Below are 234,366 nucleotides of genomic sequence, written 5' to 3' on the forward strand. Positions count from 1 at the left end.
ATGTTTTACAGATCATTAAGCAGAGGAGTACTGCAAAGTTGGGTGATAATTAAGTGGGTTTGTGGGTGAGTCATTTGACTATATATACAAATATATATACACACACACATATATATATATAGTCACATATTTCATCACTCAAACAGTATTTTGGAAAATTCATATCTGATAGCAGTCGTTGTGTACAGGGGAGCTGTACAGCTCAAAGAGGTTGCAATTAAATTAAGTATATTCACAAATAATGTTGTAGACGTTCTTAAGTGCATTAAACAATTGACTTCAGATTTAACAGGAAATCAAAGTTTTACTTGAATCAGATTCATGTTGATGCTTATGTAACTGTCCCTCAGAAGTTTGGTCCTGCACCAACTATTCATCCAGGTTTCCAACGTCACGCTTCAACAGTCGTCTGAGAATAATGAAGTTATTGTTAAACAGTGGGTGACAATCATTAAAGCGAACTTCTGCTTATGATCCTGTCCAACACCAAAGCCTAAGGAATCAGTGATTAATAATCCCATTTAGTTGAAACAAAACATAATCCTCTTAGCAAGTCAAACTTATCTTATTAGTCAGTCCTCCATTACTCCATTAAGAGGAAGACTGAGGATTATGCTCGCTCTGCATTAGTGTCAAGTTTTCCATTTATTCCAAATAGCCAAGGGTTCGTTGTGCCTGTGATTAATTTCTCATCATTTTTCCTTCAATATCTTCTTTTGCAGATGACAAAATACAAAGCATGAATGGACTCAAACAAATTCCAAGGCTGATTTGTTGTTAACGTGTACGCTCAACAACATGGTAGTCTCTAAGAATCAAAATATAAAAGTTGTGGGTGCAAACACCAAAATCCTTTGTCTATGTAAAATGTTTCAAGTTGCTGGTAGCTTCATACCAAAAACCTGTGACTGATCTTACAGCTCTCCTTCTCTCTCTTTATGTATTTGGTATTAATATGAAGGAGGGGAACACCATTTTTGCAGATAGTTGGGAGGTTATAGTTCAGCAGATCTACTCCCGGTTTGATTAAATGATTTGTGAATGTCCTCTTGTTGCTGTTGGCAACAGAGAGAAAAGTCAACCTGGCTCTTCACCATTTTTTTTATTTATTAATGGACCAGTGTCAATGTCAATTAAGTCATTACTTGATAATAGCAGGTTCATCTGCGTCTGGCTATCTGAGAACTACTTCAGCGCTGAATCAACCTCTCAGCATGTTGCGCACATTCAAATGGACTGTTATCACTCTGCTGAACGCTGTTTGTATTTTCAAACAGCGTGTGTCACTTTTGACGTTAGAAGTGAAAAGACTAACCGATATATTTGGCAAACATAACGGTGCCTTAGATAAAGTGTTTGGCTTGCTGGAGTGTGAACTTTCCTAAATGCGACAGAGCAGGACAGAGCAGTTCACGATGGTCTCCAAACTGACAGCATCCAGGACTGGCCTCCACGCAGCAGGGAAATACTACACAGTGGACATGTTACTCATGAACGGGGCTTTTTTTAAATACCACATGTAACAACACCAAATAACATAGTATGAAATGCTCCTGGCCCTGGGAGTCACACTGGGTTACTACCAAAGGCAGTTAGTTTGACATGCTTACATTTGAAGCTTACATTAGAACAGAGAAACACACTCTTTAATTCATTACTAACAATTTTGTTTGTGTGTTTTTAGTATAGGAGAGGTTAAAAAAAACAAGAGACCCGCATCCAAACACCACTGAGAACCACTCTTACCTCAGCCCCATGTACACCACTTCAACATGTGAGGAAATTCAAAGCTTGACAGGCTTGCCATGCCTAATTATGGCTGCTTAGGGAACTGTCAATTATCGGGCCTCTCTCTTTAGTCTTACTTAAATCATCTAAACACCCAAAACTTTCCTCAGTGGCATAACAAAGTACTTCCTCAGGTATGTGGCAAACTCAAGTCTTTATCTCTGCTAAGCACAGTTTCAAGTATAAGGATAACAAGGACATAAGGATGTCAGAATAGAGAGGAAAGTTATTTCTGTGGACATTTGCATCCAGTTTGGACCTTTATGGCTCTTGATTGATTTGATACACGAGTTGATGGTGCTTAAGCAGTGATTTTCAACATGAGTTTGTGGATATTTTGATGGGGAATGTACATCTATTCAGAGTGAAGTCTCTCACTAATCTGACTGATATTTAAGCATCCACGATGTCCTTTTATTTTCCCATAAAGAAAGTTATCGTGAGCAATTTGTGTTTAAATCATTCACAATCAGTGGCACAAAAGAGATGTGGCATCCAAGGGAGAGGATTTGGAAGGTCATCTCTTGAAGTTGCTTGTGCCAATCGTCCTTCGCATCCTCTGTAATGTTCTTACCTTGAAGTTTGTGGGATTGTTTGTCTGCTTTGTAGACTTCTCAATCTATAAAGTGTGAGAGCCTCAAAGCTCTTGGCACAATTAATCACGCCAGAAAAGTCTTTGAATTAAAAGCCAGACAAAAGTTTTGTTTTGTGTTTACCTGCCGAGCTGTGTGTTTCTGTACAGACCCATGAGGGGACTGGCTTACATTCTGTGGTAAGTAGAACTGGTTGATTTTATGTGCCTGTTCCAGCACCTTAGCAAAGATTCAGCCGGGTGAAGCGATGGTCATCCTGCATTATCCAAGTGCCTGTTCCTGTAAAAATAACTCTTCGAGCTGCTGACAGCTGGGGTGAATGGATAGTTTCTGATCACAAGATGATACGCACTGCATCAAGCATTCTCCTCACACTACCCACATGTTGTGACTTTTCATTTTGAGTTAACCGGCCCATTGAAATGAAAACAAATGGTGACAGGTGGATTTATCACACAGTTTCCCTCACTAATCAACCCCATCAACCACTACACACATGATACACGGTATGTGTACGGAGGTAGAGATGGCCGGTTATTCTAACAATGCAAGTGCACTGAAAATGTAAAAACTTTATTATACAGTATGCATCAAGGTCTTTGTTGAATCAACTACGTCAAGCTCCAGGGCAGCTCTGCCTCATTCTGACTGATGGATATCTCCTGCCTCTGCCAGCCCCAGAGCAGTAACTGGATTTGATATTGTTTGTTAGATAATTTCCGGTCTTATCCATGCCTAGCATCATTATAAACAATGTTTTACGTCAGTCGCAGCTGCAATGACCATGCATCACTGGACTGATTAAAATTATTGCCAATAATATGAGACCAATTAATTTAGAAACAACACAAGTTAAAAAGAGGAAATGACAAATGTTTATGGATGCATTGACCATGACAGAGATTTCAATCACTTTCATTTATAGTGCTGCAACCGACTGTATTAAACAGCCCATAAGGTCATTCGAGGACGTTCATTAACAGAGTCTGACTGCAGTAGTGTTTTCCTATCTTTACCTCTGTGCATTTGGGGGCTGACTTAATGCAGAGGTGTGAGATCAACAGCTAATATCAGACAGTCTCAATATTTCGAACTAACTTTATTAGTGAAGATGCCCTGTGGGAAACTGCAAAGTAGATTTCATCCTAATGATTTCATATAACATCTTGATCTTTTATCTGATTTGTGGCTTGTAAATTAAATTAAGCTGTAACTGTAAAAACTATGAACTATGCCTCAAATATGATTACACATTATTAAATTGCGTGATAATTAATTCCAGGAAAAGCTGTAACAAGGTCTCTGAAATGCAGCCTTCAGATATGTTGGAAAGTGAATTTTACTGACAAGACATAACATACAGTGGGGCAAAAAAGTATTTAGTCAGCCACCAATTGTGCAAGTTATCCCACTTAAAAAGATGAGAGAGGCCTGTAATTTTCATCATAGGTACACTTCAACTATGAGAGACAGAATGGGGGGAAAGAATCCAGGAAATCACATTGTAGGATTTTTAATGAATTAATTGGTAAATTCCTCGGTAAAATAAGTATTTGGTCACCTACAAACAAGCAAGATTTCTGGCTCTCACAGACCTGTAACTTCTTCTTTAAGAGGCTCCTCTGTCCTCCACTCGTTACCTGTATTAATGGCACCTGTTTGAACTCGTTATCAGTATAAAAGACACCTGTCCACAACCTCAAACAGTCACACTCCAAACTCCACTATGGCCAAGACCAAAGAGCTGTCAAAGGACACCAGAAACAAAATTGTAGACCTGCACCAGGCTGTGCAGGATGAATGGGTCCATGTATCGTGAGATTTTGAGTGAAAACCTCCTTCCATCAGCAAGGGCATTGAAGATGAAACGTGGCTGGGTCTTTCAGCATGAAAATGATCCCAAACACACTGCCCGGGCAACGAAGGAGTGGCTTCGTAAGAAGCATTTCAAGGTCCTGGAGTGGCCTAGCCAGTCTCCAGATCTCAACCCCATAGAAAATCTTTGGAGGGAGTTGAAAGTCCGTGTTGCCCAGCGACAGCCCCAAAACATCACTGCTCTAGAGGAGATCTGCATGGAGGAATGGGCCAAAATACCAGCAACAGTGTGTGAAAACCTTGTGAAGACTTACAGAAAACGTTTGACCTCTGTCATTGCCAACAAAGGGTATATAACATAAGTATTGAGATGAACTTTTGTTATTGACCAAATACTTATTTTCCACCATAATTTGCAAATAAATTCTTTAAAAATCAGACAATGTGATTTTCTGGATTTTTTTTTTTCTCATTCTGTCTCTCATAGTTGAAGTATACCTATGATGAAAATTATAGGCCTCTCTCATCTTTTTAAGTGAGAGAACTTGCACAATTGGTGGCTGACTAAATACTTTTTTGCCCCACTGTACAAATTAAACACATCATCAGAGATGGGAAAATGGGAAAACATCAGGCTATATGGTGTTCAAATAGAAAACAATAGAGCGAATACAACAATCATTCATCAAGGCTACAATAAGTCACTAAAACCAACTTATTATGTTAGCAGCAGGAGATTAAAGTTTAAATGGTACAAAAAAGAGAAACAAATGCAGAAAAACGCCCTTGATGTGATGGACTGAATAGTACATAGTCAAATGAAAGAGGGAATTGAAGTTGACAAAGCAATCAGACAATTAAATTGATTTTACCGTGATGTCAGACTGCATATTTTGTTAAAGATGTGTACTTATATGACTTAGTTTGAAGTCAGTGTGTAAAACTACAAATGAAATGCGATCACAAAATGCAACTCAACATCAAGCTTGACGTGTGAAATTCTGACATCTGTGTTTTGTGAATTCCTGATCAGCTCATTGTTAAGCCAACTGTAAATAAACAAGGGGGATAAAACGACAACCAAAAAAAGAAATGCAGAGGTCATGTCTACTATATATTTAAGACAAGACAGAAATAGTAATAAAACACATATATTACTTCTCATATAGATGACAAGGACCTTTAAGCCATAACTGGTCATTCATTTTGCTGAAGATAGTAAGGTCACGATTTACCACCCGAGCCTGCTGTGATGGATGACGAGGGTGATTTCTAAGCTATTCGATTCTGGGTCTCAGTGGTGCTGGGCCTGTTAGACTGTGCAAAGGAGAGCTGATATCATCCATCCTAAGCATGTAAACAGAGAACTCTAGCATACGTGCCTCTGCACACAGACATAAATCCCAAAAGGAAGAGCACGTCTCCTCAGCTTAGCAAAATAATTTATGGGCCACCAAAATATGCACTGCATCTGTACAGACTGTGCAATTACTCGAACATGTCGCTATTACAGAAGAATTTCCCTCAAAAAATCTGTGTGAGGCATGGTGGACAGCGACTGTGTTGTGTATATGTTTGACTCGCATACCTTATTTGGAGTCGCCACCTGGGAATGGAAATACTTCCAGGCAAGTATAATGAGGGGTCCTAACTAGTTCCACTGAGGTTAAGATGCTATCCCGTGTGGAGAGCAGACAGCAGGATTTGAAATCAGTATTTTCTGTGCATTGTAATCCAAATGGAGTTGAATTATTATTTTTAGCCATAACACTTTCCCTTTTTGACACCAAAAAACATTCCAAAACTCCTTAAAAAAACAATTTTCATGAACTCTATTTTCCAAAATATTACACAAACCAAACATGAAGGAGGCAACTGACAGCATCTGTCAAACAGCCCTTGAGAGCTGAGTGCTCTGTTCTTTGACAAAGTTTGAACTCACACAAATGGATAAACTGAACTGTAACTGCTGTGAATAGAAAAGAGCTTTTTGGCTTGCAGATGGAGAGGGGTGTGCAGATCTTCATGTCACAGGGTTAAATTCACTAAGGAGAGGGGGACGGGGCCTGTGGTCTCAGTCTCTGATAAGCACAAGTTTACACAGAGAATGGAGTACAAACTTAGATAAATAACAGAGGGTTGGGGAATATTTTTCAGGATTTTTCCCTCTTTTGTGATCTGACTTTGTAGCTTTAACAAACAACTATCTTCTCATAATTAGTCCTGTTAGTATTCAATGCTTCATACACAGCCCAACAGGCAGGACGCTTAGTTACTGAAGTGTTTCATAAAACTCTGTACCTGCAGGTTCTTCTCTATTCACACTGAGTCTCCCAGTTCAGAGGCTCCTTGAAACAGACAGGGGCAGTCATATCACAGAGCACGAAGCCACACCATAAATTGCTCCTGTGGTTTAGTGCATCCAGAAATCCCACAGCATGGCGTTCCACTGCTGCTTAATTGAAATGTTACAGCCAACCTACTCAAAGGTGAAAGCTTTAGCCCTACTTTGTAGGCATTACAGCAGCACCATGGAAAACAAATTAAGTTCATTTGAAAAAAAGGATTTAATGCTAAGAGAAACTACATGTAAATGGCCTCGTGGAGTTTTACATCTTCAATGGCTAGTTTCTCACTTTATGTCCACAGTTAGTGTCTTTTTATGATATGGCCATGCTGTATTGTCTACTCAAAGTGCAAAAAACAACATTTACCAGCTATCAGTTAGACTATACTGTCTCTGAGGAATGGGCCTCACTCCTAACTGAACCCAAAGCAGGTTATCTGATTTTCAGGAAAGTAAATAAACAGGATACAGCACCTCAGTTCCAGATTTGTATTCAGGCTTTACACATTTATCAGGATGTCTTGACAGTCAAATGATGTCTGATGTAGGTAATGCAACCATGAACTCTTTATCTCATAACCATGAATTATGTAGGCATGGACTGTAACAGAGAACTGGTGAACCTACTGAAAATCCACTTACTTCCTTACAGGGAATGGAATTAATTACTAAATGTATTCAAAGTAAGTGAATAAACGTATGCGCAGCATCATATGAAGAATGCTGCAGTCTTAGTCTGTTACAGGCAGCACCTCGGGGGATGCCGGGGAAGCTTAATGGATGTAAATGACATCTGTCGGCCTAAAGCGTCTGTCAGTACAGACGGTAAAGAATATTTCATCTTTATATCCTTGGTCCTGCAGCATGATGTGCAGAGTAGATAGCACAGAGATGACAGACAATAGCATGCAAGGTAACTGTGGACAGTTGCAGCGTCATAGCACACAGGATTATGTGGATGGCCCCCAGTGACAACCAACCAGTAATACATTTGACAACATGAACACTGTGTGCTGTCTCCAAGGAACCATTTAATTTACAAGCCATTGAAATGATTATATGCACAATGTTCTCAACCTATTAACGCAAACCCGATGTTGCTCCCCTCCCAACACCGTATTTACAATCCCCTTGACAACAGAAGGTGCTGTGATCCGGCTCTATTAAAACACATTTCATTCTCTTTCTCCATTTCATGCTCTGACAGAGATCATTCGGAGGCACACCGGGGGAGACAGGAGAAGATTCTTGAAATGGCAGTGCATGAGTTAATAAAATCAACCCAGTCAAAATGTCAGCAGTCTAGGAAAACACCGAGCAGTGATTCAGTTACACTGTTTACAAAGAAAAACCTACAGTAAGCTCATGACCACTCTGTCATATCTCAATCAATCTGCTTCTCGTTTATTGAAATCCTCCTGAAATAAACAAATGTTAACATTCTGTGGAGTCTGTTCTGTTTTCATAGGTCTTACTACATCTTTCACAGCAGCACAGAGATAGATCACTCCTGCAACCTGCTGAGCCTCGAACGAAAGTCGACAATAACAAATCCAATTGTTTGTGGCATATTGGCAGATGAGAGGAAAGCAAATGAAATGTTGCCCTCTAGAAGGACAGCTGTGTTACTTGCCACAGCAAAGGCACTTTTCGGTGTCTTGGAAACAGAGGGACACATCAGTAAATGTAACATGACTCACCATAGGTTTTTATCACTACAATCCTACAGTAATGTGACAGACAGGGGTTACGCTGCAGGAGTATGTAAGAAAAACAAAAGCCCTCAGAGGACAAGTACTATAAAAGACCTCATAAAAAGCATCCAGTGGAGTTGTTTCTCCACTTTCTCCAAGACAGACTGTAAGAAAGGAAGAGGAAAATGCCTCAAAGATAGTTTTTAACGTTTATTTACTTTTATCTTTTAACTTTTATCTTTTAACTTTTTTCACGATTAGAGTATATATGAGTATATTCATCATTATTTAATGACGTTATATTTAAATAAGCATTAAAGAGAAGATAGATAGATTAGAAATCCAGCCAAGATAATTCACATCACCCAAATTCTCTCCTGTCTTTACATTTCTAACTCACAGAATGTCAAGTTTCTTCATGTACATCAAACCTTCATTTACTGCATAACTCCTGCACCTCTGATATCTTTAAATGAATGCCATGTCTCTTTTGTGTTTATAACTCTGACCATCTGTCACCTTCACAAACATGAAAATGCCATTGTGAGACAAAATGAGCAAGTCAGTAAGTGGAGCTGAAAGAAAACAGATATATCCCCTGAATTTCACCCAGGAGCAGTTCAGCACCGGAGGGCATGCATGATTGGTTTGGTGTTTTCAATTTCCTGCTGGGTTTCCCAATATTTATTTTTGTTTGACCTCTCTTTCTAGTTAACCTTTGCATAATACCAGACAAATACATTGAGAACAGCAAAGAGTCAAAACATGTCAATGTGACAGCAGGTGAGAAAATATGAAAAAACAAATAACGTATAGCAGCAAATTGCTGGCAGAGACGCGTGTGCTAAGAAGTAGTGTATGCTAGGAAATGTCTCTGAAATAGAGACCTGGAAGCCAGAAATAGAAATTAAATTGTCCAATTTCAGTCTTTTGAAACTCATTCCAGTCACTGTGAGCCGCAAACTGGCACTGGGAGTGGCCAGGAGATGTTTTCTGGCAGATGTTACAGCAGCCTGATGTGATTTGTAATGATGTGGCGTGTTCTATAGGGAGCGTAAGGGGCATTAGGGATAAACCTGGTAAACATCAAGCCACTCAACAGCATCCTTGCAGGCAAACGTGTATGGAACAGTCATTTGATTTACAACACAAATGCATGTTTTGTTTCTGTATTAACAATTCATTCAAGGCATCTTCAGGAGCATCAGGGCAGATTACGCAGGGACCAGTGCTAATTTCTCTATTTTTGGTTGACATACAGCTATTTTTCAGAGCTGATATTCTTCTGGGGTAAAATTAACTTTAAAGGATGAGAACCTACATAAATAAGTGAATAGGGGTGACACTAATCAGATTCAAGGCTTTTGGAAGCCAGTATGAAAGGAGTGATGCCTGCGCATTGACTCTAAACCACAAACATATTTAAATAAGCAACATTTTGATGGCAGTCAGAATGTAAAAAACAGTCTCGTCTATATGTATAGCTGACAGAACCTTTGACGACAGTTATGATTAACCCTCCAACACACATAAACATCTCAAAACAATTAACACTTTGGTTTATCAGACAGCAGCGATCTTACAGCTTACAGTCTCACTAATAATAAACTGGATACCAAGTTCCCTCCAGTTAACCTCTCTAGCTGGTTTTTTCTTTCGTGGTGAGATAAGACTACAAGAATTTAGCACAGGAGCTGCTGTCGACTCACTTCACTGCCTTCTATGGCTCTGCCTACACTGTCTTCCAAGTTATCATCACACTAACTTAAATAACAAGCTCAAATGACCAGGGACTGCTTTGTCCTAAGATAACAAGAAAATCATTGAATTTCACTCCAAATATGAAAACAGGATGGAAGTTATTTTAAATTATTAAGGCGTTGATAAATTGATGAGATAAAGACCGTACTGCAATTCCCACACATGTGAAGTTTCTACTAATGCTGCAGGCACACATGCATATTTCAAAGTGGTGGTACAGGACAGGTGGTATAATATAGCTTCAGTCTCTACAACTCTGGAATACAAATGTAACAGGGAAGCCAAACATAGCAGACATGCAGGACAGCTATTACATACAAATAATAGCAAGTTGAGCTTGATTTTGATTATTTTAGTATTAACACTGCAAAATCAGAAGGACCCACGTAACATCGACTGTTCTACTTCATCATATAAAGTACTGAAGAAGTCCCTCTGTACATGGCTGTAGAAAGCACATATTGATCATACAATGGGTTTAGTTTTCTAGCCATTTATTGCAGCCATTTATTGAGCAATGCACAGATGGATGTAGAGCCAGGAAATAATGGAAACACCAGCAGTGTGACGAATGACACTTTGAAGTGGATGGAAATAAGATGGAGTGGGGTTTATAGTCATGTCTTTTTCATTTCCAATGCTAATTTATTGGTATTGTTTGGTGTTTTAAAGATCTTATGCATCTTTGGTGTAAAAAGCATGTTGTAACACAGATAAACAGATGCTACATAAATCAAGTTTATAATAATTATTTATTGTCCATGGTGCTGGGCAGTGCCAAATACTGTATTTCATATTTCATCATTCTGCATTTCTGCTCTGCTTTGGTGTGAATCAGCAATTATAATTTGCACTGGACAGTCACTGGAACAAAGAGAGTAAAAAAAAAAAACTAAGCAGCAAGAATGTCATTTAGTGATTTGGTGATTTACTTTTTTTCTATAAACTGAAAGATTAAGTCTTCCTATATGGGTTGAGAAAATGTGCAGATTCTCAAAGAGTGCTGATTTAGCATTTCACTCTTATAATATTAAAAGATTTGTGATGGACAGTTTAAAGCAACAAGGATCAAAACTGATGCAGCAGAACCAGAGATGTGTTTTTAATTATTCCACACATTCCTCCTTCTTCCTTGTTGATACCTACATTACCCACAACACAGTTAGACTGCCAACAGTTCTTTGGTCGGACATGAGTGTGTTATGTCAGTAGCAGCTAATGTAGACTTGAACTACACGCCTCAAGCAGAGATGAGGAGCGGGTGACAGAGGTCAGGTAAGCTTTCATCTTTATAACTCTACATTTTTTTTCTTTTACTTTTAAGATTTGTGGCCTTCAGACCCATCCGACACTGACTCAAGTGACATCACTTGAGACAACTTATCAGATACATCGCAGCTCCCTCAAGAGCCACGAAAGGCTTCATACAACTTTATCTACATATGCAGAAGGACTCCCTAAGACCTATATACTGACTTTGATTTCAAAAAATCAGTGGAGTTTCCCTTTAAGATAAATAAACCATTTAACTTACTATTCACAAGCTGATGTTTGCAGATATATACAATATTTTTCACAGGACACTGTTGTCTTACCAACAAACAGCTTAACTGCACTTGGTGCAAATTGGATACACTTTGCGCCACTTGTCTAAAGGGCAGATAGGGTTTAGATTTAATCCAGAGGCTCAATACACGAGGGGAACTAATTTCATAATGATTTCTGATTATAAGAGGTAAAAACTCATCATGTTTCTGTGATAAAAAATATATCTCACCTCTAATTAACCTTTTGTCTGCCTCATTAGCAGGTGTGTCATGTCTTCTTCTGCGTAGGTCTTTCAGGATGTTCATAAACAAGGTAACAAGCACCGACTGAGTAGGTGTGGAAAGAAGATGGTGGAAAAATTGTATTAGTGAATAAGGCCACAGAAACACACAAAACTGGATTTAAACGTGGGGTCATGTTGTACTGCTTCAACATTCCAGAAATTAATATATCAAGGAGAAGTGATCTGTGTTTATAGCCTGTTAATCTCTAAAATGTCCATGTTTGCTGGCTTTTCCTCAAAAGGAGGTCAAAGCAAAAAGTCAGCTACAGCAGAACTGGCCAATGGGTATTCAGTGTCTTGCCCCATGACACTTGAACATTGCAAGATGTTTGTGCTCACATTTCCAGCCAAAAAAGATGTCCCTCAAGTCATTATACTATCTGCTGCCAGGCAGCCCATTCACGTCTCTCAAAGTCGAAGAAGCCATGAAGAAAAGTATGGCTTTGTAATTCAATTCAGCCAACTTTTGCTTCTCCCAGAAGGGCAATTAGCTTCTAGGACATACTCATCGGACATACTCTAAATTCATAAAAATAGGCAGCAGATACACTCCATTGCCTCCAAAAATATTAAAAGCAGGACTGCGAAAAAGTACAAGATTGTCTTAATTGCCAAGAAAAAACTTCAATGATGTAAATTTAATAATTTTATTTTGTAAAATGATATATAATATTAGTTGGGTGTTGCAATAGTACAGTTTTTGCATTCGGAGACATGGCAAACTCACGCTGAATCACTGATTCATCCCAGTGCTGAACTAAAGTGACTTTCATATGAAAAGCCTCGTTCAAAATGTCATCATATCTAATGCTAAATGAATGCCACTTAGACAGTCCCCGTTTAGGACAAACACAAATGGCAAAGATCATTTGAGTTAATTCAAAGGGATTTGACTGGTGTCTGTGGTGGTTTTTGCTTTTGTTATCTGGAGTAGGAGTGCATAATTGCACTTCAGTATGAAGGATGCTCTGGTGTGTTTATGCAAATTTCTTTTTCAGAGACTCAATACTTTCGCCCCATAAATCTCTGAACATGAGAGTGGCTATTGATACAGAAAACTAATTGGATCATCAACTCATATGCACACAAAGAGGCCTGAATAGCTAGCAGAGCTAAATGTGTCCATGCAAGTAGGTGTCCATATATTCTCTTCTACTTGTACAGGTATTTATCTGCACAGTATGTTTTAGCCATGTATAGATACAGAATGGCATTATGTTATTTCATGCTACAAGGCACTTTAGATGAAGGTGTGAATGTTGAACCTGAAACAACAGCTTGAATTGGCCATATCCTGAACATATTGTGTATTTTGTTTGAATCCAGCATCTGTCAGCCCACATTAAATCACTTAAACATGCTTGTGTTGCAATTGCACCGCTCATGACATTCTCCTCTTACCTGGGGAACAATTAACTAAATAGTCTTTCCATCTGGTTTGGTAATGAAATGCATAGTTTCAAGTCGTGTGACGCAATCGTGTGTGTTATATCAAACAGTAAAGATAAAATTCAACTGATTATATATATTTTCAAAAAGTCAGATCCTCCAACTAGGTGGCCGTGTCAAACAATCTCATCTGATTGTTTTATTCTTATTTAATCAAAGTGATTTTGCACAACATCAGCAGATCACAATCAAACACCAAACTCAGAGCAAAGTAACTTATTTAGCTTTGGCAAAGAGAAGCCATTAAATTCATATTCCATCACTATTAGAGTCCATTATGAAATATAGATTCCTGCGCATCTTGTATGGCAAATGATAACTGCTGCTGCAAGAAACTCTATGTTGCATCTACAGTTTATTATATTGAAGAATAGGTTCCTGTCAGTGCAAGTCCCAGAGAAACCATTTGATACTGTAAATGAATGTAATTTAGTCCGTCAGTCTAATTCAATACTTTTTTGTTTCAATAGAGATGTGTTCAAATCCTTAACTTAAGTCTGCCATTGTTGTTCCAGACGAGGACATTTTGGACTGAAGACAATTTGCATCTCAATATCAAACTGCACACAATTGAAAACATCACAAAAGAAAAAGTGCTCTCATTATTTTGCAACTGATCAAGGACATACACTTAAGTTACTAATGGCAAGGACTAAAGAAGGTATATACTGAAGTTAAGTATTAAAGTTTCATGAATATCAATGGGAAATGGGAAAACAAATCTTGAACCTATCTGAGAACTCCTCAGGGATGGTGGGAGCAGTCTGATAGCTCAATAATGGCCAAAGTCAGCATAGTGGAGGAGGTGCTGTGGGTCCTTCCAAAATAATAAGATGTCAAAGAAAATACAGGAAGAAATAGGAATGTAAACAGATCAATTTGCACTCTCAGGTACCAAATCTGCAAGTGTTTATTATGGATACCTACAGTCTGAGAAGATTTAGTTAATTATAGAGTTTGGCTCATCTCTATGAACTGTACTTTATCTTTGTCTCCCTCTGTGTCTTTGAGTCTATCATATGAACTTGCTGGTGCTCCTGGCGTTTCATCTGACCAGCTAGACAATTGCATTCATTTGGCATCAGTCTTAATAATTTCCTTTTTGAGTACAAGCCAGAAAACAATCACAGTTCTGTGGATGGGAATTACTGATCAACCTCACAGATTAAATCATATTTCATACCGAACTAAATAATCATTAACTAAATTTAAAACATTTAAAGGAAAAGAGATTCAGAGTCACACACAGCCTGTCATCTTGATTTAGATTGGTGATTTAGATTACATCTTTCCACAAAGTGAAGGCCTTGATGTATCACAAGTTTAAAAGTAATACTGCAGACCTGATGTAATCAGCAACCTGAAAATAAATCTCAAAGTGAAAAAATCCTTTAATTTCACAGCCTGGATATTGTTTTTTTTGTGATTTAAAGCAATCATTCCTATCCACTATGGTGACATCTTAATCGCCAATATCATAGCTGAGGTCTGGGGACATGGCTACAACTGTACAATAGAGTACAAAACAGCAGTTAATGCATACAATGAAACCGTAAGACAGATTTTACCCAGACCAGCCTATGCTTATTGTTAATGGGACAAACCTGCATGGCTGAATCATGTGATCTGACTTGTTGAGATGGCCTTCGCAAAGCATGTTGCATCACAAATCTTTCCCCTGTCTTTCCCCAAAGGCATTTGTTCCATATGCTGCGCACAGCTCAAGACTTGTTTTTCATTATGCCTGGAGCCAATCCTAGCTGACATTGGGAGGCGGGGTACACCCTGGACTGGTCGCCAGTCAATCACAGGGCCTACACATAGACACAGACAACCATTCATGCTCAATTTCATACCTACGGGCAATTTAGAGTCACCAATTAACCTAACCTGGCTGTTGTTGGATTGTGAGAGGAAGTTGAAGTATCTGTGGAGGAACCCATACAAGCACAGAGAGAACATACAAACTCCACACAGAAATTTTTATTATAACTAATTCAGAAAATTACACTAAACCTGAGACAAAAAAATGTGTTCACTTTTTTTTTTTGCTACTACTCAGTCAAGTCTCTTTTATATAATAATTTTATTTATAATAATAATAAATAAATTATAATAAATTATTTATAATAATTTATGGTTTCTCACAGTGATTTGAAACTTGAAGTTCAGATACTTTATTTGGCATCACAAACCGCATTTAGGAAAATGCAAGAAAATGTCAAGAGCTTACCTGAAGCAGTAAACGTGCAAGTTGTCATGAAGATGGTTTAGTCGACTGAAGAACTCCATCCACTAAGGACAGCTGTGAGATGTGGTTGAAAGCTTTGGAAACACAAAATTAGAGCACGTTGTGTTGAGTATTTTATGCTTCACGTTCTATTTTGTTATGTTATGCTCCAGCACTGTATTGTAAACCAGAGAGGCTGCACCATTTTGTTTTCCCTTATCACCACTGAGGGTCTGTTTGAGTAGAATGCTTTTCATGACTATAACTGAGGACATTGAGACTATAATTGATGGCTATAAACTTGACTAACAGCATGCTTCTCCCAGCTTCTACAAATCTTGGCCATATTTCAGCAGATTCTAGGTCTCTATGTTTAAATTTCTATATAAATTTGACAAGTCAAACATACACAATAATCCTGCCAAAACCATTATGTTTACATTAGTGGGCTGTTTTGCCTTTAGTTGAGTTTCCAAATTAGCATGGATTGTATGATTTGGTATGTCTCCACCTGTGACTAATGCTGTTTCGTACATTACATTTCAAAGGCTGAGCCAAGACAAATGGTTATCTGAAAGAAAGAAGTAAAAAGAGACTTTTAGAGAATGAGAATGTGTCCAAAGGAAATGTACAGTGTTCTATAATTGAAAATGTCTACTTTGACTGTTAAACCAAAGGCGAAATATCTTCGCCTGTTTCTTACTAAAATCAAACCCATTTCAAAAACGTAACATTCCATTTTCCCTTTACATTGTCTCAAGAGGCCACTGAATCCTTTGGTATCACAGGAACTTTTCATTACATTGTTAGGCTATTTCTATAACAGCCTATGAAAATTAACAGAAAAAGAGGCTCTAGGTTATTATGCAGCTGATATTCCTGAGAGAAATTCTAGAAAGTCTATGGTCGAATGGAAATCTCATCCATCAGGAAGAAATCTGACACTATCTTATGGACATTTCCCCCGCTGGTGTGGGCACCCCTTCAAACTTGCCTCTGGGTAATTGCAGGATCAAGAGAAATTAGTTACTGGCAGATTCTTTCAACTGTTTTAGGGGATGAAAAGATTTTAAGCACAAGAGGGCTGCTGCCATTTTGTCCTGGAGGCTGAGTTTAATTAGAACTGTAGTCAGGAGCAGAGAAGTTCATGCACAGCATTCAGCCCTGCGGGTCAACGTGCCCCTGTAGGTTTGCTACTCCGCCTTCTCGAAAAAAATAAATAAATCAAACTGATCCCTCACCATGACATTGGTTATCCTTTCTTAAGAGGTTTGGATGGTTTCTAAAGGCCGCCATGGCTGTACAGGGCCTTTGGAATGTGGCCAAATGTAAACCCGCACCAGGGCGGGGGGACCTCACATATGAGCGTTTAAATCTGTTTCATCTTGGGTTGGAGAGATGATAAATATCCCCTTCAACATTATCAACCAGACACAGACGAAGAAGGTGACTGTGATCGCGACTGAAAGGGTACAGTCTCTGTGGAGACGGTGTGTGTATGGAATCGGTGATATCACTGCCTGCTTCACTGCCTCCCAAATCGAGGCAGGGATCAGGAGGCACTCATAATCTCCTGTGGTTGCAAGCAAGAGTAACTTCCCTGCTAATTAAGTGAGAGACAAACAGCATCATTGTATAGGAAAGACGTTGGTATGCAAAGGGATCAGAGCCGTGTGGTATAATGAGCATGTCATGTTGATGAGTCCAGCAAAGTGTGTGTGTGAGTGTGTGTGTGTGTGTGTGTGTCTGCTTTGTCTGAGGGAAAAGACAACCGAGTCAGAAGCATCACGTTTCTGACTCCAGACGAGCTCTGTTTTCAATCAGTCGTCTCCCAAATGTGTTCCTGCTCACTCTCCCATGCACGTACACACAAACACCACCTCCCCTACTAAAGTGTTTACACTCTCGGTTGCTTTGACCTGGGGTTTCAACCAGGATAGGGTTTATTGAATTAAACTAACCCCGGTTAGTCTTCTTTCAAAGAAAACAATCACTTCGAGAGCTACAGATTTGCTGCATGCTTTGAAATTACAAATGACAGATGAATCCCATGTAACTGAGCAACTAATCTGAGTTGGCCAAAAAAATAACACAAATACAATGGAAAGTTGGAAGATGGATGTGACTGGTCTGCAAACAGTCAGTCATCCAGCTATTTGGTGGGGAAAAAAGAAAAAGGGCATTTTTATGATCATTTATACAGATGTGGATTCAGTAGTTACACCACCGCGGTCAAGTCCAAAGGTTTAGCTCGACACAGCTCACAAAAATGTCAACATCTATTTGTGACTCCATGTGCTGCTAATGCTGGAAGGCAAATCTATTATGCAAAGGGTGCAGGTTTATTTCAGTTTATTTTATGGAACCTTAAAAATGGAATAAAGGAAATAAGGAAAAAACATATGTATCAACATATAAAACGTGGATTAAAATAACACGCAGCAATAGAAAACTGCTACAAGTCAAAATTAAGTTTACATCTGCTTATCTAAATACAAATTATGTCTAATTTCTAAACATGGACACTTAATTTGCAGCATGATATATGGTGTGAGATTCAAGAAATGATTTCATGATTTCAGTCTTCCTACTCATGAAGTAACCCGAAGAAATTCTGGGAGCCAAAGCTCATCATGAATCACAAGACTATAAAATATGTTAAAAAACAAAACATTTATTCAAACCACGACACAGTCAGTAAATAATGCAACTTCAGACACTCCCATGAGATACTGGACAGAAATATGTATAAAAATCACTTTTTGATACGCTTGAAAGTCTCTCAAAAGTTTATTGGTATTTTTCCTTGGTGAGAAATGTTTTGCTCTCTCCTTTCCTTTTCCTCCGTCTCTCCTTACGTTTTACGCCGTCGTTTTCCAAGGACAGGTGATGAAGATGCATCATCTCCTCTTGAGCTGGACGTTCGCTTTTGGACTGGAGTTCGTTCTGTTTCTCTGTGAATGAACATTTGAGAGATGACCTGTTAAGCTTTGGAAATGGAGGAGAAAGGAAACATGCAAATAATATATAATGATATGCAAAGCAAATAGTCCTATAGGTGCCAGGCTTTTGAAATATACATCTGAACAGGTGCCGTGTGTCTCATTTTGTAGTGAGACATGTAACCTTTTTACTACTCTGCACTAATCATATACATTTACTGTACACCAGCTGCGTAGCTTCTGCACACAATCCATCGCCTACCTACCATGACATGCATCTGTGGAAAATATGTCAGCCACAAAAACTCTTAAAGCCATAAAGACTGTGTATTATTCAATCTACAGTGAAAACAGTCTTCTTAAACATGCCTTCCTCTGTCCTGCCGCTCACCAACAGGCTTGGGTGTGTATCTTGGGAGAAGACACATTTGAGAGGACGGGGGGAAAAGCTTATAATTGAATCACTTCATAGATTAAGTTGTTTTCTGGGTAAGCATCTGCCAGCATGATTATTTTAACCGTTACCATTTCAGTGGATCAAGTCTACCAGTGCTTCAATAATAGTCATAATGTGTGTAGTAAATGAGAAGTTAAAATGAGCGCCTGTTCGGCAGCGGTTCATACAGTCAATTAACACCGAAGGCCTCTTTATTTTGACCAACTAATGCAGAGGAAATGCTATAAATTCTGCCGACTGCAATCAGCTAACAGGAAATGGAGGGAAGCGCATAGCCTGAGTGCATTTATTCTTGATTATCATGCTGCTGAAGTGATGGAAAAATTATTTTGACTCTATTTTGAGCAACAGGCTGCTTGAAACCCCTCTAGCAAATACATTACATAAGATTAAGCAGTTGCTCGCACCAGTGAAAGTCACTTAGAAGTAACTTGATGCGTCCCGTTACACCAGAGTCTGTCCATACAGTGAAATGACAAAATCTTTTCATTTTTAAGGGGTTGAGAAGAGAGATTTCTTACCAAAACAAAACAACAAACAGTCATGACGTGGGTGCTCACAGTGAGCATGGAACCTGTTTCGTTCATTAGTTAATTCCTGTTACTTGCAATTCTACTATGCACACAAAGCAGGAGAGAATAAAATACAAACTTAGTATTAATATTGAAAAACCAGTTTACAACAGACCTTTTGACAGCAGCCATGTGGGAAATTGGATAGAAGAAATGCTCGAAGACAGCCAACCAAAATTTATGTCAGATAACCATATGATCATATGACAGCAAGATCGTTGTTCTTTCCAGCAATTTATCAAGTGTCACAATTCCCCTCAAACTGACTGTCAATTCGACACTTTGTCACCGCTGAAAGTCTTGGGAAGAGGCGCCTTTGGAGTTCTCTCTAATACTGTCAGATTTAATTAAGATTCAACCCCTCATTATACTACATACAATTCTGGGAATTGTCTTCTCTAAAACACAATGCGACTTCAAGAAAAGTGACGAACATTATAGTTTCATAATGCAATTTTGAATACTTAAGTGAGCATTGTCACATATGGGCACTGTGATAATGCTATAATTATCAAAAAATAAATTCTATCCCTTTCCTGAACCACTCAGCACTAGAGAAAACATAACGGCCGCATATAATAGTGCAGAAGTTTTTGTTACTTCAGTTTAGTTGAGAAAATATAGTGTTTTTATTCTTAAAGAAACCTTGAAAGCTGTCACAGGAACACATCTGGACTGAGCACTCCATGCCTCTAAATAAGCCCCTTTCTCCTTATGAATTCCATACTACCACCTCAATATCTTTTGCTCTCATGCGAGTCCCGGTGGGCTCCACGCCTCAGTGAGCAGTGTTAAGTTATAGCTCTATTAGTCCCTGCTGACATAAACTGGTGGACACTAGCATTGCCTCTATAAAAATGTTCAGATAACATGACTTTGACTACAGAGGGGGGGGGCCCTAAAACCACAGTGTCTTGCATGTGGAACCACTTATAGATTCACATGAAGGGCTCTCTTCAGATGATTATTCTCCAGATGTATATCACCCTCCAGCCACTGACAAGATCTTATGCCTCTTTATCTTGACTGTATGGACTGGAAAAACAAAATTCCAGCACTGGAATCTGGGTCAGAAGTCCATATGTGAGCAGGAGAAGGATGGGGAGACATCTAAGTATAGTGGATTACTGGAAAGCAGGCGGTTGGCCACTGCAAAGTGGATCGAGACAGTTAACAAGTTCAATCGACACTTAACTTGTCATCGCTGGCGGAGTTGACAAAAGCTGGAGGATAGAGATAAAGCCTTGCCTTTTGGAAATAAAATTTCCCCTCACACTTGTTAGGAGCACAGACTTGGCTTCCGCCCACTGAGCCGATGAGGCTTTCCAACACCAAACACTACTGGTGTACTGTAACTGTATAGAGAAAAAAGGTGCTGCATGAGGGGGATGACATTAGGGATGAAAACTGGCGGGTCTGGACTTTGCTTCAAGGTCATTCAGAGAGAGACGAAGAGCAGAGTTTTCTGTTATCCAGAACGAGTACAAGGTGAAATCGCATTCGCATATATGCACTTCTATTGTGCGTGACTGACAAACCAGCACAGTACTATGATGAAATAGCATTTAAACCGTTATGTGCCACAAAATAACATGCTACTATTTAGTTCTGCATACAAAGACAGAGGACATGGTGTCAGCTGAACTGATTAGGAATGCTAAAATACATTAATAATAATTCACTCTAGTTTTCCATTTGTACTTGTCCTACCAATGACGAGCACAAGGCGACACCACCAGCACCGATAAGAGGGAGAGAAGACACTGCTGCATAGGCAATGCGGCACCACCTTCTGTAACTAAAAGGCATCATCCTCTGTCTTTGTGCGCAGGTCGCAAGTAAATGAGCAATGGGTCAGTGTAGTATAGTGAGTCCTCAAGGGTGAAGAGCTGTGTGTGGCTGTCTTATTGCACTGTCAAAATCATTTGACAGAGACGACAACAGCAATAGCCCAGTAACAAAATGAGAGCGGGGAAAAAAAAAACAGAATATACAGAAAGCAGCCCTCCAAATACAGTCTCAACACTCAGCCCACTTGTCACAGACTATAATTGGTTTGAAATATTACCACCACTGCAGCCGGATAATTACATAACTCCGTTTCTGACAAGTTTAATTGGATAAAATATTTTTTTTCCAGGGATGCCAACTTATCTAAACAATCACCAGAAGCTCAGGCACACTAAGTACAATAAAAACTGTTTATGTGCCAACAATTTGTTGATAAGAGTAACATGATGAGCAGTGCTATCTTGCTGCCTCTGATAACAAGTGAATTTCCCACACTTGCTCAAGGAAAAGCATTATATTACATGGTCATATAGGACACTAGTCACAACCTGCCCGACTTTAAAGGATGTCTTCTGTATTTTTAAACCTATTTTTTATTTATATATGTTGGTTTTAAAATGACAGGTACAAAAGGTTTTGGAATCGGTCCAGTGTATTGCCTCAAACAGCAGCTGCGAACTGACATTTAGTAATGTACTCTTTGGGGCAATTCAAATGATCAACACACGCGCACTAAAAGTGCACGGTGCCTGAGAAATGAAAGCCCTGTTATCTAAGAGGTAGGGTTGGACAAATAGTGTGATAGCGCCGACATGCGATCCATGCATCAACACAAACGTGCAACCACTTGTAATGGAAAATAGACGGCGTAGCATTCCTAGCATTATTGGTGGCACAGTAAGAAACTAAAAGAACATTTCTTTTCTTGACAGTAGCAATGACAGCAGAATCACTTACTCAGGCTTACTGACAGGCTCTGGACCAAAGATGTCTGAAATGGAGCTGTAATGGGAGAGAGACGCACAGAGGGTAAGAGAGCAGTTTAACTGATACAGAGTATTTACTGTGTCAGTAAACAAATAGTGCAGTGTTGGTACCTGAGTAACTGCCCTGACAGTGAGCCATCTCTAAATAGGCTGTGACCCTCTACAATCTATGAATAATACCTTTTTTTTTTTTTTTACAACAGGTGTTTTTACTGTATCACACATCAAATAGACAAGAGAAACAAAAGCATTATGGCCAACGACGTGAGCAGAACGGAAGAGAAATCTGACTTTTTCACACTACCAAGACGCTATGGTTGCGTGAGGCTGCATTAGGCAAACACTGCATAACAAGTCATACTGCACATATAGAGAGCAGAGCTGTCATTTTTTTTGTCCCGTCATACCAGCCAGCGAGATGTTGGATGTTAAAGATGTTAAATCCCTCTACAGCGTCCTAGCTGTGCTTATCTCCCATACTCCCAACACTGTCCCACCTTTGCCATTCAGGGCAATGCTGCAGTCACGACAAGAGTCAGAGCATGAGGGTCATCATCCCTTAAAAGAAAAGTACTGCGGGGGTGAACTACAGCCATAGACTGGGGTGATCATTTATTCTAAAGGAACATTATCAATACCAAATCAGCACTGCAACAGGTTCAAAAGTCTTCAATTTGTCAAGCCTCAACACAGCTCAACATTTAGTTGAAAGTCTGTGGAGAAATACATTTAAGACAACTCTCAAAACTTCCAAATTTAATTATAAGTGAAAATAGGCAAATATGAAACACGCATTTCAGTGAGGGCTCAGTACAAAAACAAAGCGCTAAATGAGCTTGGTAAACAAGATTATTGCAGAGTGAGAAACATTTTCACTTTTGACATTTTGTGGAATTGAGCAGCAGGTGCGTTTGTGAATTAACAGTCATGGTAAATTTATTTTGTTACAGATTAAAACTGTTTTCTCAAACATTTGTAGCTTTGGGTGGATCTGCAGCTTATTGGCATTACCATTTCATCCTGCTGTCTACCTCTACCTCAAGTGCACTAATGCACACAATGGGATGCTGTGCTGAGTCGATTTGGTACATGCACTGTAAGCTGATGTTATTTCTCATCTGCACTCATGTTCTGTCAGCCCTCAAATTAAAAAAGCTGACTATTTTGTTGTTACTTGAGTGTGACGTGGCTGTTCTGCAGGGTTGCTTTTGTTCACCAGCTCTGTTCTTCTGTTACCGTCACCTCTGTACACCAAGGTTAACAAGCTATTGTTGCTTAGCAAACTGGTAACAACGTGTTTGTTTTTGTGTGACGTTTTGAGGCTGTTTGAATCATGACTCTACTATTGTGATGTTTGCACTATTGTGATTTGAACAGTGGAAAGCATGAGTGAGAGACAGGGAGAGAGAGAGAAAGATATGGGAAAAAAAGCTTACTTCTCTGGAGTGTCAAATGAAAAAAATGAATCAGCCAAAAGTGATTAGTAGCAACCATTAAGTGTAGTAAACCAAATGTACAAATAAAGAGCACAGTATGAAGGTGCAGTTCAGAGTAAATAATTCCTTGCATTATTCATTTTTACATGGGGTATAAAATGCAAATAAAGTGCATATATAATTGTGTATTTTTCAGTGACTGATGACAGGAAATTAAAGTAATCCTATTTTTGAAGATGTATAAAGCTATGATTCTTTATATGACAACACACAAGGTGATAAGACAAAGACTGACAGTTAAAATGGGGAAAAATGAATGAGAACAGAGGGCAGCACACTGTTGCCTCGCAGCAAGAAGCTTCCACAACCTTCAACCTTGAACCTTTGTTCAGTTTGCATGTTGTCCCCGCATGCTTGCGTGGGTTCTCTGGCTTCCTCCCACAGTCCAAAGGCATGCAGGTTAGGTTAATAGGTAACTCTAAATGGTATGAATTTGAGCATGAATGGTTGTCTGTGTCTGCGACTGACTGGCGACCAGCCCACGGTGTACCCCGCCGGGGTATATATAAAATCTGAAAGTTAAAAATTTTTAATTGGTCCTTATTTTAATACTAGTAATTCTGTAATAACTAATACTGTAGAGGGTGCTTGGCCTAAATGTATTGCATGCAGCTATTTATAGCTGGCCTTGGAGGTGGAAAACATACTTCGAGTCCTTCTATAAAAGGCACCATCCCCAAGCATTGTCAAGGGAAAAAATAAGAAATCAGGGGGGGTCTTTGATATAGAGGTATGCAAGGTGCTGAATGTAATCATCATTAGAGGGAAGCTTTTTAGTTCCAACTTGCAATTTTGTTGTAACATCTAGCTGTCACAAAGAAGATCATTTCATTACCACAGCTGCGGTGTGCCCAGGGCAACTACTTTCCAAATTAAGTGGGGATACATGAGGAGATGGGCACAGATGTGCAGCAAAAAACTTAATTTCCCTTGACCAACTTAAAGATTATACATACACAGGGACGGATAGCCTTTAGGGCCACATTAATGCTGCATGGCTTCATTCTACGTTTTTTTGTCTTGCTTTGTCTTTTTTTTTTTTTTTTTTACACACATCCAATTTTATCTACTTTTAAAAGTGAGACACATTTATGCCACTATAATATGCATTCAAGACAAGCTGTATGTGTACACAGGCTAAATAAAGTGTACACAGCACCGCCAAATCCCAGTCTGTGACATAGACAAACAAGGTAGTGTGCTGGGATTTAGGCTACAAATTACAACCTCTGTTCTGCCGTCTGACTCCTGCAGCACTCTGTTGACAGCACAGACAAGAAACTATCAATATCAGTTTTAATGGGGCGGCCAACAAGCTTGTCTGAATCCCAGATGTAGACTTTGGCTATTAGGCTTTATTTAGAGACAGCAAGAGATCTTTGCTGTTTGTGCCTACACTCAAAGCTCTCCTGAAAAATAGTACCATTTTGCTGTCCTGAAATGATGCCTAATGTTTTAACTACAGTGTCGTCAACCTCAACGTTTTAATCAAATATACGTGGATGCTGCAACAAAACTCTAAGAAAAAATCTCCAACAACAACAATGAAAAAAAGAAAAGAAAAAAAGAAATTAAATCCAGAAACTGCTTCTGCAGCACTAATAATTGGGCCTCTTGTGACAGCAGGCAGGGTATATTTCCCTACAGTTTCACAGCATAATAAAAGTTACATGAATGTAGGAGTGGAGTATAAAGGGTGAAAGATGATGTTCAGGGCCTATGTGGTGTCAAGTGCTAACTACTTCCACTGAGAATCAAGGTTCAAACAAAAATCCTCTATACTGTACTTGATATAGCCAACATTCTTTTTTTATATCAAGGTTGTACTGCAATGAGAGAGACGACATACAAGTGAGCTCACATGATGGATTCTATATCATAAGTAAAACCTTGAATAAAGGACGTGTATTTTCTCATTGTTGTATTGGGCCATGTTTTTCTGAGTAATCGTAGGATACAGACGCTTTTGGAGACGGTTGCCCAGGCAAATCAGGTTTTCCCCTCGTTTCCAACACGATTACGTCTGAATGCAATCAACTCAAATTGGATTCCCACACTAATGGACATTACTATGATGGATCTGATTAGAAATGGTAATTAAATATTAAATTAATCACAGATTGCTACAATGCTGTTCTGTGAATGCCACACAAGAGGCTTGAAAATAAATTCTCACATTTCATATTTCTGAATTGAAGATTATGAATTGTTAGAGATACAGGAGGAAGCACTGCTTTATCAAAACAAATCGGAGGTGATTAAGGCTCAACTCAAAAACAAGGTTTCCACCTTTCTCTGGCATGAAAAGGACAAAACCTTGAGAACAAGCTTTGAGGGCGTCGCCTACTGTAAGTGAATAAGGACGTGTCTCTGAACTTGTGCTCACCTGCTAATGGACACGTCACTATGAGTGGGGCTGGATGACAATTCAATTCCTCTCGCAGATGGCTCCTCATCAGCTTCTCCGTCGCCTACCTTCATTGCTAAACAGTTTCTTGATTCTGCAACTTCATCTGTGGGAGGCAGAAATATACATCATCGTGTCAGACATCCTGGGGGAACCAGAGAAATTACCTGTCAAATGAGGTATGCATAAAATGAATGCCCCCGACAACCTAGTCTCCTTAGGAAACCAGATTTTTTCACATATTCTTAATATTTACGCTTAATATTTTCTCTTCAAACTCCTGAGGGAAATGTACTTTTCTTTTTTAGCTGCTAAATGCTCCACTAAGTTCACCAGCTACTCACTAACTGTCCGCTGAAAACAACACTATGAGAGCAGCGAGAGTGACTCAGAACAGTAATGTTGTGGGCTGGACAGCTAAACAATGAGTTAAAACCTGCTATAAAGCTACAGAAATCAAAGGGGAGCAGCAGATTCGGGTGGTGATTCTCTGTTGGTTCATCACTATGAATGACCCCCTTCACACTGTCAAATTGTTTTCACATTGTTATCTGACACTTAAACACTTAAAAATGTTGATTATAGCCTTGGTATATCTTGTTTGAGGAATCAGACTAGGGTGCAAAATATAGAGAAAACATTTTCAAAAATTATTGATTTAAGACTGAAAAGCGCTGGTATAAATTACCAATACAATAAATAATATAAAAACTGTAGGCTTCTTAGTTGTGTTCTAACATTTTCACCTTATATTTCTTCTTTCCTGTTCTGCACTCCCTCTTTAACATTTGATTAAATGTTCTTTGCATTTCCACTCGTTCCAAAGACATATGGAAATCCATATCTTTATCCACTCTTTCCAGATGCGCACAACAAAGGCGTGCACAGATGGAACAATAAATTGCATGCACATTATTCACAAAGCTCTCCCTCACTCACACACACACACACACACACACACACACACACAACCAGCAGAAAGTCACAACAACCCCCATCAAGCTGCATCCCATGACTTATTTTGCATATTGTTGTTAAAACAAATGTGTCACAAGGCAATTAATTTGCAATAGTTTTACTAAAGGATTTGTTGTTTTGTCAGGACATTACGTCAACAGCAGGTTACCATGGGGATCAGGTGGCATTTGCTGAAGAGTACTTGAGAGGCTTAAAAGTCTCCTGTGGCTTGAGTAATTATCATTCCTTGAAAAAGTGTTGCAGTACCTGAACAGTGTGTTTTTTGTGCATCCTCTTCCTCTTCTACAATGACTTCTTGTTTGATACGAGTCTGCCTGGTGGTCTCAAGCCGACCCCGAACCTGGGCGACCAGGCGGGAAAAGTCGCTGCTGTGCTGCTTCCCTACAAGCAAAATAGCATATATGGTGGAATAAATAAGGATGCTCGGAATTTTAAATAGTCTTGATGCTATAACATTGTGAAGTATCTGAGGCTTGCATTACTCGTCAATGAGCTTAACGCTGAATAAAATGAGCATAATGCAAGACAACATCTTTGTGTTGAAGGATACACAGTTGCCAATAATTTTAAAGTTGACCAGATGCATGTAGTGGGAGGAAAAAAGCTGACTAAGAAATATGAGTTCCAAATTAAGTTCCAACTTCGAAAGGTTGCATATGTTTAGAAAATTACAAACTTTTATTCTACAGCATAGTTGCGAACTCCAAGATGAAATCACTGTGGCAAAAAAACAACAAACAGACATTATAGCCTACTATGAATGGAAGCGAGCAAAAGAAGAATAATTAAGTTATGGCAGTGATTGAAAAGTTAAATAAAGGACTTCATCACTTTCCAAACACAAATGTGTGATGTTCATATAGACACAGACAGGAGAATGGAGAGAAAGACTGTGAGAAAAAATGAGTGAAAACTGAGAGAAAGAGAACATTAGCAGGATCTAAATAACATCACTGAAAAAATAATATGAACCTTTTATTTAGTTACAAGTAAAAACGAATCTCATGTGTCCCAACTGGCCTTTATAATAATTAATTATGCAGTTAACAACATCTAGACATGAAACAAAGACCAGCGATCACCTCAGGTGCCTGAAAGATTGTTTTAAAAACTGTAATTAAGGTTCCCCCCTTGCTGCATACTTGTCAGTTTATTGGAGCCAGAAAGTCAGAAAGGAAAGAAAACCTTGTTAAAGGTGAGGTAGGACCAAGAGACAACTGCTGACTGTGATTGGCTGGGACACTAGTCAATCAAGCATACTGAGAACCTGAGAAGGAGGTTATATTTTAATCAATTCACTAATATACACCACTCCAACATGGTGGTTGCGTCAAATCTTCACACAATTGCGTGTATACAGTTTTGGTTACTAAAGTGGGTCAAGACAGTAGCTCTGTAATGCTAAAGAGGCTCACAGGCAGTTTGGGTGGCTGAGATGTGTGAGTTTAACAGAGTCAATGAGGCCATTAATGCTGTTACTCCAGTCACAACATAATGGTTTTGCTTTCCATGAGTTGGAAGGCAGGCACATGGACAGATTAAACATATGAGGGGCGGTTCTCTTCTCACAAAGAATGATTTTCCTTGAATCTGGTTATGAGAGTGTTCTATGAACAACCAGCTACTGATTGCATCAACACTGAAAGAGCATGTTGGAAACGAAAAGACTGAAAGCACCCAGCAGAATAGGTGTAGGCATGCGCGCGTGTTGCTTTCACCTCCCTGTCTGCTCATTCACCATTCCCCATGCCGGCAGAGTGAGTCATCCACATCCTCCTCTGATAAATCAAGAGGTTATCACAGCAGTGCGGTTATTTATAGAAGCCCCCTCCTGTGAGTCACATTCATTTTTCAACCACTTTTAAAGTTAGCTCTACGGAGTTATTTCCAACAAGCTTTTCATCTCGTTCGACTATGACAACATGACTTTGGATAATGCTCTCTAATGCTGCTGTTCTGTCGTGACCTCTACCCTGAGGATAAAATCCCAGACCTGGTCTAAAATTTGGTGCATCTGTAAGTCTGTGAATGATTATCTCCTCTCTGAGCTCATGGCGAAGGAAACATTTACCAACTCTCACTTAGATAGCAAAGTAACTATACAAGTCATAACAAAAACAGTAAATCATTATCATTTACAATCAAAAAAAAACTCGCTGAGCACAAAGCAATTCTGCTTGTTTCGGTTGCTGGTGATGTGTTGTGGAACTTGGATGAGACTGGCTCCTAATGGAGGACCTCTAGAATGAATAAAGTAAGATTGAGATTTGGGCTGGGTGACACACTCACTGAATATGCAAAGTTGTAATGGTTGTTGGAGAAATAAAAGCATGCCTCCCCAGTTACCAGGAGAACACTCTGTACTTCTCCGCTGCAATGCCATGCAACAATTACTCAACTGTGCCAAAAATAATGGTGAGCAGTTACTGTGATGGATAACCTCTCAAGGAAGATTCAGGACTCTACGAGTGAATTTTCCCACCGAACTAGCTGCCTAGATGAGGAAAAAAATAAGCACCATGATTGGTCTAAAAGCCTATGGTCTGTTTTGGAAAATTGTCATCACAGGCTGTCATTAAGATGCCCAAAGTGTATCTAAACCTTAGATTAGATTGTGATATCTCTTTCTGAGATAAGAGTGCTAAAATCTTTGTAGCCCAAGCTTGTGTCCTACACTGTTCTATGGACAATACTTCTGGGAGAGGTTTTAAGAAAATGTAATTTAATAGTTCAGCTTATTTAATACTTTGAGGTATTCTAACAGAAATCATTAAACCTTCCCACAGCATTTCAAAGCAGAGGTGGGCCGCCATATTTGAAATGAATACTGCCTTCACTAATGCCACACACTTTTATGTAATAAAACATGAACCTTCAGAGAAAAAGAACAGTCAGCATTTCAATGCAAACCATCTCTGTTAAGAAATTTCCTGAAGGAAACTCTAATCAAATGTAAGGCGCTGCCTTCAATTTCTGTCCGTCTCTCTCACGAGTGTGAGGGCGAGACAAGGTTTATTTGTATAGTAACTTTGAAAAGAGTCACTTTTCAGAGCAGTGCATAAGATAGAATAACTTAAAAGGGCAATGAAAAGGAAAATTAAATACAAGAACATGAAATGGAATTAAATTGAACAAAAAGAGTCATAGACAAAGGAATAAAACTTGTCATAAAAATTGTAAAAAGTAGATGTTACATTTTGATGGATGCAAGCATGTTTGTACGTTATTCTGTGTATTTCTGATTACTTTAATAAAGGCTGGTTGGTCTTAATTACAATAATTGAGCCATTGCCTCCACTAGCCTTGTTTTTAACAGTGGTGAACTCAGTATGAATCACAGCTGCACACTCAGGATGACGAGGACACCGTTGTGAGTGTAGAGAAAAATCACACCAAAATGTTTACAGAAAAATAAGATATGCTGACATTAAAAAGGAGAAAGTACCATTACAAATCATTTCAGTGATCACAAATCTGGTCAGTTCGATTGGAGCTCAAAATCAAATTCATTTATTGGAGAGAAGCGGTCCATCTCTGTGACTTTGGCATCTCTTTTCCTACAGAAGACAGTATTTGCACGTTTGTAAACGAACCACAGTTTCAGACATAGTTTGGCCATTCGGCTACACATAGGAGGTCATACCGTCTTCTCTACCTTTTTTCTCACTGGTAATGTAAATTAATTAACTCCAGCTCAGATAAAAAAGTTAAAATCTTGCAAAAAAGGGTCTTATGAATGAACTTATGAATCTAAGCAGTTGTATTCTATGGCAGGTATGCACCATCTGATATCAGTCTGTGCCCTGGCTATTCACAGAAAGAGCAAAACTGAGACTTGTAATTCCAGGGACAGCATTGTGATAATTTTTTATTTTTACTCCTCTGGGAGTTTAGCCGTTCATTGTCATTATCTTTCTGCAAAGCTGTATTTTTAAACTACAAATGCAGAACTGTGACCAGCCATTTATGTTATTTCCTCACATGCTGGCGCACACAGCATATGCATACTGGCCATCAGCCAAGTCTTCACACTGTGTTCAAATGCATCTTTCAACGGAAGAACTTTGCTGGCGCTGATTTGTTGCTGTCAGCTCGGTGAGTCAGACCAAGACGGTGTCACATTGATAGTAAAAGTGTCCTGAAAAAGAAAATGAGCATAGTACTACTTACTATAACTTGAATGCATGTCATCAATCTCCTTCTCAGACTGCTTCTTTGAGAAAACCATCACCTGCATGAGATTTGAATAGATAGAAACACGTTTAAAAAAAAAAAAAAACATGAAAATATTTCAACAATATTTGCAAAGCAGTTGCCCTATCTAACTTTAAGCCAGCAAATAATTAATGGAATTGGCAAGTTCTCAAAGATAGTCTGTGAAATTTTCATTCTATTATTACTTCTTTCCAATCAGTGTTTTTCAACAAAATGAACCCTTTCTATTATTAAGACCTAACGAACATTGAAAACACTTCCTATCTCTACACTCCCACCTTTTATGGACCATAATAGCTACCAACTGTCAACATGGGGAGGACCCCTTCATCAAGACATGGTTCTACAGGACCACTAATAGTAAAAAGAACTAAAAAACTCCACAGGTTACATTTAAGAGGAAAAACAACAATACAATTTCAGCCCTCTAGATCTACATCCCATTGAGCAGTTAGTACGCACAGGTTTGGCTTTAGCTTGCAGTTGATTCCTGATCTTCTCATTGCCCTCGATTTCTTTGGCAATATCTTCAGCTGTCGGCAGGGAAAAGAAAATGTTTATGACAAATGCTGCGAGCTATATGAATTGTGCCATCTAATGCATAAAAAGGTTTTGACCCATGAGTTCGCTGTTCAAAACTGAGGCAATCCTCAGGATGCCAATAAAGAAAAATAAAACCTCTAAAGATCAAATGTGCACATTAATTTTACATGTCCGTGCCTAATTAAAAAAGGATTCAGGACAGTACATGAAATCTTATAGGAAAACAACTTTGATGTAGATGTAAATCAATTTATCTGAAAATGTAATTCCCAACTGGATCTTTATTGGAGTTAACAGAGTAAACAATGTCGCTGTGCATTTGTGCAGTTTTTTCCCACACTGCATCATCGTGCTATCACAGCACTTTGATGGAGTTTTTAATAAGCAAATTTGTTTCATTTGTTCCAGTGATGCATATACATCAATAAGATAAAAAAAAAAACAATAGCATACGAGTTACATTACTCAGCCTATAAAACCAAACGCGCTCACCTGATTTTGGGTTCAGAGAATCACACTGGGCATTGTATAAGTGCACAAACTCTTTGTGTCTTTTGATCAGCTGGTCTCTGGAGCCCTGCACTGAGAGATGGCACTCCTTCAGCCTCCTCTTCAGCTCCTGCAGAGAAAGCAGGTTGTACACCAGCTTCCCCATAGGACGCCTCGCCTTGTCGGTGAAGCTGCAACTGACATGACAACAGGTTTATTTCAGTAATCACCAGGTATTACTTGACAATGCCTGATGGGGAAGCATTTCTGTACTCAGCTGTAATAAATTTCTCTGACTGCACTGAATAAAAGCCTTGGACATCTAAGCAGAGAGGAATGATGGAAATGTGGTCAGTGGCCACACCAGCTTAGCTCATAATAAAATGGTATTAACAGACGGAAGTTGCCATTTGTCAAGCTGTTGAAGGCACATATCTCTGATGATTCATAGCCCCGTTGTAATTAGACAAAGCTATTTTTTATTTTTTTTTTTACAGAATTTTATATTTTGACTTGAATAAAAGACATTAAGGGTAAGTTATCAAGGTTTGCAACAAGAGGAGTTCTCCTCATGTAGACCAGCTGCGAAAGGCCAGAATATTAAAACCTCTGCAATTCATCATTGTGACATTGAACTCTGCTCCAAATGAAGTGTTTTGCACTGCTACGCAAATATAACTAACTCATTAACAGTAGCTCATAATTGCTGCATAGGTCATTAATCACCCTGGAGCACTAAGTTTCAGAGGCCACTAACAAGGATCAGTCCCTCAAATCATGTCACGGACCCTGTCTTCATCAGAATCTGTAGCCAGATTGATGACAATAATACAAATGTAGTAATTGCAATTGTATACTGTACAACTTCAAATATAAAATAAATGACAATCCTCCCACTATTTCATCCAGAAATGAATGTTCAGCCACGTTACCCAGAACCTATGCTCCTAGACAGTGGAAACATTTATTCTGGGATATACTCATGTCTGCCAAACCCACAGTCAGGTGACACAGATAAAGTTTCATCTCAACATACAAAGAGGAATATATACTGAAGATCCAGGAAATTTACACCACATCCTAGTCTAGCAGAAGTACTAGAAGTAAGGGAAAGACGCTAACCTAGCTCTATCAACGCTGAAAAAATATTGCTTCTTCTTACGTTATCGTCTTACGATCCAAGTGGATCCATCCAAAACTGTCATTAATCCCCGTTGAGACAAATCCGAAATGTGTTTTTCATCCTGTTTCATAGATTTAAGTCCAATAATCTTAATATGGCAGCCCTCAATGTAAACAGGAAGTTTCAGGTTCCCCGTGCAGCCTCAGTTGTCGGCCCAGAAATGGCCCCAACAGATAATTGCTCCTAAGATGTCTACTTATCCCCACAGTTTTAATTACTTTTGAAAACCACAACCCTTTTAAAAAAAAATACCCCCCCCCCCCAGGTGAACAAAAAAGATCAATGCACATTGCAACACCTCTCTCATCATTCTAATCTTCGGAAAATCTATTAAGTGTCTTTAATTTATATCCCAACTCCCTGCAGCAAAACAGTCTGAGCAAACAGTAGATTCATTTAAGTGATCAGGTGAGTGGCGATATTACCTCCTTAAGCTTTCCATCTTCTCTCCTCTGGTGAGACACGTGTCCAGATGTTTGTTGATGAATTGCTGTGGCACACTAACAGAACACACAGGGCACTCCACTGCAACACAAGAGGATACACAGAAAATATTAATAGCATTATTAAATAAAATTTTTTTGAATGCTGATTAAAATCTTCTGCCATTGCTTAAGGACTATATCTCTGTTTCATCCCTATTAACTCCATATGTTGCCACTGACTACTGTCAAAAGAAAAAATAGAAAATTCAGATTGTTTCAGCTCATGTCAGAAAACTATGTAAAAGGAAAAAAATTGAAGCTTACTTTCAAATTGGTAATGTCAGGCCAAAAGCAAGTTTGCAAAACGGTTCCTGCTCACCACAGGACACAAAAATGACTTTCACAAAAAATAAAGGTGGTTTAGTGCAGTGGGTTTCCCATACCAAGCAAAACCAGTAAAATGATTTTAAAAATACTTTTAGATTTAAATATCATCACGTATCCTTCAGGGATATTTTTCTAGCTAGTTTGGAGACAACCAGATTTTAATCGGTGGGCAACAGAGGCCAAACATCAATAAAGCCAATGAGGGTCGACTAACTTCTGGTATATTCATAGATACACAGAAAGAGAAATAAATGCGAAAGCTATCATGTGAATGTGAGCCAGTTATGTCAACTGGTTCCAAGTTACAGCAACAGTTGACGATACCAGTAGATCTAAAGCCCTTTAAAATGAACATGATTAAAACGCCACAGGTGTAACTCTCATCATCTTTGTGAAGATCCTGCAGCTTTGTGAACGTGAACAAGCCAGCTATTGCTGCAACATCCAGAATAATGCGCCCCCTATTGCAGCATGCTCAACCCACAGGTAGAAAAGCTTCACCTTTGATTACAGGCTTTACGTCGTTCGGCGGTGACGAGGAATGCGCCATCTCAACCCCAGCGCTGATACTTTGCGAGACTGTCTCCTGTTTGATTGAGATCAAACCTTGGCTAGATGCCTCCTCCACATCCATCGGTTCTTCCTTCACAAACACTGGAGGATGAGCGCTTGCTGTATGTAGGTCAGCGTCATTTGCATTGTAGGTGTGTGCAGTCTCTTTTTCCCCCCGCTGAAAACACTGAGCAACAGACCTATAATCCCGGGTTTCTTTAGCGGGAGATGTTTTCGGCCTTTTTTGGAAAAAGTGACTTAAAGATGTGCTGTTACACTTTTGGCCCCTCTCTCTGGGAGTTTTGCATTTGACAGCTGAAGCTGGGGTCTTTGGCGATATTGGAGGAGATTCAAAAGTTGCTTTTGACAACTGCTGCCTGGAAAAAGAAGAAAAGCAAAGTGCATGTGAATTAAAAAAAAACAACCTGTGCAGCATATGATTCAGACATGCACAAAAATACATTTTGATACATAAAGTAGCATGTTCTGCTTCTCTCACAACAATAAAATAATTTACACAAACTAGTAAAATAGAAATCATAATTACATTAAGTATATCAGGTAGGTTAGTAGACATAAGGTCCCCTTAAAAAACATATTGAGCCCATTAGACAGTAGAGCAGTATGTGCCAACAAGTACTGTTGACAGTAAAGGGAGCCCTTTGACGTTTAATGCCTCAGTACAATTATCTTGCTCATTTTCTACTGAGTGAGAAAAAGTTGACACCTTGGCTACAGGCTTGGAAATGTGGAAAGCAAACAAATAGCAGCAGGGCCTCTACTTGGCAATAAAATGGAGCAAATGAGGTGTGTGATGTTCTGCTTTCCATATCTAAAATTTATTTCTGCTTACTGTCTCCATTAGAGCAGGTTCTTTCAAACACACACATGCGCCAAAGCTGCTTTTCACAAATGTGCTTGAAGAAATATGCCTTCCACCCGCCATTAATCTGTGGCAGTGCATACAGCCAGGTATGACTATAATTCGTCACTCCAAAGAAAAGTTTATAGTGAAACTTTGCATAATTATTTTGACTTATCTAAGTGTCGTAGAAGCAAAATAACAAAAAATGTATGGAAAGCATGTATGAGTTACAAAGTGAAAAGTTGCTGGTTTCATACATTCAATTAAACATTCTCACTTCTATAGATTTGTATTGTATCGTTCAACTTTAATGATAACTGCTATATTACTTAAGTGCACTGCTACTCAACACAGCCTGGATAATTCAAATGTACTAATCACCTTACATTATAGCCATTAGTTGAAACCGTTTCTGCCTCATTTGAGCAAAATGTTTTTTCCACCACTTTTGCGTGTCAAATGGTTCAAAATAGTACTGTTCCCCAGCACTTTACTAGCTGTTGCCATAGAGAAGACACCAGCGAGAAGAGCAAATCAGACTGTATTTTTACAGACAGAGTACATTTTTAGTACACTTTGGGTTTAAAATTAGTAACACACATTAATGTATATTGTGGCTGCAGTGTCACTGATGTTTATTCCAAAATCTTGATTCAGAAACATTTCACAGGTTCAAGGATAAGACAGTAACTGAGTACTAATTCCACTTCTGTGGTTGGAGCTGATCTAAATATTCATTCCAGTTCAATCTGATTGTATCCACCAGTCATTACTCAAGCGGAGCCAGCAGGCTCAGTTGTTTCATTATAAATAAACAGGCTCTTAAAAGGGAGTTAAGAATAAGACACATCAGAAATGTTTGCAATCTTGTTTAAACATTTCCAATTAACAATAAATGAGGCAGGGCACACAAAAAGAATCACATAGAATAGTTTACTTTTTTTTTTTTTTAAAGTTAGTCTTTCAGAAGTACACCAACAGGGACGTGTGATACTGAATGAAGGAATGAACACAGAAGTCTAATTGATATTCTGTAATAACTAACAAAACAAACTAATTGAATTTCAATTGTCCCATCATATTGATTCAATTTACAACGTGAAAAATAACCTTTTACAATTAGAACGGGGTGTTAGGTGCCAGAGTAGGTACTGTAGGACTTTTAAAGCTGGATGTTAGTGACCTCAAACACATGCACATTTGTTGACCCACACTCCTTTCATTCATTCACTCATTCATTATACTGTTTAGCCTTAAGGCCAGCCAGTCACAGGGCTGACAAACAGGGCTCCACACTCACATCTACAGGCAATTAAGAGTAATCAAGTAACCTGCATGGACTGTGGGAGGAAGCCAGAGTACCCAGTCAGAGGCATACTCCATTTCATAATATATAATCTAATATACCTCAATAATTATTCAACCCTAAAATGGAGTTGAAATAACGATGAGAAATGTATATAAAAACATTTTTCAGTTTGTTCTATTTAAAACACAAAATGCTAAGATTCAGGAAATAACATACACTGTATTCATAACAGAAACGGGCATTGTACCCTTAGTGATTGAATACATTAAAGAGCAGTACCCGACATCTCAACGTATCAGCTCCATTTCTACCTAAATAAATGAGTTTACTGTGTGGGAGAAGAGACCACAAGGTAGCTGGTTACTGTGATAATATAAATGTGTGGCACTGATGTAACAGCTAATGGTTTGCTAGAGAAAAAAGCCTCTGGTTTAATGGCAGTAAATTAGTGCCATCAGCAACCGAGTGCAGTGTTTTCCACAAAGTTTCACGGTAATAAATGTGAGTGGCCCAATGAAAGAGGCAATCCACACGTGTACCAACCACATGGATGGATGCTTGAGTAATTTCAATATTGTGTCTGCTATTACTCTGGCTGTTCGGACAAGTTTTTCCACAGACGGAGATCTATAATGAAATAGCTTTTAAACTTAGTAGTAAGTAGTAATATTTACTTCACGGCAAAGGAACACACTGTAGCTAAATTATTTGAGACAAGTCTATTACTATATGACAACAATAGTTTATGGCTGAGTCACCTATCAAGAAATCCCATTTTTCAGACATTCAATGCTAGACAACAGGAAATTAAAAAGCGGAGGAAAGAGCAGCTGTGTAAGCTACTCATCCGTAGCAGTGTTGACAATCAGAGAGTCCGCAGTTTGAAGGAAGACCTTTCAGGGTGTGATAACACTGAAGTGATTGATCAAAAGGGTGAAACACCATGGCTTATTGACTTGATAACAGCACTCAGACATTATATTGGCATTAGCCCAGACATTGAAGAAACAATTCTGATGATGTTAATTTGAGTTTTTCCCAATTCATTTTTCAGGGACAATGCCGACTGATGAACAGAAAATGGGCCTGAGCTTCTCTAGCAAGCTTATTTTCATCAGCTTTCCTCGCCAGATGCTATGAGGCACCCAAAAACATGGATCACTTCAGAAACTCTACTCATAGGCCATTCTGCAATGCAAGGATAAAGCAAAATATACATCCCTAAGGAGATCAGTGTTCTGTTTTCCTTTTGTATTATTATTTCTTCATTTAAAAAGAGAAAAAAACTAATAGGGATACAGGGTGAGGATTATATGATGAGAAAGAGGTTATGGCCCTAAACAAGCAGAGATAAATAATGCCAGGGGCTTTTGTGACCTACTGTACCTTGATATTTACCGAAAACTGTGTTAAATCAACCAATGAGTGCGAGCACGTGACTAGTGCTTCCAGAGGGCACTCAACTTGAAATGTTTTCCTATACTCTGATAGGTGTCACAGGAGAAAAAATACAAAGAAATTTAAAATACCAAGACATTTCCTTTAGACCAGCTCTGGACACCACTCCCTACTCCTACATCCTGCTGTAATGAAAAAATATCAGCCCTAAAGCTACAAGACACACACAGAAGTGCAATACAGGGAGAACCTTGAATGACCTCAGCTGATGAAAACAAAATCCCCATTTCATTTACAGAAAATCCTTAAATCAGAAGTAGATTACTGGAAGGCAATTATAAGCTTTTTTGTAATGCTGGTAAATTGAAGTAAACTGATATTGGGTCCCTTGCGGACGTATTGTAATCTGGTCAATAACAATGGAATCCCCTGAAATCACCACAGTAATCGTTTTCTCTCCAGTTCTTAGAAGCATGATGGGACAAATCGGTGAGATGCTCAGGTGGTGCACCTGTGTTCATGGTACAGAGGTTTGACTTGGATTGTGGCGTAAGTCTTATTTCCTGATCTGACATTTTCATTATTATGTTGGTTTATCTCTGAGAGCACAACAATTTAAAATAATTACACGAGATATAAAAACTAAAACTATGCTCAGATCCTTGTTCTCCATCTGTGGTGGTGTACAAAAGGCCACTAAAAAATCTTGGCTTTAACAGTTAAATAGAAGCACCATTGCTCATCAAGGACCAACAAGCCAGTTCCTCACTCGCTCCAGCATCATGAATTTATGAGTACTGAATTCTTTATGCGGACAAATGTGGTTGGGGCAGTATTAGTTTTTCAAACTTCACTTCGTTCAAAACCGATACAAAAACAGCACTTTGTTCAATATTTATGTTGAATCTTGCAATGCAGTTGCCTTTATCATTCAAGTTGATATTTTGATACCACTGTAAAAGAACAGCTGCTCTTGATGCAGGGTGCACATTCACAGAGAAAGTTGCAGTACGTTTCAGTCATAAGACAGCAACCATTTATACTGTGTTGTGTAGTTACCTTGCAGCTTGAAAGTTTGCGACCAATTCATCCAATAAACGGTTGTTTCTTAAGTCTTGTTCTGTCGCTTGCTAAAAGAAAAAGAAGCAGCAAGATGTAAAGGAAACGTGCCTCCTTTATCAAACACAATTAACTACTGATGGTGCAATTGTGTCATCTTTTTTATCATACTGATGATCATGGAAATCATCATGGGCATAATTATGCACTCGAGTCAATTTCACACTTACTGTATTGCAGACTGGACACTGCAACTTATATGAAAAGAATTTCCTGATGCACAAGGAGCAAACTGCAAAATGAAACGCAAACAAAGTTTATGTTATAAATATAAGATCTAAACAGATAAAATATAAGATCTTAACAGATTAAGATCTGTTAGCCAGCAGGTTTATCACTTCCCTCCTTTCATCAAAGTTGTTATTCACCGACAATTTGGATTAGAAAAATACATGTGAAGAACTGTTCTCTTCAGTGTACAACTGTATTCAATCCACATACGAGGAGCATGCGGTGCGGCTCAATCATTACTGCTCCTTTGAGCTTTTCATTCAGCCTAATAGTGCACTGACATACAACACAAAGCAAAATTCAGAAGCAAAAAAGCAGGCAAAGTCTATGGGCATAAATAGATGAAGGTGAAGATGCATCAACCAAAAATAATCCTGTTTCAATTTTTGCAGTGAACTGACTTGATATTATTATTGCTAGCAACAATATCTGGAGGGATAGATAGTCATGAAGGACTTCTGCGTGGTTCACTAACCCATGTTGATAACAATACCAAAGCAAACATAAGCTATTATTTAAAAATATGGATTATCATCCAATGTTCGACTCTTACTGCTTTGAAATTAATTTCAAAAGGATCTCAGCTGCTTTTTGCTTGTTAATACAAGTCACTCAATAGTCTTGCCTCCATAGAATCAATATTTTACTGAATTCCTTATTACCAGAACTAGTACCTTAGCTACTCCAAAGAATGGTGTACTTTTACTTACAGTTGTGAGAGCATTTAGTCATCATTGAAATATTGAGGAAGTCGAAGCAAATGGGACACCGAATCAGAGCATCAATATTCTGTAGATGAGAGAAAAAACAACTCATAAAACAACTCAGCTGGAAATAAAAAATAACATAATAATACAATACTAATAAAATAATTGATACAAAAAAGTTTAATGTTAGATGACAAAGTAGCCTGGAAAAACACAATAACCATACACACTGCAAATAATTACTTTACTGCATTTTTAAATCAGAACTTTTATTCACTTATTTACCTACATCCTTTCTCATTGTGTGTTTCAGAACATCTCCCACTTGGTTCACTGACAGATATCCAGGACATAAATTAGCGTTAACGTGGCCTGACATGACCTCTATAGTTACATTTAGCTTAACGCTGGGTGACTGGTTTTGCACTGTAGCATTAGCTAACACGCTTTAGGTTGCATCGTTGAATAACAGTAACTTTAGACATTCTGCATGGACAGGGTTCAAAATTTATATTTTGTCTTGTGATCGATGTTAACGTTAATTGTAACGTTACCATTTTAGCGTTACATCATCATGTGTGTGTTTGTTGCATTGTAGCTAGATGGATAGCTAGCTAATGCTACATTAGCATGTATTAGGTCAACCATAGATAAAAGAACAGGAACAGTTTAATGTATTTTCAGTTAAATTTGTTTAGAATTAAGTAACGTTGCTCTTCCGTGTTAGCTAAGCTTAGGTAACGTTAGCTGTTGGGGTTTTTCATTTAGCCAAGAGCTAGCAGCTGTTAGCGAAACAGACACGTTTTAGAGTAATGAACAACTTACTTTGAGACATGCCAGCCCGGGTGGGAGCTCCGCTTCCATCTGAAAGGACATGACTAAGCAAAAAGCTGCGATTTTAGAAAGTAATTAAACTTTTTGTAGTGATCGGCGACATAAATCCCGCTCGAAGGGATGCAGGATACCTCTTTACACAACATCCGCCGCGTTGTAGTCCAGATCAGAGATTTGTAGTCCATATTAGGGATTTGTAGTCCAGATCAGAGTTTTATGTCGCTACTCTAAAACTCAGTCCTCCGCTACATTGTGTCAGATGTACATTGGAATAATACCTTTTATGGCAACATTTAAAAACACAATGGCATTTCTTGTCCGTCTTTCTGTAGGAATAATATGCTTTTTTTGTATTTGTATATATTTGTATATATACAGTATATGTGCAAAAAATTACAGACACATTTTTAAATTAATGTAACCTTAATTGATTTTTTAATAGCTTGATGGATTGGAATAAATTGCTGCAAAAGGGCAAAACAAAAGCTTTTCTGCAGAAAGGTGGAAAAAAAATACTTTCTTTAATGTATCATTCGTGGCCTGTTGCTTGTATAAAGGATGCCCAGTAGCTAAATGTCAATTCACTTATTTAATAGTTTTACCATTTTTGATAGCAGGTCATGCAGTTAAACTCACTCACAGGATGAACATGATGTGTTTCTGTTTTTTAATATAGTGGACCGCATTATAGGTTAGATACATTTTAATGATGAATACTGAGAGTGAGTCAATGTTGAACTTTACCAGATGCTTGTATTCCTTTGATCAACCAAGTCAGCTACTCAAAATTTGAACACTGTTAAATGTAACCATATCTCCAACCAGGAAATCTGAGAAAATGGTTATCCCATAACAACTGACTTACTTGTGGTGCCTCTGCTGTGACAGCCTTGCTACTCTTCAGTTGATAATGGGGGAAGTGATCCTGGATGACATGTGTAAGTAGGAAAAAATATGCTACAACCAAAACCTCGACTTCCCACCAGAAAAAAAAAAAAAAAGTATATTATGTATATATTATCATACCTTTCTGTGTGGCTTTGACAAGTCCTCGTACTTACTAATGTGTCGTAATGGGAAACTCTTAAAGTAAACAATCTTTCTACATTTAAGGCATCATGGAGTAATCAAAACATCATGTCCTTGAATTCGAGAATGTATAGCAGGCTTTTGAGGGGCCTCACAGAGAGTCAGCACATACAGTATTTTCCCTTAAGAACCTTTTATACCAGTAAGCTTTTGCCAGAGGCCCACCATAACCTATAATAATCCTGATCTCATTACTACTTGAGTTAGTATTACAGGATATTTACTCACTCCTAATAATTACAGTAAATGACAAGGAGCTTGGTGTGTACCATGATTGCATTTTATATTATTTTAAAATATGGGCAGTCTTATACCTTTGATTGAATGGCTTTAGACAGAGAGCAGTATTCTTCCCTGGTTGCAAGAGCGTTGCAATATTGCCTTGAAGGAGAAGCTTAGGCACATTCACAGATATTTTGTAATGTAAAACGTATATGTAAAATTTATTCCACTGATATTTTACAGATTCTAAAGAAGCTTTTTTTTTATGTGCCCATAAAAATGTCCTAGTAGTCTCTTAAACGACGCAACAACATGACATTATCATGCAAATGTATTTATGTTGGACCATGTCAGATGTGTGCTTGAATGTGATTATTCATTCACATAAACATCCAGAGGCATTTATGTGCAGTAATTACATTTTTCCTGGTGGTTTAGAGGATGTTACCCCCAGAGCCTTTAGCCAGCTAAATCATTTCACGGTGCTGCCAAAGCATTAATCACTCTTTCCACATGGTCTCCATAGCATTACCAAACGATTTGGTAACAAGGTTTCCCCTGAAGAGGAGGACGAGACCGTTTTAATTTGTACAGTTGTTTGGCATTTATCACAGGAAGTGTCACAGAAAATGACACACCTTTGTAATAGGCTGCTGTCTGTTATCATCTCTGTTTTTCTGAAGGAAATTTTCAGATAATTTTTTTTCATCATCCATCCATTATTTCTTTTGTGAAAATGTTTCAGAAGTCAATGAAATTGTAAATGTCAAGCCCAATCAGGCTCCTCTATTTCAGTGTATTGTGTTAGGTCTGATGACTTTAATTCATTGAGCTAAAGATAATTTTATGCAGCTCTACTTTGCCTTTTCCTCACTGAAGACTTTATATTCAAACAATGTCTTCTGTTGTGTGAGTTTATTTGCGTGTGTGTGTGTGTGTGTGTGTGTACGTGTGTTTGACATTCGACCATTTCATTTATTCTTACTTATTAAATCACAAAGGGCATGGTCCACACTCTGAATTCTGTAGACCTGCACTGCATGAGTAAATGCCTATGCTCTTTAGAAAGAAAAAAAAGAACAACTGTACAATAATGCAGAGTGGATATAACACAGATGTATGCTGCTTCATATCAAATGCTTTCAGCTGGAGTTTGACCAACCCCTGTACTCCTCGCTCTGCTGAGACATTGCGATGGGTTTGGAAACTGGGAATACTTAATCACTGGATGCTCAGCCAAGCAGTAATCATATGCTTATATTAGCAAGATGACATGATGTACTAAATGCTTGTGAGACTCTCCGTTTCAGGTTTTCAGGTATTATGTTACAGATTAAACCCATTACCAGGTGTTTTACACAGGATCTATTTCAGTCTGGAATTTGTAGATGTTCCATTCAGTGCAGAGTTATGTTGCTGATTCTGTGTTTAAGGATTATCTATAGAACATTAAATGTTTTCTGATATTTTGTCAGACTAAACCTGTCATCAAGTTGTCTTTTTTTTATTTATTTTGTTACTCGGGGCCTTGTTCTAAATCTCTCCTCACATGGAGAAAACATTATCGTGATAATCACAGATAATATCAAGTAAATGTTGAGTCTCTGTGGAAAAAGAAGAAAAATGACTCAGTATTTAACGTTTTAATGGTTATTCCCAAAATTCAGTTGCAGTGGTAATGATTTAGTCATTTCTTGAAACAGGGTTAAAGGCAGCCAGACTTCACAGACAAACCTTAAAAATATATAGTGCCTGCTGTACTCATTCTCACAAGTTAATTAACTGAGTCACATTTTACAAATTACTTCTTTCAGACATCTTGCTTCTTTGAGAACACAAGAGGCAAATTCTTTGAGGCCTTTCACAGCAAAAAAGAAAAAAAAAAAAAGCTGTCTCAGCTTGGGGATGAATTTAATAATTGAGTTTGTGTTTTAGGTTGAAAAAGTCTATCCAACAGATCCCCTTCTCGCAGACATTATGCAGAACATTAAGCCAGAGTAGCATCTGCAGAGTAATATGTCACATGAGGGAAAAATCTGCGGGGAAACCTTGTTCAACTTTTTTTCAGTGAAGTGTTGCATGTGTAGTTCTTTGATGTGAATTAAAACAAGCATCACACATATGAATTACGTTAAGGAAACTCTAACTGAGGTTTCAGGTTCATGATTTTATGCAGCTTTGTAGTGGCCTGTTGCTGTAATTGAAATATGGTTCAAATGATGAGAGTATGCTGCTACAAACAATGAGAAAATCTACATTGCCTTTTTCATTTAAATGTGTGCCTCAAGCAAGTTCCAGCAAACACACCGTAGATCAATGTCGAACATTCATTAACTTTCTAATGCCCACTAAAATACGGGCCTTCATGCGAAACTTAAGCCAGGCAGCATTTTGTTTTCCTCAAAAAGGCTTTTGCTAATGCAAAATAGTAACATGTGAATAAGCCCCTGTAAAGCTCAATCTGCTGAGGTTCATATGTAAACCTTAACTGTATGATCTCTCAGTGGCCTTTGTCTGAAATATCTGCACTATGTCATACATTATGTCAAAGACTTGTACATGTGCTTTGGCTTTATCAGTGTTCTAGTGTTATCTATTCTCTGCCTATATCTGTCTAATGAGGCCCTTAGCAAGTGAGTCATCCAGCTCTGTGTTACCCAGTGCACATGGCCAGACCTGTCTGGGATCTTAACAATGGCTGTGGCAGTGGGAAATGAAATCAAACAGTGCTAAACAATGGACTGAAACAGGCCAGATAGACTTGTCCTTGCAGACAGGGGATCAACGACAGCGATCTGTTTAAGTGATTCATTCTTGATTAATTTTCCATGTGCTATATGTGCTTTGCTTCTACATTGTTACACATTAGTGCCTTGTTCTCATTTAGCACGAAGAAAATAGCAACAATAAAGCTCTTAGCCTTTTGGAGCTACTGATTCAGTGGAAAGAATTTACAAAGACGTTACATGTTACGACGGCAGAACTGAACTGAGGTTGAGTTACTCACCTGGGACAAATTGGCAGATGTTAATATTCTTATCAGAAATTCTATATTTACAATGTATTATACAAGTTACATAAATATTCTACCCGGAGATCCTTTCAATTATGGAGCCAGTAGATGTCCTCATCTGTAGTCATGTCCTTTGTAGGAGCAGGTGCACTTAATTGAAAATGTGTTAGAATTAATTGCTATGATTTGTTGTTAACCATGGAGTGGTAAACAGACCTGACAGGATATTTACCCCACAACCAGCAGCTAACCTCATCACATTAGTTTCCGGATCAGTCATTCATGGATTCACTGCTAGTTTTCACTGCTACATTCTGCTACACCGTCTCTACCACTTACCTGCACTGTGGTATTGAACTCATAAATGACTAGGGGATCATTTTACTGGTCTGCCGTCTTGGAGCATTTGCATTAACCCAGAGAATCAATGAAGTAATCAGCAAGACATTTAATCATAGATGTATTAACGACAAGTCAAATCTGAAACCCACCACCTGGCCAACGAAACAGGTGTCGGATTAACTGTAAATGATCACATTATGTTGGTCATTTGTTTCCGCTCGCATCAGATGAACGTGGAGTCAAAGAGCGATTGGTTCTACAGGGTCAGCTCTGCCTCGGTCCTCAGCGCTGGCATTCTTCAAAAACTTCACTTCAAAGTTCTGTCATAGCTGCAAAGCCACATTTGGCATGCCACTGCAAAAACATCATAAATATAAACAAGCAACGATAAGACCTCAGAGCTTTCGTGCGCATTCTATGTGCACGTGTTCGTGAAGACATGTCAGCGGTTATGTGCCTTGATCTTTGCGTGAGGGTGTGAATGAACAATGAAAAGGACAAGGCCTACCCGCTCCATGTCTTTGGGCTTAATTTATTATGCATGCTCCATATACACCAGCCCGCTGCATCCCCTCACATCAAAGATACAGGCAGATGGAAATGTCACCGAATTCAGAGGCGTTGCCATCTGCTGTAACCTTGAAAGTCCGGTGATCATTTGAGTTGCTTTCCATTCATGCTTGAGCGTGTAAAGAAACTGATGAGATGTTCTGATTTCTAAGTGAGTTCAGACATTTTTTTTATGAATATGCATCAAAATGAAATTATTGATTGAGCTACAGCATGAAGTATTAAGCATTTGAGGGACGTCTGCAGCACCCTGGTGTCTGTCTGACACACTGAGACAGGCGAACTATGAAAAATGTAAAAGCTTCATGTTCTCATTTTTTCATGGAAAAGATGCTACATCTTGATCTGGTCTAGGCTCCTTCTCAACTGGAAAGTCCCTGGTTTTGTCCCTTGAGCAAGGCACCAAACCTCTGCCTATACTGTAAACTGTTAGGGTCAAGGGTTAGCCTGAATGCTGTAACCAAGCACAAGTTTAACTCATAGAATTGTAGTCTCTGCTGAATGAAGTCATGTTGTGACAAAGAGTCACATTAATACATGAAGGCACAGATAACAGCGTGGCAAACAGCATCTGCAGCACACAAGCAAACAACAGATATGGAAGCCATTATTCTTCAGGATAGTAATATTGATATTTTGGTTCCATTATCAAGCATAAAAACAACTATTTGCAGACCATTGTGTTTGTGCTTCACTTATTTTGTCTATCTCTTTGCTGATAATAAAACAAAGATTATATTTCATTTGAAATCACTGAAATAAAATGCCCTTGTACAACCATGTTGAGTCAACAGATGACTCCTGATTAAACGGTGAAATGATCAAACAGTGCACTGTAGGTATGCTGTCATCATGCATCATGTCACTTGGCATGTTATCGCTACAGAAATGTAATAATTTGCATTGTAATCTGTACCAAGCGCACTGCCTGCTATTATTGCTATAAAGTAGGACACATAAGATGGAAACACTTGAGATGAATTAAACATGTCTTTCATTTGTTTACATTGTTTCATTCATAATGAATGATCTACAGCTCATCCCTGCACCTCAAAGGGTTTTAATTGAAGAGTGTAACAGCTTCACCTTTAATTATTTCGATGTATCTATGCTGAGGGCAGAGAGGGTGAAGGTTGGACCAGGAAGTTAAGATGTTTTTTTTTTTTTTTTTCTGCTGTGACTCTTACATAGAGGTTATGAGTTATTGAAGCGTTGGCTCTCATTTGTGTAGTAATTATAATAGAAGATAAGACAAATTAGGCCACTGGAGAGGAGCTTATGCAACTTATTTTTCAAACCAGCTGTAGTATCTGTTCTTCACTGATGAAGCATACCTCATTCTAGAGAGGCATAAAACAATTTCCATGCCAGCTTACGTAACTGTAGTTTTGTTTTTTTCAGATTTCTTCTTTTCAAGTAATCTTAATAATTTATAGGACTGTTTGCTAGTTTATCTTCATACCAAACCCACATTTTCCTGTCAAAAAGTAAACGCACACCTGCATGATAGTTTTTGCCATCCTTGTTCTAAAAAAAAAACCTAAGGTTGGCAAGGATGTGTGCCACGGTGCTCGCTGTTTTTGGACTTAAAAAGGGGCAAAATCACTGTTAAAACCTGAATGTTGATCTTGCAACAAAATCACGAAAGTAGAAGAGTCAAGAACGTATTAGGTCATGGAGTGATAAGTATGTAAAGTGATACTGAATACACATCACGCTCTGTAAACTGACACATCAGTGTCAGTGTGTAATTAATGTAATATCCAAATTGATTTTATAACTTAATGTGTCGGCTGTACTGGGCTTTTAAAAACTTTTTAAAAGTACACTTCCAGCACATCTTTACCTGGTAGTAAGTGGTATACTTTCCAAAATGTGAACACAATTGCTTGTTTGACATGTTCTTGTTGAGCAGGGGCTCCTCAGTTGGAACAAATTGAATTTTGTTTATGCTCCGTCAGTGTGAGCTGCTGGTGTAACGCTATCTGACCAGCGGACCAGAAAGCCAATTTCAAATGGAGATATAATCATCTAATTTATGCAAACCGCTGTTCTTTGTGTAGCCGTCACTACACCCTCGTTTCTAATCCTTTAAGAGTCATTAACGAAGTGCTGACTACACACTCCTTATGTAAACCTCATATTCATCAAACACTTTCGCTGTTGCAGTTTCTCCATCATGTGGCCACAGAATGAACTACGGACTCTGCTCTGCATGCTCCTGTTAATTTATCCTTGTGATCTTTTATAGTCAGTTCATTTTGCATTTGCTAAAGCCTGGTTTTCATGTAGCTTTTTTTTTTTTTAATAATTACCTTTAAAAACTGTTCTTCTTCTCTCTCATGTAAGCTATTTATATATAATTTTTAAATATATGAATATACTACACATAAATAGCTTTAATAGGACTGATAATCCATTGTTGTTGTTATTGATATTCATTATCTGGTACTTTCTGTATCTGTCATAAAATGTTTCAACAATTTGTATCCTGGCTTAGGTGGGAATCTGCCTCAATTAAATATTGCTATTGTAATTAAAGTTCACATGACAGATTTCAGTTTTTCTCTGTCTTTTTTTCACTGGCTTGAAGTGAGCAAGTCTCTGCTGGAGATACAGTTGCAAGAAAAAGTATGTGAACCCTTTGGGATTATTTGGATTTCTGCATAAATTGGTCATAAAATATGTTCTGATCTTCATCTAAGTCACATCACTAGACAAACACAGTCTACTTAAACTAATACTGCACAGAAAATTATACGTTTTCATGTTTTTATTGAACACAACATGTAAACATTCACAGTGCAGGGTGGAAAAAGTATATGAACCCCTAGGCTAATGGCTTCTCCAAGAGCTAATTGGAGCCAGGAGTCAGCCAACCTGGAGTCCAATCAATGTGATGAGATTGGATGTGTTGGTTAAAGCTGCCCTGCCCTATAAGAAACACACACCAGTTTTGAGTTTGCTGTTCTCAAGAGGCATTGTCTGATGTGAACCGTGCCTCGCACAAAAGAGCTCTCAGAAGATCTACGATCAAGAATTGTTGACTTGCATGAAGCTGGAAAGAGTTACAAAAGTATCTCTAAAAGCCTTGATGTCCATGTGTCCACAGTAAGACAGGCTGTCTACAAATGGAGAAAGTTCAGCACTGTTGCTACTCTCCCTAGGTGTGGTCGTCCTGTAAAGATGACTGTGAGAGCACAGCGCAGAATGTTCAATGAGGTGAAGAATCCTAGAGTGTCAGCTAAAGACTTACAGAAATCTCTGGCACATGCTAACATTATTGTTGACAAATCTACAATAAGTAAAACATTAAACAAGAATGGAGTTCATGGGAGGACACCACGGAGGAAGCCATTGCTGTCCAAAAAAAACATTGCTGCAAGTTTGAAGTTTGCAAAAGAGCACCTGGATGTTCCACAGCACTACTGGCAAAATATTCTGTGGACAGATGAAACCAAAATTGAGTTGTTTGGAAGGAACACACAATGCTATGTGTGGAGAAAAAAATGCAAAGCACACCAACAACAAAACCTCATCCCAACTGTGAAATATGGTGGAGGGGGCATCATGGTTTGGGGCTGCTTTGCTGCCTCAGGTTCTGGACGGATTGCTGTCATCGACGGAAAAATGAATTCCCAAGTTTATCAAGACATTTTGCAGGAAAACTTAAGACTATCTGTCCGCCAACTGAAGCTCAACAGAGGATGGGTGATGCAACAGGACAACGACCCAAAGCATAGAAGTAAATCAACAACAGAATGGCTTCAACAGAAGAAAATACGCCTTCTGGAGTGGCCCAGTCAGAGTCCTGACCTCAACCCGATTGAGATGCTGTGGCATGACCTCAAGAGAGCGATTCATACCAGACATCCCAAGAATATTGCTGAACTGAAACAGTTTTGTACAGAGGAATGGTCCAAAATTCCTCCTGACCGTTGTGCAGGTCTGATCTGCAACTACAGGAAACGTTTGGTTGAGGTTATTGCTGCCAAAGGAGGGTCAACCAGTTATTAAATCCATAGGTTCACATACTTTTTCCACCCTGCACTGTGAATGTTTACATGTTGTGTTCAATAAAAACATGAAAACTTATAATTTTTTGTGCGGTATTAGTTTAAGCAGACTGTGTTTGTCTAGTGATGTGACTTAGATGAAGATCAGAACATATTTTATGACCAATTTATGCAGAAATCCAAGTAATCCCAAAGGGTTCACATACTTTTTCTTGCAACTGTAGATGTTATCACATACTTCCATACACCAAACAGGATTTATCAAAATGTCCCGACAGTTGTGGAATTGTTTGCTTATTTTTGCCAACAGAGTTTTTGAATTATACATTTTTAGTAATACCTTCTGAAAGGATGTTTTTCCCCAAACCCCTACTTTTCTATGTTTATTATGTAGTAATGCATATTTTAAGAAGAAATACTTAAGACTTGAAACCAGGTTTTCAGGGGCTTTAAAGCACGGTCAAAGTGAGAACAAAATAAAAAACCTTTATTACCTTTTCTGTTATCCGATCTTGGAAGTCGACACCACAGATAAAAAAACATTTCAGTCACATTATCCAAATCACAGGGCAATAATGGTTTTATTTGGACGCAGGGGGTTTTCAACATCCAGTCAGTGGTATGGTGTACATTACATCACAGGGTTTCAACCAACCAGACACTCATCAACAAACAGCATCACTAGACAAACAATTAAAGAGAAGGTAAACAGTGTGACAGCAACTCACACTCTGGTCCCCACAACATCTAAGTCTGCTCTCTTACTGTGACGTCCTTTTTGAATTTTAACCTAATATCTTCTTATGTCAGCAGACAAACAGTTTTACCCATTCTGGCATTCATTCCAGGAAAGAAAATGTCAGCGTCAACATCACATGTAGGGGAAAGAAGAGTGCACCTCTGCAAGAGGAGGCTCCATATCAGTCCTGATGTTTCCAACAATACTGCAATGATTTTACTTTGAAAGGGAAGGAGCTAAATGACAAGAGTAACGGCTCAACCACAGCACGGGCAATTCACACAGGAAGATGAGAGAAAAATATTCTGAGATGATTCTACTGAACTTCACCAGTAGATTGCGTATACAGTAGTTTTTAAAACTTCTATTCTTCAGCGATCACCCAAACACAGACAAGCATTTTATGACAATTCTTCTGTAATTCGTGAAAGGAATAGCTTTACACAATGTGTTTCTTAAGGTTGACAACTGAGTAGCAATAGAAAGTAAAGTTAAAAAAGCAACATCAGTTTATACTTAACATGACAACTAATAGACAACAGTTTACAGTAAAAAAAAAAGTAAATATAAAAGTCCAATAAAAATTGATATTGTGCACAAAAGGCACTGAAATTTTCTGCTGCACTTACACAAGTGTCTATAAATTAAAAAAAACAGTCTAGTTAAATATCATGATGATAACTTCACCTTTTGAAATTGTGTGCTTTCTTCGTATTTCAATAAACATATGCTTTTTTTTTCTAACATTAACTTCATAGATTTCAACAGGTGCAAAACTGTAACAGACAAACAGAACTGTATGGGTATGTCTAGTGATTGCAGTATCTGCAGATATGCAGATATAATGCCCATGTAAGGTGATGATGGTGTCCACTGGTTCGTCAAAGGAAGACGCAATACCAGCAGGAACCAGCAGAGGGTGTGAGTGCACTACATGACTTAAAATGCTCTACTGCCTTTTTCTGGCTGTGGGAGCTCTCTGTTCTTATGATTCCTCCCACCCTGGACATTTAGAAATCTGCCTGTGACAAATAAAAAGCAAAGACTCCACTGACAACAAGCAAATATTTTCATTTTACAGCATGTATCTCAGAAACACTGCAGAATGGCAGCAGCGTTGACAGTGGAATCAGGGCCCGGTTTACATGCCAATATTTGAGTTTCTTTTGCTCGATCAAGCATTGTTTTCTTTCACTTGTATTTGAACAACTGCAGCAAGCAGCTTAATTCATAATTCCCAATCCCCATAAATGTTAAGGTCCCATTAACATCCAATATTGAATTAATTTGTGCATTTCACCAAGGCAAGGCACCACATACAGCCATTGTTTAACTGCTCCAGATTATGAGTCCGACATTACAGCGCAAAACATGCAGAACAGAGCAGGCTCTTTGGGATGCGGATAACAAGGTCTCTGGACTAGAGCTGTCAGAATGACAAGAGGTACAGTACATATAAACACTGAAATGTTCTCTATTTTGTTTTTCTTCCAACGCATAGTCTACAGTCAGAGCATAACCGTATCTATCAACATGGATAAGAAAAAAGCAGAAAGGAAGGAAACAGCTGTGATAATGGTATGTCACAACATCTATTTCTCAGGTTCCTCTCGGGGCGAGTATCACATTTTTCATTTGAAAGAGGAACTGACAAAGGGTACTTTTCAATGTATCTTATGCAATAACAAAAAACACCCGAATCAGATTTGAAGATTCAACAGTTCAAACTTTACCAACTGTGTGTAAAAATGGGTGAGTGTGTCAAAAACAAAACGGAGAAACAACGTATTCAGCGATCAGTTTTCTACAGTAAGATTACCAGATTAATTCTAAGCACAGTAGAAGGTAATTGATTGGACCTCTATTTTACACAGCCAAAGAATATGTAGTATACCGAAGATGATAAAAAGGTGGTGTATGATCTTAACAAGTGCCATTCAGCCTACCCTTTGCCTTCTTCATATTATCCTGTACAAGATTAACACTTAAAAAATTACTAGCTATATATTATGTACAAGCTTACCACAGGAATCCTACATTAGTTTTCTGCATTTCATATACAGGAAATAGGGGAAAAAAACAACATGGAAACAGCTATGTTAAGTCTGCCCACTGTCCAACCGTACATTGTAAAGTTCTGATTAGTAATGTGTAAGACTTCAGAGGTCACCGTCATGCTGGGATGCTTTTATCTTCAGGTACAACATCTAGAGTACCAATAGCCACACACACACACACGGTAGATTTCAAATATAACACTGTAGGATTCAAATGTAGATTCCAATGTATTACTTATATTAATATTTAGGCAATCTGAAACTTGATTTTAATCAATTGAAGTTCGAACTAACATTTTTTGTTTACAATGGCCATGTGCGGAATTCCAACATCATTACAATCTCTAAGTGATTCAAGTCTTTAATGTTTTCCTTTTTCTCTCCAAACCCTGCATGCAGAAGTATATAATGTCACTAAATTGTTACTTTGCTGAACATCCACTGTATTATAGTACAAACAGAAAGCATGGCGACTTCAAGTAAGTTTGTATGTACAGCCATAAGGCCTGTGACCTAAATGGTGAAGAGAAATGTTATTTTAGCCTGAATGTTTACACCCATCCAGATGAGGTTTCATATACATCTACTGATGTGACTGAAACATCTGCTGGATAACATGTATGTACTGGGTGAAACCTAATACCAAATTTCACACAAGTATTGCTTCACTTGCATTCACGAGTCAGCCTGTAAAACAAGCGCCTGGCCACAGATTTTTGTTGAAACTGAGGTAAAACTGAAAAACATGTATATACTGTATATACATTTTCATGTGTATATGTACATTAACATGTATATACACACATTTTTCTGAAGTTAAATCAAGTTTCATAGAGAGTTGAGCTTTATGCTATCACACCCTTACAGCTTTTTCCACCACTTTATCACCATGGTAACATACTGCGGGCTCACTTCGGGAGCTTCCTCAATATATGAATTAAGTCAGGCAGAAAAGGCAGAGACGAAAACACCCATATCTGCTTTTCACACATCGGCACCCATTTCCATAAGCTTTCCTCTCACTTGGAAAGCTTTACAACCTTCCCACCTTGCAGATTCCACCTCTGCTACATGGTACCAGACTTATCCCCAGCATCACTAGACGTATTCATATTAGAACCAGCAGCTGTATTGTTACTCGGAAACATCTTCTCCGTGGGAGTTACAGCAGGGCTGCCGACCCCCGAAGAGCTGGAGCTGCTCGAGCGGTGCTGGGTGGGAGGAGGGCGCACCGGCCTCATAGGTGGGGGGCGTAGCTGAGCCCCAGCAAGGCGGGCAGAGAGAGCGGGTTTGAAGGTGGTCATCATCTCTGAGGTGGAGCTGCTGCTGCGACGCATGGCTGCATCCGGGTCGCGGATCATAATGGTATGCAGTGGACTGCCGGGCTCTGAGCTAACTGGGTTCTTCATGGGCTCCAAGGTGTCCAAGACCACGTCGGGAGCCTGCTTGACGGTGTTCTGTCGCTCCAGCTCACGTAGCTCATGGAGCGCTGTAGTCATAGTCTTCTCTATGTCCTGGTAGAGGAGAGGACTTTTTTTTACGCATACTCCAATCAAATTTGTCACTTTTTATACTTACGATACTTTTTAATAACTTTTTATTCAATATACTATAAGCCATTTTGAAATGACCCATTAGACCCCATCAGTTCAAGACAAACACGGGACATTTTATGTTCTTATTATGGATCTAATATGCTGCAGCCATTAGCCGATGAGGACAATTTGGTGCCGAACATTCGGTGCTCTTTAGCTTAGTTATTCATTTCCAGGCCTCTGTGTCCTTGAGCTGTGTCTATCTCCCAGCTGCAGTCTGGCCCTGACATTTACTCCATGTCCCAACTGCTGCTCTCAGATTGACAGCTACATCAGGGGGCCTGGCTCTGTTCTACCGAAACCTTTCTAATCCACTTATGTGCTATAATTACCTGACACTTTATATCATGTCTAGTACTGGGACCACAAAACCACCAAACAGAGATATACAGTGCGTACTGAAAGTATTCAGACCCCTTCACCTTTTCCACATTTTGTTATGTTACAGCCTTGTTCCAAAATGGATTCAACTCTTTTTTCTCCTCATCAATCTACACACAATACCCCATACTGACAAAGTGAAAAAGGTTTTTTTGAAATTTTTGCAAATGTATTAAAAATAAAAAACTGAAATATCACATATACATAAGTATTCACACCCTTTGCTATGACACTCAAAACTGAGCTCAGGTGCATCCTGTTTCCACTGATGTTTCTACAACTTGACTGGGTCTGAATACTTTCCGTACCCACTGTATATAAACAAATGACACCCTCCTGGTATCAGTTTTGCCTCTACCTGTAGTTACTCACCCTTACCTCAGCCAGAGCTTCAGTCTCCAGTGATTTGTGGTCCCCGAGGCTGCTGTGACGAGTGGCCCCTGGCACCGGTCTCAGAGGGTGGCCCTCAGGATAGGCCTTCCTGTCTGGGTAGTTGATGCTTCCCGCACTGCCAAAAGTGCCAAGACGCCTCTTTTCTGGGCTCTCCATACGACCTTTGCTGATGGACACCTTGTGTGGGCTGCTAGGACAGGCTGCAGCACGAGGTGGAGTGTCAGCCACTCTGGTTGGGCTGTGGGTGTCTGTGCCGCTGCGACGACGAGGGATTGCAGCTCCATCGGACCTTAACCTTACCCTGGAGAGAGGGATCAGAGCAGAACTGCAGTTAAACAAAAAAACTCTTCAATAGTACTTATAAAACAAAAACATGTGTAATTCTTAATTGTATCCACCTCCCCATGACTCCTCCAAAGTTGTAATCAGGTGATTGTTCACATGGTGACGGGGCATCGTTTTTGGATGAACCCTTTTCATCCAGCAATGGTCCACTGCTCGCTTCACTGTCTGCTTTCTGGCTGAGGTTATCTGAGAAAGCATCATCCCTGAAAGAGCAGAGGCACTGGTGAGCATTAGATACACACATGAAGTACATGTATACCTGCAGTCATGAAATTAAAATTTGGTAAGGAATATTGAGTATAATATTATCCTGCACACTGGTTCATTGTACTGTTTATTGCTTCACTGATGATCATTTGAAAGATTTAACTTTCAGAGAACCACAGGATAAACATCCTGCTGCTAAAACACACTCTGCTTTTACTCACAGGTCTTGTACTACAATGTACTGATGTGGAATGAGGCCATCCACGCCATTGTGGCGACCCTCCCACCAGTCTTCAGATGCTCTGTGATACAGAAGCAGAGAGGCTCCCTTCTTAAAGGACAGCTCTCTGGGGGTGCGGCCCACGTAGTCAAACTTAGCGATGGCTTCAATCTGTTCAACCTCTGAAAACATAAATAGAGAAAAAACATCAACAAAAAGCACAATAAACTGTTTTATAGACCTCAACAAGGCAATGATCGTATCGAAGGTACAGGCATGACATGGTAGGCGTTTTTTTGTTCCTTGACTTGATCAACAACATCATTTGAAATCAGTACAACCAATCAAAAATAACCTTTTATTCAATATACGTTAAGTCATTTTGAAATGACCCATCAGACCCCATCAGTTCTAGACAAACGCTGGACATGACCCCTCTTACTAAATATACTGCTTAGTGTTGTATAATACTAAGATAAACTAAAAAAATTAAGAAATTTTCGAATATGTTGCTCTAATTTTAGCTATGCTGCATTTACATCATTACATCCAGCACATAATGCTGTCTCCAAAAAGTTAAACTCAGTTATGTCTGTGTCTACACACCAAACACCATCATTTTTTATTATTTAATTGTAGCTGAAATAATTATTGCAATAGTGACTGCATGGCAGGCAGCCACTATGATTTAAACATTCTGTATGGAAAATAATATAATATTTTATGATAAATATTTTAGGTTACAGGATGATAATCTAAACAGAGTTTTGGCTCGTCTTGTCTGCGGTGCATTTCTACACACCTGCCAGCAGGGGTCAGTCAGAGTTAACTGTATGGTTAACGTCAGTTGGAGGGGTGCAAAGACATGAAAGAAGGCAAATATTGTTATGGTGAATGAAAATAAAAAAGACATTTTGTTCAAATTTGGTTGTAGACAAAGTAATTAAGATCACCATCACAGCATATTTGCTAATTTCTCAATTGGACACCAACTTGTTTTTCTTTAGTGAGCTGAACTGTTGCCAGAGGACACCAAGAGAACCGACAACAGAAAATACAGTGCAGTGCAAGAGCCCATAATGTTACACAAGACTCTCAGTATTAAGGCCAGCAAGAGGCGAATCTAAAGCAGGCAATCGGCCTTTGTAGTCTTTTCCAACTGAGAGCAAGAAAAGAGAGAGAGGGTCAGCTATCATTACAAATCCAGTCAACGGCACCAATGTAGCTCAGAGATAGAGTTATCCCAGTCTGACCTAACACACTCCATACCTCATAGACCTTTTCACTGACAGCTCGGGAGATATTATTTCAAGTATTACCCATGTTTTGGCTTTTGTGCCTGGCCCCGTTATGTATTCAAGGCTCAAAGGAGAATTGGGGAAACACTGCACAAAGGAGAAAGTCCCAGGAGAATTGCTGACTAACACTGAACAAAGAGCGAGCAGGGGAGGAGGGAGAGAGGAGAAAGACAGAGAGAGAGAGAGACTCACACACACACACACACACACACACACACAAACACATACACAGAAAGACAGATCAAAGAGGCAGTGCTGCATGCCAGCAGTGTTTACTCAACTTGCATTCAGCTTCAAACATCGCATAAGCCTGTTAAATCACAAGCTGTTGCAGTGCAAAACCTCACTCACCTCAAAGTCAAACGGACTTAATAAAAAAGGTCACTCAGTAACTAAAGCTGTCCTATCCAAAAAAAACAACTAAAATCACATATATACTAATGTGAAATCTGTTTAATACTAAGATGTGAACTTAATGACCAAATGACCAGGCATTAACAACACTGTGTCTCCAACACAGTTGTAGAATTTGCATCTCCTTTACTAGTGCTGTTGTAAAACTGCTGTCAATATTTTGTATTCAAAATAAACTGAAATAGCAACAGAATATACTGACTGTAAATTGTAGTTCCACAGTAAATTAACTATAGTGTGCACAGGTAAGACCCCCTCAGCTCAGCATGCTAACATCCTCACAATAGCAATGCTCACATGCTGATTTTTAGCAGGTATAATGTATCACGTTCACCATCTCAGTTTAATGTGTTAGCATGCTAATATTTGCTAATTAGCATCAAACGTGAAGTTACATAACTATATGGTATTTGGTCAAGGCAAAGTACTGGACAAATTGAAATTCTGTCCTGAGGACGGCACTAGATGGAAAGTCGGAATCACCACCAAAGTTGTTACAGTTTATCTTGAAGGGAACATTAATATCTGTACCAGATTTCATCGTAATCCACCCAGTTGTTCTCAGGACATTTCACTCAAAACTATAAATGTCAAGATGTTAGTAGTAGTAAAGCTAGGGGAGTGCGATTCATCCTCTGGGGACCATAAATGCCTATGTCAAATTTCATGGCAATCTATCCCATAGTTGTCAAGATGGGCAGACTGACCCTTGAGCCATATCACTCGCATGACTGAAGACATACCTTGGTAATAGAAAAGTCTCTTTAAAAAAAAACGATAAAAACAACCACTATGATGTACTGACCTTCGTCGCTGGTGTGTGGTTCAGTTCCATTGTCAGCCTCGTCAATAGTTCCTGGTTCACTGTGGGGGCTGTCACTGTGGGAGCAAATGAAAACGAAAACTCTTTGGACATTGGAGCATGGCAGAAATTTGGTTTTCCTCTTAAACTCACAAAACACACACAAACAACTGTAGTTTCACCAAACAGTGATTTGTACTTGTGCCTCCATGTTCACTGCCTGGTGTCGTACTCACCAATACTCCTCCCCCCCAGTCATGCACTTTTCGTACACTGGGCCTTCCAGCTCACGTTGACTGGGAAAGATGAGCTCGTTGTGGGTGATGATGGTCTTGATGACCTCATTAACATGTGCCTGGCACGCTACAGGATCCTGTCCGTCTGGTATGGGCATCAGGGTTGGACCAAAGCAGATTGCCAAATTGTATGAATCCATCATGTTCTCGTCGCTGTACTGGGAGAGACTGAAGGACGGGAGAGGGAAACGTTTTTTCCTTTGTATACAAATATTACTGGTGGAAGCAACTTTTAACAACATCAGATAGCATATGAACTATATGTAAAGATACAGTTTATGTCTGGTGTATCAAAGGACCTGTCACTCAAGTTGGGAGTGATAAGGCTACAATTCTGTTTCCTGTATTTTTGTGCTTGAGCTACCGTTTTGTTTACATTTGGATTATAGATTAAGTCATAATTTTTTAGGCCATTTGGGGACAGTGGAAAAAAGATGTGAACACGATATAAACACGGTATCTCTTTTTAAGTTGAAATGGCTGATATGTATGCAAACAGTTGCGACTTTATGCATCCAGCAGACAAGGAGCAACATTATCATTTAATTTAAGTTGTGTTTCAGGCCACCTGCCAAATATACTGTAAGTCTAATATTCACTCTCCTTTTAGCTCTGTTTTTGGTCTCAACCAACTCCAGGGGGAAATATGGGGCTATTTAGCTTCTTACAGACTGACTATGTTCTCCAGCTAGTTGCTAAGTTTGTCATTGTTCTCGGGCAGGTGGCGTACATCTGGTTTTTACAGCTGCCTTCTGAGGCCGAAAATGAGATGGAACCAAGAGTAAAGAGAGTACAGTTACGGGCCAGAAATCCTAAACATTGAGATGAAAGATGTTAAAAAGCTGCCTAGAGCTGAGGGGAACTACAGTCAGATGACCCTTCTCTGTGGGTTCCACACTATTTGTGAATCTGTTCACGTACACATAGTCATGAGGTCTATTGTTAATATAAAGAAATTTATTATAGTAGATTTAAGTTAGAAAATATCAATCCCATAATGCCTGAAAATGAGCTGTATAGAGTCACTGCTTTCGACTGAATTCAGTTTTGACATACAGTATTACATGCTCCATTGAACAGCTTAGACTTTTGCTTAAAAACACTCTGATCAGCCAACCTCTTCAACAAATCGACTTAGGCAGCCACAACCCACTCTTGCTAACCAAATCTTTCAGTGCTGCAAGAGGAAGTCATAATCAGTCGTCGCACATTATCAAGGAGCTGAGGCAGAGCAGTAAAGCCACAGCTGGAACAGCTCCAACAATTTAGAGGGTATGAAAGAGCAGAGTAAAAGCTATGAAATCAAACTATTTGTTCTGCAGGCAAACCCAGTAAAAGGAGCATTAATAACATCCATTATTGGAGAACAGGTATACTACTTCAGTTTCCAAGGTAAATAAATATAAATATAAATATCAACTTTAAGATTTAATTACATGACTGATGTCTGTCCAAAGAATAAACTCAGGCTCTTCTGTATATGCCTGTAGCTTAAAATGTAATGTGAATCAGTGCAAACTCACTGATTGAGAAAAGCAAAAAGGTATCTCATGACGATTATGATGGTGCGAGGAAGAGTCACTACTATCTGCTGAATGTGATGCGCTCTCTCAGCTCCAGACTCCAGCTCTGAAACACAAGGGACAGAGACAGAGAGGTGTAACAACAGTGGTTTACGCTGCAATAAACGAGAGACAAATAGAGGTTTTTGATGTTTTGGCACAGAGCCTACAACAACACTGTCCACTAAAATATGATATAACCCAGACCTGAGCAAGGACAATTGATCAAAGCGAGCAAAAGCAAAACGCAGAGGAGATTCTGAGAGCTGTTATTGGACACTTTAATAGATGCCCCATCCTGCCCGACCCCTAAGGCACACTGAGTGATCAAACTATTACTGTAGAAACAGCGGGAAAATGATTCTGTGGTAAACTTGCACACGGCAGACTGATGTGGCCCACACTCTCCTCTTCCTACTGGCTTTCTGTTAACTATCAGGCAGGGAGCCCTGGTGTTAAGATTGCTTCCATGTGCTGCACTGTGTGCCTTTCTCTTCTTCAGTAAAGCTGATTTTCTAAGAAACTGCAAGGTGAGTTTTCTTTTTTTCTATTTAACCAGTCCTCTCACAACTGTGATGACTTTGTATATTTTCTGTTGTGCGTGACTCACTGATGGTGGAGATGAAGTCCAGGAAGCGCTCCTTTGGGAACAGGGGGTTCTCCAGTCCTCTGAAGTACAGCTTCAGCACCCCTGCCACTGAGTTGATATCATGCTCATTTTGGTCATCAATCAGTGGATCTTCACCTAAATAAGAAAAAAAAGTGTGCTTTCAGTGGTGACATTAAAGTATGTGTGACATGAAAAAGGAGCATGTGATCCCATCTATCTTTGACTCACCTCTCTCAAATGAGTTTTTAATATCATTGACTTCCACCTGTGATCCTGGCACGCGAAATATGCCTTGCTGCTGCAAGCCTGAAAGAAATACAACCCAGAAATCGGAGGTTCAGAGTTACGCTAGCTACTATTATCTCCAAACCCCAGTGCCAGCTTCATGAAAGCCCATTGGAAACACATAACACAGAGCAGGAAATGTAATCTAGTCATAAAGGGAGATGCGTATTTTTCCATGAGAGGGCCCCCTCAGTGAGGCTGCAGCATATGGTTTCAGTTAGAGGGCTCCTAATCAGTTTTCTGGAGTTTCATTAGGTCCAGATCCAAGGGAAAGGCCTGCAGGCTACAGCAATGAGCTGAAGACAGATGTGAAGGTAGACAGGGAGGAGTTATAAAGAGGGTGGGTTGGGTTAGCTGAACTGACTAAAGAAAAACCAATGGGACTTTCAAAACTCTCCCTGTGTGATCTATTGTTACGAGCCTGTCAAATCACTGGCAGGCAGCTGAGCACCTCAGAGACAGAGGTGGAGAGCAGAGCAGGTCAGTCTCTGTACCTGTGGCTATTCGTGTAAATAGATTGCCTCGTACAATAGCTGCTGTCACTTCTTATGAGGCTGAAGGAGTTTTGAAAGGACGCCGCAGTTTGCATTCTTTTTCTTCCCTTTCACTCAGAAGTGGCGGTGGCAGCAACATGATGTGAAACGTACCATATAGATTGATGTATCTTATACAGCTTTCGACAACAAGTGGGATCGGTTGACCTGAATCCTGAAATGAAATGACAAGATAAGTGAACAAATACAAAGAGAAAAGTAGGACAAATAATTGCAAAAAAAATGATATAATGCTATAACAATGTCTTAATTAGGTATTTATATATTATTATATATGCATTCTCCTTTCAATACATACAAATAGCAAATCCCCTGCTCTAGTTCATATTCATAAAAAAATATGCAACTGAAAAACAAACAAAAACACCCAAAATACAAGCAACTGTTATTGAATAACTTGATTTCACAGAATACAAACAGCAGTGGAAACTAGCAGCATGCAAATGTAGCCTGAGCAGTAGCCAGTATATTTCTACTGATAGTCAGGAGGATTTAGTGCCCTCGTGCCCTGACCTATACTCTCCAACAAGAGAGGTACCTGAATGCGGGTACGAGCATTCCTTCTTCCTCTGGGGAAGAAAGCAGCAAGGCACAGAGTAGCAGAGGAAGAAAGGGCAGAGAAGCACAAAGTTAGAAAAGCTCAGATGACGAATGACCCCTCTGGAGGTTAAAGAAAGCTAAGCACAGGGGCTGGCAACAGGAATGCTACAGAGATGCAGTAAAAGGTTGGGTGCAGTGAGGGACAAAGCAGACCCACTGCTGTCTCCCACCTCTCAGTCAGCTAAAGAGCGCCTGATTTTGGAAATAAAGCCAGAGACGGTAAATTGTTCTGGAGGGGAATAAAGAGACAGCTGACTGTCGCTCTGTCTGCACCAGCAGAGCCACGGAAGGGAGGAGGAGGATTAGAGGTTAAACAGAGGCGTTATATCATGATCAAGGGCAGCTGGAAGAGGGAGGAACAGAAGGCCAAAGTGAGGATGAGAATGAGAGCGAAGGCTCTAGCTGCCTTCCTCTCGTGCTCCACAAGGACCACTCAGTCATACACCACCACCACAGGGTACCTTGATGAAGGTCTCCATATTGCCGTTAAACAGCTTATGGTTATACGTGGAGCGTGGCCTAGGCTTCCGCATTTTCTGTGGTTTAGGGGGAAGGGTGGGGGGCCTGGGAAATGATGAACAAAGGGAACAACAAAACACCATAGTCTGTAAAAACTGTTGAATCAAAGAAAAAAATGTTGCTTAAATAGAGCAGTAAAAAAAACTCTGTTAAAGTAAAGAGCAGAACCTTTAGAAAATCAGGTCATTTATCATTAACGCCGGATCAAAGTCCATCTTTAATTATTGCTGAGGGGTTGGAGTAACAGGACTCTGGGTTGGATCTTCAATAAAACCTGTCTTGACTAACTAAAAACAAAGCGAAGACTAATGTACATTATTAACAAGGCCAATAAAATCAAGCCCATCAGTTTATATATGCCATGTTGTCAGATAGAAACGTTACTGCATTAAACTAGCGATCTAAGCATATCATACAGTGATACATATTGACACTCATACATGATTCCAATATACATGTTTCTTATGTCATGCTATTATATATATATCAACATGCAAAAATGTTGTAAATGTTTTAACTAACATTATAAAATCAAGCATGCATATGTTCACAACCACACAGAAACATGCTAGTGTGACTTATTCTGTTCACACACACACACACACACACACACACACACACACGTATGTATATGCATATATAAGTGGATGCATAGCTGAAAGACAGGGATCTCTAAGGACATCATACCTTGTAGTTCCACATTCAGCCCTTTCCCCTGTGGAAAAAATAAACACAGAGGGACATGTTAAATCTTTGTGGTACGCATTATACAGACTCCAGTGTCCACCGTCACTGAAGGGTTTGATGAGAGACAACATGACTATTGAGAGAGCGATGAATGGAGCAGCACTAACACCATTCATTGGACAAAGCTATTGAGCAGACCTCGCTGAAACCTCAGGGGACCCAGAGGACCCTGAGGGGTTATAGACCTCCTCTCAGAGCAAAGAAAAGGGGGTGGCGGCTGCAGTGTGTCTGTGTTGGTAAGGGAGGGGTCCATCAGTGGTGACACTGAGCAATGTCTGTGTCGGCTCACTGAGCCTTTTGTTATGGGTCTCCAACAACACACGCACATGTTATGGGCATAGACACTGAGCATTTTTAAAGAAACAGCCTGCAAAGACATCATCAAACTCAGCTGTACTCTTCTTGACTCCTTTAAGAATATATCAAAGTTTATGTTTCTGCTTTTGAACACACATCCTTAAAACAGAATATAAGAGCTTGGTCAGTTCATTCAAAGATGACCCAGTATATGAACTGAGAGTGTGTCTTTGTCTGCCAGTGACTGGACTATCAACTGGAAGGGTGTCAATGTATAAAAAACCACAACAATGGCACCAAAGTATTCCAACATTATTTCTTCACCTAACAATGGACAGAAAGAGCAAAGGCTAACCAATTTCTCAGCACATCATTCTGACAGATGGGAGAAAGTCTCTGGAGCATTCATGTGAAGAAACAACAGCACATTTCCCAGACATCATTCCTCTGAAAGATAGCCCCATCTACCTCTGACCAACCAACCTCAAAATTACATAGAGTTCCTCAAGCATACGCCAAAAAGCCTGTGTTGATTTTCCCTTAATTTCATATCCAAAACTGTCAGAGTCAGAGCTGCCAGAGAGATGTGTCTTCTATAACTATAAAAGGTGACAAATACAAATCAAATTCACTGAATAAGGGAACTGGTGACTCCTTATCTTGGAAACAAGGGCTGGCAGACATCCCAGAACCATCTTGTTTGGTGCCAATGCTTGACATTATGTTTTTATTAATACATGCAGCAAGATGTAAACGCCATGTGGCACTCACCAGTCACATCTTGTTCCCTCTGTCATGCTCAGCAACAACCATGCACATAAACAAACACGCTATTTTGGGTGTGAGGGAACAAGCTAATGAGCACGACGCCACCCTGATTGATCACCTGAATAATTAAACATGGGGGATACCTGGAGACGCCATATGCCGTGTTCCAACACTCGCTCTGGACATACAAACAGATCTGTCCAGAGATTCATGTCAACTATGATTTCAGGTGTTTAGGAGTGCAAAAACAGCCATTTGGTAGTTGGCCACAGAGCTCAGAGGGAATAACATGGACTTCTTGAGGCCCTGAAAGCTCGACAGAGCAAAATGAATAATTTAGTAAGACCTGAATTAATGAATTAATGGATCAAAGGTGTGAAATCCGGAAATATGCATGTGTATTGCAAGGCCTCAGCTGTCTGCGCCTGGTGCCGTTTTCTATTAGGTGAACCACTGACGCAGGAGCAGCTGCAGATATGGGCCTGGGTCTGGTCCTGCTGATTGATTGGGCATAAACTGTTCACGGCTGAGGTGACAAGGGGACCCCTGGGTACGGGAGGGGCCGAGGGAAGCCTTTCTCTTCCAGCCTGGAAATGGAAACCTTCCCTGCAGCTATTCCATATAGAGACTAACCGGATAATGCTTTAACCGATGGAGATAAGTAGAAACGAGAGTGGATACCTCAGAGTAGATGTGGTCTGCTTTTGGTGTAATATTTTTTCATTTGAGTATCAACTCTCATTTCTTCTTTCTTTCCTGCTTTCCTTGAATAAAATATCTCTTTGTAGCCTCCTATACATCATTCCCTGCTGCTTATTAGATAGATCCTGCACCACTATAACTCTACAGGCTTTGATTTTATAGAGCTGTGGGAGGATTCTGGGGGTCATAACGACAGGATGAAACACTAGGTCAGGTGCATGCCATTAAAAGACCACTACAAACACAGAAGAAAGATAAAGAGAAAAGACTCCTCACCTTCACCAAGCGTCTGCTTCAGTAAGTCATGCTTGGCCTGCAGCTTAATGATGAGGTTACTGCCATTCAGGTACTCCTTGAATTTCTAGACAGAGAGACAAAGGCCACAGTGAGTGAGCAGCAGCACTAATCCAGTGTAACATGAGCCCAGTCAAACAATTCAGTCTTGCTCAAATCAGCATAAATTCAATCAGATCTAGTCTTAATTTAATTCCTATTTTCAGAGCATGTGGAAATGATGACTGATGGCTTGATTTTGAAAAGCAGTGCCAAGCTACAGTTTACAGCAGGCCTGCAGCCACCAGCTCTTAACAAATCGACATGAACTCACTGAGAAGTAGAACGTTTCAGTCTCCTGTTGGTTCGCCCTCCTCTTGGCTACATTCATCTTGCTCATGTAGGACTCGGAGGCCACAGACTTAATAGATTCAGTGGAGCGGCTGTGTTGGAAAGCATCCGACACGTCGAAGTCCTCCACAGTCAGCATGTCCTGCAGCGTTTGCATGGTGGCATCCAAGGTCTTTCTCACCTGCACAGATGTGGGAGTATAGAGAGGAAAAGATGACACATGAAGCATACTCAGTCTTGGTCATATTTTCCTTTTTGTGAGAGTGAAAGCAATTTTTTTTCCAAGGCCTGACGAAACCAGAGTGAGTGATTTGCAGCACTAGCATATTTATATCAAAGACATATTGACCCCTGAACAATAAATGACCTTGGATTGCAATGAAACGACATCAAGCAGCATCCGAATATCAGTCCAGAGCAAGTCGCATGTCAGGCATACATCAGACTACGACATGAAAATGAAGAGTGTCTGGGAAAGATACAAATTGTTTGTGAAATTACTGAAGGGGGCTTTTTGGTTAGGGCTAAGATTGATAAATCTCATTTCCATTAATGGCATGGATCGTCCATTATCCTCCAAAGCACAAAACATGGGGAGATAGGGAAGAGACACAGGAAAGTCTATTATCACCTCCTTCTACACCTTTCTGTTTGCGACTCTTAATGAGAAAGTCCTCTCCTCACACAATATACAGTTTCATATATAACTTCATAGAAAACACAACATTGGCACTGTGACAATCTAAATATATTCTCAGCTCCCACTGAGCAGGGGTCATTGGAGAGTAATTGCAATGAGAACAGATGGTCATGTGGCCCTCCTACTTGGCTCTGGGGAAAATGAGGCAGGGCTTTTTGTTTTGGGGGGGTTGGGGCTGAAGGAGTGTGTGGGGGGGTACTGGACAGACAGAGAGCCATCATAAATCCTCACCTCCTCATTCTCAATCTTCAATGTGGCCAAGCGGGACTGCAGTTGGTGGTAGCGCATCAGGAGTTCAGTCTGAACAGGCTGCTGAGCGCTCACCTGGCATACCTGAAGAGGAGGAAGAGGACATGAGGGGTAGAACAGGGCAAAATAGATAGGTTAAATAGTTACTTTGTAAGGAATCATTGTGCATATTGGTTATATTAGAGTTAAGAGACAGACAAATGTTGCATTAGGACAAGCATCTCACCTCATCTCCCATGTGTGGCAGATACTCAAAGCGCATAGGAGGGCAGAACACCTGGTTATGCATATCCATGATCTTGTGCTTGTCACTGCGGGAATCCAGGTTGTCCACGGCGTTCTCTATGATATCAAGTCCCTCATGGCGTGATGTCTCCAAATTGTACTCGGCAGATAGGTAGGTCCTAAAGGTGCGTGCCAAGCTAGCGTGGTAGCCAAGGTCACAGCACTGTGAAGATAAAACATCCATTAAATTACCAGGACAACAAAACTCTATCGCTGCAACTGCCCTAATCTGATGATAATTTTCTCTTTGAATGTGGTGGTAGAAGGTGCTGTACATGTTCTTGAATAATTAAGAGGAATTTGTCACCAGGCTGAAAGACAGTTTCGATGTCATGATGTACTGACCACACCTCAGAGTACATTTATGCATCACTACAGCATCATGGGGAAATACAGCTCTGGAAGCTAGCAAAAACTAGCTAAAGATTTTCAACTGGTGTCGAGATGCTCTTTAATTTGACAAGAAGGCATACATTTATCAGGCAATGTGGAAAAACGTTAGTTATTGTGAGCACCTTCCATCATGTTCAAGACCTACTTAATGGACTAAATCCCAAATTATGTCCTGCAACAGATTACCTTTCGAAAATAGAAGTTGAGTTCATAGAATTACAGGAGCTAGCACAGTAGGACACCAGGGATAATTACAGAGCCCTATCTCACAGAGCTGTATGAAGTAACCTAATTAAGCAGAGGATGGTAGTGTGGAGGTTTAGAGGGAGCTTGAGGCAACTGACAGCTCTGTGAATTTCTAACTAAACGCTTTTTAGCTCTCTTTAGCAGGGTGGAAGTGGTCTCTCCACTTTGGTGCACAAGTGTCACCGCAGTCAAAGTGGATCAGAAGACTAAAGACTAAAGGGAGCAAATTAGCTTCTTTATAAACAAGCGAAGTGAGTGAAAAACACATTCATATCTGCAGCAGCAGCCTGGAGGAGCAATTAATCAAGGAAGAAAGATTGGATCCATTTTTTAATCCAAACACTATTGATCACTTTCTTCTTTATACTTTCATCTTTCTCATTAGAGCTGTGCAAACATACTGTAGGTGTGTATATACTCTATAGAGGATATTAATATTTGCAACATTCATATAAAATGTGAATTTTAAATACGTTCATGTTTGCATACAGTGTATTTTTTTTTCATCGAGGTCTATTCCAATTATTTTTCTTCCAGCAAAATGACCTCAAACACAGCATCACAATAGATGCAAAGTATGCATATCCAGCATGTACTGAATTCTTATTCTTTTTTGTTGTATTCTCTAACTTAATATTTGCTGCTGCAAAAATGACACTTCCTCGTGGATAATTAAAGATAAACTATATGAAGCGTATCTTCCAATAACAAGTTTCAAAATTTCTCTCATGCTGACGCTACAGCATTCATCACCTCCAGGCAGTGTAGCGGTGAACTCCACATGTTGTTTAGAATTACAGTTCAACAGTTGAAAGTCACCGATGCTGACTGACACACATGAGTTCTTGCTGCGTGAGGGTTTGGTTTGATTTCTGGTGTGCAGTTACTCTAACATGACAAACAGACCCTTTTTCCTCCTCTGCCGCAGCCAAACCAGTCATGCTCACAATCCCATTCCTTGCAGCTCAGCAGGATTTGAGATGACATAGACCTTTCAGTCTCAAGACACTGGATCAATCAAAGCTGCCCAACAAAAAGGCGAGGACAGCCGTGAATCTGGGTTTCAGTATGTCCAGCTACCACCAACATATCACCATCACACTACTCCTACTACTAGTCATGCTATTTCAACTGCAATCGTTTAAAATGTAATATAAGATGTAAGATAATATTTATCATACTACACAAATTTCACCTTCATCATATCTTATCATGCCTGAGCTGGAAATATGCATCTATCATTGTGGCTAATGAAGCGCCGTATGGTGGTCTGGCCTCAAGCAAAAATGTGACAACCAGGTCTTTAGCGAGCAGACAAGGAGGAAATCATGCATATTGAAGGTCTGACAGGTTAACCTCTGCTAGAAATCTGAGCTTAATATTAAAGCTTTTGTGTTTGCTATCGACAGACACAAAGCCAACGTTCACAGCCATTTGTCACGTAAACTCTGTGACCTAGGACTTCATAACAAAGCCTAACTTTACAGAAAACAGTTCAACCTTGGTTTTTACTGATCAGCAGTCAATGACAAAACAAAATGATTGAACGTTGTACACAACAAGCAGAAAAACACAAGAAAAACACAACACACAAAATACAATTAGGCAAAGACATAACTTGCAAGCACAGCGACCTAATATACATGGTACATACAACAATAGCTACAGTACATTAATGATACACAATGAATGGCAATGAGATTAGAAAGCAAATAATGCAGCACAAAGCCTCACCTCCCTGAGGAGTAAGCTGTATGTATGAACATCTATAATGAACAGATACAGATTGTCTCCAATGATCTGGTCTAAAATGGTCAATAAAGGCGGCTTCATCTTAATGGTCGTCTGTTTGTCTGCGGGGTGGCTGGTAGCAGGTCATCCGGGGCTGAGAGCCCAGTGCCAACCACATTAACCGCATTCATGCCTGCATAAACAGAGCCTCTGCTCACCAGCTGACTTTGACTGTGTTCCAGCCATTAGTGGTTTGCTGAACAATGTCATCCTTTTAAACACTGGTAATCAGACTTTCCAGCAGTACAACTGGCTTACAATTTGAATAAAAGACTTCATAATTAAATGTTAGATATAGGTTTTCAGGACATACAAGATAGGAAGATAGGGATTATTGTAGATAATAATGAATATTCTAAAATCAGTGTTAGAGAGTCTGCTTCCTCCTCTCTGACAGATGAAAAGAGAGACTGTAGACAATAGAGTGTGTGTGTGTGTGTGTGTGTGTGTGTGTGTCTTGGTTGTCTTGGTGTGTGTTGTGTTTTTTCCTGGTGACAGTTAAAGGCAGATGATCACAAGGACACGCTGTGTTTGTCCCAGCAAAGCTCCCACAAGCAGCATCAACAAAAATAAATGAATGAGAACCTGGCTGAGGGAGAAGCGATCGGGAGACTGAGCAGAAATCATTCTGCCAACTCTGACGGAGCCTCATGAAATCATCAATCAAAAATATCCTTGTGTACATGAGTGGAACTACAGAGCACCACTACACTAATTTTCGTGTCTATCGCAGTCGGTCATCAGCATATCAGTGTGAAGTTTGTTAATATGCAGAAATTAATGATGAAAAAATGGTGGCAAGTATTTATTGGGGCCAACAGAGCAGCTTAAAAAACAAACAGCTAACAGGCGGAGTGAATGAGACACGGAAACAGATGGTGAGAAAAGCGACAGTGCTGCAGAGTTAAATCAACATCAGAAATCCCAGCTGAGAGATGTAAACAAACACATGTGCCTAGCGCATACTTACATCAATCATATCAGAGACGTCATGGATGTAATATTTTGCCACAACTGCATTTGTTGCTGCCAGGTTCAACAAATAGTCATTCCGGGCTTTTGTGCATTTCAGCTTATTCTCTGAGTACTTGGCTTGCCTCTGGGGAGGAGAGAAGAGACAGAGCAGATGAGGGAAAAACCATCAGTGCAGGAAAATCAAGCAGTAGGGAGGGTTTGAGTGTGTGCTCACGCAGGCTGCAGCTTTGGGACCATCAGAAAGGTAGAGATAGCAGGGAAAGCTTGGAGAAACAGGCTCTGGAGAAGCTGCCTCTAGATAGTAACGTGTTAAGTGGCACAGCCAGGCTTGCATTTAGTCATTATTTTGTCTCTCAACATTTAAGTACCAAAGGCGGTAGAGGGTGGATTGTGACAAAGAAGCACTTAAACGGGCTCTGGCTTTAGTAAGTTGCTTAACATTAAAATGTGTTTACTTTAACAGTTTGGTGAAATGTAACATGAAAAGAATAGTTTGACATAAGAAGCTGGAGTCAGAGGCCAGTTAGCTTAGCTTAGCATAAAAATCATGCTTCCAGGCTTGGTAAGCTAACCTAAGGGGCTACATACTTTACCATGATGTGAGAGTGGTATCAATGTTCTCATCAAACTCATCTACTATCATTTTAAAAGTATGGACAAAAACTGCACATCAGAAGTATTTATGTCTTTTTGTGTTCAATCATACAAGCTTAACTTACATGCTTGGCTATCTGTGGGCCTGTATCTCCACTGTGATTTCAGATACATACATGCAATCGTGCCTAGTACTAAAGAACATAATCAAAATAACGACATTTTCAGTGAAGTGACATTTGTACTCAAAAAACCCAAAACACATTGATTTTGAAACTCATGCTTAGCAGTATTGATAAAACAGTTTCACTTGAGCAACATAATGATTCAGACACAATTCAGAAACAGTATTGCTGTTTGAAATACAACAAAAGCATCATAATTCTAAAGCAGAGACATTTCGTCCATTATTTGAATTGTTTGTTGGCACATTTCACTATACAGGAACATTTTACTTCCAATTTCACAAAGCCATTGTGATGCAAATTTTAAGCAGTGGGCTAGACGGAAAAAAAAGATTAACTTTTATTTCTTCCTCTTCCTCCTCCAACCTGTTTACTGGCAGAGTAATGAGACAAAAGCTTAGAAACCAGACACAGGGAAAAAGAAGAATATTCATTGCCACGTTATGTTATAAATAGTGTTCAGTTCCAAAGCCAAGCAGCATCTCTGAGGATAGCAGCCTGAGGAGGGAGAAACACTCTTTCGTCTTGACACCTTTTTGATTTCCTGCACCTGAGAGATAATGGGAGTTTCATTTGCATGAAGACATTGCATACGAAGATCCAGACTAAAAGATGCATGGGTGCATCTAAAGTACAGGTTGCTCTGGAGACCACCGGCCGTGCACTGCTGGCGGAGAAGACTTTACACGAACTAGAAATCTGCATAAGACGGGAAGAGAGTTGGCTTATTGGCTGGGAGTACTGCTGTTTGCTCAGAGCGTATCTGGCTGCAGACCTACAGTATGCTCCAGAGACATTATACTACAGTGTGTCTGCTGGTCTATCCTTCTCTCGCTCTCTCCAAGTACAGCCAACAGATAGAGCTGGTAGTCTATTTACAGAACCAGACTCCTCTAACCTCCTCATTCAGCTTTAAGGAGAAGCTGGTAAACCTGCAACAACTGATTATTTTGGTGATTTGACAAGGTGTGAACATAGAGCTTACATATTATGATCTTTCAAACTGATATCATGAACTTGTTAGCACACTATTCACATCCGGCAGACATAGAGCAACATTAGTAAGTCCAGCATTCCCTCTCCTTTTAGCTCTGGTCTTGGTCTTTACCAATTCCTGAGGGAAATATCTGACTCAAGCTGCTAAATGTGCTACTGCATTTGCCAGCTAGTTGCTAATTTTGCTGTGTGGTGCAGGACAGGTAGTGTACAGTGGGTTTATCAAGACAGCTGCCTGCTGTGACCAAAAATTACAGTATGAGAGCTGTGAGAGTGAACCAAAACAATAAAAATGCAGGCCCGAAAACCAAAACAATGAGAGATTTCAGGATGAGTTCGTCACTATGAATGACCCCTTTCACATCGCACATATTAATTAAATGCAATGGTGTTATAAAAACACTGATTATAGCAACTTTAAATTTCTTAGCTGGCCTAAATACCCAACTGAATTTTCATCAAGGAACAGGCCCATATATATGGCGCTGCATACATATGTAAACAAACACATCGCTTTTCATCCGTGGGCATACTCACCTTCTCTTTCATCTTCTCAATTTTCCTGACAAAGCCGCGTCTCGGTTGGCGGTCCTCGTGGCGCAGGAGGTTAACATTGAGATCTCCTGACTTGCTGAACTGCTTCTCCTCCTGCTTCTCAGCTTCCTTCAGCTTGCTCTCTGCACTGATGCTCTCGGCGTGGTACATGTGGTATGTTTTCATCACCTGCAGGAGGAGCGTGACAGACATTTAACAGACTGAGCATTAATGGGGTTTATCATCACCACATTTTACAATATAAAGTTATAATAGGCTAAGCTGACATGATTTAAAGATACTTCACAGATGCTGTCAAACTGTGTTAGAAAAAGTGACAGATCAGAGGATACCCTGGTTTTATCAACGGTAGCCCATGAAGAAAAGCGAATACACAGCCGACGGTTGCTTAGCTTGTCACACTGAAATGAATGAGGAGGTTTTATATCAATGTTTCATATAAAGTTAGAGCTGAAACTACAAGTCAGTTAATGGCTTCAGTCATTTTTCAAGCAAAAATGAAAAGAACTTTCTGGTTTCAGCTTCTCAAATGTGTGAAATTGCTGCTTTCATTGCAATGTTTTGACATTTTGTAGATGAATCGATTAGCTGTTTTGAAAGACTGGCTGACTTTAGAGGGGACTATTGTAACCATTAGTCCACTGTCTTCAAATAGAACAAGCTTCTTTTTAGGCCAAACATGAAAACACAGAACCAAAAAGACACTTTTGTGTGTATGTCCATTCACACATCCACCCATGCCTACAATATCACTGCTGTTGAGTTGATACTGTCCTATTCCCCGCTCATATGTGACCAACAACAAGGAGGTAGAAAAGGAAGGATAATATCTTCCGACGTCCTCTGTGTCACTTCTTTGCAAAGTCTGAAGCTTCTTCGTGGTGGCCTGGTGGATCAATTTAGGTGTCAAAAGAGCAGTAACACAGATGTCACTACATGTGGAATATTTTAAGTGAATCCAGGGGCCCAGGGTTGTGTGTGGTTTAGTCTTGGCTGTCAAATCTTCAACTCGCCTCCTCATCCCCTCCTCACTGTGGCTTTCCCTGCCTTTACATCGTTTCGCCAGTAACTCTTCACCACCCCAGGCATGTTCATTTTCAACTCAGAGTGAGAGCATTGTTTTCTGCACTCTCTGCAGTCCTACCTCTTCTCTTTGATCTCTACTTAGACACTAAGACACTCCTCTAAAACATGGTGATAACAAGACTGTAGTGACAGAAAATGCTCGTTAGACAAGACAGAAGGATCCTGAGTCTCTCTTAACGCATCCCAGATGCTCATTGAGAGAGTCTCTCCTTTTGGGAGCCCATACTTAAGCCTTGTAAAGCAACATCCAGATGTGAGCCGCGTCTTCAAACGTCTCGAGCATTCAGCATTTTCTATGGCACCTCAGGATGTTAGACAGTCAAAATAAACATTTATTTGTTTCCTGTGATCAAGGAAGTAATGCTCACTTGGTGCTGAACCCAAGCAGTGGGGTTCCTTTTATCTCTAAGAGAGCTACTCCACAAAATCATATGTTGGCTGCTGGGTCATGCGCAACTATAATCTTCCACTGACCTCCAACTCTGATAATGTCATTTTTACCAGCGCTGCCATTTTAAGAGGCTCTATTTATGCCTCTCTCTGTGCTGGAATAAATATAACTTCTCTACAGGAACTCTTATAGCAAAAAAAACAACAAAGTGACAAAGAGCTGTAAGGCAAACACCTGAAAGTAGAATAAACATATAGAGTAAAAGCCACTATCTATTCTCAGAGTGACGAAGCTCAACACTGGTGTACTCCATGCAGAGAGAAACTAGGCTAACACTCTGTTCTTCCCCAGGCTGTCAAACCATTTCTTCAAAATTCCTCTGAAAATGTGTTACATTTCCAGCCAACTTTGAACCATCTGACTGCAGGACCTGCAGCTAAAGATACAAACTAATTTGCAGGAAGACTGAGCTTCAGCTGTATCTACAGGAGGTTGTGTGTACAGTTGAGTCCTCTGATGACAGCCTGAGGCTATTTAACTCCTGAGCTGAGTTTCTGAGCTGGAGAAAGAAACTCAACAGTGAGAATGTAGCTGGCGTTTTTCGTAGTGAATGCAAAAGAAAGTAAAGAATACTTTTATTCAAAATAAAGTTAAAGTTATAAACTAAAATTCAGTCCCTCCAAATCACAACGTCTCTGCTTTGACTCCAGCTGGTTACCTTCATCTCCCCTTTCTCTCTGCCTACATAAGTTTAGGTCAAACTAAAAAAAAAAGTTTAGTGTTTGCAGAAAAAGGCCAGTGAGATGACAGACCTTGCTTTCAAAAGGGTCCTGACACAATTATACTTCATTACACAATTGCAAGGGTGATGCAAGAGCAAGGACATAAAACTCATAAACTCATAAAACTAAATCAAATTGTTGTTATTTGAGAATGTGAAATATGCTGAGATTTCTATCCCTAACATGCAGCTGCTATGATATTTCCTTTTCAGCACTAACATGCTGTGAATAAATAAATAAGACTGCTCATAAAACAATGAATGACTGCGAACGAATGAATGAATGAACAAACTAATGAATGAATGAATGGAAGCCAGATCAGCAGCACGCAGGCTTGAGAGAGAGATTTTCAGTGTTGTTGTTAGCAAAAGGATAACCGTGTAAGAGACTGAAGAGCAGACATCAGACACAAGGTGGTAGATCAGAAAGATAAGATAAGCTTTATTGATCCTAAGAGGGATATTAAGTCAGTGGAGCAGGAAATTAAAACAGGTTCAATCAAAGAAAACTGAATGTCACAGAGATATGTCCCCGAAAGCAACATCAGGTACTGACTGGCTATTCATACATTCTGGCTTTATTCTCCTTACAGGTTTGGTATTTATGATGAACCTCAGACAAAAGGATCTTCACTATAACTAATGCTACCACTGCAGTGTCATACTTTAAACAATATTTGAACAATAGCTTCAGCCCACAGTCTTCCACGTCTCTCCCTTACCACTCTCTGAGCAACCAGGGATCCAAATGGGATTTCACAGTTTCCTTTCAGCAAAATTTGTTTTGTTGGCAGCCACTGAAAACTGTTAGAAAACACCACGAGGCACCACAAGACCACACTATTGATGTAGCTATTTCTGTACAATCAAATACTGACTACTAGGTGCAGTCATGAAAAACTGCTGTTCCGTGAGGGTCATCGAGAGCTGAACTCAGATTGGCATTGTCACTTGTGAAATACTTCGGCCATTTATGCCTGCCAGAGGTCATGGTGGTGGAAAATCCTTTCATATGAATTATGCCAAGTCAGCTTCATTTGTGCAACTCTTAACTACAGCTGGTCCCAAAGAGCTTCACAATGGCAGCCCTAGATCCTTCACTGAGATTAACAAACACAAAAGAAAAAAAAAAGGACGAACCCATGCGAAGAGAAACCAAAACAGGGGACTCCCTTCAAGTGTGGTCGCGACGCGATGGATAGTTAAGAGTGAGAAAGCAATCATTAAGTGTGAAGATGGATTATTGACTGGCATGAAAATGTTGATTTTATACGAAGCGATGCTTATCCACCTTAGCAGCGGAGTTTCACACAACTCCTCTTCTCATATTTAGAAGGAACGAGGCAATACGTCAACATTTGGATTTTTCATTTTCAGCCAGACTGCAGCTGCAGCCAAGTAGAGCATGGGGAGAGGGACCATCTGAGTTTTATTATGCAGCATCGTCCTCAGCCGGAGAGAGAATGAGTGTAACAGATATACAGTAAAAAAAAAAGCATAGAAATATCAAATAATGGCCTATTTCCATGTGCTTCTGAACTCCAAAGTGAACTTGAATTACACCCTGACACTAGAAACCAAAATTGATATGTCTAGCAGGCATAACCTTGTGAAAAGGGACAATTAATGCACATTTATTTATTAACATAACAAATGATGTGTAGAGTATGACTGCCTTGGTCAGTCTTTAAATTAATTTGACAAATAAAACTGTCTTTTTTAAATGTACATGTGCATGTAAATAACATATTTGCACTTTAGATCATCACACACTCCCCATAAACACAAGCCTGTTTCTGCATCCAAATGTACAGATGGCAGGATCAGGGAGAGATGCCAGCCCTGTCCTTTGGTAGTTTGACTCTCATCACGTTGCAAAGATGAATAAGTCATATAAGGCAGCTCTGCCATCTCTTCTGTTTCACCTCAGGGTGCACAAGATTGCTGAAGTTGCCTGGAATTCGTCCAGTTTTGAGCACTAAGCCTCCCTCAATGAGGAGCCGTCTCTGTAGCAGTGAAGCACCAGTACAGCATGTCTTTATCCCTGACATACGCTCATCTATCTGCAGGGTTTCCTGGAGAAAATCCTATTATTAACAATTCGCTTCTTTACTTCTGACCAATTATTGTAGAATAAATACATTAGATAGTGAAGACAGACATAAAAAGCAAATACATTTGAAATATAACCATGTTAATTAGAACCATTTATCTTAACTTAAGTAAGATTATTGCTTATGTCATTTCAATCCAAATTCTAAATACAAAGAAATAATTATGTTATTTTTTGGCTACGACCAAACATCTTGACTATAAAGTATGACAGGAAACATCCATCAAAACAGCACCTTTTCTCTATATTAAAAGATATTGGAAGCAGCTGCAGGATACTCCAAGAGCTAGTTGCTAAAAAAAAAAAAAAAGGTTTGGGCTATGCCAAAGCTGAGAGAAAAAATGTGCTTTTTAGAGAAGTGAATGATGTGGGCGATTTTCTTAATGGACACATCAGTATGGAGCAGAGGACCATTTCAACACAACAACAATCAAGATAAAGAGAACACAATGTTCCACCAGACAAACTGGTCATTATAGTAACTGCCTATCCACAGCACAGCAATGTGGTGACATCAGATCCAACAAAGCAACTGGAACAGGTGACCTAAAATGAATGAGTGCCTCCATTGTTATGGAGAAAACAACGCACGTTTATGCAATCGGCTTTTTATTTCACCTCGAAAGCTCTCTCTACATAACTTGTGAAAACACAGTCTAACAAATGATATAGTCATGTGTTAAGGCAGGCAGGTAATTCACAGGCATCCACAGAGACAAGCAGCGATGTGACCCTCGAATGGGTCCAGTGCTGAAGGACCTACCATATGTGAAAGTGATTTGAGCCCAGAAACTTGGAGTGGAATGTGCTATTCCATTTCATCATTTACAACTGCCCGACTCTTTCTGTCACTTGTCATCAATCATAATAATCCCATTTGCACTAAGCAGGTATACGACAGATAAAATATCTTATTAAGAATTTAATCCAATACTAACAATTCAACATATGAAAAGTCTGATGCACATAATTTAAAAACAGATCCTGAATATTTTTCCAACTTGACCTCATAACAAAACTAACAAAATGTCTATAACATTCCAAATATTTTATGTAGCATATTCTCAAATGCTTTTTGGACAGCAAATTCACTGGCCTTAAATCTACACTCACTTATACTATAACTATACCTATGGCAGTCTAATTAAATGGATCCTCTCTTCAGAAAGGTTATAATGTTCAGTTGTTGTTTGGACCATGTTTTGGAGGAGTGTTGATTCAACTTTTTGGATATCTTTGAGGCTGAAGTTTGTGTGCAGCTGACTTATGTTGCATCAAGGACTTCCAGGTGGAACACCGCCAAGATGGCAGCATAGTGAAAGCTCTCCTGACCATTCCCGATGACATAATTTTGAACTCCCCCCAAAAAGTGTTAATTTTATATCAAGCTAAACTGGAATTGTAAGGTTAAACAATGGATTCCAGGCTAAAGAGCAAGAAAACCTCTGTTCTGAAGTCATGCTAATGCCTCATGAAGAGACTGTTGGTTTGGAGCTGGTTTAGAGCTGATTTGGAGCTGATTGAATAATAAAGAGCAGCTTAAGGAAAACAAATACTGGACAGGATGATGCAATACAATTCAGCAGGTGAATGAACACCTCTCTCTCCTTTTGACAAAAACTGAGCATTATAACCTCCATGTAGGGAGGATCTATGTAATGGCTGTTGCATTAGACTGTGTTTGTTTTAACAAGGTGAGAGTGTAAAAGACATATTGTAGATGAGGTGACGACAGTCTTGTCATAAGAACTGAATTACAGTAACTCCAGCCCCGCTGGTGCTTCCAGTTTTAACACAGTGAGCTTGGTCACAACATTAAGATTATATATTATGCAACTGCTTTGATGAACACTGCAAAGTCTGATGCTTCATAAGAGAAGACATTCATGACAGGAGTGCAAAGGCATTTCAGAGTGTACAAAGAAGAAAGAGAGGTGATGAAAAAGAATTTCAAAAAGAGAAAACATGAAATGTCAGAAAGACAGCGAGAGGAAAAAGAGCCGGATGAGCTCAGTGATGAGATAAGGCGTGAAGGATCGATCTGTAGGAGACACAGTGTATTACTTACAGTGTAGAGTTCATTTGTCACCTTCACCAGCTCCTCGTGCATCTGGATCCCAATGTCCTTGCTCTGAAACACAGCAAGCAGAAAGAACAGGGGTGAGAAAACAAATCATGTTTGAGCCTTCAGCTGTGACGTGTTGGAACAAACTTGGTCACTTATCCTGACACAATGAGTTAGATGAGCCATAGAGAAATATCTCGATAGCTATTGGATGAATTGCCGCAGACATTTGTGCAGATCATCAGAGGATGAATCCCTCTGACTTAAGTGATTCCCTGACTTTTAATCTAACGCCACCAACAGGTGAGAATTTCCAATTCAACAATTCATGAAAAGAGACCTCTAAAACTTGTGACTGACACTTTCATGCTCACCAGAGGATGGACCCTGTCCATTTAGGCCTTTGTTCAATTTAGATTTCTGGTGTGTGACAAGTAGCCTCACACCATCATTTTTAATAACGCTCTGATAGAGGACTTGCAACACTACTACATTTTCTACACAGGAAAAAATAGGCAGGATTACGTAAACACAGAACAGGCCGTGGGGAGATAACTGAGAATGTTCTAATTCTTGTTTTTATCAGTAATAAATGTTATTTTAAGTCCAACTGATTTTTTAATTCTATTCTCTGAAGTTTGAAAATGTACAACCAACATCACAGCCATTTCCCTTCTTCCTTCATCTCAGCAGCTCTTCCCTCCAGTCAAACATGAAACAGACTGCATGAGGAAATGAATGAAAACATGGAGGACACTGCTTTCAGAAAAGCCTTATCACAGTGTTGTGGGGCTTTGAATGTCTAAGAACGGAACAAGACGAGATCACAATTACATCTCATTCATTACACACACTTACTGTACCTCTCTACTTGCTGATGAATAGTGAGGACGTGTAACTGTGAGCAATGCCACATGCACATTTAATGTCCTGTGATGCACAATACATTCCACTAATTACTCTTGTGAAAAGTTGAATTCTGATTCAGTACTTGTGTGTGTGCTTGAGTACAAGTGTGAAGTGCGTCAAGTGGGTGAAGGCAAAGTGTGACATCCTCTGACAGAGAAAAGCACTGTCGTTTGATGTTTTTCTGTGCTCTACAGACATGAATAAAAATAATGTACCCAATGGAACAACAAGTTCTATTTCCAGTCATATCTCATTTTATTGGTGAAAAGATTGCTTAAGCCATTGTTTCTCTGTGCCACCAATTTTATTTGTTTTGTTTGGAATCTCACAGAAGAAGCTGCCAGAGATACAGCAAACAGCTCATTAACTGTGCAGCTTCAGTCGGTTCTTCTCACAGCTTTTTATGCATTCAGCATGCACCTTGACTTTTTCACAGTCATCACACCACACAGCACAGCCTGTGATCAAAAACATGGGACACGACTGGACTGGAGGAAGAAATGACTGACAGAGTGAATTTAATAATGTTTGTTTGTGCAGGAGAGAGGCATAACGTCATTATCTGAAGACTCTGAGGTGAGAAAACGATGCATATCTCAGTGTGATGGTTTGGCACAACAACAACAACAAAAAAAAACCCAGAAGCAACACATTTTCTTACTCCCCTGAATAATAGGAAGTTGCTATGTTTCAGAGAGGGTGATAAAAAAAAAAGTATGATCTGCTGCCATTCGTAGTCATTCTTTAATTTTACCAAGTAATGGTGAACTCACAAAACTTTTTATTAAGCATAGGTTTTGACACAAAATGTCGACTAACTTTCAACAAAACATCACAATTCGAGACAAACTCCAGCTTTTCAGTTTGCCAATACATGTATTTGTCAAACAGTAGGTGTAATATCTGAAAAATAGGCCATATGTGGAGGCTTTTATGAGACTGCTAGAGCCAATTTTGGTATCAGTTACAAAGTATATTTTCATAATATCCCACATTATTGAAAGAAAGTCACTTTCTTTTGACTTGTGAATAGCATAGTACTTGAAGGCTGACTTTTAGAGAATAAAATGGAACTGCTAGAACATCAAAACAAATCCAGATTTTAGGAGCATTTACAGGTGATGTGTGAGAAGGGAAAACCCTTGAAAGTGAAAAGGCCACATTCACAAGTAAAACAATGACATTCATCAGTTGGGGATAAATGCATACAGCTAATTTAGTTAGATGAGTGAGCTGCCGGTGTAAGCTGATGACGCAGTGTGTGATGTGCTATTATGAATGGCAATAACATTTAAAATAGTAGAAACACGGTAAAGCCACTGGGCCCTCAACCTTTCTTGGATAATTCTTTTTACAGTGTCAAAACGTGGCAACACAGTGACTCAGTAAGATGCATAATTGTAATTCAATGTGAATCAGGGAGCCGTGCTGACAGAAAATCTAACTACACCTACTGTAGACAATGGCTAACTGAGCAAAGACAGGCATGCACACACACACACCAACTCAAACCACACCTTAAGACCGTTCAGACAAATTTATAGGCAGATGAAAGTTTTTTGTCCACACCCTGCTTGGCTATAATAACTTTGCTTGAAAAAACGTGTTACTGGTGAGTCAGAAACATAACTGATCATCAAAGAGGGACAAGAAAACTCGATAGCAAAAGCCAGCTCCAGCATTCCTTTACTAAACTAGATTATGAATTGTACCCAGGAGAGATAAAACAAAATAACTTCAGTAATACAAGAGAGATTTGTTGTTTGTACATTGTTTTATCTGGAGTACAGGCATTAAGTCTTACTCAAGCAAGCATCGGACTGAATGTGATAAATGGGGAAAATCCTCAGAGGGCTCCAGCAGCTGGTGAATGGCATCTGTATGCATCAGTGGTTCTGAAGTGAGGCCGACTGCAGCATGTACTGCAGAGCCTCAGGGGGAGCAGGGAGGGTGCGAGCAAGCAAGCGAACGGCTGTGATGCAACACAATGAAAGAGCTGTAAGCAGGTCTTATTGTAACAGACCTTATAGTAACCCATGTGAATAGAAGTCCTTAAAATCGTCCCTCTACAAAAGCAAAAAAGCAGCACAGTCGCACCAGCTGTCGTTTATTCATTCGCTCGCTTTGCAATGAATGTATTTTTTAATTTATTAATATCTATTATTTATACACAGTCATTTAGCACCGAACAGACAGCAGGGAAACACTACCTTCTGTGCATTCACATTTGCCTCTCCTGTAATCACAATACATTAAATAATAAATGCACTATATCATAAATATGACGCATTTCCAATAAAGGACACAGTCTTGGTGGTAGTTTATATGCTAAATAAGCCTTTGATCAAGTTTTTGTCAGCAGCTGTTCATTTTGTCCTTGATCACCTTGTCATGTCCAACAGTCTTTCAGCCAAAGCTCTTTCATTCATTTCAGTTTAACATTTTCAGTTTTCTCCAGAGCTCCATGATGTTTTTGACACATTATTTATTGCCTCCCAGTGTGTTTGTCAGACAGCAGCAGCGCCATTCATACTTTCCAATAAAGAAAAAGCTACCTGAGGGCACCTGACTTAAAAAGAATGAATTGTTTCTCCCTTTTCCATCCATCCATCCATTGTCTGTACCGCTTATCCTCCAGGGTGGCAGAGGGTCTGGAGCCAATCCAAGCTGACTTTGGTGCACCCAGGACTGGTCACAAGTCACACTCACACCTACGGGCAATTTAGAGCCACCAATTAACCTGCATGTCTTTGGACTGTGGAAGGAAGCCGGAGTACACAGAGAAAGCCCACACAACACAAGGAAAACACGCAAACTCCACACAGAAAGACCTTCTTGCAACAGTGCTAACCACCACACCACCGTGCTGAACTCTGGCAATGCCTCTGACAAACACATCCACCCACTCAAATACACACATACAGACTTGTGCACATATCCACACACACACACACACACACACACACACACACACACACAACTACACCATGTGTCTCTATCTTAATGGAGATTTCCCATTGACGCTAAGTACACTAAAGAATACCAACCTATCACCAAACAAATGTGTTGGCACTTTTTGTGCTTTATCAATAACAAAATCATAGTTCAGAAAAACATTGTTTACCTAGTGGAGCCCAGCAAAATGTCCCCACCAGACACTGTGGGCCCCACACTGTGCATATGCTCCCAATTTTGGCCCCACCAATTACGCAATACAACAACACACACACATACATAGTTAGAGAGAGAGAGAGAGAGAGAGAGAGAGAGAGTAATATCTGAATGAAGCCTAGTAAGCAGAGTGGAGCTCATCTACAGGAAGGGCTGCAAGGTGAAAACAGGGTTCTGATGTTTGGATAAGACCTCAGTCATCTCTGCTATGTGCTGACAGTGAGCCAAATGTTGCTCAGTCTAGTTGGGGCTGCAGGGTGTGGGACGAGGGGTCTCAGCTTCACTTTTCCCCACGCTACCCTTTCTACTAACTCCATGTGCACGGAGACAGAGCTCAAAGCACCACATTTCTTCGAGCTTCCATCAGCTTGTATGCTCAGGCCGAATTGAACCTAAAAACTAGGGAGGCTGCTTTCACTTCAGCAGCTGCAAGTTGTACCCTGCAAATTCAACATTCTAGCAACACAAAGGCAAAACAATGGAGCCCAGCAAATATAAGCTTAAAGCTAATTGCTTGGTATTTGTATCTTCCCTTGACTTTGACATTTTGTGCACTGGCGATAAGAAAGTGGTAGTAAACAATGAGGGAAGAATGACAAGTCTTGCTGACCTTTTTGAACAGGCGGATGACATCCTCACAGATCTGGGCCAAGCGGACAATCACATTGTTGGTGTAGAGGTCGCTGAGGGTGGCATGGTCACGGCTCTCCCTCCTCGTCTGGTTCAGCACCAGGTACCAGCAGTTTACTGTGGACAGCAGGTGCTGGTCTTTCCTAAAAAACAGGAGGAATGCAGCACTGTTAGAATGCCTCTGAAAAAATGAGGGACCACCAAAGCTATTACCATTCATCCTGCAGAAACATGAACATCTGAATCAAATTTCATGACAATCTACTAAATAGTTAACCCAAAAATCTAAATGTCAACGTCATGTTGGCTCTGGAGGAAAACTCATAGTGATATATCCTGCGGGGATCATGAATGTCTGTAAAATATTGGATGACAACCTATCAAATAACCGAGATATTTCAGTGTGGACCAAAGTGTTGGACCATCGGATTGACCTTGCCATCCCTAGAGCCACACTAAAAATGTATTGATATTGATTTATTTTCCAATAACTCGATGGTTATTGGAAGAATTACAGCAATAGCACACAGAGGTATACTTTGGACAGTAAGTAAGTTCAAACAAGGCCACAGACTGCATTATAGAGTTTTACAGAGTTTTTAATAATATTGTTTAGCTAAATATGAAAGCATTTAAAGTTATTGTTTAAGGAAACATATACAAACATGGTCTGCTAAAAGACAACAACTTGTCGTGGCATGAAATACCGCAATTATTCCTTCTTTCCTTTCGTGTTTTTTTTCTCAGTGAATGTCTTCCTTCCTCACTCCATCACTTCCTTTCTGTCGTCTACCAAACTCCAAACAATGCTACGGTCTAGTAAGGCATCAACTTGTTAAATGTATAATGCTGGTGACCATAATGATCCAGAGAGTCATGGGCCCTGATTGCTGCATAATCAGTTTAAACTGTCTCCGCCTCGGGTGCTTTCAGATAGAAAGACAGAGGCACATACACATCACACACACACAATCCCTTCAAACCCATACCCTTGTCTGGATCCTATCTGAGCATTAATCAATCAGCCAACCCCGAGGAGGAGACAAAGAGAGAGAGAGGGAAATGAGAGCAAAGGATGGAGAGAGCCAGAGCAGGGTGAGGATAAGGTTTCACTGCGGAGCAGAAAAAAAAAGGATGAGCAGCACCAACATCAAAGAGCCCCCCTTCAGAGAGCTTCCATAATACTAATCACATCCAATGAAGTTGATATCTGACTACTCCAGAGTGCTTTTCCCATTATCCCTTTTTTACTTAACACACTTACATCAGGCTGTCTGGACACAAGCACATTGTTCTCATAACATCAGTACGAGGCAGAAAACAGGACAGCATGTGCCGCAAACTTCTATGTATCACTGGGTTTGCTTCTTCAACCCTGGATTGAGAGTGGTGTCCTGAGATGCACTTTGTCTTAAAAACGAGTCATTTGATGTGCCATTAAAGAAATGTAATGGTTATTTAAAAGAGCTGAGAAAATCCAGCCATCAATCCACGCCACACAATCCAGACACAAGTCTTGCAATCAAAGAGTAATAATAAAACGATTAAATTGGACGTTATTTGCTGCATCAAAATGAAATGAACCTCACTGACTGTGAGAGGAGAGGGCAGGATTTAGTTTTTACTAACAATAGAGGACCTAATATGGACCATATTCTCCTTCACTCCACTGGGATGGCCTATTTCTACTCACCATCCCTCATTTTGTACTAGTTTTGCTTGACTGACCTATCTGCCTGTAAGGGCCGCAGCTCCTCGGTGTATAATTGCTGTCCGTGGCTGAGAGATTTAGGGAACACGTACCTCTACTCTCCACTAATCCCTAAAAGTGGTCAGAGATGCTTCATCACATCCCTAAGCACAACCAGGCTCCCATTTTCCCTTTTTTCATCCTCATCAGCTTTCCGCCCAAACACTGTCCTCACTGTGCACTAGAGTTAAATCCTTGGCCATCCTCTGATAGTTTAAAGTGCTTGTGGACCTGTGGTTACCAATACTGCTGCTAAATCTGCTTAAATCACTTCATTCTTTAAGATCATTGGGTGTTTTACTTGACTACACTTGTTTATTTCAGTGAACTTTGTAAAGCACTATGAGACACTCTGTTGTGATATTGGGCTATACAAATAAAATTGAATTGAATTGAATTGACTAGACCTCCAGGTTACTTACTCCTGATATTAGAATGCAACTAACAATTTTGGAATTAATAGGCCATAAGATTATTTTATCTGCAGGAATATATACACCAAACAAATCAAAATATGTTCATAATGCACCAAAAAGAATGGAGAGTCCATGTTCGCCATCTTCGCTTATTGAGTTAGCATGCTAGTTAGCACTAAACACAAAGTATGGCTGAGGATGATGGGAACATCATTGGAACAAATAAAACTAATATCACATAATCCATTTAGAGAGAGAGATGTAGAGATGTTTCACTCAAAATCACAATTGCCAGGCTAATGGTAGCACCAGAGACAATGTTACTGGATCACTAAAGTCATTGGGATTCATCATCTATCTGTACAAAAGTTTGTGGAAATCCGTCAGGTAGATACGAAGATGTTTCACAGGGTAAGTGGACACTTTACTTTGATCTGCTGGTGCCACTACAGAAAAAAATTAGGGGATCGTCAAAGTCAATTAGGCCAGGCACATATTCCTGAAGACAGAAACAGATAAAGGACACAAGATCTCTTTTTCCACAGTCACTGTCCTCATTTCACAGGAATCAGGAGCAGAAGGTCAGTAATTAGGCCTGTATACCAGATGCTTCTCTGGGAGCTGAGGATTTTAACACAGTAATAAATGCCAATCCTCGACTTGTTTTATGGTAGGGAGACACTATCTTTTCTATACCAGCTCTTGCACAGAGGTCTATCCATCCCTCAGCATGCAGAAAAACTCATTCTTCCGTCTCTACCTGCCTCTCACTGATTTCCTGTAAAAGGCAGAGCATCAGTCAAAAGCCCGTGGGTCAATTAATCTAGAGGGCTTCAAAAGGCTTGGTTTTGGATTGCGCGATGCCCTCGGTATTTATACACAGGATATCATTAACATGCAGAAGGCAAACGATGAGCTCTGAGAGTCTCAAGAGATGCGAGAAGGAAGAGGAGGAGGAGAGACGAGTACAGCTTTCTGGCATCCTATTACATCGGTCTCATCCTGCAAAGCACTGCCTGACTGTCTCCATGGTTTTTACAAGGTCTGCAATGCCTCGCTGTCCCTGTGAAACAGATACATACAGCACATGCAGTATAATCTGTGAATGCATGGAGGAGCGTGAAGAAGATCAGACACAGAGTCAGTGGCAATGAATAGGGAAACAAAGAAAGAATGTATGGTTGGAGAATATTGCAATAATCCTTTGATTCAAGGATAAGCTGATGGCAAGCTGTCTCCATGATGTGCATATCCTGAACAAGTATGTATTGTATAGAACAGGGCACATGCTTTAGTCATGGCTGCACTGGATGCCACCATCTAATCACCCAGAGCCTATGATGTGTCTGAGCCAGGATTTCCAGAAGGAAGTGTGTATTTATCAGACCAGGACTCGGCTCTGTGATGGTTTTTAATCCCCTCCACACTGCCTGCCTGGTGTTGATCAATGTAACAGCCAAGGAAAGGGAGAGGGAGCCAAACACAGTTTGAAAAGACAAGGGGCACGTGGGCACATGCCGCTAGCTTTGCCATTCAAATTTGTTTTGCCCCCATTTTCAAGCAAGGCTTCAATATGCTACATCGCTGATTTGCAATCTTTCAGCCCTTTTTTTTGGGGGGGTAAGGAGACAAGCTGCCAATGTTTGATAATGCACAGCTGCACAGACACAGGGCCCAGACAGTGCAGAGCGCAATGTAGCATCAATGGAGAGGAGACAAGGGTTTGACAAAATCTGAGAAATAGACTGCAAATCAGCCAATCTATTCATGTAATTCGTGCTGACTTCAGCCAACTGGAGTTTAACCTGACAAGAGCAGGGAACTGACTGCTGTGTTCAAACAAGAGATAAGAGATATAGTTTAACCTTTTATCCTTCGCCCCTCAGCTCCCGAGAACAGCCATGGTTCAACAACATAGTTGTGCAAAATGGGACTAAAGCTATAGCTGTGGTTTGGTGCCAGTGCGCAAAAGGAACAAAGCACCATGAACACATATGGTACTTCCAATAGCAGCAGACATCCTTCTTCATAATTATACCGCAACTGAGGCATTGCACTTAACACTTAACTCAAAGCACGCTTAACAGTTCTTAAAAGAAACATGCTGCAATATCCACTGATACATTTTCAAAGCTGTGCCCTGCTGACCATGAAATGAACAGAGATATCACTTGGAAATTAGCAAAAGCTAAGCTTCAGAGCTAAAATAACTCACATTTGCTGTACAAAGATCTGGCCAAACACTTTTCTCCCCCAGTTCCACGCAAACCAATCACTTGGACACACACAAAGAGATTATCACACACCCCTACACACACACACACCAGTTTGGACACCACTACAAGCCTCGTCTTATCTCTCCCAGACAGGTTATTCTCCATATCAATATAGTATGAGTTGCCTCGCTAATGGTGCTATGTTACATCTGAATATGTCTGTATGACTGACACACAAAACCAATCCATTGGATGGAGTACATTATAAATCCCATTCATGATATCCCTGAAACATCTGCTCCATAATTAAAATCAAGTTAGCTGTTGTCTCTCAGGGACTGTGAATGAGTAAGAAGAAAGGAAGTGGTGCACTATTTGGCACAGCGATTGCAGTACAGAGCAGCTAAGTAACCCTTCAGTGTGTCTTTTCACTGTGGCAAATGAGGTAAAGTAGAGGAGCTAGATTATTTTTGGTTGGGTTGCTGCGGTGTAGCTGTAGCTGCAGTAGCTGTAAATCACAGTGGCATTCGCCTTGCTAATGAATCTGCACGAGAAGGGTTCAGCCAGCAGACTACAGGCTGTGATCCAGCACATATGGAAGTCTGTCCCGGTCAAGATGACTCTGTTTTTACTGCTCTGTTTTGATGTCCCTCAAATACATAAAAGCAATAATGAGGCACAAGATACTGTATTAGGCTACAGAGCACAACCTCAACTGCAATGAAAGACTGTCACAGGAATGTTGACGGGTGTTGAGAAAAGGACAGTCCACATTTGTCATATCTGATAAAATACCATGACAATAATAACAAAGACAAAATCAAAAGCGACTAATTGTGTACTCAAAAAAGAGGTTGGTTTTAATTGGACAAGCACAAGTGTCTTTCTTCCCTAAGCCCATTTGCTGTTTTGGTGGCTTGCCATGAACTTAACTACTAAAAAGACACAGTAAAGGGTGTGCCACAGCTGATTACCAGGATTTGTGGTTGCATGCCTGCCCAGACCAGAAGTGCATGGCACAAGGTGCAATCATGTTATGAGCCCTTTTATGGCTTCATCATGAGCTTAAAAATGTCACTTTGGATGGCATACTGGTCAGTTTGAATTTATTGCACTCTGTAGAATCTCTAAGCAGGACAGAGCTGAGCCTTTCTAATACATGAGAAAGTGTGTGTAGTATGAATGTCAGGCAACGCCGAGTTTCACTATGACTGAATATTACTTCCTCTGTACATGCATGGGTAGTGGCCCCCTCGCCCACACTTCCTCTGTGGTTTGTCACTGCTTTGGTTTCTTTAGCTCCTGTACCATGACTGTGTGTGTGGTCTTTGTAAAGACACTGCACTTGTTGGCTTTTGGCTTTTAAGCCTGCCATGATCTTGGCAGTTTAAGTGTAATATTATTAGAACATGTGTCGGAGGATTAGGTGTTTTTTCTGACACCCTGTTCCTCACTGGGTGGATAAGACCAACCGTCCAGACCTAAGGTTAAGCCGCAGTATCGCAGAAACAGCACAGTTCTGTCTACTATCGGCCAAGTCTTTGACGCCAGAGTGAAGCATGCCTCCTCTAACACAGCTGGACTCAATTATGCAGTCAAATCATCATCCATTTCACACACACACACACACTGCTCTACTACATAAAGTATGCATACGTACGCACACACTTTGTGTGACACAATGCCACAATATGTCACTCATGTGAAAGTACAGGAGGGGAACATGAGGCACGACATTAAACCAACTATAAACTAGATTCATAAAAAATAACCGTAACCCACTGAATTGACATGTATAAATCACACTTCTAAATTCACTGCTCTTCATATGGGAATCATTTAATAGGGTGAATTGGCATCTGGGAGATGGATGGTAACATTTCTGAGAGGCAGGCAGAGCGAGTATATCTGTTTTTGTGGACCACATGGTCAATAATCATTGTTTGACAAAGAGGGAAGCTGAAACCGAGGGAAGGACAGTTTGCATTGTGCAAACTACAAATGCATCAATTGTGTTGTCATTAATCGTATTTACTGAATAATACTTTTTTTGTTTTACAGCATATGTGCTAACATTCTCATCTGTATCACTCCGAAAAACACCTTTTTTTTTTTTTTCACACCTTTTTCTCACAGCCAACAGCAAATCAGTAAGCATGTGAGAGTTAGACAGACCTCCTCAATTTAACAAGATGATTCAAAACATGACAATGTTAGGAATGTATTCTTGCTACTTCCATTTGTAAGAATCAGAGCCGGGGTACTGGGGTACATATATACTGGTGTAGATTCATGTCTGAGATCTGCTGTTAGATCACAGCTGGGTTAGTGCCCCATTTTCAGATTGAATTAAGCTTGCCTTCTCGCCCGAGGTGCTTGATTTTGGGAGCGGCAGCGTTTAATTTCATGCCCTGCATGAGTCATGTACAAATGTGTTAGCAGTGGTTCCTCTGCAGATGATCTCTCTTTTTTTCGTCAGTGTGTATTTCAGTGTTTTCAGAGCTGCAGATCTAACTGGGTCAAGGCTGCAGGTGAGCTGATTCTGATATGATGCCGTTCAATGGCCTTTAAGCTTTTCACCTTTGAACTTCAGCATTGGTTTTACCTAACCCTTCAAACCAGCAAACATAAACAGTACCAACAACACAATGTGCTTCCATTTCTTCTAAAGTTACTATCTTGGATAATGACATGCTTTTCAATTTGACATTGACCTCCACATTAATCCTCAGGTTTCTGTCTGATACTTATTAGATACTATTTAAAGCATAATAAAAGCCGTCTTCTTTAAGTGCTAAACCACAAGTGCATTGAATTTATTATGTTCATCCCTCAACAGTCTTTAACCCCTTTAATGAACTACATCCTATCACCATGTCAGAACCATCTGACCTCTGAAGACGTAATTATGATCCTGACTTTATTAACAGATATTACCTTACAGTGTATAAACACATAATGGTTGTGTAGTTCTGCACTGTAATCAAACAAGGGACAGTGATCAGCAGCAGGGCTCGGGCTTACAGTCAAGTTATGAATCATGAAGTATTTAGAGGGGGATGAAGTCACTTGGAATGCAGATAACAGCAGTCTGGTTACATTTTGAAAGGAAAGAGGAACTGTTGACACAAATACATTTGATTTATTTGATAAAATTGTGTCCCGGGTTTTGTCTCTCAGGCTAGTTACTGGTTATTGCCATACACTTTGGCAGGCAGGAGTTGAACCTGCAGTCTGAGAGAATGGATGCAAGCACTACTCATGGCTGATAAAAATGCAGCTCACCACTTTTTCCAGTTTATAAAACCAATCTAATTTATATCTTTATGGCATAACTTATAATTGAATTTCTATTTTGTTCTTAGACCACCAATAATTTGGAAAGCATAGATAAAGTATGCATGTGTAAAATACAAGAAATATTTTTATCATCCACATACATAGATTTTTTTAATTTATGTAGAACCTGCCCTCCTAAAAACCAGCGCAACACAGTCTCCCAAATGCACAAACACTTTACATGCAACAATTTAAGCAGCAAATGCCTGCATTTTCAGTCTGCAGGGACTGAAACTCACTTGAACTGTTGGTGTTCCCTGGAGCTGCGGATCTTGGCGGAGAACCTCTCGGCCAGTTTCTCTAAGCTGCGGGAGTATTCCAGTTCAATCTCTGATTTGCGGCGGAAGAACTCCTGCAGCTCCTGCAGCAGCTGGATACGAGACTCAGACTGTTGCTCCAAGCATTTGAATTGCTCCACCAGCTGGTTACGGATCTCTGTTCATCAAAACACCAAACAAAAATGGCATGAGTCATCAGTTTATACTGCAGTCACAGCATGCGCTGGTCAAAACTCTCATGAAAATGCCAAGCATTATTATTTGTCCTATAATAACATATTTCTCAGGTACCCATCTTCAATACACTCCCATCAGGCTGTAGGACGATTTCTGCATTGATACTTCATGCGACAACATTATGAACATTATAAACATTGTAAACAGCAAAATCATTTTAAAACCTTAGAGATACATTTGTACAATTACACTGAATATACATCCCCACTTCTTGTACATCCTGTTGTTGGGTTGCTCATTCAAAGGTTTTCAAAGACAAATGTATTTAGAGTAATTAATCTCTCTGAAAGAGACAGAAATGGAAAGAAAATATAGAAACATTTGTATGACTGCTTTCCACATGGTGACTCAGTATACAACAAAACAATGTGTAATGACAATCATACTCTTTGGTGTTTTTTGTGTGCTAACATTATTTTACAGGAAATTGTATGAGGAGCTTGAGCTTGTTCTTCATTCTCTGAAAAGCATTAAAAAACAGCACAAAATGCTACAATTATCACAGTCACATAGCAACATATTCTCAAACACTTAAACACATGCAGAGATGGGCTGTGAAATTAATATCTTAATCATGTATCTCAACTTTACAGGTTATCGCTAATTTGGTGCACACAGTCAATAATCATCAAAATGCTTTTAATTGCAGTCATTCTAAGCCATCATAAAGCCTCCAGCTGGGAGTGAGAATGACCAATGAAGCTCCATGCCAAGCCGCTAACCTGCATGGACGACCTCTCATAAGTGTCTACACTGTGAATATGAGATCAAACTGATTTAATGAGACGCTAATGCACTCCCCTCTTTCGAGCGTGTATTAGAGTAACATTTCTGTTTAAGAAGAACCCGATGCTGCCAGGCAGACTACAGATCCTTCATGCCAGTGGGAACCCATGACAGGAACTTGATTCCTTTTTGTGGTGCTGTCATCAGCAGCAATGATGGCTTGACTCAGGAACAGAGACGGGCCTATTTTGCGGAACGAAAACACAACCTGATAGAAGGAGCTGCAGTGAACAGGATGAGTGGTGTCATTTCGCAAGAGGAAGGAAATCTCCTGAACTAATGAGCGCCCCGAAATGTTATTTGATCATCTCGCATTAAAGACGCTTTATTGTGACATAAATACACAATTACCACATTGCACTTGGTGCAGTTTCGGAGTCAAGTCTAGCAGTAGAATAAAATGACAAGAATTCAAGATTACAGCACATCCAGCAGTGGTTCCTCGCTGTGCTTGTATGTCTTCTTGTGATCTTTAGGAATTCTTCACACAAATGACAAAATGAAAGAGGGAGTTTCATAGGTTTCTTTAGAAAAGCAAACTCCATCAGGAATTCACCATCAATTACATTACGTACAGTTTCTCATGTACTGTACAGAATTTAAAGCTTGAAAATCTAATTCAAGCTTCTTCTCCACCCAAAAAGGGAATTTATTTGTTTTGTTCTGCCTTAAAAAGGTCTACATAGAAATGCACTGCAACAGTCACTGCATGTTGTAACATCCTTCACTTACATCATGACTCACTGCAAGTTACAACCCTAAAAAATAAGGATTAAGGATGGATTTTATACATAAGCGAGCCATGGCAGTGGCAGATGAACTGCTGACTGAATAGCGAAACCACAGCAGTGACACAGACTGTTTTTCCATACTGTTGAGGGTGTAATTTGGTCAGCCAAGCCTCCTCGTGGATATATGCAGGCTCTAACTGCTGGGGAAGCTTGCCATTTGAACTGAAACAGTAATGTTTTGCGGGTGAGCTTTTTCTCTCCCTGTGATGTCGTGCCGCCTGTCCTCAGCCTCCAGCGGCATGCTTCACTCTGTGGTTAACCAATGTCCCCGCCCTCCCCTTTATCCAGGGGCCTCCCTCTCCCTCCCAGCTCCGAGGGCTTTAAGTTAGCTCTGTTTTTAGTGGGAGACCTGAACCAGACTCGGGGAGAGACACCACCACTACTGCCTTCTTCCTGTCAGGAATGTCTTGCCTTTGTGCAGTCATGTTCCCAGTTTGCAATATTTCTTATTTGCTATTTTTCTCCTTCAAAAGAGAAAAACAGTGCCAAAGCAGGCGAGCCAAGAGAAATGCCCCAGGAAAATGTGACACCGATTTGCATGAGTGACAGGGGGGACTTTTGAAAACAGTCTTTTACAAAAAGGGAGCTCTGAACCACCAGCTGCAGCTCTGCATTTGACAGATGAGTTTGGAAAAATAGGTCACGCACACCAGAAGTGTGCCCTTCCCTCTGAGAAACCATGAGCAATTGGAGAATCATTCCCACAGTATTCCCAACTCTTTGAGTGGCTGCGGTATCAAAGTGAAGGACCCCTCTGTGGTTCTGATGTTTGTTTATCTTTTTGAACACCACCAAAACAAGTCCTGTGCACTATGATTACACTCCTTACGTACGGAAATCCTTGTGATATCACTTATTGTACTCAAAGAAATAAAAAGACCAGTGTTTATTATGAAGATAAAACACTCAGTGAGTAATTCGACGCACAAGCGTTCAAACCACTAACAAATCAAGTGCTTTTAAGCTGTTCAAAAGATTCATGTTTAGTTTTCTTCTATGTCGTCTGTAAAATGCATAACCTTGGTGTAAATGTGTCTTGCACTACACCCACCACCTCACACCTCCCTACCTCTCTAGCATGCATGTAACTAGGCTTTTGCATCCACGACTTTCTGTGTAAACGTGCTAAACATGGATGCCCCACTTTTAGCTCCGCTGCTCCACTTTTCATGGTTTCAAAATAAAACAAACTGCTTTGTAGCTAGAATATCATTGAGCATCGTTTTCCAGATGGTTCTCTTTATAAATTTACACATGCAGTGTTGTGGAAAATTAATAAACATCACATCGAGTTTATGATATGAGAAAAAAAAGACCACTATTTGGTCACTATTTAACTGTTAGCATGCACATTGTTCAAGAGCAAACGTATTAAAGCTTGGGCTCATTTGACGCTGCTGATCTTTAATTCCAAACAGTGTCTTTTGATTACACTGTTACTGGGTTTGGGGATAGAAAAGTAATCCCAGTGCAGGTGGGACTGTTTGGGCAACCAACCAAAAACACAACTCTTCTGATTCAAAGTCGGCAAGTTAAACCTCTACTGTTGTTGCCTGATAAACCATACGGCTATTAGCTGTGGCAGACCTACTGTGTGTTGCCCCTACATCTTGCTATTTAGAGATGAAGCCATCTGCTTTTTTTCTGGAGAGGGGAGGTGGGGGTTATCTTCAGACAAAAAGGGAGAAAGGGGGGTGGGGGATGAGAATGGAGCAGCTGAAATATGGTCAAACTCTGGTGGGATCATGCATTTGAAGATCAAGATTCTTTGTTTGAAGGATAATTTTATCATTTGAAGCTTTACAACAGCCTATAATTGGAGGACTCTATGAAAATCCAATAATTAGGTTTTTTGTGTAATTTAGCTTAATATGGACCTTTTCTTACTCAGTTCAGTTATGTGCAATGAAAAATTATGATCAATACAACCCTTGTTTTTGCTTCTTTCACTTAGTTGTTTCCCATTACTAAACACTGCTTCTGAGCTGTTTGATATGTCGGCTATAATTATAATGTGTACTGTATTTCCCTCTAAAGCTCCCAAATATGTTTAGCAAAAGCAAAAATAAATCCCAAAAGTTGTAATCATCCAGTAACATTTCTAATCAGTGGCTTTCTGTAACACTAAACTGATGATGGCGCCATGTTGTTACACCTCTCAGATCCAGCAGAATCAAAAGCTTTTTTTTTCCTTTTGAACTGAAGTTGTCTGCAGAGAATTTGGATTTAGTCCATATCTATTAAAATGCAGTCTGATCATAAAAACAATTCATTAAGTTGAAAGCATGTTGGGATGTGTACATATGCATATATATTTTATGCATGGTGTGAGCAAAATACACATCTGTTTTTGATCTCAAGCAAGTCTAATTATCTGAGGTCAACAGTCATGTTTTAATGTTCTGCAGGCAGGTTCATTACTGTTGCTCTGTGAATTACTACAGGTTACTAATGACAGATACTGCATATGACAAACTATGAGGGCAAACAGTATATATTCATAACAGACACTTCACATTCCTGACCTCTAGTCCATACATCATCGTTACAAGAGCCCTGGACACCTGCTCCACAACACTGTGTCTCCCACTCCCTTTAGGGACAGGAATTAAAAGCACAGTGGACACATGTCTCCTCTGTCCTCAGCACAGGAAACCCTCTGAAAACAATTGTAGGATGTTGGAGATCCCTGAACTTTGACCTTCACAGACAAATCCCTGTAGTGGCAGCTGTGTTACAGCACAGTGTGGCGATGTTTCAGAAAATCTTTCGCAAACTTAAAATTCTGACCAATGGCAGAGCAGAGGGCCACCACTCTTATGTACACAAACCCACACTCGTGCCTGCTTTCAAGCTTAACAGGGACGTATATGACGTTATTTTTTTTGTCCGAAAAATGAGTATCTGGAGCATTACGACAGACATCAGAGAAATGGATTATGCTCCAGATGTGGTTTAAAAGGTTTCTATAGATGTTTTCCTACTTTTTTCCCCACTATTCAAACCCATTGTTAGTCACGCTGAATACAGTGTTGTCAGTAAAGGACAAAAAGTACAAAATTTTACAGCCGCATTTCTAATCTACATAGAGTATTTGTTGTTCAAAACCTTTTGGATGAACTTCAACAGTTAATTCAGGACATCCATGGTGATGCACTGGTGCAGGATTTTACTGCAAGTCTGCTGTTTAAGAGGGACACGTGACGTCTTGACGCAATGAAGTTGAGATAAAATTGGAGTGCAGTGAATGAGAGGGATTTTCTGCAGAGCATCCTGAGGGCAGCAGGGGAAGCCGGGCGGCTGTGCAAGACAGCAGGAGCAGGAGAGATGAATCATTTCACTGCAGGATAATAAAGTTAAAATATTACCTCGTATATAGTAGGGTTTGGCAGTGCCTTCTCTACAGATAATTACAGCTATGTTTAGCATACATTTAAGTCTTTCAATGAATCAAGAAGGAGCACATGTTCCACTTCCTGTTTTCTGGATATTGGTGCAGTGAGTGTGGAGGAAAGAACTACATGTCTCCGTGTAATGGGGATAAATTATAAATCATAACTAGCCTCAGAAGGTTTAAAACACTTTGAAAATAACGTCCTTGGGCATTCACATCACCACGCTGTAAAACACACGCACACAGTATGTCGACACACACGCACCAGACAAAAGCCACTCCGAGCCAAATTTCACTACCCTAATCCCCAACTCAGCTCTGCAGTATCAGGGCTCCACACTGCAGAGCCAAATTCACATGAAAAGCAGACACACAGACAAACGGAACCCTTATCCAGACCTTAATTCACTCTCTCTGCCCCTCGTGCTGAGTCTCATAATACAAGTTCCAGTCGTTGAACTAATCCCTCACTTCTCTGTTCTTTTTTTTTTAATCCCCTAATGATTAATGGAATTTTAGATTCACGAGGGCACGCTCCTGATGTCAGCGCAGGTTCTTCTCTGTCCGTCTCTATCTCGACTGGTCCCTCATTAGCCCAGACTGCTGCAGCACATGTACTCGCAGATAAGACAACAGGAGCTGAGGCCAATCAATGGCTGAGCAGAGATGAGCTGATGGCGCGTCCTACAGCAAGATGTCAGCTGTCAGTCTCGGGTTCGGCCCTCGTTCCTAATCCTACCTCCTAATTATTTGCTAGTTTATCGGATTTTCCACTGTATGTTCTGCCAAACTAAAAATCAATCAGACCTTTAAAATATTCATCAAATGAGCTTGTCTTGTGCATTATTTCTTGCTTTTTGTGGCACCTCTCTCCTCTTAATGAAAATGAATGCCATTTAGGATATGGCTTGTTGTCATCAAAAACAATCTGTGATAATAAGCTTGATGACAAACAGGCTGCTCATTTAAACCTCCTCAACTTTAATAAAACTTTAAACAGCACAGCTTTGATGGAAAATACTCCAAATGACAATAAGATCAACACTGACAATCAATTGTTTCTCTGCTTCCCAGTGCGAGGGGAAGAAAGTCATCCCAGACTTCCTCACCGCTCTCTGACATTGATTTCCTCTCCGGTGCCCATATCGTCATCACGTCAGCGTGTTACATGAGTCTGATGCTTCAAGGAAGCCCGAGCACAAGCTACAACGGGAAACACGCCCTTACAGCGTCTGGCTGTCCATCAGCGCTGTATCCAGGATCCAGCTCTGCAGGACCAGCCTGAGAGGTGTCTCCATGGCAACACGGGCGTGCACCAGTCCCTAGGGAGCAGCTTACTGGAGGAGAGGTGGAGTCTGATGGATGTGGATAGGTGGCAGAATTGAGTAAGGAGGCACGTGCGGATGTAAGCACTGAGACATGGTATGAATTTGTCTGTGAAGCTGATAAGGTAACCACTGTGCAGCCGCATCTGATCAAGGCAGTAAAACTTAATTTGCTATTTCCTTCTGGACACTGATTGCATCAAATTGAAATGAAATACTCCCGCGGCATATGGTATTTAGAAATGCACTGGATGCTTTAAATGACTCAATTTATCCAACAACATTTAGCCGCTATGAAAGTAAAGTGTGTGGGCCTTTGAAATATCAGCTACACTGAAGCAAGACTGACACAAAGACCTTTACTGGGTCAAAGTAGGTTCTTTTCTGCAGGTTTCGTGTTCAGTTATTTTAGAGCACATTTTAGAGACACCATATACTGTAATAACAGTAAACTTTAAATTAGAAATAACTATTTAGATAGGTTATTGAGAAAAAATACAAAACAGAATATAATTACAACTTCTCTATTGTGAGAATTGGCAGCTTTTCTTTGTCTTATGTGACAATAAACTGAATATATTTGGGTTTTGGACTGTTGGTCAGACAAAATGAGCAATTTAAAGTCAGCACCTTAGCGCCTTGGACATGTTTTCACCATTTTACAGATTATAGAATCAGTTATTCGTGAAAAATATGAATAGAGTCAAACTGATCAACACTGAAGTCATAGGTTGAAGCCCTACAGTAAACAATACATTAAAATAGATATAACAAGTTGTTTTGTGCTGCTAATGACTAATGAGCCTGTGCCACATATGCTTCTATTTCTACCATCAGTGGCATATGAGAGGGATTTGTGGGCTACAAATAGGTGCACTCTTTAATTATCTAAAGTCTGCAGTGGGACATGTGCTTCACTGGTATATAATAAAGTTAATCTACTAGGCCCCCATATTATAGGCCTATATTATAAGAACTTAACTAATTACTTCATCAAATAGTGACTTTCTAAAACTCTCACCGTAGAGTTATTTTTGTGTGTCCTCTTTCCTCAGTTTCTAAGGTTACAGTCTCTCAACAGGAGTTTTTTTGGGTTTTTTTTTTAATCTAAATATTGCTGCATCTCACCATGGATACCTGCTGGGAAACATGGTTACATAATATAATAATTTCCTGTCATTTTCCAATTTCTTAATTTCATAACTAATATTTGCTGTGTTTTGGATTTCTATATTGGAAAAAGCACACTTTGAAATCAAGGGGGCAATGAAAAATTCTACAAAACTTTTGTTTATTTTATAAAACTAAATAACAGTTGTGGCATTCTGAAAATACCTGCAAATACAGCCTGAATCCATTTAAACTCATGTCAAAGTTTCTTATCAAGACAGCATTTACTTTAGAAAGTTATACATTTCTGACGACTGAACCCAAACACTCAGTCTCAGAGCTGACATGATTAATACGAGGTACCTGAGCTTATTGAATTTTTCTTGACATTCATGTGAATCTCCAAAGGCAAAATAATTAAAGTCAGCTCACATATTGTAGAGAACATTTCAATTTAGACTGAAATTCCCTCAATTCTGTTAAAGGCAGAGTCTGCAACGTTGGATCCAACAGCAAATATCCTACCCCCCCACTTTACAGTAAACTTGTAATACAATCATGCTGTTGAAAGTTGCACTCCAGACAGTGCTGATTAAAGTTCTTTCAGCACAGACAACTGAATGAAATGAGAAGTGAAATCATGTGCTAACTGGTACCAAATAAGGAAGATAATGAAACAGTTTTCCTGCTTAAATGGACCTTTGTCTACTTGGTCAATGCCAACACATGAACCAACATTCTGAGGCTGTGTTAAATGATAATCCACGCCTGGCAGATCACCCATTTCATGAAAGGCTGATTATCTTGATTATCTGTCGAATCCTTGTGAAACAGATGGAACAAAATCTCAATTTATAAAGCGGCAGCTGCATTCATGCACATTGAGTGTATAGAGACCAGAGCAGAGTGACCAAAGTTGAGACAACTCTGAAGCGAAACTGTGTGATTTACAATGGCAGAGGGCATGATGATAGCTCAGTATGACATGACATCTATTGTTTTGTTTTGTTTTTTTAAAAGGGTTACAGCCACAGGTGGAGCTCTTGTCATTTTTGTCAGACTTGCTGAACACATTGTACTTCTTTGATTGACACAATTCAAGAGTGGAGAGTCTAAGATACTGTATGTGGTGGGCAACAGCATACAAACTGACTGACTTGCAGCAGATTGCCGTGAGGAATACTTTGTATCCAAGTTCTGCTTTCTTCTCACGTATCTTTACAAAAATAGTTGAGATGTTGAGAAACACGCTCATTTGCTTCCTTGCAGAGAGTAGGATGAGGGGATACCAGTCTTAAGTCTTTGCATTAATAAAGCATATGAAGCTATCACCGGTAACCGGCTAACTAAGCTTAGCATAACAGCTAGTCAGAAATAGTCTGCCATACAGACGATGTGTCCTCCCACTGCACAAAAATGAAGCCAAAATATCCTGGATATGCCACTGCCATTGTGCACTGATGACATAATTTGAAGCTGTGCAGTAATGATCGGGGCTGTGATCATTATGGTGCAGGCTCCAAATACAACCGCCCGACCCAATCATGGTTGTAAATCATCAAGTTTATTACCTATACTGAGATGTTTTGGTTTGGGGAGCCGTCATGTCATCTGTTTTCATATACAGTCAATAGTTTGGCATATGACAATTGATGTTTTTACAGTTTTTCCGTGGATTAATAAAATATAATGTGTTGATTAGGGAACCTGAGATGTGCTGATAGGCAGATTGTGTTACCTTCACACAGACCCAGGCTAGCTGTCTCTTCCTGCTTCCTGTCTTTATGCTAAGCTAAGCTTAAGTAGATTCATCATTAATATATAAACATGAGAGTTACATTGATCTTCTCAACTAACTCTTGGCAAAAAAAAGTGAATGAGCTTGTTTTTCAAAATTTTCCTGTGAAGCTTTACTCTGTATTCATAGAATGAAATCATGCAATCTTAACTGAGTCACAGCAACTTGAGCTGCCTGTTTGTTTGACTACTCACTGCCACGCCAAACAAACAAGCAAACCCTGAATGAAGCCCAAAATTTATTGGACCACAGAATAAACAAGCTGTCCCACTAAAGATTATTCTTCCTAAATAGCTGGTAGATGTTTTTTCTTTGAAAATGGTCTCTCAGTCAGCAGCAGGTTTGCCAGGCGAGCTGGCAGCAGGAGGATCCTCAGCCAGTGAGTCAGTGGGACCATTTTTTAAATTCCCAACACATCAGTTTCTACACAGCCAGCTTCATGCCACCCAGCGGGGTGTTAATAGCAAAATAATCAAATCACACCACGATGATAACAAGCTCTGGTCTTGAGACACATTTCCAGAATCAGCACAGCAGCACAATCAGTACTAATAATGAACCTGAGTTGACATTTCTAGTCATACTGTAGGTACCTCAGAGTGCAAAGAGACCACAGGCTGTATTCAGGAACCATTCTTGCTTTGCAGCATGAACCGTGAACTGTTTGCAACATTTATCTCCCTCAGCAGAGCTGGCTGTAGCCGGGAGCAACAACAAACAGAGACACACCTAGCGTCACATATTATTCCCATCAGCATTTAACCAAACTGACAACACTTTTTAGGGCCATTAGTGGGATTAGAATCATCACATAAGACATACTGTAGTTTTATTTTCATATATACTCTGAGTGTTGTTTGTGGTTTGAGATCTGACTGCTTTAATGGTACATAGGCTACCTCAAGCTGACTGACATGTATTATAAAGCTGCTAAGAACAGACCATCACTGCTATAAAAAGATGTGTGTGGTCGTGTTCTATATACTGTAATGGCAAAAAAATCTGCTTTTAATTAACAAATAAGATACACAGATTTGCACTCTGCAAAATTTAGAAAAAATACTTCATGCTGAGCCCTGTGCCAGTTTATGTTTTTTCAGTTCATGTTAATCAAATTACTTTCAGGTTTTTATTAAGTCTGCAGGGGAGGTTAATCTTGTTTGCATTTGGTCTGGCAGAAAGGAGCCGGCAGAGACAACAATGGACAAGAAGAAACCTGAACGCAGAGGTGTGAAAAACAATGCTTCCTTTTCAGTGTCAGCTCGAGTGTGTGTGGTTGGCATGGGTGGACGTTTATGGATGACACTGAAACACTGAAACTTACCCCAATAAGAGCAAAGTATTGTGTATTTTTCATAAAATCAAAAATGTGCCTTCTCTTAAACACTATTCATTTGTATGTGTCTATCTGTATGCCTGTGTTTGTGTGTGGGTGTGTTGGTGTCAGTATCGGTGATGACTGATGTGGCAGTGCCTGAGTTAGGCAATGGTTACACCTCTGAAATGACCACCATTTCAGACCTTGAACATTGCTTAAAAGGGCAATCATAGCAAAAGGGCTCAAACAAAAACAAGTCACGTATGTGGCTTTAAACATAAGCGATCTAAGCCAACAAGTTAAAGCACCGATCACACTGACTTTTATCTGAAGAAGAAAATGCTGTTACTAAGGGTCCAGTGTGCTAGAAAATGAGAGTACGGTAAAAATGTGCTGCATTCCAAGTACAACGAATCACAAATTCATTGCAGAGGGGGATTTAGGGAACACAGCCAACAGAACAGGCAACCTGCTATCCCTCGAGTCAAAGTATACAAAGCAGCAAAAACATGTAAACACAAGACCAATTTAATAAAAGGAGCTGCGCTGAGGACAATCGAGTCTAGCATGGGTGCACTCACGTCTTAACATCCACTAATGACATTTAACTGCATGGGTTCAGTTTCAAAGGTTTGTCCTCTACATTCACTATATCATCACCACTTCTATCTCTGCCTCGTCCTCTCTTTCTCTGTAAAGCCGGCTGGTTGATTTATGATTGCTGGACTTTTAAAGCATCCACTTGTGTATATGACAAAGACTTAAGGTGCAGTTCATGCTTGTCTTACTGATGTGGAGGTATGAATTTATACTGAAACCACATTTTAGTCTCAGATCCTCAAGTTTAAATGTCACACAGCTGCTGATGGTCGAGCCTGAGAGGAACACTTCACAGGCTGCCTATAAAACTGGCAAACAGAAGGCGGCAGAGCTGCAGTCCAGCAGCCACACGGTGGTTAGCTACAAAATAGAGTCCAAGCACCTCAGCCAGCCTCTCTCTGTTCAGTCTAAGAGCTCTCTCCATTGACATGCTAATGCCGGATTTGCCAGCTGAACAGCTTGAATAAAGTGAACACCATCTCCCAAGGTCCTTCACAGACCTCGGCATTGGCAGTCAACCTCGTGGGTCGTCAAGAATTCATTAATGGCCGTGGGTTAAGATTTTAGCAGAGTGGTTTGTTTGTAACAGAGGAATTCAAGCCACTGCAGTCAAGCAAACACAATATTAAGCCATGGCGAAGGTAGTGTTCCTTCTTTGTTGTTAAGCTATTGCTGAGACCCAGTGATTTTTTTTTTTTAAATTAGCCCTCATACATAATAAAGAACCCCTGCTATCCTGTTATGACCCTATCAATGGCACACTGATGATTTAGCCCCTTCTGCCATGTACACATTAACCATAATGCAATAGCTCAGAGAAAAACAGGTGCAATTTCCAATCTGAATTTCATTACGGTCTGCTCACTGCCTGCTTCAACTCATGACATTGCCATTTTTGTGAGGTGGTGGAAGTCAGGAGCAGAGCCCTCGGTGTCTGTACGCAATGCAACATGCCAGCTGAGAATGATAAAACGGGCAGCATTCTCAATAAATGAACGCCCATCCTCCTCGCACAGTTCAAGGGCCCCTGTCTAACGCAAAGAGGAGCAGACAGGGCCTCGCTCTATGAAACGAGAACAATTCTCCCATGACACAGTTGGATCTAAGATGAATAATTGATGCCTGAATTACCAAAAAATGGCCTGGAGTAAAGTGGAAAGCGGCAGAATAAGATGGGAATTGAGGCTTTTTGAGGCATTTTTACATGTTAGAGCGATTATATGAATGACCGGCCCACGCCTCAACACACTGGGGAGGTTATAGAGGCAGAGAAAGTCCAGCAGCTGATGCACTGTCCACACAAAGAAGCGCATATCTATAGATCAATCCTACAAATCCAGCTGCTCACACTCTGATCATCCAAAGGTCTTGACTGGTACATGACTCATGGGATGATCAGCTGAAGCCCCTGAGGCGTAACATCAGTGAAACCACTGAGAGCGAGAGTGCCAGTAATGGGTCCAGGGCATTAAAACTGAACTCCAGCTCCACTTGGAGAAATGTCTCCTCATAATCAGTCTACCCTATATACAGTCCACCCCTTAATTCTTACACTACACTGCAGAATAAACGGTGACTTTCAGTGTCATATGAGTGTTGTATGTTTACTATGTGACATTTTCTAGGTTACTGCCTGCATGGACCTGGGCTACATTATCACTAGTTTTTTTCACAGCATTTCAATGCTTTCCACAATTAACTGGGTGCACAAACAACACATAAGTGCTGGTGTAATTGGATAAAGCAGAATTAAATGGTAAGCACAATAACCAACACAGTTAAGTTGACCCTGTGTTTCTACCAAAACAATGAGATTAATATGGTGACAAATAACAGGCAACTTTTGGAATAATTAGGATTCTCTACGGCATGTTACAGATACAGGATCTATGAAGTGTGGACTAAGGTCAATTCCAAGTCATGGTCAATGGTGGCATTAAACCACAGTGTTTAATCCAGGGTGCCAAGTGAGAGCAGTGAGAGAAAACAACCAACCACTGGCAATGAATCAAAGGCGAAACGTGAGCGGAGTGTTATCAGGATCAGGTCTGTGCATCAAAGCCACCTTGACATTGTGTATTTGATGCTCATCACGTGCACTAAATCTGGTCCTGAGCATTTCATAAACATCTCCAACGGCAAAATAAATACCAAGCACAGGCCCCAAATGTGATAAAATGAGGTGTAATAATACAGCCAGTGCTCCATCCTTCACACAGGGATCATTTCACCCAGCAACAAAGCTGCAGAACCAGGATCCTGACCACATTGTGACAAATCACATAATCTGTCTGTGTCCCCATCTGTCTGTTGTGTTGCTGAATAAACCAAAGAAACCTTTGACCACCAGGGAGAGAAAAAAAACACATGAAGATCAAACCAGGGTTCGCTCCTCGCACTCTGATGCTCCTGTCATTGGGTTGACTGTCATGTGAGGGTGAAGTCTGCCATTGATCTCTGCTTTGATACAACTCAACAGGCGTGCCTTTTATAGGCATTACACTAAGGTGCATAAACAGAGAAGCAAAAACATGCAGGAGTCGGACTGTTATACGGGCTGTTGGTCAGGCAGAGTCGATGGTCAGGCTCTGCAGAGACAATGCAAACACAAACACACACACACACACACACACACACACACACACGCACACATCAGATTCACACCGCACCTTTCACTTGGGTCTCATAATCCGCTATGATCTCCTTATCCTTCTTGAATTTCGTGGATGACATCGTTCCTCGGGCTTTAGGGTGAGACCCCGTAAGTCGAGGACACTCTTGGGTCTTGGGTGATGATCCTCGACTTGTAACGTTGCTCCGTTTTTCTTCCTCTTTCTCCTCTAGTGGCCGTGCATTAAAGGGAGAAGCTCAAATGTAGTGTATTCCTGCAGCCAGGCAGTTTAAAAAAAACGTGGATATCAGTGCAGAAACAGCACATGAGCAGCAGCTCTCTGTTGCATTCTTCTCTTTTTCTGCTGGCTTTTTTTTTTTCTTCTTCTTTTCTCTCTGGCAGAGGGACCGGGTCCTCCTTCTCCTCCTCCTCCTCCTCCTCTTGCTGGCACCAGTCAACTCAAAGGATTCAGCAGGAAAAACAAAAAGACACAAGCGAGCTCAAAACTATAACAACAACATGATGAAGAGAGCGGAGCGACGCTTGAAGGATTCAGGCAGCAAAGTCCTTTTTTTTTTGTTTGTTTTTTTGTGTGTGCACCGTCTGTGGCCAAAAAATGAACAGACATGCGTACGAGGAGCGAAGCAGGCAGACACCGATCGCACTGACAAATTGCGCTGCAGGGAAACAGGAATTTAAAAGATCGTCACGTGAGCCTCCTCATATTGTCAACCACTCGTCCTTCCCCTTCCCACCCCCAGCCCTGAGAGAGAGAGAGAGAGAGAGAGAGAGAGAGAGAGAGAAATGCAATTTGTGTTATTTGTAAATATTATGGCAACCCTTTCTGTTCACACACTGGTACACACACAACCATGTCACTACCTGTGGGTCAACTATTATATTAATTCCTCCAAAAGTAAGTAAATGCCTGGATCTAAATTCTAAATTCCCTCTTTAGATCCCATTTCTATGCCAACCTCACATTTTAATCTCTGCATCACTTTGGCCATGTTTGGGAGGTGTGGCACACAATAATAATAATAATAATAATGATGATGATAATTGTGATAATAATAATAATGATGATGATGTCTGACATGCTGCTCCATCAGCACACCCAGAGCACGCACTTAGTGAAGTCAGAGGCCTGGTGGTTAAATGTCTCAGGCGTGACACACCAGCACCAAGCGACGCTTTGATGCGTGGTCATGAAGGCACTGCTGTGGTGGCTGCTACTGCACACAAGCCATTATCGTTTAGAAGGTGAATTGTCTTCTGCGCCGCCCTCCTTTGTTGCAGTCAGGTGTATCGCCGTGCCCTCTATTGTCGTCCCCCTCTCTGTTGGCAAAGCAGGTGCTGACAATTGAAGATGAGTGCGATAGCAAGAATGTCAGAATGACAGAGATGTCCTCAGCATGTAAAAGATAAGAAACGCCTATAGAGAAGAGGATGCATGAAAGGAAGGGGACAAAAACTTCTTATTGTACAAACAGTTTCAAAGACTAAATGTGGAATAGTGCTGAGCAGAAACAAAACCACGTGCACAATAGCCCATCATCATATTGCAATTAAAATATTGCAGGAAAGGAATGTAAAACATCTCAAATTTGGTTAAAATTACTTCTGTTTTTGTGCTTAAAGGTCCCATATTTTGCTCATTTTCAAGTTCATACTTGCATTTGGAGGTCTTACTGGAACATGTTTACAAGGTTTAATGTTCAGAAAACACTTCATTTTTCTCTTAGTAGACGTGTTTCCAGCCTCTGTCTGAACGCTCAGGTTAGAAGAACAGAACAAGCTGCTTCTTCGCTCTCGCCTTCGACATCTTTGTGTTACTGGTGTCACTTCAGTGGATGGGGACAGTCGGCCTGCCAAAGGGCTGGAGGAGGTCACGTGATCAACAGATCCCCTTGTGACATCATAAAGGGAGCCAAATCACACATATTTACTGAAAGTTGGAGCAGGAGAAACAGGGAGAGGATTGTCTTTTCTTTTTTGCAGTGTGTTGGCATACCAGGGACACATATGCTGAAAAGAAAAAAGTGCATTTTCTTTAATATGGGACCTTTATGTGAAATATGCCTTGTGCACCTGCGCCTACGTGATGGGAATGTATTTCTTACATAGAAGAAACAATAGTTGAATTCATATCAGCTTTTCAAAGCATTATATTGACGGGAAATGAGTGTGTTTGCTGACAGATGCTGTCACCTGGGTGCTTGACTGTGTTTTCAGCAGTCCAAGGGACTGTTTGTCAACTGTCACCTTCGCTATTCTCAGTTCAGGGGGGAACAGGCTGTTGACTCACGATGAGGTGACTCAAACCTGCAAACTGCCGCGCTGTAGAGGCCCTATGCATTTTCATTTCTGTCTGCAACACGCAGGCTTTGGTGTATATTTCAAGCTGTCATGTTGGAGGGCTTTTTTGACAGATTTGAGATCTAAATTCTGGCACATTTGAAAAACCAGATGAAACTAAATTGCACCACTTAAGCGTTACAAAATGTTCATTGGTTATCACTGATGGCTGCAGATGGCAGATGGCAAAGTCTTGAACAGCATATCTGAACAGCATTCATACCTTCAAAATTGATTACCGGATTATTACAAAGTCGTAAACTAATAATTAATGATTACCAACACCCATTAAAGGGATTTTTCCCCAAAAAATTGTTATATGCTTATAAGTGATCTGCAGTGAAGCATTAGTAAATTATGTATTTACTATTAATGACACCATCATAAACTCTTTATAAGAGATGCCTTTTGCCTCTTTACATTTTGACTGTACAATATAATTTTAACAATTCTGATGCCATAATTCAGTCTATTCAGCACTTGATTCTGAGTTTTTATATGGTTTTCAGCATAGCCGACAAAATGACACGTTACTCAAAGGATTTGTCAGAGTGAGGCACGCTACTGTAAGATGGAGCCTCTTGTTAGTCCGCAGCCAGCAACACCAACCTAAGAGACAATGTAATATGAAATGCCAGGATATTATATTGCACAAATGAGGTGAAACAATTAGCTAGTCACCCTAGAGAGTCTAATTGAACAATTATATAGATGAGGAAGATTTTTGTGTTACTTCTCTCACCCCAAGAATATCCAATCACACAAATGCCCTCTCGCTTTCCCATGATAATGAATTAAGAAATCAGATTTGAACTCTTTGCTGGCCTTGTGATAACTAAACATATTTTCTGGCCGTTGAACACAGCATGCACAGCCCTCTTCACAGGAGTAAAAGTCCGCAAGGAATTTTAAATTGCCTCTGGCAGTGTGTGTGTTTGTGAGTGTGTATATATATATCTATGTCTGTGTAAGTGTTCAGCGAGGCTGGATATGAGATTAAGACCGAGCAAGGGTGAGTGTCTTCTTGTGTTATGTGTCTTATTGCATCATGCTGACTTTTTGCGTCTTTGCAGCTGCGGTGGTGACTCTAAGTTGCTTGTCAGACCTTGTGTATCACCTACGCGTCTGAGGGGTGAGGCCACGGGAGAGCAGACACCTCACTTGTGACTCACCCGCTGTGACAGAGAGGCCTGCCGGAGGGCCAGAGTGCCAGCAGGGTGGATTCTGCTTTTGTTTGTGTTTACCACAGAGGAGTCAGCAGAGGTAACCTTTCCGTAGTCCCTTCGTCCCTCCCACCATCCCTCTGTCTCTCACCCCTGCTTCTTTCATCGGGCATCTCAGGGGGGAAGCCTGGGAAACTATGACTTCACTGTTTTTAGGGTACAAAGATCCTTTTGTGAGATCCTTTTACTATTCCTTTCCTATAGAACAAGAGAGGGAACTGCTCTGGTCTCCATACCCAGAATGTGAACAAAATGCCACCCTGAGGTACAGCCTGGGCCTGAATGCTGTCATAGTTATTATAATGTGTGAATGCAAGTTTTCTCTACACAACAACAAACAGAACAAAAATTGTTAATTGTTAATTGTTAAAATCAATTTATCAGATTTAATATGTAATTTCATTGCTTAATTGATTTTTAAAGATAATTTATTTGACACTGATTGGATAATTTGACAATTGACAATGACAGAAAACTTGGGGATGACTTCCTACCGAGGTAACCAGGTGACCAAAGCCATGGTCGTCACGGTTACAGACATTTTATGATTCAGTCTCCAGGACATCCCACTGTTTACCTCCTAATACTAATAATACAGATTATTTATGTGTACAGATTGTCAAATGAATGTGACCATAAAGAAAAAGTGATGATTCTTCACATTAATACATGTTTTTATCTGTAGTATAGTTTTTTTGATTGTTTTTTACCTCAAAATCAACACAAGTTGAGAAAAAAAATTAATGAGACAAAACTCTGAGAAAGAAGACAGTCAATAAGCCTTCAAGGCTGCGTCTTTGTAATATTTTCCTTCTTCTCCACCCAGAAAGAAATTCTTGCATGGATGCACGTGGGTTCTCATATCACTAATGACTCTGACTCTTTTTAATCTAAATAACAATTTGATTCTTCACATAAGCAGCATGTGATGTCACCGGTTTCCCTGTTTTAAATCTTAAGGATCTTTAAGTAAATAATCTGCAGTCAATTTTTCAGTTTAGAGAATGTGAGTGCAGGTATATTTGTTTCTTTTGTTGAGTCAAGTCAACACATATTTGCTCATTTTAGCTTTATAAGATGACCTCAAATGTTCTAGCACAGATCTTCAGGTTGTGTTGTCTCTATTCACATATTTTCTTAGTTAAAGACTACAGAGGCTGATTGCAATGCAAGACGATCAAAAGCAAACTACTGACATCCTCTACTGCAGTCTTTGATATGTATTCACTGTCATCAATCAGTCATCAATAACTCATGCTGAGAGAGAGATGTCTCTTTGATATGCCATGTCTCTGCTTCCCTAAAAAGTGTACTCACATCTCTGAAACTGTCACTTCATTCTAACAGGTAATATCACACCGAGAGTAGGATCTGAGGAATAATCCCAGCAAGGCTCCTCTCATCACTGGGAGAAAATCCCAGTGTAAAATCCCACAGGGTTTATCATACCAGCCTGCTGTGAGGACGTTCCCTCATCCCTGCATGCTTGTCTTTTCTCCACATTGCATGTTATTGCAGCTGAGGTTGAGTTACATGTGAGGTTAGAAGCATCTCACTGCGTCTGCCTGCATAGATGACACCCGAATTACACTCAAGTCGAACAGGACTGCGGCTGCGTCTGTTTGATCTCCTGTCAAACGTGGAGCTGCACTGCTTTTTCTTTTCACTGTCAGCTATATACTCTTTGCTTATTCTCTTTGCAGAGTGAATGAATTCATGCATTATGCAAAAAGCTGCCTTTGTTGTATGTTTCTAACTGTAAGATGGCAAAAGTTTCAAGAGTTTCTGATTGTGCTCTGTGCAACACTGGCCATCTGTTGCGTGGGACTTTTTTCGTTCCTTGACTTGAACACACGCCCACTTGTCTCTCAGACTTCACACTTACTAATCAGTGGGAAATAATTAATTTGACCTGAAAAAAACAGCATAATATTGTCAATAAATGTTGTATGTGTAAAAAAAGTTAAAAGTTTATATACATAATTTCAATATTCTCTCAATATTTTCCATTTAAAGAATCAATGACAGAGTATTTATTTACACTTATACTACTATTTATACTGCAGACAGCCTCTCTCCTCTCATGTGTGGTTTGCTGTTTACATGACAGCTAAATGATTTTCTTCAGTCTTCTCCCACTCAGCCCAAAAAATTACACCATAGCGCCCTCTGTCGATCATTTGTGGCTGAGAAGATGTACCCGGAAGTGGTCGCCAGTGACGATGAGGGAAAACAACCAGACTTCCTGTTTGGGTTTCTGGCTTTCAAAATAATACCAACTTTTTAAAGTTTTGAAACTGCTAAAGTAGTCTATGTTAAAAATGGAGAAAAAAAGGAGATGTCTCCCTCGCTTAACTATAGTAAGTTTTAAGGTTTCTTTTTATTAGTTTTTTTTTTTTGTGTCGTGAGGTTTTTTAATATAAATTTGAACACTTTTACATTATACTGGACATTATCCTATTAATCATCCTATTAATTCACAGATATAAAAGAAAGAAAAAAGAAAGCAAGGAAGGAAATGTTAATGTGTGTAATACTGTAGTTTATGCATATATCCTTAAGAATAATTGTAGAGTGGAGACCGCAAACAATTATCAAAATATCTACCTCCTTCCCCCATGTGTGGTTGTTGGCGAGTATTTTGACATTTAGTTTATCCTATTTGTTTCTGTTTATTAGATTACGAACGTGAAGATGCTGCTTTTACTCTGAAGGATTCATGCCGGAAGTGCCGCTGTTGTTGCTGCTCAACGGAAACAAACGTGTTGTCGCCTCGTGTTTGACAGGTTGGTCTGAATCCAGTTAGCAAGTTTAATACATCTGACCCTCATAGGATTGTCATCAGCCTCCACAGTGGGCTCATTACATGAATACAAACCATAATGTGGCAGCGCTTTGATAGAAAAGCCGAAACACGTTTACTTATTTTATACGCGTAACAACTTTTTAGCTCCTTAAAGCTAACGTTAGCCAGCTAACTTATCTAGTAACACCAGCTACAGCGTTACAGGTTTATTCACAGTGTCCAAACAAGCAGCATTCATGCTAACTTATGACAACATTGCAGCACTCGATATGTCCTTAGAAAACTCTCTGGTCTTGCAAGTGACTCCTTATACGTGCCTGGCAGCACATGTAGCATTGACAGTTTGAATGGCTTTCTCTCTGCCTCTGCAGGTGTTACATGTGAGCCACAGATCTGAGACATCAGCTGTGACACATATCACCCCGTCATACCTCTGTGTCTAATACATAGACACAGCATGTCCTCCCAGGAAGATGGGGCAGCAGAGCCGGGCCCTGACACAGAGACACCCTCCTCCTCTTCTTCCACTGGGGACATCATCACCGTCACCATCGGGGCAACCGTGCCCACGGGGTTCGAACACACCGCTGCAGAGGAGGTCAAGGAGAAAATTGGGGTTGATGCACGCATCAGCAAAGATCGTGGTCGTATCTACTTTCCAATAACCACCGATAAGCTTTCACAGGTACGTGCCTCATGGTTAGTGCCTGGCTTATTCCTCCAGGTTTTGTCACTGTCACATTTCATTATCAGCATAGAAAACCGTGCTTTGATGTTGAAATCTCCAGTTTAGTAAAAAGTAAGTGTAGAAGAAGCTGCATTTGAAGTGCATCTGTGTTACTGTCTGTCTGTCTTTCTGTCCATTCATTGATTTCCTGGCTGTAGGTTCATCTTCTGAGGTCTGTGGACAACCTGTTTGTTGTAGTTGAGGAATATGATCACTACCAGTTTAAAGAATCAAAGGTAACTTCCATATTTACTCTGCTATAGCTGATGTTGAGTGGATTATCATCAGGGTAATAAACGCTGTGTTTTTCACAGGAGGAGACACTGATGGAGTTGCAGCAGCTTGCCTCAAAACTTCCCTGGACTAATGCCTTAGAGGTTTGGAAGCTAAATGGCACCCTAAAAAAGAAAAAAGGCTACCGGAAAGGAGGCAATGGCACCAAAGTAAAACCTAATAGTGAGGCCAGTGATGCAACTGTTGCTGATGCTGAGCAGCAAGAGTTGCCTCAAGCAGCGTCTTCTGCTGACGGCCAAACAAAGGCAGAGAGCGTGCCTGACAGTGCTGACGCTGACGTGGAGGCCAGCATGCAGGTCTCGGAGGAGGCAGCACCCAAGGCCAAACTCATCAAATTTCGTGTGACGTGCAACAGGGCCGGTGACAAACACAGCTTTTCCTCTAATGAGGCAGCCAGAGACTTCGGTGGGGCTGTGCAGGAATTCTTCCAGTGGAAAGCAGACATGACAAAGTTTGACATAGAGGTAGGCAGGCTTGTTTAAACTGGACTGACGCAAAGCGAATACCATCAAACCAGCCAAAAAAAACCTCTGGCTGTTCAGATGAATTTGCAAGGCACAACTTAATGTTTTGTTTAAGGCTTAACAAAAGAAAACATAACAACTCAGACTAGCAACATTTCCAATGAAGATAAGGTGCCCGCATTATGTGACAAGTTGAAAAATGCTTTGTTATTGTATTAAATGATGGACTATTGTTTCAGCTCCATAGATTATATAAATGGGTGCATGGTTACATTGATAAGGGACTTCTAATCATGTACTGTATGCTCCTGAACTGTAGGTGTTGCTAAACATACACAATGAGGAGGTGGTGATCGGCATTGCGCTCACCGAAGAGAGTCTTCACAGGAGAAACATCAGTCACTTTGGACCCACCACTCTGCGGTCTACCCTGTGCTACGGCATGCTCAGGTAATCCTTTGACACTGTTTCCACCTACACTGGGTGATCCTGATGTCCTCGGCCAGAAGGCTCCGTGTGACATTTACTGACTCTGGGTGTGGATGTGGGTGTGTCTGTGTGGAACACGCACACACACGCAGACACCCACACAGCGTGCATCCGCTGAACTACTGTCTGCTTCTGCCTTCAAATGTTTCACGGATTTTATTAAGATATAGTTTAGCGCCTCACTTAAAATATAGTTATGGCATTAATATTCATGTTAATTGAATTAGGTGAAAATGTATAGACAAAGTTTAAGTCATAAACAGCTCTTTTGAGCTGATGTCATAATGACATCAGTGAGTATATTATTTCCAAAATAAGTAGTGGGTGTGGCTGTGAATCAGTCCCTTATCTGGAAGTAGACATGTTGACATGTCTGCTCAGACTGAATACAGACATATCCAGCAACACCGCACAAGCCAAGACAAACTCTTCTCTGTTGAGATAAATCTCCAAGTCACACTTGGTTATTTTAAGGCGTAACAAAATAGACAAATTACGTCCTCCATCTAACATTTTCCATTTAGATAAGCACATGAATTAACAGTATGTGACAAAATATAATCTTTCATGTGTCTTTTGTAAAACAACAAACAGTCTTTCTGAATGACTTGGTAAGCCTCTGACATAGAGGTGGTGAATTTATCTAGAATACTGTCTATGTGTTTTTCAAGTTAAGTAGCTTCTGAAAATGAATGTAATTTGACTACCTTAGACAAGGTTTGGCCGTGGATTTAATTCTGTTTCAGAACATGTGAAATCATAACTTGTCATAACTTGTTTGTTTTAGGCATCCTCAGCATATTTGTGACAGTAGATGCTAGATTTATAGATAAAGCATGGAGAGTAGCACTGAGGCCACAACTGAGGTTTGTGGTGCATTTAAGTCCACATTACAAGTAGAAATAACACTGAGGTTGAAGTAGAGGCAGTTGTGGCCGGTGGCTATGGACCAATTTTAAAGCCCTCAGTAATTTCAGGCATCACTGAGGGAAGACAATAGTTTACGGTTTGTACAACACAGGCACTTAGCCTGGATACTAATGAGTCATTACTCTAATAGTTTACACACTGTACGCAAGTAAGGTATCATCTGTCCCCGGTTGAAAGCGTCATCTCAGTTGTAGTGAAATGCAAAGCTCTGTTATTAGGTGCTGCAGTTAGAATTTCCAAAGGTAAGTTAGGAGCCCCTTTATTCAGTTTACGCTCCAAAATAAACATGTACGTCTCAGTTTCTTTGCACTTACCTGATACTTACACTGGTGCTTTTCTGTGCACATTCTAAATGAGTGAGAGCTGTGCAGAGAAATGTCAGGCATAACAATGTAATGCAGCAGCTCTATAAATAGAATAGCATTTTATTGTCATTGCGGTACAATGAAATAAATAAACATGAATTGGATAAAATTCCACTATTAGTTAGTTTGAAGCATCAGATATAAATATTTGATGCATCAGATATAAATAATGGTGCTGAGGGAGCGAAGCTGTCGCAGGGTGGTATTGTTCAGTAAATGAACCACTTTGGATTTGTGGGAGTTATGTTGAGCATTCTGTCAAAACTGTTCATGCTGGTGCTTTTTGTTGTTGCAATAAAAGTCAGTTATTAGAAATGATCAAAACAATCAAGTAAAATCAGTGATAAAATATTATAGTTTAAGACAGCATGAGTGGACGTGTGTGCTCTGTAAATCTGCAGAGGAAAGTGTTCAAATTGGTCAAATGAGGCATTTTTCTCAGCACAGCTCTGGGAAACAGCCCGGGTCAGTCAGTCAGAATTGGTGGACGCTACCTATTGGTGTGTATAAAATTTGTTAATATGATAATAAAACTCATCATGTTGCACTGCTGTTTTATTCATACTCTGGTCTGTTGACAGGCTGTGCAAACCTCAGGCATCAGATATAATACTTGATCCAATGTGCGGGACTGGAGCTATACCGTTGGAGGTAAGACACAGCTTCTTTACCCAGACTCTATGATCTCCAATGACCTCTAATTTATTATCTTGATTTGTTCATAATCTACAGTATGGATGCCTAAATTTACACATTATTACACTGCTCCACACTGCACTACTGCTAAGTCTACAGGTGACGCACATCAAATTCAGTTCTTGTGCAGACTAAATTGCTAATAAACACGTACTTTTTCACTTGCAGTGAGTTCACAGTGATCTTTGCTTATTTACAATGGGGCAAAAAAAGTATTTAGTCAGCCACCAATTGTGCAAGTTCTCCCACTTAAAAAGATGAGAGAGGCCTGTAATTTTCATCATAGGTACATTTCAACTATGAGAGACTGATACTGATAACGAGTTCAAACAGGTGCCATTAATACAGGTAACGAGTGGAGGACAGAGGAGCCTCTTAAAGAAGAAGTTACAGGTCTGTGAGAGCCAGAAATCTTGCTTGTTTGTAGGTGACCAAATACTTATTTTACCGAGGAATTTACCAATTAATTCATTAAAAATCCTACAATGTGATTTCCTGGATTCTTTCCCCCCATTCTGTCTCTCATAGTTGAAATGTACCTATGATGAAAATTACAGGCCTCTCTCATCTTTTTAAGTGGGAGAACTTGCACAATTGGTGGCTGACTAAATACTTTTTTGCCCCACTGTACGTATTTTTTTCTAAAAAGAAAATGTGTGCTTACTTGTCACTCTTGTCTTTTATTTGTAATCAGGCCTGCTTAGCTTGAGTCGAACATTAGGTCACACCCGACTGCTTCCTAACACTATCAGAAAATAAAAACATTTCCTCATTCATCATGGGGCTCAGATATGATTTGCTGAGTGCTTTGAGGAAGCAGAGTTGCACAGCGGTGGTCTTGAGATCACAGTAAGAGGGTTTTCAGTAGTAGGAAAACCCCAGACTACTAATTGTGTAATGTTTTTTTTCTTCCCCTCCAGGGATCCATTGAATTTAACAGTTCATTCTACATTGCCGGTGACAACAATGACATGGCAGTTAACCGCACGGTCAATAATATATGCCACATCCAGAAACGGAGGGCAGACAAGGGCAGGTGAGAGGGCGGACAGCTGAACATCTAATAAGGAGGTTGTTCTAACATACAATTTTGTGTAGTTGATGATTATTACAATGATCTAAAATCCATTTTGGATCCTTTGGAGCAGTGCATCTGGATTGCCCATTGACACAGTGCAGTGGGATCTGTGCAATTTACCCATAAGGACCGGCTCTGTTGACATTATCATCACTGACATGCCGTTTGGGAAGAGGTACCAAAATCATAGTGGTGTGATTAGTTAGTATGTAGAAATTATGGAGAATAAGTTGATTATTTTAATACTGACAAACAGACAAAACTTACATCAACCATTAAGTAAAATCTTTTCCTTTGTTTTCTTGAAGAATGGGCTCTAGGAAGAAGAACTGGGACCTTTACCCCTCCTGTCTGAGAGAAATGGCCCGCGTGTGTGCACCAGGCTCAGGAAAGGCTGTCTTGTTGACTCAGGACAAGAAATGCTTTGCCAAGGTAACCACAGTGCTCATGCAGATACCAGGAATTCCATCTTAGATGTTACTGAATTTTCATAGGTTTACATGAGAGCTGTCAACAAACAAACCACAGTGCAAGTCTTGTCATGCCACCATCTTCCTAATAAAGATTCATCCGTGTTGATCCGGTTATAGACTTCCTATTAGGAATCCAGCTAATGCCTTCCTCAGTAGCCTTAGTACTCATGAATGCACTGCTTTTAATCAGTGATGTGTGGTGTTGTGAAATATGTAACCTTTTTATGCAAAGATAATAATGATGATGAAAATAATAAGTATTATGCTACAAAATTGTATACATTCAACCCGGGGTTGGAACAGGTAGATGCACCTGCGCAGAAAATGACTTGTTTTAATTATCATTAACTGCTGCTACTGGCAGCCGCAACCGGCGCCCTCTGATGCTTCGCCATTGGTGTGTTGTAGGCGTGTGTTTGTAGTACAGTAGGACAATTCACAGCATAAGTAGCATGTTCCACCCACGGACGATTGTATTGATTATATTTCCATCCATTCATAAGCAGTGGTTCTGCTTTTTCCACGCCTCCGTGAGCTTGAGATGGAGGCGTGTCAATGTTCAACTAAATAATGCACTGTGTGTGCAAGTGTACAGCCTGTTGCCATGGAAGTTGCACTAAAGATAATCTGTCATTCGCACATTGAAGGAAACAAAAGCCCCGTTCCTTAAACTGGACACCTCCCCTGATAATACCGTAAACTCCAAAGTGCAACAACCACAGACCATATTGTGTAAAGTTGCTTCTTTTCAAGAGGGAGTGAATGTGAAAAAATTGCTTACACTTGCAGTGTATTAATATAGATGAAAATGGTGGCTGTGTTCAAAACATCACATCACGTTAAACAGAAGTTAACCTGACTACAATCGTAGCTAGTAGTAGTAGCTTCACCATTAAAAAATGAATTAGTTTCATTTGTATAATTTATTAAAATCCCCTCCATGCTTTAACATAAGTGTACCGTTCTCAAACTGATTCAGGATTAACAAAGTGGTGTTGTGAAAATTTGGGGCCTCAAAATGGGGTCATGGGTTGCAAAGTTAAACCCTAATCTGTTCAAACTCTAATAATTAGTATGTTATAGTAAAGTTGGATTCTGTTGTGAAAACAAAAAAAAGACATTAAGAGTGATCATTTGTAAATGCCAGTGTTTTTTTTATGTTTATGCAGCCCTCCATCAACTTTAAACAACCTAATGTGGTCCCCCTGCTTAAGGCTCGCGTGCAGAATCAATTTATCCTGCAATAATCTCTAACTAATCCCTCTACAGTTAGAGTGATGGAGGTTTAACTCAGCTCTGCCTCATGGAAGAAAGAGTTGTAGCAGCTGTATTTGTCTAAGCAGAGATCTTGTTTTACACAAAACAAATGTCTCGTTTGTTAGTTTGTCATCTCAAGATTTATGTTGTCCCCAGGCTATCTCGAGGATGGGAGGACTGTGGAAGAAGCTGCACACTGTTTGGGTCAATGTCGGGGGTTTACATGCTGGAGTCTACCTCCTTAAGCGGACCGGGGCCGTGTTTGGCCAAACACCGGAAGATGTCTATGAATCACGAGGAACAGTTAATACACAGGGGGGTGAGGAGCACGGCAAAGAGCTCTCCTAATTCACATCCCGCATTTAACCTCTGAAGTTATATTGGAGCCCTTGTGGGATTATTTATATTCTCTTCACTGATTGAACTTTTTTGTTTTTCTTTTTTTAACTTGTTTCAATTTATTTTCTCTAGTAAAGTGTGCCAAGTGCTTTTAGTGTGTAATTTTTTTTTGTTATTTCCCATTTGGTTTAATGTGATTAATGGCTAACTGGAAAGGAGGAAGAAAAAAAGCTATTTTCATGTTCCGCAGCAGTTTGGTGGTCCTCACTCTCAGTTTGACTTATTTGTGATATTGCTGCTGAGAAACCTGCTGATGGTTGTTGAATTGCACACCTGGGACCCCCTGTGTCCACTTCACGGGAACTGCACATTGTCATTTGCGCTGGTAAATAAAGATTCAACAAATTGATGTAAATTTTCATCAAGAATACATTATGTTTGCCAGTGTCAAGTTCAGACAGAAATCTGAGAAGAATGGGAAGTTGTGCTTAAAATATGTTTTCAAACATTTTGTCTGCAGGTGAAGGAAGTAGTGGAAAGTTTTTCCCTGCTGAGACACATGAAGCTGATATAAAATCAAAAAGGAAGTATATTTGTATGTGTAAGTGTATGACTCAGCGTGAGTGACGGTTACGGCGTGAGTGGTGTGCGTGAACATTTGCAGGGAGCATTTAAACTTCCCTTAGCCAAAAAAAACCTAACCCTGAACACCGAAGGGGTATTCCCAAACAGGGTGAATGTGGTACAATTATTCAGCTTGGTGTAGATTCAACTCTGATCTTGATGGACCACGGGTAATAGAAACCTTGAAAAATGTTTGTTTAACTTAAGAATAAAGCTAATATAATAACATTTTCTGCCATCTCTGGACCTCCCATTGTGTGTGGTTCAAATTCCTGGGAATAAATACAAGGATCTGAGTTTACCCCAATATCTCACAGTATTAACAAATACTGTGAATCACCTGCTCAATGATTATTGTCTTATTTCCTCCAGTCAGAGCCACAGGGTCGTAGCTATGATGTCAGTGTGTGTGTGTGTGTGTGTGTGTGTGTGTGTGTGTGTGTGTGTGTGTGTGTGTGTGTGTGTGTGTGTGTGTGTGTGTGTGTGTGTTTGCGTTATGAGTGACGTCACTGGGTGAGGAGACCTCATAAAAGGCCACGTGAGGGCTGAAGGGACTCAATTGACTGCGGAGCGCGGAAATAAACACACGAGAATGATTTGGACCATTTTCCTGCTTGTCCAAGCCGTCCTGCTGTATTTCATTCTCACACACAGATCGAGGTAAGTTGCTGTTCGATTCTCTTGTATTAACCTTTATACAGACTGTAAATACTGTACTAGTCGTCTGGAACAGGGAAATCAGGGAAAATGCTGTTTTTGAAAAGGATGTACTCTTTGTCAGCTATTTTCTTGTGGGTTAATATCTGTGAACATTTCTAATGTAAATCCGTGGGTGGTTTAAAATCAATTAGACGCTACCTTTACGGAGGTTATAAATAATTCATTGTGGTGGTGATAATAAAGCACTCGCCAAGCGTTTGCTGGTGTGATGGGTTGTTCCTGCCAAGGAATGTGGCTAAACTACTACAGTGTGAAGTTTACACCCCGCTGGTTTTTGTTTTCTCTTGAGGCAATTATGAATTACAAAAGAGTCTGTGATCTAATAATACTAGTACTGTTATTGTTATTGTTAATCTCATGATTAAGTTCAGTCATACAAAGACTGCACTGTGTGTGGAAGCTGGAACAGCAAAGGTTATGCATGTGTCAAATAAGACAGAAACACAGCGTAGTTTATTGTCCTGTATGTTTCCTAGTGACCCCCACCCTTCATACAGTCATGTCATCAGGGTACACAAAATAAGTTTAACTATTTACTTGTAATTTTCCTTTTAGATCCAAGGGGGAGCCGCCTCTAGACAAAGGAGTTATCCCCTGGTTAGGCCATGCACTTGAATTTGGAAAAGATGCTTCCAAGTTCTTGAATCGAATGAAGCTTAAACATGGCAACATTTTCACAGTGAGTAGAGAAAACCTGACGATGATTGTGATGATGTTTGAAATCAATCTCACCTCTTAAATATTCCTTTTTCTGAGCACTTTTAAGGTTTTCATCAGGATATTAGCCATGAAGTTCAGCTTCAAAACCTTTAAACTGCTCAGAAAAAAATGTAGATTTAAAGATTACAATTCCATTAAAACTGCGCAAACTCCGTCTGCTGATTATATGAAACAATCAAAAGCCCAAGAACAGCTACTAAATGGACCTTGGGGTTAGATTGTTTTGCCATTTGTTGTGCCCAAAGTGTAATGCAGTTTTACAGTAGATAATAGTGACTGTTTTGTAGTCCGTTCTGGTGCTAAATTTAAAGGGACTGCGGCAGAGGAAAAGAAAAAAAAGTGTTTATATATGTTTATAAGATTTGTTTTAATCTTATAAAATCCAATCTGGAAAAGGCTGACAGTGCTACTACATGTACTACAAGATTAAAGACTGTGTTTATGATCATGTAACAGTGGATTGGGGATACCAACATGAATTTTCATCACACTTTGATTTTCAGTTATCTTGAAACAAAGTACAAAAGGTTTTTTTTTTTGTTTTTTTTTGTGAGTGATACTAACAAATCATCTTTCACGAAATGTGATACTGACTTTTGTGTTCATTTAAAAGATTTAAGGCTGCACCTCATCAGACATGTAATTCTCTGTAGTACAGTGGGTACATTTGGTGATTTGGTGTTTAAAACTGTTAAATACTCATAGAAGCATGAAGAAACTGCATTATACCTGTATGAACCTCATGCATTTTCACTTTTGCGTCGATGACCTACAGGTGCGTGCTGCTGGGCATTACGTGACGGTTCTGCTGGATCCACACTCATTCGACGCAGTCATCAATGACTCCGACTCCCTGGACTTTACTCGCTATGCACAGGTGCTCATGGAGAGGATCTTCAGCCTGCAGCTGCCTCATCACCATCAGGCTAAAGCAAAAGCAATGATGAAAAAGTACGACCTTGTGACTTTCCACTCCAGACTGAAAGCTTGTATTGTACATTCTCGTTTTCATTTCATTCATGCCATGTAAAAATGAAAGTCACCCTTTCAAGTCTCATGAATAGTATCTAATGAGCAGTGTCATTGTGGATGTTTCTGTAGAAATTTCTTCCTGTTTTTGGAAATCTATCTTTAGAGCTTCTTGTTTTGTTGTTGCTCAGTTAAAATCTATACACTTTTGTATTAGTTATAACTGAGAGAACTTAACTTATTCATTTTAGGGTTTAAAAGATTGACGTTTCGGCACACTGTCCTCTTCAGGAGTTGTACATTATGATCAATATTTGAACAAAATGGAAAGGGTGCAATGAATAGGGTGCAAAAACCAAATGTAATGCCAGAAATCTAACAGGATAATGGAAGTATCATAGATATAAATATTAATTACTTAGGTTATTAATATTTTAAAATAAATGTTTCCACAACATCATAAATCATTGTGACATGATTTACAGGACACCCTCACGTGGAACAACAATTGGTCCTTTCTTCCCTCATCGCCTCAACCTTTTGTGTCCGCAGGCACTTTCTGGGAATGAATTTGGCCGTCCTCAACAGCACCACAAGCAGACACCTGCAGGCTTTGCTGAAAGCCAAAATGCCTCAGAACCAGAAAGACTGGAAAGTGGAGGGACTGTTCGACTTCTCTTACAGCTTACTGTTCAAGTAAGAAAGCCCCCACTCCCCACACACCCACACTCTTCATTCATTCATGTCAAAAGAGTTCACCTAAACAGTTTACATAGCAGCCAATCGTCTGGTCCTCTGTTTGTAAACGGCAAGAAAAATGTAGGATGGCGACACGATTTCACATAAATGTTTGAGGCCACCTTTGAGCGTTTCGGCAAAGCAAATGTAAATTAAAACGTAGCTGTCTTTATTTTGAGTAAATAAAGGGGAGAGTAGATCAGAACATCAATACCCCAACAAGGTGACATCGACCATGTGGGGATTCTGCCTGTTGCCGGTGGAAAAATACAAGCTGAAAGGGGGTTGCTCATGCGTGATTTCAAATGGAAAATGTGTGTGGGCTGGTTATCATTTCATCAAGACAAAAATGGTCACCATTTGTCAACCCATTTTGTCCCACACATTCCCACACTTTGTATTTCTCCTTTCTCTGCAGGGCGGGGTACCTGACGCTATTTGGAGTGGAACAAAACAACAACAGCACAGATCCCTCAAGTGTCTATGAGGAGTACAAGAAGTTTGACGATCTCTTGACCAAAATGGCCAGAGGCACGCTAAAGCCAGGTATTGATGCTGAAAACGCAATTGATAATAAATCTGAGAGCACTGTGATGAAATGAACAGAAAAAAAACAAGTTATGATGCACGTGCATCAAGTGTAGATTTAGATCATCAGTATTACGAGACATGAATCATGTTATGTGTCCTCTCTCTTTACATTTGTCACTATGTTTTTCTTCTAACGTGGTATGACATCATCCATGGATGCTCCCTCAGATTTGTTTTGTGGTTGCCATTGCGAGTTTTACTTACTCAGCTGCTTACATAGTGTCTAGGAGCCTCTTTATGTGTTTTAGAGACCTTCACAATTCATCATCACAGCCCTCCACAGACTGTGACCTAACTTGTCCTGGTAGCTCACCTCATTGTCACTACACCAAATACACCTTATTTCCCCAGGCCTTGCCTTTCCTTGTGTACTGCATCATTGTTCATGATTGCATTTGTTCCACCCATTCAGCCCGTGGAAGATGGCCAATTACAATATCATTGCTTACCGCCTCCAGTTGTGCCTGTCATACCTGAAATAATGGCCCTCTCCCACCTCCTTGGCACAATAATATATGTTATGTATTTGGTATAACTTGTATTAGCATCCAGAGCTAGATGGTTTATGTTTCTTCTGTGACTCGCTGGCTCACTTCCTTATTTTATGATGTGTGTCTGTGTGACAGAGGAGAAGAGTACAGCCCAGAGTGCTCGGCTGAGACTGTGGGAGCTTTTGGCTCCAGCAGGTCTGAGTGAGGACTCGGGGTTGAGCCCTTGGCTCCGAGCCTACAGGCGGCTGCTGCAGCAGGACGGGGCCAACGAGGAGACGCAGACAAAGGCCGTGCTGATGCAACTCTGGGCCACACAGGTGAGCAGGACGTCAGAAGAAAGACATTCTGTGCTCTATTTACAAAGCAAGAATTTCACTTGGTGATCGCCGGTAGTGATAAGGCAAGTTGGCTGCTCAGTCAGAGGAACTTGATGCGCTGTGTCTCCGAGAGGTTGTCTCTGACCCACATGTCTCCAGGGAGACTTGAATTCAAAGAGACAGAGAGGTAGAGATATAGAGGTGCAGTAGCAGTTCTCTCATTTGGCACATGAGTGTGCTGTTGGCCTCTGTTTTCACAGCAGTAACTCTGCTGTTGTTCAGTGTAAAGCTGTGACAGGGCTTTATGAATATTAGATAGGATCATAACTGGACACAGTTAATCTTGAGAATAGTTTTTAATAGTGTTGGACTTCAAAAAGACAATTTCTTGCATCAAAATGAAAATAAAACAAATATAATATCTACAAATAATTTGCATAATACATCAAAAACCTCACTTCCCCTGTTAAAGAAAATTACTGTTGTTTCTTCATTCACAAGGTAGAAAGTAGGTTATTGGTTGTATTAATTATAGTCTTTAATGGGATTTGAGCTGGTCTAAATTTGGTCAGGACTTCTTACTCACATATAAGTGGACTTGATATTGACTCACAGAGTCTTGCCTACAGCCCTGCTGGAGGGGTTTATTGCATCAAAAGCATTAATCAGATATTTACTTCAGCATGCGCCTTACCCTGCAGCTTGCTTGCTCACCGTTCTTTGCACTTGTCACCGTTGTTTGTCTCCATTTTATTAGGATTTTTATTTTAGTCAGAACTTCTAGGCGTCAGTGAGTCACATTTTGAAATTCCTTGAAATTTAAGTGAGATAAATGAACATTTGTTTGTATGATGTACTTGGACATGGAGAGCATTTGTTTGACAGTTCATTTTACAAACACGCAGTAAACTAGTTGTGTGTCTAAGGAAGGTTTCCCACACTCAGGTCTGTGATACATCTACCAGCAGTTTGGATAGTGTCATGTTCTTGTGACGCATTTTGTAATAGATTAACCAGCTTGATCATCATCAGTATTAATGTGTCATAAAGTAAGCATTAATTACACTGCGTAGTGTATTTGCAGTGACTTAAGAGGCAATTTTGTGGTAATTTCACTATGTTACATTTCTTCAGTGTTCACCATTTTAAGTGTCTAGTCCTGGCAGACAGCGCTGTGGTTTGCCATAAAACTAAATAGTTTCAGTGTCCTGCCCTTGGATGCAGGCAGATGGCAGGGGACCTCAGGTTTCCGATGGCTTTCCTTTTTAAGTAAACCATTACCACGCTGCGCTTTGCCAGTAGTGAGACAATCCAGAGCATGGATCCTCTCATCCCAGACACATGAGAGGAGGCCATTCTTTTTTTTCTCGTCAGCACTAAACATTCATTAGGCTTGTTTATCTAATTGAACATAACTTTAAGGGAAACGTGTGCTTTGCTGCAATTCTAACAAAAGACAGACCTGAGTGCTGTGGGTGTCATGTGATGTTTTTATTTGCTCTTACCAAATAACCACCTGCGCTGTCACTATACAACGCCAGAGTGAGAAAGACAACCTTATCATTGTCGTCATGTGAGTCTTTGCTTGTTTCCAGGGTAATGTCGGTCCTGCTGCCTTTTGGCTGTTGGGCTACTTGTTGACAAATCCTGTGGCTCTGACGGCGGTGACGAGGGAGATGGAAACCTCAGAGAGCCCTCTGCTCGACAGACCTGTGAACACACCTGTGTTTGGTGAGCACTTCAGACCTTTTTTTTTCTGCATGTAGCATATACTGTCGTCTATAGTATGAAATTTGAACATATGAAGTGCACAAAAGTACAATTATAGCAAAGGAATAGTGGAATAAAGGAAAAGAAAACTTGTTAAATCTAAAAAAGCGGGAGTTCATAAATCCAGGCATGGATTACAGTATGAAATAGACCAGACTTGTTATAACATTTCCTAAGAAATATTCCTGAGGGGAAAGGCTGCAGCTCCTTTTCTGGTATTAACAGCATTTTTCTCTGCCCCTGCCCAGATAGCGCTTTGGAAGAGGCACTTAGACTCACTGCTGCCCCCTTCATCACCAGAGAGGTAGTTCAGGAAAAGACCCTCCACATGGCTGATGGCCAAGAGTACCAGCTAAGGAAAGGAGACAGGGTGTGCTTGTTTCCCTTCGCCAGCCCTCAAATGGACCCTGAGATCTACCTTGAGCCACAGGTTTGTTGTCCAGTCGTGTTCAAGAAACACATTTCCAGTTTCCAACCACTTCACTCTATCAAAAGCCATCCCGTAATGCCAAAAGGAATAGTAGTAATTGGGATTAGCAGGAGGCAGACTTAAGTGTAATTAGCATCTGTTGTTGTTTATGTAAGGTGGAATCAACGCCTACACAAAGCTGACCCTCGATTACTCAGTGAGAGGTCAAACCCAGAGCTGTGGACCATTGAGGGATTAGCCGAGCACGAGAACAGAAACATAGCTTATAGGCGTGGGAGAGTAAAAACTCAGGCCACAAGAAATTAGGCAGATAGACATTAAACTGTATGATTGAGCTAATATTCATAGATAAACCCTTCTTTTCTAATTGATTGCATCTAATGTCTGCTGAAAAATGTTTGATTTCCAGAAATACAAGTATGATCGCTTCCTGAATGACGATGGATCAGTGAGGAGAGATTTTTATAAAGGAGGGAGGCGACTGAAATATTACACCATGCCATGGGGTGCGGGGACCAATGGCTGTGTGGGAAAGCAGTTTGCCATCAATATCATCAGACAGTGAGTGTCCCAGAATTAGTGCATCATATAACCTCACCACCAGTTTAGGCCTCAAAATGTTTCACGCTTTAATTCCTGATTCAGTGTTCTAATTTCGTGTGTTTCTCCGTGTTTACTCTTCAGGTTTGTTTACATGGTGTTGACTAACTATGATTTGGAGCTGTGTGACCCAAATGCCGGGATGCCGGCGGTAAATGCCAGTCGTTATGGATTTGGGATGTTACAACCAGAGGGGGACTTGTTTGTCCGATATAAGCCAAGGAAAACACACTAGGACTTTAAAAACACGCCTTTTATGAACATTTCAACACATGCACATTGTTTATAGTGTCAATATGCTTTGTGTATTTTTGTATTCCATATTTATATTGTGTAGTATATAATTATTTTGTTATTTATCAATAAATGTAAATAATACATTGTTTATAATCTTGTGTTGTCAAATTTCTATTGGAGTTTTGGAGTTGGAGTTTTTAGGTCAAGTGATGGGTTCACATTTGTTCATGCTGCACCACACAGCATGAACAAATTTGACTTTGCATTCATAGGCGTCATTTTTAGGAGCTGTAACAGGAGCATGGCTCCTTATGTTAAATAGAGAGCAAAGCGTAATGAGGGGACTGTCTGTACTGTAAACAGTCGGCCACACCACACATCTGTCACACTGACACGTGCCCGCTGTTTGCAGAGTGAAGCTGAGTGGAAATTTCAGATGTATGTGTGCTTTGGAAAGCAACTGATGTCTTACTTGCAGGAGCAGATCCACCACAGACCACATAGACCTGTGAACAACAGAGAACATGCTCTGATTTCCACTCACAGTTTAGCTTTTTCTGTCAGTTCACATCATGTTTAAGCCTAGATTAAATGGTGCAGACAAAGTTAGGGCGCAATCATGGACAACATCAGGCCTCAATACTTTTGGATTCAGTATAATCGTGGGAGTCCTTCTGGGGGGATTAATGTGTGACATTTCCACTGAACCTGAATGTGTTATGGAGCCAAGACAGTTAGGTTGTCTCTGCCAGGACTGAATTGTACTGTTGCACAGACCATCATATGTTGTACAGATATTTTATAGCTGTACAGAACAAATATATTCCAGTTTAGCAAGCATTCACAGGCACACCAAACTACTAGAATATTCCTAGCATGCCTATTGTACATCTGTCTTTAATAGTGGGTTGAATGTGTGATGCTTTTTAAAAATCTCTCGTTACTATTAAGCAACAGTTCTGCTGTAATAGATATGGGACTATAGTGCCTTCATATAATGATTCTGATCCAGTTCTGTGCGTGGATGTGGGGTCCTCCACTACATTATTTGCTGGCCTGTAACACTGCTGTACAAAGCAGAAATACACTGAAGATGCACTGAGCTGTGGCTCGCTGGCTCCGTGAGGGTTAAACTCACACAGGCTGCGCCGCTGGAGGAGCCCGAGTGAAATCAGCTCCTGCAGGATCCCGTTCGCAGTCACAGGCGCAGGCCAGCACGCACTCGCACTGTGAGCAGGTAGCGGAGGAGAGGCGGGTGCTCTCCAGAGTTTACTTGTTGATTCGCGCCGGGAGGAGGTGGACAGGGCAGAACACGCATGCTGATGTCTGTGTAAAAACTATATTTACCATCATGTCGCTACGTAGCTCATGATGCCTCCAGCAGCACTCGTCAGAGCGCCGGAGACCTGGACGGACGGAACAAGTTTGACCGGTTTTACCCCTGAAATGTTGCTCGTGTCCGACTACGAGGTGAATCGGGATTTACGGGGGACAAGTATGTATCATATGCATTTATCATGTTTGAATTGATTTTTCATTTAGTGTTATAGCATAGGGGTTTACAGCCCGCTTGGGTTGACTTTGATATTCTCTGTTTTCTCTCTGTTTTGCACTAGTTTGACTGCACGCTGCATGTGGGTGTATCAGATATAGAATGATATATTTATACATCTCCCCAAAATGCAGTTGTGTTGCATGACTCAGATATGCGCAAAAGAATGTTGTCTATGGCATGTTTCCCTCGGCAAAATCAACTTTATGAATTGGCGTAATTGTTTGTTTGTGAAAGTCGAGGGGCGCAAACACAACACCACATTAGACTTGTAAATCACAGACTGGTCTCAGGGGATGATTCAATGTGTTAAAGGGGTCTTAATCAAAGTTGATAATCGGTGTTAGTATTAGTCCAGTTTAACGTCGCTCCAGAGAACAGTTGGGGAAACACATTCACGTTTCTCATCCACAACCGTCGCTCGTCTCTGGATCGGGACCGATCTCTGTCCCAGCCCGAGCTGAGCCCCCTTCAGCACCGGAGCGTGTGGACAGCGACAGACGGCCGCTCCGCACTGACAGACGGGCGTTTCAGCACTGGACAGCGCACACGAGCAGAGTCCAGTTTATCATTGGCCAGCTCTCCACTCCCCTCACCCCCGCCCCCCTCACCGCCACACCGCCACCCTTGTCAGCAAGAAAAGCGGCTGTGCCTCTTAAAGCTGATTAAAATATCTATTTGGTCCTCTGATGAGTGGATAAACCACCTGACATTGCTACTGTAGGACACCGGCACTGCGCGCTCAACAGCGCCTAAATAATTTCTTTTTTTTCCCCCCTTTTATTGCAGCCACAAGAAGGAACGCGGAGGGACCCTGATGCGGTCAGCTACAGAACTATGTCTTCTTAATCAAGCAGACTGTATCTTCCAGTCTTTTCGAGTGACCGAGTGACTTGAGTGAAGATGATGAAAACGGGGCCTCGGACGGGCACGTCGCTGCCGCCGGATACGATGGACATCATCCGCAGCAAGACCCACACCCGCCGGGTGAAACTCAACGTTGGGGGCCTCATCCACGAAGTCCTGTGGAGGACGCTGGACAGGCTGCCCCGCACAAGACTGGGCAAACTGAGAGACTGCAGCACCCACGACTCAATCATGGAGATATGCGACGACTACACCTTGGATAACAGCGAGTACTTTTTCGACAGACACCCCGGCGCCTTCACCTCCATTCTCAACTTCTACCGCACTGGAAAGTTGCACATGATGGAGGAAATGTGCGCCCTCTCGTTCAGCCAAGAGCTGGACTTTTGGGGCATCGACGAGATCTACCTAGAGTCCTGCTGCCAGGCCAGGTATCACCAGAAGAAGGAGCAGATGAACGAGGAGCTCAAAAGAGAGGCCGAGAACATGAGGGACAGGGGAGGAGAGGAGTTTACAACCACATGTTGTTCCGAGAAGAGGAAGAAACTCTGGGACCTCCTGGAGAAGCCAAGCTCATCATTCGCTGCTAAGGTAATGTCCAGCTCAGCTCTTCTTATTGCCACATTAGCAGGGCAGATCAAGAGAAAATAACCGGAGAGAGGGGAGCACTGGCATACAACCAGCAGGCCCATATTACTTAAGTTTTAAATCATGATTCCTCCAACAAAACGAAGAGGAAAGGCAGCTGAGTAGATTTTTGTTCTAATGAATAGGGTTTAATTTTAGAAAATAGTTCAATAGTTCAACATCCACAAGGCGAGCAGAAATCTCTCTCTAAAACTGGCTTGATCTTATGTCTGACTTTCTTTAAACCTGGACCTGTGCTTTTAATCTGTAATTTTCAGTAGCTGAGGGACAGGCAGCAAAAAGACTGAGAGAAACAGGTTCTGTTCTGCTCAAATCTGTCTGTTTTTTCCCTTTGCTCATTCATCAGTACGTAGTGAATAGACTTTGGAAACTAATTTTGCTCCTCAACTTAAATCAATAATACTAAATTGGAGCTCTTTCCTGGGAAGAAAAGACTCAGGTGTTGTTTTTCTGGCAAGTCAATTAAAAGCCTTTTTATGTTTGTTTGTGCTTTTTCAGATGAAAATATGTCAGCCTTTATTGTCTCCCTTTATTGGTTTCAGTCAGATACTTGTTCTCAAGCCAGTATTGTCTGGGAGCTGGTCTCTTGCGGTAATTATTGAATGTTTGTTTTTCACTGGAAACACCAGAGAGGATGAAAAGAGTGACACTTATTGTTAGGGTTTAATCCATGTCAGGGCTGCAAGAAACTCCACTGTACAAAGTATATATTTTTAGACTATCACATAAAGCCTACCTCCTTTCAACAATTACCCCCTCTTGGCTTCATTAGCCACCCCTGATTTATTTTCAGTCCAGTATTCAATCATCCAGCTCATTAATGGGCTCATACCTCACGCTCCAGGAACAAGAGTACTTCTCTATTTCAGTTCAGTGGATTTAGTCCTCTTAACAGCATTTTAAGTGATTTTGCAAAAGATGGGACTGGGTCAATATTCAATCAAAACTGTTAAATACTGTTTTGGGAATCTGCACGTTAAGGGATTTTGGGTGTTGTTTCAACATCTTGTCACTACATTTACCAGAGAGAGTGAAAAAGAGAAAAAGTTCAACAAATGATGACATACACCTTCAGTGATCATTTCAATTTTATGTTTTCAATTGCAGTATAAAATATTTGCACCATGAGTCATTGGTGTTTCGGTTCAAAATGCCTGAGCATACCGGGTACTCCAGCCCCAGAAGATATCATGGTCGTATCATTACTCAAAGAAAATTCAAACACCTCCTTCAGCAGGGGTTCCTGCATAATTTATTCAGCTCATCTGTTGAAAGAACCTGCCTCGTCAGTGACCTTGAATTACCGAAGCCCTTAATTTTTATTTTTTAATTATTCAATCACATTGCTTAAGGACATACTTCATTCAAGGCATCCAGTACCCCTCAGGTTCTCTCTCGAGTTTTCTGAAACTATTAACTATGCAGACAATGCATCATCCAACACCAGGCCCTCTGGTATTCATGCTGACGGGCAGGCCTCCTGGCATCAGAGAAATGAGACAGGAAAATAAGTCGGGGAAATGTGTTTTAGTCGTCCTTTCTGTCAAACTGTAATGGTAATACATCTTCCACACATTTCAGGTGTTGATTCAACTCTATGGTAATTTAGAAAGCTGTAATCTGTTTTGGTTTCATCAGACCATAATATCAGCCACAGCCCTTTTAAAATAAAAGTAAGTAGAATTAAAAAAAAAAAAAAAAGAAAACTGTACAAGCATAATCAAATGCTTACACACTGATCTGCAAAAGGTTTTTATTGTTGGTCATTCTTTTATTTAATAAGTCTCAGTGTTTTCAGTTGGTTGATTTTGATAAAAGCTGGTTTGTTGCATCTAATAATGGTAATAACTTTAACTCTGATATTAAAGCAAACCCCCATGAAAGTGGCAATGGGGTTCCTCAAGGGTCTATTCTAGATCCTCTATTATTGCCACTGTATACTGATAACATTATTTTCTCATACACACAAATCTTAATGTGGATAACACCAGATGATCTCAAATGTAATATACAAATCCATGTAAAGTGCAAAAACACATCTGTCATATCCATATTTGATTTGATGGAGATGCGGTAATTAGTGCTCTATAGCTCATTCTACCCCAACATGACTTGCTGTGGTCTACATACATGATATGGAGACAGATACTGATACAACATTCATGTTGATTAATATGAGAGACAAAACAATGATGAAGACTGGTCTGTTTATCAGACATTAGAAAATACATTTGGATCATTTTACCTATTAGGCTTTTTTCTCTAAACTTTCACAATAAATCATATCTTTCCTTGCTTTTAAAAGCAACTAATTACTGCACCAGTTCACAGGGCTGGCTAGCCTTAGATATCACATTTGTTAATACTGGACACAGAACCACATTGCATGCCATACAAATAAAACATCTTACAAAGGATTTGAAAGTAGATTATTATACGTTATATCTTGTTGGATAATTTCAAATTTGCAAAGCAAGCAGTTTGATTGCTGACTCATTAATACTTCTGATTGTTTCCAATTGGTAACACTGTAATCTAAGTTTAAATGTTATCTTTCATTAAGCTGTTCACTGGTTTCTTTTAAGCACACGCCTGATTTCCACTAGTCTATATGAGCAATTATTATGCCTATACTATGTAATATAGCTAAGCTGCTGTTCATTTAGCTGACAGGACCATAAATTATGAAATATGGCTAGGAGCATGACCAACTAATTGGTTTTATTATTTATTAGGGATTTTTTTTTTTTAAATGTTACCACTGTTTACTTTGTAAATCCATAGTAGGCCCAAGTCATGGTCTATGGCCCACTCATTAATGAATAATCAGCTACATTTTGCATTTATGTAATATTTTGTAATTATTACTTTCATTTAAAAAATCTTAACAAGCACAGTTTCCACCTCACAAAGTGCCTTTGGGTTCTTTACATACATTTTTGCACATTAATGCATCAGCTCATGTCTCTCTCCAGCTGTGGGTGTGCCATTCAGCTTGAATTTCTTTACACAGTGAAACAGAGAAGTAGGAACATGATTTATGGTCATATTAGCCTGTAAGCTCTTCTAACTAAACACACACAAACTGCACATACTGTACATTGTGTATAATTAAGGGGCCCTGAAACCTTCACTGAAAGATGTGGTAGGAGGCGTCTGTTATTCGACAAACAGACCAATTTCCTTGTGGTTTAGTTTTCCATATGAGACAGAGAAGAGTGAAAATGTCAAATTGAGGTTAAATGGCAGCCTTTAAGTGCAGTCTTGTTTCTGAGGCTTAATTGAAGAGTTGCATCGGTGAAATGGCATGTTCCCAAACACACATTTTGCCTCATTTATTTTTCAGTGCTGATGAAATTTTAATTGCACATTAATAACGTTTGGCTTAATGCCGGAGAGAGGAGGTGTGATCCAGAATATCTATAGCTCCAGATGTCACCTCATCCTGGACCTTTTGGAGTTTTAACCTGCCCAAAAATACACATAGACAGCAGCACTTGGTCTGGGACAAGCCATTTTTCATGTCAAAGTACAGTGAAGGACACTATGTGTGCAGCCAGTTTTAGGTGTGTTGAGGTGTTATTGAATAGTTTTAGACCAACTTGAGTGTGCATTTCTACCATGGCACTAAATAATTTAGCACAACAACATGGACCCTTAGAAATACAGGAAAAACTTGCTGGTAATCATTTGATCAATGATAGATGAGTTCTTGTTGATACAGGACAGAATGTGCTCAATGCCCATGTCATGAGTTTTTTCCCAGTGGGAGTAAGGGTTTGTGGGTTGTGAATAAAACTGGCCTATGTAATACAGCATGTCTCAGCATGCCCCTGTTGCTCATGTCTCCCTAAGGTGCTGTTCAGTCTTGGAGGAATCATAGTCGCCCTTCAAATCACACTTGCAGGGGATTTGGAAACTCTAGACGTAGCTTAATGTAAAGGTCCTGAAAAAATGTTTTCTCAATTTGTTTACTGAAAAGAAATGTAGGCATTCACGGACAGAGTTTTCTGCCAAAGTTAGAGCAGTTTAGGTTATTTCACAAGAGATCTCTGCCTGTTCATCTCTGCACTTGTCTCACTGGTTTTGAAAAGAGTGGGGCACAGTTGGAAAACAGTGATGTTCATGTAAGCTACAGTGGGGCAAAAAAGTATTTAGTCAGCCACCAATTGTGCAAGTTCTCCCACTTAAAAAGATGAGAGAGGCCTGTAATTTTCATCATAGGTACACTTCAACTATGAGAGACAGAATGGGGGGGAAAGAATCCAGGAAATCACATTGTAGGATTTTTAATGAATTCATTGGTAAATTCCTCGGTAAAATAAGTATTTGGTCACCAACAAACAAGCAAGATTTCTGGCTCTCACAGACCTGTAACTTCTTCTTTAAGAGGCTCCTCTGTCCTCCACTCGTTACCTGTATTAATGGCACCTGTTTGAACTCGTTATCAGTATAAAAGACACCTGTCCACAACCTCAAACAGTCACACTCCAAACTCCACTATGGCCAAGACCAAAGGGCTGTCAAAGGACACCAGAAACAAAATTGTAGATCTGCACCAGGCTGGGAAGACTGAATCTGCAATAGGTAAGCAGCTTGGTGTGAAGAAGTCAACTGTGGGAGCAATTATTAGAAAATGGAAGACATACAAGACCACTGATAATCTCCCTCGATCTGGGGCTCCATGCAAGATCTCACCCCGTGGGGTCAAAATGATCACAAGAACGGTGAGCAAAAATCCCAGAACCACACGGGGGGACCTGGTGAATGACCTGCAGAGAGCTGGGACCAAAGTAACAAAGGCTACCATCAGTAACACACTACGCCGCCAGGGACTCAAATCCTGCAGTGCCAGACGTGTCCCCCTGCTTAAGCCAGTGCATGTCCAGGCCCTTCTGAAGTTTGCTAGAGAGCATTTGGATGATCCAGAAGAGGATTGGGAGAATGTCATATGGTCAGATGAAACCAAAATAGAACTTTTTGGTAAAAACTCAACTTGTCGTGTTTGGAGGAGAAAGAATGCTGAGTTGCATCCAAAGAACACCATACCTACTGTGAAGCATGGGGGTGGAAACATCATGCTTTGGGGCTGTTTTTCTGCAAAGGGACCAGGACAACTGATCCGTGTAAAGGAAAGTGGCCTAGCCAGTCTCCACATCTCAACCCCATAGAAAATCTTTGGAGGGAGTTGAAAGTCCGTGTTGCCCAGCGATAGCCCCAAAACATCACTGCTCTAGAGGAGATCTGCATGGAGGAATGGGCCAAAATACCAGCCACAGTGTGTGAAAACCTTGTGAAGACTTACAGAAAACGTTTGACCTCTGTCATTGCCAACAAAGGGCATATAACAAAGTATTGAGATGAACTTTTGTTATTGACCAAATACTTATTTTCCACCATAATTTGCAAATAAATTCTTTAAAAATCAGACAATGTGATTTTCTGGATTTTTTTTCTCATATTGTCTCTCATAGTTGAAGTGTACCTATGATGAAAATTACAGGCCTCTCTCATCTTTTTAAGTGGGAGAACTTGCACAATTGGTGGCTGACTAAATACTTTTTTGCCTCACTGTACTTCCATGCACCAATTAGGATTTAGCGAAATCTGAATCATGTTAAGGTTGTTAGCCAATTTTTATAAACATTTTGAAGTTTTAGTTTGATTGATACTAATTTAGTGATGAATAATTGATATCTTGTTTTATTATATGTTGTAATATTAAATGAGGATAGTTGAGATTTTAGGCTTCAGATGTTTTGAACGTTTGTCAGTTTTAAAGAAAGTTGATTTCACAAATGCTTAAAAGTAAAAATGTACCTCACATATCTCACAGTCAAGTCATCCAGAATCTTGATCAAATTAGCATATTTTTTGATTGAGTCCATATGAATTAGTTGGAATTAAATGACTTCATTTCAACACTGTGGCTAGAAGTGACATCTCAGAAATTAGAAAGATGAGAAAATAAATATGTATGTTGTGTAATGTTGTCGTTATCTGTGTGGAAATAAAATGCATTTAACAGCTGTATATGCATTTAATTTAAAGCATATGCCACTAAACAAAACAAAGACGAGAAGAGATGCAACATAGACAATTACACACATGCACACCCTTAACCTTAAAACCAAGTCTTAACTTTAAAACAGCCCTTTCAAATTGTGAGGACTGGGCAAAATGTCCTCACTTTTCAAAAATGTCCTCACTCTGCCAGTAAAATGCATGTTGTGGTCCTCACTATGTAGCAACAACAAACACGTACGTACACTCACACACACACAAAATTGGATTGGTAATCCATTCCAGGCATGGGATGGGATAGAGGATGTTGTGTGAGAATGAAAACACAAATCACTGAACTGCAAAATTCATAGTGTAAAGTCAAATACGAATTTTATGACTATACAGTAGACATTACGTTTTAAAGTGCAACTCGTTTGAGTTGATTGAACATAGTGATTGTAACTTAAACTGAATAAGAACAGGTCTGGATGTTCCTGTTAAGTTTTACAAAGTCTAAAAAAATAATGTTGACACGTACAGCTTTCACTTGACAGACTTTTTTGACACCTCTACACTCTGGGAATTTGAATTCCTACCTCCTAAAATCCTTGCAGCGCTCTCTCTACCCACTGAAGCTTTGGTCCAGAACAGGATACTGAGCTATAAAAACTGACACATAGTCCTTTTGAATTGGCAGAGGCTGTTTGAACTAATTGCATGGAAACTTCTCCTCTCAGTGAGCCAGAGGCCGCTATGACTAGAAGCAGTTAACTGCACTTTTTACCGCACATCAGATATGCCCGATTGACTTCACTGTAAGCACTTTGCTTTGTTGTTTGTGAAGCTTGAGATTACTTTGTGCGTCGAGGCAACGGCTCAGTGTGGGGATATCCACTGTGTTCTGTTACCCGCTGCACATTCACCCCATATGCAGACGACTTTTTGTAAGAATGAGAGGAAATCGATGGCAAAGGCATTAAGATGTAAGACAAGCAGGGTTGAGTGAGGACACACCCTGACCAGCCATTAGAGAGGGTTACGGACCACTGCCTCCTGATAGCTCTGCATGAGGGGATGCAGTCAGTCATGCTAACCTCCAGTCAAGTGTTGCGGGGTGTGCAGTGGGACTAGAGGAGATATGGCAGGGCAGTCACTATGATTTTATGGCCTCTGTTGTTATTTTCAGCAGTGGCTCTCAGTAATGGAGCTGAGAGAATCCCCTGTCTCTTTGTGTTATACTCTTCCCCTCCCTACCTTTCTATTACTGTATTTGTGTTTGTATGTGAGCTAACAGGCTATCCAACAGGGTGTATTTTATGAGTTGTTGTCAAGGGTTGTTGCCGGGTGACAGCAACTCTTCCGTTGTGCTTAGGTGAGCTTTGAATAGCCATAAATCAATGGCACACAGTTTCCCAGTTGCCAGACTGATTGCAGTGCCATATATCGCCAACTGGGCTTACACAGAGTCACGACGACTGCAGATTCACAGAGAGAACCAAAGTCTTTCTGTCTCCCTCTTGCCCTCTTGTTTTCTTCTATTGTTCTCACACCTCTCATTATTCCAGTCTAAGTAACCTAATCAGCATGTGAGCACTAATTAATGTACAAATTCTAATTTTATATAGAAAGAAATCTATAAATATATTTGCTTATTCATCTATATGCATGGAGATAATGGCTATCTTCATAGCACCCATGCACAATTCCTTTTCTTGCTTTTTTTAGTCCATGTTCAAACCAATTGCTCCTTTTGCAGCCATGAATAAATCCTAAATCTACACCAACTACACACAGAACATCCATATACTGACAGTTGCACTAATTCACTAATATCACCAATTGTTTTTAATGCCCATGACATTACATGTCACGGTCACAGATGTAAAGTTGACACACTGAAAGGCTTCGAATGGAACAGCAAAGTGCTAGCATGCTTTCCCTCTTTTGTTTTTGTTTTCACTCTTGTGCAATCACAGCCACACAGACTCTAATGAATCTCTACTCTAAATTGAGAGAGACAATAGCACTATTGATTTAAAACATGCCTTTGAAGCCTTTTGATCAGCATGCAGAAACACATGAATGGAACATTACCTAAGGAAGTAGCACATCCTACCAGAGTGGCTGTTAATCGATAGAGAAAATCTGCCCATCTGTGAACTGCAGAGATGAGGATTAAATTGTTTGTGTATTGGCTTGAGTGTGTTCCATATGCATCTTAATTGCTGAGCCGAAATGATTTTTCCGAGACTTCAAAGACTTATATTGCAATCAGAGCTTCCACACTGCATTAGAGCTAGTTTCCTTTGCATTTGACAACTGGACCTTTGGATGCTTAATGCTTTTTCATTAAGCTCCCACTGAAATCTATCTTACTGCTCTTCAATGTATTGAGATCTTGTTGAAATGTGCTGTTGATGGATAGGAACTGAAGTTTTACCCTGGCACTTCTCTTCCATTATCTCAGACATTACCAATGAATTCTGTTTCAAAGAACATGATTCTGTTCCTGTAGTCTATAAATGACTTCCTTCACTGATGGAAGTGCTGCGTTTCCAGCATGGACAGACTGCTCACTTTACCTGCCAGCTAAAGTCTTCTCCCTCTGGGCCTCTTTCATGTTTGAATAATTATGTGACTGCATGACCTAATGCACAGGCTGGCTGTACATTATCTCATTTCCCCTGTGTGGCTGTACATTGGTTCACAGATTTTGAACACTGTAAGCAGGTGAAAACCTTGACTGAGAAGATTACATTTTGGAGAAAAAAAAAATCTTCATGTATGTTTAAATACATTTAATTTCGGTAAGAACACCATGCATGGGGAGAAGATTATATTGGATTAAAGGTTGTATAAGAGCATGAAATTCTCCATCTGTGGTCATAATATGGAAATCACTAAATTTAGAGTTATGAGGTTTGCACATGAACATAGCAATGTGATTTAGCCAATATGGATATGTTAAACTAGAAGCACTCTTTAATCAAAAATCCCTATCATACAAACAATGTCTCACTCTTAAAGCAAAAATAATCAATATTTTTATATTGACACTGGATCAAATGTGTGTACGTGTGGAAGGGGTCACTTGTGATGATGAACCCACAGATCATCCAATTCTGCAGTTCCACTCAACTCTTTGGAGCATTTTAGCATCTTTCAGCTAATTTTTGGGATTTCTGGTCCACAACTTTACCGGTTTTGTTCAGTCATCAGAGCTGTGTTAGGGCCACAGCAAACAGCTGCTTTCAGTGAAAAGCTTTGATAAACCAACAGTTGGTGGAGACCAAAAGCAGAACTAAAAGGAAAGTGAATATTGGGCTTAAATTCATCAGGTGGACTGAAACACGACTCCAAAAGAATGCTAATGTTTTCCTGTGTTTTCTGAAAGTGTAAGAAACAAGGTAATAATGTAATAGTGTGCAGTGCAATAGTGTCATGCTCCTGGCTGTTTTTGGCTGTCCCTAAGTTGCTAAAATTGGTTTGGCATGTTTCCAAGGTTTTGTTTAGAAAGATGTTCATCTAGGTGTTAAGGATTTATAAATTATGGAATTGGATTCAGCTCATGCTGTAGAAAGCAGTTTTTGTGAGTATCTGAGGTGTCAGGATTTGACTGCCAAAAATTTGTATTGTGATTTGAGCAGGTAGAAATAAGAAATGATAAATAATTAATATATCAGTCCATTTTACCAGCATATGGATGGCTCCTCTCAACTAGTTGCAGTATGGAGCATATAATTTTAGGACAAAGTACTCAACTGTAGCCTCTCTATTGCCCTGCAGTTTCCATGGAGAGAGGTGATCCAGTACGCTACATTAGCTTATCGCACAAGCCAGCTGGGGCAACACTGTATGCTACACATGTACACACACAGACTCACACACACTCCCGCTGCATAGTATCTCTGCTTGACAGACCTACAAAATCCATGCTTTATTTTTAGTACAATGCCTTATCTGACTTTCCTTATATTCCTCACACATTGGTGCAACTGGGTTTGTGGCTGTGGAAGTCCGCACTGAAGCTGACATTTAAAAAGGTGAGAGGTCAATCGCAAGGGAACAGAGACACGACTACTTTGCTGCAGACCTTCATTCATTATTCAGACCGGCCTGTCAGTGAGAGGTCATCACTCAAGAAGGTGTAGAGTGGTGTGGGGCTGAGTGGTCGCCTGCAGAGTAAAACAGAAGTTTCCAGAGAGTTAGACATTAGAACCCAAAGCCATTGCGTGCTGAACCTAACTTCTTAAGCTACAGTTGCACACCAGACCAAGGTTTTCATTGCTCACTCGACAGGCCGAGACCTAAAAGGTCGTAGTCCAGCCACCCGTACAGGAATGACAGGCATGGCTGAATAATGCAATGAAATTCTGTAGTCAGACCAATATGGTTTCTGACAGCAGATATATTTTCTGAGCAGCCTGTAATCCATCTCTGGGCTTTCACAGATTCTTCCTTTGCATGGCACGGATCTCTGATGTTACTCTTTTGGCTTCTTACCCAAAGTCAAAAGCTACACGTGTTTTAGGCTGCGTGTCATCAATTGGTGACGGGAGAACAAAAAGATCGCTCGTGCATTTTTAACCAGTTGCCTTCGTCATGTGCACCTCATCCAGGGTCACTTAGCTGTCAAGCAAATAGTAAAGAAGCTCAATGCAATGACACGGTAACTGAGGAAGTTTACAGATTTGTTCTTTTATTTGTTCTACAGTACCGGAGCTCAACTGATTTTGTTAGGTGCTAAATTTACATCCACTCTTAAGTCTTTGCTCCCTAACCATGATACCCTCTGGTCATTTGGGATGGTTGACGGAGAAAGCTTTCTGGCAAAAGAGATTGCAGTGCTGTATTTTGAGTTGTGAGTTATACTGTAGCAATTTCCTTTCAGGAACAGCTCTGCTGTCTGGCATAGAATTTCTCCAAAACGTTCTGAATAACTGAGCATAGTTTATTTTAAACACATATACAGTCATTAGTATTCCACTGTAATGGTCCCTTAGTTTGTTGTTGTGCAGAAAGGGGTGCTGTTAAAAAAAAGTGAAAAAGATTGTGTTCTTAGGCTGAAATGATGGTGGTTTCTGAGCTGCCTGGATGTTTTCACCACAATAGAGACTGTGCCAAAGTGTTTCTACAAATACAAGGCGAGCAGTGTGAGACAGCATGTAGAGATTCAAACACTAACAAACACAAGCTCACAGCGGCTGCCAGACTGAGGAACAGTAATTACCTGAACCTGATACAGAACCCAACACCTGAAAGCCCATGGACGAACAGTCGACAACAGGGTTCAATTAACACAAGATCACCTCCAGTCTCTCGCTGTGGGGCATCTGTCATGGTAGACAGGCTGAATTAAACAAAGGTTCAGGTTACATTTGTGTTGAACATATCTCCATACATCATTTTGATAGGCGCTGGTGGCATGTTTAGATACATTAGCACAGTAAGCAAAACAACCTTTTTAATTTCCAATTTGTTTATATGGAAGCCCATGGTGGACTATATTGACATAATAATGTAAACGTGAAAATGAAAATTAATTTCACAATGGCATCATAATTTTACTTTAGTCTACTTTACTCTGATGTATTTACATTTACGTGTCACTATGCTCTCTTAGTGTCAAAATGACAATGAAAGTGCAATCTGTCGATCCTCTCATCAAGGCGGGTCTTCAGTTAGGACGTTAATCATTCTCTGCAGGCAGGACACAACCAGTAGCCTGGCTGTTCACACCAGAAGCACATTTCATCTCTAATACATGTAGTAAATAAAAATCAGGGGAACTGAAACTCTAGAAGAACAGTGGGGAGTGGAGCACAAAAATCAAAAGGGTTGGCATTTTATCATTTATCAGAATTACATCCTACAGAATATACAATTTATAACAGATTATAAGTATGTTCTCTTGCCAGATTAGCTCATGGTGAGCAGAAAACAATTGCTGCAGATTATGAGCCTAATTGAGGAGCTACCTTGATGAGAGGACTGACAGATTGCATTTTCATTTTGAATTAACATCTGAATATTGTCCACTGTACAGCGGGGTACAACGTAAAAACTGAAATGTCAAACAGCTTTTCTGTTCTCATTTAGTCATAGAATGCCTTTCCGCCTTTGTGAAAATTTGGATTACTTTCCTTTTTCTCAAATGAGACATACATATGTGGATAATTATAATGCTATTGTGGAAATACATTTTCATTTTAAAGTTTCTGTTATAATTTTCATACAGCTCTCTGTGGGCTTCCATAGAGTTTATCTCCCTCTAGACAAATACAATTTCTAAATGAGCTGCTATGCATGAAAAGAGTAAAGCAGAGTCTGTGCACATGATGTGACTGAGGGAAAATGTCAGCAAGAATAGATTCAGATGGGTGAGAGAGATACCCTTTGTTCTCTAGACAGGTCTCACTCAATAGCTCCTGCTCTTTAGCAAATAAAGTGAGAATGAATAGCAAACACGGGAGCTGTGTTCAAATGTCATCATCTGCATTTCTCATTGTAAAGCTCACATTCAGAGTGAGATGTATTCACGTATAAAGAGGGAACCTTTCCCACTATATGTCTCAAGCGATCCTCTGCAGTGTGAGGAGGTTGAGATCATCAAGCCCCCACACAGAGCTTCTGATGCTTGCTCTCTGAAGAAATCCCAGGGTGGTTCACAGAGGTGGTGCGGCTCTTGAGGTCTGGTTGGTTTGAGTGGGAGTGGGAGTCCCCCACCTCTAATGATTGTCACTGATTAAGCCAGCGCAGGGAGAAAAGCTCTTGCCTTTGCTTTGTTGTGATCTTCTCGCCTCTCTGCTCACCTGTGTTGACCCAAAATGAGCAGCTGGTGCACCGGGGATCAATCTGTCCGTTACCAGAACCGAGGCAGTGTGTCTGTCTGCTGAGAGAGAAATGGTCGCGGGGAGTTCAGTTCGATTTCTGGATCAATGTGCCCGCCTACTCTCTGTCATTCTTATGAAACAGAATAACTCATTCAAACCAAGGCAATCAATAATGACAGAGCGTGAAAAAACAGTTTATCTTTACTATTTGAAGGAATTTTGCATGAAAAACAAGAACCCCAGTACGAATTTACTGTACAGAGGAAAGTGTGACATTGTGGTCTCTTCGACAACTACCATCCCCAGAGAGGTTGTGGTGTTTTTAATGGTGTTTCCACAAAGAGATTTAGAAGGACAAAGCAGAAGAGGTGTGGTTGTTAAAATTATATAAGGTGTTATTCATCCTAATGAGGCGCAGCCTGTGAGGAGTGATGAAGCCACCTTAGTGTGACATCTAGTACAGCCCCACCAGATTTTCTACCTTAGCACAGTAATGGCACTCCTCTCCCAAGGGGCTTCTATAAATAAATACGCTGTCACACACATGTATACACACACACACTCATACAAAAACACACAAACACACATGCATGCACTAACTTGCACGTTTCCCATCCTTTCTCTGGCTTTCTTTCAAGCACATTTTCTTTTTAGCCTGTTATTTTCCCACTCATTCTCTCCATGAAACACACACACACTCACATCCTTAAATAGACACATTGATGTTGTAATTTAGTTGATTGTTTGTGACGGGCTGGAACCTTTTCATTGGACTACTTCACATTGTTTGGCAGCCATCTAATTTGCCAACAGCAGACTGTCAGATTCACAAGTATGTTTCTTTTCTAAATCATCAGAGCAGACAGCAAAGGTGTTCTTTCATGTAAAGGGAAGAAGAAAGAGGGAGAAAGTGAGAAAGTGTAGAGTAAGTGAGAAGAGTGAGATTGGTGCTATCACACCAATCACATTCTTTGGTGATGGAGAATGGTTAGAGGGTTGTGGTTTTGTACCCAGTGCACCTCAGTGTATCTTGAAGTGCTGTCACATAATTTGACATTTCTTTGTAAAGGTGAGCACAGGAAGGCAATTATCTTTAATTTTCAGGAAATATTTAGACTTAACAAACAATTTTAAAGCATTTTGGGAAATTCCCTATCTTCCCTGTCTTACCAAGAGTTAGACAAGAAGAATGATACCACTCGCTAGTTAGCTTAGCTTAGCATAAAAAAACTAGAACAGGGATCTGTCCAAAAGTAAAAAATCCATTTACTAACACCTCTAAAGCTGACTAATTTATATGTTATATATTTTTTTATTTAATACATACAAAAACCTCTTGACTGACGTGACTATTTCATAGTGGGACAAAGCAAATTTCTCAAGTCTCTGCTTGTTAATTGGCAACTAAAGGGCTTCATTGGCAGTGGAACCCATTGGGGCCCAGCGCAAATCTCGCATGAGCAGGCAGTTTGAACTTGGTGGTCAAAAATCTGTATGCAGGATTTTTGTAGGAAGAAAACTGTAGAAATTAATTCCTTTTTGTGTGAGTCAATGATCACACTGTCTTGAAATAACTACTTGTTTACTAAGAATAAACACCAAGTGGACAGATGAACATTAAGCAAGTCATCTTACATGACTGTAGCTGAACTCGATCATTCTCACGTACAAGGTATGGTGGCTCAGACTGACCAAACGGGACAATTTAGCCAAAAGATATACAAACATCTAATCAAATGTTTAAATGCAGAGGAGGACAACAAAATTTTGCTACATTATTAGTACATATTAGTATGTATTAGAGGAATGCTTTGGGATCCTGCAGCTCCCACAAGACCCAACGCACATTTTTTGGGAGTGGGTGGTTTAAACTTTGCTGTGGGCAGGGATGGGTGGTCTGGAACATATAAATTGCAGGAGCAGGTGGTATTGATCAGAAATCCTGTGAGGACAGTCGGTAGTGGGATTAAAAAACAGTCCTGCGCAGGTCTTTACTGGAAACTTTGTGGTGTATCCACTAAGTCACAGCATCTAAGAAATTGTCTACTAGTCAACTAGTAACAATTACACAGATGTGCTCATTACTGAGCTTTACAGGCGCGGGTGGATTTGTGACATTTGGACAGAGCCGGGCTAGTTGTTTCCCCCTGTTTTCAGTGTTAATGCTAAGTTAAGATAACTATATGCTGGCGCTGGTATTCATGCTGAATGGATGAGCTGTGAGTGGTATGGATCGTCTCATCCAACTCTCTGCACAGAGTCACAGAAGTGTATTTCCCAAATTGTCAAACTATTCTTTTTAAGTAAAGATTAGCTACTGGCACCACATGTGCATTTTGTCCAAAAGTACAGGGGCTTGTTTTTACCAAGTGGCTACTGTAATTTTTACTTAATGGGTGTGTCATTTGCACTTGATGGCACAGAACAAATAGACCTTTAAAGAATCAGGAACCCAGATTTTTCCATCTAGATCCACTGTAGCACTAAAGAGTAGGCGATAAGGGGAGGCTATAGACCAACAGTGGCAGTGCTGCTGTGCACTCAGTGTTTACAATCTTCACTGCAGATAACATCAGGTAGAAGAGAATAAAATAGATAACAGGCTCCTCGTGTGCAACAATATTTTTCAAACTCATAAATTCCCTATGTGTTTTAAGATTTCATACCTAAACTAGAAATACACACACAGATTACAACACCTGTCTGCATGATACACTGCACCGTATGAGTGCGTGTGTGTACTGTATTTACATTACCACATACTGTACGTGGGTGTGTGTATTTATCATGCTTGTCTGAGTGAGTGCAAGTGAGAGAGAGAGAGATGATGATGTGGAAAAGAAAAGCTTTTCTAGGTCAACGCAGCAAAGAATTGCAGTTGATTTTGCTTCTATTTAAAACTAAATATAAGGACATACTTTCTTTCTCTTTCAAAATGTATCTGTTGTAGCACTGTTGATAGAACAAGTGTGGGTTTGTCTGCCAATCAACTGTGTAGTTTACTGAAAGTTGTACTCTAGGGATGCAAATGGGACAACAGATGCACTGCCAGGCCTGTCAGTCATGACAGAAATGAGAAGAGCAAAAGTCAGTTTAGAATATGTAAAATCCAGTGTGAACATATGGTGATGTGAGAAAGGATCAAAGGCCACATCCTTGCTGTATCTATATGCTAACATTGATGATAATTATTTGAGACTTTAGCAGTATGCTGAATGAGGTGTAACTAATGTTCATCTGCTGTAATTCCATTCAGGACTGGTGCTTTGGGTGCTTTGGATAGTGGAGTGCTGTAGATGAGTCATATGAGACTCAGGAGATCACCTTAGAGGTACCTGACTCTATGTGTGCCAGGATGACACCACAGAGGAAGTCCCTTAGGAGCAGCAGTACACCTCCTCAGGTAGCTCACCTGAGAGCCCGTGGCCACTCAGTACAGCGAATGACTGACATATGCAGAGGTTTCTCATTAAAAAAGACCCTGGAAAGGTCCTACGCATTTATCTGAATTTAAATGCTGTCCTTAGCGTATACCGCACTGCGTTACACTAAGACCCAGTGTAGCTGATAGTGTGGCAGAGCAGAGTGGGTGGATTGTGTGAGTTTCAATCACTATCCCACTAATCTCCAGGCAGCAGTCCCAGGAGTCCCTGTTCTCCCCAGTCTACTGCCAGAGCCTCAACCTACTCGCTGCTCTCATTTTTCTCACTCCTTCCTCCGCCTACCAGACACCAGCCACGAGCACATCACCTTACCTCTGTCTGGTGTGAGATATAGGCCACAGAGATGTACAGGCATGTTGCTCTTAAATGGGCCATGCAGGAGAGGAGAGGATGTGGGTCACAGGTTAAAGGTTAGGAAGTTATGGAAGCTGAGTGGGCACAGAGACCAGAGGTGCGAAATAACATACTGTTCATGGTCTGTTACTCTCTAGTACTGCTATTAATGTTATCAGCACAATGTACATCATGCTTCCTCTTACACTCTGTTTATATTTGCTCCATATAATCCTTCTATTCCTTGCTTTCTCTCCTGTTAGGCTAGTTTATATGGTGATGAACACTAGTGGCACGGTCACATGATATACACCTAAAGCTGTCGGTTTAAGCTCATAATTGTTGGAAATTCATCGTCTGGCCGCCTCATTCCGTGTGTGACGCTGATCAGTCAAACTACCTCGGGCAGCTCCATCTCCTGTGAGAGCAGAAGCTGAGAGTCGATGAGTCCTGTGTAAACTGAGCAGCGTGATGTAAATTGAAAGGGTTAGTGATCTGTGGGAAACTTGACTCGTTACATTAACACAATTGTGGCTTCAGATGCAGCTCTCTGAGGACAGAAACCTACAGACTCAACTGGGACAGTATGGAGAGTCTCAGAGGGCCGAAGCTGAGGAGAGCAGCTCCATTCACTTTCTGATGGATGGATGAATTTATTGATTGAATTGATTGCACTGACCATTCACTAAGCCCAAACCGCTGACTTACTGTTATACCTGTCAAGCTTTCCTTTCTCATAAGGTACTTATGCAGTTTATATGGACAACAGTAGCAGCTCTATTGCTTTAAATACTTAGACTGGTAGACAAATGAAATCTTCTCATTTCTAACCAGCAACTGTTGATTTTGTTAGCTGAAATTACCGTTGTCAGATTTGATCAGCAGTAGCTCGCTGGCTAATTTAGCTAACGTTAGCTTGATAAATTGTCGAAAACGCTGTCCCCAGCAGACTTTTTTTAATGTTTCCAGGTCATTTAAAAACAAGAACTTAGTGAAAGGGTTCTTAAATATGCCATTGACAGCTTGCTACATGATGAACAACTGAGACTAAGCTAACATGTCCTAATATCCTCACCAGTTAATAATCCAATTGTAGGACATGGAAATAAAGAAAAAGTGTTAAGATTTAAGATACTTGTTGTCATGAGAGAAAAGGCTCAGTTTCCCAGCATAAGTTGTTGTTATAACTGAGCTTGAACAACACAGAATTTGCTTTATGGATCCAAATCAACTGAAAATGAACCGCAAGAACTTGCTTTAACTCTGACATTAGCCTAAACTCAGATAAAGTGACGTCCAGGCCTTCAAACAGTAGTGAAACACAACAAAGTAGATGTGTGTGAGTTGTGAACAATGACCTGTTGAAAGACAACCTGTAATTCTTCAAAATGTTACTTGGGGCTGTGGTTATAATTAGAGGAGCGTATCATCATCACTACATCGCCACGCACATGCAAAGATATCCAAAGCATGACTGGCTTGTTGTATGGGTGCTACTTAGCAAAATAACTCACATAACTAACAACTACAACAGAAGCTGCCTTAAGTTCTATGTTACAGGACTTGTAATTAACATTGACAGGTATCACCCTCCTCTGTCTTTTTCGCCTGAAACAAAGTGGAGATGAAGTCGGCACAGTCATTTTCATCTTATGTCTTTATGTAATGCAGTTCCTCTTGTGGTCAGCACAGTGGGCTTGTAGCAGAACAGAGCTTTGAGAAAAGACCCTCTTCATCAGCCCTCTGCTCAGATCAAAATCAGTATTAGACAGAAATCCCACGGGCTATCCCATAGAAACCTTGGCTCTGTGGATAATGCCAACAACAGCGTTGCCAAATCTCTAAGGATTTGCTTTCTAATCTTAGTGTGATCTCTCACTCTCAGAGTCTAATGCCAAAAAGTGATTACAGAAATGCTTGCAGTTCTTGTTGTGAGGCACGAGCCTGTGAACTAAGAAGATACTCAAAGAGCGAGAAGAGATTTGGTAAATCGCTCTATTGTATTGCTAACCAATTTGTAAATTCAACTTCTTTTGTCTTGTACTTAAATATATTATATATAGTAAAAAAGTTTGCAAATGGAGCAAAGAATGATTTTTATATGGTGGCAATCATACAAGAGGTGGATATGGATAAAATCAAGATTATCCACTGGTTACCGTGTCACTAGGTGTAGTTCAAATAGGACAGATCAACCTCTGAATAAAGATTGATTAGGTTACTCCAACACCAATGGTGGCCCTAATTGCTTAAGATGTGTACAGTAGAGTCTGAGAGTGTGTGACAGTATATACATTAGACAGGGAGAATGAAGAATGATTTAAGGGTTACCACAAAACAAGAAATATTTGCACTCAAATGGTTTGGAAGTTACTGTGGAAAGAGAGGGAGATGGATGAACTGATTTTCAGAATAACGACAGGAAGAGAGGGCTGGTTAAAAGGCCACTGAGAAATATACTGCAGGCATGTGTTTGGAGTGTCACTACGATGTGGCTGAATGTCAGCTACAGCTTCTTTTGTAGTTTTAGGCCAACGCACACAGGGCTTGGTTTGCACGTGCACTTCATTGAAGAAGAAATCTGACTCCACGTTAAATCAGTGTCACAAAAGGATCCGAAATGCGAATATGTCACTTTATTGGTCCCTGCTGAATTGTCCTCTCACTTCCTCTCTGCTTGCAACAATGAAAGCAGGGGAAGATGGTCTCTATAATCGGCAGGATACCGTGCAGCCTCTCTTTGGTGCATTCACCAGTACAGTTGTTGGTGGGCAAGTCACCAGCTGCACTAGCAGCAGAAGAGGCAGATTAGTGGTCGGAAGGATAACAGCTGCAAATTAAAACTGCTCCCGGATTGATTTCTTTCATAAAGGCAAGCGGTGTGACTGCCCATTGGACAGGCAATAAAGTGCTGTTTACTCAACCTAAAGCGAAGTTTGATCCATAATGGGGTCTGTGTGTGGTGAGGGACTGAAAGTGAGGACAGATCAGATAAACTCCAGATCATCTTAAATGGTTGGTAATGGAGCTAACATGCATCATATGCAAAATAGAATAAAAATGTAGTCTTGAGAGTCAGGAGAGGCAGAGGGAGAACGTGTTTTAATCTGGGGTCAGCATCTCCATGTATGGCAGTGATTGGCTCAGGCAGCGTGCTTGACTGTCAGCCAGTTTACAGCAGGGTGGATGGATATAGGCAGCGTGTGGAGCATCAAGCACCAGTCTGACATGTGTTTAACCTTTTTTTTCAATGAGTGTAGCTCTCAGCTTGAGATTCATGTCAGGAAAACTAAAGTGAGAGCACAGAATTATGAGACAAAAGTGTTTTTTTTAATCATGATTTTGTCTGGCACACTTGGATTGCGCCTACTCAAGTCTGACCAGAGACTTGTGTCTTTCAGTCTGCCTAATGTCCCAGCTGCAGGACCTGGAGGATGGCAGCAGCATTAAACACATCTCTTTATAATTTAGGGGTTTGTTCCACTTGCAAATCATCGTCACTGTCACTCTCACTTTACACAACCGGGATGCTCAGCCATTCCAGAGTGGAAATCGGCAGTCTGTTACAGTCAATACCGGCCCTGTGCCAGCAGCTAACGATCTGCAGACATTTCTCATTCCAGCAGTGTTATGATGGCAAGACTTAGTCTGGACACAGGGAGCAAATGATTACACAATTAAAGCCACTAAGCCATGTATAATATAAAACCCATATTTAATACCTGTACATGGACAGTCTAATTCTGGCACATTGGATCATTATTGTGTGTGTCACCTTTGAAAGTTTGTTTGGGCTTTAAGGAAAGTGCACACAGTCTGAGGCAATGCCAACAAGGTTTTTGAAGTGGTATGTTTGTGCTGTATTTGTTTAAAGGCAAGGGCACCGTCCTGTTAGCTACGAGGCTCTTTTCAAGGTTTGTTTCCATCGAGAGTTTTATTTTTCCTTACTGTAATTAAGGGTCTGAGCTTGATGGGGGTCTTTTTTATCCTTTATTTCTTACATAACACAGCACAGTGAATGCATTTGACACTGTTAACAATTAGACTGCACAAATAAAGTTTAAGTTCTTGGCCTTGTCAAGTAGCAACAGTAGTGATTGTAGCATAAACTGAAGGATTGTAGTTTGACTGTTCTGGCTGACACTGCAAAATCAAATATTCGAAAAGGTGGAACAAGGTAATGTTTGGATTTAGATTTTTTTAGAACATATGTGGCTTTTTTTTTCAGAATTTGTACTTGAACTTTTTACTTACCAACTACCGACTTCTGACTTTATAGTCAGAAGTAAAATCCCAAACTACTTTTTTTGTTTGTTTTATGTGGTAGAGATTGAATGTGGCCTTCAGAGAAGGAGCAGGAAGCAGTCTATCGAACAAACTTTGAGTGTTATTAGACTGAGTGGATGATACTCATGCTTTGATTTCTACAAACGAGAGAGTTTTACCGGCTCACTGACGCCTGAGTTTACTGACCTCACCTTTCAGCTGTACCAGAAATCCTCGGTGCATACAGTATTTTTTTCCACTGTGTAGTTCAGTAGGATCACATGTCTCCTGGCGTCTGTTGCCCGTGTCCTGTTTTTGTGAATGCCTTTCTGTCTGCTATGCAAATGCCTCACATTACCATGGAAACTATCAGCTGAGCTGTACGCCAAGGTACCGCAGTCTCCCCATCAAGAGGTCTGCGTACACGCTGTGCTGCTGTCTGCCACTTCATGTGTGTGTTTGCGTGCTTGCATGTGTTAATGTGAATGTGTACATGTGTGAGAAAGAGGAAGAAGAGGCAGAGAGGGTAAGCCTGTGTTATATTTCCTCCTCCATTATTACGTCATGACAATTAATCCCTCCACATTCTGCGGCGATGGTGCTGGCCCTGTTTTTGATCATCAGTGTGCAAATCCTGGTTCAGTCCTTCACACAGAGCGCATGCAGCTGCCTGCCATTGTTTTGTATTTGCCATATGTGGTTTCCAAGAGCTGGGCACACTTTTCTGTCTCATTGCACTCTCTGTCCACTCTCATTACAGCGTGACTGAGAGGCCCCCGTGGCCCTGACGTACACTGAAACTCTCCCATTCACTGTAAACACAAATACACAATGTGTAGTTTACTGTAAGTCTATTATGTTCCCATTCTGCCCTCTCGCTCTTTTTAGCCTACATTGAAATGCTCCATCTCAAAGTCATCCGTAATGAGTGTTTTATTTTTGTGTCTCAGGCCTCTAAGCTCAGAATGATTGCTCGTCTTTTAAAGGTTAGATCCCTCTAAACTGTTGTTGTTGTAAATGTCAGATTCTGTTTCTTTCTTTCTTTCTTTCTTGGAAGAGGTGGAGGGCAGAAAACTAATTGTCATTTCTTGCTCTATTTCAGACGTTGATCATAATTACACAACTTCATTTTAACATTTCATTGAGGTGTTTAAGGAAATAGGTCACTTCTAAAGTTTCTGTTCTGCCTGCCGCCTTAGGAACCTTTAATGCTTATACATCTTAGCTGCATACATTATACACTACTTCAAACATCTTTTTCTCGTGGTCTCTTTCTACATTATGTATCTCTGACCTCGCTCCAACACTGAGGACGAGCGTCTCAAAGTGTTGTGGCCTCCAGAGCACAGTGCAGCAGGACAGAAATGAGCAGGGCAGGAAGACATTTAGTGGTCTGACATTGATGTAGGAGACATACTGTACGGACACACACACACACACACACACACACACACACACACACACACACAGTTGCACATAGTTGTGGTTGTCAGTGGTCAGGCTGGAAGTTCCTTGGTCTGCCCTTCCACTCCCACTGAATGATTTAAAAGGAGACTCTGGTGCACAGCAGGTGTTTCACTTCTTCAGGATGAAAAATAGATTGTTTTGTGTTACATTCGGCATCCATGTTAAGTGTAACAGGAATATTCTTAGATTTAAGTTCCCATGTCCTGACTTCAGTATTTATAATGGTGGAGAAAAAGTGATGTGTGTCAATGGACATTTTCATCACATTTATCCACGTTTGGACTAACTAAATTTGGACTCACAAAAAAGCAGTCTGCCACGCTGTTACATTGAGTTTGGATAATCAATGCTATGTCAGCAGGATGCTTGATTCTCCATGGGAAATACCGAGGAAGAAGTGCTTTTAAAACAAGACTGTGAGCAATTTCTTCTGTTTTCTCATCACAGGTTTTTATACAGTGTTGAATGGAGCACAGTGCATGTGCCATCTGGCGTTACAACTAACCATTTGCCCTCATCCATCACTTAAACAGAAATATCTTCCCGTTCAGTTAGAGGAGAATATGACTGAAACGTACGCTGAGCCAGGCGTAAAGCAACCGTGAACGAAAAGGATATGGTACAGAGGGAGATTCTGCCAGGCATCTGGTGGTGCAGCATTTTCTATAATTGCAACCTGGTGAATTTGTTGTCATGGCTACACTGAATTGGTGGGCCTGGTACACTGGGACCAGTTAAGATAATTTTAGTTTTGATGCATTAGCAGCTTCACAGGTACATACAGAGAGGTGAGATGTGACAGGCCAGAGCGCCTCTGCTGGAATAATGGGATTGTCTGAAAAGCTAAAGAAATATCTTGAAGGCAGCTGCCGGAGTGTGGATCAACACAGCTTACGTAAAGTTAGCTCTCAAATGAAATTCATCAAAGGAAAGATGACACAGTAGTCAGCGGTTTCGTTAAAGGAATAGTTTGACATTTTGGGAACTATGTTTTCTTTCCTTGTTCTTGTTAGATGTGAAGCTGCAGCCACAGCAGCTGGTTTGCTTAGCATTAAGACTGGAAACAGCTAGCCTGGCTCGGTCTAAACATAACTAAATCCATCTACTTGTACCTCTTAAGCTCAACAATTAACATGTTATATCTCCTTTGTGTAATCCTTCCCCTCTTCAGCAGCGCCAGCTTAGCTGTTTGCTAAACTGAACTAACTGTATGTTCACTGTAGCTTTATATTTGCCCTAGAAACATCAGAGTGGTATTGATCTTCTCATCTAACTCTTGGCAAGAAAAAGGTTAATTAGCATATTTCCTAAAATGTTAAACTAAAAGAATACAAAACAGGGTTTGCACCCCTAAATCAATGTTCTTTCGGTTCAGATCTCAGTGTCTCAGCACACTGTATGAAATAGACATGTTTCAACTAAGCCTTCTTCTTTGTGCAAATGGCTTGACCTGATCCTTTTTTGACATCAGGGTTTTTTATTCTTACTTTTGGACAGAACCAGTCATGCTGAGCTATGGTAAACTAAGTTAAGCTGAGCTAATTGTCTCCTGGTAAATTTGAATATTTAGTGATAAACATGAGAGCAGTATTGATCTTCTCGTTTAACTCTTGGCAAAAAAGCGAAATAAGTGTTTTTTTCCCCAAAATTTCAAACTATTCCTCTTAAATACCATCCAGTACCTTTTAATGTGATTACACCTGAGCATCAAACATATCTGATTCTAACGTCATCAGACGTAGCGCTGAAACTGTAGTGTAGAACTGATATGGCATCATATAGGATTTTGGGCAGCGACCAGGCCTCTCCTGTTTCAGCTGGTGTTCATAGGAAGCATCCCAGGTAACTCTCTCCACTCAGTGCTGACACCCAATCGTGTCACAGGAGCCAAGTGACATCTGCTCTTTATGGTAAACACCAAACAGGGCCTCAGCGCCACTGCGGCAGGTCACCGGAGACAGGAAAATTAGTCAACGTTACTTAGCTGTCAACAGACACCAGATCAGTAAAGGCATCTTATCGGGCCTCTCTGTCCGCTGCTTGGCACGGGCTCGTATCAAGCTTCAGGTTTGAGATCCTACCATGTGATGAGGCTTTGCACTCAGCCATGGAGCTGGTGGGCGAGTAAGTAGCAGAGCTTGATGACAGAAAATAGATATTCCTCTTCATCAGAATGGCGTAACGATGTCTAGTGTTACTTAACTCAGAGAGCTTTCACTGGAAGTGACTGAATCATTTGCTGTCATTCATTCATCCTCAGAAATCACTTTCTCTGACAGAGGTCATGAACTTCTTTGTCTGATGTAATCTCCTGACCTCTGTTTGCATCCTTGTCTTAATCTGCATTAAAGCTAGAAGTGTCTTACAGTCACTGCCCGTCTGTGGGCCGTCTCCTGATGTTGATTACTTGCTTTCATTGCAGTTAAACTTGGCTTGACTTGACTGATTAATTACACCACCAAAACCATGTAGCTTTCTCCACTGGCACTTATCCTCTTGTGTAAAGATCACAACACCACGCCCCTAATAAAAGATGATAAAGAAGCAACGGTTTTGTTACACACTATGCTGCTAAATGGTCCGTTTTCACAGAGTTGGTGATGATTCAGCATGATGTATTCTGTTCTTTTCTTCATTTGCCTGCCAACACTGCTGCTAGATTGAGAGTGAGCAAAGACCTTAGCAACAAGAGACAGCTGGAGCTCCAGCCTGCAAAAAAAACAAGCATCAAGAACAAAGCCAGATCTTGAGTACTTGTCATTTTCAGCTGGGTGTGATGTGTCTTCGCTGAGTGGAGATGTGATTGTGCTGTGAGCCATGAGTCTTGCCGGTGTGCTGCAATTCAGGCCCACACAAAAACACCCACCATATATCAAAATTGTACATCTCAGGATCAGAGATATCATACTTATTTCATTAGAAGGGCTCAGCCATGCAGGCTGTGTGAGTCTCCTCTGCTGCCTGGGGGAGAACCTCCCCAGCCTACTGAGAGGTCCCACAGCAGGCCTGCAGAGACAACAGGCACATGCTGCGAGGAGGACGGCACACAGTTCATTAAAGGTTCAGCTAATTTCACCTCATCTGAAAGATTTCTAAAAAAATTAATGTTGGAAAATATAGTGAAATGTATTAAAATATATATTTGAGTATACAATGTGAAAATATTCTTACAAGACAACCGAAATCCACAACCACAGTCCACAACAAAATTCATAAATTGCTCATAAAACTTGTAGTGCAGTGTTCGGCAAATAAATATGATTGTATAACATGTAATACTGCCCCCACATTAAGAGATACACACTGTTTGGACAGTTGAATGGTGCTCAAATGAAGTTTGATAAAGTTATTAGTTAAACAAGTGTGAGTAGCATAATTTGGCCAGTATTTTCATTCTACCATAGATCAAGGGAGGCCACTTTCTGCCAAATAAGTATTAACATAAGCCGCTTTAGGCCATAATTACTAATGGGAATTATGACAAGTGCTGCGGTATCTATTCCAAAAATGTTTATTCATTTGCTTTCTAAATTAATTTCATTCTTAAATAGACAGAGAAAAATAAGCAACAAAAAAAAAAACATATTGAAAACATACAGGCCTGTTTCCACTGTGCTTGTAAAATATTGAAAAACGTTAGCAAAATTAAAAATCATATTGAACGTCTTTTTTATCATCTATGCACCAGAATATTTTAGGGTTTTGTTGAGCCATTTCAAAATGAACATTCTTAAATCATCATAATATGAACAATAGAACAGAAAGTATAGTAACTTAAGTTATAGTAAGTTAAGTGTGTTATATTGAGACACACACGATTACATATATACAGAGAAATGCATTTTATGATATACAGGAAAGTAACAATTGGAAAATACTTGTATTTACTGACATATTCTACATATTTCACAGTATAACATCTGCATGGGTGGAGCCATATTTCCGCTGCAGTATGGCTCTAGCACCCTCATTACAGGTAATAACCTTTTCAGCACATGGGAAAAAGGTGATTTTGGGGATCATCAAACAATTTAAACTTCAATCAGTTGCTTTAAATCATGAAGGTGATCTGAATCTAGAAGCCTCATTTTGCTCTGCTGGTAGAGAAGCTCCTGTGTGGTATTTTATCACTTAATAATCTTGGATCAGTCTTTAATTTCATGCTTAAACTGATTTACACGCTTTACAATATGACTCACTTGGAGTAAAGAGGCAATCTGCAGCAGTCCAGTATACAGTATAGTAAACATTGGACAGTTTTGCTATTAAATTCTCTGAAATATTTTTAATGATCATGCAAATATAGGGGGAAATCTGTCCTCTTAATCTTGTACTGTGTAATTAATTCTTCTTGTCAATGTAGACCTGATAACACATGTGTTCCAGATGTTCCAGAGTCAAAGTTTTCTGTCCCAGATGCAATGCCAGTGGCAAAAGCACAGATGCTTTATCAGGGTGGGCTGACACTCAGGGCAACAGCACTCTATTTATTTCTTAACACAAACATCATCTTTCTATGAAAGTTACCCAAAAAAAGGCTTTCAAAAATCATACTAAATGATAAAAATCATCAGTGTACAGACAATGTCCTGCATCTATGTGGCTCATCATTTTAGCACCACCTTCACACTTCCGAGAGGACACATCCCGTGTAGCCGCAAGCGCAGTAATCCATCTCCCTGTCTCCTCTCTAGTAGGATAGGCACCCTGCTATAGGATTAAAGGTGGGACAGAGGAGGTTGCCAGGCAAGGTGAAACGAGGCAGATGAGGCAGAGGGCACATCTGTGCAAGACACAGGAGGTCTTGTCAATTTGGGAGATGCTTAAAGTTATTGCCTTTCTGTGTTAGAAACAGATGGGAAAGTTAGACTGGGGGCACTTACGTAATTACAAACTCATTTTTTCCACATGAATTTAGTTTTTTTTAACCTTTTAATTTCCAAACTTGTTAATTTTGGGCATGATAGAACAAGCATATTGGAAAAATACTAAATAATACAATGCTTTACAAAACTAGAGCAGAATTACACTAAAATAAACTCTCACCCAAACTTCCAATATAAAGTATCATAATTCTTTTCCCACCATACTCATACCATACTGGTGGCTATACACTACTTCATCGCTGTTGTTGCTCCCACCTTCAGCTCTGGCAAACCAATCATTGTTGAATGATGGAAAAACGCATCCCTACCAGTGCACCAGCGTGGGAATGTCACCACAGACTCCAAATTTAAAGAGATTTACCTGGTGTGACAGGTTCACTCACTCAGCATTATATGAACTTGCTTGGTAAAGGCTCAAATGTAACATACATTCATGTAAATGTTAAAGTATGTTAAAACTGTTTAAAACCACTGATTCAAAAATTTCCAAAGATACTGAATATTTCAGACTTAAGGGGAAATGTGTATAAATGCACAAAACATTTTAAATATTTCTATTTGACAGAAAACATGGGTTTGGGTTTCATCAGAGTTGAACAAATCCATTACAGAATTTGTAACACTGTCAGTATGAATTTTTAGGATAAATCTGGTGATATTCTATATTTTGTAATCCCATACAGAGACTAAATCCAGCAATGAATTGATTCTGCTGGCAAGTGTTGTCTGTGCAGAAGAAGCCAGACATAGCTTATTTCTTTGTGCCATACACCTCCATTATTGTATAGAAACTAATAAAAACACACCAATGCATTAAAATGAAAACGGCCACCACAGGTTATTTTGAGTCGAGCCATCGATACATTGATAGAAAATAGTCCCTAACAAATACTATTTACTCCTGTCTAAGTAACATTGGCTAAAATGCCCTGCTGTTTAAGGAAATTACTGAGCCTTTTTAAAGGATGAAACTATATATTCATGACTCATTTTGAAAGATTTACATCTTCTGTAAAACTGGCTGTTCTGCACCACAACGCATAGCTGGTTTTGGTCTTTTTGTGTGATTTGTTCATAGTAACAAAAATGTAGAACACTGTCAGCCTTATTCTATGTCAGGGGACACGAAAGAGAGAAATATGTTAAGGGATATATATATATATATATATAAGAGTGCAGCAAGTGAGAGTAGTTTTACTGCACCGATCCCTATCTGGAACTTTCCAAGAAGGTGATTGTAACCCTGGGGAGGAAGTGTTTATAGATGCAAAGGGCTTCTACCATCCTCCCTTGTGAGGACAGGATTCTCCACTTTACTGCCAGTGTAATTCCATCCATCTTTTCCATTGAAGCCTGCATTAAAAACAAAAACAGTGACACTGTATCCCACAGAGGGAACCACAGCTGAACCACAACAGTCTCTGTAGGAGGAAGGTCAGCTGTCAGCGCACAGGGCCTGAAAACATTTATTGGCAAATCACAGAAGAAGTAGTACAATAAGAGGATTAGAGATGCCACCTAGCACTCAACATGCCCAGTGAAAATAAAGTGAGTGAGTCACTGTGTGACATAATCTCTTCATTGATTCAGCTCATGTGGTGAAAAGGCCAAATCCAGTTACGGTGAGGGTGGACCAAAAGTGTATCAACATTTCACACAGCGTGACGCAGGGGAAAGCCCTTAATACAATACCGCTTTGTTTATCATGGCAGCTGTTCTCATATCTAAATGTCAGACGTGTGTCTTGTCTGTTTTCATTCATTCCTTACATGCCTCCAGTCTTTACTTGACTGTTTCCTCTTTGCACTGGCTGCTGTCTCCCTTCTGTCTGATCTCTTCTGCCTTGTCGCTCCTGACATCACAAAATACTTCAATATATAAATCTCTAAGATTCACCAATAATTACAAATCATGATGTCGCTCTAAACTACCTTAACAGCAAAAGGATGAGAGTTCTTTGATTGTTTTTTTGGCACCGACTTAAATTTCATCTAGCTAAATATTGGACACAATATATCATCATATCCTGATCACTCACTGGAGAGTTATTTTGAGTTATTTATTCTGAGTTATTTTGAAAGTGAGGATGTTATCCTGACACTGCTGGAGCTGAAGCAGTAAATTATATAATAAGTGGGAAAACAAGCTCAAGAGCTGCGATTACTTACAATAATAAATCTAATACATGCATGCATTCACACACACACACACACACACACACAGAGTGACACACAAGAGTGACATGACCAGTTAATCAGCTGTGCTTTGGCTCATTACCAGCTATGTGCAAGTCTGTGGATCCATTTTGAAGTTATGCGCCTTTTTGCAATAGGCCACTACCACTGCTGTACATTCAATCAATCAATCAATCAATCAATCAATCTTTATTTATATAGCGCCAATTCACAACAGCGTTATCTCAAGACGCTTTACATAAAGAGCAGGTATAGACCAAACTCTTTAATTAGAGAGAGACCCAACGATTCAGGAATTCAAAATTAAGGATTCAAGAATTCCCACATGAGCAGCATCAGATATTATATTCAGTATCAGTGGAATGAATGAGACTAAATCAACAAGTTCAAGAGGACTAAAGAGCCCAGAATAAGATTGTTCTGACCAGAGGATGGCTGCTGATAAAACACTGTCGAGAAAACCTGAAATATTTTGTTACTTCAGTCCTGAAAAGTGAGCGTGACCTGGCTACACACCAGATAATTGTTGAACTCCTGTTCCTGATGTGGTGCTCCCTCTCTGAGGAACCTCCTGCTACGTCTTTATAGAAACTCTCCTTCCCCGTTCATCCCCTCCTTTGATCAAGCATGAAGCAGAACTAACCTTGTGTGGTGAAAGCAGTGTGAAAACTAGGCTACCTCTGTGGCTCTGCAGACTGTCATGGCCCAGTGAGCACTCACTCACACACACCTTTTCCAGGACAGGATAGCTTGCACTTCAGGAGGATATTAAATATTCAGTCTCCTGCCTCCTGGCCTGTGGGGAAGTGAGGCTCGTGGCTAATTACTGAGCTGGGAGCGAACAAGTGTGTGGTCAGTGCATGTGTGTGTGTGTGTGTGTGTGTGTATTTTGCATGTGTTTTTGTGTTTGTTGTTACTAAATGAGTGTGTGTCAAGGTTGTGTATAAGTAGCAGGAGTCTTGATCAGATTCATCTTCTGTTTATATAAACAGGAAATGGGGCGTACTGTCCTCATGACCTCACTGCTTGTCATTAAGAGCTAATGAGGTAACATGACACTCACCACAACCCTCTGTAACAGTGCATCTGTGGTTTAATGTCGGTGCTGCATTGTAAAATATATTCACCCAATTGCATTTTGACTTAAGTGCCTGTATAAGCACTGTGAGAATAGTCACTTTACTCACATTGTCTATTCTTCTCTTCCTGCCGTGTTCTGTCTGGAAGCTGCATAAAGATATTCATATTTTATCTCCTCATTGTGAAACAGCGTCACCTCTGCACACACAAATCATACATAAATGCTCACCACATTGCCTAACCAAGGAAACTCACACATTTCTGCTGCAATGCACAGACTGGGTTTGCCTCATTCCTTCTGTGTCACAGATTTGTCACTGTGCTGAGTGTCCTCAGCAGACACTTCTTTCTCTCACTCTATCTCTGTGGTGAGATCACATCCCTGTGATCTCCTCTCTGGCTGACCCCGGTTTGGCGTGCTGCCGGGGTGGGAGGGGAAAAGGTGAGTAAGAGAGAGAATTTGATGGGAGGTGGAGCTGGTCACACTTCAGTTATTCTTCACACACAGCACACCTTGGTTCCGTGTCAACACTGTCTTTTGTATTCGGCATGATTCATTAGCCAAGCTAGATTAGTGTTGATCTGATGAGTGCGGTTTCCACTGGGTAGTCCATTTTAGAACTGAGGCTCAGTAGCCAATGTCTCTCAGCTGCTAAATCAATGCACATACAGTCCAATCTCCTTTTCAAACTTCTCCAGACTTTGGGGTTTCTGATAGCCCCACATCCTCAAAAAAAAACCACTGAAAATTGTGACTCTAACTTTTGTCTGTTACTGTTAATGGTGGTGTTTCATGTTGACATTAGTTGCTTTATTCTCCCGTGTGTGATTATTCAGTACCAAGAAATCTACCCCTAATAGGTTGTATTTGAGAGTCTCCATCCATCCTTTGGGTCTCATGGGATCCAGACCTGGAGGCAGGCTATTTTAGGGGACGGCTGTGATAGAGTTTAAAATTCTTGTCTGCCCTTTTAATGCATTCTCACAGCTGAACTATTTGGCTTCCAAAGTAGAAATGCCCTCACGCTAGACTTTCTCCTGCCCTCTTCACCTCCACCCCAGCAGGGCCTCTCTGCTTTTAGTCTGTCTCTCCTAAAAGGCCAAGGTAGGTGTACAAGCAGTCACCTGTCAACATTAATTAAAGCTTAAGGCCGCTGATTGGAGCAGGGAATAATCCTGCTCACCACTGGCCTGGGACACAGCCTCCACAGTGACCTTGTGTTGGATTTCACCCTGACTCTGGGACAGGTATAATAGGTGTGGCACACCTACACACCCACAACTGTGTAGCCTTCTTAATCCCCAGCACTATGACTAGACCCTATTGTACTCAGCAGATTATATCATTAGTAGGTGGCCCGATGCTTCAGAGATCTCCAGTAGTCTGTCAGGCAGGCTCACTGACCGTGCATGTTGTGCTTTGTATGACAAGTAGGCCTTATACATGGTGTTTTTCTTGTTACCTCGGCCAGTGAGGGATTGTAGCAGACTGAATAGAAATGCAGATGGAGCAGAGCAAGTGTGGCAGGGGTTTTAAAAAATGTATCAATACAATCTCAAACACTCGCTCGTCTCCCTCCTTCACTGTCTCTGTCTGTAATGCTTATATCATGACTTTGAAGAGAGTAAAAAACATCCGCCCCAGAGATCATATTAGCTCTGACCCTATTTCTTTTGAAATGCCGACATGACATTTCATGAATACTTCAGAGAAAGTAGCCAGAAAGTTAAATGGGCCGTGCACTAATATAATCAGAAAATGCCATCACTAGTTGGGATATTTTAGCCAGTTCTGAAATGCAATTTAGTGTCACAAATGGAAATGCACCAGTTTGACACATTGAAATGGAGTTTCTCATGGGACTGACCTTCTTTCTCTGGAATCGTTAAAACACTAATTCACTTTTAACTCTCAGCATGTAGTTCAGGGAAAGGCAACTGCTAACTCATCAGCGTCAGATTCAGCCTCATCAGCCTTCATAACTTTTAACACTGTGAAATACAAAGAGGAAACAAAATGACGTCCTCAAATGTATGATCTGTGATTCATGCTGAAAAAATTCTGCCTGGATGTACTTTTCCTTGTTTGTTTTGAGTATAATTGCAACCATTTTCAAAATGAAAGCATAAAGTGTGGTGCCTTCTACAGGTTCAAGGTAATGAGAAGGACTCAAACATTAAACAGATGGCTTCAGAGTTATTGCACATTCAGCGTAGTGTTTTCATCTTTTAGTCTTTTAATCGTTTCATTCTAGTTGATCATCTGTGTAGTGATGTTGCATACTGATGACTAAACCTTTGCAGCTTGTCTCAAAAAGATTAAAAGACTAGACTGAACAGGCAATTAGTCTGACGCATCCATATTTTGCTAGTATGCATAACCTGATAAGTAACCTACTTTGCTTTTGCTTTCTCACCTGACCAGCTCTGTCAAACTATAAAAAGTCAGCTGTTTTTCAAAAGTTCTTGGAGAGAACTTTTGTAAACTACAGAATACCAACCAAGACTGAGAGTGAACAGTGATGCTAGCATGCTTACAGTGATAATGCTAACATACTGGTGTTTAACAGGTTATGATTAGCCTGTTAGCATGCAAACATTTGTTTTTAAGTTTGTCAGCATCTGTAGAAAATTGCATAGTAATCCATTCAATAGTTATCAAGACATTTCACTTTAAACCACAAATGTGAACCTTGTGGGTAGAAGGTCAGGAGAACACCACTGTCAGTTGGATTTATCCTCTGGGGACTTTGACTATCTGAAACATTTCAGTATTGACATATTTCAGAGGTGGAACAAGCAACATTGCTAACTTTAGAAAATGGCACAAGAAGCATAAACAGCACTGGGGTGTATTCCTCAAACGTTATTGTGTGTTCTTCGGTATTTTTCACAGTTGTTTCCTTCTGTGTTTTCCAGATTCTGGCAATTGTCTCCATCCTCTTCATCGTGTTGTCTACCATTGCCTTGTCTCTGAACACCCTCCCAGAGCTGCAGGACACTGATGAGTTTGGCCAGTCCACAGACAACCCACAACTGGCCCATGTGGAAGCGGTGTGCATTGCGTGGTTTACCATGGAGTACCTGCTTCGCTTCCTCTCCTCCCCCAACAAGTGGAAGTTCTTTAAGGGTCCTCTGAATATTATTGACCTGTTGGCCATCTTGCCCTACTACGTCACCATCTTCCTAACAGAATCCAACAAGAGTGTGCTGCAATTTCAGAACGTCCGTCGAGTGGTTCAGATTTTCCGGATCATGCGTATTCTGCGTATTTTGAAGCTGGCTCGTCACTCCACAGGTCTTCAGTCTCTGGGTTTCACTCTTAGGAGGAGCTATAATGAGCTGGGCCTGCTGATCCTTTTCTTAGCCATGGGCATCATGATATTCTCCAGTCTGGTGTTCTTTGCAGAAAAGGATGAAGAGGACACCAAGTTCAAAAGCATCCCGGCTTCCTTCTGGTGGGCTACCATCACGATGACAACAGTAGGCTATGGTGATATCTACCCAAAAACTCTACTAGGAAAGATAGTTGGAGGCTTGTGCTGCATCGCTGGAGTACTGGTGATAGCCCTGCCCATCCCCATCATTGTGAATAACTTCTCTGAGTTCTACAAAGAGCAGAAGAGGCAGGAGAAAGCCATCAAAAGAAGGGAGGCCCTGGAGAGGGCTAAGAGAAATGGTAGCATTGTCTCTATGAACATTAAAGATGCATTTGGCCGCAATGTAGAGCTCATGGATGTTATGGTGGAAAGTCCTGATGGAAAAAAGGAGAAGGTGCATGATAATCATGTGTCTCCTTGTTTGCACAAAGGGACGCCTAAACTCAAATCACAAATGAGCCACAGCCCCACCAAGACCCTCGAAACAAGTTACCAAGAGCAGGCCAAGCCCTCTGTCAGCCCTCAGCATCTCAGTGCACAGAAACTGGAGGAGATGTACAATACAATGGCCAAGACCCAGTCACAACCCAACCTCAACAGCAAGGAAAAAGGGCCACTGTCTAAAGCAGTTAAGAGAACTGAATTTGAGATGGGAACCATCCCTTCTGAAGGTACACCAAGCACAGCAGAGGCAATTGGAGACATGAGGAGCATGTCCAGCATTGACAGCTTCATCAGTTGCGCCACTGACTTTCCTGAGAGCACTCGCTTTTCCCACAGCCCTGTCAGTACCATGCCAGGGAGGGTCAGCACCAACCCCAGTCTGGAACCCACTTTGGAGAATGAGCATGAAGGATCCCAGGGCACCACTACACCCTTGATAGGACAAAGCACCAAGCCCGGTCCACATTCAGATCCACACATCAAAAACCCAACCAGAGGCCGTTCACTCAAGGTCAACTTCAGAGATGGGGAAGATTCAGGGACAGGTGCCCTCTCAGACAGCTCGTCAGTTCAGAGCCCTGAGGTGTCCGTCTACACAACTGCCAGCAGCAGGACACCCATCAAGAGCCCGGAGAACTTACCGCCCGGCATGTTCACATTCCATGATGCATCTATCAATAAATTCATTGACGCTGACACGGATGAAGAGGAGCACCAGCATGATGGTTCAGGCACCAACCCATCGCAAAGACTCCTGGATAAAGCCAACCCCATGTTTGGGCAACACTCCAGCTTCCAGAAAGGGTCCAACCACACAGAGGGCCTGCAGAGGAAGCTGGGAAACAGCACACTGCCGCTGGAAGGGCAGGAGAACCATGTGGCTCAGGAACTGCAGCCACTTCAGGGAGAGCAGAGTCACTCTAACGCTTAAAGTTACAAGTGAGAGACCACGTGGAAGACATACAGGAGAGGGGGAAGCAGGGAGGGGAATAAAAAGCACAGTGAACTCAACAAAACTGAACTTCCCAAAAATATGAAAGGCACTGAAAACATTTGCAGGAACATTTGAAGAATTGCAATATAAAATGCTTCTCCCATGGAAACACACAGATAGTTGTGGGCAATGGGAAGGAGTTTTGTGGTTTGCTTTCAGACTGTTTCCTACCAAGGACTCCTGAATAGATTAAGGACTCTGATTGAGGACTCTGATCCAAGAGGTTTTAAAAATGGCAAGGAAAGCCCGTCTGATAATTTGTACTATTTGTACATTTGTTTTAGCCCTGATTATCATCTAACGATTACAGCCTAGATGTATGAGTACAGAATATGATTTTTATAAGCAAAAACCTATTTTTCTGACACCCCGTGAAAGCCACTATAGCAAATCCTGTCCCATCAGTAGCAAACCACAGAGGGCATTGAAACACGGCACTGCAAACTGGGAGACTTATTCAGCTGAGATAGTTCAAATAACTGCGGCTGCGTTGTAGTGTGAAGAGGGAACATACATTTTTCTTTAAGTTATGGTTATACAGTGTATAATTGTGGCATTACAAAGGCAACAGTGTGTTGGAAAAATGTATAGTTTGCTTCCCTTAACTTCCTTCCTCAAAACTGGCCTTAGTTTACGATATCACCCATGTTTTATGTTTGTGTTCGTGTGAGTGAGAAAGAGACAGACAGACAGACAGACAGCACATACATCTATGAGTGTTCAATGACTATCTTTCATATACAGTATATTTATTGTTATGTAGCGTTCTAGGTTTCTTGTCTTAAGTGTGGAGAGAAAAAAGTGTTTTAGTCTGTTTCTTTTCAACAGGAGTTTAGTGTCTTGGAGGTCAATATTTTTTACTGCACAGAATACATTTAGACAGCACAGAGAGACACTGTGAGGCCACATCCATCAATTTCCTTCCTGTTCCCATTGTGCCCGACTGCTGGCAAGAGAGAGCACCTTAACATGACAATTATTTTTATTATGAACACAGAAAAAAAAACCCTCTTTATTCTTGTTTAATTACATCTTCTGATTGTTTCTAAATGTCTTTGTGTGTCCCTCAGATTGGTTTAATCAGAGTTCATTCAGAGTCTGGAGAAAGTAAAAAAAAAAAAAGTCCTGCGTTATTTCAAAACAAGGGTGTTTCAGAGGAGTCGTCATTCCTATTGTAGCTGATAATCTGATATAAAATGACATTACTATAGCTGGAACGACAGCACTGAAAATCACAGATTTTCTGTGTTGAACCTTCAGTTTTGTAGGAGTGTGTGAATATTGTACAAGTGTAACTACAAAAGTTAGAGCATTACCAAAAAAACACATTTATTGTACAAGGAAAAGAATCAAAATCATTTATATTTTTAAGATATTTTCTAAAGGATGGACTCTTAGACAATTATATTGTGCTAATCTCATAGTTTTGCATTTCGATATATGTACTGCATTATTTTGATGGAGTTGCATTTATTAGAGAATATACTGTAGTCGATTTGTATTGTTTGCTACTGTCTCCTCGTACATGTCTGTCCTTTTATCCTTTGTGCAATGTAAAGAACCAAAGAATTGTTCTTTCTGATAACTCATGCAGATGAGGGTAAGTGTTACTGTTTTATCTCAAATTGTTCGAAATTTAAGCATTCCTTTTCTAAACAGCAGAATCTGGTATATTTCAGGGAGCCATACTTTGCTCATTTGGTACGCATAAGCGAGAGAATGCACAGATGAGAGGACTGGCCTCTGAAGAGGAAAGCTGTTGACAGGAAATGAAGAGAGAGGAAAGGCGGGTAAATGAAGAGACAACACAGCACTTTATTTTACATCCATTTCAAAAGCTAATTTGATTATTTACACACTGTGGATCTTGGCAAGCGCTTCGCTTCCAGAAATCCAAAACATTATGCTCATGTGAGTTCACATGACATCTCTTCCAAACATAAAGCCACCTTGCAGCTAGGTACAGCTTGACTCTAAGGCACACATACAGCATGTGTGTCTGTGGGCCACTTTAGTTCAACCAAATATCCTGCATCCTGCTTTTCCGTATGCACCTGCTCCAAGCATATGACCAATCTGGGTGTTGATCATCTGGTGCTCTCATGCTCTTTGTAACATTAATCATGCAAGCATGGTTTTCTAACATTATTAACTTCACAACATATCATGGCAAGCATGCTACTAAGCATCATTTTTTTAGTAGTGAATCTTTATGCTTAATAAACATATTTACTCTGTATGGTTGTTTGCAATCATTAGACACAAAATGAGTTAGATATTTCTGTGCCTTTGCTTTTAACAAACGCCTGCCCCACACACCGAATGTCGCTGTGCTCTGTCTAATGGAGCCTGAATGACAATTAAACAAACTGTACAGAAAATAAACACACAGAGAACTGGGTCATCAAGCTGTCAGACTGATATATTAGATATCCACACCCTTCCCTCTAATGTCTCTCCTGCGCACTTACGCTTAAATGCACCGAACATTTACATGAAAAAGGCCCAATCTCCAAAAACAAACAGGTCCAGACTCACTCCACGCAGGGAAACGACCACTGTTTCCATGGTGATGGTTGAGATGACAGGATGGCTAACATTTGATGCAAGCAAATAGTCTAATTTGTAGAGATGGAGTCCTTAAAGACTCAAATAACATGTTGCAAAAAAATATACACAGCATTTACATTCTGTTTATGCATTCATCAACCATTCATTCATCTCTTGTTTCCCTCCTCACCTGTGGCTTCAGTCTGCTGAAGCATGAATTATTGAAGAAACGATGTAAACAGAAAACTGGATTGTGGGTGTTTCAATCAGACAGCCACATCATCCTTTTATTTCACTCTCTCGCTTTTTCATAGAAGCACGCACACGTCTCAGCAAGACAGAGCATGACCGCAGCAATGTACGCCTGAAGCTAGGGTGCTGTTGCTATGATGTGTGCGTTCACTTCAGCTACCTTCTCCTGTGGAGGGAGGGAGTGTGAAATGTGAATGGAATAGGAAAAGCGGCGTGTGACAGAGAAAGCTGTGCGTCAGAGCTGCCACCCTGATTTACAACTAACACCTATAACAATGGCTGTGGCACTCTGCTCCTTCACCTCATGTTCACATAACTCCAAGACTGACAAGATGATCAATCAAAACATTATTTGGGTGTTGTCTTTCTATTTTGCTCTTTTTAGAAGGAACATTTGCATCACATTCTATCACTGAGAAACGAAGTTACGCAGTCAGATTTTTCACATTGCATTGATTTTTTTTTTTCCCCATGACTTGTACCTGAGACTTTTGTGCAGAATGACGGTGCAAAAAAACCATTTGGGTTGAGGCATCCTTTTGAGGATGTGTTCATTTCTGTGATTCTATAAATATCATCCTGGGCATGCAAACGGAGGGTCTGGGCCAGCAGGAGAGGCTCAGTTACAGCAATGTCTTTGGTCAGACAGAGTCATGGATTTCTGAGGAGCAAAGTTCGTAACAAAAGATTCTGGAAAAAAGGTGGGGGCTACAGAGGCTTACGGGAAACTACACAAACAGTCACTGGTGTGTGGGATTTGTTGCAGCCCAGCCCTTAACACTGCATAGTAAAAATGTCAAACTGACAAATGATAATATGATATTCACCACTCAATCCATTACAAACAGAGGAAAAGGCAGATAGATAAAAAGGGAGGGTTTCTTACACGCTAACGAGTGAAGACTCATTAACATTCATCACACAACAGTCAGATATGCAGTAAAAACTGAATAATCTTTGGAACTGAGCCTCTCGTCACAGTGGACTTACTTCCAAACAAGCCATAGTCTATTGTAATGGTTACAACTCTTTCCTTTGTTGGATGATTGTTAACAATGTCCTTTTTTCTTGTTTTCTGAACTGCACTTTATTGATTTTTCTGTATTAAATCCTCTGCTGTCCAGTGACCATGCACAAAAAAAAAATTGCAAACAAAAGTACGTATTGGTTCAAGTATAATGTCCAAAAGCACAAGCTATAATAATGTCGACAAGTACCAATGTCATTTTCTTTAAGCACAACATGCCACACTAGAGGTTAAAGCCAAATATAGACACCTACTTTAACTCTTCCCCCTTCTTCAGGCAATCAATCACGTCTGTTCAACTCACACAGGCCTGTATGCTGCCCTTACTGTGTCTGGGGAAATGTTTGTTTTGTAAAGTTTCATACTTTGTACCAGTTGACTTTGTAGAATATTACCTTTATCTTGTGGTTTCTTGTTGTTCAACGCATGTAGCGCTATTAAACTTTGACACTCAGAGCTTGTAAATATCATCTAAGAAGCTATAGGAAAATGTCTATGATCAGCAATTTTGAAGCAATTTTCTCCTTTTACTGACTGATGCTTAATAAAAGACAATAATCCAGTGTTGGTGCTAAATGCGTCACTTTATTAACCGACGTGTGTTTTTATATAAAAAAGGATGGATGTGATGCATGAGAGCCAGCAGCGAGTCTGTGCAATGGCTGAGCTTGTGGTTTGTAGACGGACACTGTGAATCTTATACAACAGCACCCTCCGGTGTTATGTTGCCTAATCATTAAATGAACAGTGAAGCATTGGCTCTACACAATGAATGATGTTCATTCATGCTGTTTTAAATTCTTGTTTTTATGTGTTTTAAGTAAATTAAAAGGAGCAGGATGATCACTTTCTAGACTGGATTAAAAACTGGCAAATGTACTTCATAAGGTCTAAAACAAACTAGAGTGGAGTGATGCTCTCTCAGGGTGATTGCAAAATGAGAAATACTCAAATTTCTTCATTGCATTAATTAATTGTAAGGCTGCAAATAAACGTTATTTTCATTTCCAATTACTCAGTCAATAATTTTTCTGATTAATCAGAATCAGTCCGAATGATATAAAACAGAGAGAAGCTGCAAATACATTTGACGAGCTGGAATCAGCAAACAGTGGTATTTGTTCTTGATAAATGACTTAAATGAATCAATGCTGATCGAAATTGTAACCAATTTTTTTCTTAAGTAAATAATCTTTTTACGATATATAATTTCAGTATTTTACGCTATTTGGGTTCATCATTGAGATTATGACAAAATGTTCAGTATAACAGCCGTTTCCATCACAGGTTTGACCTCTAACCAACATTATACTTTGTTAAACTGACTTGCTTCATAAGCATTTGACAGTGTAAGTTAGTGTTATCAAATGAGTGCCCGTTAACTATTTTCAGTCTTTGGCATGTAAAGGTTTGTTATCAGCTGATACTGTCAATATCAGTGTAAATATCCTCCAAAGCAGGCTACAGATTCCAATTTGTCTGGCCACATTACATCATGCTGCATCATGACCAAAGTTTTGTAGAGGATTACATCACAGTCAAAGCCAGTCACAATTTAAAGCTTTTCCCAAGACAAAAACAGTCTTAACTTCCACGAGGAACAATCTCTCTGCAGCAAAACCCTTAAAGCCTAGGTCACAGTTACTGTAGAGGCTTTTAATACAACCATATTAAGTGCAAACCCTAAAGAAGAAAAAGAGCACTTATCCAAAAATAAGAGTTTATGAAGAATGCACATTAGGGATTTGTACACGTGTGCTAAGCAGTTTATCACCTTAACATTTTCCTTAGAGTTAGATAATCTGCCTCACATCATGGATCAGGAATAACTTTCTATAACAGATGAAAGGAATGTCTGCGTAAGAGGTGACCAGTCATCGATAACACACTAAAAATATCACACTTGTGTAAAAGTAGTTTGATGTGGTAAATTGGGACAGAGGGGAAGATCTTAAATGTAAGACAAAGTCAAATTAACCTTATTAACATTGTTTTTTGAGATCGTTCCCGGGCAACTCTGGGAGCACAAGGGGACAGAGTTCAAACGTGTTTTGAAAATGCAAAAAGAGAAAAGTTATGTCACCACCCTCAAGTGACACTGAACCCTGGAAACATGTTTTGGACTGAGTCCTTTGTTATCTCTCCTCACTCTGAAAGGTCTGCAGCAGCACAATAATTAGAGGCCGGTCTGGTCTGACTCAGAGGTCACTGCACACTTTGCCTCAGAACATTTTGACGTCAGAGGAGTCGCAGAAAAATCTTGAAATGCAGAAAAAACAAGAGGTGCTGCATACTTTTGACTACACTGCTCAAAATTATAAGACTTTAGCTTTTAAAGGATAGATTCACATTTTTTCCGATTCATTTTTCATACGTCACCTTAAAACTACTACTGCTGCATGTTCGTGTGTGCAAGAAAAAGTTAATTATCACTGTAATCTCCATACTGGTTATGAGGGATTCAAATGTAAATCCACAGACCTCGTGTGGGAAAAATACACAACTCAACCATGCAGTTTAACTTTAGAGGTTTAACCTGAAAAATGTGAGCTCATCTTTCAAGCAGAAAAGGCCTCAAATTTAACAATAAACTGTACCTGAAATGTTCACACATGGGGTTTCTTGTGCATGAAGCTACAGCGTCAAACATGTTTGTGCCAATCTGAACTTGTTAGATAAAAACTTGTAAAGCTATAATGTGGCATTCATCATGTGATCTATGGTGGCATGTGTATAGGTGTCTCTCAGCTCAGTGATAGAAATATAGTGTTATATTCTGGTTTTAGTTCAGGAGTTGAGGGTTATCTTAATCCCTGCCTCAGTTCTGCTCAGCCACTGCTTATGAACGAGTTATGAATGCGCACGGGGTAGTCAGTCATCTCCTCAGCCATTACACAAAAAGCCCTTCTACTGGAGGCCACATCATCGTCCTAATCCGGCGCACACGCGTTATATAAAATAGCCATCCAATCCCACGCCACACAGAGAAACAACTAACACACCAAAGCTTGGCGGTCTGATAGCGCGGCTCTCCAGACCGGACTGAACTCGGAGCATCATGATTTTTATTGTGGACCTACTGCTGATGCTCATCGACCTGACCTTCTCCATCGTGACCGCCGTGGTCCAGACTTTCCTCCGGCCGAGGCTCAAGTGCATCGACGGGGAGCTCTGTCTGATAACAGGGGCCGGGGGCGCGCTGGGTCGGCTGTTCGCACTGGAGTTTGCCAAAGAGGGGGCGCGTCTGGTGCTGTGGGACTGCAACAAGGCTGCCAACGAGCAGACCGCCGAGCTGGCGCGGGCGCTGGGTGCTCAGGTGCACGCGTACACGGTGGACCTGTCCAAGCGCCAGAGCATCTACGAGACGGCGGACAGGGTGAGGGCGGAGGTCGGGGAGGTCTCTATACTCGTCAACAACGCAGGCGTGGTGGCCGGACGGAGGCTGCTGGACTGCCCCGACGAGCTCCTGGAGAGGACCCTGCTGGTGAACTGCCACGCACTGTTTTGGGTGAGACTTTGACGCACGCACTTTTTACGCACAAACATTTGAAACCACACACACACACACACACACACACACACACACACACACACACACACACACACACACACACACACACACACTGCATGGAGTTAATATCGTGTACCAGCCTGACGTGAATTACATAACATCTATTCACAACGTGAATCCCCCGCTGTGTCCCCGCTGGCTCGGGTCAGTATTTGTGCACTGATGCGTGAAGGGAGCGGAGCAAAGCTGCTGCATCACACCGCAGTCTGGGTTTCATGTGCCCAAGCCAACATGCTGGTGGCGCTAACATGTAGTCACTCATCCTATGGAGTAAAAGGAGCGCACGAGAGCCCACCTGACAGCACGTGATTCTGCCCCCATGATCCTCTTAAAGCCTCGCGCTCATACATTAAAAAGGGTAAGCTCATTAGCACCGAATATCAAGGATATCAACAACAGACAGAGAGAGGGGGTTTACTTTTAGAGAAACTCTAATGCATCTGATCTGGCAAAGGACAAGCAAAGGATCTGGCAAGGCTCTACAGCCTGCTGGATGTTGGCACACAAAAATGAGCTGCTTATTGATCTGCAGTCCCATTCACTGTGCATTATGTATTGTATTCCTGTCAGTGCTGCATGGGCCCAGCTCTGAAATTTAGGAATAAGAGCACAATATCAGCTTAAATACTTAAAGTCATAAAACAAGATTTTGACTCAAGGCCTGTCCTCAAAAAGGATAAAACACATAGTTAAAACAGGCCGCTGTTATTTTATATACCATGCATAAATGATGCAGCCTGTCAAGCAAATGAAAGCAAACTGAGGTCAACCTGAAGGTAAACATACTTTCTGCAAGTTTAATCAAGTTATATGTTAAATCAGGATTCTCCGGATCCAGATTCTCATCCCAGATCCCACACTGGTGAAGTGGATTACATCAAAAGTGTGAAAGGGCACAATGTACAGATTTGGCCTGAGGGGATCACAGCACTGGGCTTGATTACCATCAGGTCATCTACTCTATTTCTATGAAAACGTACTAATGTGATTTCTATAATCCCGCCCAACAGATGACAAAGGCCTTCCTGCCTCAGATGAAAGCGAAGAACCACGGTCACATTGTAACCATTGCCAGCGCTCTCGGGCTATTCAGCACTGCATGTGTGGAGGTAAGACGCTCGATTAAGCACATACCTAACGGACAAATCCTGCACATTTAAATGCTGATCACTGCTCAGATTTACTCTCCTCCTCCAGGATTACTGTGCCAGTAAATTTGGAGCCGTTGGCTTCCACGAGTCACTGACACACGAGCTGCTGGCAGAGAACCTGGGTGGCATCAAAACCACTCTAGTCTGCCCTTATATCGTAGACACAGGGATGTTTGCAGGCTGTGAAATCAGGTGAGGAGCCGTCTTTAATCCTCTTTTTAAACTCCTTTGGTTGTTGGAATAGATAATTTATTCTATATTTCTTTTGTTCGATATCTACCAGGAAGGAACTTAGAAGTCTAATTCCACCCCTGGAGCCGCTCTACACTGTGCAGCAGTCCATGAAAGCCATTTTAGCCGAACAGCAAATGATCTGCATCCCTCGCCTCATGTACATCCCCTTCCTCACACGAGCGTGAGTACAGATCAGGTTATTGATACATGAGACATGTACGGTATGAGCTGTTAACCTAGAGGGAAAGCTAAGGTCTTTGTTAATGAGACACATTGTGATCAAGACAGTTAAATGCATTACTTGTTTTATACTTTTAACTTTATGGTTTCAGTTATGCACCAATAAACCAAAGTAAATTCCTTTTATGTGAAAACTTTGTTGTTTAGTTGTCAGTAAACCTGATTCTGATTCTAATGTCAGACTTGTTCTCTCTCTAGATTGCTACCTTGGGATGCAAATGTGGCGACATATCGCTTCATGGGAGGTGACAAATGCATGCTACCCTTCATCAACAGAGCTGAAATGAAGACCTCCAACGGCCACATCAAATCCTCATGAGACCTCTCTGTCAAGCTGTTGTATTATCTTTTAAAATTATGGACCAATGCTCACACACACACACCAAAGGCTCATACATTATTTTTAGGCTTAAGGGTTATTTCATCCACAGCTATGTTGTGCTGCATGCATGCTCGATCATTTCTGAACTGGACCTAAAGGGGAGCTAGGCATTGCTTTATGAAAAGTCGTTTCCTTTGATGTAAAAATAAAGTGTTTGATTAACATCTACACTGGAGGCCAAAGAGCTGGTTTAGATTCACAAGCTACAATGAATTTATCAAAATGCGGTTCACAGAAAATACTAACGATAAACAGATCTATACAAGTGCCTCTTTTTATTCACATTAACAAACAGTGCAGAAACAAAGACTAGACAAACAAATCTACGGGAAACATGCAACAAAAAAATATTAAAACATTATGTTTGAGCCACAGACTACAGTCTCCATTAACTGTAAAAAGGAAATCAAACATGGAAAAGAAGCGCTAAAGAAATTCCTCGTGTATGATTCAGATGTTCAGTGTTCCACAATTCTGTCAAAATATACCTCTGCTGCTGCTACTGAAATAAACCGAATTGTATATGAACTTGATATCCAAATCCTTGTTAGCTTTGCCACACAGCAAACGAAGGGCCCAAACACAAAACAGTATTTGAGTTAAGTCAACTTTTGGTCATGTATATTAAAACCCCTAAAAAACTTCCATCAGAGAACACACCCTAAAGTCAGGCAAAAATCATAATTTCTCTGGCAAATCCGTCAAACACTGTCAAGTCAAACCAAATCTGTAAAGACTCAAGCTCAGCTGAAGCAGGTCTGTCGTGTGACCTGAGGTCACCGTGGCTACTCCTGCAGTGTATTGTGGTCTCTTTATGAAGTAAATGCCATCTGTTTCAAACCAGCTGCACAGTGGCTGCCTGTAAGTACCCCTGCAGATACTGGAGGGCCTCCGCATTCAGACTGGTGCTCAGCATTGAGGGAACCTGCAAAAAAAAACAAAAAACATTGAGAACAGAATCACTGATTTGCTTTCAAACTAAACTACACCATCATTTCTATTAAAATCAAAGACTAGTAGTTCTGGCATAAAGTGTTAAATAGTTCCTGCTTGTCTAAACATACCCGTCCCGGACAGGCAGTAGAGAGCTTGTAGAGTGACTGGGCCAGCAGGAGCTTGGGATTGCCCACTGCGTCTCCAATCGGGTCGTGCTCCTTCTTCCCGGCAAAGGCCAGCTGTGAGAATGCCGTCTGATAGCCCGGCGTGTCTTCAATGTCGATGAAGTGCTCATCATCTGGGATGCTGTCGTCTTCTGGCAGCTCAAACAGACCGATGAGCGCCTGGAGCAGAGGGATCCTGAACAGAAACATTGAAAACGCCATTACAGACACGACCACGCTACCACGTCCAGCCCGTTGAAGCATGGAAGTAAGTCTGCAATGTAAAAAATGTTTGAAACCCTAGTTTAGTAAATTGTTGGTTTCAGTGCATTCACAAAGAATAAAACCCAGTCATGTGTAAGTTTTACACTTTACTCCTAATCGGAGGGTTCCTCAATTTCAGTATCTAACTGCTGTATATGTAGAAGTCTCTACTAAACTAAACTGGGAAAATATAAAATATATGTATGTGTTACAGTTTAACACATTCTAACTATAGCTTGAGGTAATTATGGTTATTTGTTTACCAAGTTTCACTACACTGGCATTTATGAACCAAACGGGAAAAAAAAAAAATTCTGAGGGCCTTTGTGGTCGAATGATTACAGCGCCTGCCGCATGACTGTGACAATGACCGCTTCAGTGCTTCTTCGCCTTCACTGTCCAATAACGGCAAAAAAAAAATAAAAAATCCCGCCACCAAAAAACTACAATTTAAAATCCATCAATCAGAAAGTTTGATTGTTGTCTAACCAAGTAACTGCATGAAAGAAAAAAAAGAAATGCAATTGTTGTGTTTCCTTCAGGCTGATTTCTTACCAGAGTTTGGTGTACTCTGTGTCCATCATCGAAGGACATTCAGTAAGGATTTTCGTGATGCCAACAGCACAGATCTTCTTCTCAACTGCACCAGACACCTTCTGAACCTCTGGAACAATTATTTTCTCCAACACCATACCAAACATCCTACAACGCAAAAAGTAAACAGGATTAATACTGTGCATTTGTCTTCTGCACCCATTTGCATTCTCTCATTACTGGTCACCTTCAGACTGGTTGCGTAGTCAGTTCCATACATTTAGTTTAAAACGAACATTAAAAATTTGTCAAACATCTAATTCATCTACAAATCAGTGTCCATTTTCCCTTTGAGGTGAGGGATAAAGTATTGTTATGGGACAAAAAGATGCAGGTTAGACTTTCCTCCATTGTGACCGCTGCGACTCGAAGCCGACTGCAGCTTCCATTCTTCACAACAAACCACCCATCAAGCTTAAAAACGGCCGGGTGTTTGATGATGAAAGGTTTGGCTGGAGTATTCCCTTAAAATATGTCTTATTTGTAGAGAATGGTGCCTCTTCGCACAAAGTAAGACGGTTTTCAACAGCTTCAGTGGGCCATCAAATTCAAAAGGGACAGCAAACCTATGAATCTGTCGTGGCGTTAGGCTCAATAAACCTTGTCATGTTCCCACTGCCGTATCGCTACACTGATGGATGAACCCACCAAAGAACTGCAGTCAGACATCAGTGCACTTTCTGTCAACATCTTGGGGTTTACAAAGAAAACTCACTTACTTTGGCTGGATGCTGTCAAAAATCTCCTGAAGTGCAATAGCTCCGTATTTCACACAATACAAGTTGATGAACACCAAGAAACCTGTGAGAACGACAGAAATAAAGTAAAAGCTCCAACAGCTAAAAAGACAGCATTAGTAGTAAATAATAGAACTGGTGATGATTTACACTACACTGGCTTATGTCAATTTTCTAAGTTAAATAGAAAAGTGATCAGTGTCTGACAATGTTTGATGGTAATGAGCTGATGGTACTAACTCTTGATGAACTTGGTGGTCTTGGAGCTTTGTAGCCTCTGGAAGAGCAAAATGAAGATCTGCTTCCTGTACTGAGTGATAGATTCTCTGGCAAAGAACAAAAAAAATAGTCAACAACACACGTCATGACCTAAACCAACCAACTTCACCATATTCTACATTTTTATAGATGATCCACTGAGAGCTCAACTATGATCAACTTACGGGGGCATGTGCTCTATGATGCTGTTGAGAAGGTAAAAACCTTGGTGGTCATTGGCCTTAGAGGCAATAAGCTTTTGGAAAACTCCAAGCAAGCCAGGCTGAGAGGGGCAGATGACAAGAAGTGTCAATATACAGAGGTCAAACAATGAATAAATCATTCATTCTATAAATGTTAAAAGGGTGACTGTTGTAAACCTGGGCCATATTTTTATGTATTTTGGGTTTGAAATGACTGCTAGTTACAAATACTTTTGGAGTTGGTCGAGTAGAACGCCTCCACCAGGCAGCCTCGAATGGGCAGAGAGCAAACTACACTGGCTGTTAGGTAGTCCTTCTGGGCAATTGCGTCAAATAGCAAAGTACATCCAATAAAAGTGTTCGTTTTTGCCACTGATACTCCAGGTCTGTGACACCATTACAAAAAGGATCCCTACAGACATGCAAGATCCTTTTTGTTTAACCAGAACGAGCCATTAATGCAAAGAAATTAACTGTCCAGCAACTACTGTGTAAAACTCAAAAATACGTTTTTGTCAGTGGAGTCTGGCGGCTTTGAACTGAGCAATATAATACCAGTTTTTGGTTAAACAAACAGGATCTTACAGGTCTGTTTTTGTAGGGATCCTTTCTGAAATACTGTCGGACGCTTCAAATAAAAATCTGAGCCCGTCAGTAGCAAAAAGAAGCACTTTTAGTTGACATACTTTGATCTGGACCAATTGCCCCAAAGAATTATTTGACAGCCGAGGTACTTCGGTCACCACCTCTTCTCGGCTACCAGCTGAGACAATATTCTGAACCAATTCCAAATGTTTTTGTACCTTTCAATCATTTAGACACCAATTTATATTAAAAAAAAATAGGGCCCAGGTTTAAAAAAAAAAAAAAAACTGGACAAGAATAAAACAATTAGAGATTAAAAATAAATAAATAAATCACTGTTCTAAACTACAGACATTTTCTCTGCTGTGCACAACTCTGCCATCACTTACTATTTTATCTGCTGCAGAGGCGGCAATAGTGGCACCTCCCTTCTCCAGGTAAGCCTGAAGCAGGCGCACCAGAGGGGGGATGTTTCCAGTCCGTTCCCATAGCACAGGCTGCAGCAGGTGGGGGAATAAAGCCATGTAGGAGGAAGGAATCGAGCTGGAGTGGATCTCTAGGAGGAGAGACATCACCTGGAACACGTATGGAAGAAACTCTGCAACAGAGGACAAAAGCAGTGTGAGTGGAGTTGCCCCACAAGTTGTGTTTATCAGCATCTCATCTACATGTAAATATATAAATAAGACAAGTAGTTGACAGACCCTGGACATCGTTCTGTAGTATCTCAGTGAAGACCGGGAAGAGTGCTTCCTCAAAGCTGCCGACGGTGGCAGGGTTGGCCTTGCAGGTGATCCGCACAGAAAGGCACAGCGACTCAAACAGGTAGTGGTTGAAATGAGGCTTGCTGGGATTCTGAAAATGGGTGAAAGATTTTGGAATAGTTGACACATGTCAACAAACCCACATCTTGATGAATCTGTAACTATAACTAGTAACAAAGGATGTGTTACCTTGCTGACTAAGAGGAGCTTATGAGTGAGCTGACCAATCAGAGTGGGAATGTAGGGAACAATGGCCTCCTGCAGCAGGGAGAAGCTGCGCATGATGGCTTTAAAAATTAAAAAAAGAAAGACAGGAAACAAAGACATGATGAGGCTACTTAAAATAACTTTGGAGTTGGTCTGACACTGGCTGGGGAACATAAATGAGGAGCTTTTAATGACACAGGAAAGTCAGTTTTACCTTTCATGATGTATTCGTTTTCTGCAGAACCGGGAAGAGCCAGCGCCTTGAACAAGTTGTTGAGCAGCTGTTCAGTAAAAGGTGCCATCTCTGCAGGAGTGATACTGAAAACCACACAGAGGATGATTGACTAAAAATAACTGGTTAGCAGCTATACTGATGGATGCAGAAATCCGAGCAAACCTTCCTCACTTTATCTTGTTTCATCTTAGTTGTCCATAAAAAAAAACAGTGTGCGAATGTAGATGACCACTGATCACAGCCTGTTCATTTACTTTTTCTCCAAATCTTCCTAATGTTTGGGTTGGGTAATTACTCACAGATACTACTAAATATTACATAGTATATTAGTAATTATTCGCTTTACCACCAAATATTTATTTAAGTATTAAAAAAGCATACATATTGTTCAATGTACAGTCCAAATCTATTTTACCTTATCTACATATTCCAATAATATACTGTACAATTAATGCTCACTTATTATGCATTTGGAAATAGTGTGTGTGCAATACTCAGAAACGAGTTAGCCTTAGTTCTGCTGAATTCAAATATCGGTGTCTTTTACTGTGCTGCTCCATACTTACAGTGTGGTGTTGCTGGGGCCTCTCATGGTGAACAGCCTCTCTAAAGCATGTGCAGCATAAGTGTGCTCCACTGTGCTCTCTGCCTGCAGGTGACTTATCAGTAAAGGAACAGCCTGCAGCAGCTGCTCCTTGGGAAGCTGTGGGAAAAGCACAAAGAAGCCATCTGTATTGCATTCATTTTGCCATTTGAAATTAAACAAGTTGTGAAAAATGTAAAGCGTTCACACCTGGCTTCTGAAGATCATGACGTATTTGATAGCATCTGCCTTCAGCACTGGGAACTCATTAACTACAATGACAGCGAGAGCTTTGCTCTAATTAGTGTGTATATACAAATACATTTCGACATTCGAGTGACGGCAGTTTGCTGATCCTGTTGCGAGCTGCAGAACAACTGCTCGGTTGGACAATATAGTTAGTGTTACACATTGCTGGCGTTACCATCAACTGATCAGCTACAGCATGACGAGAGTTGTGGCGTTATTCTTACCATTGGGGGATTTTAAGTCTGAGAGAATGTGGTTCACGAAGAATTCATTCAGATTCACCAACTCATTGGCTTGCGTTATTCCATGCTGATGAAAAACAAGACAGAGTTTATAAAATGTTCACTGTATTAGCAGTCATGTATTCAATAATATGAATAATAACGATCCTCTGACAATGAAAGTCAGCAATACCTTCTGTGTCTGTGCTTTAGACGCGAGTGATGTGACCAAATAGATGGCAGCATCTTTGTGTTTCCAGTTCTCCCCTGGATTCTTGGCGTACTCTCCCAGCATTGAGTTCACGTAGCCAGAGAAGATGGCCGTGACAGGGCCCTCGAAAAACTTACACAACCCTCTCACCAAGTCACATGCCGCCCTACGACGAGTGTCAATGTCTGAGGAAGGGTGGGAAAAAGGTCAACAATGGGGAAATGGTCATCAATGGAAACTGAAACTTTGGATGCAAGTGTTCCAACTAACCAACTCATTAAAGTCATAAATGGGGCATTATGTGAAAAAAACAAACATGTTATTTTTAAGCATTTTTAACCACTTCACTGGTCGGGCAAGTGAGTTGCTAGATTTTCTGAATAATCTAAATCTTTACCAGATCCTTCAAGGTCCCTCCGAATGTATTCCTCAGCATTATCTTCAAAGGCCTCCTCATCTGCACCTAATTGAGTATTACAGACAGTCTGGTCAGTATCACACAGTAAGTAACATGTTTGTGTCCAAGCAAGCAGAGCTCTGAAGCAGCCAAACTGTTAACATTTCTCAGAGAACAAAGTATTTACTTACTTCTGAACTCCATGTTGGGCACAATGACCTTCTCACAAATGCTAGTGAGTGTATTCTGGTCCTCAAATAGATGCTTGTAGTGTGGCCTTTCACAGACTGATGCCAAGAACTGGATAGCATTGCTTACCAGCTGTAACAAAGACAATGTGTATTGTTAGACAGGGAAAGTGAACTTCAAAAAAAAGACACAGAAGTACAGTAAGGGGGGGGGGGGTCTCACCAGATCATATTTGACTTCCTGGCCAGTGGAAACTAAAAGGTTCCAGATAGCAGTGACAAAGCGGGGCAGATATGGCTGGAATTCTTCATCGTATTTCTGAGCGTAAAGAGCAGCGTTGTCACATATCTGCGACTTCAGCAGCTCCAGGAGACCTGCTTCCTCCTCATCCTACAGAGCCATAAGAGGCACAAATACACAAATGTTTAAAAAAAAACACTTTATAGCACAGCACTGTGGGAAATGTACCAAATACAAAAAAATTAAAAACTCACATCTGTTTGTAAAAGTTTATTATCCAACGTCAGTAGGCCGTGGAAATTGTTCATCCAAGTTTCCATGTTGTCCTCAAAAAATTCTGGAAGGTCCTGTGTAACAATAGAGTACAATGAAAGTGATGAAAGCGTGCATAAATGTCTAAAACAGAAGCTGACTTGACCTCTACACGGTGAAAATCCATTATGTATTTCAGTGTTACCGACTAATTATTATAAATGTATTATAATTTATTTTAAGATAAACAAAAGAAAACATTTTAAGTTCAGCTTTTGAGAAGCCTGTGATTCCCTGCTGAAACATCTGTAGCATCTAATGTGCCAGATGGAAATAGTTGATGACAACTTTTACATCAAAGGAGAGCCAAAAAACTAAACACTACTAGTGTTCAGCTACATGCATGTTAAAGATATGAAACCTGGTCAATAATCAAAGCTAAATACGACCGTTAAGGTAGTTTAAATGTCATCAATACAACATACTTTACACAACAGTTGTTACAAGCTGTACACAAACTGTATGCAACCAGCTAATATACCTTTATAAAACTGCTGTTTCATTAAGGTTTTTATTAGAGACTTATCCATAGCTGGTATATACTACAGTAGATGATGATCTGCATGACCCCAGTTAGGAGGAGCACACACATAAGTCCAGTACAGACGGCAAACATTACTGGACTACTGTGAACAGGGTAAGCAGGAAAAAAAAATCCACACACACACAACATGAGTTTAAGTGTAAGCAAAATTTTCACTGTTTTACATTGCTGTCATATTCCGATGGAACTGTAGCTTCTCTCTCTCTTCAAGCCACCAGACTCCATTGACAAAAACAGTAATTTTATCCACCAGAACATGGGAGTTGCTTTTCTATCGTCTTTATTGGTTAGTTTAATTGTGTTATTGCGTGACTTTAGTGTTTTACATGTTATGTTCGGTTCCAAACTAACGTGTCAGTCCATTGATCTATGCACGATCTATGATCGTGGCAGCACAGCAAACTCCTGCATTCTGCGAGGTAAAATTATGGTATTTGTAAAGCAGTAAAAATATCCTAAACACAGCGTACACACTCACCGATTGAGATCTTTTTTTTTTTTTTTGCAAAATTACATTTTTCTGCTGAACCCAACCTCAGAAGTACATTGCTTAGTGTCTGTGCCTCCTCCTCCAAAATGGGGGCGTGCTGACCGCCATCTACTGTAGGTAAAATACTGACTATAGAAAATTACCTCTTTCTACCCCACTTGAAAAAAATCCAAACTATCCCTTTAAGTCTTTACAACAGCCATAAAAACCCACTGGTGGCAGATTAGTGAGCAACGCTATTAGTCCTTTATGATCAACAGTGATCTTGGGTGAAATTTCAAGGATGTCCACAGCAGTAAATGCCAACAAAATGTATTAAGGGTAAACCTCACACAAAGAGGTCTGAATGAGAAAAAAAAAGATTACCTTAGCTAAAGAAAAATACATTGATACCGTCTAAAACTGCAAAGCCTTGAAGTACAAAGCAAACTGAACTGACCTGGAAGTTAAGACTGTAGAACAGCTTGGAGATGAGTGTGAGGGAAGAGAAGAGGACCTTCAAGGCATTGACGTCTGTAGCATGAGTCTGACACAACTCAATAGTGGCCTATAGCAACAGAAAGAAGACAAAAATATAGAAGACTCAACTATAAATACTTCTTATTGGTAAATCATCATCACTATGTCAAACATTTTAAAATGTGCTGTAGATGGATATAGATTATAGTGTTATAGATATACCAACTGGTTTACTTGTAATTGTTTGTGATAACAGAACTCAGAAGTCATTACAAACCTTGAACAGCTCTGTCAGAGGTAGAGCAAATGTGTCCAGTACTAGTTTGATCTCTGACCAAAGCTCATTTGACTTGAACTCATGGCGGTACCTTGAAACAAATAAGGGAGGGGGGGATGGCAGAAAAGATATGACAATTACTGTGCGAAGTTAACCATAAAACAAACATTCAAAAACATTAAGTAGTGAGCTCTACCTCTTGAAGAGGGAATGTGCAGTACGAAGCACTCCATTGATGATGTGGAAGTCTCCACTTCTGAAGCGGGTCACCATCTCTGTTAGCAGGTCAGGCCATTTTTGGGGGAAATCTTCCCTTCCTATGATACTGATGCCATCGCTCAACTGTGGAAATGTGTATAATAAAAAGGGTTGGATGAGCATCTTCTTTCACACCTTAAAACCAGGCCCTTTAATAAGGCACTATGATATGTGAGGATGTACCTGTTTTTGAATCTGTTCTGGGCTGCTGAGCATCAAATTTACTATGTTTGCTTTGATGGCTGTTCGGTCTGGATCAGAGACTTTGTTTGGTTCATCTTCAACCTTTGGGAAAACACATCACAAAAGTAGGATGATCAACAAGACAACAATACATGTACACATACATAGTTCAACAAAGGTTCTGTTTGCAGTTACTGTATTTTACTTTACAGTTTGTCCCATACAGTAACAACATGTGAACTTGACGTCACTTAGCAAAACTCACAATGCGCCAGTTTCTTTTGATGTAGTTCTTGAATGTAACAGCAGCACAGACACGAATCACGTTGTCTTGAGACTTCTCCAACAAAGTGAGTAGTAATAAGGGGTAGTTCTGGTTTCCCTCCACAGATTCAAGAAACTTCTCAGCTAAAGAAAGAAAAAAAGACAAATAGAAAATGGGTGTTGCAGCACAGAGATTACACGGTCAAGTGGACGACTTACTGTGAAGAGATCAGTGAGAACAATATTCTTAAGAAAATGTATCAAGAATTGCAGGTTAATACTATACCATAATGCTATATTGTTTCACCTGGACGTCTGACTGTAGGGTCTGGGTCCAGAGTTTTCCTGAGGAACTCGGTGAGGGTTTGTAGGTTAGCATCATTCAGTTCCATGCTCGTTACTAAAGGACGTCAAAACCAGTGAGTGAGTCAAAGAAAGAAAGAAAGAAATCAGTATCTGACAGCAATTTGACTTTTGCTGAGTAATCCTGAACACAAATGTTAGCCATGTGTGATTTAAACGTGTATCGGTTCCCGTTAGATCTCGATATTTGAAAGTTATCTAATGTGCGCCAAGTTTAGCTGTTGAGATACTCCGTGTTTTGATTAAACAGTCTTAAAGTTTCACTGCTATAACTATTGAGTCAACACGATTCTTGACACAGCTCCTGCAGTTCACAGCTCCTCTGCTAGTCTGTCATTCATGCATTCAGGCTGCCGTTGATGTTAGCTTGCTAGCAGCTAACCTAGCTAGACTGGCTACATGGACTCAATCTGGCATTAGCCCCGCTGACTCCAGATCGGTTTATGCACTCTACTGTCTAAGCTAGCAGTGTAAATGTTGTCTAGTCTTCGGCAAGTTCATGTAACGTTATAAGCACATGGCGGTCGGGATTCCGCATGAGCTCGATCTAAATTTAATCTAAACACAAGTTATCCTATGCTGCTCTGTCCCGGACTAACAACATTATGTGCACTATAATCTGAAGCGGAATGGAGAGCGATGTCCCGGCTCCAGTGAATAGACCGATCCGGCAGCCGGTTCCCCTCCAAGCCAGCCTGCTAATGTTAGCGCTAGCTTGCTAATGTGTTTTGAGCTAACCATAAAGTTAGCCATTCTCCGAACATCACGTGTTCACTCGGAAGATATCAGACTATGATCCAATTTACAAGCTAGTATTCCAAATGACTGCATACAGTAGCTGTTAAAGCATGGGGACGTCTTACCGTCACAATAATTTTCAGTCAGTATGGGATGGGGAGGCACCACAGACCGTTCAGACGTGCTCGCTTTGCCAGCTTTCAAACGTCTGGAGCGAAAGGAACTGCGCGGTCACTACATTGCGCATGCGTACATGACAGACGAAAGCTGTAAGACACGCCCCTTCCTTGGTCCCCATGAAGTGCAGCAAATAACATTAAACAATCATTCAATATTCTAGTTAAAAGGCTATTAATTAGATAGATAGATAGATAGATAGATAGATAGATAGATAGATAGATAGATAGATAGATAGATAGATAGATAGATAGATAGATAGATAGATAGATAGATAGATAGATAGATACTGAGTAAATGAATACAGCCAAACTAAGCTCTTCACATTTTAATTGTGAAAGCATGAAGGCATTCACAACACAGAATGACATTCATTAACAATAATGCACTTAGAATAGTAGATCTGAAATGTAAAACAAAAAAAACAGCTTCAACACAGAGAGCACATTTTTTTAAATGACAACACAAAAATGAACACTTTTAGTGAGCTTAATCCCCCTCCCTGTCTCACAGGTACAGAGGGGACAGAGGCTCAGGGTACGAGCATGCTACAGGTTGTGCGTCTGACGGACGTTAAGGGTGTCTCGCAGCATCAGGTCACGGAGTCGCCACAGTGCGTCTGCCATTGTCTTGTGGGCTCCCTTACTCTTCAGCCAGTGGGATGGAAGTCTGCTCTCTTGCTCTTTTGTCAGGCGCACATCTTGTTTTTGAACTGAAAGTGCACAATTGACATTACACGTCTGAAGACTTCAACATTTTACATACATTTGTTGATGACCTATTAGGATCAGTGTGGTGGTTGTCGTTTTATGTGGACTTAATCACTGGCAATTAAAAACCAGAATTAACCTGAGAGAGCTTGGTCCCATTTGCTAATGGTAGAGGACTCTGCAGTGAGACCCTCGATGTATCTGAGGTACGCCTCAGAGTGGAGCAGCCGCTGAGACTTGGCAGGTGGGGACACAAACAGCGGGGTGGAGGGCTGATGGATCGCAGGCTGTCCAATCTGGCCTTGTCCTGGGTATGGCGGTGGAGCCTGCTGCCCTGGGCCCATCAAACCCATCTAATGAAAATATTACAAGAGCTCCATTAGTATTTCCCCGATTCAGATTGGAACTCACAGCATTACATCTTAATCAATATTTTGGTATTTTATTTATTTTACATCTTATTTTTCATTGCTAGTTTTACAGCTTAATATAAACATGCATCTTCAAAGCGGTCCGGTTGCTTGGCATCCAAAGAGAACTGCTCATCCTAACAACTTCACATTCAACGGGTCCTGAGCAGTACACCAGCCACCCGTCCATTCCATAAGTTAAGTGATGGAGAGCAAGCTGTACCCAGCATGCCGTTCGGTGATGTTAATAGGGGTCCCCTCTTAAAACACGACAGAGTGTGTACTACTAAGGCACTACAAATAAATATCCCATAGATCTCAAGAGCTCGCATGTGACACTGCACTTCTTTGTGTCCTCAGTAACACACCTGCCAAGTGTGAAGTCGAATGAACCTTAGTCGAGAAAATCAAAGGACAGGCATGCATGTATAGATGGACAGAGACTCTTAGATATTCTGCCTACTCTGTTCAGCTTTGACTGCTGCTGACTGCAGCACCTGCAGCCCCTGTGACCAGCAGACACAACGCATCCATGATATCTGGAGAAACTGGACACAGATATTATGAGAAAAATATCATGAACTCACCACTGAGTGTTACTATTATATGATTTGATGTTAATATTGTGTACGCCACAATATGAGATGTAAATACAACATACAACAATAAAACTGCTGCTGATTTAGCCTCATCCAGCTTGTTTGGTCGCTACTGAATGGTGCCCGACTCTGCTTCAGTGCCAGTGGTCAAAGTGCTGCCTGTGCTCTCCATGACTTTACATTTATTAACATTTGTAATGGTGGTAGTAATAACAGCAGTAGTAGTATTTGGTCAGGGTTTGTCAAAAGTAGCATAAGTTCTGCACTGTAAACTTTAAACTAGTGATCCAATTTCTATACTGTGTTTATGAACAAATTTTCTTACTATATTATTATTTTATTATTGTTATTCAGTGACCCCTTCCATCAGTGGGCCTGCCCCACCCTTACATCTATGCCAAATATTCAAAATATGATAAAACTAGAAAAAGACTTTCACTCTCATTTGAAAAAGTCTGAGAAAAGCTTCATATGAACCTAATGGATTTCTTTATGTCAATCTGCAGTCTCATATTCTTCTCTGAAGACATAAATCTGCATCAAGGCAGCGACACATATCTAAACTGTGATCTTATATATGGTTTGCAGTAATGTCTTTCACCGTCTTATAGATTACCTGAGATCCATGAATGTTTCCTGCTCCAGGTCCACCTCCCATGCCGGTGACACCTGTGGTATTCAATGATATTCAACATTAAATCACTATCTGAACATGCAGCACTCCACTTGATACTGGTTATAATACAAATAATCTAATCAAAGTCCAATACTGAAGTTAACCAATGCCATTTAATCTTCATTAGAACACTTGGGAATGCCAATTCTGAGAAGAAGTCATGAGGTTTACTTTTTCGCTCATTGGAGACACAGAATTCCTCCCAATGACATATTACCAACAAGCCTACTGTTAATGAGCAGGACAAAAAAAACAGGCCCCAGTTGAGGCTATATGCTCTCAACTAACTGGTCATGGACTCAAGGACTTCAGCCTATTGGTACAGGTAGCCCCTCCAGCAAGTCAGATTGGTAGACAGGAAGCAACTGCATGGCAGGTGGGGTGGCTATGACAGCACTCTTACCAAAGTATGGCATTCCAGGAAACCCAGGCATAACGGGCAGGAGATGTTGGGGAAACACAGGCACCCCAATGTGATGTGGTGGTATGCCAGTCATACTAACCATGCCCTCAAAGTGGCCCAGTGGGGGCATCATAGCTGACCTATATGCACCCATCATACCTTGTTAGGGAGGAACAGTAGTAACACAAGACAGCAACATGCATCAGTCAAACATGCATCGCCTACATCACTACCAAGCATGCAGAAATATGTTAAAACATTCAGTATGCTTTCATTTAATCACCAGATCATGAGGAGGCACATGAATGGAAATAAAGGCCACAATGCGCAATGAAAACCAATTGTTGCACATGCACTACTGTTAAGCACTAGTTCATTTTTAAGTCCAGACCCTTAAATGGTGTACAGCAACATTTCAATTTAATGTTCTGCATTCAAATACAGACATGAGGGGACTACCATGATGTGAGGGGTGAAGAATAAAGAGCGCTGTACAACAATCAAGGTTTGGCCTTATAAAATGATGTTAGACGCAACACAAAATCAAATCACAACACTGCAACGTCACAAACATGGGTGACATGGGCGTGACTGGGAAAATGTGTTTATATCTAGCAGTTCAGCTTCTTATTCCAGCCATGTAGTGTACACTGGGGATCCATCTGCATCTATGAGGGGTTACCTGACACAGGCGTCATGCTGGGATTTAGCATCCCCATGGGGGTTGGGGGAGGCACCACCCCCATCAGTGCCCCTACTGGGGTACCTGCTCTAGGGGACGTCTGATGATGAGCTCTGTCGCGCTCCTGCTGCTCGGCCACTTTAGCTGCTCGCTCTGCAACAAGACAATCATAGCGTGGATACTTGGTATGGTTTACAATTTTTGAAACACAAGCACCTGGATATTTTTAAAAATTTAGCTCACCTTCATATTCTGCTTTCTTGGAACTCTCCAGGTTCCTCCACTCTGTGCCAACGAGGCGGCTCAACTCCCCAAAGGAGAAGTCTGGGTGTTGGGCTTTGATGACCGCTCGCATCTCACTGCTAAACAGGATGTAACCACTCATGTTGATCTTCCGCTTTGAGCCTTCCTTCTTTGAAAGGCCCTTAATGGATTTTGGTGTGGACTGCATCCAAACACAGGAGAGGCATTCACAAAAATGCTACAAGCCACATAATCGCTTGTTAGTTTGCAGAGGAAATTTACATTTGTGATCAAACACTTCCACCCTGACCTGTGGGGGAGTGTAAGGCATGATATCTACGTCACTAGACATGGAAGATTGCATCTGGGGAAGAGACTGGTCCCCTAGCTCGCCATCATCATCCCCAAGATCTTCTAGTTCCTCATCTGTCATATCAGCAAACTTAGCCTCCAGCTCTTCAATTTTTCTGTCCAGCAGAGGGGATGGCTCCTTCTGGGGCACTATGAGCTTCCTGTATAAGACAGAACCAGAAAAATATACTGTACAATTTATCCACCTTTTCTAAATGAACACAGCTGCCATACTTGAAGTCCTTCTTTCAATAGACGATCACTAAGGAATGCAATCAAGGATTTAATGCAGCATACATGGGAGGATATGGGTATGTTTATTTTGTAGATTGTAGATTTTTTCTTTCCTTTCCCACTGATAACAGTAATATTTACAGTTCATTTAAAGTATGTGAAGGTTTTTCACCTAAAATAGTAGATTTCATCTTCCACCACCTTCCCAGAGAGTGAGAAACGCTTAAGACCCTTGAACTTCTTCATCTGCTTCTCACTCTCAATGTAGCGGCTCTCACAGAGCAGAACGTTCTCCTCAGGCACTTCAGTCGGTCGACATGACAGGTAGTCTTTGAAGGACGACACCACACACTTCCCTGTGAAACGAGAACACTGACTCACTGAGTGCATTAAATGTCTTCTATCAACTTACATGGAGGAATCTGCAGCATTTAACAAATGGTATTCAGCTCAAACCAATGATGCAGGTCATGGGACAAGTCTCCTCGAGGTTGCTAAGGAACACCTCCTTCTTGTAGAACATCTTAGTGGGCTCGTGCTCCGTTTCCTCTGGATGGATGAAGATCGGACCGTAGAAATAGCCTGCTCCATCTCGCATCCACATTTTCTCAATCCTGTTCAATGTATTTAAATAAGCTGCATTAGATACATTGGAAATCAACAGACTTTTGAGTATTTGTAGTCAAACTATGATGCCACTGTGCCAAGCCTGTTTGCATGATTGACAGCATACTGTATCTCCCATGGTCGGTTGAAAAAAAAAAAGCACCAAGGCCCCTTTGCATTTTTGCCTTTAATTAAAAAGCTGTAAATAAAACACATTTGCAAAGTTGAAACTAAATGTCAGACTGAGCATACATGACAATTAAAATACAGTATACTGTCGCCATGAACTGTAACGCAGTGTTTTCCATTCCTGGTCCTGGAGGCCAACTTTTAGATGTTTCCCTGCTCCAATACCTGAGATGATCATGGTCAAGCTCTGCAGAAGCCTGATAACGACCAATTCATCTGAATTAGGTGTGAAACATCTAGAACATACAGGAAAGCTTGAAAGCTTGGGAAACAATGCTGTACGTTGATGTACACAAGTATTTACTCTACCTGCCCACTCGGTGGCGCACTAGTCCATGTGAACCAATGTAAACACAGTCTCCCACTTTCAGCCACAAGTTGTTGTAGCAGAGCTGCTCGTAGTACTGACAGCCTGGCTCCCCGTTGGTCATATCCATTGGAACATCCTCCCTCTCCTGCAGACACAGATTGTCAGTAGATTGACAGCAGTCTGTGTTACTTTATGTGCGCTCTTTCTTTTTTTTTTTTTTTTATGGAAAAAAACAACAGCCATTTACCTTGTCTACAATACCATCTGCCATTTTACTTTCATCAGCCATCTCTGGTGGTTTCTCCTCTTGTTTGGGGGCAAACATGGATGCCACACGGACAACAGGTAGGGGTACCTCTCTGGGAACAAACCGAACGGAGCTCAAGGGCATGGTCCACATCTTGATCTTCTTGAAGGACTTGGACTTGGCAGAGTAGCGCGACTCACAGACATAGACATCCTCAGCTCTGAAGCCTTCTGGGTGAAGTTTGAAGTACTCCTTAAATCCCAGACACCATTGATATTTGGTCAACACTCAACATGCATTCAAACAACCAGTGGTCGGAAACAAAACCTGTACCTAACAAACGTATAAGAGAAACAAAGCATTTACCTTTACAAACATGACCACACATTTGCCCAGAATCTTGCTGACAGGAGCTTTGTTGTAATAGTCGCTCTTGAAAACTTCCTTCTCCAAGAACTTCCTTGTGGCGAGATGAAAAGTTTCATTTGGCCTGTAGAACCAGCAGCCATACAACCACTTCTCACCTGCATTTATCAGAGGTGGAAAAAACGGACTGAATTAGTGGTTTCTATAAAATCATGTCTTACTGAAACAAAGAATCAGAAAATATCAACACAGCTTTCTCACAAGAAATACTAATTATGGTCTGATTAGTGCAATAATGACACTGACCAGTGTCGTCTTGCCAAAGGCGCTCGATGTAGATGATATGAGGCTGAAGGTTTGGCTCTGCAGGCTCCACATATACATAGTCTCCCACGTGGTACATACTGTCTTTGAAGCTGCAGTCCTGACTGTATGTGCGCTGCAGGTTTGACTGCCATGATCCTCCAACAGAGTCCTCTCTTTTCTCAGCTTCTGTGAATTCACAATTGAATGGAATTGAAGTAAAACAATGCCATACGCAATGAATTACAAGACATCTTTGCACAATGACTTTTATTATATATTTAACAGAATACCCCTTTTTTCCTCTTCCCTCTTGATTTTGTCCTCCTCAAACTCCTTGGGAAGCTTCTCTTTCTTCTCCTTTTCTACATCACTATGCAGGTGTTTAGAGGTATAGCTGAGAGCGGGAGACATCAAGATCTCTCCGTTCTTGCACAGCTCGTCTCTGATCCGGATGAAGAACTGCTGCAGCTCCACGGCGTCTTCAAAGATCTCAGAATCAGTCCTGCAATGAACACATGGTGTAACAGAGACATTAATTCTTCAACATCAGTGTATAAAAAATTATTAGTCAACTGATTTGATTTTGTACAGACTGGTCAATTTCCTCACCTATTCAGTCGTCTGGCTTTTTCCAGCACTTCAAACATGTGATCCTGAAACACATCCAGCCTCTTATAGCGCCCGCGATCTACATTAGTCCTGATGATCTCAAAATTGAGTCGTGGCTTCTCGGGATTTGCTGGATCTTGGGCGGGAATCTCGGCGAGGGAATCACTGTAGCAACGGCCCTCATCGTCTTGATGACCAAGCACGGAGACAAAGAGGCTCCGGATGAGCTCCTGGATGAGACGGGGCACATCAGGCACGTGGGCGTCATCTCCACCCTCCAGGTCACGCCTCGTCTCCAGCAGCACCCTGTGCAGCACGAGAGCGTCGCGGTAAATCAGAGACTCAGGCTCGTTGTAAGTGCAGGCGTTGTTGAACATGAGCACCAGGTCCTCTACCAATGCGTCCACATCCTGGTACTTATTTGCCAACATGTGACTCTTGATCTTCTCCATGTCCACAGGCTTTTTAATGGCAATGTAGTAATCAGGCAGCTCGGCGCGAGACGGCAGCCGCAGGAAGATTGTGCTGAGGCGACGGCCGCGCTTATCTGTGTAGTTCTTGACAGCCTCATAAAGCTCATTCAGCTTCTGCTGTAAGGGTGTTAAATATTTGGACTTCTTCAGAGTAATGCTGTTCTTTCCTGTAATCAAATAAGGTGTCGGTGTGTTACTGATGATCTTTGTCAATTTGCCAGCTAAATGAACTAAATCTGGCTGTGACATACTTATTTTCAACTTTGGGGACATCATGTCATCATCATCTGTCGCTGGCCCAAGATCCCTGCGTCTGTCTTTCATAATTTTCTCTAAGATGTCGGCATCATTATAGACCTGCAACACAACAAAGAAGTTCATCGTGGGGAGCTTGTGGCTCTTGGATCAAGTTCCTCTAATCTAATCCTCTAATTTTGGGAGGTCTCAGAAACACTAAGAAACAGGAATTAGAATACTTCAAATGCATGAATGACAGGTAGACACAAATACCAAACAGATCGTACCTGGGATCCTTCTTCATTGTAGTGTCGAGCATTGCGAAACATCAGCTTCATATCCTCCACCATTGCATCTTCAGTCATGTACTTGTCTGAGCGGATGTTGTGCTCAATGGTCCTGAGGTCCATTGGTTCTAGGATGACCTTGTAGTAGTCAGGATAATCCTTCTTCGAGGGTTTGACCATGAACAGGTCGCACAGTCTCCGTCCAGTGCCAGCTTCTCGCGCCTCGGTCACAGCAGCGAAGAGAGCCTTCATTCGGTTTTTCTTTGTATTCTTCTTGTGACTGGATACGAAATGCAAGTCACCTGTCAGTCTACTTCCGTGCTCATGAAAGGCAGGTAACTACATAGAGTTAAGCAAGTAAAATGTGACCAAGTGCAAACCTTTTTCTTTTTGTGCTACTGGTGTCAGACGTTGCAGAAGAGAGCATGCTGTCTCCATCATCATCATCTCTCTGCAAAAGCTCTTTTCTCTTAATCTAGACAGATGACAGAAGATATGAATATGCATATACGTTAAATGGATTGATGCCTCTTAAAAATATAACAACGACAAGTGTGCATTGGGACTGACCTGCTGAATGTGTTGGAGTTTGAGAGCACGCTTGTAGATGGACGAGTGAGGAACGTTGTAGCGCTTGGCATTCTCAAACATTAGCATCAGATCAGAGTCAATATGCTCAACACTCTCATATTCATTGCTCTTCATCTTGTTCCTGTGGGGAATTACGGGCTCTCACATTTGGGAAGGAGGGCACAGAAATACTGTACTGTACAGTGAGTGTGTGTGATGCCGTAGGGGTAGAAAATAAAAAAGAGAGAATGTTGGTGAAACAAAATAAAACAACCCAATGATGAAAACATGAACAAATTAGAAAAAATGAAGCAGAGGTAGAATGGGCTTCCACCCATGTAAGGTTTGTAATTCTGATACATTTTGTATGAAAAGGTAAATTTAAAATCTATTAGTGCCATTATCTTTTTTCCATTATAATTTAAAAATCTGGAAAGAGTTTGTTGAAAAAACTACTTGATCTTAGACATATTAGATTTTTTTCTGATTCTAAATTCACAGCACCTATTGAGACATTTGTACTTGGTTGATAAAAAGACAGAATTTAAATTTTAAAAAGGAATAAAAATCACTTGATATATATGGCTCCATTGATATTATATTCACATACAAAAAGAAAATCACATAATGACAAGAAAATCATGTTTTTTTGCTTTTTTTGCATGTTTTGAATTCAGGTGTTGATACCACTGAGAGTATTAAATTTATCTGGGCCTTTGTGGACACGGACACATGAAAACAGACACATAGTGAGATCAGAGCTGGTTCTGCATTACTTGATCTGAAGGAGGCAGATGGGCTGAGTGATCTGGTGGTAGTAGTCTGGGTAGTCCTTCCTGTTGGGCAGCTGCAGGAAAGGCTCAGAGATCAGCTGGCCCTGGCTGTTCCTGGCACCTCGCACGGCCTCATACAGCTGGAAGATGGGATTGCTCATGTCCATGTTAGAGGTCATACTCTCTGCCTCGGATTCTCCCTCATCATAGTGGACAGAGCCTGAGAAATACGGGAGGAGATGAATATATAATGACACACAACTATTCATTGTCTTCATTGGTGCGGTGGTTGCACACGTCCGTCTGTACCAGAGAGAATGCCCTCCTCATCGCTTTCGTACTGAAGAGCCATGGTGATAGCGGAGAGGCGGTCTCCCTGCGCTGACCTTCTGTTTCTGACAGGGACAGACAGAACAAGAGGAAGGACGACGATAAAAATCAATAGTTAAAGTGACTTAAGTCCACATTATTCTGAGTATTGTCTCCTATTTACCTGATGCGAATGCTGGACTTGATTGGTTCTCCATGTTCCATCTCAGACTTCTTCTGTGCAAAAATCTTTTTGATGGTGTTTGCATCCTGGAGCACACGAGTGGGTCATAAGTGTCTATGTTAAATACTGCCAATGACTTCCAGCATGTATCATATTCTCAGTGACCCACCCACCTTAAAGACTTGTGATCCAGGCTCATTGTAAGTTTTGGCATTCTTCACCAGCAAATCTATATCTTTAGCCATGGCACTGACACTCCTGTAGTGGCCCAACTAAAAGCAAATACACTTATTGGACATTTCATCAACGAAATGCAGTAAATAATTTAAAAAACACATATTTAATACAGGCGGCATAACAGTATACCTGGATCTTTTGGGCGATGATTTTTAGATCTATTGGTTCCTTGATGATGGCGTAATAATCTGGGTATTGCTAAATGAAAAAGGCAAACTACACATCAGAGCCAAGTCACTCGTTTTACTGATAATCCTTTAAGTCATACTGAAGGTCCTCGTACCATTTTGGATGGAAGCTTCTGGAACAGCTCACTGACCAGCCGGCCGGTGGGCTCAGTGTAAGACACCACGGCATCAAGAAGCTGCTCAAGGACCTCTTTCAGGCAGGTAGGTGCACTCTGTCATACACATGTGGTCACACAGTTTAGGTGAGGAAATACTACATCACCCTCAGTCATTTACAGCATTCTGTGTGTGTGTGTGTGTATATGTATATATATATATATATATATATATATATATATATATAGTCGACAGCAAAGAAAATTAACTACCTTATGACAAATCTAAATCAATTCCTATTGTATATTGGTTATATTAGGAAGATTTCTTTTAACAAGAGGCACCTGAGATGCATAATGTCCTCTTAAAATCAATAAGTTGAATAAAACAGAATACAATAAGCAATGCAGCTCATTAAGGCATTAAATGTCATGTATTTGTAAGAGAACGTTGTTAACATAGAAATATCAATATATGAGCTGCCACAAGAGCTACCAATGACATGGTAAGTCTGCAGAATGCAAAAAGCTCACACTTTGAATAAGTAAATTATTTACCCATTACTATGCAAATGAATGCAGCAACATGCTCAAAATTGTGCTGTAAGGATAAAGTTTCAAAATACCATCATAGTAGACATATTGGGTATTAAGGTGTGAACTGCTTCAACAGATTAGTAACATGGATTGTGCCCTAAACTTGAATATTATCGGCAGTATCTACTGAATAAAAAGTCATCTGTGGTACCTCGTCCTCAGTGGAGCCTCCGGGGTTGTCTTGTACATCGTACACATCTTCATCATCCTCATCATATTCCCCTCGCTGAACAAATTCATTCTTGGTTCGCAGGTAAAGGTCCCACAGTTTACAGGCTGCCCTGTACTCAGGACTGTCGGACTGGACGGACACAAGCAATAAATACTCATGTAGGTGCAGAGCCTGAGTCAGGCAGAGATATCATTTCTGCCCACAGACATCTACCCAACCTTTACCTTTATGCCTTTATTCCTTTACCTTGTAATATGTCTTTGCGTTGTTGAATAGCAGTTGAAAGTCACTGGTGAGCTGTTCAACATCATCATACTCCTCCATCTTTAGTTTCTGCTGGATCTTCATCATGTCAATAGGCTGAGACACCACATGGTAATAGTCCGGTTGATTCCTGTAAGAAATGGGGTCTTATCAATTTCCTGCGTCATCCAGTGTTTATGCTAAATTACTTGACTGATGTTATAGCAATTTCAGGTTACAATCATATGCACATATCTAATAACCGCTCATGCTGTCCCTCACCTTCGTTTGGGGGCTCTGATGAACAGCTCACACAACATCCTGCCCTGGTCGTCTTTGTAGTCTCTGATTGTGTTATACAGTTCATGGCACACAGCAATCTGCAAGGCAGGGATCAAACACTGAAATATATCCTTACATGCTCTCCCATGTCGACTGCTTAATCTGTGTGCTGGTACAATTCTGACGGTATGTTAGAAGAAAAACAGTAACTGAAGTTTGTAAAATTACAGGATCCACAGTTGGAATGTTTGAGGTCCTTCTCCTCTTTCTCCCAATTGAAGACACTAACGATGAAGTCTGGCTATCGTCAAAATCTCCTCCACTCACACTGCTAGAGGGGGATGTTGCCCTTCTCCTTTTCAAGGCCATGACGAACCCCTGAGGGAAAGAAGCACCACAGCATCACTACGTGGAGAATATGTTACATTAGAGCTAAAAAATTAAATACTGTAAAGTAATGTTAAATTAAGTTATGCAATTAAGTATCTAAATAGTCACATGGGTGAAGTGCCATTCCTTAATGTTTCCTGACTGTAAATTAAAACTAATTCTACTGTAAAACATGACTACAGAGCTACATTTTATAACAAGCACAACAGTTCGCAGATGTCAGACGCTGGGCGACAGTACATCCAGATGGGCAAAATTCAATCAATATTTAGACCAATTGTTCCAGTGGTTTACAATAGGTGATGTGGGGTGGAATCTTGTTTTAATAATGTGAATCATGATATGTAGTTGTTGTCTTGAACACTGTACTTAAGTACAACATATATTTAATGTATTCTGGTTCTGGCTCTGGTTCTGCTTTGGCTTCCCATGCAGTCAAAATGGATGAACATTGAAGGCGCGACATGTAATCTCTCTTACCTGCACATATACTGTAATATATATATGTGATGTGATCATCCTGATATTGTTTTTCTAGATAACTGACCAAACATCAAAAGGCAGCTTAAGGTTTAAAAATGACCTTCTCCCCTCAATGTCATGTCCCTATCCTGTCAAATGCAACAGACTACAACTATTACTATCACTTTTTTTTTTTAACAATGACTTTATTCAAGTGTCCTACCGAGCACTTGAATGACCACGAAACAGAAGTAACCATCCATCCATCCATCCATCATCTATACCACTTAACCTTAAGGGTTGCACAGGTGCTGGAGCCAATCCCAGCTGAGTTTGGGCGAGAGGCGGGGTACACCCTGGACTGGTTGCCAATCAATTCCAGGGCCTACCCTTTAGAGACATTCACACTCACACCTGCAGGCAATTTAGCAATTTGGCGTCAACAATTAACCTAACCTGCGTGTCTTTGGACTGTGGGAGAACGCCAGAGTACCAGGAGAGAACAGAGCAAACTTTTTGCTGTGAGGCACAAAGTGCTGACCACAGCACCACCACAGGCCTTTTGAAGCTGATGTTTCTGTCTCTGGATTCATTACAGCAGAGATACAGTTAGGATTAAAAGCCTTCAAAATTCAGAACAACCAAAGAGAAAAAACACATTTGGAGATACAGAATTAAGATCCAGGCATGGTTTAATTCTCAACAGTTTTCTATGTCGGTATAATACTTTTAATCAACTGATTAATGTTTTACAACCTCATTTTAAAAGGTAGCTCTCCACAAATGGAAGAAAGGGCTCCTCCATTTCTTACTTCTAAAAAACATGACAATTTGTCAAGATGGTGGAAAATGTGTTGTATTTGAGCTACAGTTAAATACTTGTTTATTTATTGTGAGTCACATAGACCATGATAAATGCTGACATGATGTAGATGGATGGGCAGATGGAAGCAGGACCACAGAGATGAGAGGTGCCCTCATGTCACCCCAAATGACCTTTGAACCCAGATGTAATGCTTCACTGGAGACAACTAGACAGCGTGTTGTGGATCTCTTTTACCATCGGATTATAAAAGATGACAACCACACCAGCCCTCCACTATGACCTGGAACGACATATTTTAATCAGCAGACACCAGTGATGCTGGCACGTCTGGAGGTCTGACCCGCACAAACGCTGTTACCCGCTGCCTCTAATGTCACCTAGCCGGCAGTCAGCTAGCATGCGGAGCAGCAGCTGTCCACGTACCTGTCAGTGACGGAGGACAGGTGCAGACCACAGAGCAGATAATGCTAGCATGCTAGTTAACGGTTAGCCCACCAATATCACCTAGTTAGAGCCCAGACAAAGGCATCACCGTAGCAACGTCTGTTAACGTTACAGGGCTACCGTCAACCAGCGTTACATCGACGACACTTGATGGGGAAATATCTGAGTTTGCGCTTCGGTCCACTTGGCATTAGCTGTGTGCTTACCTTCTGTGAGCACGTTACCAGACCCACAAAATCTTAACCATGAAGAAAACCAATCACTTATCGATTTTTGACGGAGGGACGGGAGGGTGAAGCTAGCGGCGGTTCAGTAGCCACTTCCGCCTGTGCGCCTTCAAAATAAAAGCGGTTGTGGTTTCGACTCTGTTTTAAGTGCGTTTTACATCATTTTTATCGATTATTTCCCGTTTTCTCAATTTAATGCGGGATTAGTGTCATAGGCAGGTCGTATATTGGTGACGATTTTGGTATTTAGAAGCCATGCCCATTGCGCGATTTAAAAAACAAATGTGCAAGCAACGTGGTGGCTATCAGAGTTCCTGTTAGGTGAAGTCCATCTTACACATCAAACTCGCCATTATAGCCTGCTTCAGCGTCTCAGCTGAGCAAAACCATCACTAACCAAGATAAAACTACAACATCAGCTGCGTGACAAGAAGTCATTTGGCATTAATGAATCCTGTTTTAAATCATACTGTGTATAAAACCTCACTGGCACACTGAGGTCTCACTGTTTCCACGTATGATATGAACGGTCATTATTGAGCACCAGTTTTTGCATCTTGCAGATTCATTTAAAATCCTTTGAATTTCTGAGATGTCATTCCCCTTGAGCGTTTAAGAGGTTAAAATATGTCTTTCCTTCTTCAAGTTACATGCTCTCATGGAAACATTTACTGTTGCCATGTCAGAAAAAATCATCCTGAAAATTCAAAATGATAATAAAAGCAAAATTTGGTTGGCAGAGCACAGTTTAAGTTTTATTCCAGCCATATATGTAAAACCATCTTAAATACAACAATAGTTTTTGTCAGTACAGTGTTTTTTTCTGCGTGATGGGAACTGTTCACTGAGTGTTCACAAAGAATGAGAGGAATTTTTTCTTTGATTCGTTGGAGAGGATCTCCACAGTCTTAGGCGGGTTATACCACATTAGATATGACCAACTGTATGAAAATAGTCTGGAATGTAGTTTACCAACAAGCATCGCAAAATTACAATATACAGGCAAGAGAAGAATTAACTGTAGCGCCACCCAACATCAAGACAATGTCTGAAGTGAAGTCAATGAAAACTAAAAATTTAAATATCATCATGTTGTTTAACAGGAGGTAGGATAGAAGTACTACACTGAGATGAGAAGTTGATGTGTTATTGGATAATAGGATATTCATATACAAGGCCAAATTGGAAATTGTACTCAAAGAGGTCTCTGAAACAAGGTTGATGTGTTCTGATGATCCTAATGTATTGTTATAAACCTTGAAATTCAATGTATCGATGTATGAGACAACAGCTTAAGATCACTGGCAGAAGCCTAAAGAGAATATTTCTAAATTGTCTCTGGACTGGACGGGAAGTCTCCTCCCAGTAAAATTAACATTTCAGTGCATGGAGGTGTGTTGGCATGTGTCTGCCATTATGAACAGGATGAAGAATTCATAGACGAAAGCATCTAAATGATGTTATGGGGGTTGAGGACTTGTTTGTGTTCGAGAATATTTATGGTTTGTTTCATCGTATGTCCTTTTACGTTGTATGTCTTCACATGTCTATGATCCATGCTTGATTGAATCTGTGTTTTATTATTTAGTTTTTCCTTGTTTCTTTTCCTTTTGTGAACAGTTGCACAAGTATAGTTGGATTTAAGGATTCAAGGATCTTTATTGTCATACCAGCTCACATTTCATGCATGAAATGAAGTACTGGGGTGCTGGTTATAAGTCAAAGAGAATAAATGTTAATGACGGAAGAAATAAATCAAATCAAATCATTTAAAAACCTAATTGACTCCAGAAGATAGCAGTAATGCACTGAAGACACTAACTGCAGCAAATTCATTGGTAAACCCTCAAAGAAGAAGCAGAAGAAGAGATAGCATTGACGAAGATAATGTCTAATAACCATAGATTTGTGAGACGTGAGATTTTTACATGTTGTTGCTTCATTGTGCATGTTATTCATGATTGTGTACCACTAACCCTAAACTTTACCCTGACCCTAACCATAAAACACCCCTAAACCTAACCATAACCACAAGCCTAACTTTAACCACTGACACAGATCTAGTGAGAGTTTTGAAGATCTAGACTGAACGGACAGAGGAACATATAGGCATTCTAGGTCATGAGAGAGTGGATAAACCATAGGCTCTCTCTGGATGGTAACCCTAGATTTGTGAAATGCCTGTGAGATTTGGGTTAGGGATCACAGTTAGGCTCAGGGTTATGGTTATGGTTTGGTGTTTGGATAGGTTATAGGGTTAGGGTTAGCGATACAAACCAACAAACAATAACACAATGAAGAGAAAACTTGTAGAAATCTTTGAAGATTCACAAATCTATGATCACCATCTAGACATGGCCCTAACCATACATGTATTACATCCATAGGACAAACTGGCCAAACAAGCAGTTAAAAAGAGAAAACATGGACACCAGAAAGAAACGTTCAAAATCAGAGGGAAAAGGGCATAGTACAACAACAAGGGGACAAGGGGAAGACATTAACATTCATTTCAAAACGTAGTGGGTAGTGTGAGAAATAGGGGAGGAAATAGAAAGGAGGAAGAAGTAATGACCGGATTAGGAATAGGACAGTAATCTAAATGTGACTCACATCTCAGAGAAACCGGTCTTAGTGAATGCTGTCAAGTACCAGAAACACTAGAACATGTAATTCGTAGCTGCAGGAGAGAAGTTACACGATGGAGGCATGGAAGGATTGCTGAATGGGCCTACAGGGCACAGGCCCGGGGGCCCAAAGGGCCAGGAAGCCCCGGGGCCAGAGCCTCTGTTTGAAGTGACTGTAGAGATGCGAAACAACACAAAGAAATGCAAAATAACCTAAAACACATACAAAACAACAAAAAAGACACGCAACACTGATGAAAGATGGTGAAGAAGCCGAAATAATATGACAATCCAGACACTATAGGAGTGAAGTAACTCCAGCAGATGGCAGTAATGCTACACCAAGCTGCCGGTAAATAAGGAGACGAAGAAGAGAGAGAGAGCTCGGAGCAGGAAGTGTTTGTCCATCGGTCCCATGCTTGTGTTCCTGTTCACTCGTTCATTCATTATCAAAACGACACCTTTAGCTACATATTGTAGCTTGACGGGGACATCACTGTGGCTTTAGGATACGATAAATTATCATATTTCCCAAGCAAACACAATAACTCTGCTAGCAAAAGGTGACGCTAGCTAATTTAGCCAACGTGGAAATCGCGCTAAAGTTAGCTGGAAACTCACAGCTTTGGTGCTTAGCCCAGGAGCGTTAGCTGAATGAAAAGTGCAGTGGATACTAGTATGATCAAGGAAAACCGATGGAGTATACCCCCCAATGCTCCAGCATGCATGGAGAAGCACCTGTGCGCGGCGCAGTACAGAGCAGGTAGGTAACAAGGAGAGCTAGCTGAAGGTTAAGCAGGTAAACACGTGGTGCAGCTAGTTGGCTACGATCTGTCTGTTTACATCTGTACTGATGTGCAAGGCTCCTCTGGTAATTTGGCGAGTATACAGTCCGACAAAATGTGGTATTAACAACATTTTTGTTTAGAAAAGCTGTGCAGAGCAGCAGCCTAGCGAGGTTTGTTGCAGATGTTGAATTGATGGTGGTTAGATGTTGTTGGTTGGATAATAAGCAAACATGTCAAACAAATGGCATCTTGCAGTTTAAATATGAGCTATTTTGTGAATTGGATGCAAGTCGAATTGAGTGGCTCGTTTAATGTTATCTGTCAAGGCAGCATTAAGATATAGGTACATTTTAATTATTTTTTTTAATGTTTTTTTCCTCAATGGCTCCCTTCACAGATGACACTCTGTTGCTCGGTGCCTCCAGCCTCTCTGGCAGGACCTGGCAGGGATCTGTTTGGATCTACAGTGACCCTACGCAGGCCCCCAATGAGGGACTCTGCAAAGCTGGTGTGCAGACTGAGGCTGGAATCACAGATGTCAAATGGATATCAGAAAAGGGTGTTGTTGTTGCATCAGACTCGGGTAAGAAGCAGATTCAAAGCCATTATGAATCAAGCACTGGTCTTGAGACTAGAATGATGAAGTGGATTGTGTTTGACTGGATCCTGTGCAGGTGCCTTGGAGCTCTGGGAACTGGCAGAGGATGAGCGCCTGCTGGTGAATCGCTTCACCAAGCATGATCACGACCACATTATGACCACAGTGAGCCCAGTTAGTGGAGCCAGCAGTGCTGTCACTGGCAGCATGGACTGTCGGTAAGGACCCATTTTATGCAGATGCACACAGTTGCATGAAGTGTCACTGCAGAGCAGAAGCATGTCGACTGTTTGCTTTAAACATTCAGGACGTTCTTATCACAATGCATCTTTTTCTCATTCTTCACCACAGAATTAAAGTCTGGGATCTCAGTCAGGAGACGGCTGTCACTACCTACAGTGGTAAGGGAACATCTCAAAACTGATTTAGGTAGTAGTAACGGGAAATGTGTATAGAAAAGGCTGTGGGTGTTTGCAGGGCATTTACATTTATGCCATTCATTACAAAGGTGCAGCTAATTGAAATGGGGCAAACAGTTTTTGACTGTGCTTGGGCTGTGCTGTGTTTCTTTACTTTTGTTTAACTTTGTGTTGAAAGCTTATTAGAAGTTATGGACATTCCCAGTATGAAAATTAGTAAAATAAACACGTTATGATATGAAGTATTGGACTGAAGACCGTTTCTTTACCTTACCTTACTTGGTGACTATAAATCATATTCAACTAAAGTTTAAATGCATGAGCAGATTTGAATGAAATTTGGTTTGTTTTAGCTCTGCCATGGATCGAGGAACGCATGTATCTCTTGGTGCAGGTGTAGAAATTATGACATACTTTGAAAATGTTCATTTTTTCATAAATTAACTTACATTAAGAAAATCTTTTTACAAAGTGATTGCATAAAATATATTATGATGATAAAAAAGAAATGAAGATTTTAATTTTAAAGATAGATTTATAAAAAAAAGCCCAGAGCTGATCATGTCTCTTAACTTTTCTCTTCCTCCAGTTCACACAGAGCCAGTTAACTGTGTCGCCTGCAGTCCTTCAGACGAATCTCTCTTTGTTTCCTGTGGTCAAGTAAGAGACTGATCAACATCTTACATATACATTGTTGTGGCACCATTAATGTGCATATTAACAAGGATCAACTGATTTCCTTTTTGGGTTTTAATACAATAAATGTTGCAAATGTATCAACAGGTAGTTCAGCAAATGTAAAAGTGTTTGTTGTTATCATCCATTCCTCAGGATGGTCGTGTGCTGATGTGGGACAGAAGGAAGCCGAACAAGCCAGCCTCAAGAATAGGTGAGTAGCATGTTCCAGCTTAAACAGCCAGGTTCAGACATTTATGCCAGGGTGCTGACATTACTGGAATTAATTTGAAGTGTCGAAGCAGCTACCTAGAGATTATTTGTTATCTAACAAGCCTTGATCTTGTGACTGTTGATCCCAGAATAGTCTTTCTGGGTTATTTAATGGACATGTTTTGTCAAGACATAACTTAGTTCAGTTTATCAGGTACACCAAAGCTAAGACTAATGCGGGGTGATGCAATCTAGCATCTAATTTTATACTGGCGGGTATTTTTATTATTTTGTCTTCCCCATTTATAACAGTGGGGGTAGGCTATGTAACAGAAACACCCCTCTGTATAATGCAATACAGTTCAATAGCACCACAGACTACATCCTCCATATTGACCATACAGTTGAATCTACACCTCTCTAAAACAGTTCCAGTATAAACTGAACATTAAAACCTTCATGAAGTTATTGCAGGACTGTGGTATTGTACTGTATTTGTTTTAGCTAGGTGTGTCTAATAAACTGGAAACTGAGTGTAATCTTTAGTATGCATATTTGATTGCTGCCTTTGTTTTTGTCTCAGATTTAGAGTCCCCCAGCTGCTCCCCTACAACTGTAGCTTGGCACCCCCACCACAGAAGCACCATTGCTATTGGTACGGCCCAGCAGCAGATAATTGATTGACAGAGATATTAAACTGGCACTACATGCGTTTTTGATCATGCTCATTGTTTCTCAGGTGATGAGCTGGGCAGAGTGACTGTGAAGGACTTCCTGGGAACAGAGCCCACCCGGGTGGAGAACGTCCACACCCGCAGAGTTAACGGGCTAGCCTTCTCTACACATAGGTGAGCATAAATCCTAGAATGGTATTATCAGCTCTTACATTGCTCCTCTACAAAATTTGAACACTTTTCCCCCCCCCCATTCCAGTGCCTCTTTGCTTGCCTCCATAAGTGATGACTGTTCCCTCGCTGTTTTGGACTCTGAGATGCGAGAAATGTGAGTCTTTGCACTTCATACTAAAACACCCGGTCAATTTCCTGAACCATTTAATAAAATAAAAGAATAATAAATAAATAAATGAAAATAAATAAATAAAATTAAATAAAAAAATAAACGTATCATATATTCTTCTTCTGTAGACTTAGAGATCGACGACACCAGGACTTTGTCAAAGGTGTGTGCTGGCTCCACGGTGGCTCCAACACTGTCACAACCATAGGATGGGATCACCTTGTGCTTCACCACACGGTGGGTCCGACTGCTGGAGCCCTCAACTGCTCCTCTTAGACCCAACAGATGCCCACACACCTTGGAAGAGCATGGTTTAAAATACCTACTGCCCCCCCCCATTTTTGAGGGGTGTCCAAGCGTATTTGAAATGCTAAACATGTCAGTCAGGAAATATGGATGTAAGTGTTTGTCATTTAGTACCCCAGATATGTGCACAATATTTGGACTTTAGCTCTCACTGTCCTGGCCTTGGTTCATTACCACACCACTCTACCATACAGTCTCTCTCTATCCACCTCTTTCTTACTGTAAAGCATTTCCACATGTAATTACACTTGAGGCAACCTGTTTGCAATGCATAATTTTACATTAAAAATAACTTGAAAGCAAGAGCATTTCTTTGTCTTTCCTGGACTCAACCTTGTGCTACAACTGCAAAGACTAAGAATAAACTGTAGTCTGAAAGCACCGGGGATGAGAGGATGTGGACATTGTGTTCATGAGGGTTAATGCTAAGGTTATATATGATAAACCATTGACCAAAACAGTGTGACTGAGCCAGACCCCATTTGCCCACTGCAGGATAGTGTGTTAGGTGTTCATGTGTGACAAGCATGGGCTGTCGGCTCAGAAGTTAATGAGATTACATGTGTGATTTTCTCAGTGGCAGGTATGGTGTCATTGCTAATCTGCATGACGTTGTAGATGCCATTTAATCATTTTTACTTGGCACCAGCACAACCTGTTCTGGACAATATGATACACTTTGCTAAACGAAAATTGATGTGCCTGAATTCCACTGTGAAGATTCAAAGCACTGAAACAACAGAACACCAGCAATCAGGCCACAATAATGGATTGTTTGTTCATCATCTGTTAGTCAACTTAAAACAGTTTTGGTAAATTCTAATTACCAGTATCATCAAATGATGATAATAATACTGAAACTGGGGCTGAAACTCTTCTTGAATACTGTAAGAGCATGTCAAATAAAAGATATCAATGTTATTTGAGATTTTACAGATTAAAGTCTTTGGTGCTTCACTATTCTTTTTCTTAATTTATTATATAAACTAGAGTACAACTTTGTCATGCCATTTTAAATTCTGTTTCATATGCACACCTGAAAATACCATTTAGGTGTACTATCCAAAGCGCTTAAAACTGCACAAAAAAAACTCGAGGACATTTATTAAATTGTGAAATTACTGCTTGGATTTATTTTCGGGAGTTTTAGGGAGTTGTTGGACAACATTTAGTGTAGATAAACATCTGTTTAAAAAACGTTATAATCAATGTTTTAAATATTTTGATTATACAACCATGGCATGTACACAAAACTACATCTTACAATGTCTAAGTTCTTTTTTTAATCTTATACAAACTGATATATACAACATAACGTGTAAATCCTTTCCTAGAACAATAAATATGAGAAACAATCCTATTGAGGGATGAACACACTCTGGCACTTGTTTGAATTAACTTTGTTCCAATGGACCCTCCATAATGTACATGTAACAGCAACAGAGCATTTTAGTGATGGGACATGAAATTACAGCATGAACCATAACAATTACATTGTACATTATTATTGTATTTTACATTCAAGATTAGAAATAAGTTTGTTAAAGACTTCACACTCAACAAATGACTGAATAATGTCGATTCTTTTTCACTCAGCATACACTTTACAGCTGTGGATAACTTAAGGGTAAGACATTTTATTTAAAAAAATAAAATGACAATTATCTTAATATTACCCATGTGGCACTGAGACTGATTAAAAGCTTTAGTTAAAAGGGCAAGATAGGCAACATAAACCTCTACACACAACAGCAGCAGCAAAAGAAACCAACAAATATAAAAACAGAAAACACTATTTGACAGTGGTAGTTTGTTCGCCACAGATTAAGCATTACATTCAGACTTTCTCCTTCAGAGCTGGGCAGAACGTTGTTATTCGTAACATATTTGCCAGCCACATTTCTGTAACTCATCTGCTCAAAGTGCTTTTTCCCCCAATTGTACAAATTCATTCTGATGCAAAAATCACATTATCCAATCACATGCAATGTGTGCCAAGCAGAAGAACACCCCTCTCATTTACACATCTAACTAGGAATCCCCTTTACTAACTAGAGTAATAGGCTGTTTGGTTCCAGGCCGAACTGTGAAGGTCATACCATGCTGATGTTTTGACTGCAGCCCATTGCTGAAAACAAGAACAGATTGATGACTATAAGTGGGAACTGAACACAAATGCTGAGCTTATTGACTCAAAAATTGAAAGTGTCATATTTGAGCAGTGGAAGTCTTACCTGGAGGGAACTTTGTTTGAGAAACTCTCCTGGTATTTTTTGATCACTTTACCCTCCAGCTCCCGCATGTCCAGGGTAGCTGCTTTGTTGACCACAGGATAATTCTTGCTCTGTGGTGTGGTTCTTGGGACAACAGGAACCTTATTGTCCTCGTCAGACAAGGGGCCACCCCAGTCATCAGAGCTGGACTGTGCCTCGTTCACTGGGGCCATTTTGTGGTCCATTTCCAACATCTTCTTTTGTAAGATGCTCAGGAGTGTGGCCTGACTGGGCGAAAGGGTGGATGGTGGCTGAGAAATGGCCACCGTGGGTTTTGTCTGGACTTGCAGCTTTGGTTTGACATCAATGTTGAGAGGTGGTAGTTTGGGAGCTGCTGGGGGTTTAGGTTTTGGAGGAGGAGGAGGAGGAGGAGGAGGAGATGGAGTTTGAGGCGGAGGGAGAGGGCTTGAGGTAGGTGTAGGGGCCTTTTTCATAGGAGGGTCAGGTGGAGGGTTGGAAGGAGGGGGTCCCATAAGCTCTTCTAAATCATCAAACTCTGGCGGTGGAGGGAGTAATGGCATATTTAACTCCTCTTTATTATCCTCATGCTGTGCGGATTGAGAGTTGGTGGGACTTTGTGCCAACAAGGTGGTCATACTTGGGGATGAAGCCGTCCAACTGAGAGCTGGACTGTTAGATGACATCTGGTCCTTGACCAGTGTAGGACTGCTGGATTTTTCTGTGATCTGAATTGTTTGTTCCACCGGACTAACAGACATTGGACTATCCTGTGTTGTATCTTGAGATGTTAGAGAAGAGGATGAGCTGGACCTTGGGGTGACGACAAAGGAATTGGGACTCGTGTCACTTGGTTGAATGCTGGCACAAGGCTGCTCAGTCTTCTTGGCACTGTTTTCCCGAGACAGAGAGTGAGTCGATCTGTGTTTCTCTCTTTGTTTGGCCGCCATTAAAAGAGCCAGTGGGGAAGCTACAGGTCCCTCTCGTGCCTTGTTGGTTTCACTACTCTTCAGGGTGCGCAGTTTATGATCTAATATTGGACTGAATTTGTGACTTTGACTTGGAGATCCTTCTTGTTTGTCTTTGCTAGACTCTGAATTCACCTCAGTACTGTTGTCTTTCTGAAGCTGTGGCGATGTCTGATGTGGTATTCCGAGAGGTTTGCCTATTTCTGGGGGTCCTGAAACTGTCCCTGTTTTAGCCTCCTTGTTTGACTCAGGCAGAAGTGATTGAGGGGGCTGAGTAATTTGCAAGCTGTCTTTCAGCTCCTGTACATCTTTGGAGACTGGTTTAGATGGTGTAGCCACTTTAGGGGCTTTCCCATCCACCTGGACAAGCACTGGGACAGATGTGACAGAGCCAGAGTCTTCTAGGAGTAGCATCTGCTTGGGTCTTGTGTCATGATTGTCATACCCGCTAAGAATTGAGGTCTGAGGAACACTGTACAGTTTTGCTGTGTTTTGGGGATTAAAGGTGGACAGTGTGGGTGTCTGCACAGAGGAAGGTGGTACAGGAGTCTGTGGTGGGGAGTCTAAATTGGACATAGAGGACAGTCTAATGGGTTTGGGAGGTGGTGCCTTGTAAGTTTTGTGTTGCCTTTCAGCAGGAGGCTGTGGTGGGGCAAATTTTGGATGTTCAGGAACATTGTCAGGTGGTGGACAAGAAATGGGTATGGATGATGTAGAGCCACTTGAGCTAGTAGATGGAGGCTTTGGCGGAGCCCTTGGTGGTGGTTTTAAGAAGGTTACGTCTTCCTCCTCCATGGAGGGTGCAAGTGAAGGAAGTTTTGGAGCGGTCATGGATGGAGGCTGAAGGACCGCCAGGTCTGGACTGTTCAGGTCACCCATGAAGTCTGGTGGAGGAGGGATAAAAGTCTCTGGTGGAGGTGGAGGTGGAGGTGCCATAGATGGAGGAGGAGGAACAAATATTTCCCCCTCCACAAGGTCAGGCACAGATATAACAGACCCATTGAGCAACTGATTTCCACCAACTATGGAATAAAAGAAGAGACAGAATAAGTAAAATTCAGTCCTGTTATTCACTGTGGAGCAGGAACACCTATAATATTTAACATGTGTTGCTGTCCTATGTTTCAAATATTTACATATTGTAGAGGTATTCAGAACTATGTGAGAAATGTTAAGTATGTCAGTAAGTTAAAGAAAGTACAATAAAATTTCTAGATTGATTCTGGATATGATCAGGTGCTTCCATCCTACATTAACAAAGTCACATTTACTAAAAAGCAGATATCTTAAAAAGAATAACATAAAAAGTAAAGAATCAACACATGCATGCTGAAATGAAATCTAGAGTTCAAAGCCTGATAAACAAGTACTGATAATCTTACATAGATTTTGAAATGAATGATATCCACTTCTTTCTAAAAATACAAACACTCCCCTTCAGTAAATATGCTTGCCATCTGGTATGGCTGTTTGGACACATTCAAGAGGGCTATTGAGCAATTGCCTGGACAAACATTTACCTGCCCTGCATTTTCAACCCTTTATGCAGACATTCTGATTTCTGTGATCCATCTCTTGAGTCGTAAAGGCACCACAAATGATCTGGGTTCTTCAGAGTGTAAATAATGGAATTGTAAGTTAAATTTAAAAGTGCACATTTGAGGTAGGTAGACACTCACTTGAACCGTTGGTCTTTGGACCATTGACAGTGGGGAGGACGGGGACTTTTGGTGTTGGGACGGCATATCCTTGAAAACTGTCAAAACTTGGAGACTGTGGGGAAAAAAACATCATACTGTTTATATTTCAACATCTGAGACACAAGAAACAAAGCAAGGTTCAAGAACATCGGCAAACATGAGATTAACCCTACATCCTGTTCTAGAGGAGCTGAAAAGGTTTTTTTGTTTTCTTTTTTTTTTTACTGGTAAGTATTCACTCTCGGAGTGAACTAACCAGTTCTCCACTAATGCAGCTCTCAGTGTTCCTCAACAACAAAATGTCAAACAATTAAAATGTCCAATACTTGTTCCTTTATAACCATCATTCGGTTGAAAGTTGCTGCCAAATAATCAGGTCTTGGTATTATGATGAATGTATGGTAGTTCACAAATTTTAAGTTTATTCGCAAATAATTTTCATTGGAAAAAAAGAACTGCAGTGAATATAACATATTGTGTTCTGACAGAAAATAAAACTCATCCTTTTATGACAATTAACAATTCTGTAACATTCATGAATTTGTGATGTCTACCACCAAATAGTGCTTTTTTTTTGGGCTATTTCATACATTTTTCCATGACTTAACTATAGGTGGAGGTTTCTAAAGGATTAAGTTTGTACACCACACTTTCACATACCTCATTTATGAGGAACACTTGGTGAATCAGAGGATACACCTATTTATTCTTCACATTGTCTAGTGTCAAAACTGGGCCTGGCTGAGAAAATCACAGGCTGTCTCGTGTGCGTGTGTGTGAGATTTGCTGTTCTCTTCACGGCCCAAACGCCACCAAAAATAAACACAGACTGTGTTGACGCAATACAAGTCTATGAGAGTTAATCATGTATATGTCCTTTGAAAGGGCAAAAAAAAAATCATTGTGGCAACACAAAACATATTTTTACTGCCACACCTCTTTGCATTATTATGCTGCAGGCTCTTTAAGTAATTCGCTAATGCAATTAAGTAAGAAGCTCACACCAGTTCCACTTCAAAAAGTCTTCAGAAAGCTAGTAATGAATTAGGATCTAACAGTTACTGGGATACTGTTTTTCAGCCCTTAAAATGCTGGTTTGTGTACATGTAATACAGATTATCAAATTATCAAATTCCAGACAAACAGATGATGTTCTTATACATACAAAGAATAAAACTGGCCTTATTTACTTTATTCAGCCATTAATCATCATCTAAAACAAAGTCAGACAGATGTCAGTTTCAGACAGCTGTGGCCTTAGAGAGAAAGATATTTGAGATTAAAATAAATATCCTGGTATCACACCTTGCAAGATGCTAATAATCGAAGGACACTTAATATGGCTTCTTGGAAAGGCATGAGCGCTGCACCAGAGACTGAGGGCGTGTCAGTATAGAGGGCGCACGATTTGTTTTCACCAGTTTGATTTCGTGTGTTTGTTCCCTGCACTGTGACTCACTTTCATCTGCTGCAGCAGTCTGAGCTGTCCTGCTCATGTGCTGCTGGGTGTGGCACAGTCAACGCATGCCACAGACACATTCACAGAACACTCCCCAACACTGAGGTGTGTGAACCAGAGCAGAGATGAGCTTTTTATTTATATCTGCACCATGGCAATATAATGGGAGGTCACACAGGCTACTGATGCAGTGCTATGGGTAAAAGTGAGTCTTCACCAACCACTTAAAAATGAAAACTTGCATATTAGAAATAAAACAATATGTTAATATATTGGGATATCTACACAAAAAAGTCCTGTGATCTTTTAAGCCAAGTACCAAAACCAGAATATGAGAATACTCCATTGCATGTAAAATTCTTACATTCGAAATCCAACTTCAGTAAAAGTATCATCAGCAAAATGTACTTTGATTATCCAAAGAAAAAGTGCTTATTACGCTGCAGCCAACAAGAGAGTTATACTGTATGTAATGGACCACAGCTGGACTATTTTTTAATGAAGGCCACAAGTCAAAAAGGTTGGGGATCACTAGTTTAATCTTTAATAATGTACAAGCTGATATGTTTTCTTATTGTGAAATCTAAAAAAGTAGTCAGTATCTGAAGCTTTCAGGTAAATATAATGGGGTAAAAAATACAATATTTCCCTCTGAAATGTAGTGGAGTAGATGTAGCATCAAACATAGGAACAAGTAACTCAAAATTGTACTCCCCCACTAGTGATACATTATCAGCACAATGGCACCAAGTATAGCTGTTAGTATAAGTTTTTTTCAGTATCTAAAATTTTCAGTTTTAAAATTGTATGAATCAGAGGGCACTGAATGTATAAAGCTCTGTACTGTTTCTGAACTTCTGTTGTCTAACAGTATGTTACGTAATGCACCTAATATCATATTGTGAGTTGTGTCATCTTTGGCAGTTACATTGTGAATCATTTCAAGACAAACGTCAGTGTTAACACTCCCACATGAGGACATGTTACACTAATTTGAAGGAAGAGTCACCAAACAGACACAAACACCTCCAAACTACACCAATGCTCAACCAATAAAATTACAAATGACTGACTAGAAAGCACTTTGTATTATGCAGTACCCAACATAGTCCATCTCTCAGATTCATTTAAGCTGACCCACATTCAAACACTCTTTACCAGTCAAACACTAAACTGCCCTTTATCAGACAACGTGCTTGTGCTAGGCTCTTCAGATACGAGGCTAGGGATGAGGTAATCCCTCAATAGCAGGTAAACGACAGGGTGGAGACGTGTCCGGGCACATATCTTATCCAATATCAGAAACGCAGTAATAAATCTGAATATCTGTAGTGTGAAGCTGATTAAGCTTTGCTGGGGTTAGTACTCACAGTGTGATGTTTGACGGTGGGTCTGGCCCGCACACTGGCAGTTCCTGACTCGGGGATTGCTGATGACTCCAGCGACAGCTCCACATTGTCTGAGGAAATAAAAAGCAAACATTTCCATCAGATATTTTTCTATTTAAAGGAACAATAAACACATCATTGCTGACTCACATTATACAGTATCTAAGATCATGCCTAGCTTCTTTCAGGAGAACATTTGTTCATTCTGGTCATTGTTGAGGTAATGAGATACTCTAAGCACCAAAGTGGCCTTTTAGTTGTTGTCAGTCAGCCTAATGATACAAGGTGTGATCCCATGTGCTGTTTTGTTGTTGACAACTTAATAGTCCTGGGCAGCTGAACAGAGGACTGTGATCTTTACTTATACCTCACCATTGTGTTGGAGTGAAAGCGTAGTTATGGTGGCTACTGAGGCTAATCACTACAACACAACTTGTAGAATGAGACACAATAATGTTATTCATATTCCCAAATACAGATAGTTTATCATAAGTGGATCTTGGCTTGGAGTGATATCAGGAGTTAAACATTTCTTGGGATGAATTTAGGTTGAATTAATGGAGTTGTGGATGTTTTCATCCTCTCCAAAACAACTGGCTACACATGTCAGATAAACATCGACATTTTACACATTGTTTTGCACGGCATAGTGATCCTGCATTTTGAAGACAAAGTGAAAAGAGATATTTATATAATTCTTCTAATGCTAAAGGAAAATCTGACAGGCTTGGACACAGGTGAGTTGAATACTGCTTCTGCATACAACTTAAGATGCAAAAGTAGAAACAATTACTGAGCGGGACAGCTGTCAAACCATTCTGCTAAACTATTAGATATTATCGGAGGTCACTGGGAAGTCGTTCGTTGGAAGTCGTACATTCCTTTGCTGTTCATTCTGGCGTCAGTCGTCTTGTTTGTCCAATGAGTGACTGATGAAAGAAACTTGTCACTGAGTCTTCATGTTCTGTCAGCCTTCTATAACAACACTTTTCACTGGGGAAAGCAAAGTGTTTTTGCTCTACTCACTAAGTATCACGCTGTCCCTATGATGTCCATGCACTTTAGATCAAAGATATGTCATCAGTACAAAAAAAAACTGAGGGATTAACTCAACATGAACAACTCCAGAAAGAATTACATGTTGGTGTTAAACCAGTCCAACCAAATAATTGGTTTCCCTGTTGTGCCCGATTTAAATAGACAAATCTCTCATGTTGCGACTTTGCATAGCTCGTGTTTCCTGCTCTCGAAAATCAAATAGAACTAATGTCACGTAGAGCTGAGCAGTTCACATCAGCATGAGAGAGTAGAAACTGTCTGGGATTTGTGTTACCCTAATATCATGGTGCAGCTCTGGAGCTTTATTTAAGGCAGCTTTACATCTAAGCCATATAACTGTATTATTTAACTTTTTAACGTTTTTGTGATTGGATGCTTCACACTTTGCTCTTGTAGTTTGGCCAGAAGAATCTCATGGTCCTCAGTAGTGGTAATAGTATGTATTATACTATTGTCTTATAGCGATGATAATTCTTCAGTTTGTTGTATAGCTGACTCATATTAACATAAAACTACAGTAAAACTGTGTCCAAATAGGCCGCAACCATAACAAATCTACTTAAAGCAGCTGTGGCAGCTTCAAGTATTCATTTACAACAATTTTCCCACTTGGCTGGAGTTTCTGGAGATGTCTGTCAGCTGCAGATAAACCACAATCCATTATTTCCTTAAAGCTCTGTGAAGCCAACACAACACTACACCTGAGGTGAGCACAATTAGTGGAGGACAGAGGACGGATCAGTGGCTATGGAGCCAGATAGGCAAGGTCACCCAGATTTACCAAGAAGGGGACATTTACATGTGGGAACAGGTTTTTCATGGATGAATCACATTCCTCTCATGACACCCAGCTGCTGTCATTACAGCCACTAAAACTGAGATTTCCCTCATCATTTTACTATAACATAAACTGTACAATAATTCTCACCCCACTTCACTTCACCCTGTTGTTGTTGTCTCTGTAATTACTATTATTTTTTTTTACTATTTTTTTGTGTACATAGGTCTTTACCACTGTATATATTATATTATATTCTGCTATTTAATTTTTCTAATTCTTAACTGTGTGCTTTTATTTTTTTTGTCTGTCCCTTTGAGCTGCTGTAACAGCAAAGTTTCCCCACTGAGGGATCAATAAATAAATAAATATCTTATATCTTATATCAGCTGTTATGAAGTCTACATACTGGGCTTTAACACTTCAGTCCATGTCAACACCTGGTACAAAGGTCGTGTTATTCTTCAGCAAATAAGAAAAACTTCTTCTCCTCACGGGCCCTGTGAGCAGCCTACTCACCCATGTCCTTGATTTTGATATTGGTGTCGAAAAGAGACTGGTTCTTCCGCCCCCAAAAATTCAACGCACCCCTCTTCATGATTATTGATTAATGTGTAGCTGCGACTGATCGGCTAAAGCGGGATTATTGTCGCATTGTGATCGGCAGGTAAATCCGAGGTAAAGCAGCGCCAGGTGAGCTCCTCTCCGCTGTGGCGACAGGTGCACCGCCGCGCACCAGGTAAATCTGACTCCACTGAAGTGCTGCAAACTTTTCGGGACAGGCCGAGAAAATGGAGCTAACCCCGCCTACCTCCCCCCTCCACTGTGCCTCCCTTTTTTTTTTTTTTCATACACTCCCAACAGGTGAGGCCTCGGCTCTCCTTTTCAGTCACATTCCAGCAAAAATCACACGTGAATGAGTTGCTCTCGGTGTAAATTTGCTTTTTTAACGCCCACTGTCCTCCACTGCTCAGGCTGAATGGATGAAAAGAGTCTGTGATCGTGGACACTTCAGGGCACTGTGGTCGAGGGCTGACTGACTGTGACTGTGGTTTCACTTGGAGGAAACCACCAGACCTATTTGGTTAACATCCATCATAAATACATTCTGCTGTCACCACGAAATAAGGATAGGACAGGAAATAAACAGGCTGTTGTGCTTTTATGGTAATACATGTGTAATAAAACACTCATTCTAATCATAAGTAAGTAAACCTTATTTTGCTTATATGTACTTGTATACTTTATTATACTCTTCTAATCTTTCAATAACATAATTACAAGATTATCTGGACTATAACTGGACGGTAACTAGAAATATATTCACTCAAGTTCTGTTGCCTACTTAAATACAACTTAAATGTACTTGGAGGGAAGACACTCCGGGTAAATAAGGTAAAAAAAACAAACAAAAACCTTCTTACCCAGTTTATTACTTACATCAAGACAACACTTTTTTGAATTTCAGGATTTCTGAAATGCAGTGTTTAAAAAAACGCAAATGATGCATTGTCGAATTAAAAATGCAACCATTTCCAGAGTAGAAATCTGAACGTTGTATAAAGCCAGGTTCAGACCTCTTGCTTCATTTTCGTGACATATTAGAGTCAAAAGTTTATCTGAGGAAACATTTGATATCTTTTTTAATCAGTCTATAAACTAGAGAATACTGTCAACATCCATTAAAAATACAATTCTTGCCATAACTTTAGGAATTAAATGTAACATAAATCAGGCTATGAATGATCCATGAACAACCCCTTCAGTAAAAACCTACATAATACAGAGAGAAATAAAAGTTAAAGGATAAAAGATTTCTGACTCTGAGTCTGAGAAAAAACTATTTTTGAGAAAACAGCTTTAAAGATATTTATTTATCAGAAACCTACAAAGTGTAGTAAAATAAACAGCCAAGTGTGTTCACATAATGCTACTTTATATATCCCAGAGGTAATATTGTTTTTTGTCTCTACGCCATTTATCACACAGTGATACTGTGATGATCAAGATTTTAAATACAAAACCTGTGATTAGTTTATAGAATATGATGCATTGTTAGCGATGAACGACACAAAATTGCATAAAGCAGTTGAAATAAACTCCACTTAAACCACCTGCTACATTACAAGTGCTGCTCACATATTAATGCATTAATAATGATGATAATCCAATAATATATGAATACAACATTGACAGGACCCATTTTACCTTTGATACTCTAAATTAATTTAGCTGACACTACTGACAATAGTTTTAATGAAAGCTTCTTACTTGCAACTCAGCAGTTTTATAGAGTGTTTTTTCTTAAATTACTGGGTGATTTGCAGGTAAATATAAAATACCATGAAACACAAGGAGAATATCGAAAATTTCAACATAAGTCTATTAAGGTATTTGTTATAAAAGCGCCCAACAGTATTCTTAAACATGTAACCCAACCAGGTAGTTTAATGTTTGTAACAATAATATAACAGATCTGTCATCCCTCTTGCACAGTTATTCATTAATTATGGTTGATGTGTGACGTTTTTGTAATGAATCTCTTTTTAATCTGCATTACAAATCTGTGTCACGGCTTAGTTATCACATGAACTGCATTGTGTTATATACCTAAGGAGTGTGAAGCATGTGACCTGTGTAAGGAGGATAATTGTAAAGATGATGTCGGACAGCCTTGGCTAAAGAGGATCATGGATCCTTTAAAGCTCAGAGTGAGCCGACCTCTGATTCTGACCCTACAACAGCACTGACCTACTGCACATCAGAGCTAAACGAACATCTCTGTGTGTTCATGGCCTCCGAGCTGAGGTTAATAGTGTTTTTATTCTGGACACCCGGATTATATCAAAGATGATGTCAGTGATGGAAAGTAAAGTAAAGTATGTTTACTCAAATACTGTATTTGAGTATGTTTACTTTACTTATTACTTCTTCTTCTTCTATTATTATTATTATTATCATTATTGAAAATCCCATAAGGACAAATCATAGATCTACTGCCTTGAACAGATTGATATTAAAGGTGTGATGACAAATACTCACATTTGACTAACGACTGATTGTAATGGGAGCATATTTGGCTCTATGCTTTTTATTTACATACTCGTGGATAGTTCTAAACATTCACACTGTCCAGAAAGCCAGTCAGTCTTTTTCTAATCCTCCTGGCCACAGTCACTGTGTTTCCGTCAAGTCTGTCTGTAGCACCTAAACCTCCTGGAGACCAACCAGACTGGTCCATCCAGTTCCTCTGTCCTTGGACAGAAATCATCGTGCTGACTGATGCAGGCTGCAATGTGAAGAATGTGCTGACAAAACCTTTCAACACTTTACCTGCTTCACTGTGTTGAACATCCTGCACAGCTCAGACTGGATATCATAAAACTACCATTATCTCTTTCATCCTTTCATCCATTTAATTATTCTGTCATTTATTCACTTATTTATTATCATTTTATGCTCATACAATAATGAAAGTCCCAATGGTGGCTGTTTTGTATGTCTTTTAATTGCATATAAAGTAATAAAAGCTACTTTACATAGTTGATAATGTTTTTTTTATCATGTTTTATTGAAACATGGCAGTGTTCTTTAATGGCCCACAGAGCTCCTACATTTTCCTGATCAACTTCTGCTTTCCTCCCCTTCGTTCCCATGGAATTTTAGCCACAAAACAAACTGTCTCTGTCCTGTGCATCAGCAAATTCATAAATGAGTACAAACTCATAACTGACGTTAAGTGTTTACAGATACCAAAGTAGAAGGAAATGAAGACTGAAAGACAATGCATATTTTGCACACCATCATAATGAGGTATGAATCGGTTGTAAATGAAAAGGGAAATGAAACTGTAGATGATATCTGAACCACATGTATTGTGTAGCAGAATGTGTGCGGTTACTAAGAGGCAGTTTTAGTGTATTTTAAGGATTATAGACCTGTAATCTTAGGGCAGCTTTCATTTTCGAAAGCAGTTCCAAGAAAACTGTGCAGAGTGTCATCTGTGTCAGCCTGCATGCATGTCTTTCATTCATTCCCCAGGTAGTGGTGGTGGTGTGTCTTCCTCCTCATGTGTCTTCTACCAGAGTTTGAGGGTTCTGTGCAGTATCTCAGCTGTTCTATGATTGTGCTCTTCTGGACAGAAACCTCAGATGTTGTTCCAGGAATCTTTTGGGTCACATCGCCCCGTGCTTCAAAAAAACCACTGGCACCACTGTTGCCTTTACTCCCTACATCTTTTCTAGCTCCTCTTTGAGGCCTTGGTAATTTTCCAGCCTCTCGTGCTCCTTCTTCCTGATGTTGCTGTCGCTCTGGATTGCTACATCTGTCACCATTACCTTCTTCTGTTGTTTGTCAGTCAACACAATGTCAGGTTGGTTAGCCATCACCAGAAGGTTTAGTGAAGTTTTGAAAATTCTTTAAACTAAAGCAAATAAATGCAGAGCTAGATAAATGTTATTTTTCTCAGGACCATTAAGTCTAACTCTTTAGGCAGCAGACATTCCCACTAGAGGTTTATAGCTGTCCCTGTCCAACAAACCACCAGCAGCAGTGGAGAGGGTCTGACAGCAGATGGATGAGCTCTAAGAGGGTCTAAAGAAAAACAGTGGCTGCCATTCCTCCAGTGAAACTAGGGTAAGCTGAGAGATCACTGATGACTACAGAGAGAAGACTTAAGAAAAGGAGCTTTATGAATATATGTCTAAATATTCTAAAACAGATATTAATATTTTAAAAATGAGCCCTAGTTTGTCAGTCCAAACACACTGTAGGTGTAAACTGAACCAATGGTTCATGCTGGATTTTATGGTTGGCCCCCTGTTTATGTAGTGAGTTTACCTTTCCTTTTCCCCTTTGTGTCAATGACCCCCCCTGCTATGAGGTTGAGTTCATGTCAACGTCTGCAGTAACAGAGAAGTAACACATTCACAGTGTTGGCCCCAGCTTCCACACTCTAATACCTTCTGAGTCTCCATCTGGGCCCCTGTTTCACCTGTGAGACAATAGGCATTAAAGGGTCTCTGTATGGCATTTAAAACATTCATATAACAAATATTTTCCATGCAAATATACGGTGGAGTAATGAAAACCTGAGCATCACTCTGTGTGTGTGTGAGTGCTGTTGCTGCTGATCTTCTCTGTCCTTTGTTTTGATCATCTGGACGGCTGTGCATACATGTTAGTGCATGTTTGTCTGTGAATTGTTTAGTGAGTGAACCCGTCGGCAGAGCCGCTGCCCAGCAAAAGACTCTGCTATGGTACTAAGCTAACACAGTAGCACAAAAGCTAAGGGAGGCTGTCGGTCAGCGTGTGTGTACAGAACAAACGAGAGACCCGGCCGAGGAGCCCCAGCCAGCAGGGGGTGTCAATTAACACCTGAGAATAAAGCAGCATTTACAATCAGTTACATTTTATGATTTAAATGTTTTACCTTTTTAGTAATGCTGGCGTTTTGACTCCAGAGGTGGCAATGTTGGTTTGTGAGTCGGCCCTCAACTTTGTTCCAGACTGAAATATCTCAACAACTATTGGATGTATTGCTATTAAACTTTGCACAGACAGTCATGGTCTCCAGAGGCTGAATCCTATTAACTGAGGTCAATGTTTTCAACTTTTTAGTTTTTTGAATGGTTTGCTTTAAAATGTTCCCACATTCGTGGTCTCCAGGGGAATATTTGTGATAACTTTGATCTCCTACCTTTTCCAAAACTTTGGTTTATGACCAAACATCTGTGAAACAACTGACATTACCATCAGCCTCAACTGTACTCTGTGTTTAGAGGTAATTAGCAAATGTTAACATCCTAATCCCCTAAACCAACACAGTGAAAATGGAAAACATTACATTTCCATTTTAAGTGTTAGTATGCTATTGTGAGCACCAAGTACAGCCTCAAAGAGCTGCTAGCAAGGGTGTACACTCCCAGTCTTACTCATGAAACTACAGAACAGAAGATTGTGAAAATAACATTTACACATAACAAATGAAGTACACACATTCCCAAGTATATACTACTATACCAGCTAGGAGGACAAATAATAAAATACATTCACAGTTACAAGAGCTTAGTATGTAAAATATTACTTTTTGGTCAGCTGGTGTCCTCTTGTACATTGAGATTTATTTTTGCTCTTAGGTCTCTTTAATGAGTAAAGTCTGGCAAGACTTAACTCTGACTTTACTGGTGAGCAAAGTGGATTACAACTTCTGAGCCTCACAGACGCAAAGAGAGATGATTGACACATAGTGAATCCTGCTGCTTGCAAATACTTTTTAGTCTGCACACAGGCCATGCCCGGATGCTTAGTGGTTGCAGTACATTCTGGTTATGGTTTTAAAAGGATTTTTTACATCTTTATTTTAAAAAGCGGACATGGGAAACTGCTCTGGGTCGTCTGTGGAGGAACTACAAGCTTGTGAGAGTCATCAGTGGTACAGAAAATTCATGACCGAGTGCCCATCTGGACTTCTCACTTTCTACGAGTTCAAGCAATTCTTTGGCCTGAGGAATCTGTCGGATACGTCAAATGCCTACATCAGGACAATGTTCACAACGTTTGACATGAATGATGTAAGATTATTTATAACCTTTGGGCGGGCTTATATATTTTTTCTGCTGTTTCTATGTCAGTAAAGGTAAATGTCTAAGTGTACTCGGCAGTGGTTGCTTTTCATCCTTACCGAACAGCATTGGCAGTGAAATGTTTTAAAGCTGTATCATTTGCACAAAAAGATGATTTAGTTCACATGACGTATTCATTTACTGCAGATAGTTTATGATTATAATGGTAATATGAATAATGCAATATATATGAAAAAAATATACCAGTAATACTGAAAATCTATTACTACTATTACTTGAAATAAGAATCATAATAATCATCCTCATCAGCAAACCCACAAAGATTTTAAAAACAAAATCAGTGTGTTTATTTCTCTGCTTTGTTTTCTTTATTTCCACCATTTACATCTATTTCATGTCTATTAACAGCGTGAGTGAAGAAACTGGTTCATGTTCATCTCAGTTTTTAAAAAGTGTGTTTTGCGTTCACTGGAGAAAAGTTGTTCATGTTATTTTTGCTAATAGAAATCTGTTTGAGAGGAACTTAGTCTGTTAGAGATGGAGCTTATCCCATCAATGCTGCTTACTCAGCTGACCTGTTGACATACATGTGAAGAAGGAGCAGGTGTATGCTAACTAACTGGGAATGAATCTCTTTTTCTCTGTCATACTATCCAATACAAATTTCTATCTGTGGCTATAAACTGTATTATTAGATCATTTTTGGAAGCAAAGTAACATAACAGAAATTTATAGAATGGGTGGGAAACAGACCTTAGGCTACAATTTGCCTGTTGTTTTTGCACAGCCTGTAGTGTGGCAGAAGTGTAGCTTGGATACTTCTCTGCTAATGACAATGTTCATGGTGTCCTTTTCTTTTTTAGGATGGCTTCATTGATTTCATGGAGTACGTGGCTGCTCTCAGCCTGGTGCTAAAAGGAGGAGTGCAGCAGAAGCTCCGCTGGTACTTTAAACTGTATGATGTTGACAGGAGTGGCTGCATCGACCGTGAGGAGCTGCTTCAGATAATTAAGGTGTGCAAGACCCTTTATGTCATGTCAAAGCTTGAGCCATGGCTTAGTGATAGACTTAAGAAACTCACAAAGATTGTCCCGAAGAAACCTGCTAATTCCATTTGGGCCTGAACGAGACACCAGGCACAGAAATCCCAGCTCAGGCTCAGAGGAGTGTGGGAAATACTGTGGTAATGTAGGGCGCAGAGACAAACAGCTGATGCCTAGCTGACATCTACTGGTTGAAGAAATGTAATGCAAGCAACTCTTAAGCAATACCTCAAATAAGAGCTCCTTTCTTTGTGTCATGTTTAGTCCATCCGAGCAATCAATGGAATTCCTCATGAGATGTCAGCGGAGGACTTTTCCAACATGGTGTTTGACAAGATTGACATCGATGGAGACGGTAAGACCTGAGGGCGAGATCTTCATTCAGACAGAAAGAATCGAGAAGCTGAATACCTTAACCACGGCAAATTATTCCCCGAATATGAATCTGTATCACCACCATTACTGAAGGATTTGAGTTCAGCGTGTGCGTTTGTTTATTTTCCAGGGGAGCTGTCCTACGAGGAGTTCATGGAGGGGATTCAGAAAGACGAAATGCTGCTGAAGACACTAACAGAGAGTTTGGACCTCACACACATTGTCCAGAAAATTCAAGGAGAGATTAGGGCCAACAATATTCCCAGCTATACATGAAATATAATGTAGTTTTTCTGTGCCACAGCTGAACGAGCGAAGATGAGGGTTCTGGATAAACCACAAATCATCATCACGACAAATGGATGCGTATCAGTCTCTGTGTTACTGTCACAGCACTGTTGTACCAGTAAAGACTTTGCATCTACCCCAAATATCAAAGTTGCATTCAATGAAAGGACACAGTGAAGAAGAGTCAATATACTACTTTATGACAAAATGCCCTCAAGTCTTTGTTCAATTTCAGGTTCTAAAATAACCGAAACAAATTCAACAGATGTATGTTATAAAAACAAGTTAATAATTTACATTATTGAACTGTATCCGTGTTCAGGTGCGTCTGTTGGACTCTAGCTGAGATGAAACACTGCAGGAGTTCTGTCCAATGTACATTAAGTGCCAATATTTCTATTCATTTAACCACTGCATGCTGTTTGACATTAAATACATGTTGAATTGTGTTTAGGTAAAAAATCTGCAGCCAGTAGGATTCAGACACCCTTAACTTCCATAATTGCTTTTATTATAATTTATTTAATATTCATTGTTTTATACACTGCTCAGTGGAGCCCCTTGAGATTTCCATTCTTCTGAGCCATTACAGAAATGTAGGTATTTTTGTAAAGCCTTGACAGCAAAACTGTTTTATACTTTGATTTAACTAGACAGTCAGTAGTAGTAGTAGTAGTAGTAGACCACTGCCTACACTGAGGTAGATTCACTGGACAATAATGTTTATTCTAAAATAAAAACAGTTCCTTTATGAAAATCACATGACTTTCTTTTTTAATCAGCGTCTGGTCTGATTCTGATTTAGTGTTCAATATTCTTTAGAACAACCATCAGGATGTGTTTCATTTCCAAGTTTTCCCCTTAAGTTGCCCTTTAAATTGTTTTAATAGACACGTCACTAAGTGATGTGTTTGAACAGTTTTGTCATAATTTATGCTGTGAAATATTAATAAAAAAAAGAAGAAGAAGATGATGCACGGTGTTGGTGTATGGATGCACTATGAGTACTGAAGATGTGTGTGTGTGTGTGTGTTGTATATGTGCGTGCACACTCTTGACCAGACATTACAATGTTTTGTATGCAGTTTAACTAACTGGCTCTGACTAACATAATGAGACACTCGCATGGAGGTCGTAGAGTCCTTGACATGTAATCTTTTGATGGCTTTGTGTTACAGTGTGGTTCCCATCATTGGCTTTTCACTTCCACTTAAAATCAGGTATCATCTACTGGGGACCCTTCATCACAAGTGATGACAGGAGTTTGCAGTCTTTCACAAGAAGATGGCAAGAATTAAAGCAAAGTGAGAAAAACAATTAACCTAATTGTGTGTGTGCATGTGTTTATCCCTTGTATTACTCGTGCCCCCCCAGTCCCCTCTCTATTAGATCTAATGTGAGGACCCAATAGGGATCCTGTCCCTCTGGCAAACCGCTGGCACTGAGGTGACTCACTCCCCCATACCTGAGTTTTAAACGCTTCATTAGCATCACAGACAGGCAACAGGCCGAAACCAGGAAAAGCAAAGGATGTGGGGGGGGTTCGCAGCTGACAGCAGACACACGCTCTCAAAGCCACGAGTAGTTTCAGGGAGTGGTTTGTTATTGTCAGGGTGTTTTGGCGACTGTCGGTGAAGGGATCATCATCAACTGTCGTCCACGCTTGTGCCACTTGTGATACGTGTCTTGCGCTTTTCTATGGAAATTCCCCTTCTGCCTGCAAGCTGAGTCAAGCCATGTCAGCCATTAATACTGTCTGCATCTGAACGTAGGCCAGCTTTGGCTTCTGATGGTAAATAATCAAGATATGGAGTTTGGACTGTTTTAAGTATGTAAATAAGTAGGCCCACGTGTGGATAAAAAAAAAAGAGCCCTAAATTGTAAATTATGGGCACATTAAAAGCCTTTGCGTAATTGGATGATTCTGTAATTCTGGTGTTTTTTCCCGACCATATGTTTATGCGTAATGTACCTGAATAATGTCATTAGATTACTGATCAGACAATAGCAGCTGCTTATGTGGCGATTGGAAACATCTGATGTGACTAAAAACTCGTTATTAACTTCTTTCTGTGCCAACATCTCTCTCTCTCTCTCCCCCCGAGGCTGTCTGGAGGTGACATGCTCACACCCCCGTGGAATAAACGAAGCGCCCAGGCCGCTCTCGTGCGCCGTGAAAAGCTGCCTCCCCCCCGCCCCACCCCCCTCTCCAGAAAGGTGTGTCAGCGGCGTGACGTCACGCGTGTACCTGAGTTTCGGTGAGGAGGGAAAGGGAGGAGGAGGAGGAGGGCCAGGCCGAGCGAACAACATCAGCTCCAAAGACGCTTTTTCCAACCTTTTCACTTGTTGTTATTCTCACACCTTCGTCCTCGGTTGTTACCGGTGAACTCTGACCGAAGGACGCTGCGGGAATCAGAGGGTTTGAAGCGGTTTTTATCTCCTGCTGTTTGTCCGCCAGCTGACGAGCAAAGACCTGTCCGACTTCCTGGTTCGCCACAGGTATGTGTGTTGTTCTTCGGTATCGTGCTTGGTTGTTTATTCGTAGTTTTGGATCATTTCTGCTGTAATTCTCGTTTTTAAACACACGTCGACCCTCCACGCGAGGTCTAACCTGCATTAGAGCAGCTGCACTAATGTGACAAACGAACAGGTTGGAGGCCCCTCCGCCTCTCAAGGTGAGGAGTGTGCAGTGTTTGGGGAAAATCCGGACGTGCTGGATGTCGGCGGACGCAGCTGCAACACTGTTAAAGCACATTAAAGATCTTGGCCAGCTGGGGAAGTGATTCAGAGTTATAATCAGAGTCACGATAACTCATGTGAGCTGGACGGTTTGTGTTTTTCTCGTCAGCCAGGATGTCAGTCACCCCTCGACGTGTCCGGCTGAAGCCCTGGCTGGTGGCTCAGGTGGACAGCGGGAGGTATCCGGGTCTGGTGTGGATTGACCGTGAGGCCATGCGCTTCAGGATCCCATGGAAACACGCAACACGACACACACCCCAGCACGAGGACGAGGACACCATATTTAAGGTCAGGACTCTTTGTACAGAAATAACAGATGTCACGATGACAGAAACTTTGGGTTCAGCTAAATGAGGAATGTATGTAAAGTGTTTAACTTGAAGCAGAACTTGTTAATGTTGCCTCAGCTGCACAGACAGGGAAATGGTCTCTCACATGTTTTAATCCATCATTTTTCATCCCATGACAGTTGAATATGCTTAAGAAAGCTTCTAACTTTGTAGTGACTCTTTGCATGCCTCTGGCGCAACGTCTGGTTTTGCAACCTGGTTACATAAAGTCTCTCTCCGACTTCTAGCATTAGGAACGATGGACTGCATAGGTGTAACGTACACACAGGTACCAGCACTGGGCCTGTGTTTGTGTTGCTGGTATAGTAGATCTAAGTCTGTGATGCTGGAATGTAAATGTCATTTATGATTCTGTATGAAATAATTTAATCGTGGATGAGTGCATTCAGATATCATTTAACCAAACAAGATAGGAAAGTGGAAATAACTGTTTAAAGAGGAAAGATTGATGTAAGGTTGTGAAAACTTAAATATCTTGGTACTGAACAGATAAAGTGGGCGACCATGTCTCATGCTCATTAATCTACACGGAGGCTGAAACATTATTGTCATCAACCACTCTTGGGGGAGAAAAACAGTGCAAATATGTGTATCTGTTGCAGAAATATAAAAATGTCAACTGTGATATTGACACCTCCGCTCTGTTTAAATGTTCCCTGAGGCGTGGGCTGTGGAGACCGGGAAGTTCCAGGAGGGAGTTGATGAACCTGATCCCGCAAAGTGGAAAGCACAGCTTCGATGTGCCCTGAACAAAAGCAGAGAATTCAACCTGGTCTACGATGGCACCAAAGAGGTCCCCATGAATCCTCTGAAGATATACGATGTCTGCGACATCCCACAGCCCCTCAGCAACCAAGGTCGCTAGGAGCTGGTCGAATATGACTTTCCTCATCCTCAATTTACTTCATTTCAATTTGCATTTTGTAATGTTTACCGTTCTTAAATACTGATTCTCGCTCCACAGGCTCCTCAGATGCCGGTTCTTGGACTCCACATGATGAAGATGGTGGTGAGGAGGATGTTCCAGATACACCAGAATCTCTCCCTCCATACCCATCCAATGGTGAATGGTGTCTCACAATACGCTTATATTCTTCTTATTTCCTGGCAGTATATCAAAAAAACAAAGCAAAGAGATACAGTTTGAATGCTGTTAACAACTATCTAATTCTCTGTCTTTCCTCTGTCAGGCACCAGTCCCTCTCCTCTCATCATGTGGTCTCCCATGAGCTCCGACTCCTCCATGCAGCCTCCCAGTTGCCCCCCTTCCAATGAGGTCTGGCCCAAAGAGGAGCCTGTTAAAATCTGGCCCAAAGAGGAGCCTGTGGATGTGGAAATGCACCCCACACCCCTGGCTGACATGCCCCCTGCTCCTCTGCCTGACCCCTCGATGCAGCCCCCTCCTCTACCCGACGCCCTGTTTGCTTCTCCGGAAACATGGATCAGTTCCCTCCCGAGTGAGTATGCACTGCTTCTGGTGTTGTGATCACTGCACCTAATGAAGAAATTAAGAAAAGCACTATCTTATTTTTTTCCCCTGTTTTCCAGCCTGGCGTCAATAGATTCAAATTGATTTAGTGTGACAGGCTGAGGTGTGTGTGCTGTAGCTTTAGAGAGCTCAACGCGGTCTAGTCGAGCATTCATTTAACCTGTATGATCAAAATGTAACATTCGAAAAGCTCAACACTGTCAGCTCTCTCTGAATTGTTCAACAATTTTAATTCTGCACAGAGATAGAAAGCAGGTGCACTGTGATAGTCAGAAGAAAGCTGATAATACTCTCAAGATTTGTTATTGTTAAATCCAATGAAAAGACCACAACCAACAAATCTGTCACTCCACACTTGATGACTTTCTCAATCTGTTTATGGCAAATGACCCCAAGTCTGTTGTTTCCAACTGAAGGCATACATCTTTTAAAATGGGCCACAAACATATAGTTTCATTTAAAAAAAAAAAAAGGCTCTTTAATTTCCTTGAACAGCTGGGTACTGTAGTTTTAAGTAAACAATACTCCAAATGGCCCTTGTTGAGTACTATCATCAGCTGATGATTTGTTGATTTCAAATAAACTACAGTGCCCTTGTTCATCTTAATGAGGGAACATGTCAGCCAGTGTCTAATTGATATGTTTTAGACAACAACGGAGATCTTTGGCAAGGACGGAAACAACCATACAAGCATAACTTCAACTGTACATCAGACAAGGTTATAATGTGTCCCTACTTTTTTCTCTGACCCAGTGACAGACCTGGAGGTGCAGTTCCAGTACAGAGGGAAGGAGATGTGTCCCACAGTGACCGTCAGTAACCCGCAGGGCTGCAGGCTGTTCTACGGGGACCTCGGCCCCATGGTGAACCAGGAGGAGCTATTCGGGCCGGTGAACCTGGAACAGCTGCGCTTTCCGACCACAGAGCACATTACCAATGACAAGCAGCGGGTTTTCACCAGCCGCCTGCTGGATGTGATGGACAGAGGCTTAATCCTGGAGGTCAACGGCCACGATATCTATGCAGTCCGTCTCTGCCAGTGTAAGGTGTACTGGTCCGGCCCCTGTGCTCCAAATCAATCAGCGCCAAATCTCATAGAGCGGCAGAGGAAGATCAAACTCTTCTGCCTGGAGTCTTTTCTCAGCGGTAAGTAGATTTGTCACTTTTATTAGGACAATTCATGGAATAACTTTGGTCAAAGTGTTTTTTATATTTTTATATTTATAATTTTTATAGTCTCTGAGATGGAATTCTAATAAATGTGTTTATATGGCGTGCAGGGGTGATAGCCCATCAGCGTGGCCAGACACCAACCCCCCCTCAGTTTGAAATCAGCTTGTGCTTTGGAGAGGAGTGGCCTGATGGGAGGCCCAGGGAGAGGAAACTTATCATGGTTCAGGTGAGAAATGGTTTTTGTTACAGGAGTTTGAATGAAGGAATGAATCTTTGGTCAACAAGCGACAATACATGTCAGTAATAAGGGGTCAAGGTTTTTACCTCATACATGTGAAGACCATTGCGTGGAAAGGTATCGGCCAATAAGCTGTTGTCTTTTTATTTTGTTTTTGTTTTGTTTCTGGAGTTTCTGATACTGATACTGGTCCTCTGTTCCTCCTCTGTCCTGAAGATCATTCCAGTGGTCGCCCGTATGTTAAGCGAGATGTTTTCTGGAGACAACACACGATCCTTCGACAGTGGCAGCGTTCGCCTGCAGATTTCAATCCCAGATATCAAAGACAACATAGTGACCCATCTAAAGCAGCTGTACTGTCTGCTACAGACCCATCAGGGCCAGGACGGCTGGGCGCTGCCCCCTGGCCCAGGCCTGAACATCGTCCAGGCTCTGCAGACACAGTGAGGCCTCCAACACTGTGAACTAACCTAAATCATATATCATTGCGTGTTTCATACTGCTACTGGGAGTTACATACTGTTAGCAAAGAACTACTTATGTGTAATTATATTTAGACGTAAGCACAATATACTACGATACAGTCCTTTTGAGCTTTTTCTCTAGTATAGACCTGCTGTGCCAATGCTATTCTGTATATAGACATGGTGCCTGCTTGACTCTGCATGTGTGTAAACTGTAGACAGATGTGGCGCCTGTGTGGGCCAAAGTCCTGCTTGCTGCAAGGTAACATTTAAAATGGTTAATGAGTTACAGAAATGGTCCTGTGCCTTGTTTATCCAAAGTGGGTCAGTGATTACCAAACTTTCCTATAGTTAAGAACCAGGGCAGAATGATTTTTATCTTTTGACCTTATGTAGCACGTAACTAGCATGGGATTTGTATGTTTTGGATGAATTATAGGCAAATGTGAATGACAGGATTGATGGATTCTCCTTTCATACATTTTCTTCCCTAAACAGTTCAGCTGTACTCAGCTGTTTGAGGTCCAGTTATCCCGCAAGCACAATTTTTTAAAGAAATGTTTGACAAAAAGTGTTCTTCTGGCCTGCAGGTTTGTCTTCAGTTTTATTTTTCCATAAATATACTGTAGGATATTTTTGTATTCACATCTTTTGATTTTAAGCCATTTATTGTGTCCAGGCAGCCATAAAAACCTTCATTCAGCTAATTGGATCTGTTTTAATATGGATGCCACTGCACTTTGGGGTGCTGAATTGTTTTATGGCTTGTTGAATGTAAGTGCATATATCCTGTGATTGTTTATTTTATCAATAAAAAATGCCAAAATAACATTTGAGTTTAAGAATTACTTTAATGATTACAAACTTGTCTCCAGGCAGAAAGAGTAAAATATATCAGCTTCGTAAAATGCAACATGAATTCAGAATTAACATTTATTACCTCATCACCTCTCAGAGTGATGTTAGATGTTGCCTGTGGTGTCTAAACATGTTTACTTTTCTGCTCCAGCTGACTGACTGACAGGTAAAGCTGCAGGCTGACAGATTTCTGCTCCTGCAGCATTGCTGACCTCCAGTGGTTTAGTTTAACAGGAGCCGTTTTAAGATGGGAATAATGCTGTTTGAGTCACTGCTCCTCATCCACTCATCAGCTCCTAAACAGTTTACTTAGTAGACAACAGTTCTATACTGTGTGTTTGTTCCAAAAAACAAAATGAAAGCTGGAGCTTAAGGAATGTATATTTACTGAACTCATGATATGATGCTGATTGATCAGTTTTTGAATACCGTAAATATTCTTTATATTTAACAGCACTGGTGGAAGAAGCATTCAGATATGATTGATAGTAACAGTAACAATATCTCAATACTCCATCACAAGTAAAAGTCCTGCATTCAAAATGTTACTTCTGTAAAGATATATCAGCAAAATGTTCTTTAAACTATCAACAACTTTAACATGTAAGAAGAACTTGAATGTTGCAGTTCGTGGTAGGGCTAATTTTAACCATTTTCCATACTGTTTGGCAGTTCAGTTTAAATGCCACATTTTGTGTTCCTGTCCTTTAAAAGTAAAGGAGTATAAGGCAGCATACAACTGAAATTGTCAAAATAAGTATAATTTCAGTAACTCCAATCCCAAATTTACTCTGCTACTGCTTAACAGGCAGGATCTGGGGGATTTGTGTTGTTGCATATTGTGTTTGTGTTCCGTTGTTACTAAGCCATTGGTCCTATTGATTTTCTGGATGGATGATATGAATCATCCAGCTCATATCATCACATTTAAATACATTTAAGTCAGATGATGAAAAGTTAGCCCTTGCTGAATGCTAATGCTGCATTGTGAGATCCTTTGAGCTAAATATGGTCATGTTGTTTACAAAGTCTTCATTACATCACTAAGGAATTCTTGTTCTGGTTAATGTTTGGCAGTGTGATGACTCCTGATGATTTTATTGTGAAGCCAGCATGCCAAGTGGACTGACACAGTGCTCTGTGGTTTAAAGGGGGAATTGCAGGGTGGAGAGAGGAAGTATTGATAGAGATATGGTGTGCTACAACCTGCCAACATTGCTGAGATTTCTCATCTGCATTTATCTTCT

The 234,366-nt window shown here is 40.5% G+C and overlaps 11 protein-coding genes across 14 annotated transcripts; 6 read left to right on the forward strand and 5 right to left on the reverse strand.

Moving 5' to 3' along the window:
• Window positions 1-18,162: 18,162 nt before the first annotated feature.
• Window positions 18,163-41,515, reverse strand: rad18 (RAD18 E3 ubiquitin protein ligase). 2 transcript variants are annotated; one of them, XM_070845259.1, is made up of 13 exons: window positions 41,386-41,515; window positions 40,564-40,642; window positions 39,793-39,854; window positions 39,563-39,633; window positions 34,881-35,308; window positions 33,993-34,092; window positions 32,388-32,581; window positions 31,815-31,885; window positions 31,308-31,368; window positions 27,384-27,518; window positions 26,139-26,265; window positions 22,228-22,272; window positions 18,163-18,462 (listed from the first exon to the last, which is right to left on the reverse strand). In XM_070845259.1, the coding sequence occupies exons 1-13, from the start codon at window positions 41,434-41,436 to the stop codon at window positions 18,363-18,365; spliced, it is 1,524 nt and encodes a 507-aa protein (XP_070701360.1). In that variant the 5' UTR covers window positions 41,437-41,515; the 3' UTR covers window positions 18,163-18,362. The 2 variants fall into 2 exon arrangements, with proteins under 2 accessions (XP_070701360.1, XP_070701368.1); XM_070845267.1 differs by lacking the exon at window positions 22,228-22,272.
• Window positions 41,516-51,208: 9,693 nt separating this feature from the next.
• On the reverse strand, window positions 51,209-106,878 carry srgap3 (SLIT-ROBO Rho GTPase activating protein 3). Its single transcript, XM_070842961.1, has 22 exons — window positions 106,804-106,878; window positions 92,737-92,932; window positions 84,757-84,919; window positions 80,070-80,132; window positions 73,613-73,798; window positions 71,296-71,424; window positions 67,837-68,058; window positions 67,593-67,694; window positions 66,645-66,842; window positions 66,314-66,398; window positions 64,211-64,238; window positions 63,466-63,568; window positions 62,498-62,558; window positions 61,794-61,871; window positions 61,566-61,700; window positions 60,917-61,022; window positions 59,334-59,561; window positions 59,101-59,174; window positions 56,585-56,765; window positions 56,210-56,359; window positions 55,797-56,112; window positions 51,209-54,956 (listed from the first exon to the last, which is right to left on the reverse strand). Exons 1-22 carry the CDS (start codon window positions 106,865-106,867, stop codon window positions 54,510-54,512), a joined length of 3,315 nt encoding a protein of 1,104 aa, XP_070699062.1. The 5' UTR covers window positions 106,868-106,878; the 3' UTR covers window positions 51,209-54,509.
• Window positions 106,879-113,077: 6,199 nt separating this feature from the next.
• Window positions 113,078-121,096, forward strand: thumpd3 (THUMP domain containing 3). Of its 2 annotated transcripts, XM_070837387.1 has the most exons (10): window positions 113,078-113,112; window positions 113,504-113,817; window positions 114,018-114,095; window positions 114,174-114,617; window positions 114,937-115,067; window positions 116,983-117,052; window positions 118,018-118,133; window positions 118,246-118,350; window positions 118,484-118,607; window positions 120,062-121,096. In XM_070837387.1, the coding sequence occupies exons 2-10, from the start codon at window positions 113,590-113,592 to the stop codon at window positions 120,251-120,253; spliced, it is 1,488 nt and encodes a 495-aa protein (XP_070693488.1). In that variant the 5' UTR covers window positions 113,078-113,112; window positions 113,504-113,589; the 3' UTR covers window positions 120,254-121,096. The 2 variants fall into 2 exon arrangements, with proteins under 2 accessions (XP_070693488.1, XP_070693496.1); XM_070837395.1 differs by lacking the exon at window positions 113,078-113,112 and having other exon boundaries at window positions 113,153-113,817.
• Window positions 121,097-121,377: 281 nt separating this feature from the next.
• LOC139207665 (prostacyclin synthase-like) lies at window positions 121,378-128,542 on the forward strand. The gene is made up of 10 exons (XM_070837407.1): window positions 121,378-121,528; window positions 122,144-122,267; window positions 123,084-123,259; window positions 123,830-123,973; window positions 124,434-124,561; window positions 125,233-125,414; window positions 127,010-127,145; window positions 127,433-127,614; window positions 128,024-128,175; window positions 128,299-128,542. The coding sequence occupies exons 1-10, from the start codon at window positions 121,461-121,463 to the stop codon at window positions 128,447-128,449; spliced, it is 1,443 nt and encodes a 480-aa protein (XP_070693508.1). The 5' UTR covers window positions 121,378-121,460; the 3' UTR covers window positions 128,450-128,542.
• A 2,346-nt stretch (window positions 128,543-130,888) lies between these two features.
• LOC139207638 (potassium voltage-gated channel subfamily B member 1-like) lies at window positions 130,889-166,782 on the forward strand. The gene is made up of 2 exons (XM_070837378.1): window positions 130,889-131,461; window positions 164,947-166,782. The coding sequence occupies exons 1-2, from the start codon at window positions 130,907-130,909 to the stop codon at window positions 166,780-166,782; spliced, it is 2,391 nt and encodes a 796-aa protein (XP_070693479.1). The 5' UTR covers window positions 130,889-130,906.
• Window positions 166,783-173,732: 6,950 nt separating this feature from the next.
• LOC139217117 (retinol dehydrogenase 10-B-like) lies at window positions 173,733-176,189 on the forward strand. The gene is made up of 5 exons (XM_070848407.1): window positions 173,733-174,182; window positions 175,256-175,354; window positions 175,443-175,588; window positions 175,680-175,811; window positions 176,069-176,189. Exons 1-5 carry the CDS (start codon window positions 173,733-173,735, stop codon window positions 176,187-176,189), a joined length of 948 nt encoding a protein of 315 aa, XP_070704508.1.
• A 336-nt stretch (window positions 176,190-176,525) lies between these two features.
• Window positions 176,526-187,424, reverse strand: cse1l (CSE1 chromosome segregation 1-like (yeast)). Its single transcript, XM_070848232.1, is given in 26 exon segments — window positions 176,526-177,177; window positions 177,317-177,548; window positions 178,172-178,318; window positions 178,930-179,011; window positions 179,188-179,273; window positions 179,391-179,488; window positions 180,383-180,591; window positions 180,698-180,848; window positions 180,947-181,044; window positions 181,179-181,282; window positions 181,766-181,902; window positions 181,993-182,054; window positions 182,256-182,340; window positions 182,446-182,648; window positions 182,861-182,926; window positions 183,052-183,181; window positions 183,272-183,439; window positions 183,544-183,636; window positions 185,075-185,182; window positions 185,372-185,462; window positions 185,568-185,713; window positions 185,813-185,914; window positions 186,078-186,220; window positions 186,384-186,476; window positions 187,303-187,355; window positions 187,357-187,424. Coding segments are annotated over 26 exon segments (3,045 nt in total). The 3' UTR covers window positions 176,526-177,087.
• A 321-nt stretch (window positions 187,425-187,745) lies between these two features.
• Window positions 187,746-199,311, reverse strand: LOC139208691 (protein polybromo-1-like). Of its 2 annotated transcripts, XM_070838423.1 has the most exons (29): window positions 199,171-199,311; window positions 198,943-199,040; window positions 198,664-198,811; window positions 198,397-198,546; window positions 197,649-197,765; window positions 197,495-197,563; window positions 197,302-197,400; window positions 197,129-197,214; window positions 196,945-197,030; window positions 196,639-196,855; window positions 195,863-196,004; window positions 195,673-195,767; window positions 195,293-195,572; window positions 195,020-195,125; window positions 194,296-194,935; window positions 193,977-194,188; window positions 193,687-193,872; window positions 193,381-193,538; window positions 193,015-193,266; window positions 192,767-192,912; window positions 192,119-192,276; window positions 191,835-192,018; window positions 191,388-191,589; window positions 191,078-191,279; window positions 190,835-190,987; window positions 190,153-190,311; window positions 189,690-189,742; window positions 188,204-188,417; window positions 187,746-188,066 (listed from the first exon to the last, which is right to left on the reverse strand). In XM_070838423.1, exons 1-29 carry the CDS (start codon window positions 199,309-199,311, stop codon window positions 187,903-187,905), a joined length of 4,917 nt encoding a protein of 1,638 aa, XP_070694524.1. In that variant the 3' UTR covers window positions 187,746-187,902. The 2 variants fall into 2 exon arrangements, with proteins under 2 accessions (XP_070694524.1, XP_070694532.1); XM_070838431.1 differs by lacking the exon at window positions 190,153-190,311 and having other exon boundaries at window positions 190,919-190,987.
• A 5,011-nt stretch (window positions 199,312-204,322) lies between these two features.
• wdr77 (WD repeat domain 77) lies at window positions 204,323-208,235 on the forward strand. Its single transcript, XM_070846179.1, has 10 exons — window positions 204,323-204,681; window positions 205,104-205,289; window positions 205,381-205,522; window positions 205,656-205,705; window positions 206,313-206,383; window positions 206,555-206,612; window positions 207,195-207,266; window positions 207,351-207,459; window positions 207,545-207,613; window positions 207,757-208,235. Exons 1-10 carry the CDS (start codon window positions 204,573-204,575, stop codon window positions 207,902-207,904), a joined length of 1,014 nt encoding a protein of 337 aa, XP_070702280.1. The 5' UTR covers window positions 204,323-204,572; the 3' UTR covers window positions 207,905-208,235.
• A 1,385-nt stretch (window positions 208,236-209,620) lies between these two features.
• Window positions 209,621-218,183, reverse strand: LOC139215284 (uncharacterized protein C6orf132 homolog). Its single transcript, XM_070846203.1, has 5 exons — window positions 218,037-218,183; window positions 215,663-215,751; window positions 212,813-212,906; window positions 210,169-212,155; window positions 209,621-210,062 (listed from the first exon to the last, which is right to left on the reverse strand). Exons 1-5 carry the CDS (start codon window positions 218,113-218,115, stop codon window positions 209,966-209,968), a joined length of 2,346 nt encoding a protein of 781 aa, XP_070702304.1. The 5' UTR covers window positions 218,116-218,183; the 3' UTR covers window positions 209,621-209,965.
• A 9,985-nt stretch (window positions 218,184-228,168) lies between these two features.
• On the forward strand, window positions 228,169-232,955 carry irf6 (interferon regulatory factor 6). The gene is made up of 8 exons (XM_070839714.1): window positions 228,169-228,306; window positions 228,656-228,834; window positions 229,558-229,753; window positions 229,861-229,959; window positions 230,087-230,353; window positions 231,140-231,532; window positions 231,667-231,785; window positions 232,014-232,955. Exons 2-8 carry the CDS (start codon window positions 228,661-228,663, stop codon window positions 232,242-232,244), a joined length of 1,479 nt encoding a protein of 492 aa, XP_070695815.1. The 5' UTR covers window positions 228,169-228,306; window positions 228,656-228,660; the 3' UTR covers window positions 232,245-232,955.
• The last annotated feature ends 1,411 nt before the right edge of the window (window positions 232,956-234,366 follow it).

Source organism: Pempheris klunzingeri, chromosome 2 (assembly GCF_042242105.1).
Source record: "Pempheris klunzingeri isolate RE-2024b chromosome 2, fPemKlu1.hap1, whole genome shotgun sequence".
In the NCBI taxonomy this organism is placed as follows: Eukaryota; Metazoa; Chordata; class Actinopteri; order Acropomatiformes; family Pempheridae; genus Pempheris; species Pempheris klunzingeri.

Excerpts from the sequence above, each read along its gene's own strand:
- LOC139207638 (XM_070837378.1), top strand. The coding sequence starts at position 130,907 with ATGATGAAAACGGGGCCTCGGACGGGCACGTCGCTGCCGCCGGATACG. Across the intron at positions 131,462-164,946 it reads GCTCATCATTCGCTGCTAAG|ATTCTGGCAATTGTCTCCAT; the intron begins GTAATGTCCAGC and ends TGTGTTTTCCAG.
- wdr77 (XM_070846179.1), top strand. The coding sequence starts at position 204,573 with ATGAAAAGTGCAGTGGATACTAGTATGATCAAGGAAAACCGATGGAGT. Across the intron at positions 205,290-205,380 it reads TGTTGTTGCATCAGACTCGG|GTGCCTTGGAGCTCTGGGAA; the intron begins GTAAGAAGCAGA and ends GATCCTGTGCAG. Across the intron at positions 206,613-207,194 it reads CAAGCCAGCCTCAAGAATAG|ATTTAGAGTCCCCCAGCTGC; the intron begins GTGAGTAGCATG and ends TTTTTGTCTCAG.
- irf6 (XM_070839714.1), top strand. The coding sequence starts at position 228,661 with ATGTCAGTCACCCCTCGACGTGTCCGGCTGAAGCCCTGGCTGGTGGCT. Across the intron at positions 229,754-229,860 it reads ACAGCCCCTCAGCAACCAAG|GCTCCTCAGATGCCGGTTCT; the intron begins GTCGCTAGGAGC and ends CTCGCTCCACAG. Across the intron at positions 231,533-231,666 it reads CCTGGAGTCTTTTCTCAGCG|GGGTGATAGCCCATCAGCGT; the intron begins GTAAGTAGATTT and ends TATGGCGTGCAG.
- thumpd3 (XM_070837387.1), top strand. The coding sequence starts at position 113,590 with ATGTCCTCCCAGGAAGATGGGGCAGCAGAGCCGGGCCCTGACACAGAG. Across the intron at positions 117,053-118,017 it reads CTGGAGCTATACCGTTGGAG|GGATCCATTGAATTTAACAG; the intron begins GTAAGACACAGC and ends CTTCCCCTCCAG. Across the intron at positions 118,351-118,483 it reads GACATGCCGTTTGGGAAGAG|AATGGGCTCTAGGAAGAAGA; the intron begins GTACCAAAATCA and ends GTTTTCTTGAAG.
- LOC139217117 (XM_070848407.1), top strand. The coding sequence starts at position 173,733 with ATGATTTTTATTGTGGACCTACTGCTGATGCTCATCGACCTGACCTTC. Across the intron at positions 174,183-175,255 it reads ACTGCCACGCACTGTTTTGG|ATGACAAAGGCCTTCCTGCC; the intron begins GTGAGACTTTGA and ends CCCGCCCAACAG. Across the intron at positions 175,589-175,679 it reads TTTGCAGGCTGTGAAATCAG|GAAGGAACTTAGAAGTCTAA; the intron begins GTGAGGAGCCGT and ends GATATCTACCAG.
- rad18 (XM_070845259.1), bottom strand. The coding sequence starts at position 41,436 with ATGTCCTTTCAGATGGAAGCGGAGCTCCCACCCGGGCTGGCATGTCTC. Across the intron at positions 31,886-32,387 it reads TTCTCTGAACCCAAAATCAG|CTGAAGATATTGCCAAAGAA; the intron begins GTGAGCGCGTTT and ends CCCTGCCGACAG. Across the intron at positions 27,519-31,307 it reads TGACATGCATTCAAGTTATA|GGAAGCAGCACAGCAGCGAC; the intron begins GTAAGTAGTACT and ends TTTTGCTTGTAG.
- LOC139208691 (XM_070838423.1), bottom strand. The coding sequence starts at position 199,311 with ATGGCCTTGAAAAGGAGAAGGGCAACATCCCCCTCTAGCAGTGTGAGT. Across the intron at positions 197,215-197,301 it reads CTGGATCACAAGTCTTTAAG|GATGCAAACACCATCAAAAA; the intron begins GTGGGTGGGTCA and ends CGTGTGCTCCAG. Across the intron at positions 190,312-190,834 it reads CAGCATGACGCCTGTGTCAG|GTATGATGGGTGCATATAGG; the intron begins GTAACCCCTCAT and ends CTCCCTAACAAG.
- LOC139215284 (XM_070846203.1), bottom strand. The coding sequence starts at position 218,115 with ATGAAGAGGGGTGCGTTGAATTTTTGGGGGCGGAAGAACCAGTCTCTT. Across the intron at positions 215,752-218,036 it reads TATCAAAATCAAGGACATGG|ACAATGTGGAGCTGTCGCTG; the intron begins GTGAGTAGGCTG and ends TTATTTCCTCAG. Across the intron at positions 212,907-215,662 it reads CCACCGTCAAACATCACACT|TCTCCAAGTTTTGACAGTTT; the intron begins GTGAGTACTAAC and ends TTTTCCCCACAG.
- LOC139207665 (XM_070837407.1), top strand. The coding sequence starts at position 121,461 with ATGATTTGGACCATTTTCCTGCTTGTCCAAGCCGTCCTGCTGTATTTC. Across the intron at positions 121,529-122,143 it reads ATTCTCACACACAGATCGAG|ATCCAAGGGGGAGCCGCCTC; the intron begins GTAAGTTGCTGT and ends TTTTCCTTTTAG. Across the intron at positions 125,415-127,009 it reads TGCAACTCTGGGCCACACAG|GGTAATGTCGGTCCTGCTGC; the intron begins GTGAGCAGGACG and ends GCTTGTTTCCAG.
- srgap3 (XM_070842961.1), bottom strand. The coding sequence starts at position 106,867 with ATGTCATCCACGAAATTCAAGAAGGATAAGGAGATCATAGCGGATTAT. Across the intron at positions 73,799-80,069 it reads TGACAAATGAACTCTACACT|GTGATGAAAACATACCACAT; the intron begins GTAAGTAATACA and ends CTCCTCCTGCAG. Across the intron at positions 62,559-63,465 it reads ATATGGAGACCTTCATCAAG|GATTCAGGTCAACCGATCCC; the intron begins GTACCCTGTGGT and ends ATTTCATTTCAG.